This window comes from Apus apus, chromosome 10 (assembly GCF_020740795.1).
Source record: "Apus apus isolate bApuApu2 chromosome 10, bApuApu2.pri.cur, whole genome shotgun sequence".
NCBI classification, from domain to species: domain Eukaryota; kingdom Metazoa; phylum Chordata; class Aves; order Apodiformes; family Apodidae; genus Apus; species Apus apus.
The window spans coordinates 18,035,657-18,324,014 of NC_067291.1; the positions used below are offsets into that span (position 1 = coordinate 18,035,657).

Below are 288,358 nucleotides of genomic sequence, written 5' to 3' on the forward strand. Positions count from 1 at the left end.
CTACCAACAGAGCGAGTTCCTCCAACAGTAGTACTCTGGGTGATGCATGGGGCTGATGGCAGGGTAAGGTGATCCACACTGAGCTTTTTGGGGAGAAATTTCCTGCCAGGGAAAGCAGGGTCCTGCCAGGGACCAAGGGACAGCCAAGGTTCCTGTGTACATCAGGACTTGCAAGAGAGTGAAGGAAGCAGGTGGAGATGATGGAGGCAGAAGTGAGCTCCAAGAGGCTCAAGAGAGATTACACTTTCCTCTTGGTAGTTTTATGCCAGAGCCATCTGACCACACCTGCCTTTCATGATCCTGGCTGAGGTGTTTTAAACGAAAAGACAATTGAAATAACGGGGAAGAATAATGACTTGAAATAATCTGGTTTCTTGCTTAGAACATGGGGTTTAGGAATAAGAGAAAAATGGCAAACTGCTACATGCAAAATAGGCAAATTAAGTATACAAGCTTGCTGGATTTATAGAAGAGATATTGGCACCTACCAGGACAATATCAAGCCAGATTCCTTACTCCAGCCATTGCCATATCCCAGCTCAATGTAAAACCTTTTGGCCTCCAAAAGGCTTATAGCTATGTTTTATTGTTTAAACAAGTCAACAATTGCAATCACATGTTGACTCTGGGCAACACACAAACACGATGATGTGTTAATACACAGCAACACTTGGATGGAGTTTCTACAATTTTGCTGCTGTTAATAGTCATATGTATGATGGGACCTGGGCTGGTATCTCCTAAGGCTACCTCTGAACACTCAGGAGCCTATCACTGTTGTGCCACTGCCAAGAAGGCAGTGTGAGATCAGTAAATAAGCTCTATTTTTAATATAAGCCCCATTTCTGAAAATCATTCTGGGAGAAGGACTCTCCCATCAATCATATCTTGGTTTGTTTTTAAGGCTGGCTCAGGAAGGTGCTGCTTCCATCTCCAAGAATTGTCATTTTAACAAGACTTGAGCTGGAATGGGACACAGATGATGGCATCTTTGTAAGACAGGATGGGAGAGGATCTTAGAGGCATAGCTGAGTGCAGCTGTCTGCAAAAAACATCTTCACCATGCCGAGGCGGGAGTTGAATAGTATAAAGATTCTGGCTACTGCCTGCAACAAAGACATCCAAAACACTTGGCACTGAAGTAATTATTCTGTTTATTTCACACCAGGGAAGTGTGCAGCTAGGTTATGTAGATACCTTTCCAATGGATGGGATGGTTTTGCTCCAATATAAATTTCCACATGCTCAGCAGTCTTTATGATCAGGTTGCGCCTGTGGAGCAGCTACCATTAAACACAGAGCAAACTGCCACTTCACCTCAGCTCCAACATACATTGAAAGCAACCTTTCCCAAGAGCAACCTTCCCCAAAAGCACTTGCAAAATGTCCCTCCCCCCTCATTAATTGTGCTTCCCCACAGCCTGCTCAGACAAACACAGCAATACCCCAAACGGAGCCTGGCTCACTTTTTCCAGACAGGCATTTTCTACTGTTGTGTCAGTGACCACAGACCTTGCAAGGCATCAATCAGGTATTAACATTCCCTGTGCTTTATTTTGCAACCCGACCGGGACGAGACCCATCAGTCCTTGATTTGTTAGCACACTGGGAACTCAGAGATGCCAGTATTTTACTGACAAATGGCCTTTTACACCTACCACAGCTACCAAACAGCTGACCTAGACTTCACCGAACCCCAGTCTCAGTCCAGTTTCAGACAGATGCATAATGTACTACCTACAGCTTCACTCCTTTCTCTTCATTTTCTTGCTAGCTCTTTGGTTTGCTTTGTATTTCTTTTCAAGTTCAGAAACCTTATTAAAGTTGTTATGGAAAAAATAAATTTATTATTCAACATAGTCAATTTTTTCAAAATGGAATGATCCTCTCTTCTTTTTTTGTTTGCTTTGTTTTTGTTTACAACTGGTTCCATTCCGTTTGACTGTTTTTATCTTTTCTATTTATAACCAGCACCAAAAAGAAAATTACCATGGATACAGTACATATGCAAATTAGCTAATGGAAAAATATATACATTTCATTCTGTAATGAAAAACTTAAATGGTATTATTGCCATGGAGAATATATCCCTGTATTATAATAAAATATCAAGCAATAATCGACTGCTAAGATTCTTTTCCACCAACAAAAAATAGCACCATACATGAGATAGTGAGAATCTACACTCAATAACACAACTGTGCAACTGGAAATGTACAGTACTTTAGTAACAGTACAGAGTATTGTTTGCAATATGGAAACACCACCACTGTAATCAAAAGAGTGTCAATCTCTTACGAACACCTAAAACAAGTATTGTCATAGATACGCTGAAACAAACAGCTTTCTTTTCACCAGTATGTAGTAACTGAGGGCTGCAAATTGCTGCAAATTCATAGTAAAGCTCCTATAAAATGATACAAAACAGAAGTGCAGGAATATTGAACAGAGTTCAACTTTTTTATTATTATTTCTTTTTTATGGCTATTATAAAGTGGGAAGGTTGTCACCATATGAAGTAAGAGAATGTAATAAACGAAGCTGTGTTGTGCTATCAGTTTTTAATTACTGTTGTTTTCTGATTATTAAAAAAATAAGATTGATGCACACTAATCTGTGGGCTGTGAGAGCAAGTGAGTTGGCTTTTTCAGTGCTCAGACATTCAAAAGAATTCCTTGTAGATTCTTGATTCCTTAGGTAGGACCCAGAACTTGGACCCAAACGCCCTTTGAAGTCCAGGACCCAGCATGCTGGGACAGGCCACAGGTCTAACTAGTCTGGTATCCTGTTCTGGACAGTGGCCAGTAGTGAATTATCAGGGAAAAACATAAGAATGAAAATCCTTCCCCTCCAGTACACCTTTATGGGAGCCCACTTTTTGCCTAGGGAAGGTGACAGATCGGCATCAGAAGGAAAAATGAACCCTGCTATTTAAAAGAACCTTTGATTCCCACTGAATATAAATGCACATGCTATTCTTCCAAGATAACAGAGAAATCCAATGGCAAATCCCTTCAACAGCCCAAACTGAGTGTTAGCAATGCCAAAAATTATCAGCAAATGAGTGGGGTTTCATTGGGCCAGGCCACTTCATGGGCACATGCTGCCCATGAAAAGAAAAACAGCAAACTCTAAACCAAGTGAAGGGTGCAAGGGGACCCACCCCAACCAAACTGCTGCGAGGTGGCCCTGGTGCCAGGGAGGCAGCAAGGACAGTCCCAGCCCTGCTGGCCAGGCTGGGCTGTGTTACTGCAGGGTGTGGCAGCAGGCAAGGGGGAAAACTACCACTGTGAATGACCAGTATAAATCCTTTGGGCTCTGTCTGATCTCTTGGAATTTTCTCATTAGCAGTTCATCTACCTGTTAATTTGCCTAACTGAACATCACTGTGGTATTGCCCAAATTTCCCCTCTCACCCCTGCCAGCAGCATTTTCCATTGAATACTTGTTAAGTAGTTACACAACCTCTGCCTTTGGGCTACAGGGTGAGAATAACAGAACAAGGAGGTCTGATCCTGACTATAAAACGCCAAAAGAACATCCAGTAACAAAAAACAAGTTTGAATCATTTCCCTGGTAGAGAAAATCATCTGGGGCATTGGAAAGTAGTTCTACTTGAGACAGGCACTTGAGAGGAACATGTATGCAAACATGCCTTTGTGCACACAGGCCAGCCCTGGTGTACACACACACACACACACACAGACTCGTTTGCACTAATAAGCACAGATGGGAATGTGAAGACCACACAGTATTAGTCTGTTGGTGAACATTAGCTCCCTGTGCTTTAAAAACTGGAACCTTCACAAAATGCTAATGAGTTATTCCAGTGAGGTCCTGAATATTGAAAACATTGTAATAATGAAGAAAAAAGTTGCTCTAAAGATATGTTAGGTATTAAGAGTCTTTACCTCTCTTTGCATTGTAAAAAACAGATGACAGCAACAAATTCAGCTTGAGGACAGGCATGAGCTGCAACCCAGCCTGGCCCAGGGGCTGGGGGTAGTAGCTGGGCTGAGTTCTGCCCTCATCTCCAAAGAAAAAACAGTAACACACAGTTCTAGTGCGAGTACAAAGCTGCAGTTCTTTCAAACAGCTCTGCTCCTACCATGAAGAGTGGGCTGTAACTTAACCACTGCACAACTGGCCTTCAGCCCTGGCAAGGGAAATGATACATGTTGGAGCAAGATACGACAGGGAGACACTGATCTGTGTGACTAACAGAGGGGACAAACTCTGCCCTGGGTAGAGCTCCTGTTTCAAGTCTCACAGCTCAGAGAGGAGTTTAAAGTGCAGAGATGTGGAAGAGAGTATCATATGTGCAGCACTTGCTACGTGCTCTGATAGCACCAATCTGATAGCACCAAACCTGATAGCACCACAAAAGTAAGACAGGAAGCATTACAATACAGTGAGTAAAATCCTGAAGGTGATGGAAGTCTCAGCCTTACGGCTTCAACAAGCTCAAGGTTACACTTCAAATGTCTTGCATCCCTGACTACTGTTGACTCAAAAGGCTACATTAACCTCAGATGTATACAAAAGCCAAAAGAGACAGGAAACACCTGTTCTGCTCTTCACTCCATCCTTCACAAAGAATTGTTCCTAATCCTGTTTTTGGACCAACCTTACCCGGTTTTGTCCCTTATCTGATTGACTTCTAAAAACTGGAAAGAGATTAGGCCAAGCAATCTCTCAGTAAGCTGTACTGAATGAAATGATTTCTGGCTTCTCCCATCTCATATAAATGGTTCTTGCCTAACAATAACTACCTACTGCTGTTAATATGCCTCTATTTCACTAAGCTCAGAGAAAAATTAGGCTTTATAAAAGAAACTCTATTATTCTGGGGAAAAGAGAGAGAGGATTGTTTTTTAAAATTAGAAAGAAGAGCAGTCTTGATTAGTTGCTGTAAAAACTATGACTTGGAATGTTGGATGTAATTATACTGAGTTTTCTGCAGGAATTTCAGAGATGTCCATCCTCTGCTATCAGTTTTCACAAGCTTATACAGCAAATCCTCTTTTAAATTAAGCCTTTCATTTATGTGTGTCCCTCCAAGCCCACTCCATGGTGGGATAACTGTTGGAAATTGAAAACATCAGATGAAAGCCAAGATTAAAAGATTAAAAGTAATGTCTCTACCTTTGCTGAATTATTTTGCCAGAGGCCTTACTCCACGGAGGTACCCATAACCTTAGTCAATGTAATCACTTTGCAACTCTTGTCCTTTTCTTTAAGGGTAGCAAGCCATCCAGTGGCTGGTGATTTAATATATTAAAGTAAAAAGCACTAATGAGAAGTGTAAGGATGTCAAAATATGATAAAATGATTGGCTCCTTGAGATGAATCTTTGTTTGTTGTTGGTTTTTTTTGTGTGGTTTTTTTTTTTTAAGGTGGATGAGTGGGTTACTTCGGTATCCAGTCTGTAGAATTAGTTTCAAGTCTTATTAGGTATGCTTTGTAATCCACCACATTGTAGCAACTCATGAAGTTCCAGTACTCAGACCTACTAGTCCGTGATTTACATACAAATAGCTGTAATACTCTAAGAAGTAGCACAGGTTCATTAACTCTTCTGCTGCATCTTGTTTGCATAAAAGTCTCTGCATGTCTGGCAACAGCGCTGATACCACCGCATGTCTTGGCACAGATTCTTCTCCCGGATCACCCTGCAGTACACTGTCCACTGGTCGCCTGTGCACTTGTAGGTGAGAGCAGCTTTGGACAAGAAAAGAAAGGAGAAACTAGCAGATTAGCCACAGAACAGCACTGCGGGCGTGATCAAATTGGCTGCACGCGAGGGAGGAAAGGGCCAGTCTCTCTGCCAGCCCTGCAGAGCAGGGGATGTTCTTGCTGCTGAAACACCAGCCTCTTGGAAGCACCTGCTGCAAGGGTGCAGCTGGACGTGACCAGGGAGCACAAGCCTCCTCATCTTCTACCTGTTTTGTCTCAGTGACAAATAGGCCTAGGTGAACAAAACCTCTGAAGCATCAGCCTGGGCTTAAGCATGAAGACAGCACCACAGCCAGTGGGGAGCTGTGTGCTCCCAGGGAGAGTGATTTGCCAAGGAAGAGGGGTGGCCAACATCCCCTCATTTTGACAGAGGAGCAAAACCACACTTGAAGGATGTAAAAATAAATTAATATGAAGCAAAAGAATACTTCTTAGTGAAATAAAAACAGTAGGACAATTGGCTGTTGGGACGGGGGGAATGGATGGCAGAAACTCAGACTGACAAAGGGGTGAAAGCAGCACAAAGACACTGTTGCTGGATCTGTTGACAATATCATGAAAGGGTGACATATGCTTTTATAAAAAAGTGATGGTAGCAAAACCAGACACTTGATAAAAATTCACACATACATTGAGTGCTTTTTATGGTATGTCACTTATAAGTTGCATGTAGCTTTCTTACAAATGCTGTGGTAACTGGAAAATCTTCTAAACAAATATTGTGGCCTCTGAGGTTGGGGAAAAATCTTCTAATTAAGGAAGATTAAAAGGTGCTGACCCAGCAGCATCTTGAGTCCCCTGTTCCTCATCTCTGCTGGATTAAATCAGGAAAGACTCTTATCCTGTACTTAGCTCTCAGTGCCAAGCACTAGAAAACACTGGCAGCAAAACTGGTAGGAATGTTTATCACTGAAGCTTCAGTTGAACAAGAAGCAAAAGTCTGATAGAATCTGATGAAATGAAGTTGCACTGTCCAGAAAAAAAAAAAGCAACATGAAGCCAATTATAAAACCTTATTGTGAGAAAAAAATCTGAGTGGAAATGACCATCCTGAACAGGGTAGAGGAGGACAGAGCTATTGCTGAGTCTGCCAGCAGCAGAGAGGCTTTTGGAAGGGGTTAGATCTGCAGCATTCCCCACTAGTTATGGTTTCAACCAGGCACAGAAAATGTGATGCAGCTGAATAAATCACCTATCTTGCAAGAATATCTGAGACAGACCTTATGAGTCAGCAACGAGAGACTTTACATAATCGAAGGACACTGAACCACAAACAAGGCTAGGGCTCTAACATTTCAGAGGTTCAAGGCCCCTCACAGGTTGTGAAGTCAGACAGGAAGGACCTTGAGCAAGTGACAAAGATCAGGTACCGGAGGGACAGAATAAACCCCCTCTGAATGTGTCTTCACTGAGGGACACTGGACACTGAAGTAAAAGCCATGTGAGACGAACTCCACACTTAGGACAAAAAACATTCTGGAGGGGGGACAAGGCAGTCTGGGTTTTGTAAACTACGGGAATTTTTTCCTCTATAATTTTTCTGGTGAGGTTTCCATTGCAGAAAACAGAAAACTTTGTTTTGAGATAATCTAATGAGAAGTGTTTCTAAGCAGGAAGAGCAAAACACTCAAGGAGGTATCTTTCTTCTAATATCAAATATCATTGTTTCTGGCCCTGGTGATTCCAAGCCTGGTTTAGAAACAAAAGCATCCCAAATTACTTGCAGATTACTTTCAGCAGGGACTTGAGCCTCCACAGTCTTCGAAGCATGTAAGCTTTTATTGCTTTGCCCTAAAATGTGAGTTAGGATGGATTTCTTGTCTCATCAGTGTATCAAGGGCTTACTTCTCTAACGAAATGTTTTCCTTTCACTATGCTCTTAGTGCTAAAATATCTGGGAAGTACTCTCATATGTTCTCAAACAAAAAAGGTTAGAAGCTACTCAGGATGACTGCACTTGCAAGAATAAAATTTCCCATATTCTTTTAAACATCTGTTCAACTTTAGGAAACAGATTTCAGCTCAGAAGCTTTAAGGCCAGTGTTAGTTTAAGTGTTACTTAATACTAGACAGTGATATTAGAAAATAGTTCTCTATTACTTACCAGCTCTGCCTTTTCCTGTGCACTAGAGGCTTCTGAGCCTACATGACTAGCTCTGCTGAGAGGGTGGAGGCTGTTCTTTCTGGAAAGCTCTCAGCAGCATTGTTTACAACTCAGCCTCTTGTACGGCAAAGTAGCAGGAGGCAGGGACAAGGCTGTGTCAGTGTAGCTGATGGTTCATTTTAGGTTCATCTTACTGGTGATGTGTGAAATGTAAAGACACCAGCTTGGTTCTTGGGGCTGTGGCTGAACACACAGGGCTGAAGTTTGGAAATTGTATTTCTATCCTCTTATCTGAGTAAATATAATGTGGAAAACCATGGATTCCCACAATTTTGTATTAACAGAAGCATTCTTAACTAAGGCCATTTCTTAAATACAGTGTTAAGGTGTTTTGGAAGCTTATCACCTGTTCTCATCTCAGCAGGGTACACAGGGGATGCAGGGAGGGTGAGGGGAAGGACAGTGACAGAAAACGAAAAATTCACAGAAAGAGGCCAGATGCTCTCTTGCCTCCCTGGGCAAATTATTCATTAAATAACATTCTTGTGGCAACAAATGAAAAGCAAAAAAACCAAACCAACAGTGATGCTCTACTTGTGAAGGTCATGTACTTTTCTGGGGGCATGGATGAATAAATTATCATACTTTACACCCACTGAAGGAAAAGCAGAGTGTGGTGGTGTTTGCGATGGAGAAAGGTATGTCTGTCAACTACCTCACCTCTGTGATCAGTCAATCAAAGACCCACCATTTGTGTGCTCCTGTTGGTTCCTCAGGTCTATCCACTGTTGGGGGCTTCAGCTTGGGCAAAGTTTGAGGCAGGAACTGATGGATAAGAGAGGACCTATCCACTCTAGACCTTTAGTCTAGAGTCTGACTGGGGGCCTTCTCCTATTTTCTGGCCCTGACCCATCCTCTGAAGCCCCACTTTTACCACAGTGGGACCATGGGCTTTGGTCCTTAGAAGGTGGCATCCTCCCCCCAACACCCCTCACTCACCAAGTCTGGGTGAGGTAATTGTGTTGACATTTATCTTCTCATTGCAGACCTCTTGGTGGCACTGCCTGTAGGCTGCTGGCTTGGACAGGACAGGGCACTCATTGCCGTGGCGCCCGGTGACTTTGTGCATACACTGGACCACGCGTGACTGGAGACCCTTCCCACAGGTTGAGGAGCACTGGAGGAGAGAAGACAATGAGACATGGTCCAAGCAGAATAGCTTCCAAATCACATACATCAGAAAAATCCCTGCTGGAGCTGAAAAGTGCAGCAGACTGACAGCTCATGATGATCTGAAGATGAACAACGTGTCATCATGTCAGCCAGGGGCCCTTCCTACAGCTGTTGCATTTGTCCATGACAATCTCACAGCTTCAGGGAGTGCTGTGAGCAGAGGAACTGTCCTGGCACAGGAAAGGAAGCTGTTGTCTTTCTGTCTGGACTTGCTCTCAGTCCATCTACACTGACTGTCCCTGTGGATGCCCATGAGATTCAAGCAGGCAGAGATGCAATTCCCTCCACCAGCCACAAAGAGGCAAAGCTGGAAAACGTTTACGGCTCAATGATGGACAGGCAGCTTTCACTTTCTTCTCCACGAGGGACCCAGTGGTACTGGTTGTCTTGGTGTAAACGTCTTCTACAAGACTTGGATGGCCTATCAAGGCTTCTTTCACAGACAAGATGACCACTGCCTGGAACTGATATAAAAGATGACAGCAGAGGCAGGCAGCTCCTACTGCATGTCCAGACCTCTGGAGAAGCTCTGTTCCAGTATATGGGAGAACACAGGTACTTGGGTTCTCACTCTCATCTATCCCTGCTAACTATCTGGCACTTGTCAGTCCTCCTGGGAGCAATAGGAAATTTTACTCCATGAGTTTTGGCTTCTATTAACCAGGAGGCCCAGCCTGTTTATATGCTCTCTTTGCTGTCATACAATTGGAGTCCCCACCTTCCCCCTCTCTCTTCCTCTGGCCCAGCCACTTGTGATTTACAATGTCCTACCTGCACACTGTTCAATTTTAATAAAGCAAACACCATGAGCACAGTGAGGTACACCAGCTGGAGTCAATAAAATAACCTTGTATTTAAAATAATGAAACAATGGGTTGCAGGACTTTGGTAACATTCCTGTTTCTGCTAAAGCCACACACAAGCAAATGATGGGGGAGAGGATGAGGTGGGGGAAAACACAGGAGATCTAATTAGGATGATGTAAAAAAGTTCGTATTTTCTGTCCTCTACTGTTTCTGAACAAAGTCAGGAGAGTGGAGCTCTCTCCCTCAAACACACCATCACCTCAGCGTGGTGCTTCTTAAAAATGGCATGCCAAACATTGAAGCTCAAAAGATGACCCTCAGTGAACTGAAGTCCAAGTACAAATGACGTGTATTTGTATTAGTTTTTCTCTTAATTTCCCCCCAATATTCCACTTGCTCTTTATTTCTATTCTTTCTCCCAGTGCTTTTCTCTAGGCCTGAATGTCTCAATTTGGAATACTCTCTGGCTCACATCCCTTCTGGACTTCACCCTTAAGTCATCCTGGTGTGCAGCTTACTTTTGTGTTTCCAACTATGCAGCCCCCTCCAGGACCTGATCATTGTATTCTGAAAGTAGCAGTTGTGCTATATTAAAATTTTACATGTATTCTGGAACAACTTCTTCTTTTTTTTTTTTTTTTAATAATATTTTTCTTCCCCTTTTCATGCTCCTTATTTCAGTTTAGGGTCAATACACTGGTTTATGACTGATTTTTTTTTGCACTTGGATTTTCAGATGCTACATTTACATCAAGAGTTGGTCACTGTGTATTAAAATACCTCAACAATGGTTGTGGTATTTAGGACTACACTGAATGAGCCCTTCCCTTGCATGCCCCACAGTGAGGTATTCCAAAAAGCAATCATCAGAGATTCTTAATTAAACCCGCTTCATAACTTGAGTCCCTGCAGTGAGATCTAGGCATTTCCTTAGTCTTGGGTTTCCTTCTGCTCTTCCCCAGCAGTGGGTGCCCTCAATGACTTCTACCAGTCTGGGAGCCAGTCAGGCATGGCCATTACATTTGGGTTGAAAGTTAACATTTTTTATCCAGATAAATGCAACTATTAGGCTCTTCCACTTCACTAGTCAATATGCAACCTCTGATCCTTGGGATTTCAATGGCATTTCTAGCCTTCAGAGTGTTTTACTTTAATCTTAATCCTCTCAAAACTCTTTGCAAAGGGAGTGAGTTGCACATCCATTTTACAAAAAGGATAGCTGCTACCACACAGGGATAAAACAACCTGGCCAGGCCATAGGATTCCTGCACATGATTAGAATCTAGTGAGTCTGAAACCCCTGTCTCTGGCTTTTAGGCCCCCCCTGTGCTCACAAATGCTCTTGGCAGAGGCAGGGGAAGAAAAAAAAAAAGAGAAGGAAAGAAAGAAAGAAAATTTCTGTCATAAGGTGAGTAAGGTTCTCAGGTACCAACACACAAACACTCACCTACCTTTGTGTTCCTGTCTCTGCATTTATTAAAGCAGCAAGGAGGGCAAGCAAGGAAACTTTTTCCACAGACACTGCCAACTCCAATCCTTAGACAAATAACAGCAGAGTTTTTGCCCGAAGCAGTTTTATTCCTTCTCCTGGGAGACTGGGATCATCACCTATGCTATGCAATTAGTTTTTCACAGCCAGGAAGACAGATTTTTACATCTTTCTTGAACTCTTTTGGGCTTGGCAGCTAAAGGAAGGTTGGACATCTGGCTTATTTTAAGATGAAATTTTCAACTCTGTACTTGGATACTCTCTTTCCTAGGAATTTCAATAGGAAATAGGAATAGATACAAAATACATACAAAGGGGGAATTGTTACTCATGCTGCACTGTGAAATAGGACATCATTATAAGAGGCATAAAAACCAAACTCCAACTGAACAGCAAATTCCCATAAATACCTTCCCTCCTACTTTGGACAGCTAAATGCATCACTAAGGTCTCTCCATTCCCAAATATTTATGGAACAAGTAAGCATATCCACAGAACAATTTTCAGGGCTAGATTCACCCTGTGCCCTCTGATATGAGACTCTCAGGCACAGGTTACGAGGAGCTTGAATAAAGAAAGGTGGGGTGGCCTTCTTGCAAACAGAGAAGGTCCCAGGCAGCCAACAGCTGCCAGAGAGTGTGCCCTGGGCTGCGGGGGCAAAAGTATCATTACAGCCCAGCTCCTGATCCAGGTTCTGCAGAACTGGGACAGTTCCACTGTACAGAACACTGGGAAGCTCCAGTGCTGCACAGAGTAACTGCACAGATCGTGTTATAATGCTGCTGATGGACACTAGGCCTTTTGGGGAAATACTGAGTTCTTACACTGCTATTAACAGACTCTGAAAATTGGAAAAAGCCTTTACAAGTGTTGATGCAGCTCTCGAGATACACACGTGTTTTGATGTCATGATGGAGTAAAGTGATGTGTGAACATGGAAGGTCAGTTCTGGAAGCTGTGTGGATCTCTGCCTCACAACTGAGCTGCTACCCAAGCACTGAGAGAAAATCCACAAGCAACTTGCCTGCTCCAGGAAGCTGGGGCTCAGACAAGTGTTGAATGGAAAAGCTGGTGTCAAAGAAGTGGATTTTTTTCCTTCAACCAGGCATTGCCAGTGATATCAGCATCAGAAACATGCACATACAAAATTTGTGTCGTTTAATCATAATGCACCAAACTGACCATATAGCCATTGAGAACTGGAAATCCACACACATGCAAAGCCCAAAGGACTGGGCAGCACTGCAAAAAAGAGGTGGTTAATGAACAATTACAAAAAGTGAACCTAATGAGAGCCCTTGTAACTCCCAGTTCAAACACTGCTTGAGAAGGCAAAAGTAATACAAAAATGCCTCCATTCACATTCTTTGGCAGTAACATTCAAGCCAGTGGGGCTATCCAGAAGGAAATCAACTCACAAATTGTCAAGGCAGCAGCTGCATTCATCAGCTTAAAGAAGATTTACTCACCAAACAACTCCAACCTTAAAACCAAGCTATGATTTTTCAACTGGAATGCTATTTCCACCTTAGGATACTGATATGAAAGCTTGAAATCTACCAAAGGTGCTGACAGATGTCTAATTGCTTTGAAAGCAAATGCCTCAGGAGAATATCAGGTATTAAAATAAAATGAATTTACAGTAAATGCTGAGATTTGTCAGTGACTTCATCAAGTCCTGATCTACAAAAGATAGCCAGAGAAAGAGAGAGGAGTGAGAATGAATGAAGCCAGGGCAGGGCTGCTCTTGGGCAGCTCGAGAGCTGCTTAAGAGACCAGTCCAAAGAATCCCTGTGTTGAGGCTTAATGGGGACAGAAAAAAGTACTGATCTACCACTAGAGAGGAGAGGCTGTGATCCATTCAGGACTGGATGGGATCATGAGGCACTGCTTATGCCTCAGCTGAGAGCTGCTGGCTAGGCAGGGATGCATTCAAGCCATGTGTCACCCTTAGAAATGTCACTTTTCAAACTTCTAAGAGATGCTCATCTATTTTGCAAAAGACTTGCAAGGTCCCTTCAGCCAATCCTGACCACACTCCAATATTTAGAAGGCTGATCTGCTAGAGGGAGATACAGATCAAGTTGACTGTCATAACTAAGCTGAAGGCAAGGCGTTTTGTTTTTTTTTTAATTCATCAGTCTGCAGTCATCTGATGTTTAATGATACTGGTTTGTTCCCCATTTGATGAAAGTTGCTGAAGCCAAGGATAACACTATGGCTAAAGCTCCAATATTCAAGACAGAGTCATGCTTTACTGACTTCAGAGTTCAAGTATTTCAAGGCGTTAGGATAGGGTCGAGTGTTTTTCCCCCCAGGGGTTTTATTTCTTGCCTCTATGAAAGTCAGAAAGTAAGGAAGACAAGCTCATATTAATAAACATTCAAACATGGCATCTGAGATGAATGACAACTGTCCTGCAATTGCTCCATTCCTGAGACCTTAATAGCATACATGTGTGTGCTCTGGAAGCCAGTGCTCCACACACCTTAGCATCAGGCTTTTTCTGAGTCTCACTGATCTGAAGTCTATCATTCCAGCTGCAAAGCAGCACACAATTCGCTTTCATAAACACCAGGTCAACTTGCACCATGGCATCATGCTAAAGAAAGAAATTTCTGTCTTTGCACTGATAAGATCTAATTTGCCCAAAGCAAACTGCAAGTTGTTTTTCAAGCTTCCTTGTTCTTTTCTGTCTTTTTTTCTTTCTTTCTTTGTTTTCTTTTTGAACCCCAGATCTGTAAAGAGAACATATCTGGTCTTGCTTACAACCATCTTTCATTTGGAAACTTTTCTGAAATGACTGATTTGTTTAATTTAGCCAAGAAAAAAATGCATACCCTTCTGACTCAGTATGGGGAGAAACAATAAATTAGAGCAGAAAATGCTCATGGCTGATGTGACAGTATCTTAGAAGGAGAAGAGAGAAGCAATATTTGCAAAGTGCCTGCAGCTGTGCTTGCGAACTGCATGACCTCAAGGAACAAGACCTGGCCAGTATATCCACCACATCTCACTGCATAATTAAGCTTGACTTTGCTCTTCTGAAAAGTTCCATTGTGCACAGAGAGTTCAGAGATTAAGAGCTGAATGCACGAATATTCTGGGTAGTGACACTGCCCCTAAGCTCTTGTACAATGCAGCCCAGGTGGATGGTAATGAGGAAGTGTCATTTATTTAATTATACCAATTAGGCAGGATTTAATTCTCACAATCAAACTAGATTTCAAGAACATGATCAGGCAGAGATGTGAAATGACTTACCTAGAGGGTGCCATAGTCTATCACCTACAGAAGATGTGCAATGTTTTGATTTGTGGCAGGTACAAAGTGGAAATACTCCACAGCTTATTCCATCTGAAAAACTGCAAGGAAATACTACAAACTCCTCTTGCAGACTTTAGCCTGAAAGGGCATCTTGGGAACTGAAGCTCCACTGAACACACATTTTAGTTATTAATCAGTTAATTATCAATGCTACCTACAGGCAATTTATTAAAAACAGTAATTAAATTAAGGACTCCATTAGGATTACTTCCCTTCAGCAAGAGGCTGCTCATCTCTGTCATCTCAGTCCTGCCTGAGCATTCTCTAGACAAGGAGCTACTCAGCTTTGAAATGTATGATGCTGAACTAACACTGGTTTAATCTTGCACAGTCAAAGGAACAGCAGTGGGCTGATACTAATTGCTCTTCAAAGATGTTTTAGAAAATTGTCACCTTAATGCCTCAGTAGTCATTATAAATCTCAAAAGGCTACTGGAAAGACTGCAAAATTATAGCCATCCCTGCTAGTGATGCATATTGTATGGTGTAAGGATTCAATGGGCAAAAACCTCTTCAGATGAGCAGCACAAACTTTAAATTGTGATCTAGCTACTGCTCCTAGTTTAAAAAATATGATCCTAGACATTGTAATGTCTCAGAGTAACTCAGAGAAAATGAATGCCAATATTTAAACAGGCTTGTCTTTCATGTTTTCTTCTTTTTCACATTAAAAAAAGGAGTAAAATAGTCGTGATGGAATTCCATTTCCAATCCACTGATCTTGGTGGGAGGCTTTAATTCTCCATCAAAAAGAAAAAAAAAAAAAACACTCAATGAACTAGGCTTTTAAATAAAAAATATCAAAAAGGAAAAGTTATTCTTCCAATTAATAGAATGACTGGAGGCTGTATTGGAACATGAGGCAGTAACACTGTGGCAGAACATGCTCCACTTCAAACAAAACACTGATGAATATGGTCTTCTTGCAGCATATTCTCCTTTACTAAGCAACCATCAAAATGATTTGTACGATGGACGTTCCCAGAAACTCCAGCAGAGATGAGCTGTGAAAATTATTGTGCAAACAAGTAGCAGTCACTGCCTCAAAGGCATGAGCAGGACTGGGTTTCTGTAGCTCACGGGCCCCAGGGGAATGACTTGGCCAGCCAGCATTGTAGTCAGCATCTCCTCACTTGCCATGTCTTGGTTCCCAACTACAGCTGCATCGACTGGGACTGGCAGTTAGCACAAGTCTAGATAGAGGCTCTACCTTGGGTTAGTGCCTTTACACATTATTTACCTCTGACCACACATATTATATATATAATATATACACATATACACATATTACCTCTGACCACAGCTAAGACATTTCACAGATGTGGGGACAGAGAATCAAAGAGCAGAAGGAGTGGGATTCATCTCACTGAGCCAGCTCTGTTTAAATGCTCTTTGCAGTCAAGAGACAGAGATCAACACTTCAAAAGGCAATTCAGCCTTTACTAAGGGAAGAAGATACAACTACTACCTGGAGCTGCCTGTCTCACATTGACTGTAAAAGGAGCCTAACAGCTATCTCAGACAGGGCACCTGCCTGTCAGGTGGCTGGGACTGTGTGTGCACTCAGTTGAGTGATGGACCCATGGCCACACAGAAGTCTGTAGTTAATATGAGCTGAATGCCTATGAACTTTCCTTTCTTTCCTAAAATGCCTCTTTTCAGTGGAGGTATGAAAACTACATTTCTAAGTTTGTCCACCACAGAGCCATCATTTCTATTTGATGGTACAAGGGAGTAGAAGGGCCTTGGGCTGGGCTTTAAGTAGCTCAAGGTGACAGATTCGTGAAATGGCCGCAAGAACATGGAGATGTCTCCCCTTTTGAGGCTGTTACTTCCATAATCCAAGTCTTTTTCTCAGAATCCTTGCTCTGGCTGCAGGGTGGTTCATTTCTCTGTTACCTAAGTTTGTGGAATAAAATCATAAAAGGAACAGAGAAGCCTTCAGCACACCCTGCACTGACAGTGAAGGCAACAAAACAATAACCCATAGCCTTGGAGCTCTCTCACATGTAAACTGCAAACCACACACCAAAACTATTCATTTTGTGCTGAAATTCTTAACTCACTGAAGTCATTGGGAGTCAGCTATTAATTTTGGTTGGTCAGTGATTTGGTCTAAAGTGTTATAAACAAAATTGATTTCACTGCAGCTAAAGAGAGGAGTGGCTTCTGCTTTGTAAAACAAAAACTAGATTTCTCTCACAGAAATATATTTTATTCCATGCATTTCCTCAGAGGAGGTTAAACTAAAGGTAGTGGCTTTAGCTCACCACAACTCAAAAGTCACCACTCTACTTCAGGAATGCAGAGACATGGCTTTCCATCTTCCTTCCTAAAGGGCTACATGAAATTATTATACTGGCAACAACTTTCCTAAATTGAGGAGTGCTCCTGGCTGATATAACCAATTTTGGGCCATTTGCTCTCATCCTCTGTAGTGAGGGATAGTTCAAGATTAGCTGTTGGCAAGAAAAGCTGTGGTTTTTACATCACTGATCACACTCCAGAGAAACAAACTGTGGGGAACCACAACTAGCAGTACAACTTAGAGCTGTCCATGGGGCAGTAGCTTAGTGTAGGACACTCCGATGTTCTGGCTTCTGGTCATACCTAGGACCAGAGAAGCAAAGGGTTTGAATACTAAAGCTTGTTGGGTCCTCTCCTGTCAAATCCAGCTCTATCACCTTCTGGAGAACAACTGATTTGCATCAGTGAGGCCTGCAGACAATCTTCCAACATCAGTTCCAGCTATAGTGATGAATGTGCATGAGCAGCCATAAATCATGAAGTTGTTTGCAGAGCCAAAGTGAGTGAGGGGCAGGAAAGGGTCTGTCAGCTGAGATGTGTGACTGCAGTTCTAAGTGACCATCCCTCCTGCAGAGTTTTCTCTCAATTCAAGAAGAAAAGTTATTTTCTCTGGGGTAGAAGAAGATTAACTTAGTTATGACCTTTATGAAGAATTAGCAAGTTGTCCATAGTTTATCATAAACAGATGGTGGGTCGAGCCATGAAATTGTAATGAATGTTAGAAAAAAGGACAGTTTGCTTCTATATTTGCAACAGCTTTGAATATACCTCTCTAACCCCAGCTGTCCTTGATTTGCTCTTCTTATCATTTAATGTGAATTAATCTTTAAAAGTGAGGCATATAGTAGATTTTATTGATGTTCCCAAATATTTGGAACTCAGAACACATGCCTTCCTGGCACTGGAAGATTGTAGAGTATTTTTTTGGCAAAAAAACCCAAACCCCAAAAACCAATCCCAACATGTATTTTGATGTACTGCAAGGCAACAGGTTTTATCTCTCAGGGAATACAATCTACTGTAATCTTGCCAAAACAATTAATTTGCAATTACAAAATCCTTGTTACCACCCACTGTGATGAATGACTGCTGATGCAGTACAAAACACCTCGATGCCTGGCACAAAACCAGTATTTTTCTTATAGGAAATTAGATTTTCCCCCCTCCCTGTTGTTAATTTTTCTCCTGGGATGAGAACCCATAGCCAGCATTTCATAGGCTGAGCAAAATACAGTAAAGAAATTGGCAACTATTAATATTCAGGGAGGGCAGGTGGCTATAGGTAATTTTTTAGATGTGCTTTATCACTACTGACACTATTTGGCAGAAAGTTTATTGTTCAACATCACACTTTGCCAAACTGATCCTTGCTAGTCCTTTCCAGTCTCTGGACTGTACAATCTTTCTGAATCTAGTGAAAGTTGTGCCAGGTGGTTATACGAGATGTGAAGTGGTAGAAAAAGATTTCTCCTCTATTTTCTCTCCTAGTTGAAGCCCAGCTTGACATGTCATATATTTCTGTTTTCACCTAACACCATGAACCTGTGATGGTTCCTACCCAAGAGCCAAAGATCTTGCACAGTCAGATCCTGATCTGCATGGCATTGGCATAAGCCTGCATTAACTTAAGTGGCTGAATTAATCTGGATTTACGCTAATGTAAGGGAGACTGATATCTGACCCACGGTGCAGAGTAAGATCCTTGGCTTATGGCCAATGGCTTGTAGGGAAGAATGAAAGACAGTTGCCCTGGATTTGCATTGGTTATCCGATTAATACAGGCCTCAGCATTTACAGAGCATCTACTGTAACTGCAAAGAAAAAATATGGCAAAGCCAATATATTACAAAGCTTCTATGTATCTTTCTTCTTCAAAAAATCTTTTCATTGGGCTATGTAATATAATAAGTTAATAAGCTAAATTGTTGCCTGAGGGACAGAAGTTGCATGTTTAAACTCCTACCCAGAAAGCTGAAAATGCACCATTATGAAAGTCAGCACTAATGATGGAGCTCGTGTATCTTGCTTGTAATTCCACCTTCCTTGACATAATACCAGTTAAAAGGAGAACAGTGGGGGAAAAAAAAAAAAAAAAAAGAAAAAGAAACTGGGAGCCCTGAACCATTCTGTGCTATTGGCTTGAAATAAAACACTTCAGTCACAGGACAGAAGTAGAGTATGTTGAGGCATATAAAATAATGAAACAATTAAGTGAAACTGGAAATGACGACAAATCCATAAAAATCTTGTGGAGAATTGCTCCTGCTATATAGTCTTCCCTCTTCAGTTATTCCTTGGCAGAGTCCAAAAGCCAATTGGAGAAAAAGAACTCAAAAAATACAGGTTTGGCCTGTCCATTTGCACCTGAGTGCTTTCCCTGCTATGATATTGCCAGAGCAGAAGGGGAGCGAGCTGAGGACAGAGGGGGAGGGAGCCGTGGGTAGCTGAAAAGCAGCACCCAGGGTGACAATGGATTGTTGTCACCACCATAGCCAGCCAATACATCAAGCCCACACCTCCCTGCAGCAGGCCAGCAGGCCCTCCCCATCATTTGGGACACACGTTTTCCACCTTGGGAGTCCCAGCAGGCTTCAGCACAGGGCTGGAGCCTGGTGGCAGATCCCTCCAAGCGGCAGGCGAGGGGTCCAGCCTCGGGCTGTGTGTCCTGCCAACCTTCCTGGAGAGCCACGGACATAAAGACACATTCTGGTCACTGCCTGCATTCTTCGCAGGAATGTAATCCTTGACATAAAGTTTGTCAGTAAAATGCAATTCATCCTGAAAGAATGAACTACTGTCTTGCTCAAGCATCAAGAGGCATATTTCCAACAGCCCAGGAGTCTGAGGCAAGCGTTGGGAAACTGAGCAACCTCTATTTGTTCTTTTGACTAGCACAACTACAACAAAAATGTACGAACGCTTCCAGTGCTAGAACATTTAACAGCTCAGATTTCAAACAGGGAGGAACTATTTCAAAGCAGAAACAGTGTATGAGATGTTTGTTAATATAACTGAATGGAAACTGGATGTGGAATTTCCTTTTGGAAGAAACGACTGAATGGGAGATTGCCTGGATTCCCATTTGTATATTGCATCATATATAAAAAAGGATGATATAATGAACAGCAATTCTGAAGAATCCAGGCAACAATTAAAAAAGTATTTCAGGTTAACACCTTCAGTGGGTCTCTCTGTCTTTCTGTTCTAGGAGGTTCAAAGATGCTCGGGCCAGGAACAGTGTTTTTATGTAACTTATAATACCAATGCTGTGTTTGTGTTAAATGCTAAAAATAATAATGGCACCCCTTTAAGATGGGGGGTTTAAAGGAGAAGCTGCAGTAATGCAGTGAATTTGGAAGTTTAGTAACAGTGGCAATGGGAGTTACATATGGTTGCTCGTAACAGAATGATACTGTCTTTAGAACTACAGTAGACAGTCTGTTGATCTCCAGCACTGGACTAACAATGGTAGCTTCAAAGGCATGAAAAATAACTTTACAAACTGGGCCCTAGGTGTTTGCAAAGCAAACTACATGTATCAGTTTCTCATGCAAGATCTGAAATATTCTGCAAATACTTGGAGACTACGCAAATCTCACAGCCAAGACTGCTTGCTAAGTCTGCTCATGTAGCTCCAAATGCCTTCCACAGGTATAAAGTGTGCAGTAACGACCATCAGCTAATAACCCTGACAAAAAAAAAGGAACATTTCTCTTCTTCAGAGTGTGAACAGGCAATGGCTGCAGAGCTGTTACCAAGGTCAGTGGACAAGGTAGGTGCAGGTTAAGACCAGCACAGCCATGCCTCCAGCCCTCACCTTTTCTATACAAAGTGGATTCAGGGTCTGAGAACATAAAACCAGAATTTGCCTGGTGTAGATTTGGAGCTTTTACAGCTGCCCCCTCTTGCCCTTTCTGAATGCAACAGGACCTAAGACCTTACATGGGATAACCATCGCTGTCAGACACAAAGTCAGTTACTCATATAGGGCTGGGAACAACTCAGGGAAGTGGTTTGTCTTCTCATGGACACAGTCCATGTAGTCTAAAAATATTCCAATAAGAATATAAAAATAACAGTCTGCCATTACCACCCAAAGAGCCTGTTCTATTTACAAGTTGTATCTGGATTCAACTTTTTAAATGAGGTTTTGCCTCTTTCTTACATGACTTCCTAGTATCTTCAAATTATCTTGGTTTGGGAAATTAAGGATTGGAGGCCAAGTCACCATGCAAGTTCTTTGCACATAAAGCTTCAAAACTCCTTAGTTTAATCTGTGATAATTACCACTCTTAGTTAAATCTTGCTTCCCTGATGATCATTAACAATAAATATCAAATGCTTAATGCATTAATTGCAAAAAGTTGTTGCTTGCTCTGAGATCAGTTTGTATGAATAGCAAAAGTTTCCATCTCAGTCAGCACAAAGCTCTTTCACAGCAATTTTTACTGCACCAGCAACAAATGTTTTACAATGGAATTTACCCTGGAAGTATAATTTTCAAGAGTTCACTATAATCTAAGTGCTGCAGACTTTCTGTTTCTCCTTAGAGGAGAAACTGATTTGAGCTGGACAAGACCAAAGAGGAGCTGCTGACAGCTGTAAGGGCTCTCCCCCTAAGTACAAGCCCTGCATTAAAGCTTCTGGATCCTCCTGATGAAATCCTCTGCTCAGGATTCACAAAGAATTTAATTCCACACCAAACATTTCAGCCATCTAGGTTTCTGGGACAATACATTTTCTTCAAAGAATTTTATCTACCCATACCCTTTTCTAGCAATCCAGTGGTGCCTTTTGTTTAACGCTCTACTCAGAAAATAAGAATCTAATTGTGTGATCTAAGTGTCCAGTCAGAATGAACCAGTATGTCTAGAATTTTCAATGCTCATTATAAACTAAATTTAAGTCCAAGAACATCCTGCTGGACTCACACAGGGTGAAATTCCTGGGAAGCAGAGAGCTGGCACAAGCTCTCTGCAGGCAGAAGCAGGCCATAAACGCAGCACATAAGCTTTTGTGCCCCTCTGCACAGGGAGGATCCTGATCCTGAGTTAAGAATTGCAAATAACAAGTGATTTTGCCCTGATCCTGTCCTGGTCACATGCAGACACTAAATCCATCAACACTACTATTTACTGTGAGCAATGTATAACTGCAGCCTCTCTAGCAGTGAGCCAACATCTTTATCAGATTGGACCCATTCGTACTATACTGAACTTTCAATCCATCTAATGAGTGAATACACAATTATTTCATATTCCTCCCTATAAAGAGAATCCGGGTCAATTTGCATGCCAAAATATTTTACAGTTCCACAAATAAATAAATAATGTTATTTCACCTGCTAACACAGAGGAACTGTTTGCTTTGGCCAGCTTGCACAGACTCTGTGTGCCAGGTTATGAATAAAATAATGTTCAACGCTCTAAACATTCTGTGATACAAGTTTCTGGCTCAGCATAAATACAGACCTTTTGTATGTGGCAAGTTCTTAATGCATTCTCCAGCACTGACACCATTAAATTAATGTATCTACGACAGAGTCTATCTATAAATATCTGTAATTCCTAATAATGTAAAAAAAACCCCAACGTGCAATTGCAGATAAGACAGTTTGCCCACCATAGGCCTCGATTTCACTGGTTTTTCCTTGCTGGAGTTTGGATTTTTGGAAAGCAAAATGCAACTACTGTATCCCAGTGGTTTCTGCACATGCCAGACATTCCAGAACACAAAGTAGGCTTTCTGTTTAGAGAAGTGTACACTTACAAATATAAGATAAAACCAATCCGGAATATAATATTCCTGGGAAATTGTAGTTCTTTATGCAAACATGAAGTCAGTAATGTAAAGGATGCTTTAGGAACAGCACTGGCAAAGGCTGTTTCCCACACTGCCAAGCCTCCTTCCCAAGCAAAACTACCTGTTACTTTAAGACCAGAATGCAAATACAGAGCAGACTCTGCTCTGGTTTAATCCACTGCATTTGGGAATTAATTCCACTGATGTCACTGGAGAAACTAAGTTCAGACAGGCCCAAGTGAAGGTGAAATCCAGCCCTGAGGAAGAGACTGATGGTTTTAGCTCTGCCTTTAACCTCATGGCTTTCCTTCATTTCAGGTGGCTGGAATAAAACTAGGACTGGACTATAGTGAGTAGGTCTCAGATGAGCATGAAGTGCAGCTGCACAGCTCTAGTCTTGCATCTTTGGCAACTAAACAGTGAACTGACAGACTCTGCAGGCAGGATCACCTGAGGCAGAGGAACAGAACCCAGCCATGGATGCTCTCAGTGACCCCCTGGTTCTGTGAGAATCTGCCAGAGCTTCACCACATTTCCTCTCAGTAGTATTCAGTTTACCAACAGTTCTCCCAAACCTTCAGATTTATCACTTGGGATAAGAAGACCAAGGTCCAACTCTCCTCTCGGCTCCATATTGATCCTTTGAGTGAAACAGAACTCTCACCACAGCCCCCTTGTGAGATTTCCCTTCTCCTCAGTAACTAGCTCCCCAACTTCCTCTTCAGTTTGTCCAGGCTGAGCAAAGGACCCCTCCTTAGTTCCCTGCACTCCTGGAAGATGCTGCAAATGAACTCTTTCTGTAGAATTCAGTCTGCTAGCCAGAACCATTCAGAGTCTGCTGTTTGAAATATGGAAAGCAGTTTCAGCAACATTTATAAACTAGCTTATTGACACCATTGATCCCCCTGTGGTGGGAATCTTGTGCAAGTTTTGCCTTTGGATGGTTAAGCAGTCAATTAATACTAATTTCTACCCTATTTGGAATACACCTCTCTAACACTTGCTGGCTCATATTCATAAGACCACGTAGCAATGTTTGGATTATAAATGGCATAAGGGGAAAGTGTAAATCCCAGCAAAACCTCCAATCAAAACCAGTTAAACCCTCCCTTTCCAAATATTAAAACTGCAAATGAACACAGCACATGGAAGCAAAGCACCCTGAACATCTTGGCACTTGGAAAGAAATGACCATGTTACCTTAGACCAATCGCCTGTTTTCCATTCGTAACAGCCTGTGTGATCCTCACACTCTTCCTCATCTCTTGGCCTGGTGGCTGCATCACATTTGCCTTGAGAATTTGTGCACGTCACTGTTCTTTTCTGAATCCCCTTGCCACAGTCTGCTGAGCACTGCAAAACAACAGGTTTTCTCTTACATGGTGCCTAGAAATGATAACTTTTATCTTGGTAACACAGCCGAAGGGAAGAGCTGTTTTTGTGAACACAGAGGGAAATGAATAACCCAAAGATTTTTCTCCCAATAATCTAAACCACTTTCAAACATATAAAAGTAATTTGAAAAACGTGATATCTGCTTGTGAAATATTTTACTTGTGAAAAATGGCAACTCTGAAAATCATCCTTCTCTGAAAGTATCAGCTGGCATTTTGCTAGAATTGGTGTTACAGATTAAAAACTCCACTAAATCTTGTATTTAAAAGCTCATCATTCATAATGAAAAAGGACAAACTAAGATTTACAACACAGAACTGCCATATCCCTTGATGTATCATGGGAGTAAGATTATGGTGATAAATGCCTTTTTAAAATCACAGCAGCACAAGAACACTGTTACAAATCCATTTCTGCAATATAGTTTGTACCATGGCACAGTCACAGTTCTCACATGTGTTCTCATGTGAAACACATACATGACCCTCACTCTGTTTTACCACATCCTCATTACTGTGTTAGTTCCAAAGAACTTCACATGCACCAAGGGGATAGCTCAGGAGGGGCGCTACACAGTGAGCCACAGTATTGTGATCAGCTTCCAACCTTGGCCAGCCAGCTGCCCACAGACATCAGCAGGGGTGAAAGGCAGGCTTCTCAACACCAAAGGCATGAGCAGGGACTGTTTGAAGTCCTCTGAAAAAGCAGCAGGCTACTAGAGCTGCTAGGATCAGTTGCTGAAGGAAGACTTGATTGAAGCATTTGGGCACTTTAACACCCAGGCGAGTAAGCATCAAGTCTCCACAAATGCTTTTGTGCCTGGGCACTATGGAGGTAGATTCTAAAGACCAGGGATTATCTGGTCACCCATTTTGTTGTCTTTGCCAAGGGTTGGCTGGAAGTTCTGTTTTCCTGAAGAATTTCTCTTGACTTCATTGACTGTATTAGGACACTCGTATGAACTGAAACAGAGAACTTCTGTTTTAAATGACCAGTTTTGTAACAGAGTAACAGGTCGGCTGATGCTGCCACAGCCATCTGAGTGCATGATGCCACTACACAACAGCATAGCTGTTCTCTCTGCTCTTCATTTTCATGCCACTGCAGTGGTTAAGAGTGAGAAATTTTCTTGAAGAGCCACTGGGGACAGGTGGGTGGAAAAGTGATATATGTACCAACTGAGATAAAAACTAACCTCCTCTAGCATGTCAAGTTCTCCCCTTCAGGGGATCAGCATGGAAAAGACAGTTGATTTGACACTGAATAAATAGTGAAGATATGAGATATTCTGTGAGGTCTTTTGAACATATTCCAAGAAGCTTCTCCATCCAGGGGGTCTATGCTGGAAACAAGCATCAGCTTGATATAAATTACATCAAATGGACAAATCTCAGCATGCCTGTCTAACCATCTTAAAAATACAATCCAGGCAGTTCTGACCTGCTGGCCTTGTTAAGGACATGAATGACAAGCGTTTATGAGCTGGCAAGCAAACAGACATGCCTTTAAATACTTCAGTGCACTACAAAGTGACTTCTTGAAAATCTGGGAAACCTTCCACTTAATTTACTATGTGCTGCTCATGGCGTGACCTCCTTACGGATGTAACATCTTTGTAACAAGCACAATTGTGCAGTTTTGCTAGATAGGGGGATGAATTCTTCCAGGCTTTGCAGAATTTCAGAAACTGCTTTGCTTCACTCCTCAGAGTGCCAGACTTGCCAGAGACCTCAGGCTGGAGCTCTCTGAATGGTACCTTAAAGTCATGAATCTGCCCCAAGTTGGATAGACTTTCCCAAATTATGTATAATTTTCCTCGGTCCTCAGGGTCGCACTCGTTCATCTCCAACTACAGAGCACAATATATAAAATCTTTCAAATAGTCCAATTTACTCAAAGTAAATCAAACTGAAGTGGGAGTATTTATCACAGTAGGAGAAATCTCTAGGTGGGTTTTACAAGCAAGTCTGGGAAAAACACCAACTGTTTGTTCTTCCCACAAGCTTTTAAGTCATCCACAGATTAATACTGCATATACTTTCCTAGACAAAACAGCATTTGCAAAAGGTTTCCAACAGATCTTTGGTGGTCGCATATAAATCACCCTCTTTAAGAGGTTTTTTTCTTTCTTCAAGTCGTCTGTCTTCATGAAGGATTTCTTAACATATAGATTTTATAGAGATTCCACAACAGAGCAGTGTACTAAATAATATGTGCAGTCCCTGAGTGTCCAGCTGAAATCATCAGGTCTTGCCTCATTAACAAATTACTTAGGCAAATCCCACAAGATTTTGCAAAGGAGCAACACAACTTTGCAGTTAAGATACAGCTCCTTTATTTGAAGGAAGTCCGTATTTTTGTATACTCTAGTTCCCTAACAGTAGAAGAATTTACCTTTTTCTGACAGTCTCTATTTTTGTCATTAAAAATGTGTTGAGAGTACTTTGTCCAAAACAATCTTAAGTGTTTGGCAATAAAAGGGGAACTTAAGTTTTTCCACAGAGTAGACTGTATTGGAATTTGCTTTGAAAACACACATTTTTTACTGGGGACCAGACATCAATATGGTCAACAGTTTTTTGTTGTATAACCAAAAAGTTCAAAACCATACATGAGAAAATAGATTTATAAAATGATGCCACTACTGTGCTATTTAGTCCACCACATCAGATTAAAATGTTAGGGATTAAAGTGATTGCCAATGAAGAAAGACCTAGGCATGGGAAGTGTTCAAACTGGCAGAGCATCAAATGTGTCCTGGAGTCAACTTTGCTATGTAACAGCAGAAATGTGCCAGAGCAAGAATTAATCTAAAATCACAAATGGGCAATTACAGATACAAAAAATTAAACAAAGGAAAAGCAAACCAGTTAACCAGTTATTGGAAAAATTGTCTACAATACTATGCATTTGCAAATTATTTATGTGGTCACAAACATGGAAGATTTCCACTCTGGGAAAAGTCTTCTGTAACTTCATTTACTCCATTTCATAAAAGGAGAGAGAAATACCTGGATTGTTAACAAAAGGCCCCATGTCAAAATTCCCCATGTAAAACAGGTAGGAACTGCACCATAAGAATAGTCTCAGCTACAGACAGTTCAGGTGGTTCTGCTGTAAGAAATAAAGAGGGCATCATCTGGAAGGGTTGCTTCTGACACACACAAAACACCTATCAGATAAATTATTAAAACTTTGGTGTGTTTCTCCACATCTTTTAAAATGAAAGAACTCAGAAAGAAAATGGCTCTCATGTATTAGTGAGCAGGTACCATGTCCTACTGAAAGGAAACATGGCTCTCACTTGGCTGTCACCTCACTTGCCAAACCAAGATTTCCTGTGCAAAAGGTGGACAATGGAATCACATTCTGTTTGTTAAGAGACACTGTTCCTCAGTGCAAGATCCTTTGTACCCTGCACACATGTGGCTTTTAAGCACATTTCTAACCATGGGATTTTGCAAAAGCTTTTTGACAGTGTTCGAAACAGGAGCTCACCGTTTTGAAATAGAGATGAGTAACAAGGGAAGATCCTTCCCACAGAAATGATTGTTGCTGTGTCCTGTAACACAGCCAGTCTGGCATGAGACAGGTAGAGCTGTAAGCACTGCACCAAGACTGAAAGGAACTTCTTGTTCAGATGATCCTAGCAGATACAGTATCAAAACTAAGATGGACAACCTGTTAGGGCTGTTACTCACAAGGTACAGACAAGTTGTCCTGCCTTAGCTGAGTCCTGGCTGGGAATTGTAGGCAGCCTGCCAGCTCACTCTGTTGCTAAACAAAATGCAGGCTGAATGAACCACACATCATTTATATCTGAAGTGCATTTAGAATATCTGATAATAACTTCTTAACTCTGCAACTATGTGGAGGTGCACCTTTTACACAAGTATAACCAGCTTTTCTGTGTTCCTGGAATTACACAAAAGAAACCTGGACAAAGCCCAAAGACTGAACATTCTCTGTAACATGCAAATGCTTGATAAATCTGGTATTTGTTTCATACTGCATTTAAACGGAACCAGAAGCCCTGATCAGTCAAATGTTTTTCCTTGATGGTCAGAGTTTTCAGATGGAAAAATATAGTTATTATAGCAGGATATCTAATCCTGCCTTAATGACTCATCTGGTATGGAATACAAACCTCAGTTCCAAACTGGTCAGCTCAACAAAATTACAGTCCTACCCAGTGCTCTCACTTGACTGTGAGAACATGCTTGATTTTGAGCATGGACCTGGATTAGGGCCAGCTGTGTGCATTCTGGCTCCTTTCTTGAATCAAGATCCTACCTTTGACCACTCTGATGCTTCCCAGATAGAAAGGCAGTCCCGTCCTTCACAGCTTTGTACAGTAGTTGGTTTGTTGCCAAGGCAGTAAAGGTCTCTGGTGTTAACGTAGGTGCCATTTTGCAACTGATAAACACAAGTCACCTCCCGGTGCTGGACACCTTTCTCACAGGTAGCAGAGCAGGGACTCCAATGGCCAGTCACCCACCTGGGAAGGAGCCAGAGAAGGAATGTTAAAAAAATGGTGGGATAAAACATTATGCTTAAAAAGAGTGAGAAACAGGCAATTCTTCCTAGATGTGTGGGTTCTTCACTGGTGCTCTATTGCTGTCACACTGAGATCACCCGGTCACCGTTGGGAGCTGAAGTGTGACACCAAGCCCCTCACGGCCTTCCCACATCCAGACCAGAGTCAGCTTCTTTAATCCTACATGATACGACCTCAAAATGCACAAATCCTCTACATCCCAGACTATCAGAATGCAAAGGCATGTCCTGCCTCACTTTTAGTTCACCCTCTCACAGCCACCGGTGAGATTTCACTTTTCATACTTGGGCTTTCCAGGATGTTTAATTGGAATCTCATCTGTTTGAAGTTCATGGTATTAGAAGCCTCAAAAATGGAGGCTAACTGGCCATGCTTATTCTTAGAAAATCTGAATTGCATTTAACTGCCAGGGCTCAAGAGGTATGCAAAGAGATAATATTTTCTCTGTAGAAAGGATCCTACAGTGCTGTTTCAAAGCTGCCGTAGATCGCATGGATGTGCCCTATCCCAGTCTGGATGGGGGTACTTCCCTATACCTTGGAGCCTTTGGGTTTCATTTACTTTGTAAGCACCTTTCAGCTGTCATTTCCTTCCCCTTTGATCAAAGTGTGCTGGGAACAAATACATGGACTTTTTTTTTTTTCGGGGGGTTGTTTCACTCTGTTATGTCTTTAAAGGCCTTCTGGCAACCACCCAGCACAACATTGTGAGGTGCTTGGGTTCCTCCAGGGTAAGGAACATGCTGCTTCTGAAAGCAGTCCCTGGCTCTGGGCACGCAAGGTAAATGAGGCAACCTCATCCTGCTGTCTTCCAAGGCCAACTGAAAGGCTCCCACTGCCTCCAGCAAGTGCTGGAAGCACCGCTGCGGTTAGAGCTGGGCTACAAGGCAGTGAATAAAATGTCTAAGAAGAATCTGAATGAAGAGGCATGTAGGGAGGAATTATTTTTTTTGTTCCTGAAGACAAGCAGCATCGATCTTTACACTTCCTGCAATCTGTCAATGAGGAACATGTTCTCTGTAATTACAGGCATTCCTGGATGAAGTGAAAGACTGGAACAGCAACTGCAGGCGCTGTGCGCCGGAAGGCTACCGTGCCTTTCTCTCCAGGTAATTGACCTTACAGCCTGTTATTTAGGACTGTCATCTAGGTTAGTATTCTTATACCATGAATCGTTTACTTGCCACTCAATCCTCGGCTGTTTGTTATGAAAAGTGGCTCAAATAAGACTTCTGCAAGAAGTCTGCTCTGAACTATTTCATTCTGATGAAGGCTCCAGTAGCCAAGGTAGAGCACCAGATGTGCCAACTTATTAACCACATTTATTTTGAAGCTGCTTAATAAGTTCTCCTAAATGAATCAAACAACGGTTTCCGAACTTCCCATTCCTGAATGGGGGAAAGTCAGTGCAGCACAGTTTGCAGAAACATCTTTGCTTGGTGCAATTTTCAGGAATTCATTTGGCAAATGCTACGACTGATGACCTGGAGTGACAGCACTGATGACTGCATTGACAGTGAAGGCAGAAGCCATTTGGTTTGAGCAGGATGGGATCAGGCCACCTGTCTTTTGTGGAACACGGCCCTGCACAAATGTTTCTGTGTGTTCAAGCAGTTGACACATCTGTGAATTTCTGTTGGCTAAACCAGCTGGCAAGACACCAAACCTGTCTCTCTAGACAGTAGTTCTGGCGCATCTCTGTGGCTGAGTGCTTGGTATTTTGCTTACAGAATAGGAAAATGCCAGCTGGGTAATCAAATGCTAGACTGAAAGACTGACAAAAATAGCCTTGAAGTGCAGAAACCAGTGTTCATGAGAATTAATAGCCAGGCTCTCTCAATATCAGCTGGGCTGTGCCCTGTCAGAGCAAACGTGGAGCAGCTTTCTGGCTGGGGGAAGAGCTGCTCCACGAGGGCATGGAGAGGGAAAGAGTGACTTTGCTTTATGAGCTGAATGTGAGGCACAGGGCTGGGAATGGTTTCTGCACAGGCTCCACTGAACACATATTCACTTCAGCACTGTACTCTCACTGTGATCTACAGCTACTGGCAAAAGAAAAAGGGACTGAAAGCAAAGGAGAAAGATAAAAATTCATTCCTGGCAGAGGCTGTCTGTGAGCTTGTATTTAGGATGGGCAGCATGCAGATGCCAACTATTTCCAAGATGCCTTAAAAAGTGAGGCTATGACTTTTCTTTCTTTAATTTTGTTATTGCTCTTGTGGAGGGGAGTAATCACCTTCTTTCTATACTGTTCAGTGCTCTCTAGCTAGTGTCGCTCTAGCACAGATATGAGACAGCATAACGGGGAAAACTGGCACAGAAAAAACAAATGTTACCATGATCATGAAAAGAATGATTGCACAGGGCATGAGCCAAAAGCCAGGGATTCAATACAAAGCTGCCCCTGTGGTGAAAATGCAGTCTCCAGCTTTTTTGTCAGGATGACATCTGTATGGCTAGCTTCAGCTCCCAATCCATTCCATCCATCCCTGATCCAAGCCAGAAGGTTGGGATCTCTGAAACCACACAGCCCTCTCCTTCCTACTTGTGACAACTGCAGCTAACATGGAATCAAAATACTTTGAAATTAAAGGCTATTTTAAAGTGGTGGGTTTAGCTTCATATCCAAGAGACAAGGGACAAATTAAATGTTTGAATAATATAAGTATCAGCAAAGTAGGCTATTTTCAAAGGCATCAAGGGGATGATCACTTTGACCACAAAACTTCACTGTCTTAGTGAAACCTCTGCTTGGTTCAATGGTTTGTAAAAATGATCTGGCAAGTAAATATGAGTCCTCTGTGCAGTACTGGCAGTGCTCTGGTCTTTCCCCACAGTTCTGCTGAAGCCCCCTTCAAAGACAGCTGAAAATACGATTTTAGTGCCTGTACGAGACAGAATCACTGCAACTATATTTCAACAAGATTGTTCACAAGTGGAAAGACAAGGGATTTATGGATAAAGTGATTAAATACGAAATTTCCTGCCAGTTTCCTATTTGGTAAAGGAATGTGCAGCAAGGTATTAGCATAATTACTATTGGCAAGTAATATACACACAGGGAAGAAAAATGTGATGTACAAATAATAGCACATTATGGTTACTATTAAATTACACTACAGACAGATTTTCCTCTCTACACTGTCTTACACCTTTCAAACACACTTGGATGTGTTTAAGAATGAAACTCACTTTTCAATTTTTCATAAAATGGCATTTTTCTTATGACAATGTAAAAAATAATTCCAGGATTCTAACTCAAAACACCAAGCTAGTTCAGTATTATTAAGCCAATTAACTGTTGTACACTAAGCCCTTGGCATAGATCATCTGGCTTCCAGTTATATTTTAAGCCTGTAAACTGGTATTAGGGTTTGCTTGACACCACAGTTCTTTTCAGTTTGGTCTTTCCCTCCCAGGCTATAACCTATTTTCTGTTGCACCATGTAAGTGCTGCAGCTGAAGTCCCTGGAGAGCCTCTCATTTTTCCAACAAGCACCGATTTATGTGATAAATACACTTATCTTACTCACAACCACAAGGATGGCTTTATCCATGGTATTATATTTTTGTAATCTTATCTCTACAGTGGATTCAAGAGCTAGATGGTCCCTGGTGGTGGTTAGATTTAGGAAGAAAGTTACGAGCTTTTAAGCACAGATTTTTTTAACCCAGTCAGTGGCTATCTTTCTAACTAAAAAATGCCCAGAAGGGTGTGTTTTTCTATAGCCTCAAAAAGCTGGGATGGGCAGGATGTGCAATCTGAGAGGGTTGTTCTAAATCTTTATCTTCTGAGTCTTCCTCAACCTCTGACCTCTCAGTATCTCTGCTGAGGAATTGGGAGTTCTTCTAATCTGCTTTGGCAACACTCATCTGGCAGGCCCCTGGAGCACAGCTGAGGTATCTTTTGGAGGTTCAGTTCATTATTTGATGTTTCGATGGTCTGGATTAGTCATTAACCTTGAATTATCCACTCAACCTACTTGCCTAAGAATCCCACATTTTCTAGGAAAAAAATTGTCTACAGCACTATGTACATAAACCCAGGGGAGATGAATGTCTGTAAATGAAGACTTGTAGCTAAGGATTTGGGGAAAAAATGCTATGAGAATAAAATGGGTCAGGGCTGAAGGATGGTTTGGAGGAGTACAACTGAAAGACATGAGGTCAGTTTTCAGACTAACACAAAGCCATTACTTGTTCCAGAGTAAATACTGCAGCACATTACATTTCACCTGGTTGTTTCTGTCTCTAGCCCTGCAGAAGACTGGTGCCTGCAGGTTGGTTATGCTCCACTAACTAAACACCCATGATATATTTGCACATGCACTCACTATCTACAGGCATTGTGCTTCTTTTGTTCCCTCCCAATGCTACAATGAAAATGATTTCCCTGCTTTCACAGTAGTAGCCTGGATGTGACCAAAGACCCACTTGCAAAAACCCAATTTTTTCTCATTTTATTAATATCTGTTTTTTTAGGACTTAAGCTTAACTCTTACCTAGTTGTAGTTAAGAGCCTGTACTACTGCTGAAAAAAGTATCAGCGGAAATCTGCTACTAAACAAGACAGAGAGAGTCTGAAATTGCACTTAGAAACTAATCTAAAGCAGTGTAATCTGAGGGTTCTATTTCTAAAATCTTGTTGCACACCTTTTGATATAACATACATTGTTGTACTAACATACAGGTGAAGGTAACTCCACGTCCAGTTATCACTGCTTCTCTTCAGCATCAGTTTGTGATGCAAAATCATGTCCAAGTTGCTGTTAGTTTTCTGAGGGTCCTGGGTTAAACTGTGGCTCTACTGATGTCAGGCAAAACTCAGACCAGCTTGCAGTGGGGCCAGGATTTCACATTGGATAATTTTAGAAAGGAGAATGGGAAAAGATTTCTGAGAATTGGTCACATGGAATGGTCAGTCAGATTTTTTTTTTGCTTACAGCTATCAAACTGAGTTCATGCTTGAATATGTAGAAGCAAGAAAACACTGTTTACAAATGGACTCAGGATTTCCAAGAAATACACACACTCTGCTATTGTTTCTTTCTCTCACTACACGTTTCTGAAACTCCATCACATCTATGCTTTACTGGGGTCAAAATAATCAGGTGAATCTTGACTTTTGGGAACAGGTTGAGCCACACCCAGTCACTAGAAGGTGGGTTTTTGGTGTTGTTTTTTTTTTGAGAAAAGCACAAGGAATCTAGTAGAATAATACAGCTGCTGATGTAGAAAGTAGGACTCCAAGACTAACATTCCTGTCTGATTGCCTTTATAAACAGTGCTCAGTAATTTTCCAGTACAGTAGTCATTCTGCTAACAGACTTGCCAACTTTCACTCACACAGGTTTCTTTTTTTCTGTAGTGATTATCCTTTTGACAGCTTTATTTTTTAAAATTTCCTACCAATTATAAGATCAGCCATAGGACAATGTTTTGTAATTTACATGCACCTTAGGAAGTTTGTTTGTTTGTTTTTTTAAATGGAAGACCTTGTACTCTCTCTCCTTGCTCCCTCAAATCAAGCAGCTCAGCCAGTTTTGGAGGACTCAGCATGGAGTTGGTGTGAGTAGGTATCCTTCTTGCTAGCAACTGTCTCACTACACTAAGGCACAGAATATCTGCACCCTTGGAACCCTTTTGCAGTGAGTTACTCCTACCCTGATCCATGGCTGGTATATCTTTGATGGGGTAACTGGTATCCAGCCCCATTCCCTGCCTTTCCAGGAAAGCAATGCCTTTTCCTCAGCTCACACCACAGGATGCAAACCAGTGTGAAGAGCATCACAGCTGGCAGCAGCAGTAGGAATTAATTTCACAATTAAATGTTTTGCTAGATTATCCTGCTAATCCTTTGTAGGTAAAGACTGCACTTGGCCCAAAGAGCCTCAAACCAAAGCAGCACAGTTCATTTAACATTTTAAAGCAAGGAAATGTTCAACCATGAGGCTGTTGAGTCAAAGATTATAATGGGAAAAGCTGTGATGTGAGCCAGCCTGGGGGTTTACACCAAAGCTAAGAAACCTGTCTCATGACTCCATGTGAAAACTAATGCCAAATTAACTTCTGCTCTAGGAAGTAATCTTGAATTATTAGAATCATAGAATGCCAGGTTGGAAACGACCTGGTCCAACATTTTAAGGTAACATTATAGTTTAAAAGAGAGGCTCAGCACCCTGTCAAGCTGAGACTTAAAAATATCCAGTGTGGGAGAATCTACCACTTCCCTTAGGAGACTATTCCAACTTTTGTCCTCATAGTGAAGAATTTACCTCTTGTGTCCAACCAGAATTTCCTCAGGAGCAACTTGTGCCCATTACCCATTGTATTTTCCATGTGACTCCTTGTAAACAGGGAGTCTCCATCTTCTTGGTAGCCACCCTTTAAGTACCAGAACATTGTAATAAGGTCTCCCTGAAGCCTTCTTTTCTCCAGGCTGAACAAACCCAGTTTTCTCAGCCTCTCCTCATATGGCAGGTTCTCCAGTCCTCTGATTGTCCTTGGGGCCCTTTCTCTAGACCCTCTCCAGCCTGTCCCATCCTTTATGTAAAGTGGGGACCAAAAATGCATTTAGATGTAAACGCATTTATCAGTAGCCAACATGTTCTCCTCATTCTACCCTTTGTCTGTTCCCAAGCCTTCTCTCACTCCTCTTTCAGAGTTGCTTCATTGAGTAGAGTTGCTAGATTTGGTCAAAAAGATCTTTGTCTTTCAGTAACTAATTAACTGCTCCTTGCCCGTTGCTGCCTACAACCGGGAACACATGCGATTTTGTCTCCTTCTAGTGGATGGTGACAACCAGACGTGCCTACAACAGGACATCCGCCACCCACTCACAGAGGTGCCCAGAAGTGTCTCAGGCTTTCTGGTCTGCAGCGTTTGGCTTCCCCTCCTGCAAGACCTGCCGGGGACCTGCTGCAGCTGCCCCCGGCGGGCAGCCCGGGACGGTCTCCCTGAGGAGCAGCCAGCAGGGCGCAGCATCGCCCGCTCGCAGCCGCCCGCAGCCACCGCGCCTCGCACAGTGTCCAGCACAAGTCCTGGCAAATGCATTAAGCTCAAACTGATTCTAGAGATCCCAACTTCAGTTTTGGGAAGTACTTCAAAATGAGCTCTTACGTGGTGCCTCCTTGGATCAGAGGGTGCTAACATTACTATTTATGCCAGATTTCCAGGCTAAAATGGTGTGAAACGCTCCCCATGGCTGTTCCTTCACATTTTCTTCGTGTAACCAAATTCAAAGCACGCCGAGGGAGATGTTTCTTAGCACAGATAAGGTTTTCAACTCGTTGCCATTGGACCTTATGGATGATACACATTTGTACGGGTTCCAAAAGAGTCTGACTGCACTAATGAAAGAACACAACCATTTGGAAGCATTAAATGTCTAGCTCAGCCCTTCCAGTTACCAGACACTCCCAATATGTCCCTCCAGTTTAGTATAATTTCCATACAGCCCTGCAAAGAATTTGCTAACATTCTCAAGGAGTTTTCCATCATACTGCTCCCCCCCAAATTCTAGTTTGCAAGATTTTCACCTCACAAATTCAAAACTGTTCCACTCCCCATCTACCTGTGATGCTAACACAAATAAATAAGGTGCAAAAAGACCAGAATCAGGGACACTGACTGGTTTCTATATTCTCGGGCTGTTAAATAGGGCACTGTCACAGGTATATGGGTCCTGCAGACAAGCACCATGAGCTTAAATCAAAGGAATTAAAGCAATGGGCACTATCAGCCACGACACACTGAGGCACCCCACTTTGAAGAGCCACCAACCCTTCAGGCAGGTCTGCAAGGTGCTGAGCCAGGTGAGGCCTTGGTGACTCCTACAACTGGCTTCGTTTTTTCCCCAGCAGGCATCACTGCAACGCACGAGCCCTTGGAGAGTACAGGATTGGATTTCAGTCCATGGATGGAAAAGTGAAAGGGGGAGAGAAGAAAGGAAGTCAGAAGTGATCCATGTAACCACAGACCTGACCTCAGCAGCATCCCAGTTTTTAGAGCAGATTTGGAGAGGAACAACAATCAAGCACACAGCGGTAAATGGATGCAACATAGGTTTCCTTCAGGCAAAACTGACTGGCTGTATTTCTTTGATTAAAATAACTGCTTTTCCAGACAAAGGAAATGGGATAGATTTAATCTATTTTGTTATCAGCAAAGAACTCCTCTTGTTGCACTGGAAATGCTTATGTAAGTTAGAGAAAGTGATAATATGCTGGGAGACATGGATATCAACGTGTAAATCATATGGCAAGCAAGAGCTGGGCACAGTGTAGTGCTGCAAAGGAACATCAGATATGAAAGGAATTTAGATTAGTTACCAGATCTGTCTTGCATCTGATCTAATTTAGTATGTTCATCGATGACCTTGGCACAAACAGAAGAAAATGGCTGAAAAAACAGTGAAAATGCTGACAACACAAAGTCTAGAAGTATTGTCCATGCAATGGAGGATGAGGATGTTTTACAGGAAGAACTGTATAACCTTGAGCAGTGCAATAACAGAGACAGAATGAAAATTACAGCACACAGTGCAAGGTTGTGTGCTTAGGGACCAATAACAAGAATTTCTGTGTTAAAGTAGGGGTCATACGTGGAAACAAACGAGGAGGAAAACATCTAGGATGACTGTAGGCCACAAATATGATCAGCCACGAAAAATGCGAAGCATGGATCAGGAGAGTTGGTGCCAGTGGAGACAATAGAGTATGAATGTAACTGTGTAAGGGCTGGATTGGACTGAGACTGGGATTCTCCACACAATTCTGGTCAGCTATGCACTCAAATTATGAGTTTCAATAATGTTAATTAGAGCATCAGTAGAGAAGGTGACCAAGGGAATGAAGAACTGATGCACAGTCTCTGATCCAATAAGAAGTAAAAGAAAAATAATGAATTTAGCCCAGGAAAATGATGGAAGGAAGAGATACACTGGTTTGCTGTATCATATGGCTCTTGGCCCAAGGCAAAGAACTAGGGAGGGAAAATGCCAAGGCAAAGGAACTGAGCTGATGCAAGAACAAATGGCTGAAATGTGACAATGAATAATTAAGGCTGGAAATAAAAGATCCCAACCCACGTGAACAGCAAGGTCACAGAGGAGCCTTCCTGTGAGGGAAGGAGACTGTGGAGCCAATCAGAAAGGAATCTATGACATGCTGCTATGTAGCAGGATGCTCCATCTCTCATAACAGCAAAGTAAGCCTTGGACTCAGGAGATACTGTCAAGTCCTAAACACTGAAAACAGGGGCTGAGGTCTCCTTTGTTTTTCTGTAGATAAAGGCAGGGATTCCTGGCTTTTATGCCACTGCTAAGTATTTGGGTAGGAACACCACATATTCAGCAGGTCCCTGAAACAACTCAACCTCTATTAAAATCTATTACAGGAAAGAGGAGGAAAATAAGTAGTGTTTGCATACAGGCCATTACAAGTCTAACAGTTGGGAAACTTCACGTGTTTTTGGTTCTTTTCCTGCATTAGAGGGGAGCAGTGTCATATTCATAGACCCAACCATGCATGCTGAAGTGTGTGGCCACTGGCCGACCTATGTTTTCAGTAATAACAGCTGATGTGATCTGTGATTTCTGAGTCTTGTGCCAACATGAGTGCTGGGTTTGCCTATATATTTGGGTTGGTGTTCAGTGTGCTGGAAACAACCCATACGCACCACATGCAAGGATCCAGATTCCATCTGGTTACAGCAGGGTTTTGTAAAAAAACATCTAGAGAGCTAGGCAAAGGATTAGAATAAAGAGGTGCTAATAGGGTGCAGTTGGGACAGGAAAGGAAGCTGTAAAGAATTTAATGGAAAAAGAGGGTCAAGGAACATAAAAAATAAAATAGGAAGAAAGAGGCATTTTTTTAAAAGGTGAAAGAGTAACAATAATAGAGAATGAAAGATTCTTTTATTTTTGCCAGTTTCAACAAAATCCTCAAGAAAATTCTCTTCTCTGACATTTAATTTTAAAACATGTTAGTGTACCCAATCCTTTTCTCAAGCCTCTTTTGTTTTTTTTAGATACTGGGTTGCAGTTGCAGAGCTCTAATCTTCTCCTTGGCCTCATGAAACTACTGTCCCTTGTCCCACATTATTTGGCTCTCCCAAGAGGTTGCTGAAGTTCAAAGGGTTTTATAATTTGAAAAGGACTTTGGCATTGTACTGGAAGAAAGACACTGTTATTAATATCATACCCTTTTTTTCTCCAGATCACTCTCTAAAACATGGGTTATTATGTTTTATTTTTTATTACAATCTCAACAGCAATAGCCTCCTCCTCTTCTTCCATTTATTCAACATGATGTCTCCCCATCCCAAAGAGTTTGCAGTCCAGATTATACATGGATTGAGAGAGGAAGCAAAGGGACAGTGTGAGAATTAAAGTCACACAGAACATCCAAAAGAGAAACAGTGTCCTATGGCCTAGTCCTGTGCTGTCTGTATGACCCTTCCCTAGAGATAAGTTCTCTGTAAGGTGATTCTTTCAAATTTTGAGTAAAAATGAAAATACAAATTAAAACTTGGTAAACAGAGCAGGTTTACTACAGAAAGGAAAGCACTGTTTCTTCTACATTCAGATAAAGGGCTTAGGTCTGAGTGGAAACCACAAAGGACCTTATTGTAACAAGATGCTACCATAATTTTACTTAAAACTCTAAAACAAATTCAAGGCTCATAAAAAAAAAAAAAAAGCCTTGACATGGTGAAAGAGAATGGTTTCTTTAAGATGTTCTTGGTCAGAGAATATGCTAAGCATGCACTTCTAATATCTGGGTGGGCAAACGCAAGTGGAAATTTAAATTTGACCGAGAATGTGCTTCTGAAAATGTTTCCAGTCAAAAGCATGTTAAGTGTGAAAGTGTGGTCTACAGAGAGGGAGTAGGAGAATGTGGTCTATCAGATGATCAGCAAGGATTTTGTGGCCTTCCTGGGTACTAAGCACATTTGGTGTTTGCTGTCATTGCTCTGACAAAAAATGGACCAAAGAGTGTGTCACTGCACCAGTGCTAATCCCTCCTGGGGACAACTGTGATAAGTTGTGGCTATAAAAGGCCTGAACTCCATGGAGAGGAAGAGATACCTTGGAATAACATTAAGGGCTGGACCTGAATCCACAAAAGAACAACATCTGGATATGGGAACAGAGTATTCTTTTTTTCAGGAGGTTTTGAATGATTTAACCTAACCCACTGTCACTGCCCTGGACAGGCAACAACATCCTGGTGAAAGTGTGCAGCAAGGAGGAGACTTTCCCAAGGGCTCCTGGTCATGGAGATCCCACTGAGGAACAGCCCTGTGGGTCTTTTGGCTCTGAGAGACTGGATGGCCAAGATCTCCTTTGCTGCTCACAGCTAGTAGAGACAGAACCTGCCCAGCTCTTCCTGAGCTTTTTAAGTTGCTTTTCTCCTCTCTACCACCTGGAACTCCATCATGTACCCTGCCTGGGCACACTCCAGTCTCCTCCCAATGGCTTCACAAAAGGTCTAGAAGAAATATTTCATGCCAGGGCAGAAACACAAGCAGGTGCTCCTTGTTTCTGTCTTTTGGAGAGAATGACATGACAGAAGCTCCAGCATCACTGAACTTAGGAAACTTCCTAATGGAAATGGCAGCTGTTCCCTTGAAGTCAGTGGGAGTCTGGCTCTCCTTACACACTTGGAAGCACATGGGGTATCTGATGATACCTTTCTGTACCACTGAAAGCAGTATGGCCACAATACTGTACAGCAGCAACAGGCAATGCAGACAGAAAATGAACCTGAAACAGCCTGGCTTTATTGATGGATTACCTGACACTGGCTTTCCCTGCTTCAAGGCACTTTAATCAGAGTGCAGCTCCAAGTAGAAGGAAGTGTGTTGTTTCTCATTTTCCCCATTGTTTCTGCCAGCAGGATTAGTTTTGCAGGTATGTTTCCCTGGCTTGTCTGATTATACAAGATGCAAGAGCTAGCTAGTTGTTTTGAACATAATTTCTTAGACATTGTTGAGCTTTATCCTGAAGTGATTTTATGTTCTGCTATCAGAAGTGGAGTATCTATATCACTCCACAATCCTAAACATTGCTGCTGAGCAAGAGTGAACTTTTTTGTTAGCAAACAAAATGAACAAATTAATTAACCTTCCTGCGTTTTGTCATTTTGGCCAGAAATATCTTATTTTTATACAAGGCAGATCAAATAAAAGTGCCTGCCAAATTAAAAAAACAGCTTTTTTTTGTTTTGAGAACTTACTACTACTACATCTCTAATTACTCCTACTAATGCAGAAAGGCACCCTCCCTGAGGAAAGCATCTAAAATGTGTTTCATCATAATTTCATTACTCCAGCAAGATTCAGGTAGGTTTCCAAAACTCTGCAGGTGTTGCTAGACACTGTACAAACTCCACATGAAGAAGAGACCCTTCTGGCCTAGAGACTCCCAGTCTGAACTCTTCAGCCACTGCATTCTTGTCTAGCTTTATACTGTAAGTTGCTGTGTCACCCAGGAGGCAGCCAAGGGGGAAAGAAACCCATCCCCAAAATGCATGAAGGCAGCTTGCATGGAATCTGGTCTTACTGGCCACAAATTAAACAGACTCTGAGGTAATGAAAATCTGACCTGCTCAACAAAAGGAAATGAATATTACAGCTGGTTACTATGGCTAACAACGTGTTCCAATAGTTTCAGACATTTTCACTATGCTCACCAGATGGAGGCTTTGGAAATGGCTCATTTGTGAAGGAATAAAGGATATTGGGTTTTATTTTTTTTTAACTCCTTACCGTGACTGGCAGGGGTGTGTGTTACATTTCCTGACCTGAGGCTCGGGGCGATTCACTCGCTGGCAGTCACTGTCATTCACCAGTGTCATGGTCTTGTTGATGATTCGAGTACAGGACACAATGGTTTTCCGTTCACCTACAAGTCAAACAACAAACAACTCTGAAATAGGAAACCAGTGGCTAAGAAACAAAAACATGTTAACCAAATCTTACAAGCTAGGACCTCTCTACTGTCTCTACAAGATGTAATCTACACAGAACTACCATCTCTGCAACCAATTTTATTTCCCACTTTTGTTTTACCTTTGTACTGCTTTGTTTTCTGTTGTGTTTTGGTTTGGGTTTTGTTTGGTTGGTTGGTTTGTTTTGTTTCAGAAAAGCTACAAACCTTTCCCCAATAATTGTGAAATTGCCTCCTTCACAGGAACAACATGTTGGGCTTTCTCTTTCTAGTGCTTAATGTATGATCTTGAAAACAATTTGCTTTAATTTCTGGTTCCTCCTCCACATGTAGCTGTGCCCTGTAATCACCTAGGACAGATGCTTCAGCTATGTAAGATGAAGTCACACAAGTGTCCACCCACCCAAGTGACTGATAATGACAGGACAGCTGCAGCCTGCTGCTCCTCCCTCAGAAAGGGTCAGGTTGAAACTCAGTGACCAAGGTTCAAGAGTGATAAATTTGGCTTGTTCATATTTCATTAAGAGGTTACACTAAGCCACCAAAAGAAATTATTTCTCATCTTCTGGTCCTCCAGATATACTACTTTAAAGCCCTGACAGTGGAAGACACCTCAGGAGTAGTCAGCATTTTTCACTGTTTCACATTTGAACTGTTTTTATATCAGGAGTTTCACCTCAACAGTATGGCCTCCAGGGTTCAGCCTTTCACTCTGTGACATCTGGAAAGCTGTGCCACGGGGTGGCATGAAAATGACCAGATGTGACAAGGAAGATGCCATCCCTGCACCACACAACTTTGCCTTACTGCTCATCATTTTGATTTCTCAGATCCTATTCTTAATCCTGACTCAGCATTGAATTGAGTTTATTCACTATCTGCAGCAGATAACGAAAAATAACTCAAATTTAAGTCTGTATGGAAGGGCAAAGGCCTTTCCCAGTATGGATAAGTAGTAAAAGCATCTGACAACCAAAGAGAACAATTGCTGTCAACACTATTACTGGTGAGAGACATGTTGCCAGGTACTGATTTGTTTAAAATATGGCAGGCTTTCAAAATAGTTCAGAAGATACAAAATTTTCCCACTCCCTCCTGTGAGGGTTTATGGCTCTAAGACACTATTGTTTTAAAACATAAGTGTGCATTTTAAAGTTAGATCTATATACATAAAAATGAATAAAAACGAGAAATAATTTGGTCTCCTGATGAAGAAAGACTGGCCATAATGCATGGAAACTATCAGTTTTCCTCTTTCTTCCAGCACTGAAAATACAATGGCCAGTGGCTGACAAACAAGTCTCTGATTTCACAGGCATCAATTCCCCCCCCGGGGGTTTCAGCAAATCTCTCTCAGCACATCCTAGGGCTCATCTGAAAAGTGAGATCTGCAACATGCTCACGCACTCCCAGAAAGTCCAGCCCACAGTAAGACATCTGACACAATCTCCAGGAGCTGCCACAGCAGCACTGTCCCAGTTTCACCCCTGGGGAAGGAAATGTCTCAGTGAACATGCCTGAACACCTGTGGAAACTCTGCTCCAAGAACGTGACGGAGCCTTGAGACATGGGGCTGCGCCGCGGCGCCTTGAGCCATCCATGGAGCACTAATCCAGGTGCAGCTCCAGCCCACGGGAACGACCGACCAAGCAGTGTCTCTGCCAAAATGCTGGGTGAAAATTAACTGTGGGGATGTGGATGATAGCTGGGAGAGCTGGTGAGAATGAGCTCTCATTTGAGTTCATTACGGCAACATCCACTCCCAGGGCCCGTCTCCTTCGTGCTTTGGCAATGCTGGCTTCTGCAGGCACCTCTCTAGTGGCTGGTGTCTGCACACCCCACACAGTAAGTCCCACCAAGCTTCCCAGTGGCCTTACCTCCTCCACACTGCACACTGCATCCCTCCCAGCCGCTGTGCGTCCAGATGTACAAGGAATCTTGTTGCTTTTCTGGCTCACTTCTGTTTTCAGCAGTATAGTTTACAGGAATGGTGTATTCATAATGAATTCCATAATTCTGGTCATGAAATAACAGCACCTGGTTCAGCAGGGAAAGAAAGGCTGTTACAACACACTGTGTGCTGGGAAAGGCAGCAGAGACAGCGATGCTGAAAATGCTGTCTCAGGCCAATAGTTTCAAAATGTAAGCACCTCATGAAAGGCAACCAAATCTTCATCTAGTATCACAGTGGTATTGCTAAAACAGGGCAGCAGCAATAATTGCACATAATCTGTGAGTATTTAAAATAGTCATGGAAATGTCTAAAGCTGCATAATAGTGTCTATGCCTTAAACATGATCAGCAGGTCACTGGCTATCGAAAGAGAAACCGTAAGACAACAGAAAGCATTCAGTCAGCAGTTTTCATAGAACAACTATTTTCATGAGCAGCAAGAGTTAAAAAGTCACTCATCACACTTGTCCCACCCTTTTTCTAGAAAGCAAGTTGTCTGCAAGCCTCATGCAGAGACTCAAGCTTAGGACTGAGGACCTTTGTAACACTGAACTGGACAGCCTGCTCTACACCACCCTGCTTGAGCAGGGGCAAGACAGTCTCCAGGGGTCCCTTTCAACTTCAGCCATTCTGTGTGATTCTTTGAGCTGCAGAATTTGCTGTTGCATTTGAGTTGGGCTGCAGCAATCCACAGTTTGAAGGCAGAAATGTTTATTAACACATCTGAAGGAACGAGGTGATCCTTCTCAAAGCAAAAAAAAAAAAAGTCCCATGCCTCCTGGGAAATGTGGCACTCAAAGTGAATGTGACTATTCCTCCTGACAAGCTGTAGGAGCAGGATTTTATTATCTCAGAAACCTGGGGATGAAAGGGAAGAGCCACACCAGCCAGCTGCTGGCAACATGTTTATTTTCATACCCTGTGCATTGCTAGAGAAAGGTGAAACCTGCTGAACCTGCTTCTGACAGCAAGCTGATTATTGTCAGGGAGTCACAGGTGACGACTCTACTGCTATTACTCCAAAATTCACTGACTATTGGCAAAGACAAAGGAACAGAGAAAAATGCTTATTTTTTCACCACAGGCAGATGACAGTTCTGGTTCTGTTTTGATTTACATGTTGGGACTCATTTAGCTCTCACTTTCACTGGCTCGAGTCAGAAGTAACTTGAAGATACTCAATGGAGTATGAGGTCCATGGAATCTCAGTTACCACACTATCAACAAATGCCATACAAGCACTCCTGATGGTGTGACTTTAGACTTACTTATACTTATCACCTCATAATCTTAGCAGCATTGGACAGTTGAGTTCTGCTGGTTCTTGTCACCTACTGAAATAGGAGTAGAGTAGCAGTTTATTAAATATTTTAAGTAGGGCTATTGCAAGTGAAGCAAGCAGCTGTCCAATTACAAAAAGCAAACTTGCAAAAGTGATTTTCTCCCAACAATAGCAGTTTCCCATTCAGATCTGCAGGAATCACTCCTACCAATAAACTCACTAAAGCTGTCCTAAACTTATTTAACCAAATAAATAACCATATGTGCTGGAAGGAGGGGTCCAGCTTGCAGCCACTGACATCTTGGAGGTCTGTGCAGTGAGCAGTGTGGGGCTACACAAAGTCAGCACCCATGAGTAGCTCTTCACAGTGCATAACTGTGGGCAGAAAAGCATCTCTCAGAAAGGGTGGGGAACAAAGATATGATTTTGTTTCAGCTACAGAGGGAGCCTTACTACTAGAACTAAATACCAAGACTGAAACGAGCCAGTCTTCATTACAGTTTCAAAGATGAATGTTTTTTTAAAAAAACACAATTTGAAATACCAGGCAGTCAGAGACAGAGAACTCAAGTCCTGCTCTGGCTTTCTTTAAGTGCATGAGATATGAACAGCTTGTTCTACAGAATTGATCAATCAGTCTTGTCTAAAGCATCTTTATGCTCTGGGAGTGTTTGGATGTCCTCAGTTGCCAAGAGGAGGTCTAGCACAGGCCTAGTTACACAAACATTCATTTCTCCAAGAAATATACTTACAGCAATGCACTTGGAGAACTGCCTCAAGTATTAAAAACCAGCTCCTAAAAAGAAATCCTTATTATCTCAATATGGGTGCAAGACTAGTGAATCTAAAGGCCATATGAAACCAATTTCATGCAATTTCGTAGCCATATATAATTGGGGGGTGTGTGTATGTGTGTATAATTGGTTTCAAATGCAGGTCACAATGGACTGACTGAAGCTTCTGGCTCTTTGACAGTCCAGTGTATTCCACCACTGTTTGAACAACAGTTTTCTATTTAAGGTAACTGGTAACCATCCTGCCTTTCTTGCATTGAAAGAATGAAACACACTACCCTGTATCAAGAAAAAGATTAATATCTGATTTGAAGAAAAGACTTCACATGTGTTTTGTTTATGACTGGCAGAGATTTTAAGCCACATGCGTTTTTTTTAAAGGTCTGGTAACTTCTATTTTCCTCCTTTTTAATCACTTCTGGGGAGAAGGTGAAGAAGGAAAATTTCCTCTGCTCTTATGTGCTGAAAAGGATACTCATGGAGAACCTCAGAATCACTAGTTTCCTATGCTAGTTGCTTACCCCTTAATGAAGGAGAAATGAGTATTTCTTTAAAAACAAAGCTCTGTTGATGCTGAAGTTCACAGACTCTGGTACCAGATTTTACTGCAGTACATGAAGTAACACCCTGGGAGGTTCAAAGAGCTGGCAAAGGAACCCCACACAGCATCTTCACAAACGGTACCTGTGCAACTCCTTTGTCTCACTTGAGGTTAGGGAGACCTTGGCAGTACAAGACACTCTGTTAGAATCCTGGTTTCAGGAGGGAAAACTTGTGTTAAGGCCAAAGTCAAGCAGAAGCTGACTTTTCTGATGAAGATGGCTCTTCTATAGACTTTCCTTGTGTGGGCAGACCTTGAATCCCATGGCTGAGACAGGAAGGTGTCAGTGTGCCCAATGCTGCACCACTATTTCAGTAAAAGCCTCTCTGAATCCAGCTTTACACTGGCCTATATGTGAACCTAGTAAACTCAGTCATCTGTCTATTTAATAAAGTGAAGACAAAACACTTCATCTTCCTATGCAGCATATTTTGACACAGGGAAAGTACTGACAAAGTTGAGTATTAGTGTGTGTCTGTGTCTCTGTCTCTGTGTGTGTGTGTGTGTAAAAAGTTCAAGCAACCTTAGAGCTTTTCAAACAGAGCCATGGAATGTTGCACAACAAACCCCAGCAAGCCAAAAAATTCAGGTGAGGAAAGGGAGAGACTGGTGATTTTTAGCAGTGCTTACAGACAGCCTTTAGTGAGCAAACATGGCAAAAATTCACCAGGAAAAGAAAGAGTACACAGAAAAAATGTAATTGGATTAAAAAATTACATTAAACAATGCATACATTGAACCACTCTGTGTGTGTATGCAAACCTTGCTATAGAAACTGCAAAGCTTTCTGCAGACTTCCAACTAGTAACACATATAGGAGACAAGCATTATTACAGCTGTCTTACAGATAGAAATATTAAGGTCACCACCAACATTAAGGGACTGGCCCACAAGTCACCCCATCACCCATTAGTGACAGGACTGGGACAACAATCCTTCTCACCCCTTTGGACTCCTCACTTATGGTCTCACAAAGGAGTCGTATGATTGTTTAGAAAATTACATGCCTGGTTATCAAAAGGACTATGTTGAACACTAGGAAAAACTCTCAAGAGCACATTAAAACAAATAAAATTAAAAACACTGTGTAAAGAAAACACGGAACATTTCTAAGTGCAAGTAAGTCAATACAAATTCAAATGTAACTCTTCTGTTAGAACAACAGTGTATTTAATACAGAATATGCTCTGGCATCAGCTGAGAATATATTTAAGCAAATATCCTTCCATGTTTGTGAGCAGGTAAGTCCATGAAATAAAGGAGGCCCATGGAAAACAATGTCCTCTAGAATGGACCTGTCACATTATCTGCAATACATTACAGGAGTATCCTGTACTGGACACAAGCCTACCAGGACACTGCATATTCTCCCAGAATACAAGATCATCTCTTTTTTAAATAGAGAGCTGGGTTTCTGCAGCCCTTGCAATGCTGCAAAGGGAAGCAAAGACAGGCACTGCAGTATACCTTTAAAACACTCTGGTGAGGAAGCACACAATCAAAATTTTACTTTCAGCTAGGATATAAACCCTTTACGTTGCATCACTTAAGAAACACAAACAAAGGATATCAAGTTACCATCAAGTGCAGTGGTATTTTAGTTGGTCCTTTGGCAGAGATTTTCTCCCACAGACCCCTTCGCACGTACCGGACAGTAGTGCCTGCGATCTGAAACTCACCAGGAAGCTCAATTTTCCAGTCGCTGTTAATGGATCTCTTACTGGAATCTTTTAAAGCTGGAATGAATCAAACACCATGGAATGAAAGGTAAGCAAATTTGTAATTACAATGTGGACTACTAAGCTTCTGTCTCAGCCTACCTGAAGTACAAGATGCAGTAGCCTTGTAAAAGATGTGAGCATAAAAGGAAAAAAATAGTATCATTTTAGCTGCCTCATCATCATGTTTGTAGCTTGGGCACACTCTGTGTTCAAAAGCAGAACCAGCTTTTGAAACTGTATTTTCCCAAGCTTTTCTTGAGAAAAAGATCTATCATATCTCTGTGTTGATACACACAACAAAATTTCCAAGTGCAAAATGGAACTGTTCCTGAGTTTGTGTGTGCTCCATAATGCATCCATTCAGCTGTTGTAAAGAGAAGTCAAGTCACAAAGCTGAGACTGGGCAGTGAACAGAACTTGAGCTTGGCAGATGTGTCCAACACCCCCTCAAGCCTAGAAGGCAGAATATTCCAGCCTGGAAGCACTACCTACAGGCACAACTTAGAGTGGCCCTTAGATTGTTGTAAATTACTCCAGAAGTTTTTTTGCAAGCTAAAAAAATGGGATTATAAAGCCATTCTAAAGCTTCAGCATCAGGAATTAGCAGAACCTATGCTCAGGATACTTCCTGTTGTCTTACTTGCTCTCAAAAGGCAGAAGCAGTTGAGATACAATCTACTCCTGGGTTTGATGGAAAACAGGTCACAAGTAAACTACACCAGCAGGCAAGGAACAGCCTTTTACAGCCACCCTCCCTTCAGAGTCCATGAGCAGGGTACACGTGCCTGAAGTCACATCTGTCCTGTCAGAAATGCCTCAGTAAGGACAACAAAAAGAGCTCTACTGCAGAAGGAAGCCCTGTAAGATTAATATTGAGAAGATACTTGGGATAACATGTCCTTTCTTCCAGCTTAACCTATTGCATCAGCATCACTGATGCCCTTCAAATGTTGAAAGACAACTCCAGCCACAAGGACATCGCATTACTGCTGACTCACCAGGGCAAGCTCATTTAGGGGTTTGTGTGTTTTCTACATTAGAACAGAAGCACAGTTATTCAGATGTCTGTGCAATGCACTGAGGGAAGAGAACATTTGCAGACCCTGTTCTAACAGAGAGAAAGTCTCAAGCTCCTTTGTGGAGATCCGTGACTCATGAACAAATCTGCCCTGACACCAGACAAACAGAACAGCCCATGTGTTGCTGGGCTTCCATAGGTCAAGGTTAACTGTGTCTTTTGCCTAAGCCTTTAACAAGAGGTTTGCTTACCCTCCAGCATTTTGATGCCTATTTGATTCTCTTCCAGTAATAAACACAACCTTGGCTTTCACTTAAGTGAGTGTGTTGCAAGAAGGTAAGAGAAGCTGATTTAAAGCCCTTTCAAGTCAATAGGAAAAATCTCCCATTGTCATCTCCTTGGATCAAGTCTCTACGGCCAGCAAAGTTCTAGGTGTGCTTAGGCTATATATAATTGCCTAAGATGCACACGAGACAAGGAACTGGACTTGTCAGCACAGCTGACTTACCACTTGGGTCTAATTTACTGTGGGACTGCTTGTGGTCATACTGGGCTACTCCACATAGACCTTCCTTTTATTTCAGTTGGCCACATTTAACACCTTTCTACAGCTATTACAATGAAGCTTCCCTCGAGAAATGCAGGGTCAGCTTACCCCTACCTCAAATGAGGTTTAGGAGGAAGGAAAACCCTGTTAGATTTCTCTTTAGGGGTTTCCTGAAAAACTGATCTCAGATCCCAAAAAGCCTGCCAAAGGTAAGAGGAGATATCTGAGGTGATTCCAGCACAAGGCACCACCTCCACGTGGAAAGCCATTTTTATACTATTCTGCATACAGTGAACAGACATGTTTCCAGGCACCTGGGAACTTGTTAAAATGGTCCCTAGCATCCCTTGTGGCCCGGGTCAACTTGAATTCTCCCAAACAACTCCTAGCATGGGTCAGAATCCAGGACTTTCAAGGGTCCATTCCTAAGAAGCAGTACACAGACAGCTCCTCCACTGGGGGCTGAGAGCCCATACACAAGATGCTCCATGACCACTGATCTCAGTGCCCTGGAATATTTCAGGGCATATTCAATTTACCAGCTGAGCATCATTCATAGTGTCTAACTTCTGGGGAAGTCTAGAGTAGACTGAAGTCACAATGTCCTCTGCAGCCTCTTCTGCCTTTCTGAGGATCTGCATCCTGGGCAGTTATTGGAGAAAGGTGGAGTATCCTTCTGTTCTGCTGCACACAACCTTCCTGACAGCTCTCATGGTCCCATTACAGGCTCCAAAAACATGGAAACTGCAGGTATGGTTTCCTCAGGAGGAGTGGGTTGTATGTGGGGGAAGGTTTTTTTCTGAGGAATGTTCTCTTTGGCACACAGACCAGGGGTATGATGATGGCCTGGTATTTGCCTGCTACAGCAATATAAGTCTGTCTGCGGCTTACTTTCCTTCCTGCTTTGTTCCTCAATCTACAAAGTACCTTCTGCAAACTTCAGACAGAATTCTCAGGCAGGATTGCTTTCCTCTGTCAAAGCCTAGTGGCTTCCAGGCAGATCAAAGCACCCATCACACTGGCCTTGAGGAGCTGTGAACACAACTAATCAAAGCTGAGGATGAAATAAAACTATCTCCTTGCAGTGTGTCTGACTAGTAAAGATCTCACAGCACATGCTCAAATCAGAGTCTAAGAGCTTGAATGACAAAAACTATGCTTTGGTTCCAGATCATCACCAAAGGAAGAGCTTGCTGATGAAAACCAAAATGTTTAATCTTTGTGGATCTCTTCTGGGAAAGGTTTGGTTTTGATTGCTGCAGACATTGCTGCCTTAGTGATTGAGGAGATGGAGAGTTTGGGAACAACTCTGTTTCCAAAAGTACTCCTTGAGGATTACAGGAATTATACCAGACACTGAACAGAGTATTTGGGGCAAAGTGTTTTCACCACTGTTTGTCTTTCCTGCCCATGAGTGCACCATCAGCAGGGATAAAACTGCTTTTTCTCCAGTGGCTTTTGTCACACACAGCTGTTGCAGACCTGGCCCTACCCAGCCCCAGAGAGGACAATACTAAATCCAGCGGGGTGAACAGGGCCTTTGGCTCTTATTGAACGCTCTGCTTTTCACCCAGGCATTGCAGAAGCACTTTGCAAGACAGCAAGTATCTTTACTGCCATTTTAGAGAATAAGCAAAGCATGCAACCAAGAACATTTGCCCAATATCCTTGAGAGCTCAGTGGCAGGAACTGAGGAGACCAGGATACATGCAGTCTTCTCTGACAAAACTTGTCTAACTGTGCTGGAAAAGCCCAAACAGGTAAGCAGCTGTGAGCTCTTTTTGCCAAACAGTCCTCACTGATTTAAGCTAGCACTTATTTATTCTGCCTCGGACACCTGGCTGCAGTTCTCCTGGGAGCCTATGCCTCAAATAGGCTAGCAAAGTGCATCTTTCTCTTCTGCCCTTTGTGGGTGCATTTAGGCAGTAGCAAGAATCCACTGTTCTACCTCTAAGCTTTTTCTGGCTCAAAGTTGTACAGTAGAAGAGAAAAAGAAAAAGGAACCCCAGCAACAACCCATAACTTCTTTTCTTCTTGTTGGCTGGAGGACGGGAACTGACCAATCAATTTCTAAACCTGGCATCTAGTCAGATCTTTATTTCCACCTTGGGTCTCTCCAGCTTGCTTCCCAGCCTGCGGACACAAGCTGCAGAGGCATTTCCTGTTCAAGGTGGTTTTTCAGGGTTACAGCCAGCCAAGGCAGCCAGCGTGGGTTGCCTGTAGGTGGAGTGAAATTCTTCAGGCACTGCTCCCAGCACATGGAATAATGATTCCAAATTATGCTGGGCTCATTTCCAAAGTGCTGTACCTGGTTCTGTATGAGAACAGGACCTGATTGGACTCAACTCTGTGAGTGTAATTGAAACAGAAAATCCTTCCATACTCAGACCTGCACTTACGAGGCATTGTGAGGCCTATCAAGTGACTGGACTTTGTTTTCTTGGTCATCTTTTTCTGTCCTGTTGGAACACTCCTGCTGCTATTCTTCAGGTAAGGTTAGCAAGAAATTGGGTATCTGTTCTTTGTGTCTAGTGTTCCTTGAAAGAGAAAATCCTGGAAAGCGTAGAGAGATTCTCCTGTTTTGTGACCATGAACCAAAGACCTAAAGGCATTCAGAAGCTCTAAAACAGCCACATTTGTATCTGTCTGTATGGGATGGACACAGTCTGCTTTCAAATATATGCAATCCTAATCTTCACCACGCAGTAGGGAAAATACCTGCTTTAGTCAAAGTTATGTGGTCACAATGAAGGGCAGTCACTAGCTTCAAGTGAGACTCTCAGTGCTGCAGCTACCTGCCAAAGCCCAAGCCCTGGACAAATACCCTCTGCAAATCCCACCAAGACAAACAAAAAAGCTGGCTTCCAGAAGGCAGAGGATTTGCAAAACCCAAGGAAACACTGGCTCTCACTGTTCCACCAGTGCTTTGCTAAGTCAAACATCTTACGTGTAGGCGTAGTCCTCTCCCAGCAGGCTGGCAGCAGCACTGGGTGATATGGTGATAACAGCAGCAGTGATATGTGCTTCCTACCAAGAAGTGGCACAAATGCCAATGCTCTCGACCTAAGGGTAGCTGAATGACATTATTTGCCCTTTTTTCCCCTCTGAATTTGGAATAAAGACAGAGAACAAAAGTATCTTTCCCAACTTCAGTTGCACCTCAAGACAGAAAACCAGTGGCACTAGAACTCAAATCCTGAGACACAAACACTATGTAAATGTTTTCAGCAGCATCTTATACCCCAATACTGGATATTAACATCTCTTTTTGGCTGCAGAGATGGAGGATTGTAAGTAAAGAACATGGAAATCAAAACCCAAGATATGAACTTTGTTACTGACTCCTGCATATCCATAAGCAAGTTCCAACACCTCAGTTCCCCCTTCTGCAAACAGAAAGCAACAAACTTTTTAATCCTCTCAGAGTTCCTACCACAAACTTGATATATTTTTGGAAGCAATTCCATCTTTCAGAGTGCTTTTCTATCCTAAAACCTTGCAGTGTCTCTACTCTGAGAAGTTCACTTTGAGAGAACCAGAACATGCATGCACAAGTACCCAATACTTCCCAGACTAAGGGGCAACTGGAACATGTACCTGTTGAACCACTGCAATAATTATCAGCACATGGAAAGGCTGAAATACTGACACAGAATGACAAAAATCATGTGTTAATGAGCTCATCAGCTACAAAAAGAGCTTAGGTTTGACAACACAGGGACCTATAAGCTGCAAAAGTTCACTGAACAAAGGAGCAAGACTGGGATTTTCTCCTACTCTTTTGTTTTCCCACACAGCATATAACACTTGAGTGACAGAAGAATTCTCCCATTTACATGTGGCTGTGCAGCTCTGAGGGTGCAAAGTATGTTTCCATGTGCTGGGTGATATCAGCTGCCCTGTCCTGCCTCTGCTCCAGTCTGAGCTGGGCACCTTTTGATCTGTATCTCTGCCATTCCTTACTCTCAATGTACTGTCCTCCTTCCCACTTTCTCCCAAAGTGTTGTGTGCTCCTGGCAGCTGCATTCAACCCAGTGCCAAGTTCTGTTCAGGAATTCTTCTGTCTATATAAAAGTATTCTCTGGTCCAGGCTGCACAGGGCCTGTAAATGTCACACACTATCACATCAAGCAAACATCATGAAACCAAGCCACAAAAGCAGAGAGAGATTGAAACAAGAATGAAACCAACAGCTGCTTCCTGGCAACAACAAACCTGTCATATTACAGGTCATTCAGAGAAGGGTCATTTTAACAGAAAACAGAGCTGAGTTTTAAATCAACACTTCTTTTCTTTCTTTTATCTTTTTACCCAGAAAACTGTGAGCAGGTTTATCCTCAACCACTCGGATCCGCCGGGCACCTGCAGGGATCACAGCTGCCTCGATGTAACCTAAGGCAACAAAAGAGCAAATGATGAGAGTGTGACACAGACAGAAGCACCAATCATTCAGTATCTCACCATGAAAAAATCAACTCCTGCCCAGGTTGGGGAATGGGTGGGAAACACTTCAATTGAGATCCCTGCCTGGGCAGCCAAGTTTCACTGCTGTGACATGCATGGTTATGGGTAACATCTCAGCCTGGGCAGAGGGAGAGAAATGCAGGTGTGTTGCTTCATCATGAGTTCAGGCTTGTGCTTGGGCCTAATTTGATTTACTTCCTTTGAATCACCCTGGCTCTCCTGCAGTACTGATAGGGGTGTATGGGGACTGTTCCTAACCTGATGCACTGTGTCACCATCAGGACCAAAACTGTGCAACACAGAGCAGACATCTGTGATCTGAAATGAAGTTTCCAGGAGATGCTCCTGCTTTCTATTCCCAGTCAAGGCTGTGATCATTATCAGAAAGGTCTCACTTCCACAAAACATTTTGGTGATGCTAAAACTAAACAGCAGGAATTAGTGGGACAACTGGGGGAAAAAGATTTGGTTTCACTTACACTTCAGCTTTACACAAAAATTCTCAAGGATATAATGGCAACAGTCTCCTTGCACTGGGCTGCTAAACAGAATTCCACAGCTTAGATTTAATGCAACAACAGAGCTGAAGGTCTCTCAAGGACTGACCACCAGTGACCTACAAACACTGCCAGCAGATGCACAGGCCAAATTAGACCATCTGAGCATCTGACACATTAGGAAAGTTTTTACAGCACCCCATAATATTTTTATAGAATTCTCTTGGTTTTATCTTTCTGAAACTCTCTTGGCCTCTTCATACTTCAACAACCAGCAATAAGATGCATTTATACCACTTTTGACTAGCAGAATAACAGTAAGGATAATTAGGAGCTACAAGGAAATGCAGCCTATTTTGCCCCATCACAGAGCCACGTGGAGTCATGTACTTGTCCCATGGGGTAGAAGTGGTGCCTTTAAACTATAAAGCTGGGGAACATTAGGACCCATCTCAAAGGTCTGGGAGCCAGGCAGAATTTTTCCAACTCTGAATCAGGCCTTTGTAAATGACACTAATCTTGTCACAAACATGATTTGATTCCTTCTAATTGGCCACCCAGTTTACTTTGCAGTGTACAACTTGGCACCTCTTTTGGGTTTTTGCTTTCCCCTTTCTTTTAGATGTTAAGTAGCTTATCCTGTATGTTCCTTCATCCCTTTCTTTGCTTTACAGGGCTGTGTGAAACTGTTCTGTGTCAGCCCTGCCTTTATGGAAATTGTGGACAGTCTAGAGCAGTGGGCTGGAGAAGTACTGGCTTGAGGAACAGTGACTCCTCTAGCATTCAGCCATGTTTGGAGAGCTATTTTAGAGACAAGTGCAGCTGCCTGGTAGTGCTTCTGCTACACTGACACAGGGGACCTCAAAGAAGGATGTTGACAACCTCATGCATCTCAGGACTAAGTGGTTCTGTTACCACTATGACACAGAGTGGGACAGCTGGGGATTTTGGGTTTCAGGATTCATTTCTACCTATGTGAAAAAGCAGTGCCCAGCACCTTTGCTGTGCCCTGAATACAGCTTGAGCTCCTTGTTTCATGAGGTGCATTAGAGGGCCAGAAACATTCCTTCCTTCTCTGATAATTTTAGCTGGATGACATTTTCCCTCTGACCCTTCAGCTCAGTTCTTTTTGCACTTGTTCCCCTTTACTTATTTCCCCTTACTCAGGATATCTCAGGAACAGTCAGTCATCCCTTGTAGGAAATAGAGAAAGAGGGAGAGCAGAACTGCAAACCACATCTGTGTACAGAAGCTGGAGAGGTGGCTCTTCCCATCTGTTGTTACAGTGTGGGATTCACTGGGAAAAATCGTAACTTCCAGGGCTGTTTTTTTTTTTTGAGGCAATACTGAAGTCTTTCATGAAATCAAAGCAAACAGATGTTGGATTTTATTCCAGACATTGCCAGGAGTTGGTTTTTCATCACCTGAGATACCAAATTACAGTCCAACCAGAGTGTTCCAGAAATCAAACATCCTCACTGCACCCCATGCATCTGCATACAGACCCGAGCACCAATTGCCACCAGACATGAGCACACAGCAGAGTGTGATTAATGACAGTCCATCATGGGCCCTGTGACACACCTGAACACCCCTGTTAGGAAGCCAGTTTGGAACATGCCCAAGTTTCAGGTAATTTAATGTACCTACTGGGGGACTATTTACTTATTTTTTAAAATCACATGCCAGACACAAATGCCCAGAGCTAAATCATGCAGGCGTTGGATACAAAGTTACATGGAATTTAGTGGAAAACCAGTCACTAACTTCAGTGCACTTTGGATCCCTCCCCTGACCCAGCAGCAGCCAGGAGTGTGTCACTCTGCTCAGAGGTGAGTGAGCTGTGGAGCTGTGCTTGAGGTTCAGCTGGTGCCATAAATACACTCTCATTTCATCACTGTGCCATGAGAGAAACAGCACGTGGAAAAGCTGACTTTCATGTTACTTCTTACAATGGTAAATAGTGGAGTGTAAGCTATTAATAGCATATTAGTTCAGGAGACTATTTAGTTTGGTCTTATACCAGATTTTTCTCCTCATGTAATTTCTAATCCTGATTGATGGCTTTTGGGGGTTGTATTCACAGCTCCTGAATAAGAAGAAACATACTGTGCTAACTCACTGAGATCGTGTGGCACACACCTGACTGCTGACCATCACTCTTCTGTTACTGAACTGGGAACCACTTTGCAGTCCTGTGGATCTGACCTGTCCTTTCAGAGACGAAGCAGAATTCTTGGGCATGTCCCACCAGGAGTGTTTTGACACTCTCATTCATTATTTCCAGCAACATTGTGTGGGTTAGTGGTCAAATCCTATTGCAAACAGACTATGTAACATCTGTGCAAATTTGCCACAGGTACAAACTCAGGTGGCTACTCCAGTCCAATCCTTGGAGCTAATGTGAGGCTTCTGGTCACAGAATATTGCTGATCTTTGAGATAACTGCACAAGAAAACACCTCCATTGTTTTCCAGGCACATTTTATTAAGCAAACTGTAACTGCAGATTGCCAGAAAGATTATCAAGTGTCAGCTAGTAAGACCAAAAAACATCTCAGTGCTGGCCCTGAATCAAGGACTCTGAGAGATCTGTTAGGTCTTAGGATAATTGTCTGCAAAACAGGGGTTTGCAAGGTTGGGCTTAAAGTTCAGCTTTAAATGAGGAACTGGTTAAAGACTGATGAGATTTGGCAACAATCGGGCAGTATTTCTAGTAATTTCACCCATAAATCAGCCTGTTAAGATGAAGCTTTGAAAACACAACAGGAGAACTTCATTATTTGATAATTTATAGTGCTGTGTGTAGTATACTCCACCTTGGGAACAGTTACTTTGGCATGCACCAATCTTTCTGGATAATCTGCATTACATCAGTGTCTCAGCAATGCAAGACTGTGATTGAAGCAAATCCTAGATACTAATTATATGGTGTAACTCACATTAGGAGAGACACCAGAACAAAGAGGTGGCTTTGTCATCAAGGAGATTAATATGTGACCAGTGGCTACTGTATCTTCATTTCAATGCTGGAGAGATTTGCAAGAGGAAAGCCACTCACACAGGAAAATCCACTGTTAGCCATTGTTATTACTCCCAGAAAGAACAGAAAGTTTAGTTTGAACTTCAGATTGTCACTGATTGACTACAAAACTTCTCCTGGTTTACACTGCAACGAAAGATGGACTCAGAGGTAAAGGAAAAATTATCCCATGGCTGAAAGTACTGATGTCTGGGCACTGTAGCTTCATATCTAACTATTGAACACACATGGAAACAAGGTGTGAGAAAGTCAACAGTGCTCATTCCATTATCAAACTTCCCAAAAGTGCTTTGAACAAAGACCTCGGGGTAGAAGCCAAGGAAATCAGACTGTCCTGCCTACCTACTGGTCATGGCCAGCACAGCTTCCGTAAGATTTTTTGTTTAAGAACCAGCTGGGCATCTCAGTTTCCATGGCCCTTCCCACCTTGCACCTTTTGCCTGGTGCTAGTTGTTGCAGTGGAGTAGAAACATGTCCAGGAGTAACTACATGCCCATTTTCTGAGTAGTTGTGATGAGTCTTGCTCTAAGCTTCAGAGTAAATTCCTCCATCAGCATCTGTCTCTTTCCAGCCATGGGATAGCTCATTTGGAAGAAAATTATTTCACTAGGGAGCCATGGATAGATCTCAAAGCCTCATACCATTGCTGAGAAGTTGGTTGCTGAGATTTCTAACTTTCATGTTTTGATTAAACCCTTCCAAGACATCCCAGAGTTAGACATAGGGTTTTATTTTCTGATAATTTAGGTGTAAACTCCACAGACAAAAAAAAAAGTTTCTTACATTGGCTAAAGATGTTCCTAGACAGTACTACAGCACTACTGTTCAAGTATCCTTCCTTTCTTTTAAATATGTGCTGGACAAGTAACACAATAAAAAGCCTGCTTCTTCACCATCTTAAAAAGAAAAATTGCTAGCAAAGACACACTCTTCATTTCCACAACTGGCATATCCCACCTTATTATGTTCTGCCATTAAAAAGATCCAAATATCTGTGCACCTTCATTTGGATCAGAAGCGAAGGGCAGCAATGAAAATCTTGATATGGCTGAGAAAAATCCAGAGAGCCAGACGCAGGTCTCATTCCTAGTGCAGGTCTCTGAGCATTACAGGCACAGCCTTGCAGTCTGGACAGAAGAAGTCAGTGATAAATCAGCTACCCAACAGATATGAGCCAAAGAGCTGTCCTTTATTTCCAGGGCCTCTGTACAGTGGCAGGGAGACAGAGATGGCCTTCAGAACAAGTCTGTGTTTGTTTTTGAAAAATTATTTTGTAGAAATAGGGACAGGGCATGCTGCCAGCCAAAAGTAAACCTCAGTCTAAACAGTGCATTCAGCTGGCCTACTGACGACAGCCAGCTGCACACAAGTGTATGTGACATTTAGCATCACAAATAAAGGCTTCTGACCTTCTCCCCAAAAAAGAAATGGAATCCATTTACAGCTGGGTCACCCTGGATCACAGGTGGCAAAATCTGAACTGCTGGACCTCTATGAGGCACTTTGAATGTACCACCATCATGTCCCACCAGGGTGGTAGAACCTTATCTGTGACACTAAGGTTGGGAAAAAAAGAAATAGGCCCAGTTCTTTTTACTCAATTAATGAAAATTTGGCTTGCTCTCATGCAGAAAAGCCTTTCTAAAAGGAAAGGCTCTGTAGATATTTGTGACAAACCAAGCTAAATAGTAAAAGGGCTTGAAGTTTATCCATGGCTTTTGATACTAATCTCCCCATCTAATCCAAAGACAAAGAACCAACACCAAAGGATGTCACCAACACCCACTGACACTATAAACAGCATTCAAGTATCTTACACGAGAAACACTTGGGAACAGCCTTTGCCTTTGCCATCACACATGTGGAAACCTTCTTACAATGACTATTGGTTACTAAGAAACAGAAAGGAGTTGGCATGGATTTAGTTCAGTGAATAGGGCTCGACAACATCATTTGCAATCACAGGACATACAGGGACCAATCCCACAGTCAACGGAGGCCCATGTGCAGAGCAGCTGAGGACCTGGCCCAAAGGTTCAGCTGCAACTCCCAAAACAGACACCACTCCAAAACAATCAGTGTCTTGACATTTGAAGTCTGTTCTCTTTTGCAATAATAAATCAGCATACTTGACTCAGCGTGTTGGCCTTGACTTGGACCACAGCAAGTTCATGGGGATTTGCCACTGACCTCTGCAATGATTTACAGATCCAAGCCCTGAATCTGTTACCCTGGTCAGATTTCTGTACCTATTTGCTTAAATGACATTTTCAAGAAAAAGGGCCTTTTTTTTTTCTTGAGTAACCTCGTGTTCACTTCTGATACCTCAGACCCAACCTTGGAGCTTTGCCTACTCCATGAAGATTATAAAGTTAACCTGAGGTCCTCATTTTGCAAAACAGCAGGATATGAAAGAGCAACTGATGGGAGGAACTCCCAATTCATAAAGTGTTCGCAGAATTGGGGCTGGGAATCATAACTGAAACCAACAAGTGGTTTTCAGTGCCTAAAATAAAAAAAAACCTAAAGGAGGAAAACATGAACAGTGAACAATTAAAAGACTTTCCATTTTAGTAGGCTAGGATGCTCATTAAAAGAGCATAATTAAAAAAAATTAAAAAACAGATGCTTTTCAACCTGGAAGAAGATTGCTTGGCATATCATGGATGTCACTTTTTAGAACTATGCCCACATAAAATTTAATTCCCTTTAAAATTAATAAATAAAAACATCTAATAAATGTTTATATCATTATAAAAGTAAAAATAATTAACTTGTAGAATATGTGACACTGCATTGATAAAGCAACGTTTTGACAGATTTATGCTTATCAGATAATCAGCAAAGAAAAAGGATCAATAAATAAATGCTTGAACAGCCATCTCTTCTTATTAGGTTACAGAGTGCTGGGGGTGAAAGCCTCCTGCAGTGTCCTGGCAGCTAAACCACCATTAAGGCTGAAAATGTTTTGTTCTTACAGCCTTGTAAAGTTACCACCCTCAAGCAGTCTCTATAGTTGGAAACGGGTGCAACCTCATGGCAGTGACCCAGAAACTTCTTATTTATCTGCACAAAATGTTTTGTAGTCTCATTGGGAAAGATAAGAGATAGTTATTCTTTGGGAGCAATTAAGAAGTTCATGAACAGCTACAAAATCCTCTACAGAAATGGAGAATAGGTTGGTTTTTTTTCAATGGAAAGGAGAAACTTTTCCCACCACTTGCATCGAACACAAATGTCTTGACATAAGTAGGTGGAAAATATCTGAGACATGAGTCAAGGGCAGTAATGCAGGAAATCATTCAACAGGTTGGTCTAGCAATCTGACAGCACAAATGTGCTCCAGGAAGATGTGGTGCAGGTGGGAAATCCTACCTGCAAATCAGAGGAGGTGACAGATCATAGCTGGCTCCACAGATAAGGAGGAGGAGGAGGGTGCAGAGGAAAAGGTCAACGAACAAAATCAAAGCTTTGGACTTCAGTGCTGAGACTGTGATTGAAGGAAGCTACTAAGTACTGGTGCTGCTTTAGTAACTAAACAAAACTGAAGTGTGGGCTTAAAGGGAATCTCTTTGTGCTTTGCTGAATTCAATCCCAGAGTAGCACATATTGAATAGATTTCTCCAAACAGAAATGGCAATTCTGTATTCACCAAACGTGAAATATTTTTTTTCTGGACAATTCCTTCCTTTTGGAACAGTTTCCAAGCCCCGAATCTGGCTTTCCCTCCCTTTGCCTGATTAGGATGTATGATAACAGGTCTCTCAGAAGCTCAATACAGAGACTCTGGAACAAAGACTAATTCAAACACCAAGCTGTACATACATTAATGTGTAACAAGAGAGGACAAAGTCTTAACTTTGACTAGAAGCTCTTGTATCCTATAATGGACACTATTGCTGGCAGGGAATCAGTAAAAATATTCAGAGGGGAGAGCTCCTACATTTAGCTGAGATATCCTGATTATAACATGAATCATCTGCAACGTGCAAGTGCATCATTCTGAGCTCTCAAAGAGCTCAAAGATGGTGCTGAAATCAGACTTCTCTCCCACTGGTAAAGATACTGTGATCCTGTCTCTTATTTAAAATCAACAGCACTGGTAGCATTCAAAACAAGAAACACAACTTCATTCTGAATTTCAGACAGAGGCAATGGCTGGAATCTGGGCAACCAAATAAGAAGCAGACAGAATATCACATTTTAATTGAGTTGGGTTTTGTTTTGTGTTTCTTAAGTGTTTACAGGATCAGCTGGGTCCAATGCTATCCAAGAGCTCTCACTAACACTCTTTAATCTCCTCAGGCAGTTAAGAGAACCTCTGCTCCACTAAAATGCTGCTGGGGGTTACTCACCCATCCCCTTGGTGTGGTTGAAGTCTCCTTTCACCACTTTACAGCTTTTCCCATCACCACTGCAGATTCCACAGCGATCCTCTTTGGCAGCTGAGCCAATGATTCCATCGCAGCCAATTTTCTAATGACAACAACCAGAGGTCCCCATTATTTTGTTAGCAAGGTTAAAGTATCTCTAAACATTGAGCTTAAGACTAAGATAGAAAACTGACTGAATACCAGAATAGGAAGAGAACACTGTGAATGAGGGGAGCACTGACTTGGAACGGTGTTGAGTTGGCTTTTCAACAACCCCCTTCTCTAACACTAAGAACATGAACTTAGATTCAGAAGATTTAACTGAAGAGATTTTCACAAACACTAGTTATTCCAGATATCATCACAGATTTCATAGTAACCCACTCTAACTTCCTTCAAACACAACAGATACTAAAACAATGCTTTGTGTTTATATAGCAATTTCCATCTAAGGAGCTCAAAGACATGCCAAAGAAATGGATCCCTCCTGTGAATCTTCATTTAGGGAAGAGAAAAATGTGACTTCCTTAAATGAAATCTAACCCAAGTCATCAGAATCCTGGACATAGCCCATCACCACCCAAAAATCTTGAGTGATGTTACAAGTTCCAGTGTGCTGCTCACTGAAAGGGCTCTAGGATCTTAACAGGGAGTGTAACATTCAGGTCTGATCACACTTCTGCAATACCTGACAAAATACCTCATTAATCAAATGGCTAAGATACCTGCAATGCTAAAGTACTTCAGTGAAAGCAGATCAGGTTCACATTTGGCCAATCCATACCATAAGATTGCTTACATAGTTATGACATTTTCCAAATGCTTGCACTGTATTAGGCTTAGACATTCAATTGTAAAAAAAAAAATAATAATAAAAAAAAAAATTATTTTACCTAGAGCTTAATTTTAAATGTTATCTTCATAATTTTCTATACCTATCTAAACATTTTCCAATAAAAATCTGCAGTTTTGCTTCCACAGACAGCTATTACTAGAATAGTCCCAGTGTTCTCCCTGTAGCTGTAGAGATTGTCATGCTCATCTCTTCTTATTCACAAACCATTCCCAGGTTATGCTGGTGACCACTGCACATTTATAGATCTTGAGGCTGATAAGACTTATAGTCATTAGTCTATATAAACTGGTTTATGTCCATGTAAGTCCCTCAATATAATCAGTAACTCAGTCTTGAAACATAGATTTCTACTGAATTAAGAGTTGCCATTAAGCAAGTTATTAGCAGAGATTCTACTATTAAAAATAAGTTGAAGATTTACTTTCTGTAGATAAACAGTTTCTTGGCAAATGAGTTAGCAGACTGTCACTAATAATATTTATTTGAATAAGGCTGTTGGGTCTCTCCCTTCCTTGCTTTCTTATGATAAAGCCAGAGGAAAGTTGGAGAGATATCTTAGGGAACAATCAAAATAACAAACATTTTGAAAAATAGGGTAAGCAGGGAAATATTAAGAGAACTTGGGCTGTTTATCTGAGACTGTCTGTGTGTAAGTAATGTCATTTGGACCTGAACTCAAACGTTCTCCTTGTTTCAGAAGACACTGGCCACTGCCTAAGTCCAGATGTATTACAGGGATCAAAGTCTGCCAGCATTCAGACGTGTTCTGCTGCAGTGCCTGTCTGGGTAAACCATGAGAGGCAGACACATGGTGAGAAAGGATGATCATCCTAAAGACAGACAAGGGAAATGCTGCTCAGTAACTCAAACAGCATGTGAGCTGGTGGACGAGAACTACAGGAAAGAACCTGCATAAGTGGGAGTTAAAGAAGGTAGGAAGAAGACCATGGAGTTTCTGGCAGTTGCAATTCTCCAGTCTAAACTTCACAGCCATGTCCAACAAATAATTTTGGGATATTGAATGTGATTCTGCCCCCAAAACAGAAGGATGTCCCAGCAGTTTTCCTTCTAGGAAAATAAATATGATTTATTAATGGGGTTGCTGAAAGGCAGCTGGAAATATATGCCTGCCTGCCACCCTGCTGAGATACTGGAAAGGCTGCACTTAATTTAAGATTCTAGTGCTATCTTTTATTGTACTGCATTGTTACTAGCACTATGTGAGCACACAAATGAATAAAGGGAATATAATGAGTGTTGAACCACACTTATTCCCAGTGCTACACGAGGAGTCTGTAGGACTGTAATGGGGGCAGGCAAAGAATGGGGAGTTAGCAACCAGATGCTTTGCATTTAGGCTGTAGTTTCCCAGCTAATGTAAACCAGTGCAAGCCAGCAAAGCCTCTGAAAGAACCTCCCTCTTCTGACACGGGGTTCATGACAAGCCATTTCGTCCCACATTCACAAGGTCACTGACACACCTTGGCTTGACAGACCCTCTCTGGAGGCATGGAAAGAGCACCCACTGAATCCACAAATGTTCCCCAACCTTTGGTTTTTTTTACTTTTCATCTTCACCTGGATTCCCTGTGAGCAGAGGAGCTGGGAATGGCCCCTGCAGCCCACCCTTCAATGGCACCACCCCTCCCACCCACAGGGCAGACCCAAACCTCTGTCAGTCAGGGCTTGAGGATTAAAGCCCCATCAGGTTCAGGCCAGGAAATTACTTCTTACAAAGGAACATCTTTAAAAAGAATAAAACAGTTTTCTTTCTTGGCTTCAAGATGAAAATTGGTGTGTTCCTACTACTTTATGGGGGAAAAAATACCTTGGAAGCACTTTACTCTTGTCTACAAAAACATTAGAGCCCATTTCCCCTTTCCCTTCCCCAAGCCTTCCAATCATTTCCAAAGTAAAAGTATATTTAATAGCACTACATAATGAAACAGCTTTTGTTAAGATTTGACAATGGATTCCAAAAGCTGCAAAGTAATTTAGAAACAATTTTTAGAGACCACCTTCGTCACTTGGATCCTTTTAAAACTCCCCACATTGAAAATACTCTTAAAACAAGTGACAAGGGGAAAGAGACAGGGCTGGAAGGGTGAGGAAGCAAAACACAGAGAGTATCATCCTTCCTGGGAAGAAAGTATCTGCCAGGAGTCCTTGGGTTGTTAACTGAGAGATATGTCCAGCTCTCTCCAAGGTGAGAAAGCCCATGAAATTCCTGCACTGGGGGCTAGAGGCTCAAGCCTGAGATCCACCTGTCTGGGTGGAAGACCTATTGAGTCTGTACATCATCAGCTTCTCACTGACCTTATGCTGTATGTATTATACTGTCAGTCCTTAAAATAGAGCCATCCTCAACCTGCAGAAAGCTGTCAAAAAAGTAAGGGCTTCATTCACTCATTAATCCTCATTAAGCAGAGGGAAATCCCAAGTTTCACTGCTCAAAAGTCAAGCTTTCATAGTGCAGAAACAATTCCTTAAAGCCCAAATTGTTCAAGGGAGTTATTTGATCCTACCATCTCTAACTTGTTTTATGCTGCTTCCTGTACAGCCCAGCACACTGACCAAGGTAAGGTGTTTTCTGTCATTAAGAAGCAGAAAGGGGAGACTTTACATTCTGAGTTAAGAAAGACCTTGCAAATAACATTCTGTGCGTTTTCTGACCCAAGAGTTCTCCTGAAGCTGAGCAGACTGAGTCCATGGACCAGGCCATCCAGCAATAACAGCTGGATACTTTCAGTTCCATCAGTCTTGAATGGACAGGTGAGAAGGGAAGCAGCGGTGGGTTCTTACCAAGATGATCCATGGAGTAAGCAGGGCCCTTGGAGCTCCTCTGTATTCAGAAGAAAGAATAAATAGGAAAAAGCCAGCCTGGTGTAAGCACCATCTGTTCAGTAGTCTGTGGGAGCATCTGCCACTGTCAGCCCTGTCCTTGGACTCTTGGAGCTTCCCTGTACCATCCAACATGGACTTGTGATATCCATATCTTTGGCAAAAGGACTGATGTTGACACCACCCTGGAGTTCCAGCTTCTGCCTGTAGCAGCTGTTGAAAGCCTGTGGTGCTGCACTACTGCTATTAACAGCATCAATTGGACTAAGAGGAAGCAGATTTTAACCAAAGCCAGTCCCTTGCTCACATTAAAACATGGGAGTTCTGGCAAGAAACCTAAAGATAGTCTTATGGAGCTTCAAGTCCTCAGCATGGACAGTCACAGCAACCCACAGGTTTCTTAATGATCTTCAACCCTGGCAGTCTCCTACTCTGTCACCATGTTTTGGAGCAATACGTTGACCTTTAAATTGGCAGGTAACTGCAGGTAACTGAGCCAAAGGCCTAAAATTCATTCTCTCTGGGCTGATATCTCAGTCCACCCTTCCCTCTCTCCCTCCTCCTTCTTCTCATTTTTATAATTAAACATCTGAAAGTACTGCTTGTTGGGTGGTATTTCCAGCTTCAGTCATTGCTGGCTCCAGCATAGGAAAACTCCTCTTCTGAATACACGTAATTTAGATTATTCTGTGTGAACTACTTTCTGTATTGCTTGGACATTTTTTAATGATATTTTTATTTGTATTTTCAATGGCTGTGCAAGAGCTCAATTGATACAGCCTGCGTGTGTTTTGCTACATAAACACTATTATTTTTGTTATATACACCCACCCTGTGTAAGAAATGACATTGTAGGCTCACAAAACTGTAATGCTTCCCATATGCTGAATTAACTAGCTGTCTCAATGGATCAAACATAAATATTGATGCAACATGTGCCATTTTACAAATTAATCATGTACAGAGCATGCTGGTTATGACAGATTCATCTACACTGACAGTTTTTTCCCCATAACAACCAGTGTCCATTGATACCTCCAGGGATGGACCACATAAAACAGGAATGTACATGTGTGAATGTACATACCTTTGTTTCAAACATGACTGCCCTTGTGGAGGATTATGGGTGTCTGTCAGGATTTGTACAGGAGGGTGAGCCTAGATTCCTAATCAAGCAGTTCATCTGTGAGTTACTTCTATTTCTGTTCCACAACAGATTTTGTGTGATGGATTGGAGTCCACGTAGAAGTTAGTTCAGCAAATATCCTCCAGTCATTTTCCAAGCCTTCAGATTTTATCTGAATCAGAGCAACTCTGCTGGAAGAGGAGACATGCACTGCCTACTTTAAATTACCAATATCTAATCTGCATGAGATGTGTAATTACACTTGCCCACTGCCTTTGTGTTTAGATCACTTAGCAGTTCCTATGGATGCTAGATATAATTATTTTTTATAACCATTTTTTCACATACTGAGCTTGAAGGCTCCGTGTCAAACCCTGTGTTCTGGCAGCAGAGCAGGCTGGATGAGGGAACATGCAAATCATACAAAGCCTTTTCCCACTCCAGCAATTCCTCTGCATCTGTCCTTTGGTTGCTTTCTGCAGTGACCCTTTCTGATCCTTCCAAACCAGCTTCATCTGAATTGATATCTCTGACTTGACCCCACTCTGCCTCTGCCCTGCTTTGTACAAATGCCACCAGGCTGCAGATACCAGAGGATTTTATATCAAGTGTCCATTCTCTAAAAGAGGCATCTATCATGTCAGCTCTGGATTTGAAAATAATATGTATTTCTCAGTATTTGATGTATCTGTAGCCTCCCTTCCAGTCTATTTTTATCTGTTCAAGTCACAAACAAAGCCCAAAGCTTCCAAGGCAGGTAACACAAGGAACTGCCCATTACATGCTCTCTGTGGGTGAACATAGAAGAAAAACGGGGAAACAGCATGATTTTTTTTTTTTCCATATCCCACTGTAAAGTACACTAAAACAGTAGCAAGATATCAACAAAGTCTTGGGTTTTGCCAGTTTGCCTTACTCACCAAAGCCCTGATACTCTTTTTAGGCCTCAGATTTCATTGCTACAGACCCAGAAATTGCAAAATAAATAAATAAATGAATGAATGAATAAATAAATTAAATGATACAACAGGTTTCCATAGTTCAAACAATCCTTCTGGATTTTGTGCACATACACTAAATGATTTATCAAAGCACAGTGCTAAGCCAAGTTCTTGGATGGAAACAAGCTACCCAGTATGGAACATCTTGTACCCCAGGTTGTAATGCAGGAATATGAATAATACATGGAAAATACTCAAGGGAGGAGGCAAAGCCAGAGTTGCATGCATCAATCCAATGCAAACAGTGGGTATTGAGTATGTAGACTACTCTTTGCCAGCAAGAGGTCCAGTACACAACAGCAGTTCATCCTCTGCCACCTGTGGCCCTCTCCTGACACTCTGCCCATCTGTCCATTTTCAAATTTGTGCTCCCCTTTCATACTCTATGACAATTGCTTTTGGAAAGAAATTGTTCTGTAATGTTTTTGTTGTGCCAGGACAGTCTAATGTGTGGCTTGTCATCACTGAATGTACTGTGGGTTCACCAGCAAGTTAAAAGTAGCTGTGACATGGCAAACATTCATGAGAAAATTGTAGATAGAGCCAAAACATCTTCACCTCTTAAATTGTTAAATCACAGCAAAGACTCCCCTTGATCTCTAGCCTGGTTCCACTATAAAGGAATCTTTTTTCAGAGACCTTAGATTACATTTTGAAGTACAATCTGTAGTCCCCACTGGAAAGTTCTCACGCTATCATGGGTCTCAGACTAATTTTTCTTTGAGAAAAGCCAGCACAGAGTCATGTGTGTCAGAAGAGTCAGCTGAGCAGCTTGTCTTCACACCACTGCTGTGTGACATCTGACACCTGCTTTAAATCTCCCTCTGCCAGCAGTTTTTGATTAGCATCAGCAGAACAAAGTGGAGAACTGTAAGTGGAGGACTGCTTCCATGGATGTTGACTCATGAAACAAACATATATTGAATGCTCTTGAGGAAGAACAAAACTCTCAGGGAATCCTCCCTCTGAAAGCAACTTGTCCCTTGAAAAGAAATACGAGAAGACAGGAGCAATCTGAGCTTCAGGTTGCACTGCCCCACCCCATCTCCACCATGACTGCAATGTCCATGCAAGGGAAAGAAAACAGTGCAAGGAAGCAAGACAGAGAGGCTGCAAAGGCTACATGAGCAATCACCCTTCTCCTCAGATGGATCAAACTGCTCTTCTCCAGTCTGCTACACATATTCTGTCTCTGAAAATTTTCAGGAGAAAAGAAATTCTCCTTGCTACAAGACTGTGAATTTCAAGATGAAAAAGTCAAAGACCTGTATACACATTGACTGAGGAATCTGGTTTGCTCAGAAGATGGTAAGGATAAATGCATTTGTTGTTAGTCTACATTTCTTATAAGGGCATAACTTTCCCTGAAGCTCTTACATAGCTTTTGTTTTGTCCTCATTCTGGCAAACTTCTCACTATTGAGAATGAAATGATCAGCCTCAAAAACAACTCTAATGAACAGTGGCAGAACAGAATTGAACAAAGACCTTGTGATTTGTCTAAACGACAAGGAGTAAGATTATTGAAAGTCTAGTTGACTTAGGAACCCCTGTGCTAAATTTAGAGCTGACTCTGTTCTCTGGTGTTTCTCTGCATGACCAAGTATTAATCAAGTTTACTCACTACAGCTGCCTTCAGGTGTCAGTGATAAATACAGGGATGCTGCTGCTTACAATGACTTTGCTTCAACATGAGTGAGGCTGACACCAAATGGCTTCATTCACACTGGTTACATTGGAGCTCAGTTCATGGCTTTAAAATTAAACCACAGAAAGTTCATAAAGTAGAACTGAAGGAAAACTCTTCTTCCTTGTTCCTCAAATGCAGCTGGGGTATTTGGAGGCTTCAAAGAATGTATTCCTGCCTCCTCAATCCCTACCTCTCTTTGCAAGAACAGTATTTTCTTTGCCATGGGCAAAGAATCATAGAATGAATCATGGAATGGTTTGGGTTGGAAGGGACCTTAAAGGTCATCTAGATCAAACCTCCCTGCATGGGCAGGGACACCTCCCACCTCAGAGCCCCATCCAACCTGCCCTTGAATGCTTCCAGGGATGGGGCATCCACAGCTACCCTGGGCAACCTCTGCCAGTGTCTCACCACTCTCATAGTGAAGCACTTCCTCATCATGTCTAAGGGAAAGAAGGGGCAAAGGAAGGTTGAGGAGGGAAAATTAATAGGCTCAATTACACCCATTTCATAGATGCAGAACCAAAAATGACCAAAGGGACCTGAGCAGTGCCACCACGCAGCAGGGGCAGGAAAAGGGACACAAGCAGCAACAGCTGTTACTTCGGTCTCTCAACAAACACCACTAATGTTGGACAGGGGTAATATGCTGTGAGACACAACTTTAGCAGAAACATCTCCCACAGCCACCTTCTCCTACTTTTTGGAGAGGTGCCTTCCCTCTGCATTCAAGCAATTCAAGAGGAGCTTTAAAGAAACTAGTTATTTGGACGTAAAACCTACAATGCATTCAATTTGCACACCTAACTGATCTCCATGCAAACTTCTACATTGTTAGTAAAAAGTTAATCCAGAGCCTTGCAAACTTTTACAGCACTGCTCCAAGTCCAGCAAGGAAGAAACATGCCTGAATGGCATGTCTGAGATCCTAAGATAGGTAGTGTGTATTCAGTTACCTAGAAAAATCTAAATCCTCAGAACTGTCAACATCACATTCCTAAATTTATAAAGAAATGCTAAAGAGATGCAAAGATACTAAAGAACAATGAGTTAATCTACATTCATTCATCATGCAACAATGATGCATGAATTTAATTTAGGAGCATCTACTGCTGAAGGGAAAAGAGGTGTTATATTTCGTGGATTAGATGTTCACAGGCTAATTTGTTTGTCACACTGGCAATGTGTCATTCCTGTCTTTGAGAGCCTTTAACTAGAAGGAATTCACAAGAAAATAAATAACAGTAATACCACCCTCTGATTTCAGCACTTATTCTTCTCTCTGGACCCCCTGCAATGCTTGTTACCAGGCTTTGTCTACACTGGGTAGAGAAATGAGAAGAGTAATTAAATGAATATGTTGATTAAATTGGTTTAATGGGCAGCTAGTTAGACAAGGAGCTGTGGCAAATGGGGTACACAGTCACATACAGCAATTACCTGCATTAAACTGCATATAAGGCAGAAGAATATTATGACTTTCGAAGCTGCTCAGCTTGAATTGATCATTTTGCATTTTCTCCCAGCCAGATGCAAATGGACTGAATGTTCTGCAGCTGTCATCACCTCTCTGCACAGTTAAAGGCAGTTGCCCCCAACTTAGAGTGCTTTTCATGATGTACCTCCAAAGCTCTGTGCTCATAAAGCTTTTCATTCGGAGGAGAGCTGGCTACTGCTCCTCACTGGAAGAAGAAAACATACATTGCCATAATGTCTGATTTACCATTTGTGGCTGATCTGAATGTCTGGAGCAGTAAAGCTGGCCAGCCCAGACTAATGGTCAATGGCACACAGCTGGAGATGCACAGCTGGCCTCACTATAACAAGTTATTAATGCATTTTGTGAGTTTTCAGATGCAGCAGACCACAGGGAAAAATTCAGTAACTGGGGATGCACCACAAGCCTGGCTCTATGCAAAAGGCATATAAAGAATGAAACCTATGCTGGCTCCCCAGCACCTTGCTCTTCAGATTCTTCATTTGAATACATTACAAGGCCTGAATTAAACATGCCTGTTTGGCAGGGAGCAGTGGGAAGTGTCTCCTGCAGCAGTGCAAAATTCAATCCAAAGATTTTTCACTTACATGTTGCTATTAGTAAAGCTGCCCCTAAAGCCTCTCCTGTACACAGGTGAATATCCTGTTCATCTGTCTCCCTGCCTGGAAGGCTCAAAGCAATAATAATTGGTAGCTCTTAATCAGTGCTCACAGAAGTCAGAAATCATGTCAGATTTGTCTGCCTGGGACACCAGGGCAAACCAGAATATCTACAGCGAAGTTAGTGGAAGTAAAGGGTGATGCTAGAAAGCTGTTCTGGTGGACACAACAGAATGAAAAGAGGAACTCCTAGCACAGGATACAAATCTAGATGGGGATCAATTTAGAGAAAGAACTGCCAGAAAGAATCTAGCGCTGGTAAGGCTGCAGTAGCCAACTCAACTGTCTTCCAGATCACTAACATGTGCAGCAAACTTTGAATACATGCTACATGATCAAGAGAGAGAAAAAGAGAAAAACCACTAGGTGTCTGCCCTGTTACAGTGTCCATGACAAATGACTTGCATCCAACTGCAACACATTGCTAGAAGCATCCACGTCTACCCTACATTCTCTCTGGTTTGCCTTTTATGTGACTTAAGCAAGACAATGCAGATGAGAGGCAAAAGAAAACCGGCTTGGGCTGTGCTCTGGGCTGCAGGATCTGCTCCTTTAAACCTGCATTCTCTGTTGCTTGGGACTTTAAAACCTTGTTTGTAGGAGGAAGGGAATATTTTTCTTATTGTAAGGGAAACAGGACTTTTAAAGAGTTTTAATGGACTCCTACAGTAACTCACCTGGGCATTATTTAGCAATGCAGTCTACAAAAATCACATAGGGGAAGCTCCTGGCTCGTGCAGCTGCAGGAGCCAAGGAGGAACTGGTATTGAAAAGCTTACTCAGTATTTCTAGACACAAACCAGGTAGACCTGAAAAGCATCATGATGCTGGCAATGGAACACTTGTTACAGGCTAGGGACAATTTATAAGTCAGTTTGCAGCATCAGGGATTTTTTCAGGGATAACTCTAATAGCCTAAATGGAACTGTTAAGCAAGCCAGATTTCCACTCCCAGCTGCTCCCCTCACAGAAGTCCCTTCCCACCCAATCCAGCTGATGACTATACACAAGCAAATGTGATCACTGAACATCCCCAGCTGTTCAGTAGCAAGACACATACCTCAGACATTCATTATGATTCTCAGACCAAGACACAGGGCTCTGGAGGGCTTGCAATGGGCCTTATAAAACAGGATTGTCCTCTCACCTCAGAGACAGCCTCTGAGCCACCTACACAGATTCCTGCTCTTCTAGAATATACCCCTGCCTCAAACTATACATAAAGCTAGAAATAAAACTAGAGAAAGTTACTCCACCTGGCACTTGCCGTGTACACAGAGGTCAGTCTCATAAGGCCCACAGGGAGTACCATCAAGGACTCTGTCTGTCACCAGCACAGGGGAATCCTTCCCCAGTGGAGAGCAGAAGAGCTCACATGGCTTATCTGGAAAAAAGAACACAGAAGTAACAGCCTTTTGGAGCAGCACAAAAATTGAGGCAATAGTGATGCAGCCCCTGCATGAATGGATTTGGAAAGGTACATGTTGCTGTTCTCATCTTTGAAAGAACATGAGCCTTTCAATTTAGGCTTGTCATTTCCCCCATTAAAATATCAATATTCAAAGGGTTATAACTTATGAGATTGGTCTTTTAAGATACAGAAAACTATTTAGTCAGCACACTTCTCTGTATCTGTGAATGGAAGAAGTTTGTTATGATGAAAACTCAGCAGCCTGATATGAGTGACTAAATCACTGTGTGTGACAGTAACAATATTTCCATACATAAATTTAAAGCATTCTTGCATACATATTACCTGCTCTTTCCTTTAGCTCTCATTTGTGGTCCTACAAACATTTCTGTGAGCAAACTATACTGCTATATCTAGAGAAAGAACCCTCAAAGTAATCTGAAACACATCAGTAGAGAAAAGTTGCATTTTTCATCCATGCTTCTTGGCAATCATTGTATTATATATTTAGACCTCATTTTGTAAAATCTACTGTTGTGTTTAGCTGGAGGAGTTAAGTAAAAAAGCTTTTTCAAAGATTTGTATTATTAACTGGCAGCTTACAACAGATGTCAGGGTTTGCTGACTGCATTTACCATGTGTTTAAGTAATGTATTTCGGTGACGTATACATAACTAATTACTAATTGTAATTAGTCTTCCAGGTGTAGCTAAGGGGAACATACTCCTGTAGCCTTTTCACCAACAAATAGGAGTCTTACAGATGAAATCACAAGATGGGTTGAGAAGCTGCAGTGAAAGACCAGCAAAGAATTCCAGAGGAAGATGAAAAAACTTACCATCTACGATGACAGCTGTCAGGAGGCTTTTCTTCTTGTTGGTGTATCTGTCATGGGCCTGGCACTGTTGGTCCCTGAAGCTTGGCACACCTTTAGGGCAGGGTAAGTTCTCACACACAGTGTGCTCCACGCTGGCTCCCCGGCAGTTCTTCCCACCTGGTCCCGGGCTACGGCAGGAGAAACAAACCAGGGTCAGCAGGAACAGCACAGCTACTCACAGGCACAGCTATTGACAGGCACACTTTTGCCTAAGTTTCCTTGTCCAAGGCCACTCCTGAAACAGCAGCAAGAATCCTTCCTCTCACATGTTCCTTGTTGGAGGGCAAATCCTGTTCTCAGTGGCTCTGACAGAAAATTATTCAAGCTCCATTCTAGATGTTTAATTGGCTTCTCATAACAGATGCTCCGGAGCACTTCCAAAGCATGTTCTTTTGTAGTGTCTCATGCAGAGATTAATAAACAGGGGCTGTCTACACATTGCCCACCTCAGGTAAGAGGTAATCCAAACTGCTATGCACCTGTGGGCACCAAGCAGCTTTCTTCGAAGACAGAGTGTTTAACTGTTTGTGTTCTGGTCACAAACCAAGGGATGTGACAAATTTTGTGCTGCTGACATAAATTTGTTCTTTGGCTTCAACAGCTAACTCATTCCTGTCCTAACCTATTTACAGATGGAGCAGGCAAATGACTGTGAAGGAGTGGAGAGAATGTGTATGTGTGTCTTGTGTGTACCAGCAGCTTCAGAACAGGACTTGAAGTCAGGTACTCCCACACTCTGGGTTCTGCCATGACATCAGGCCTGGACTTGAATAACTTTTCCTGTGATCTGGGACAAGCTTCTTAACTGATGGTGACTTCTGAGGGTTAGGCTTTGGAAGGTGCACTGAGCATGACACCTAAAGTCTAATTACTATTTATATTTCCAAAGTCAGGCAGTTCAGAAGATAATTTGTGGTTTCATCACAAATAGCAAAGATATTTACATTCTTAATGGAGAAGCCAGAGGCACCAAGGTGACCTTACTGAGTCCAGAACGACACCAAATACCCAAGGCAAGAGGCAGGCACCCCAGAATGTTCCACTATTTGCTTTGCCCCTTGCCCCAAACACTTAACAATGGGGACACAGCAAATGTCTCTTCAGCACATATCCTCTAAGGTTCTGTTTTCAGCAATTTGAAACTAAAATAATACAGAAGTAGCTATAACCTGTAGAGTATCCAGAAACAAATTTGTGCAGCAGGTAATCTCCATCCATGAAAACCAAGCCATTTTACACATTTGTTTTTTAAACATGCAGGAAAGACCACTAATCCAACATCAGGATTAAGCACCTGCAAAATCTATTTATTCTTATTTATGACTCCCCAGGGAAGAAGGAAAACTCAAACTCTTAACAACAGCCTACATTTTCTTTGCGAAACTAAACAAAAGACAAACAAAAAGCCTAAGTAAGCAAAAGACTTAGCCATCCTCATGGATAATTTCTTTAGCTGCTTGCTGATACTCTACTGAATTTGTCACATACCTATCCCTGCAGCTGCAATCAGCAAAGTCATGTTCTTACTCTTCTTTAACAGATGGCTATAAAAAGCAACTCCAGCCAAATTCCAGTTTTTAGCAGTATGGTTCATTCCATAAGCTTCTTCCCCCTTCCCTCCCAGAAGAGCAATGAACATCAGCTTGTATCACTCAGCTAATTAGAAAGCAAGGCTCTCATTGTATATAATTTATTTCTGTCAGTGGTCTCAGCAAGAGCTGCTCTGTTCTTTTACATGCTGGCTATAGGACTGGCTCTTTGATTTCCTAGCTGGACTTGATGAATTCAGCGTTTGGTGGAACAGAAACATTTGACTCTGCATAGAAGAGCTTTATGCCAAATTTCAGCCTCAATCAAATTTTAACAGTAGGTCCATAAATTGCAGAAGGCAATGCTGATCTCCAATGACACTGTAACATCACAGAGTCACCAGCAAAACAGTTTGAACAAACACCTGCTTGCGCCACTAACAGCTCTTCTATCACACACACGTGCAGAGGGCAGCAGATGTGCTGAGTCTGGTGTAGAAATCTTCTGGGAGGATTGTGTCTGCTGCCTTGGACTGGATGAGACAGACACTCAGTCCAGATGACTAGGAGCATGGTGCTTCCCACGTGACCCCTGCACTCCCATAAAGACAGATACATGAACTCTGGTTTCAGCACTGTCTCTTTGGCTGCAGCAATAGAGATGTAGCCACTGAACACAACTGACTGTGTGTATTTGTGTGCACATGCACAGGAAAAACATCCAACAAAAAAGAAAGCAGTCAGAAAACCCAAAGAGTGGCAGAGTGCTCCCTTAAGAGCAGAGCACCAAGCTGATGGCTGTGGAACAGGAGACACAGTGAAACAACCATTTACTGTGTTCATCAGCAGTTGGTTTGGCTTTAATCTCAAGATGTCATTAACTTGTGAGGGACTTTCTATGAGTTTGCCAATGCAAAGTGGAAACAAGCAGCTCGTTATTGCTAGTAATGGTCACTGGCAATAATGAAGTAAGGGCCAAATCCATGAGGAGACAGAGATTTCCTGAGCACCCATCACTCTCAGTCAGCGGGAGCTGCAGGAAAAGTCTTATTGCCTGCTTGGCCCTTCAGCAGCCTGACCTATCTTCCCCTTCTAATTAAGGAGTAAAATGAACTGTCTCCTCCTGATGTAGTTCCTCCCAAAATAAAGAGTTGGATGCACTCATCAGCCACAAAACAACACATCCTACAGATCTGGGAGATGTTTCTACTCCCAGTAACCCAACAAAAAACAATATACAGAACAAGACATTCCCACCTCAGCCCCCCTGTGTCCAATAGCATCATACTTTATTTGGTAGCATGTTGCTGCTTTCTACTAGACTAACTCTGGCAAAACACTAACAGAATATACAGCATCTGTTCAAGGGGTTTAGAGGTTTAGCAGATAAACAGACATGGATGGGCCATCAGAGGAATGGAGAAGGCAAAGCTCTGTCATGCTGATTATGTTCTGCTCTGGTACTGTTTGGGTAGGGAATGCAGAATTACTGACAATAATATTTTACTTAACTGGCCTTTGCAGTAGTATTTCAATATTAAAGGCTTCTTGGCATGTTTAAAGAGGATACCAAGAGCACATGTTCATATAACTTTCTTTTCCTGCTTCACTCCATTTCTGTGGCATCATGCTTATGACCCTTCCATGTCTCCAAATGCTGAGGCCAAGACTTGGGGCATCATCTCTATCAGACTGTGCAAAAGAATGTGACGGCAAAGTTCCTGTAATCCCAGGTCCCAAGCCCTGTATAATATGGGCTCTAGCACTGCCTTGGACTTCCAATAAATAGCATAATTCAAGCCCACCCTGATAAATGCCTGAAACAGTGACTGTGTGAGATCTCCTGGTAGACAAGCTCCTGTCCATCTTCCACTGTATTTATGCCATGAGAATCCACCCACTATTGGAACTGGAGAAATCAAAGCCCATTTACACTACTATGACCATTTCACATAACAAGAGGTGACTGCAGAAAGGGTGGAGATCTCATTCTGATGTCCTGTTTCAGCCAGTGGTTTTTCTCTTCAGTCCAACTGTACAACAACAGTCCAAAGCCCAGACAAGAACCCAGGGCAGCACAGCTCCACAGTCTGCATGAGCAAAGTGGCTTAGGACACACTCCCTTACAGCCATTTGGAGGCAATGCATGCAATACTCAGAGAAATTATAGAGAGGAAAAACCAAATCAAACAGTGAAGCAACTGGTTTAAAAACACTGATAGTCCCACAGGCTGAAAACTCAGCTGGCAGCAGTAGAGATTCTAGTTTAAAAAAAAAAAATATCCCAAGACCAAATATATATAAAAGTCCTTTAGCCAATATTTTTGGACAGTGAATAAACCAGCTGCAGAAGAAGTGGGCTGACACCAGGAATTTGAAGCAAAAGAAGATCACGTGTGTATCCCCAGCCAAGAATGTATATGAGCAAGAGAATTTTAAAATCAGTGTGCGATCTTGGAGGGAGCATTTCCTGTAATTTAAGAAACGATGATGAATGGATTTTTTGGTCAGCACTGCGGTTAAAGAGACTTTTTGTAGCTGACAGCAAAGAAACCAGCTCAGTCCCTTGTTCAGGAAAGCGAGCTGGTAAAAATCAAGCCTGGACATTATAGACAATTATAAGTCAGCATTATTTAAGGAGAGGAATAAACAGAAACATCCTTTTCACATGAATACAGCTCTGCAGTGTGTCCCTATCCATCTTCTGGGCATGTCTTAAAAGACACTATGTTGCTAGTCAGAATTTCAGCCCCTATTTAACAAGAAAAGTTTCTTGAGCTTTTTTTTTTTTAAAAAAAAAAAAAACAACTTAAAATACGAATAAAGTTAGAAATGCACAACTTGGAGAGCAGCTCTCAAGGTTGTGAGCACCCTCATTCATCTCGGAAATTATAATGCACACAAACATGGTAACCTGTTCAGGCCTCCCACAGAAGAAAAGACTTCCAGATGTGCCTCAGTTGACCTGAGGGATGAAGGATGGCACATGGGAGATAACACCACTTACATTTCTTCCTGAACCAGAAAAAAATCCAAGCTTAAGCATAGACCACAGGCTTATTTGTAGTCACTGTGCAGGAACTAAACAGCACCCACTACATTCTGTGTGGGGGAAAACTTTTGTTTCCATATGCTTCACATCCTGATGTACAGAGCATCTCAAGGAGCTTTACCAACACAGCTCTATGACACTGTGACCACTGTCAGCCACTCTATCACTTCCCAAGCCCAGAGACAGCTCTCCCTGCAAAACTGATCTCCAAAACATGTTGGCTCATCTGTAGATTCAGATGAACTCTTCCTCATTCACTACAGTGTGGGAGAGAAAACACACCATCATTTTTTTCTGCCAAACTACACATCTTCAATTCAACTGTATCTATGTTGGAATCATTGCAATGGGCCACTTCCAATGGTATCCCTCCCTTCAAGCCACTTCCACACAATCTACTTTCACTCCAGGATTTCGGCCTGGGCCTCGCTGCTTGTGAACTAGAAATCTCATGTCCTCTACACAGCTCTGCTGCCCATTTCCTCCCTGTACTCTTGCAGCAAGGATTGTCCAAGTGTTACATGCAGAAGAGCAACCAGCACGTGGAGAAGACTTACGGGGGATTGTCGCATTTCCGCTGCCTGAAGCGCACTCCGGTGCCACACGTCCGGCTGCACATGCTCCACTGGCTCCACATGCTCCAGTCTCCATCAACATGCTCAGGGATGGGAGTCTTACTGACACACTCCCCAGCTCGGCACCACTGAAATGCAATTGTGTTAGCACAGGCTGGAAAGAAGTCCTGATCTTGCAAACATTCCTGCACACGTGGACTTAAAAGGATGTCTGAGAGATTACGACAAGCCCGTGTTTAAGTTTCTGGAGATTCAAGGCTTTGGTGAGATGGAGGTGGGAGGGGCAGGAAGAGAGGAGATAGAACAGAAATTTAAATGTCATCCTTAATGAACCCCTGAAGGGAGTCATTAAGAAAACAAAATGACAGAATTGAGCCCCTTCCTTTATAAAGCAGATAATTATCTAAGTGCTGAGACTTAAAGCCACACTATTCACAGAAACTGAGTCCAAGAGATTATACCCCCAAGCAATGTCTTCATCAGCAGTATTCCCAGTGCGTACAAAATAATTGAGTATTTTGGACCTAACTTGGCTAAAGCCCCAAACAACCTTTGATTCTATTAGGTTGCTCTGGCTCCTGACCAAGCAGCAAACTTGGCCCATTCTCCTGCTCTGTCCAGGATATGATACAGTAAGCTCTGCTAAGCAGTCTTATGAAAGAATCACTAGGACTCCTGTAGTTAGAAAAACATATATCTAAGAATCTTTTGTCTCAGTTTCTTGTCACGCTTTCCAGGACCCAGCTTTTCTTGTCATTGTTTAATTGTATTTGCAAGCAAAGAAAACATCTCCAATCTTTGCTTTTAGCAACAAACTTCTTTATTTTACTCTTTCTTATCTCCTCAACCATAAAACATACACAAATATTAGAATCCAAAAACAGTAAGGGGCTGGCAATTATCAAACCAGTCAAGTTTCTTTGTAACCTAACCAGTTATCAGCCACACTGGGAGAATCAAACAAATAGGTTTATGATCCACCTACCACAGCCCAACCTGGAGGTTAAACACGTTCACTTAAGTAAATTTCTGTTAGCAGAAGAGGCCAGCTGGGAAGCAGCAGCTGAGCCTCAGTAACTCCCACCCTTAAGGAACTGAAGCCAGTAACTAAAATGGTGATTTTCACTGGAGGGAGATTTGCTAATCTGAGAGTTTATTTTGCATTTCTTGTATCAGGTTTCTACACTAACTTGGTTTCTGTAAAGTCTATATATGCCTTAGCCATCTGAGTATATACATGCAGAATGGCAAATGACACTTTGAAAATAACTGAACATCACTGAATTTGGGCTCAACACATTTTGAGCTACTTTCAGAAACAATAAAGTTTTTCAAGTAGCCTCTTTTCCTTTCCCCCTCTTTCTCCACTCCGAGTGTTAGCCTAAATGGTCTCCATGCTTTCTACCTCAAATATAATCAAGAACACCACCACCTTAGCTTACACTGAAAAAACACCTCACTCATGAAACATCAGTGGTAGCACTGGCCAGAAGGGACAGGAGGGAGCTACTCCCTACCCTGACCTGCAGGGTGTTCAGGCTGTGCACTTAGCTGAGCTCCTGCACTGTCTGTGTAGTGCCTAGACCACAAGAACTTTACTGAGGTCTCCAGAGGCTACTGGAATACACATAACATAAAATCAGAAAGACCTAACCCAATCCAGCTGTTAATTGAACAGTTTCTGTAACAGGATCAGTAAAAAATACAGGTTTATTGTAAATACTGAACATCTTGGAAACATTACAGACAACACTGGAAAAAACAAATTGACTGCTACTGAGCATTTTGATTACCTTGTCTGCGCCACATTCAGTGCCATCCAGAGGAGGGTCCAACTTGGTTTTACAGGATGTATCTCCTTCCACCAGGCACCAGAGCCCAGCACACATTAAATGCTGTAATCACAAAGCAATGAAGTGCAGTTACTACTTTTGGAGATGTCAGCTATCATTATAGCATACACTGCAAAGCTCAGGCAGTCTTTCTCAAGTGAATCCAGAGGCATCCTGTTGGTTTGAGAGCAATGCTTTTTTTAAGGATAGATTGACATTAGTAGATAAGGCCGGGAACAGAAAAGAGATTGATGGCTGCCATTGTCAGGAACAAAACCTACCCAAAACAAGAAGTGCATTTATTTAAATAGTTTTCACAAGAATAAGTCTGGTCCATGAAAAAAGAATCCTACATGGGAGGTTAAGATGGGTGCTCGGAACTGTACCATATGCTTAGATACCCAAGCTGCTTCATTACTTGTATTTATTAAAATTACATTTACAAAACTAAGCATGATGAAATGCAATCAGTCCTGCTGGACCTGGTGGTAGCTATTACCAGCCAGCAACACCCCTTGGAAGAAGAAGATCTTCAGACAGAATGAACAAGAAGAAAGGTTTTAATGGTGTGTCATGCAGCAGAGGAGGAGCTTGGTGACAGACAGGGGCAAAGTTAGTACAGGTTTGGTGGTGAGAAGTAGCTGCTAGAGAGCAATGTGCTAGAGAAGGTGAAAAGTGAGATGTGAGGGCAACAGCAGCAGGAGGTACAGCACTTCTCCCTACCAGACTTGAAACACATTCTGGGTGTCATTACTCAGTGTTGCTGCTCTGCTCACCAATGGGTTTTGGTGATGTTAAAGCTGATCACACTTGTGTGATCTGTCAGATTGATAAGGTTTTCAGAATTCGAGAAAAAGAACCAGGAAAGGGGCCTTGACACTGTTAACATTTTCCACAGCATCCACCATGCTTTGCATTCCATGAAAGTGGATGATTTCAGTAGAGTGCTACAGAGCTGAGTACCATAGAAAGAAAAAGAAGAGTTACATTTCTTTCCACTATTGTTCACGTTTCAGCATAATGGTAAAAAGATGAGAAGCCTGACTTGTGTGCCAGCTGGTCTTGTCAAGATTTATTGCACCTCATCAAACAGTTGAGTCAACACGCTTCATCCTTATGGTTCTTTCACAATCTAACGTAAGAGAGTGTGGGTCCATGTGTGTTCTGTGTACATGCATGTTGGTATGTCTATATAAACCAGATCTGGATGGCAGAGGGTTTCCAGCAGCAAGAGTGATGATGTAGAACATCCTGAAACAAAATAGTTGTTGCAGCAGTATCTGCATCCTGTTTTGTTTCTACCTTTCCTTCTGGAGGTTTCACACTATTTAAACCAAAAGAATATTCACAAAAACAAGCAGCAGACAGCACAATTCAGCAACAACTGTATTAACCACAACACAGAAAGTCATCATCAAACCAACAAACAACAGCAAATACACCAGGGAAGCCTGAATCAATGAATTTTCAAAACATTTTCCCTGAATTAATAGAACATTTGGGAAAATGTCAGACTTTAGCGATTTTGACTGAATGACTGTGACTAATTAGCCGTTTGCCCCCAGCTCTGAAAGCACTTTAGCACCAATTAGCCCCAAGGACATCACACACAGTTTTACAGAGAGGTATTCTGAGGCAGAAGACTTGACAAGCTAGAGATTTTAGAGCTTACTGAGAATTCAACTGCTCCACACCACAACTCCCACACTCTCAAAGCCCCATCTTCCCCAGAGAGGGCTAAAATAAAAAAGTACATCAATTAACTGTCCATAAGTGTTACAGAAAGAACACTAGGCAATAAACCATTTAAAGTGAAAAAGCTTTCCCCCAAATAACAAACTTAGAGCTCTGAGAGGATGCTTATTTTCCTAGTTGTAAAGCTGCAGAACCTCTGCATCTGGTTTAACTCACCAGGATCTCAAGGTGATGGCTTATTCTTTATATTTACATATATGAATGATTGAAAAGGATTAAAAAACAGATAAGATACGTTAAAAGCATGTTACAGACCAAAGTTGAAGGCATCATAGGAGGTTCTAGCCACAGTGGCAGGACATGCTAAAGGTAGTTACAGGACACAACTAAATGCTGTCTGTGAACATGACAAACTTCCTAAATTCTAACAGCTTCTTTGCCATTACGAATAATTGTATTGATGAGTTATGTTTCCATTAAGCCAAGGTCAGAAATTAATTGATAATAAGGACACTCTCTCTCTGCCCTGATGATCATGAACAGTCATCCTGTGAAAGCACAATCAGCAAAGCCTCTTTTCAAACTGTGGTTGGGGAACTGATACGTAACATGAAGGGAAGCTCCAGAGGTGAAGGGTGCAGACAGCATGTGTTTTCACATTTCTAGGCTTCAGCCCCTCTCTTACTCATAACCACAAAGCTTCAGAGCAGGATATGATGAGAAATCCTCCAGCCTGATCTCTTGAACAACCTAGACAGAAATTTTGCCCCTTAGTTCCAGAAGGAAACCCTCTGTTTCTGTTTTCTGTCAGAAAGACATCCTGGCTGAAGATGTAATGGAATCCACTACGTCCTTAAATAAGTTGTTTTAGACACTTATGAGCACTATTGCTAAATATCTGTGCATTTTGCACTGCTAGTTTTTGTTAAACTTCAGCTTCAAGTCCCTGGATCATAAGCAGCATGTAAATCAGAGTTAAATTCCCATCTTTGATGTAAAACTGGGAGGAGGAAAAGGGGGTGGTGGAAACAGAAAGTCATAAAAATGAAGCAGCTTTTTGTAAAATGTTGGTTGCCAGCCAGAATTCCTCTGTAGCCCACAAGAATGTGGAAGGTGAGAAAGCCAGCTAACACTCCCAGGTATGAGCCATGGCCTGGGGGAAACAATGGGCACAGATAACCTCCAACAGGAGTGTCTGTACCAGCAGCTCTACAGAACTGAGCCCAGCCCATAGATACAGCAGCTGCAAATATTCACACACGTGTGTATGTGTGTGTATATATATATATGTACATTTTTGTATATACAGGTATTCACACACGTATATATTTATAAGGAAATAAATAAAGGAAAACTCTCCCTTAGCAACACCAGCCTTTCTGAAATTTCCCATCTTTGAGGTATGGAAAACCCAGGATTTTTATAGTATCTCTGTGTTTGATTCTGAACACTAAATGCAAAGCATATTTCAGGAAACAGTTACAGAAAAATCTGGTAACTGCTCTTCAGCTCTGTGTTCTGGTGCCATACCACTACAAAGCTCAAACACTCGTTAGTGCAGTCCCTTGTATTTAATACAGCACTCGGATACCCCAACAAAGATTAAACCATCAGCTTTAGTATTGTATGTTCCCAAGATGTTTTATCATGTTAATAGCTCATTTCAAAGGAGATCATATATCCTCCTCAGCTACAACAGAAACCCAAACAAAAATCCCCATTAAACAGTCTTATAGCTAGCTAGTTGCAGTGCCTGACTTTTTAATAGTTAAATAACCAGCTTTGTGGGGAAGTATCAAAGTGAGAAATGGCAGGACTTGAAAGGAAGTTGCTTGTGTATGAGTGACAGTTCAGAGCTTACAGTGATACAAAAGAAGCCATCAAAAGAGCTGTGTTACTGCTATTTGTAAATTCAGCAACCAGCTTTTAGAAGGCAGGTCTCTGCAAAGTCTGTCTTTCAGCCTTCAAAAAATGCCAGTTAGGATTTTCCAATTGTAGATATTTTTAATTGGAAAAATATTGATTTGTTGAAACTGTCTGCAGGTAAAGGTCACCTTTGGATCAGCTCCCAGCTTGAAACATTTCCAAAAGCAAAATAAATGGCTGTTGAAAAGTAGTATTTCCATTTCCATTTTCTTTTATTTTTTTTAAACTTAAATTGAAATGCTTGTTCAAATGAAACCTTAAGGAATTGATACAGACAGAAAATAAAATTTAAAAATCAAAATTAAAATTCAACTTTCATAAAGGTGCAAGGTTCAGATTCTCAAAAACTCCTGAAAGATAGGAAGACTTGTCTGCACATCTGTTAGAAACCAGTCCTGAGACAGGTCAGAGTCCGGAAGCTCTCAAGGCAGGAGGTCCCTGCTCGGCAGGTGAACGACGCCTCGGATTACAGGAATTATCATTGCATCTATTTGAGAAAGGGGCCTTACTGTGCCAGGTGTTTTCGCTTCCTCAAAGAACTTGCAATCTAAACAGACTTCTGGGAACTTGGAGATAAAGGAAGCTTGATCCTTCTGTTATAGGTGGGAAGATAAGGAGCAGAAAGGGATTAAATGTTTTGCTGAAAGTCTGCTGGGAAACAAGGGAAAAGGCTGCTCAGAGCTGTGCAGTCCCCTGCTCAGTGTCACAGCCACAGGCTCACACTGCCTGCTCTGGCTAAATGTCAGGGTGAAACCAGAAACAGCTCCTGGGATGCTCCAGGAACATGTCTGGCTGTGGGCCTTCCCACCTTTCCCAGCTTTTCCTACTTTTGCACAACACAGACTGTTTCTGAGAGGTTGTTTACCTTCCACGTAACTCCACCGCGCACTGTGCCAGCACAGGCTCGCGGCGGGTGAAGCGCTACGACCACTCACACGTGGGTCTAGGGAAGGAATCTATTTTAGGTTCTTTAACTCGGTGCTGTAGCTGGAAATGAGGAGAAGCCAGAATTAGTTCAGCCAGCTCTTTGCCCACAGGCAGTCAGTCTAGAGTTTGCTAATTTCTGGGTTAGTTGTTGCATCACCACCCACTAAAACCAGCATGATTCTGCCCAGTGACCTCTCATAGTCTCAGTGAGAAGAAAGGGCTCACAGCACTCCCCACCTCTCAAAGCCTCAGATTATTACCTACAGGGGGAGCTTCCAAATCTCCAAAGCATAAAGAGAATCCAACACATAAAGATATCCTTCCCATCAGGGAACAACATCTCTAAAAGCTAGTTCTTTCTCTACATATTCACTCCCTCACCTTAGATTAATCATAAAACAAAACAAACCAAAACACGCGTATTTCTTGTGAGAATATATTTGTTCCTGCTGCCTAGTGCCCACTGCAAAGAGGAACCTCTTATTTCTAGCAGCAGAATTAAACCACCATGAAACCAATTTTGCTGTCAAAATGAGGGGATTAGGAAAAAGGACTCAGAAAGAGTAAATATCCTTAAGAGGAGCAAGAGACCACAGGCACACTTACAAACAAGCTGGCTTTCAATGAAGTATCACATCTTGTCTTTAGCCAAGGTTTTGGCTTGGCACATAGCTAACTGTGAGAGAAAACATGCTTAGAAACAGAATTCTAATTAACACCTATTAAGTACAATACCCAAACAATTTACACACACTTTCCTACTCAACATACTATGTATACGCTCCTGAAGCCTCACAGCATGCTTCTGAGGAGGAATTATTTACACCACAAGGTGAAAAAAACAATGCCCCAACTTCTAGACTGTTGCTGCCTTTAATTTTGGGAGCATAAACAACTGACAATCTGCAGGGGATCACAAGTACTGTTGTTTGCCACTGCTACTAGATGGAGCTTCTTGTTGTTGAAAACTAGATGAGATGTGCTCCAAAACAGAATCCTGTAAAACTGGAAGGGACTTTTGAAAAGGAGCCATGTGCTGCCCCAGACAAGGTAACTGTGAAGATTGGATACACATTATCAGTGGTCAGCTCCAGTTCTCTCTAGAGCTGATATCCCTACGAACAAGTGGTAGATCCAACAGAGGAAGTATCTGTCTGTCTATCCAAATGACAGACCTGATTAAATAGTCAAGAGAAAGCTGGATAAAGCATCACAAGGACTATGCTAGAATATTCAGGCAATGGTCAATATCCCCTGACTTCTCATTTTAATGAATCTGAGCAACAATCCCACAAATTAATAAAGTGTAATTTTATTCATTAATGACAAAGCAGAATGGATCTCTTTACTGGTGAAGAGAAAGCACCTCACACCGCATGATAAAAATCAATCATAAAGTCTTCTTTTATGCAAGTAAAAAAGGTTTCTTAAACATTTCCCTATTTTCACTACCTGGTGATTAACTTGTTCCTTTAGAGCCTACAGAAACACATGTGAACACATGATTTTTGGATGAACAGGACCAACAACCTACCTGCTTAGAGTCACCAAACACACTTAGAATCGCTTTTTTTCATCAGTAACTATTAACTTCATGAATGGCCTCTTCATCAAAACTAGTGTGAGTGGAGAGTTGCCAACATCAGACACAAGTGTATAAAATCAAGAATATTGTTTTAACTCCTGAGGAAATGGCCCTTTACAGTTAAAGAACTCTTAAGGAAATGATCCTTGAGGGTTAACTGCCTTCCGGTGCTACTCTTTTCCTTGTAGAACAGTGCAAAAAAAATGCAACATAGTAATTTCTGACATTTGTTAATGTTTTGTATTAGAGAAATCAAGACAAACTGAACCCAGTAAACATGAAGGGTGTCATGCTGGGTTTGGTTTTCTGAGCTAGATGGTTTGATAGGCTTCACTTCAACTACCAACATATGGATCCCATATGAAATGTACCCTTATAGATATATATATATGGAGTTATACCAAAAGCTTTTCTGATCTACATTCAAAATACAAGAATGTTTCCCCATGGTCTTTCAGGGAGAAAGATAAAACGTCTGTCAGCTTTCAAAACAGTAACTTGCCATGACACACTGCTCACCACAGACAGATTTGGATGTCTAAACTCAATTGTAACCTTCAGTCAAATAGTCTCTCTAACAGCAGCTGAAAGCTGAAGGATTAGAAAAATCCAGAGCTCTGATGTTTTGACAATGTTAGCAAAAGGAAAACCAGGCTTTTCAAAAAAGCTGCCCAAAACACACTTACAGGCAGGAAGATGAGCCCCGACCTCTAGAGCAGATGCAGGAGAGATATTTGCCAAGTGAGCCATCATCTCTCCTACGAAAACTGCTCCTATGAACAGCTTTGCAGGACAGATTGCAAGAGACAGAGAAATGTAAAAATGCTTTCGAGAGGGGTTGGCCTACTGCAAGCTCTTCTCCTTTTCCTGTGAGGAAGTTAAACTGGAATTAATTACTTTTACACTGGAAATGCAGCATCCGGAAATTGTTTCAATCTGGGGGAGATAGAGGAAACCAGTATTTTGATACATGAGGAGTGGTTTGAAATGCCTTACTGGGAATACTTGAAGGAGGGCAATCTTTGAAAGCTAGTAGAAGCTCAGGGCTTCTGGAAAACCACACAGCTGCCCTGACAGTCAAAAATCAGATGTTAAAAAATGGACACATTCAAAACCATTACTTCTTTGAAAACTTAGGCCATGACTGAACCTCCTGAACATGCATCAGGCTGAAATAAAAACAAAAAGCAGCAATGGCAGGGACACTGCATAGAAAGGTAAATATGAAGGGGTGGTAATGAAGCTGCTCACAAGGAGTTCAATAAACAAGAACTGATCCTGCCAGACAGGCAGAGGAAGATTCTCATACTGCCAGAGAAGGCACAAATGAATAGAAATCCTTTTTTTTTAACTGTACATTGGGAAGCAAACAATGAAACAAAAACCACTGTGTCTAGCTTTAGCAAGTTCTGCTCTGAGGTTCATAGTACATGTACCCCACCAACAAAAGGCTTATGAGTTCACCAGACTATGCTGTTATCCAGATCAGGTGAAGGTATCTGCCCCTGCTGATGAAAGGGCAAGAGCTTCAGGCAGTTTTCATAATCAAGCTGATCACTTCCACCTAATAATGTCTTTGCAACTTAGAGCCTGAAATTCTAACCTTGCACTTTGCAACATCCATCTCTTAGTGTCTCCAGTGAGAGTAATGCTCACTCAGTAACTCCCAGTGAACTCCTCAGGCCTTGACACCTGATTGCAAGATACAAAAAGTATAGATTTTTTTTAAACAACAGGCAATGCTGCCCATAAAACAAACAAACAAACAAATGCCTGGGAAATAAAAAAAAAAAAAAAGAAATGAGATCATGGACTGCATTTCTTGGCCATGGGAAAAAAGAAGAAAGGGACAGTAAAATAAATATAGATACGTACATGCACTGTTCAGATATGGTTGTGAAGATCATGGGAGTTTTCTCTTGAAGTGTTTTGCAGATGAGAAGTTCCCAGAAGTCCAATGGGAGAGGTCTGAATGTCCTTCAAGCTTGTTATACACTATTTTCAGGCTGATACTCAATTGTATTTTGGCTAATTTCGTTAAGTTCAAACTTCAGCTGCAGATGCCACATCACAAGGCTACACTAATTCCTTCTCCCTTCCCTCATGTCTTAATAAGAAATGTAGGATTGCCAAGCTCAAGTGCTTGATTCTTCATAGGCACTCTGTATTATTTTTTAAGAGTTTATTATTTTTATATTCTTAAATTTCCACATTGTATTTTTATAATTTTATTTTGGTTCCACTCTCTCTTTTTATTTTTCTTCAAACCACTGCACCAGAATGTGTTTTGACCATCTTCCAAACTGAAACACATACAAAAATTTCTGAAGCATTCCAATAATTGTAAACTGGGCTGTGCTGCCCAGGCAGGAACTCTGCTTCTCTCTCTTTCTTTCTCTCTCTTAAACAAAAAGTATTTCCACTGAAAATAAAGAGAAAAAGCTCTTTTTTGCAACATACAGAAGCAGTGAAATAGGACACTTGAGTTTCATACGAAACAGGCAACGTGAAAATAGCCTGAATTTGAATAACCTGCATTAGGAAAACTATCAAATATGTATGGCAATGAAGTAAATTCTTACTTTTACTTCAAAAAAAGAGAAGCTTCTCATTTTATTTTAGAATAATCAGCCTTCTGTCCTGCAAGCCTCAAGAAATCCAAACCCTTCCTCTTCCAGATTATTATTGTTGTTGTTATTACACAGAAGCTAAAGTGTGTAATGGAAAATTATGTAGACAAAGTCCCTGGTTGTACAGAAAATGACAATGCAACCTATTATTTCCAGGATAAATCAGCCCTCAATCTAATTACCATGTTCTTGTATATATTCTATACATTACTAAATAATAGGGCTTCATATCATCGTCTGGATCTTGCAAATGACTCTGCAAAGTGAAAACAGACAGAGGCCCATTGATTCCCATGCCTGGAGTCCAAGAGTCCACTCTCCCAGTCTCTGTGCAAGATCAAGACCACAGACAGACTCAAAATTGCTTCATTATATTCACCACCACACCATCTAATATGAATACTTAAGGGATACCAAAAGTCCAACTGATAGTTACAATTGCTGTTCTTCCTTTACTTTGTTTTTAGGTTCCTCTCCTTTTACTTTTTAGCCCAGGAATCTAGTCAGACTCCTTTGGCTGACAATCAGCTTTATCCCCTTGGTCTGTGCTGCTGCCCTGTGCCTTGTAGATACCAGGAAATTATTCTGTATTTTTTTAAAAAACAACTTGAACTGAAGGAAAAAACAGTAGAGCAAATTCTAGCTGTCTTAAAATTTCTAAAAACAGTATCATGTCAAAATCCACATTCCCAGTTACATCTGAGTTGACAGTGTCCCTTTTTCAGAGAAAACATCTTTGTAGCAAGGCTAATCTCTTTCCACATGCTATTTTAGACTAAGCACATTTTTGACTCAAAACAATACAGAAAGATAATAGTTATGTAAAAACCCGCAAAAATGTGTTAATAATAAATAAGCCAAACACTGGATACAAGAGATAGAAATCACATTTTTTTCCACAAATATAATTTCACTGCAAAAGCCTCTGTGAATAGGCATGCCAGTCAGAAAAATAAACTCAGCATTCTAATTAAACACATGGCATCTTTTCATGGGAGGTTCTGAACACGGTGTTTTTACGCATTTCTGGGGGAGAAACACCGTCTCTGCTCTGTGAGAGCTTCAGCAGAAACCATCTGTGCTTCTCCTCTCACTGACAGCACTGCCAAATACAGGGGACAGAAAAGGGTTAAAGTCTCATCTCTGCAACTGCCTTCATGGCTTGAGTAGGGCTGAAGCTTTTGTTTCCTCTTTGGTAGGGGTCAAATGAATTCACAATACCTGATTCATAGTGCAGTGTGGACCTGCAGAACAGAGGTCAGACAGGTGGAATTTCCAGCAATTTACACAGCCCAGCATGTTAGCCCTGGACTCACATCAACATTTAGCAACCAGAATCCCAACAGATCCCTGTGTTTAGGGTACACTGACAATGCACTATCCAGTGTCAAAGGTGAATTGCTGTTGAGTTTTTTCCACATCTCGTGGTTTTGCTCAGAGCTTGAGAAAGACACACTCGTCTATTTAATTTCTGCAAGAAGCAACTTATCTTCCTCAAAACAGACATCACTGTGCAAACACTTTAGTGAGCCAAAAGCTCTTCCAGTGCTGCAAGGGGCATGAGTGTGCAGCCTCCCACTTGCAAAGAGGCAGCATGTCTAGTATGGTAGAAGCACATTTAGATGCTCTGCTAGATAAGCATTTGCATTGCTCAGACACTGCCCAACATCTGCAACAGGGAAGGTCAACAGAAAACAGGAGGAAAATACATAACTTAGCTACAAGGGGGATAACTACTGCAGGTTGTTGAGATACTCATTACCACATCTAAAATCATCTCACTTGAGAACTGCCTCACTTCTGTTGTCTTACTCAGTGCCTCAGATCAAAACTAATTCTTCCACAGAGCCATGAACACATTTACTGTCCTGATGATGGGCAAGGATTCACCCATCTAATGCTCAGGTTAAAGTTAATCCAATGCCAGCCACCTGGATGCACCTCAACCCAACAAAACTGTGATCAGAGAACACAACAAAATGGACTTGCTTTCCCCCATGGGGCTGGCAGGTAATTTTTCCATTTATTATTCATGTGGTACCACAATAGAAATGTTCCCTGCCTAACAAGCATCCAGCCTAAAAGCCTGATTCCACAGCTCCTTAAACAGGTGTCATGCACTAGTAAATCTGACCTAACATTGATGATACAGAACCAGATCCTGAGTTAGACATCTCGGAGGTCATATATTACAACAATAGGCTATGGTTAAACTGGTTACCATATTCTCATCGTTAGAGAGATTGTCTCATAATTAGTTAATTAAAAAAATATTAGTGTAATAAAATGCACATACAGTTTCCAAGCAAATGAAAAACTAATATCAAGATGTCTATATATCAAGAGGGCAATCTGAAGTATCCAGATAAGGCAGAACATAAATAGTTTTACTATCTAGCTGGTCCAGTGTCTGAGGTGCAAACACTGCCAAGGATTTAGACACCTGGCTCTCTCTGAAGGCAAATGAGATTATGTTAGTTCAAAACTGTGGGCTTTGATGCCTTTAAGGGAAGAGCTTACTGCACAGAATGTTTCTGCAGATTCTCAAAAATGTCAAAATTTTTGATTCACCTAATCTCTGAAATCCACTCTACCAGCAGATTGCATGGCATTTTTGAAGACAGGTCCTTTAGTTTGTCTGATATAATTCTGTAGCTCAACTATCTCCAGTGAAATGTTTTAATGTAACTCTTATATTAAATCAGAAAATAGACAGTAGACTCATGTAATCATAAAAAGATTGAGCAGGCTCATTTCCTGATGTTTATTTCCTTTTTGTAACAAATATTTACTGTCAAATGTTTATTGCTTTTACATTTGGATTTTTTTAATGCTTTATTGAATTAAAAATACCACATTACCATTGGCTAAAAGAGGAGACAGCTGTATTTGCCAATAATTTCTACAGCTAATGCCAATGACTAGTGCCAATTTTTTTTTTGGTTCATAGTTTTGTAGACAGCTTTGAGACTTACGATACAAGAGTTCTGCAGATGAGGCATGAGAAACACAAAGGTGAAGAACAACAACTTCCAAGGTTTTAAAATTAAAGCTGATCATTTCCCTTAAAGAATTTCCTTCCAGTGACTTCAAACGTCAGTTCAGAGTAGCATAACAGGAGGCAAATATTTAGTTAGATTAATGTCATGTGACATAATTAATCCAAAGCTTCACCATGTGAATACTAACACTTATCTATAGCTGTAATAGAAAAATATTTCTAAATAAGTGACTGCAAATTGTTTTTAATTTGCTGAAGTTCTACCAGGCTTTTCATTAGAAAGTACTGAAATCCTTACAAAAGGTGCTTTTCTTTGGGAGATACTAAAGGAGTGATGAAGGGAAAGAGCACAGTTTTCATTAGGTTGTAAAAATGTCAAATAATAAGACTAGTGAAAAATCTTGGGAGACACAAACACCTGCTGCCTGTATCTTACAGAGAACAGTGCTTCTTGGCTTGTTCTTCTGGCAAGCAACTTGTCCCTGAAGCAATTCCAGACTGGACACGAAATTTCTGCATGAGAAAAGTTGACCACCTACCAGTAGGCTGACATTCTCATTAGGCACTGGATTATCCAGAAACAAAATGTTTTTAATCTCAACAAAGGAAATAGCAAATATCTATTCCAACACCAGCTGAGCTGGGTGACACCCACACAAGTGGAATAACTTGAATCATCCTGGGTAGATCAGGGGTTTTCTTTACAGACCTATATTCTAATACTTTGCTTCCAGTACAGTAGTCCTGGTGGTCTGCATTTTCTTCATCGAGCTGGAAAATACAACCTACTCGGATTCTTTTCTTATTGTTTTATATTAGCTAGTTTCCAAATCCAAAATAAATAAAACAGCAAATGTGAAACTAAGAGCATGTTCCCAGGACTTGCATGTGTTCAACAGTTTTGTAATTTGGCACTTAGAAACCTTAGTTATCACTGATTATTGTTTTCTTTGTTAGCACTGTTTTAAGGTCCCAAGATTGTTCAGAATGGGAAAAAGGGACAAATACAAGTTACTAGTTAATGACAGCAAGAAATCTGGCTGCTCCATGCCTGTCTGCATAGGACAGAATGCTGCCAGCTGGTGCTGGTGACAGGACACAGTGCTTCATGACTTTCTTCTGGATATCTCAGAGGCCACAGTGGAAGTAAGCCTCTCTCCAGTCCCTATCTTCAAGTGGGATGCAGACAAGGTCTGGTCAGAATGAAGACATCTAATTATGTGTAAGACCTTAGAAAAAGTTTAGCTGTCTAAACGCCAGAGAACAAGTCAGCCTCATCTCAAACGTGGTCTACTTCTAGACACCAAAAATCAGTGTTTCCATTTTGCCAACCATGTGATACAAGCCGTGTTGCACCCAAATCCTGTTGCTTAGAAAACACACAGGAAGGAACCTAATTCTGCACTAATCTCTAAATGGCCTCATCAAACAAGCAGTCATTAATATTTCCTTGGCACAGAGCTAGAGTCAGCTCCTAAGAACATGTAGCAGTCTAAAACTGAGATCTATTGAAAGACCCAGACAGTCAGCTAAACTGACTCTGTGAAAGCAGGCAAGCACTCTTGTGAGAAGAGACCTTCACCTCAGCTGAACTTCCAGCAAAACAATCTCTCCTGAGTACTTCAGCAAATCAGTGTCGAAAGGGAACTGGTCCTAAATTAAGGCCAAGTACAAACAAAAGGTTTTCTGGGTCTGCTCAAGGACATTAACTAGACCAATGCAGGGAAAGGAGGAGGACTGCAGAAGTATGTGCTGATGACACAAAGGTCAATGGGAGTTTGACTACTGATCTTGTATCAGCAGTACTGCACACGCTGAAAATCCCACGAAGCAGTGCTGAGGAAAGTACAGGCTCTTCCACCATGCTTGACAGCTTTATTTCTACTTCCCACCCTATTTCCCAGCACACCCCATGAGCTCTTACCTCCATATTCTTACAGAATGTAGCATTGGTCCCAAAAAGTATCTGGCACTGCTCATCAGCACTGTAGTGCATTCCCGGCAGCTTGTGAGGGAGCCGCACGGCATACTGGCTGCGGGGGTCTGTCACCAGCAGACAGGTGCTGACCTTAGACCTGTGGAGTGCAAGAATTAAACATGCCTTTAAGGGAAAGCACCTTTGAACTGGAGTGTTAGATCACTGCTGGAGAGAAGCTGTGGTCCTCGCTTTAATAGGGAACTTGATGACCTCATGTGAAACACGGTGGTTTTTCCCAGAATACGCATGGAAGCCTTCTAAATCATTGAAATCTATGGTCCTTGGGAACTCATCCCTGGTTCCAGGTCTTAAGGAAAAATCAACTATACTCATGTTATTCTGGGTCAAATATTTGTCTTAACTATCCCTAAAACTCCAATGGAGACTCAATCCTGCCCTCAAGCTACCAAAGCTTCATGAGGCTTACAAGGACAGCTAGAAAGTCTGACCTGAATCTCCCTCGCTGAATTTTAAGCCCTTGATTTCTTACCCATCACAGACATAAAGGAAAGATTTTTCCCTTTGCCTTCACAACAATCTTTTGCCAACGAGAGCATCACTTTATCATCTGCCCTCTACGTGGGACCAGAGTGAGATCAGACGCAACATCTTTTTCAACTTCATGCCTTTAATGTAACAGCAGATATCCCATTTTCTTTCATTATTTTCCTTTCTCTCCCACCTCTAATTCCCAGAGGGAGGAATTTTTCATGCTGAATCCATTTCTTGCAACAAAAGCACTGGCCACTATGCCAGACACTGTCAAAGAGTTGCACTTGTAGGTCTAAGACCGCAATTACAGATTTCAGACAATTCCAGTGCTTGCTATAGTACAGGACAGAAATCCTTCCTGAAGTGCTGGAACACAATGGACTGAAATATGGAAGCAGTGGGAAAGAAATTTATAGTGGATTGTTTAAGACCAACAGTCACTGAGGGGAGAGAAAATACATCAGAATTACCTCGAGGCAAAATAAAGCTTCCATAAAATAAAACTATTTAATAACAATAATGTAAAAGACACAGCACAGAGCTGGCAGCATCCTTCAATGAATATGATTTTTTCAGGCCACCTACACACAGATTTTTTTGTAAAATGATGGTGATCTGGGATTGTTTTTAAGACAGTATCAGTACATTGACAACTGCGCACAGTTCTGCCTCTCTGCAAACCTCAGTTTCAAAGGGGCTACTGTAACGGAGACAGATTCAGATTTGCACATCCTAATGACACATGCACATACTTATTTTTAAAGGAAAATTGTTTAGACTTTCACTTCCAAATAACACATTGGATTCTTGCCTGACAGAATTTTTGATAACCAGCACAATCCTTACTTTAGGAAGTTCTCAAGGTCATCGCGGCTGCATGAAGACCAGGAAAGGTCACTTGGGTTCCTGCCCTTCACCCATTCTCCAGACATAATATGAGACCTCCCCGAGCAGGGCTGATGATCATCATCATGGCTCATTCCCATGCTGTTTGATTAAAACAAAACAAGAAAAAACCCCATCAAGTTATGTTGTGGCTTTCTCCTTTTCCATTGGACCTAGCAACGACACTCTTAGCAATTCTGAAAACAGGCTGCACAGAGCTGGAATAGCTCTACTATTAGGAAAAACCTTCTCTAAATTTGTGGTATTGTACAATCTCCCATCTAACTTTGAAGCTGATCCTTCTTTGAGTAGTGGGTTGGATCAGATGACCTCCAGTGGCCCTTCCAACCGAAATGAATCTATGACTCTACAACAGGAGCCTGAGGCAGAATCAAGCCCTCATTTCTTCAAGCAGTGTCTAAACAAGCAGCACGACTGCCCCATGCCAGTCTTAGCAGAATGTGACCTACTCAGCAAAACAAGCCACCTAACTGAACAGCAGGTTGGGTACCACAAATATACGTGGAGGAATTCAAACACATTCAAGTGGGGATTTCAAAATGTATTCGGAAAAATAAAAGTTTTACTTTACCCTCCATCCAACTTCCCACTCGGGACCCAATCTATCATGAGCAGAATCTCTACCATGGGGCTGTTACAGTGTTACAGTGGCTCAGTGTAAACCTCCTGTTGCCACTACAGGATGGTGAGACTCCTCTGCCTTTGTGAAGAGCCTTCATGGTGGCAAAGGGATAAATGATGTGACTTAGAAATGTTAAATCATACAGTTAGAACTTTTTGAAAGGTTAACATTCTTCCTTCCATTCCAACATGAAATGGAAAATGGCTTTCAGAGAAAAGGTGCCTCGTACAGCCAGTATCACTTTATTGCAAAATAACAGTCACCAGTTTGGGGCTGATGACACAGATTAATAGGAACTCCCTAGGTCTCCAGCTGGCTGGTCTGAGCAACCCAGGAGCAGTCCCTTTAGATATGGTGTTGGACTATCCAATCATGGTATTTGTCTTACAAATAAATGAGAGGCTCCTGTTTGCTTTCTGACTATGCTCTTGGCTTTGCTTCCCTCCAAATTTGGGACTCAACTGTTCAAAGCCTAAACATGACATACATTTCTAGTTGCAACGAACCAAAACCAGCTTCAGCAGTTTGATAATTATGGCTTAGATTAAACCACCATCTATGCTATTTTTAGCTTAAAGTGAAGATTACATGGTGAAGTCTATTATTTTAGGTTTATCTCCAGGGACATTATTATTTCTAGCAAAACTACATTTAACATAATTTTTAGACTCAGAAGTTCAGGGTTATTCTTGTTTTTAAACCGTTGCGGGTTTTGAACACAGCAGAAACATTAACATCAAGCACATTTTGTTTGATGCACGCAGGAATAATTTAACAGTCTATTAGTAACTCTAACTTCAAAACAGTAAAGAGTGAAATTCCTGCTCCACTGAAGCGAATGGGAGTTTTGCCATTGACTTCAATGAGCCTGGATTTCACTCCAAGTATTTTACCCATGTTGTTTCTACACACAGAGAAAGCTCTTCACATGCTAGGAAGAAAGTTCCAGCAATATTCCTCCAATGCAAATAAGTCCATCTAAAGTTCAGATTCTTAAAAGACAGGAAAGGAAGAGCTAAGTACCATGAAGCAAGGTATGTAAGCTTGCTGGAAATCTTCCAGAGGAAAGTTTGCCTGCTCCAAAATGCCAGTTTAGAAGGCTTGTGGGCATGTGGCAATTGTGTTAACTTTCCTAATAGAAACAGGCAGGTTTCCAAGGTCTCTTCTCAGCTTGTCAGCCTTGTGACTGCCACAGTGCTGAGACCCAAAGTTGGGTCCTTCAAGCTTCTATTCTGTCAGGGCTTTGTGGGATGGAACTTGGCAGCCTCCCCTTCTGGCAGCTTCCTGAATGGCCTCCTGGTTGGCACCTCAGCTGTTTCACTTGAAAAAGGTGAAAACAAACCATCCTCCTTTCCTGACTTTTCAAAGTGTTTTGGACTCCCTGCTTTTACCTCTTCCACAAAAGACTGCTGTTTGTTTTAGAGTTCCTTAATTAAGATTAATGCCTTAGCTTTCTGATCAACTTCATTTAATCTTTGTTAAATTTTTTTGAAAGTGGGATCTTTTTGTTGGCAAACAACAAGGGCAACAGTTGCTCATTAGTACATTCCTGTCCTTAACTTCATGTTAAAGCTGACCTCACGGAAGATGTCTGCTTAGAAGAAATGCTGTGGCTAACTTTCATTACTAGGCTTTGAATTTTGCAGAGGTGTTTGAGGCAGATAGAACATATTCCCTAAAAGAACTCACATCTCAGAGTTATTTACTGGCTTCTTCTGAAATTTGTTCAATTCTTACATGTGTGGAAATTGACACCTCTCTGAATTCCTCCTGATTTCTTAACAGAAATTCTTTTAAAAGTCATAAGCATAAAAGAATTGAGTCTGGGCTATTGGTACAAAGCAAAGTAGCTCTACTCTGTCAAAAGAACCACGCCAGTTTACATTAGCTTGAGATCTGGCCTCAAGGTACACAGGCAACCTCTCCTGGCCTCTGAGATGAGTTTCTGGTAGAATGAAACCAGCAACACCTTTGGAGCCTGTTTTAATTGGCAGTACAGAACTTTTCCCAGAATCTACTTTACCTTACAATGACTCACTTGAGGAAAGGATTAAATGACCTGCAGCACTAAGGCATACCCTAGTATGCTAACACATTCTTTTCTGAAGTTCAAGGGTCTTCAGCTACATCAAAGGAATCCGTTTTTCCTAAACACATAGTAAATGTAATGCCATGCTGACTCTTTTCACTAATGAATAGTCCCCTTCCTCTTAACAGAAACAAATCGGACAGGGCATTATGTGTTTGTAATAAACAGCAGTGCAAGCACTGACTCAGGACTTTGCATTTCCTTTGTGATCATCTAATCTTACCTGCTATTCAGAAATTCACATGGAATTAGAAGCTGATAATCAGTCTCTCGAAATATTCTGCCATGGGAAGAAGTTCTATTCTTACATGAACTGATCTTGAAAAAAGAGCCGATAAGAATGGCTCTTAGATGAGAAGCAGGAATGTCCAAACGGCACTACATTGCCCTGCAAACCCTGTGTGCTCTCTGTATCAGGACTATCCATTTTATCAGGAGCAGCAAACATGCTGCATGTTACCCTCTGCACAGCAAAGCCATTACAGATGAGCAGGACTCGAGTTCCCTTTGGGCTGTTACTACCACAGCCACTAGCTCCTTTCTAAGCACAGGGTAAATTTCAGCCTTCGCTTCATCACTCCCTCCTCCTGAAGACCATGAGCTTCCACAAAGGCAAGCAGGAACAGCTTAGACTGTCAGCTCTGAAACTCCTTTCATTCTATGTTTTTTCAGAGTAAGCACAACAGGACTCTGGTTTCACACTCCAATTTCTTTTCTAACATAAATAATGCATTGGTTATCAGTCAAAGACACTAAGGCCCCTCTGAAGGAGTCCTGCAGCATATTTATTGTTACTCATCACATGTGAGTCCAGAAACAAGCTGACTGACCAGTTTGAGTTCTGACCGTTAACATAATCACAGCAAGGCAAATTTTATCAGGAGCCACAGGGAGGCAACAACAACAGATCTCTTTGATGCTGTGTTGTTGTTTTTTTTTTTTTGTAGAACAAGACTTTAAAGTTGCATTGCTATGAATAAAAAATAGTATGCAGTCCCTCAAAGCCCTGGCCTCTCTGAAGTCTGTGCTCCTTTCCAGGACACTATTCTCTGTCGGAGTCTATGCAGCAATCAGAGCTGGGTCAGGGTGCCAGAATTACACTCTGGGCCTGAGCTGGCCAATTTCTTGTGTAACCCCTTTTTAGCTAAATGCAACTAACAGCCATTTGTTTTCCCACAGCAATGCTAAGTAAATGCACTTGCTTTGTTTGTTTCTGTCATTTGTGGAGCTTCTCCTCCAGACAGTTAATGTAACTAAACTGCTCTGTTTACCCTTGGTGTGTTTTCCAGTGTTTCCTGTTATTCTTTAAAAGCCCGCGCCAAAGAGCACCAAAGCCTGTGGAAAGCCTCCTACTGCCCTCCATGCACTGTGCACTGCACCTTCAAGATCTTAAGGTCATGTATACAAATATTCATCAGAACCACTAGGACTCTCAATAGATTTCCCATTCAAAACCCCAAATTGGAGTTTAAGGACAATGCCAAGGGGTGGAGGAAACTGATGTAGGAGGTGCTTTGAATTTTTTCAATAGCTACAACTTTGTGGCCAGTTAACAGACCACTTGAGAAATGCCCAGGATTGTTATCGTGCACTCCCCCTCTGGTGGGGAGAGATTATCAAGTTAGGAGAAAGAGGCAAGTTTCACAGAAAATACAACCAGCAGTAAAAGAAGGGCTTTTCTTCAGAAAAGGCAGAAAGAGGGTGGCAAGTGAAATAATTATGAAGAAGGAAAGCCTGAAAAAAACCACACCCAGAAGTGGAAACACCATGATCTCCTACAGACCCTCTGTTTTAAATAAGCACTTCAGCTGGCTCTAAGAGCTTTTCCATAACCTGCCTGTGAAAGCCAAACCATTCCATTTGCCTCCAAATAATCCAGGGCACATAAAATGCTGGTTCACTTTAGAAAAGAGTGACAGTCAGGTCTAGCAAGGCTACCCAAGGTGACCTGGCTGCCACCCCAGCTGCTTATTAAACTCGGGCACGACACACTATTAATTGCTCTCCATACAACTGGCCCTAACCTCAGAGTCACCAATTGTCCAAAGGACAGCAAGGCCATCCAGGTACCAAGAAGGAAGAGGACAGTGGTCTCTCACTTGTACTGACAAAGAAATCCAAGGAAGAGTTTTCTCTTCCTGAAGAACCAACTAAAAAATGTCTGCAACTTTGTAAGCTTGGCAAGCATTAAAAAGGAAGAGCTTCTTGGGACCACTTGCCCTACAGACCAACATGAACTTAAAGAACTGAGCAAAGGGCCTGTTACAGCAATGGCCCCAGTAGAGAGTGGGACAGGAGAAGGCAGTGATATCTCTTGCTCCAAGTGAAAAACTCAGTGGGGCCACTAAGGTATTTACATTCTTGGCTGATCTTTGTTGGAAAGCACATTTTCTCTACCTGTGTTTATAACAGGAGGCTCTTAGCCTGCAGATGTTCTCTAAAAGACTCTGTTCCTGCAAGGCAACAGTGAACTGCTGCAAGCTGTATGCAGCATGTCGCAGCAGGATAGGTCACTACTGACCTTCTCAAAAGAGCATATGAGAGAAGCCATTCCCTGTGACCCAGCTTGCCATGACTCACCCAGAGGTAACGCAGCAGTTACTGCAGAGCCAGGATTAAGCACAAGATTTCTTTCTAAGCCCCACTGGAGAAACAAAAATGAGAGAGCAGACTGGACAACGTCCTCCATAGTGTGAGAGGGAATGGAGAAGGGGAGCTGTAATTTATCCTCTCTGGCATTTCAGTGTGGGCAGGATGACAGGGCCCCATGAAAGCCTGCTATTTAAACATGCTGTGGGCACAAATGCCATCTGTGTATCCATATGAAGGACATAACTGAAGGGCAAAATTCCTCCCCCTTCCCACTTCCTATAGGGTCTCTATAAATGATTGAGAAGGGAGTCCCGTTTCTATAGTCCATCCAATCTCAACCACAAAGGAAGATGCTGGTATGGAAGGAGGTTATACAAGGTGCATGCCTGACAGCTGAGAACATTAAACACGGCCATTAAACTCGAATCAATATAGGTCACTAAGCAGAGAACGTACGTCAACAGCTCTCAGCAGCTACTAACTTGGGCTGGATTTGAACCAGCAACTTAGAAGTGGGAGAAAATATATATCACATAATCAAGCCTGTGAGCCGTCCAGTCCCAAATCGAGTTCAATGTTAGGAATTTTTATTAACGTTTGAAATTGAAGCTGCATCACTGGAAAGATGCCTACTTCTGAAATGGTTCAACATGTTCAACATTTCAATATAAAATGCTGATATCTTGCAAGTTATGAGGTTCCCAACCGGTTGAGAATAAAGGCACAAGAGTGGCTGAAGTGAAATGGGGTTGCTCATTAGAGCTGGAATTATAATAATCATAGGAGCTGCAGTGAAAAATGAGGACAGTAAGTTTTTAGAGAGTGACCTAGGAAGGTGATGCATCTGCAAAGCAACCAAAGAGAGGCAGAGACAGCCAGAAGGGTCAGAAGGGAATCCAAGTGAGGCTTGGATGGAGGGCAAACTAACAAATGCTGGGAAAACATGCTGAGGTGAGCTGAGCTGGGGAGGAGGCAATGAAACAGCTTGCATAACCTTCTCACAAAAACAACAGCCACCAAGACTGTTGGTTTAATGGAAAACAGGCTTTTTCACCTTGTGCTTTTCAAACATGTAAACACAGTTGCTTAAAAGTAACTCTGCTATTTCAGAAGCTGTCAAGAGGTACTTTGGGAAGCTGTGATGAAGAGCTGGAGACGACCCTACTTAGAAGTAATAAAAGATGGTCATTGTGTACATAATGTTATCTAGAACAGGGGTGTTGAGGATGGGTGCTGAGCTATTTGCTTTTTTTTTTTTATCAGAAGACTCAACATTTATAGGGAGCCATGACTACTGAACTCTTGTTTTCATAACCAAGTTTATAGCACCCTCCAATAATGAAGTAACCGGATATTTTATATGGTTATCTACCCATCAAACAGCCAAGAAGTCAACATCAGTGAGTGAGAACACACGAATGCCTATGGTGAATAACAGCATGGAAAGCTGTGGTTTATTCAGCTGCATGACAGATCCAGCCCTTTATGATATGGTTTTCATTTAAAAAGAATTAGTTCTTTTGCCATGGAATCTGGAAGGCAGCAAGTATGAGCTTGTGCCACAAGGGACAGATAGCACACATGGGAGGCTGACACGGCAGGAACAGGCAGTGTGTGGCCTTTTACTCAACCAAACATTTCATCTAAAAGCTTGTTGCCCATGAGATCCTAGATAGGTGTAACAGGGCTGGCCAAACCCCACTGTTATCAATGATAGTCCTTTTATATGGTTTGATGGAAGTTAGACCAGAGCCATGAAGAACAAGGTGAATCATCTTATGATCTGCCTCTCCCCAGCAATAATATCACATGCTGACACTACTCACTGCTTTTTCCAGTGGACACTTGCTCATGAGATCCTCTCTCTCAAATCCTTGCCTCTTTTGCAGAGTGTCTGATGCCCTGCTTGATGTATTCCAAGATTTTTTTGGTAAGATGCAGGAATCTAGTTGTGATGCAACTGAACACTTAACCATTCCAATGGCCTGCCTCTACTGCACCTGATTTTGTAGGATGTGGTTCCAGCATAGCAACCTTGTCCTGAAAAAGCTTCACATTGTTTCTGGTAAAAATCAGCAGGTTCTGAGAATGCAGAGGGTAGTGTGCCATCTGGCAAAAAAAGGAGTGTCCCACCAAACACAGAGTCTTAGGAAAAGTTGAAGTTGATCAATACTTGCACAAATAAACTCAGTGGAAACTGCCAATAGAAGAGGCAGCATTACCTCAAGAAAACATCCTTCTTCCTAATATTAATGCTCCTTCCTTTCCAAATCCTATGTAGTAGCTAAGACAAACCTCTAAACAGGAGAGCTGTCAACCAGAGTAGCTCCAGCAGTCTGCACTCACACTCAGAAAGGACTGTGATTGCACAGCAATTGCACAGCACAGTATAAACCATTCAGTACCAACCCTCTCAGCACAGGCAGGGGCCTGGGCTCTTCAGAATCCCATCCCTCTGAGGGAAGACTTTTAAAGATGCAAAGTAAGGAACAACTCCCTGCTCTGAGGGGTGAGCATGTCATGGCTGTAACAGCCCATCCTCTACTGCGTAAGGGCTCAGAATTGGCCACAGTGGTCCAGCCTGATCCTGCTGATGCAGAGGGGACTCACCTGAACCTACCAGGCAATGGAGACGTGGGAAAGGCTCATGCAACGACTCCAATTCCATGACCACTATTCCCAGTATCACATGGGAATGACTGCGAGGGCTCCACATGCTCCCACTCTGCCCTCACACTCTCCTAACAGGATCAGGAGCTCAGCACACTTACGCTTAGAGTAACAATTTCACTGTCTATTGTGTTCATCAGAGCTCACAATGGCTTCAATTCCTACCTTTTTTTGGCCCTGTGGGCCTTAACATCACACAGCATATTCATTCCTAGCCCCTTTATACTCCTAGAGCACTAACCCAGCTGCACAGCAGTCATCCACCCAGACGCTCAGCATTTCTAAACCCTTTCACATGCCAACAGCATGAAAAGGCAACAGGTTCCTGACACAACAGCATTGTTAAGCATCAAAGATTGCCTTAACAGTCCAATTCTTGTTGAAGGGGTAAACACAGATATATCAAAAAACACTCACTGTAAAGTAGACATCAGTGACTCTTTGCTGGGAATCTCCAGCTATCAATTAAGAGAAACTGGCTACTTGTCATGATCACCCTAGAGCAAGAATAAAGTTATCTGAGAGCCAAAGGGCCCCATGACAATGTATGCACTGAGCTGCTTCCTTTCCCTCCACAAGATTTAATCCACTTCTTGGACATAAAAATGCTCTATTATTGCTTACTTCAGTCTGGCTTCAGAAAGCAGGGAATTGTTGCAAAAGGAACACAGTGACTATGAATGAGACAGTGCTGGGCAGAGAAACATGGCTCATTTCTCTTTTTCTGGTGAGCAGAGGCTGCTGTGCTCCATCTGTAGCTCCTTGTATGCTGAAGGCACCCTGGTGCATCGCTGAAGTAACATGCTGAAGGGTAAAAAGCTGTTTGCTTTCAGCACGGCCTGAAGTGGGTGAGAACGAGACCTCAGAAAATGTGACATGCATTTCCTCAGAAGATGAAAAGGGAATATAAACTGCAGGGTGGAAAAAAGACAAACCCCTGGGATAGCTGGGTGGGATTTCCCACCCACTAGGGAAGAAACACAAAAGCTCAGTAAGAACAGCTGATGTCTTTGTCATTTAAAGTGTTAGCAACCCAAGGGGAAGCTCTTGCATGCAACCACTTGAGTGCACTTTTCTAAAACTCCTGTGGAAGCAGTGAAAGCCTCCAGTCAACTACATTAATGACTGAAGGGCAAACCTGAACAAAGAGATGCAACACAAGACACCCTTAAAAGAGGAAGCAAGGAGAACTGAGAGACGGTGGAGCACATTTGCCAAATGTGTGCAACACAAGTAACTGCAGATGTCCCACACTCTGCCCCATCAGGAAGCCACCCACTGCCAAGCACTTGGGGAAGTGGGGTAGCCTGGGGAATATACTGTAGGAGTCAGGAATGCTGGCTGCCTTCCCCACAGTGGGAGATGAATTCTCCATTCCTGGAGGTGGGAATGAGGAGATGGCCATTATCAAAAGACAAAGAGGTGCGAAGTAACTGTAATATATATAATTCTACTGGCATCAAGTCTTCTAAGTCTCCAGACAAGCCAGTGGATATATGCTTTACAGTTCCCAGAGCTGCAGAAGTCCTTTTCACAGAACAAAATATTTTCAGCCTCTTTCTTTTATTCTTCTTTTCATAGTCTACATTTCCAATCCCTGTGGGCTTGCAGATCCAGTGCAATCCATTCTGTGTGACCCCCTTACACTGACTCACCAAAATGACAGGTGACTGCACTGGACAGTAACAAACCTGCACTCTCTTCTGTTTGCAAGAATGAAAAAAAAAACCCCAACTGCCTTGAAAAAGAAGTCACACAGGAAACGCATGATCCAATTCTATTAATTGCAGTTATTGTCTAGCAATGGATCAGTTTGCAGTAGTTCAGCTGAAGACATTTGCTATAAGGACACAGCATGTTCAGTGGTATCCTTGTCATAATCACTTCCCTCACTCAGAAGTGCTTCTCATCCTTACGGAAGCTTTGTTTCCGGCAATGCTCCTCCTGTACACCAGCTCCCTACACTCCTGGGATTTTTCATAATGGTGCAGCTGGGAAAATCATTCATAATCCCAGAACCATCTGGCTTTAGCTATTCACAAATGATTTTAAAAGCTCAGCACGCTATCTTACTTAGTCTCACTCATTTGATCAGCAGGGAGAGACCCGATATCAAAAAGGAATGTTGCAAATTATGGCTTGGTATCAAAGCAATTTGGAAATGATATGTTCAGACCAATACTGAAGTGGAATTCTTTGGGTAGTGGGTGTGCCTGGATGCCTACAAACCTCAAGGCTAATGAAGCCAAGTTTGCTTTCATATTGTCTGAGATTGCCATATAAAATAAGTAAAAAGGAACATGAAATGAGTGACTTGCTTTAAGCAATTTTGGCTTGAACATGTTAATGTGAAGACAAATTACAGAGGAACAAAAACAGTCTGTCATCTTCAGAAGCAGGTATCTCTTTAGAGGGTCTCTAGCAGATAAGAGGTGCAGCATGGATGTTATTTAACTGATGACAGCATTCTGGAGACCATGTAGGAGTTTTTCTCATGTGATTCTGTTCATCACACTCAGAGGTGCTGCCTGCAATAACATATTTGGCAAACTTGGTGAGGTTTCTTTGACAAACACCATAAACATTTCAGAATGAGCTGCAGGTATGTATTGTAGTACTTAAGGTATAAAAAGAGAACATGTATACATTTTTCTAAATAAACAGGTTGGTTTTTTAATTTTAATGGAAAGAAACCTCAGGATCACATCTGGATTAGTATTGAAAAGGTATCAATAACAGACTGAAATCATGGAGAAATTGGTAAAAAAACCCAAACCTGATGGAGAGGATGACACTTAAAATGATGTCAGTTGATGTTTGTGCCCACAAACAGAAAAGCAGAAGACAAAGTCACATTATAATGTCCTGTAGGAAAATACAGTTTGCCACATTACTTTGAAGCTACTCAACCCAGGCAATCTGAACCTTTATAAAAAATTCACCTCTGAGGAACACTGATGGCTATTAGGGAAGAGTTCTGCCCTCTTGGGCTAAATCTGTCCCATGTTACATAGTAAGCAGCTTTACTTGAGATAAAGGAAGCTCTAAAGAGGAAAGAACTTATCCACTGAAAGGTGCTAGTGGTTCTGTTTTGGACAGGAAAAAAGGAACCTCTGTTTTTCTTCTGAAGGAAAGATATTTTTCCTAAGCAAAAAGACTACCTTAACTAAGAAGCAAACTGCTTCTAGGGAGCATTTCTTTATCCTCTCTCTTGTTTTAATGTGCATAATTAAAATGAATATTTAAAACACTGAATTAGAAACCTGCCAGTTCATTAGCTATCTCTGGAGTGATGCTGGCAGACAGCAGGGTGGTAGGAAGGGAGCACAGCTGGCAGCAGCTGGAAGAGAAAGGCAGGCTTGAGGCTGTCACTGCCAGGTAAGTTGGCTACCAGAGGGTAGACATCAGAAATTTCTGCAAGGTCAAGTTGTCCCATATGAGATCTAGCATACAAAATGAGCATCTCAGTGGCCTTGAGAGCAGAGAAAGAAGGAACAGTACAAACCACTCAGTTTTAAGGCTTAACACTCTGAGCTAATTAGAGCCCAGCAGGAGGGAAACTTTTAAAGCAAGTGAAAACAAACCATTATGATCAGACTCCTTTTGCTTGGATTTGTTTTACCTAAACAAGAACAAAAGCAGAAAGCTGAGAAAGCTTTGGATTAGTCTTCTCTTTTTTGGAAAGTAGGGTTCAAGTAAAGACATAGATGACAAAACTCCCTGCTGGGTTGGATTCAAGGACGGAAAGAGGCCCAGCATTAGATGTAGGGAGGATTTTGCAAAAGAAAAGGGATCAGTGAGAACAAAGAAGGCCTGTTTATTTCGTTTGTCTAGTAACCTCTTTTTGCTGAATTTTATTCCTCAAACACAACTGTTGGCCAAGAGGCAGCCAACCTTGTTCCACTACAGTGCAGCCTCCCACTGACAGAACAGGAAAGGGAACCACATTTTTAGAGGGAACATCATTTTCGCTGGCATTGCTGCTGCTGACTGACAACCAGAGGCTTTTCTGAGTGACAGTCTGGGATTTATCACCTTCCCCAGCTCTGCAGTCATTTTCACCTGGAACCTGTTGAACTCAGCAGGCCAGGAAGACAGCATGGGTTACAGGCTATTGGAACCCCACTGCTAGTGGAAAAGTAAACATTTCAGCTAGATTGCTGCCTTTGTATAAAAACAAATGATTATTTGGTAAATGGCACTTGCAAACCTAATATTTCCTGTGTTGGTGTGTACTGTAGAGGTTGCACAATGGGGACTTGTACTGTCCCTGTGTTTTGGGTCACTGGGTGCACAAAGCTGTTGCCAGCAAAGTCAATGAAGTATGAAACCAGAACCCTTGTAGCAGGAAGCATATACAAGATTTGCCAAATCATTACAGCCCAGCTATTTAACATGGCCTTGGCTTACTCAGCAGAACAAGCCTTCAAAAAGAAAGACACAGCTGGCAAAGCCACAAAGCTATTGATTCAACCAAAACTGTGTTGTCTGGGAGTTTCTTAATGACTGTCGCTTGCCTGTTTGGTGCAGTTTTATTATGTTGAGTAAAAGCTGTACAAGATGCTCAAAAACAAAGAAATTAGAGGGGCTGCAAGAGAACATTGCTTCACTAAGGATTACACAGACATCCTTCACAAAGCATACAGTAAAACCATAGAAATTCCTGCCCAGGACCACACTAATGCTTGCCACAGGAGGACAGAAAGCACTGGGAGGTGGACATTCCCATGCCCAGTTCCAATGTGGTTACACTCCAATACACTACTAATATCAAGCTACTTAGGTACATATTATTTTTTTTTTGTGTCTAAAACAGCCTCCTCAGTGTGCTACTAGAAGTGGAAGAAGCATCTAATGAAATTTTAGGCTATACTTAGTTCTCTCTCAAAACCAGAACATATTATTAAATAATTGCTTTGACTAGATCATACTGATTCTGATGTACAAACATATATGATGAAATAGGCAGTGTTCCATTATGTCCCTTTGGAGCTGTACAGAGAAGGGCAACTTAACTGTGAAAATGTGCTTGCAATTATCTGTGGAAGAAGAATGAAACCTGGGAGGAGGGGCACAAGAAAAGGGAGCCTGGGAACTGAGAGACATTCCACAACAGATTTACAACACAAATGGCAGAAAATAAAATTAGCAACTCCAGGGTGGGTACAGACTGTTGCCAGCATTTTTGGCCAGCCTCAGGGTATGTCTACACGGCAGCCAGTCACTCCCAGGAATCCTGGGACTGCAATACATACTGGAACAGTGACATACCCCTGTGAGATTTAAAATGAAGAGTGCTGGCACTGGTAGAATACAGCTGGGGCTGTAACTGCCTGAAGCAAGCTACCCAGGCTGCTCAGGAACTCTTGGTGTAGCAACATGGTGACTAGTACCTGAGCTTGCTAGAGTAAGGATTACATGGGGCTGCCCCTGGCTCCAGATCTCCTTGGCATCCAAATGACCTTGACTTTCAACCACTACAAATGCAGACAGGTGAGATCAGAGTTTTCTGCAGAATGGTCAAAACAGCCACACAGAGTTTTACAAATGCACAGAGGGAACTGCACCACAGCTCTCCACCACAAGACAGAAGCTACATCCAAACCACCAGAAGTGCCACCGGAGAGGTGCATCCAGTCACAAGACAGATCCTGGCAGCCACAGGCTGCATCCCTGAGCCACCACATAAATGGATACTACCCTACAGGCCCATAGGATGGGCACCTCTTTGCAAGGTCTCTCTCTGGTAAAACACTCATGCACAGGAGTGAATGGGCATGTGTTACACTAGTCTTTAACTAGATGCTGAAATACTACCCTATGCAGAAAAGTTCAGTCTCATTTGCAGGACAGAAGGACTAGAGTTAAAACTGAAGTTGTCCAGATAACCCTGAAACTGAGAATTCAGTGCTTCTACATGTTGGATTCTGCAAGTTTAGTAATGTTGGTTTTAATGCCTTTTGGGATGTAAGAAGTAATCTGGGGACAGCTTGCTTCCTGGCAATTAGTGTACTTTTGCAATAGCAATGAAGAAAAACATTCCACAGACATTCAGGTCAGGCAGAACCTGCTTGATAAATGTGGGAATAACTTATGCCTCTGCTGCACTTCAAAACAGCAGTTGCAAGGTCTGCCTTCCTTCCTGTGACTGATCTTGCTGTCAGCACCATAACACTCTAGGATCCTACTGGTTGTTTTGCTCGTATTTCCACAAAACAGCTCTTTACAAATGCTATGAAGAAATCCTGCATTTGCCATCACTGCAATGCAGATGGTCAAAAGAGCAACACAGAGCAGAAAAAGGAGCCCAGATGGGAGCTTTTCTGAAAAACAGGGTTAATGTTTCAAGTCAGGCAGGATGTAAACTACCCTTGGCTGTCTTAAATCGGTAGAGTTGTGTGTTCAAGGCTAGACCATGGTGAGCTGCTCTAAAAAAGACAGAGGGCTGTGTTTGGTTCCTTTTTCTTTCCAAACTGTTTCTCCGCCCCCACATCTTGCACCAAAATGTTACAAACCCAGGATAAAATGAGATAATTTATAGCAAAGGTCTCTCAATTTTTATGCTGTTTCCAGAACCGCTCCCCTTGCAGCAGTACCATGATCTGACTGGCTGGCTCCATTGCTGACTGCAATCACAAACCAAAACTGCTCCAGAAAAAGAAACCAGTTTATACCCACACAGTGTGTGTGCTCTGCACTGTCTTCTGCAGTGCTACCTGCTCAGAGCAGTGTCCTGTTTACTCTGGTGGTCCTCAGCTTCCACGTGAAACTTGCATTTTCAAAGGCATCATGACCAAATCTTCATAAATTGCAGGGCAGAGGAGAAAGGGAACTGTTAGGAATTTTTTCCTGTTTGGCTCTTAGGAATTAAGCTTGTATGCCTGCACCACACTGACCTGGCTTTGCCAGTGCAAGTTGTCACAGGGCATTATTCTGTACCCCTTGGATCTGCTCAAGACATGTTCCCCTTCAGCCTGCAATCTTTTCAGATTCTGCCTTACAACTATTTTGTGACAGAATCTCTCCTCTGGTGCTGCACTAGACAGATCAATGTAAGTAGGTAAGGTAAGGTGTTAAGTTTATTCACTAGTCTATTAGTATAGATGCCAGGCCACAAAGGGAACAACCAGAGAGTGCTTTTCCCTTACCTGCAACACCACTGTTGCTTGAGACACACACCACAAAGCCATACTTAGTTATGCAGCAAATAATTATCCACCCTAAAGTAACTTTTAACCAAGCCACATCTATCAATACTTAATGCCTAAAACAAACAATCATACTGAACAGAAACCTGAAGGTTCTAAACTCTTCTCTTGGTCTATTCCAAATCCAGAGCTGTTTGTTTTGTCAACTACAGGCTTTTTTACCTTTGGACTCGTTTTTGTCCTCATCTGTTTCAGCTTCAAGTTTGAGGCCATGCGGTTTCAGACTGCTGGCAATAGACTGCATCTTGCTTATTGTCAGTTGATTTTGATTCACTTTCTTACGGGCATCTGACACGGCGTGGCTCCCAGCCATACCACCTCCGGCTATTCTCTCACCATCCAGGCAGTGCCAGGTTCCGCTAGCTCATGAATGGGAATCTTCCCTCTCCACCCAAGCCTGCCCCCATCCCACAACAGGAAAGCTGAGGCTGTTGAAAGAAACAGGAATGGCAACAAAGCTGGCATTGTTGTCCTGAAAAACCACTGGCTACAGCCCACCCGCTTCACTTTGGGGATAACGGATATAAGGATGAATCCCAGCTTTTGTTTAAAGAACTTATTTGCTTTTTTCTTTGGAGAATTACTTGAAAACGGTAACAATGTCACTGCTGTAAGGAAAAAAAAGAGAACCAGTGGAGGGGGAAGTGGCACTCTTTTTCAAAAAGTCACAGTTGTTCAGGGTGGTCTTTGGGGTATGAATCTCAGATCAGCTTCACACTGGTGCAGCTCATGGAGAAGGAGGGAAGCACCATTCAGGATCCTGCTTACAACAGCAGAGCATTTTCAAGCTCTTACTGATGGAGTTGCCTGCTAGTCTGACGAAGAATGAGAGCAAGAAAGTGTGCAGCATATTAAGCTGTTTTAGACTTTTTAAGACTTCAGGGACCACTGTGATGTCTGTGTCTTCCCCTTGGTGTACATCAGAACACACTACTCCACTCAGCAATCCCTGGATAAAAAACAACTAACTGGTTACATGAAAGTGTGTTATTTTAAAAGACATCCACTATTGACTATGAAGGAGCAAGACTTGCTGAGGGTCCATCAAGCAAAAACAACTCCATAGGTTAAACCTAAAGATGAATTTTTATAGGACCTACAAGCATCACCCTAATGGACCTATTTAATGATGTATTCATGTTTGCACAGTGCAGCTGTCCATAACAGTGTTTCTTGCAGAGTCCAAATGACATTAGTGGTAGATTAGGAATCTGACACAGCAATTAGTAATCCATTCACTTTTTCCAAAGTCTACATCAGAAAGTATCAGTGAATGCCAAACTGGGCTTATGATATCCACAGACATTTGTTAGTCTTTGGGCAAGAAGTAATAAATCTCATCTCTTCTACACTCATAAGGAAATCAGCCTTCTATACAGCTCACAATTATGGCTCTCCAAAATTTATATTTTTTGCCAATATGGATGTTTTAATTGGATTTTTTTTTTTTAATTAAGAAACTTACACTTTGTTTCTCTTGGTTTTCATTTTTAAATCTGAAGCTCATGTCAGCTTCTTTCTCTTAATCTCTGCAGTATGTTTCCTTATATTTCGCAGTCACTTAAAAAGTACAAGTTTGTAGGTAAAGTGTGCAAACAATCCTTCTGTTTGCACAAGACCTGCTGAAACAAGACTGCTCAAAGCATCCTGTTGCAGTTCAAAAACAGACAAAGAAGGAGAGGTCTGACACAGTACGATCAATGAAAAGCCTCCTGTTGACTTCAAGACCAGAAAGGCACCAGTATATTGACCAGATTTTGAAATAAGTAACTAGGCCACTGGTGGATGGCAGAAGGGAGGGATGATTTTCATGCCCAGATTGGGTGGTGGGATAGCATTTTTCCCCTTCTGTTTTGATTTGGCACACTGGCATTTGATTATGCACAGGTATGGCTGAGTTTAAGCAACAGAAGAGGGGGCAGAAGGGCTGGAGGATGTGATCCAGCATCTGATAGGGAATTGTTACTCATTGTGAAACAGGCTAACCTGGAACACGTCCCCCAAAAACCCTCTCTATTCTAACCCTGCTGGCTGCTTCAGTTGGAGCCTCCCTGGTTCTTGTACCTTCCAAGAGCTACATTCCCCAGACCCAGACACCTTAGATCCCTCAAGAGATGACTCTTACAGACCCTTCAAGCCCTTCCAGTACCCAAGTACTCTTCCCAGTCTCTCTTGCCTGAGCATGTTCTAGTCTCTTCCCTCTCAGTAAAGGGGCTCGTAAGGCAGCTCTGACAGCAAACAGTCTCCTTTGTAATTTGTACTTTTTCACCTGCAATCTTCATTTAAGCTCTCCATCTCTTCCCACAATGGGATCTGTGACTCTCCTGAAGCAGAAGATTCTCTGCCCAATTACACACTCACTGTCCAAATCCTCCAGGGTAATGAACCCAAGCTACCCTCTATCAACACCTTTAGACAACTCATACCAACCTCTTGAAAGAAGTTTTCCAAGATGGAGGCAAAGAAAGAAAACCAGCAGAGAAAGGATATTGTGGTCTTACCACCAAAATTGCACTGAGAAAAGAAAATGGAGTTTGCTATTTTCAGCACAGATGGAGAGCTGTATCTGAAAGCATTACATCCCCTATTTATGTTGTGGATTTTTTGCAAGGCATTATTAGAAGGAAGCTTGACAGCTCTGCTGGGAAACTTGGCAAACCAGGGCAGACCAGTCTCGCTCTTTTACACAGCTGGATTTTCTGCAGCTCAAGTATTTTTCCCTCCTGCTCTTGGCCCATCCAAAGATGAGTGCTGAATTTCCCTTAACATTACCCACAGGTTAATTTGTTATTAAATTTAGGCTCAGTTTAACATCTTGGCGTGCAATTTAAATAAAACCAAAACCAAATGTCCTTCATTTCTGCTGAAACCACCCTCGGTTTGGCTCAGCTGCCTTTGGTGTCACTGAAGGGTGAACAAGAGATTCATTTTCGTCTTGTCATTTTTGGTAGTAACCTTAATATCCTCCAGGCAACTTTTAAATACATTGCCATAAAATAATTATTTGTCATGGAATGAGACTGGCCAGAATCTGAACATGATACATTGGCTCTGACTTAGCTGTCAAATACTTGTTACTGTAGGGAAGGTACGACAGACACGTAAACAGTAGGAGACCAGAAGGGTGCAGACAAAACTTACACACAGCTTTTTACTAAAGGAACAATGGTGGGATTTTCCACCTTCCACCCAGAGAGGCTAAAGGAAGGAGTACTATTTACAGGCAGCTTTCAAAAAAAGTCTTCAGTCCCCTGCAGAAAGTACCCAGTAATCTCATTCTGCCGATTTCTGTCTGACTAGGAATTATCATGTTCTTTGCTGTTTTTTCCAGTCAGTGTTCAAAGTGTGCTAGTTAGCTGTGACTGAGCTGATAAATCAAGTTATATGGTTTCTGTTGATCAAATAATACTGCTTAAGGGCATTTCCAAAATACTGATGTATACAATTTCAGCCACAGTAAATTATATCACATGCAGAGATGAAACCGTTACCAAAGGATTTAACTATTAAAATCCACGACATGGACACCTGAACTTCAGCGGAAATTTAGCAAGTTCAAAGATCTTGGAGTTGATGTTGTTTATGTGGACCTATGCTACAGCAGAAACAAAAGCAGAATTTGTCTCTACCTACTATCAATCATTTGAGAGAAGGAGGCCTCTTTGTGCTACTTAAAATCAAAACACAGAGTGGAAAATAGGGGAGGATCAAATAGAAAGATTTATGTGTGCTGAACTGGATATTTACATAAGCCTCCTAAAAATTAAGTTACTTATCCATCTGCTAATTTACAAAATAATAACAAACATGCCCCACTAGTGATTTCACTTGTATGGTTTTAAATAAACATATGCATTAGTGGCATCAGTAAAGAAAGAAACAGAAGGACAAGCTCTTACTTGTGCCCAAGTTCATGTGCAATCGTAAATGCCAGATTGAGCCCGTTGTCTTCAGCAAGAACACACTTCCTCTTGGCACTGCAGACACCGCCCAGGTAAGCAATTCCTGCAGGAGGAACAAAGAGAATATTCCCATCATAATCAGTGAAATAGCTCATTCACTCAAAATATACAGCAGTAATTAAATCAAAATGGTAAAAATCAATAGAGCAGTTTGCACACAAAATCATCTATTTTATTCATCATTCTATTGAAAAATCAGTCTAGAATTTTGTCAGACAGGAAACAAGCCGAACACACTCACCTTCACTGCTTTCATTGGAAAATATCTGTCTCAAAAATGTATTTCACTGGCTCAAAAATTCATCTAAACCTGTTTGCATGAGCACCACAAATGGTGGTAGGCTGAAGTCAGAAAGGAATTCAGAAATTACTGCATGGAACTTCAGCTATGGAAAAACAACCGTCCTCATATGGCCTTCCTGCATCCAGACTGTCCCCTGCAAGAAGTGCCATTCTACTTGGAAGTGTTGTGATGGTACCACGGGCCATTAACAGGACAATTTGCTGATAAGACTTTGTTTCACCTGCCACCTAGAAACCACAGTTAAGCCATTAGGAGTTATGCCCAAACGTGAAAGGCAAAGACAGCCCAAAGCTGTCTCTGTTTCTACAAGTCCTCCATTGTTAAGGGAGCACCTCTCAAAAGCCACACAAAACAGCTCAAGTGTGCATACAAACACCATTTCCAGATAGTATGCAGCAACCTAAATACTGAATTCATCCTGCTACTTCACACATCCTTCTGCCATGCTGGAAGAAGGGCAAGTGGAAAGACCTTCCACAAATGCATTTTTTTTTATTTTGCACAGCAGGTATATATGCTTATAAGAAAACAAGAAATCAACTTCCTCACTGTAATACTGTTCCCACAGAGGGGCAGCTAGGATCTGCCTTTATTGAGTAGACCACAACTTTTTTTCTGCTGTCAAGAGTTGACAAAGCTGTTGATCACAGTGCAAATGGTGTAAAACTTCAGACCTGGAAGAAGGCCAGTTCTGCTTCTATGAGTTTTGACAACAATATGGATATTTGTTGCTGAGGGGATTCTGGATGCAATGAAGGGATGGGCAATAGCTTTTTAACTCAGCACTAGCAGGAGAGAGTGAAGGCAGTGCAGAAATTAGTCACTAAAATCTGCTTACTTCAGAAGTGCTGGCTGTGGAAGGCCAGATCCATACCACATGCAAAAAATAAAATCAAGATTTAATCTTTTAAAATTAATGACCATAGAAGGCTGGATTTCTTCTTAAAGTAACTTGCTTTTTCCTGGCAGGACAGTAATAAGGATGTCAAGGAATTGCCCAGGAAGGGTATTTTGGTTGCCTTTCATCACTTTTAGGTACAGCTAACAGCAATGACCAGAGCAGGATTCTTACTGGAAGTGTTTTATTTCCTACTACTAAACCTGATTATTCCACTGTTATCTTCCATTTAACCAGTGCCAATACATATCTCAGTTGTATCTGACAAATGAGGTTTTAACTGAGAAGCAACAGTATGGCATCTCCAGCTCAGTGGTCCATCAAGCAAGCCAGTTTACCCTGAAATGATTCATGCTAATTTCCTTCTGCTAAATTTCATCAGATGAGGCTGAGTCAATGTTTGCTGTCACTTGGAGATGGAAGGAAGCAATATTTCCATGTTTGGGAGATGTGTAGCAAAATAGCCTAGAGTTCTGTCAATATATTAAAAGAGGTTAAACATCAATTAAAATGTCAAATACTTTACCCCAAATGGTAATTCTTCTGAGGTCTTTGTTTAGTGGTTCTAATCCCCACTGAAACTGACGGGCCATAACACTTCTCTGCTAAAAGCCTCATTATTCAAAGGTGGAAAACTAATTATTAAGAATTTGTACACCAGAAAAAGAAGTGACTATGGCTCAGTTACAAACTCTTAGTTACCTTATTCTTATTAGTTACTTTCAATTCTTAATGTGAATCCTCTGTGGTTATTTTGTAATATTTGCAATGACCAATTAAAAAATGTAGACATTTAGGCAGCCACAGACAGTGGCTTTCTTCAGGGAAAAAATCCTTCTCTTTCCAGATACATTAATAACTGCCAGCAATTACCACAAATCTATTTTTAATATCAAAAAGGTCAAGCAGGAGCATCAATGATAGAAGAAAAAGAAAGCCAATTACTATTTTTACTATTACCCAGTGTGAGGGTTTTTTCCTTTCTCTCATGCAAAATTGCATAATTACAGTCCATAACTTCTGTGCTTGGGTTTGAACATGCACAGCTATCTACACTTCTACAGCAAACCCTAGGACACAGGCAACTGTGTAAACTCAGATTTATCCAAAAAGTTGTCATACAAAACCAGTTTGCAGCTGTAGGCCTTTCTGCCAGCTAATGAGTCCTCTGCTAGCAATATCTCTAAGGGGAATGATTATATTTATCCTACCAGCTCAGCTAGGCATTAGGATATTACATACTTGCCACAGTGATAGCCAAGGCTGGAAGAAGACATGTTCTAGTGCGTGGGTTCACATTTCATCCTATTTGAAACACTCGGCGCTTCCTTCTGATGACCGTGGAATATTCACTCAGCAAGTGGTTTATCCAGGTACTCCAGCTTTCAACTCTCTAATGTCTTGTTTTCATTGCACTCCTAATACTTTAATCTCTTCTTTTGCCAGCCACCTCTGGATACAGAACTTTTACTTGATTAAAACTTGGCCAGCTTTCCTCTTCTCAATATATTTGCTGTTGGGAAGGGAGCCAGACCTGAAGTCCTGAAGTCTGCTTGGCACAGATGGAGACTCACTGCATATCCACATGCACAGAGCAAGCCTCCCATTCCCCACCATGACTAGTTTGGTGTTGAGCTGATGTTTTCCTCATCCTCCCACAACTTTCAATCTGTGCAGTTCACACATTGCCATCAATTACACTCCTGTAAGCCTCTCTTAACATCCTACATAAGTAAAATCAGGAAGTCCTAGAAATTATTCATGCTCTGCCCTTCCGTTCAATTGCAATGATACATTTGATAGAGATGCCCTGCCTGTATTTACACATCAAGTCAGTCACCAAGGGAATCTTTCAGTGCCTATGATACTTAAAAATGAAAAATACTTTTCCTTTCTATATAGCCTACATACAAAAGGTTCAAAAAATTAAAAAAAAAATATTTAAAAAGATGTACCCACTGAACTACCTCCAAGATAGTTAATAACACAATCCCTGTTCTACAGCTGCATAAAAAGAGGTCCCAAGAAGTCAGTGGTATCTGGATGAAAAAAGAACAGTATCCATGGAAGGACCCTCCCCAGCATGTACAGCCCGGAGAGGCAAAGGTTACCATCACTGTCCTCCTAAGCCTGTAGTTCCAAGTTTGGTTTACAGAGATATTCCAGAAGAAGCTAACAGGCTGACCTGTTCCTTTTTTTTTTTTTTTTTTTTTTAATGAGACTGTGCTAATTCAAAGCCAGACATGCAATTTTAGTGGCACAGATTAATTTGGCTTAATGCTGGATAGCCATTTAGATGCCAATTTATGTTAATCTTGCAGTAACAACATGGTTTCCATTAGAGTTTAATATTCACGTATGGAAACTGTTTTCCTTAGCAATAATATTCATTGTCACTGTATTTAATGAAAACCACACTGGAAACAATACACTCATTATGAATCACAAATACAGGAATTATGGTACAACCATCCAAAGCACAGGAGACAGAAGCAGTCAGGTATGAAGTTAACAATGATGCCAAGTCCTGTACCCAGTGCAAGCCACAGTATTTTAACTCAAGAGTCTGTATAGGAAAAGTTCCTTAAGCCATGGACCATCTGATGGAATGGGCTCCCAGGCACTGCAACCAGTCAGCCATAGCCTATTTCAAACAGGCCACTCAATAAGAATGCCTTTGCTCTTAAAGGGAATGTGAAATATGAAAGAAGCTCAATCTGTATGTTCCTGAGAAAGAAATCTACCCTGATAATAGGGATGCCATTTTTCCTCTCTTTCTACCTCATCAAAGGACAGGTGTGTTGTGTGTACAGCTCCTCTTCTTTTAGCTGGTGGAGGAAAGTAGTGGAGGAAGTAGCTTCCAGCACTGATTTCTTTGAGCATTGGTAAACCCATGCCATTTCTGCAGGCAGAAGATCTGGATTATGGGAATCCCAAGAAACCTCTAGCCAGGGGCGTGTGAGGTCCACTCCTCTGACTCTACAGCACACATTTGTTTTTATACAGTTTTCAAACTGGTATCCAAGTCCCCATAAATACTCCTCATGGAGAAACTGGCAAGTACTACGTCAGAAAAGTGAGCTAAGACCCAACACTCAAATAACTGGTAGGATCACACAAGGTCACCACTACTTCTGAGAATACACATCAGGCCATGACTTACTGTACCTAGCCAACTTGATGCAAATGCGCCCATCATTACAGAATCCTCTTCATTGGAGAATCTACTTCATCCTGAATTTCAACACAACCTCTATAAAACTCTGTTCCTTGCCTCCCAACCCGCAGAGATGCAGCACGCTTTCCCAGAACTCTGTGTACTCTGTGGCTCGACACCTCCCCTGCGGGACTGACTCTTGTCCTGTAGTGCCCAATAAAATCTTCTTCCTTGTAACTCTGAAAACACTGTCACTTCCAGTATACACAACTGCTGTCAGAATCCCAAAAGCCCAGCAGGAAAAATAAATAGCTGAAACACAAAGCATAGTTGCTATCTGAATCTCTTGATTTTCATGGCACACACTTCGAAACACTAACAAATAAAATCTCTCCCTGATAGTCACAGTACTAGCTGTGATGTTTCCAGAGTTGATAATGTCACACTCCTCAGAACACAGGGTCCTAATAGCATAAATGAATGAAATACACAATCTCTTTTATAGGGAATATTTTTCAAACTAGAGGGAGTACTTAAAGATATTTGGTACTGAAATACTGCTACAGCACCCAAGGGTCAGCGACTGGCCCTGGATAATGTTTCACAAGACCAGGACTTGAATTGTAAGAGCCACATTCAACCATGTGCCTCAGTCCTTGTGAAATGACTGTGGTTCATGTAGGTACACCCAAATCTTAGCCCTGGAACACTGAAGCTCAAAAGAACTTTGCAGGTGACTCTCTCAGACCACACCAAACTGCACAGGAATGTGCAGCCCCCATTTTCAAACAGATTAGCTGACATCTAACCAGGGTGTGTCTACACAAGCTTCCCTACTCTATACCTTTCTGATCAAAAGGCCTTTGTGAGGCTAGACCTCTTCATGTCTGTAAACCTGCAAAGAATGGAAGACTCTGCAAATCATTAGAGCTTAAAGGAGTGCTTTTCCTATCTTTGCTATCTTTTTTCTGTTTAATTACTCTGCAGGACAGCAATTAATGGAACATGTGGAATCCCTTCCCCAGCATGGCCAACTCTCGGCTTTAGCTTTTAGTCCTTCTGCAAGTTTTTTGTGTTTCCCAGAAACCTTCCTGTGGTTTTACAAGTTTAATGGATTAATAATTTATTTGCTTCTTTACTAACCTGCCCACACACAGACATCCAAGAGCCTTACTCCAGTGCTACCTGGATTTACACGGCGCTAATTCACTGGTTTAAGCAGAGTCTCTCCCAGGGTACAACAGGCTGCCCAGGCAGTTGAAAAACCCTAGAGATTGAGACTTGTCATGACTAGAGGCATAACTGTCCTCACCCAGGCTAGTAAAAGGTCACTTCTGATACCAAACGCATTGAAATTAAGAAAGATGACAGATATTTTAACACCTTTTTGGCCTAGAAGATGCTTTAACCAAGGCCTACAAAACATGCCAGACAGGCTGTTAACACTGCATGATACCAGGAAAGAGCAGGCAGCCCTTGGAAAGCCCCAGAGGTTTTGCACAGGCATCTTTGAAAACCACATTCCTTTCCAATACAATTCCACAAGGATTTGTGATCACAAACAGAAATATTAACCACACGGACCATACCTGAGGAGAGGTATGTCATTCACAGGGATTCAAGGAAAGCTAGAAACAAGTATACTGGTTAGCCTCATACAGCAGCTATGCATCAGGAATGACATGGGTATCACTGATCTTGCCTTGGAGCAAGGGAATGCATTAAAAAAACACCGAAAGTTCTTTCTAGCCCTAATTTTCTAAGCTTTTACGATGAAGCGCTGGGATCTAAGACCTCAGCAAAGGAGATAAAAAGAAATACCCTGTTTATTTGACATCTGCTCTTTGTTCAGCATGACATCCTCTATGCCATTAACATGGCTCCTCCCTTTCAGCAAACCATTGCTTCCCAAGATGACAGCACATTAATAAATCCTCTCCATCTAACGTGACATGAGGAATGACTTAATTAACTAGAGCAGAGGAAGCAGGGTATCATCTACATGTTTACTCTACTTTGATATGCTAACAGCCACATTCCAGAGAACTTCTCCCTCACACTCCCCAGCAACAGGAGCCTGGGCTGCTGCTCAACACAGATCTCAAACAGGCAAAAACACAGTTCCTTTCTGCATTCCTGTTTCTCTAGTTAAATATGAAGTTTTGGATATATGATCCAAATCAAACCACCTTTCCTGAATATAGATTCCCAAACTCTGGCAGCTAATTCACCATCTGTTTAGAGACATCATTACATAGTGCTGAAAGTCTCCATGCTCATGCACACACATAAAAATACATGGGCTTAATTGCCCAAAGTAAGATACATTGCAACAGCTGTAGTTCTTTTAAGAGGAAAGGCAGGGGAAGAGCCAGGTGGGTCTGAGACACATCCTCCACTGAGCAGGGACTGATCAACTGGATGAGTCAACCCATAGTGCTGGGTAGTATACAGAAGCCTGGCATCATTCAAATTTAGTGAACAAGGCGAAAAGACAGATGGGAAGAGATTAGGGATTGAGAGGAGACCATGACAGAAATGTAGCAAATGGAGATAATATGAGTTTTCCAGAAGTCTTCAAGAAACATGACTTTGATCTCGTAAGCAGCAGGGAGCTACTTCTGTGGTGGGCAAGGGTCAAGAAGGCAGGAGGTAAGATCAGAAGGGAAAACGAGCTCCCTGAGAACTTCTGTGTGTACTTAGTGCTGGAGAAAAATGGATCTATAGCCCTGCGTCATGTATTTCTAGCATTACAGGTTCACCTGAGGAAAGGTAGGAGCTGGAAGGCAACAAGGCCTTGTGAGGACACTGAATTCAGGCAAGAAGGCCTGTGCCTTAGTGTGGGCAAAAATGGCATGTGGCATAATGAAATGGTATAAAAACAAGCAATGGAAATCAGTGGGATACAAGCTATTGAAAGAGAGAAGCACAGAGGACAAGGTTTTTCAAGTGTATTTTACACCAAAAGGGAATCAGATCCAGCAAAAGTCAGGAGAGATTTGATGCTTTTGAAAGACTACAGGAACATGTGACTGTGAACTAAAAAAACCCACCACCATCAGCAACTATAATACCAAACTGTAAATCAGGATTTGGATTCTGGCCCTTGAGAGTCACTCCTGCCTGAGACTTGAAGGCATTCGGATTTGAACATCTTCTGTTGGCTTCATTTTGTTAAGTGGATGTAGACTGCTCTGCAAAGGTGAACCTTCTAGTCCTTTCTACAACCTGTTGTAGAATTAAGCAGGATCTTCCCTTTCCACATGCATGCAAATATTGGCATGATAATATGCAAAAGACAGGCAAACTGCCAAGGCAACAGGAGGACTCAGTGCTGGGTTCAGCATTTGTGGAGCTTTCATCTTGCTTTTTTGGATAAGTTCAGTGACTTGCAGTTTTGAATTTGTCAGTTTCTCCCTGCAACTCATCTGAGCTTCTGCTTCAACAGAGGGCCCAAGTTCAGAGAGAATTAAAAGGAATGAAGAAAAAGATCAAACCAGAGCTTTTAATGAGACTGCTAAACAAAGAGGAACATGAAGTTCAGCAGCAGGGATCCTGAAGCCTTTTAATTCCTCAGTATCTCCCTTCCAGAATGAAGAGACAAGGTCAGACTTGGCAATAAATCAGAAAAAATATTTGGAGTCTCTGTACCAAAAAGCATCTGCTTTAAGAGCTAACAGTCAGGGTCCAGCATTCAGTTCCAGTTGTTCTTTCTTGTAATTGCAAACACAAAGAGACTCATGAAGCTATTCAAATACATTTAAAAAATCCTTTAAAAGTTTCAAGAGCTTTACTGAGCCATGCCTAGCTCAGCCTGCTGTGGTGTTGGTCAGGGAGTGGGTTCACGAGCAAGGATCAGTTCTGCAATCATTAAACAACATTCAGCAATGTTCCATGAACAATGCTCCAGTGTCTGGAGAGTTTCAGCACAGTCTGCTGAACAGGACAGTTTTGGAGATGGCTAAACACCTGTGCTGCTGATGAATGGCATTCTTCCACGGCTCTCAATTAAATTCTTTCCATGTTCTTAAAGAATGACTAAGCAATTGTTACTCTCAAAAAGTGAATGAATCTATACTTTTGAAACATGTTAATATTTAAAGTGTATTTTATTTGAGGCGTTGTGTGCGTGTCAAGCTGTTCTCTTGGCAAAATAAGAGCAGCTCAGGCGACTAGCAGAGCAGGCCAGCAGAACAGGATGATTCACTGTAATCAAACTTTGAACAGATGCTTTTCCAAATTGCTTCTGTGATACTTCTCAGTTACAGCTCCTACATCCTGACTTACAGGGCTGTCTAAGCTCCTGGCCTCCCTTTGTCAAGCTGCCAGCCAACGCATGCACTGATAAACTTATTTAGCAATTCTTGGTTCAGCCCTTCTGCTTTAATTCTTTGCTGACTGCTGATTTAACCTCCCAGCCTGCTTGACTTCAGAAAACTGACAAACCTGGGGTTTGTGCCTGACAATGTTAATAGGGTTGAGCTACTCTGTTGAAGTCAGAACTTCAGTCGAAAAGCTTCTATCATGCAAGAGAATTGCAGCTGGTCCCTAACACCTCAACACTGGCTGCTACCTCTGCTTCCAGAAGCAGGGAGTGAAAATGATCTTTCCAGGACAGCAGGCAGGAAGAGCAGACTAAGGCAGTGCCATGGCTCTCCTTTCCTCACATGGTACTACAGTACAGTCAGCACATTTTTTCTGGCAGAACATGAAAGTATGGTGGGAGGTGACAATAAAAAACAATAAAGCCTAAAGTCACTGCAAAATTAATGGTTTTATTTCCTCTACACATTTGTACTTCCAGTTGGGGTTTCTGATGTAAGTGTGGGTGCTGCAATCTTTCCCTCAGTGGCAGCACCAATGGGAGAGGGCTTTCTCCTCTACACAGTTTCCTAGTTTTCAGAAAACTTCCAAAAGCCTAATATTTCCAAAATTCATATCCTCAAACTTGACTCAAACTGGTCAGTGGGTTAATAAGCTATTAGGGAAAGACTGCCATTGGGATAGACAAAAGCCCAAAGCACACATTCAAATCAGGTTAAAGTAACTATTAACCTTAAGAGCCCTCCTCTGGGCTCCCAAACAGAACTATCTGTTCTGACTTCCACCCCATAGGAAGGGAAGGACCTACATGGTGCTTCACACAGACACAAGCACATGGCAGCACCAGCCTGACAGAAGTAATGGTTAATTTCAGAGGTAATGTAGCTGAACATATTTTTGGTATGTTCTGAATATACTTTCATTAGTTTATCTTTCTCTAAATTACTCAAAATGTCACATTCAAATTAACACAAGCAAGAAAAAAAATTTCATTAAGACCAGCATGAGCTTTTATCACACTTGATAAAAAGAAATCTCTTATGTTCAAACTTGAGCTCCTTTGAAAGAAAACTCAAACTTGGATAGATACTGCTGAGCTCCTTGCAATGACTGACAGCAGCCAGAAGAGTCCCTGGAGCCTCACAGACACAAGTCAAGGCACAGACCGAGTCCTGAGGCCTTTACTGTCTGAACTCAGAAATGACAGCTAGTGAGGCTCACAGGGGAACTGCACCTGCAGGCAGCACTAACAAAACTTACTGTCACTGCAGAAGGCAGCAGGACATTTCCATGCATGTGTGTTCATGTTACTGCTCTAAGTCTTTGTGCTAAAGTACCAGGACCAACAAAGGGAGAAACACCCCTGAGAAGTGCAGAAGCTCCTCTATACTCATACACTGTCTAGGTGATGTTTCCAGTTCTGAATCAAAACTGTGTCCCCTTGATTGAAAACAGTGTGCTGAGTCAGCACCGTGGTCTGTAGGGGTTTTCTCAGCCGTCATTTGTAAGTGGCTCATGGAGAGAATTTGCAGTGGGAACAGCTGTACCTTCCAGCCACACAGACAGGATATTTTTGTACCAGCCTGCTTTGGTGCCCAGTGGCAGCAGCCTCCTGCCAGCTGCCATGTGATGAGATGCATTTCTCAACAAAGCCACCTGATTCATGACAGCATTAACAGCTTCATGGTAATCACAGAAACCAAGCTGAACATGTATTACATCCGATCTAATTGTACCAGCCAACGTAATCACCACGGGCTTGATCAAAATCTTACTGAAATCAATAGTATTACCACTGGCTTTGGAGAAGACGCATTAAGACATTTCCTGGCTTCTTTTACTTAATTCACATCCCCTGAAGGCTGTTTTCTGTCTTTTTTTTTTTTTTTTACTTCAGTGTAAAGCCAAAAAGCTTTATTTGCTTCAGTGTTTAGACCATGCTGTGGCTCACAGACACTGGTGCCTGAGGGGGTGTTCTGCATCTCTGTGGACACACCTGCTCATGGGACAAATATGGACTACAGTTTTCCCCTGTTTGAAAATGAAACAAGCAACAGAGATAAGGATACAAATATAAAAGAGAGAGGGCATTCTGAGATACTCAGGCAAAAATTAACACTTTCAAATTTATCATTAAGACAAGGAAATCCCAAGGATCTAACCAGTACAGCAAACACACCTCTGCATTGCAACACAAATTACAGCCGTCAAAAGGACCAAAAACACTCAGAATCCAGGACTTCTGCTCTGAGCTGAGGGCCTCACACCCTTCCCCATTGCTCAGTTTCAGACGGACATGACAAAGAATGCAAACATGCAAGAGAGTTATGCCAAGAGCCTCTGCTCCTCACTTTGCTTCCACACAGGGATCTTCCCATTTTCCTTCTCCAAGTGAGACAAACACACAGAAAGAAATCTGGAGCCAATCAGAGAACATGATGGAAGAAGGAAGTGAGACAGGGAGGAAGAGACACAAAACTGAATTAAGTTACCAGACCCTCATGATGCAAGTGACAACTCTGAAAGAAAACTACAAAGCTTAGGACTTCAATAGTGTGTTGCAGGACATGAGGCCCAGGTTCACCAAAGCACCTCTACTTCAGGTGCTGCTTAATTATGTGTCCAGACACAGTCAGGCAAGAATAACAAGGAAAACCATCTGAAAGGACAGAGCAACTTCAGTGAATAATGATGCTTTGCTGAAGTCCAAGTCAATAGACACTTGTAAAAGGTTAGCAAAGGGATTAGAAGGAGCACCACTATTTCCCTGGAACTGATCAGGAGTCAAGAGAGGGTGAGAAAGGCATAGTCAGGAATTTCATCCATACTTGGACACAGACAAGACCAAGGTAGAGACAGCACTCTCTCTGACCAATAGACACAGCTAGAAAAGCAGACAAACTAGGACATAGAAGACAGGGAACAACTCTACTAGTTTCTTAAACAGAGATATAAAATATAAATTCTAAACAGAAATCTAACTTCAATCTTATACTCTTCTCTCACTTTAAGAACAACAAAGTCTGTTTAGACTGATGGATTCATTTTACAGCACCAGTTTAACTTTCCAATAAATAAAAACATCCACACAGAGTTTCCTAACTTATTGGCCAGTTTTCTTATAAATAACTGCAGTGTTTACTCTATTTGTCTACTGCAGCGCAAATATTGCTGTACATGCTAGAGCTTGATGGATGACATTATTAAAACTAACAAGTAGATCCTCAGCAGAACATTATTGTGTACCCAGCAGTCTAATTATGGTCAGACAGAGCCTTAATACAAACAGATCAGGCAAAATGGCTACACAAAAATGGATGACACAACTACACAAAACCAACAAATATCTTCAACCTGCTGACTGCTCATGAGCACTAACTAAAGTAGAAATACAAGGCTAATTCCAAGCTAAGCAAACACAGAAATCCTTAGCATTCTAGAAATCATGCTGAAAGAGTACAGAAGGAGAAAGGTATTTGATGGGCTGGGTCTGGGATTATTTCTTATTTTAATAAGTACAACATATTTCTATCAGCTGATTGAAAAGGTAAGACTTGTCAAAATAATTCAGTCAAATATCTCGCGGATTATAAGCCCCTGAACCTGAAAAGTAAAAGTGGATATAGTAGCACCCCTGTATCCAAATAAAATTTCAGGGATTTAAAGGACAGTTTATATATATACACACACACACACCTTAATGAGAATTAGGCTAAAATTTCACCATCTCCCACAGTCACCTTTCTATCTAAATTGGCCACAATTTGATAAGGAAACCCCAGTATCTGATCAAATTCAGGTATGTAAAATTAAAAGTACTATTCCATGCATTTAGAGACAGTAATTTTTTTCCAGAATTAGTATTATCAAAAGACGTATGTATTCACATACATGGAAACAGAAATGGAAACACATTCACAGGCACACATATATTCTCAAATTTTTGCATTGATCTAACCAGGAAGCAAAAAAAACAAACAAACCCCAAACAAACAAATAACAACACCACCAAAAAAAGAGAACCAGTTTCTCCCCTGTTTGTATCCAAACCCAGGGACTCATTATACCCCTTCAAAATAAAAAATTGCTCAAAGGAAACAGAAAGCTGAAAGTTAAGCCTATCAGAGCCACTGATCACAAGTGCCACAGTGTATTCACTCTGGGTTGAAGAAGATTGGTCCCAGCAAGGAACCCATACAATCTGCAAAACAGCTGAAAAGTCAAAAGATCCGATAAAATCTAAATCTTTCACTGCACACCAGTGTGGCTGATTGTTAATACCTTCTTCCTCCATAGGATGTGCAAAAATCTTATTTTTTACCTCATCAGCCTACCCATTTTTCAAAACACACAATCCCAGAGGAAACAGTTGTTCCCTGCAATATCTGTCTAAAAGTTTTGAATTGGCACAAATATAATAGACCTTTTATCAGTAGTTTTTCCTCCTTACTCTTCATGCCACTGAAACCAATTATTTCTCACTTTCCATGACCACAAACATCAGACACTAACTATTGCAATGAAACTCCATCATTAGCTTTTAGAAAAAGCTAGGAATGTGAAATCCACTGCATCTCCTTATCTGTTCTGGCAGGAAGAGTCTTTAAGAATTCCAACAAGTCACTGAGTCATGATCTTGCTTTCTTTCCTAGAAACTACATTGCCTTTCCTTTTATCTGTTTGGTCTGTTTGCTCACCTCTACCCTTTTCAACTTTCCCAAGAAATGAGATTAAAAGAATTGTTCTGGATTTTCTGGACATTAAACATAGAAATGTGAATTTGCTGATTCAGCAAGTGAGTCTTTAACTGAGCATTAACTCCACACCAGATGTTCTAAGGCCAGGCCAAAAGACAACCAAGATTATCCCAAAGGCATCAACCCCGAGCAAATTATGAAGTTATCACCTTCTCTTTGGACCCAGTCTCCTGTGGAGTCAGAGTCAGTTGGGATGGTTCACATGGTTACTGCCTGGTGTTTGCATTGTCCCTCTCTAAAGTTTACTGCCAGGGAGCAGATAAGGCAGGCACTGCTCCAAAGGGGAAGGGGATTTTTATTGACATGTCATGATTTTTCAGGCATAGGGTATCTAGACAAATCTAGTTGAAGTTTAAATTCTCCTCCACTATGGGCAACAGAAAATTTTATACCACTTTTAATTTAATGCCCTAGTTGAGACCTCCAAGTAGGTGAAATTTACTCACTCTTTTGTTTACAGCTATAGCACAAAACAGTCACAGCTAATCAGCTTGGAGTCAGGAAACTATTAAATACAATTATATCACTTATATTTTGCTTCATTGTAACCATTACTCAAGTGTGGGACAGAACCTCTAAACATAAGACTATTTTTAGATGCTTGAACACAGCTGTGACCACAGACCATGAAGCAGCCATCTTCTTTAGCCCTTCAGTTTTACTGAACTGTGAATACAGTGCAAATCCAACTACCAAGTGGCATATCCCTGCAAAATACTTATTTTGTCAGCAAAGTGGAGGTACTTCTAACACGTGATGGCAAATGATGGGCTTTGCATTCTTGGGTCAGCTCAAAATTTCATCACCTCTCCCCCAGCACCTACCATTAACATTTACAGCCATGAAGTGAGCTAGTCCTGGCTCATAGCTGGAGCACACCTCCTACTGCATTTTCAGCATGCTGGTAAACACAGGGAAGACTTTCAGTGGTGCAATGTCCTGTTATATGCCCAGTTCCTATTTGCATTTTGTGTAGCACAATCACAACTCAAAGGTTGGAGCCTGTGCTGAGGCAGTGGAACTGTTAAATAAAAAACCAGCAACATTTCCAGGACTTAAACCGACTTTCAATCTATCGAGTGCACTTAGTGTAGCAAAATCTTTGCAGGATCAGACACCCTGCAAAATAGGTTAGGTATTGTACTGGGTCCTGTTACCAGATGATTAACCAAAGTTGAAAAAAAACAAATGAAAATCAGTGCAGGTCAAGCTTGCTTCTTGGGGATGGGCAGGGGGAAGACCTATGCACACCTCCCCATACCATTTTTCTGGTTATCACTAGTAAAATCTCATCTCTACATTATTTAAAACTTGCTCTCAAAATTGCATTTAGTCTTGGCAGCTACAAGACAAAAGAAATGTAAAAGTACAGTAGGCAACTGTCCTTCATTTCCTTCCTTTACTCTTACATATCCTGTGTTCAACTGGAATGCTTCTATTTGATTATCCAGTGGAGCAAATGCTACAATGAATGCAATCATGCCTTATTACCCTATGTGTCTGTAGTCTATTGCACAGCTATGTACAGATGTTTTCACACAGCTTGGTTTTTTAGCTACAGAGTCTAGAAAACAATAGAAACTATCCGAAATGCTTTCAAGCCAGCAAAGGATAAAGGCACTGTAAAGCAGTCAACTGGATAAAAGCCATCTATGTCTGACAGGAGGAGAAGGAAAACCTCAGCTTTCTCAATTATAAATGCCTCAGCTTTCTTATACAATATGTGGCTACAGTCTGTAGCAAACTGACCAGGCTGAAAGGTGTAAACAGAGATAAAAATAAAACGCAAGCAGTGAAAAGACAAAACAGAGTTTTCTGGCCTGTTGAAGGGTTGAATCATAGTTTTACTGACCTGAAGAACTGGCTGCTGCCCAAAGAACTTGAGCTTCCACAGGGAAGGCCTGGGAAGAGATAGCATTGCCTCCAGCTGAGTGGTCTGGACTGAGACTCAGGAGCTGTGGCTCAGCCCTCTGCCAGCTCTGTCCTTTGGTAAGTCTCTTCACATCTCTAGGCTTCATTTCCTCACTCAGTACAATGGGATAACAGTTCTGATTTTTGGGAAAGAGCTTTGAATTTTACTGAGGAAAAGCCCTATTTACAAATTCATTTCCTTCTCCTCTCAGGAAGTCCTTTTTTACAAATCAAATATAATAAAATGCAAAAAGACCCTAACATATTGTTTAATGGCACAGGTCTATCAGGGAGGCACTGTGAATTAATGGGTAAGGGACTGGATTGGAAGTCAGATGTGCAAGATCTGTTCCCTGCTCTTGGAAAAGAAACGATGAGCAAATGCTGTTATGACTCCATGTTTTCCCTGTCCACCTGGTCTGAGAATGTCATACCAGAAAATCTTGCTTCCTGCTGGAGAGAAACTTAGGTTGGCATTTCTAGCACAGATAACAATAGTAAACAGTTTATTTATTTATAGTATACTGACAGCAGGTTTGGCACTGTAAAAAATAAACTATTTCTCTTTCCACGGCTTTATTGAAAGAAGAAAAAGAAAGAAGGAAGCAGGATGAGCTATTAAAGCAGAAGAGATTATTTTATTTGTTCAATGTTCATTCTTGTGAGAATCCCCCTGAGAAACAAACCCTCAGCAAGGGGAAGTGATGGAGCTGGGGTGTGAAACTGGTGAAGCAGTGCAGAAAGCATGGAAAATCTGCAAGTCTCCATCCATTTACAGGGATGACGCAAGAGACAACAGCAGAAACACCCTAAATCCCAAAAGACAGAAACGGTCTGTCCACAGACCTGAAATAATGAGATTGTTCTGCCCATGTCTGCCTCAAAGGCTTCTCAGCTTCTCACTCACAGTAGCAAGGAGCAGTTCCAGAGCTGTTCTTCACAGTTGTTTGGCAGTATGTGCTTAGCTGGATATCAATTAGGCTTCTGCCTTCAGCTTGTCTGTTTGCAAACACAATGATCACTTTCAGAGATAAACAGCAGAGATGTCTTTAAATCATGATTAAATGGTATTTAGCCATGAGCAAAGCCCTGGTTCTTAGGCAGCATCCTACAAATCATCTCTAATTTAGAGAATAAACAAGGCAGAAAACTGTCTAGGAGATAAAACTAAATTCAGAAGTTCTAGCACAGTATATTCAGGTGAATCAAAAACGTTAAGAACTGCCTGTCACACACACACAAAAAGAAATATTAAAAAATTGTGTTTCTAATGGCTTTATGCTCCAAGCTAGCAGGAGAATCTACTGTATTTCTTCTGAGGTAAAATGTAATTGTAAATTCATAGGGAACTGTTAGTTAAAACAGTAATAACGAGTGCTTTTCACAATGATTGTGTGTCCAAGCCCCAGACTTAGGAAGGGGCAAAAAGATGTGGAAGGGAACATCCTATGCAGGTCTCTGCCCTTTAAGCTAGGAGACTGAAATTCCCAGCTGCTTTGTGTACATGTCTATATAATTTCACACAGACATAAATGGCCCTGGAGTGGAATGCAGTACAAGTTTGCACCTGTACAAGTCAAACTGCACAATGATTTAGTGCATAAAGTGAGTTATGACATGGAGCTGAAATGAAAGAATTAAGTCAGAGTATCAGAATAAATATCAACAAAGTCATAGCAAATATTTTCCCTCATAACATTCTCCTTTTAATAAAGACAACAGAAAGGAGTTTAGTTACACACCAGTATGACATTAGGCTAGGATTTGGAGTCCCAGATGCTTGATGGGGAAGTACCATAACATAATTCTCGTAGCCAGTGAGTTTTGCAAAGGTCTCTTTCATTGAACTAGTAATCAGCACCCACACCTTGTTCAACAATGAGATGTGATGGCCTGAAGGATATTTACTCAGAAATGGGTTGCCTGGTAGAGGATTACTAAGGTTCCTTTTCTAGGCAGTTGTGCTTTTGTATTTATCAAAACACATTAACCTGAACCATTAATAAAACTATGGGGGAAGGTGAATTTTTCAAGCTAAGATTAAGCTTAAACATCCTGCACCACCTTTGGGTAGAGTCACAATAAGGAAGACAAAGGCTCTGGCATAAATCCTGACTGGAGGGATTGAGTGAGCAACAAGAAAGCAAGATTTAAGATCAGCAAAGATATGCTAACAAACAAAATCAGGGTGGTAAGCTCATGAGAAGATTTTTGGAAATGCTGCTTTACAGTTGACAAAGACTATGTATTTCAGCAAGCCAGCTTAAGTATGAGCATTAATCACCAATAGCAGTTTGATGGTGGAGGAAATGACAGGTCAGGTACAGAGCCGGAAGTGTGTTATTCCTCCCTGCTGACAGTGTTTAGTTCCAAATTACTGACAAGGTAGCTTCAAACATCCAGCACTACGGTGAGGCCTATTGTTTTATCTTGTGGGATGGGTGCTTACTAAGAAGACAAGACAGATACATAATTGGAAAATAAAAGTGCTTGAAACACATTTTGGGGCTACAAAAGGAGAATGATGTATGGAGAAGAAATAATCAGGAACTGCTGGAAGTTTATGAAGAACAAAGTGTAGTAAATGTAGGGAAATTCCATTACCTCAGTGGGCAAGCCATGTAGTTGGCAAGATGGAAAAGAGACCATCCAGGCCTCTCCAGGGAGAGTAGCCTTTTGGTGTTCAGACCCAGCTGAACAAAGAGAAGATGAAGGAACAAAATTAAGCAAGAGCTTCTTAGAGCTCTGAACCACCACTACCAAAGAGAAAGACACTGAGCAAAAAGGCAAGGGAAGGGGATTAGTCAGGAGAGCAACCAAAGGTCTGTGATACTTCAGAGTTAGGGACTCAAAAAAACACATGGAACAATGACAAACATACAGAAAATTTGTCACTAACCCTCCCTCCATTAAACGTTTTCATTTATTTTAGCTATGCATGTTAATTCTTGCCCCAAAGACACGAAACAGAGAAAAGTTGAAGAAAACAGTTTAGATAACTAGAAATTCAGTCAGTAGCACTCACAGATTAATAAACTTTAAGAACAGAACAGAAGGGCTTTTCATCAGAGAAGACAGTGATAGGACAAGGGGTAATGGTTTTAAACTGAGAGAGGGGAGATTTAGGTTAGATATTAGGAAGAAATTCTTCATTATAAGGGTGGTGAGGAACTGGAATGGGTTGCCCAGGGAGGTTGTTGATACCCCACTGCTGAAGGTTTTTAAGGCCAGGTTGGATGAGGTTTTGTGCAACCTGGTCTAGTGGTAGCATTCCCTGCTCATGGCAGGGGGGTTGGAACTTGATGATCTTTAAGGTCCCTTTCAACCTTAATGATTCTATGATCAATCACCTCTTTTCTACAAAAATACCTTGAAACAGGACCATATAAGCACTGAATTAAGGACAGGATCTTGTGTTTGGCTACTGCATCTCCTCTAGAAAGTCAGTCATTTTTCAGCTTAGGAGACCAGGAATCCACCACTGCCTTTAGTGTATGGAATTAATAAAGACAACCCTAAATAAGACTACTGAGCTGCAAAACAAACCCAAAGGCAAATGAAATTCAAATGCTCTGTTTTCCATAACAATAACCCCCCCAAAAAAATCTCTATAAAATACTATCAGCACTCAACTCAACCAACTACATTGCACACACTGTAAGTTTCCATGTCAATCAGTAAGCAAGCTGATATATTCAATAATAAATACATAGTCTGTTAAAAATGGCATGCCCAGCTTTTTGTGTTTTACAGACTGGATAGGTTGTATGTATATGGCCTTTGATTGTATTTTGTTTTACTTGTCTTTCTAAAAGCAGACTGGTCAGCTTCACTGTGGTTTCTGCTGGCTTTTGTTTTCTGTCTCTCACAAACTATTGTTTCTTGGCAAGGCATTTAAATACTGAATGCTCAATTAGCTTAATAGACATGTCAGCTGATTGCAGAATGTGCAAAGGACCATCCTCAGGATATCAGGCTTCCAAAGATGCCAAAGGTACCCCAAACTAACTAGTATCTTTAGAAAAAACCACAGCCAGTTTTTTGACAGAGGAGGGCTGCATGTCTCAGACAATATATAAGAACAGGACCAGGATCCTAAGCTCACTGAAATCACTAACAAAACTCTCACTGAGTCCAGTGTAAGCAGGATTTTCCTTTAGTCTTTAGCTGAGAGCTGTGAACAGCTGTGCATATGTGAAGAAGCCTGGCTGCAGCCATGCCCCTGAAATAAGAAAGAAGGACAAGAGCACACAGGACACTGAAGTGAGGAAGAGTAAGGGTTATGGCAGCAGGAATTCCTGCTTACTTGAGTGGCTGTGCTCATCCCAGTATTTCTATTAAAATTTATGCAATCTTATATTACACTCACTTGGCATGCAAATTTTCAATGGTAATTTGGAAGAGGAGAGATTGCTAGCTGGTGAAAAGAAATTGGAAGGCTGTTGTGGGAAGGGTGGGGCCTGAAAGATGGTAGTGATGAATATGCCCAATAGCAGTTTTGCACCGTCTGGGTTGTGCAGCCGAGCATTTATTCCCTAGCAACCAAAAGGCAAGGGAAAAAGTCTTCCACTGCACTGTACCAGGGCTTCATTAAGCCAGCAGCCTGACTCTCCCTTGCTCTACACAGCCACGAGTGACATAAGAAGTTGCAAGGTCCCTTTCTTTCACAAACAGCAAATCAACTTGACAGTGTCTCTTTAAGGGACATTTTCACCTACAGTATGTTCATTTTAATGCACTAAAGTGTGTTTGGTTTTGGTTCAAAGGACAGTCCCAGCAAGGCTTTTGCTAAAGCCAGGCACTGCTTCTCTAATGAATTGTTTTAAGCAGCAGGTATTTCTATTTATTCTGGCATCAAATAAAAACCCGCCCTGGAATATACAGAAACATTCAACACGAATCACTATGGAAAATGTTTTTAATGTGAGAATTCCTTTTCTTTTCCACTCACAGCACACCAGCTAGTCTTTTCCCTTTCCTTGGGGATTAATTCTCTGTTGTGACACTGTTAGGGGACTGGAATCAATAGTACATAGGGAGGAAGATTTAAACGGACAGTACAGGCAGGACTGACCAGAACTGATACTTGCTGTAGACAGGAGGCCACCCAACTGAACAAGTAAATGGCCAAGAAAAAGGTAAAAAAGTACAGTCCTTCATTCAGGTGTTTTATGTGGAATAAAAAAAGATAAAATCTACTTGGATACATAGATCAAATGTCTTGTTTGCAATACCTGAGTGTATTTTGAAACACTTTAGTATGATAAACTCTTAGGAAGAAAAGCAAGGTATAGCTATAAAGAGGGGGAAATTGGCTAATATTAACATAATATGCAGCTCTCTGTGACAGCATCTCTCAGCCATGGGTCTCTTCAGACTTTTGAAAGAAGAGAAGGGCTAAGATATGAAGACAGTGGCACAGCAGGAGGATGTCACCTGTGCAGTCACCCAGCTGTGCAGCAGCAAAACCAAAACTCAATTTCCACATTCAAATATAACTGTTTGGTAAGACTCCAGAAACAGGACCCAAATTATGGAAGGCTTTCTAAGCTTCAGGACTCTCAGTAAGTTATCTTTTGGCCCTTTAATTAAAGCCAGCCAGAAGATGGGAATGTTTGTCATAAAACACTGTGAAAACAGTCTGGAAAACTGTTTCTCAATCACCTCCACTCTGATGCTTGGTTTTCTCCAGGCAGCTATTCCTCCAACAAAACCTGCCCATCTCTAGTATCTAGACTACACTCTGCTTTCTTTTCCCCAATATCAAGCCACAGAAAAGAACATGTGACAGCAGCAGAGGTAAAGACATTTTTAACCAGGGCAATTTAAGGATATTTAAGACACATTCTCATTTTCCATTTCCCAGTTCCACACTGCCCCCACTTTTATTATTAGCTGAATACAGGGAAGCTTCAGTTTGGATCTGGGGTAACATGTACACTGAGGAATCAAGGCCAAGCTTTGCCTTGAAATATGCAGGATCATTCCTAACTAACCGTAAAGCTGCTTATTTGGCACCAGCAGTGGAAATACTGAACGAAAGGGGCATTCTCAATCTGCTTATGTCACAGAAAGGTTGGATTCTGACAACGTGAAAGGCTCCAAGCTGCAGCCTGATATTAATAGCTAGACATTAAACTCTCAATTTGGCTGGCTTAGAAGCAGCTCAATTGGAACAAAGATTTTTCTGCAGGAAACGGCAGATCTGGTTAGAGTCACATCACGGGAGATGAGTCTGAGCAGCAGCAGCAGCCTGCAGACTTTTTGACTGGAGTGTGACAAGGATGTGTCCCACAGAGCAAACCTTCCCTGCTCAAACTACAGAGCTGACTGCAGCTCCTGTCCCTGAGGCTGCTGAAACCCATATTGTTTTCTTGCTCCTTTTGGATTAACTTTGTTTTGGGGCTAATTTACATAACCAAGTGGGGCAATGAGCATTAACAAACTATTTCTTAAACAAACGTGGCTCTGTTTCTTGAAGCAGGCAGTGGGGTATCACCCCACAAAGACATACCTACATATTTTCACCATTTTTGAGCTTCTTTCAGCCATTATGTAACCTTCCACACTACCTTGGCAGCTGGACCAAGAAAATTTGAACCAAGTCCCCAGAGCAACTGGTTTCAGTGAGGGGCCCCTGCCAGAATACAAATACAAACCTCCTGCTGCTGTTTTCTCTCTGTGTCTGCATGGCAGGCAAAGATTCCAGACAGGTTTTTCAATATGGATCTTTTTTGAGCACAAATGAACACCTCTTATAAGCCATTTAAACTTCACAATTCCACTTCCGATCAACAAGTGGGCTTCAACTCTTCCACCACCAGGGAAAGTTTTGCTTCCGTATTTCTCACCATGTAAAGAAAATCGAGACTCTGTCACTAAATGACATATTACATACAGCACTCTGAGTCCTCTTATTTCAGTACATGAGCACAATCTAATAGATTATTTATAGTCTCTTAAACATGACTAAGCAACATGAGATTTTGGACTTGCATTGCATCATATATTCAAGGACATCACACTGCTTTATATGAGAACTTCTTAAGCCATGCAACCTCCTCTAGCTTTGCACTCAAAACCCTCATTTCAGAGAGGTAGACAGATGCATTCAGAATGTAAGTGACCTGCCAAATGTCACACAATGAGTCAATGCCAGAGCTGGGAAATCAGGAGCCCAGATTCTCTGCCTTATATAGAGCAGTAGCCTCAGACTCCTAGTTTGGGAGAATGCCTGCTCACCAAAAAGATGTTCCTTCCTTTACAGGATGGCAGTGTACCACTTTGCAATGGCCACCTTCATGTATAAGAAGGTATAAATTCTCCACTGGAGCCATATGCTGCAGCAAGTAACAGCACAAGAGAGTACTCAGATATTGTAAGAACAGAAAAGCAGTAATAAAATATTTCCTTAGTCATGCTGTCTATGGTAATATCAGTCCCTGAACTTTTTTTACTTTTTAATTGTATCTTACCCCAGCCATCTCCAGATGCAGGTACACAGTATAAAAACCTTCTCCAGTGGAAGTATGTTTTACATTGGACACAGAATAAACATACTGTGAGGAGCTCCCACTGGAAGGAAAACTTGGATGCAGAAGCCAGACCTTGCTCATGTTTGAAAACGAAATGTATGTATTTTTCAGCTCTGTATTTTCTCCTTTCACTTGATCAGTCTCCACAACACAGGGGGAAGAACCTGCGTTCTGAGGTGAGACTTTTGTAGGTAGTCTCAGAGCTCCTGCTGAAGGCACTCTCTGAACATTGGAGTGTTAAGATCAGCTGTAAATCCAGATGCACTCCAAGTTTACACAGAATGTAGGATAAGAGGCTACTTGACTTCGAGGCAAGTCTAAAAAAATCATGCAATCATCATAGAGAGGATGTTGAGCTATGCCTTCAAACACTGCTGCTACTGTGGTGATAAAAATATACCAGGAGAACAGATACAGCTACCTAAGTTAAATAATAAATACATAAACCAACTATTTAATGTGTAGGATGTAAGGACCCTGTGTATCCAGGGTTTGGATAAGATTAAAGGCAGTTAGGAAGTAGGAGGAGTAGGAGGCAGAAGAGAAGATTTAACTTGGCTTTCCTACAATGAGGTATTCTTCTCTGGTGTCTGAGTGCCAGCCTGATCTGGGAGTGTTCTTACAGGTTCTTACAATGGGAAATGCATTCATTAGTTTGCAAATTCTTGGTTTAGGTGAGAGAGAACTGAAAGGACCATTATACAGACACACCAAAAGACAGTTTCTTAATCTCCAATTATCTAATTCTACATCCACTCCAAAGAAGTAGAAGTAGTTACGGTTCCTTCCTGAACTCAGTGACCTCCAGTGCTTAGGAGGGGTTCATATTTAATGGTTTCTTTATAGTTCATACCCTGCTCAACTAATCTGTATTTGCATCACAGAGGTATACAGAATAGCAAAAGCAACTTTACAGCAAACGAAAGAATGAAATATTGCCCAGAAAGCTCCTCTTAGCATAGAGTTGACTATCAAAATACTCTCCCCTATTTCTTTGACTTACCCACAGTGTCACAAGGCTCGTCTTTGTGTACGCAGAAATCTGTCCTAGAAAGAAAAACAGAACAGAAGTGAAATGTATCCTGTGCCTCCAGACCTCAGGCTAGGAAAAAGCAGTGATGCATGACTCACATATCATGGGTGTTGAGGTTTGGGGTTTTTTAAAACTGCTGTGCAGTCTACATGATGACAACACAGATACTAGCGCTGGTTGCTACTGCAAGATTAAAAGCAATTATGTGACTCAGCTCCATACACTACAGTCCAATTTGATAGACTTAAGATTTAGCATGTAAGAGTACTGCCTCACTCCGTGATGTCAGACTTCTCCAGCAACTGGAACCTCTTATTTTCACAAGTGAACTGTAACAAAAAAGAGCAGACACCCTGTGATGCAACAGCACCATCAAAACTGGGAGGCAGAGATACATGGGGACACTGCCCAGAGACACAGAACTGATCATGTATACCCAGAAATTTCCAGTTCTTCAGTTTTTGATTCTTCCATTGGAACAGAAATGGGCAGGAAAGAAGCAGGATTAAACACAGATGTTGACAAGGAAGAAGGAAGGAAATTTCAGGATTTGCCAGGTAACAGCCAGGTAAATTGGCTTCAGCTAAACTTATTACAGTCAGGCTTGCTATTTCATTATTTAAATCCAACACAGAGAGCTTCAAGAGACTTCATTTGGTCTCCATTTCTCCCCCATTTCTCGACCAATCTCCCCAGATGTCATCAAGGCAGAAAGGGATACTACATATGCCACTGGCACCCACAAATCAACCAGGGATCCAAGGAGCTGTATTAAACAGAAACAAAATAAAAAGCCTTGAAGAAGTTCACCGTCTAAATGCCAACACTTAATGTGAGAAGATCTTGTAAATGAGATTCCTCATGACAGAAAAACAAGTGTGGGAGGAAAAATATTTTCTAACCAAATTAATGGCTTGAATACATTTCAAAAAGCACTTAGACAAACTTTGGGAGCTATCTTCATCAGAGCTGCTCTGCAGTGCTATCCGCTGTGAAGAGGAGCTGGAGGAAAGCATCACATGTGCTAAAACATTTCAGAAGTTCCTTAACCCAAGGGGAGCTGAGGAACCATAATCTCTATCATTATGGCTTTCCTCACCCTGTGGGGAGGCTAGTGAGAGAATCCTATTAGTACATTTGCAGTGTGTCATTTGAAATGCCTGAATCTCCACTGGGATTTTGAGTTTAAGATTTTGGCAGGGGAAAGATTAAAAATACTTAGAGAAAGATAATACTTAGGGAATACTTAGAGAAAGATAAATACTTAGAAAAGGAAACTACTTAGACAAATATTAAAAATACTTTTTTCTTGAAGAAAAATATGAAACTATGGTTTATAGGAAAAGGGATTTAAGGCTGAGGACTGTGGCTGATGAACCCAAATCCTTCAGACCAAGCTTTGTTGAAAGTCACAAATCAAGTTGTCAAGGGCTTGGAAGGAGAGAATCAACAGCCATTACCAGTTCTTGTTAAGCAGACATTGAAAACTAACCAGGCTTCAATGCAGAAAAACAATAACAACCAAAGTGTTAAAAAAAATCAGATAGGAACAAAACGAAGTCAGAAGCTATGACCACCCTTTCAGCTTTCATTTTTCACTGCAGCCTCACTGTGTCTCGACACCTTGGCATTCCAGCCTTTCCAAGGAAGACTAATGACAGTCTCCTGATGGAGCTGGCACAAGCACGTCTGCTTGAGCTCCTAGAGCCAACCTGACAGAGGTTTATTTAAGGTCTTATTTTGTTATATAAACTGGTAAATCAAACAGATGCTTTTCTTGTGACAACAGATAGCTGAACTATTAGTAGATGGCAGGAGGCCATTGCTAGAAAAGCATCTCTCTTCAGGGGCTGGCCAGCTCTGCAAATAAAGCACAGCAATTTTGCTCCTTGCACTTTGTTGCACAATGAAAGGTGTCTGGCACTATCAGGCAGCTCCCTGGAGAAATTACCACCATGCCATAAAATGAAGGGTCTTCTAAATGATCCAGCACAACTTGCAGACTGTCCTACAGAGGTAGAACAATCCTTGTCTGTAAAAAGAGTGCTGTGACACTGTCTGGTCGGGCAAGGATTTGAAACAAGTCAGCAAGAACTGAACATAGCTGCTGAATTCACTGTATGCAGCCCATCCTTTAAACTGTCATAAGCACAAGTCCAAGAGCCACCATCCTTCTCTTCAAGTCATCCAGACCTATTGTAAATGTTTTACCCCAAAACTCTTTGGCCAAACAGAAAAGCACATCCAAATCTGTAGTCACAAATGGCCTTGGTGGGTCTCAGTCTTCTTCCTAAGGCAAGCAGCCACCCCATCACAAAACCTCTATACCAAAATTCCTACAGGGCTTTCCTGGCAATCAGAGGGGAACCAAAGACTGAAAAGCCATTAAGTTCTACCTCACATGTGGATCAGTAACAACAGTGAGGTAAGATGGCTCCATCCTGCACTGAAACAGATCTGCTTTAAAAAAGTTTCAATCACAGGCCTCTCCCTGAAGCATTTTTGAGCTTGACTACATCTATATTTTTAAGTGAGAGCTTGACATGAATGATACTATAATGATTCTCCAAGGATATAAAAATGGTATCTTAGTATTCATTGTATATGCAGAGGTCTCTTATCACAAAGACATAATTTTGTTAGCAGAATCTTTTATAGAGCTATGTTGGAATAAAACTCTGAGTCCAAGACCTGCAGTTCAAATCCAAGACCTGACCTTATCACACTAAGTCTTGGATAATATATTGAAATCACATGCTGTTGCTGTGAAGCAAATTTGCTCTTCACTTTTAACCACTGACTGGTTAAAACATGCCCCAAGCAGGGCATGTTTTTTCATCTGTGGACCTGTGAAATTTTCACTCATTATGACTTGTGATACTGTGCAGTGTTTCCATTAGCCAACTTAAGAAATACTTCTAAAAAAAGTTACAAGTCAGTTGTTTTGTTAAATAAAAATACCCAGAAAAGAAGAGCTCAGAACTCCTTCTACAGTCACTCTTCCATCTGGCTCACATGAACTGGAAAAAAGTACCTAACTGTGCTAAGCTAAATTCTGCAATTCAAGTCCTTCCTGTAAGAAAGAAGGACAGTACTTGAACTGTGCAACATGAATAACAAGTATTCTGTTTAATGGCCACTTCCCAGCATCCTTCAAATGACAGTTTTTGACCAGTTTAACCCTGCAGGGTCATAAAGCTAAAGGACAGAGGAAGCTGGTACAGTCAAAAACCTGCCAAAGAAAACTTTCCACATCCATATATCCATTTAGTAGCACTATGTGCCCAGTTTCCTCGATGCACATTGAAGAGCTTCATTTGCCCACTTAATAGGAAGGCAAAGAGCTGGAAAAATGCAGAAAGGAGAAGCAGGCTGCAAAAGGAATAACTACACTAGTATGTCAGGAAAACACAAGTCTTTGCTTAATGACAGCTCTGAATTCTATTCCTATCAGTGTTTTGTCACTCTTCACTCTGTCATCACATCACCTATAGTCTAGTAAGTGACCTGAACCCCTACAACCAGGAGGTGTGGACAACATCAGTATGTCTGAACATTTCCTAGGGAATGCAATAGGCAAAAGATCAAGAGGAAGAATGTATTTCAAATAAGACATCCTTCTAAAGCCCACTAAGATACAGATTCTGACGACAGAAGTTACTCTGGTCAACTACCCATTAAGATATGAAGTACATTACCCATAGACGCCAGAGATCTGAATTTCTGCAAGTTCAAAAACAGAATCTGAACAAGAAACATCAGATGATTACAGAGACCATGACACTATACTCAGATCTTCAAGGCTTTATAACAGATTATTCCCACTGTCTCATTTATTTACTGAACTGGACCATGGTATGCCTTATTTCACAGACATAGTATGCCTCTTACCTGGAACTGAATCAGGTGATTACTATTAATAACCCACAGGAAGGATATTTGCCACCTACGTCATCTACTTTTGCATATAAATGATTACATGGGGAACTTCAGTTAGAGGTGAAGTTTTGGAAGACAAGCGTGCCTTGGTGTTTCAAATGAACACAGCCAGATTGGAACCAGAGGGATTTCTTCAGAGGTTGACCCCAAATAATTCGTTTCTAGTCCTAAAGCAGCTGCAGCTGCTGAAAATCCAGCTTCTGCTTTTTCTGGCGCAATTGCTTGTGCTGGACATGTTGTTGCTCCCATATCCTCTACCACTGGTCCATCTGCACAGTCTGGGGAGGGTCCAGGGACACACACACACTTCCAAAGCCAAGAGTAGAAAACCTCATTTCCCTGATACAGGAATCAGGCTGCTGGGCCAGAAGTCTTCCAAGCAATGCAGCATCCTCTACGCAGCAGAAGCAGGATGGGTTAAGGATAGCAAAACACAAGAAGAAGAAAGGAAAAAGTCTGCAAGTACACACTGCTGGTCTATCAAACAGGAAAAATGCTGCTCTTATGCAGAGCCGTGTGCTCCTTGGCCTGAACTTTCTCACAGAAACTGAATCTTGCTTCTAACCTAACTGCAAGTTAGAATACTTCTCCAGCTATTCTGAGTGCAAAACCCTGCAAATCTATTGAACAGTTCTTCCTACAACTCTTCCTCAGATGCCTGAGTCCAACTCATTTAGCCTGACATTATGCATTAAATTTTATAAGCTGCAGAGAGACTGCACAGATGAAATGCTCTGTTCATTCTCTCTGCCTTGTGCTTAGAGCACATCAGAAGAGATTCTGTATGCCTCGCTTGTCATACAGGACAAATGGATGCCCAGATGAGTTTAACAAAAATGTTAGTTATTTATTTAGGCCCTGATCCAATGAAGCACATGCTTAACTATAACCAGGATGTGCAGCCCACTGACTTCAAAGGAACAATTCACCCTGTCTAAAATGTTAAGTATCTGCTTAAGTGCTTGGTTGGACTACACTGAATCAAGAGAAGAGAGAAGTATTTGGGGTAACTGCACACATGTCTGTGAAGGTGCATTCTTAGGAGCTTTGCTGGCCCCATGCCCTGCTACCAGCTCTTTTACTGAACACTCACCAAAATCCCATGGATAGTTTGCAATGTGCCTGTTAACACAGGGGATTATTGCAAGCAGAATGTCAGTTTATGAAAAATGTATTTCTAGTTACATTGTTGGCTGAGGAAAAAAGGTGAAATAGGTGAATAATTTTGAACTGCAGCAAGACACTTCCTGTCACAAACTGGAGAAGAAGTGGTAGGAAGTTGTGTTTTTCTAGCACATACAGCATCCATCTTACACTATATTTTTGTGCTCACTTCAAAGATCTTTTCTTCATTTACATGCTAAAGTATGCAATTAACTTAAAAGACCACTGATTTCCCACTCAAAATGTATGGTAACTGTGAGGAACATGGGACTTGCATTGTATTGTTTGGTTGAGCTCAGGTAGTGAAGTTAGAGGGGAGAAAAGGCAACAGGTTAATAGGGACAACACCCTTTTTGCTTACTTCATCTGGGACATACCCTGATGTGTTTGATACATCAATAGGTACAGAGCTGCAGGCTGCAATGACTTTTGCTCAATATTCATACACAGATTATTTCACATCTGAAATAAATGCAGCAATTTTCAAACATACACAGAAGCTGAGAATGACACCCCTCCTCTATTCAGTTGTGACAGAGTAGGGGTGTGAATGTGGTTATTTCCTAGGGCAAAGAGAGAAAATTAATTTACTTTATAGTATCCATCTCTCACTTTCTTGAGGAGATAACTCCCTCACCACCTCCCTGCTGCTGATACACTGTCTGCTCCTCTTCAGACTGTTCAGTTGATTCATACCTAATTACACACAGAGCACTTGTTCTCACTGCATTCTCAATTCCACAGCTTTCTTCTTCTAGGAAGACTGGCTTAGGCTCCAAAACCTCACCTGTTTTTTCCACTTATACCAGCTGGTGTGAGAAAAAAAGTATCACCTGTGCTACAACCATGTCTTGCCTGTATCCTGACCAAAGCATGCTATAGGGACCATGACTACAACAAAGCTCTGGTGATAGAGGAGATGTTTTTGCACAACCTTGTTAAGTATGCACAGAAACAAGACAAATCACCTTCATCTGAGGCATCTGAACAGCACGTAGGTGGCAAATACATCATCATCAACAGATCTTTTTCTTAGATTACTGCTAGACCAGATAACACCATCACTCACTATAGGCCATTATTGGTTGAAGTAAACTGATAAACCAGACCTTACTATACCTGGTTACAAAAACAGCAGCATCCACCGGAGGGGTGTCATCCCTTGCTCCAGGAACCTGGTTGTTACCAAGGTATTTTGCCCCACCATATTCTTCATTTTGCCATTGACAAAAGCTCTCCAGAGACCTCTCTCCATGATGCCCGATAGACAGCTTCGCCTTTGGGAAGAAGGGATACAAAAGAAGTAGTCTCAGTCACAGTCTTTAAATAAAGCATTAGACATCTGATGAAAAATCAGAGGCTCAAAGACAGAGGTGTGATAGAAGAAGAAGTGCGAAACCAGCTTCATCTGAGCAGGTGAACCAGGGACTTTGGAACCCACATTGACTTTTGTCACTGGAGCTACAGAACAAACTCCATCATCTGGCAGCAGTCATAAGCTTCTAATACAGTGCCACATTCAAAAGCTTTGTCAGCCTGGAAGGTATATATTTTATACCAAAGCCATATCATTCTTAATCTTTGTCACAGTTACTTCTTGAGACTGGTTCACAACGACAAGCAAAGATTTACCAGAAAGGATAAATAAAAGGACTGTAGCTCCTTTCACTCCCACAGCCCCTTATAACTTCAGACCTTTAATATTGCCTAGTGAAGTGTGGCAGGCAGTACCTACAATTTACAGTCCTGTAGCCAGACATACCCACTTCCCCCTCCCACTCCACCACTGGGATCCTGCTCTTTACTAACACAGTAAAATCACAGCAGCAGGGTAAAAAGGAGTTAGAACTCACTGGACGGTTGCGGAGCAGGACTAGTTTGGTCACTCGAATGCTGACTTTAATCCCAAGACTTTGATGTTGAAACATGTTGTACACCTGTCAAACATCCACAGTGTATCAGTAACAATATTAAGACCTAATAATAGTTGAAGGTAATTATGACAAAAGTTAGACATTTCTCCTTCAAAAACATGACCCAAACCAAAGCCATATGGGTTGTGATACTACACTTAATAAAATAAATACTTTTCTCAATAAAATACATACTTTTTAAGAGCTACTGTGTAACCACTGTAACAGTTTCACATGCTACAGTGTAGCTAATACATTTCAAGAAAAACAGAGTAGGTTTGCTCCTGCTATACTGGGCTTCACCACCTGTCCAATTTGTCACTGACTAATCTGAGCTAGATTCACCCTTCAGGAAAAAAAAAATTAAAAAAAATAAAGATACAAGCTAGTTGCAGAAACAAAACTACTTTTAACTGGAATAAACAAGAGAAACAATGAAGAAGTAACAAAGGAAATAATAGAAATATTCCAGAGGAGCTCTAAACATAAACCAAAGTCTCAAGAACTTGGACATACGTTATGAAGCATCCAAACAGTATGAATCTTTAGCATTTAAATATCAGAGATATCTGAATGCAAGATGAAATAATGGTGTGTTTTAGACTTCAGGAAATAGAATGGAAAAGCAATTTCCCTCTGTTATTTTCATATCTTATATAAGAGAATAGTAATAAGGCAGCACATAATGACACAAGCCTCGGGAAATACAAAAATAGCACCGGAAACTACCTTACTACTTTCTCCAGATTTTGCATTCCAGCTCAGATACTTCACCTCATTTTTATAGGTTAGAACATAAGATCTTAATTAATGCCAGAATTTTATTCCACCCCTTTCTCTATGTACAAATGCTTTAACTGGACTATATCAAAAAATGGTGAGGAAGGGGTTTACTTTTAAAAGGTATAAAATACTGCACAATAAATATCACACAATAACCTTTAGATTAATATTGTATTCCCTACTCACTGAAAAAAACAAAATCAAGACCACTGAAGAGAAACTTTTGACTAATGGGAGACAGGATTTGGCTCCAGGTAAGCTATATTCTTTACTCACATCTCATTTGGCTAGGAATATCACTCAGGCTCAGCTAACTTCCTACAACAAACCCAAGACATGAACACATTTTGTTTTCAACACTTACTATTTTTCCTATTTGTGCAAATACTCAGGAATGTGCTCAATGTAAGTGTGTTCTTAAGCTCTGCAGTGTTTGGGTTTGGATTTAAGCACACACGTAAACGTTTCCTATAATTTAGGCACAGACTGCAAGACAGACACTACTCAGTGTTTGACCCACTGACCTTCAGTATGAGCACAATAAGCCATTTATCTGCCCCTCGGCTGGTATACAAATGCATACAAGTGCTGGTATTATTTGCTTAGCTCGGGGGTATGCTGGTAGAGTAGCTAAGGCCTCTCACTAGGGACCTGGGGGAATAAACTTGACACTTGCAGAGGAGGGCTCTGACAGTTGACATATGTGTAAATGGAGACCTGGACATTCAGCTGAGAGGGTCAATGGGGCATCATGCTCATCAAGTCAGCCTCTCTACAGAGGCTAACAAGCATTTCCCTGTGATGGATGCCTTTGATTTGCCTAGCTCACTGCTAGCTCTAGCCATCCCATAATATTTCTACTCATAAAGTGAGGGTACAGCAAACAGGTTCTTATTATTAAGCCCCATCAGAGCAGACAAGCTGCCTGCCCCCAGACCCAGCACAGAGAGATGCAAACACCACTGACTTCAAAAGGCAGTTTTCACTGGCAAAACTTGCATAGCAAGAACCAGCTACTGCAGAGTTTATCATGTCATTTTGAAGGTTGTCAGCCCTTCTTCCTCTTCTCCTGGGTTCTCTGTCCTAAGGATAACTTTACTGCATTTGTATTTGCATCCATCAGTGATCTAAGAAGAATTCAACCTAGCTAGCAGCAGCAACAATTGGATACAATTTGGATAAAATTAAAAAAAAAGACACTAGGCATGCTAAAGAGGCTTTATTTTGCTTGTTTATTCAAGCTTTGTTTGCTTATTTTCTTAAATTAAGAGCAAAGAAGCCCCAGACTGATGGCAGTTTGTGTTGCCTAGAAGGAACGATAACCTTTCCCTCTGTTAAATAAGCCTGACTGGTACAAACGACTGTTATACTTCAGCACAGCTAGAGCATTCAAACACAACCCACCTAGAGGAGAGAGAGCGAGCCTTTCTCATCAGAGATCTGCTCCAGAGAGCTCTGCCTCCACCCCCCACTCCGATCATCTCAGAGGCTGAACCAGACTTTTCAGTCCAGGAGCTGACTGGATTAAAAGGGAGACACTTACTTGGATGCGGTCGGGCCGGCTCCCCTGCACTGCAATCAGTACTTTAATGTGTGTACAGGCAAACATCGTGTGTCTTGCCCGACACCACCGTGCTGGGCTGCCAGCCTCTGGCAATGACAGGCTGCTAATCTTCGCTGTGGCACAAATCCAGCTCTGTAAGCAAGAAATGTTCCTCCCTATGTTTTAGGACAGACAGCACGCTGAATTTTGAAGATGTGGTGGTAGCAAAAGCAGCAGTGCATATGCTTAAAGAGTTGTTTACGTATAAGAATAAATCTCTAAATAGATTTCCTTTCTTCCCTCAGCCTCTCCTCCCTCCCTCCTTCCTTCCCTCCCGCCTTCCCTCAGCCCTCCTGCCTTCCCTCAGCCTCTCCTCCCTCCTTCCTTCCCTCAGCCTCTCGTCCCTCCCTCCTTCCTTCCTTCCCTCAGCCTCTCCTCCCTCCCTCCTTCCTTCCTTCCCTCAGCCTCTCCTCCCTCCCTCCCTCCTTCCTTCCCTCAGCCTCTCCTCCCTCCCTCCTTCCTTCCTTCCCTCAGCCTCTCCTCCTCCCTCCCTCCTTCCCTCAGCCTCTCCTCCCTCCCTCCTTCCTTCCTTCCCTCAGCCTCTCCTCCCTCCCTCCTTCCTTCCTTCCCTCAGCCTCTCCTCCCTCCCTCCTTCCTTCCTTCCCTCAGCCTCTCCTCCCTCCTTCCTTCCTTCCCTCAGCCTCTCCTCCCTCCTTCCTTCCTTCCCTCAGCCTCTCCTCCCTCCTTCCTTCCTTCCCTCAGCCTCTCCTCCCTCCTTCCTTCCTTCCCTCAGCCTCTCCTCCCTCCTTCCTTCCTTCCTTCCCTCAGCCTCTCCTCCCTCCTTCCTTCCTTCCTTCCCTCAGCCTCTCCTCCCTCCTTCCTTCCTTCCCTCAGCCTCTCCTCCTTCCTTCCTTCCTTCCCTCAGCCTCTCCTCCCTCCTTCCTTCCTTCCTTCCCTCAGCCTCTCCTCCCTCCTTCCCGCCTTCCCTCAGCCCTCCTGCCTCCCTCCCTCCCTCCCTCCTCCCCCCTCTCCAGAAGCATCAACAGCTTTCCTGCTGGGCTCTGCTGTGTCCTGTGGTGGGGCCACTGCAGAACCGGTTGGAACCGGCTGTGTCCAGCATGAGGCAGCCCCGGTCTCTCAGAGAGGCCCCTGCAGCATGCTGCTGCCCCCAATACAGCGCCCCTTTAAATGACCAAGGCCGAAAGAAGGACACACTGTGTCAAAGCACGGTCTTTTAGGCTAGAAGGAACCCACTGAGAGGACAACCAGACCTTAAATGACTTGATGAATAAATAGGAGACTGAGCTCATCACAGCCATTTTGGCAGCACACAGCCAGCATTAAACCCGACTGTGCAAGGTTGTGCCCAAAGGAAGCCTTCTCATGGAATCCAAGTGTCTTTAAAATAATAGAACTCAAATCCACAGGTACTTCCTGCTAGGAATTGAATTCCATCATGGCAGAGACCACCTTCTGCCCTTCTCACCAAGCCTACAAGGAAACCATCACCCACAGACTCAACGAGTCAAAGCCATCCAGACACCACGTCCAACTGGCTGACATCGGCACAAGAGCCAACAGTGCCAAATGAGGTGGCTGAGATAACTGGTTCCAAGGGAGGAGGAGTGGGATTTGCTAGAGCAGATGTTCTCAAGATTTCCTGCTGCACGGATAGCAGGCATTAATAGACAGACTGATTCACAGACAACTCCCTTCCCGCTCTCAATACTATGGGCCACCCTCCCCTAAGCCTGCAATTTCATCACGCCCTTGAGGCTGCTGTGACCACTTCCAACAGTGGAAAAGTAAAAATATTCGGGGTATTTTTGAATCTTTTCACAAAACGAGGCAGCTGGGAACACAAGCATCAGCAGCATGAAATGTGCTAACACTCTGTGGTGGAACAAAATGCCAAGGTTGCTGGTTTAGGAGATCACCACAGTGTCAGAAAGCAGCCAGGCTGGAAGACCAATGGAGGTTCTTGGTCACTGGGCTGAAGGTGAGGGATGTGGAAAGTTGTCAATGTCACTCAAGTGGGGTCATGAGCACTTGTTGCAGGTGAACTTCTACATTGTGTTGACTTCCATTCTTTGAGGAGTCATCGCTTTGGAAACAGAAGGAGGTATAGTAAAGAAGCACACAAAACAGACAGAAAAATGGAAGGGAAAGTGCAGAAGAGCAAGAAGAAGAATAAAACCAATTTCTGACACTTCCCTCCTTCACCTGCATATTCCTGACAAAGCTTTACTGCACAAAATGCCCTAGAGAAAACAAAAGCTTGAAGCCTGAGCCATCCCTCTCCTCCTCCTGTTTGCATTCCTCCTGCCTTTCTTTCTCCTTGTAGCTTTGACATGGAAGGGACAGAATAAATACAGCTTTGGCATGAGCTGTCCAGGCCTGCCCCAGCATGCATAAAGCACAACCCAGACATGAGGAATTGGGCTAAGAGAGGAACTAACTACATCAGTTTAATTTTTTTTTAATTCTCAAGAGCTTCCTCTGCAGGTGGATGGGGAGGGAGATGTGTGTGTTTCAGATGTTTCAAAGTTCAGAACAGCAACCCTGAGGGTAAATTGTCTTTTTTACTTTTTTCTTCCTTAAGTATTGCAGTCAGGCAGGAGCCTCCCCATTGCCTTGGCTGCTAGACAACGTCTGAACAGCAGAAGCATTAGTCAGGTTACTGAGGTTGTCTTTCACTTGTTTTGAGAAGTGCTATAGGATTTCTAACACCCACCTAAAGCCAAGCTTTCAAATTACTCCATTAAACATTATGAAAAAGAACATATTCATGGCTCTTTATAAGATGGAGTTGACATAAGTCTTTCTCCTGGGGCAGCTGGAGAAAACGAGAAATCTGTAGACAGTGATCAAATATTTATATCCTTTTTTCCTTACATCCCTGTCCCCATCATGAAAATTCCAGATCAGGGTAAGGGAGCTGATTATCAGTGGCAGCTCTGGAGTGTCTATGTGCCAGGCCCCAAGAGCAGAGAGATATAAATCCATCAATGCATGCATGATAAAAATGATTTTATCTGCTTCTTTAGCACAGAAAAATCTCTCACAGGGGAAATCCAAAATGAAAAACGATCTGCAGAGCATAAAATAAGGCTTCAGATAGTAAACCAGTATTATTCCTAAAGAACATAAAAAATTTTCCCTCTTAATCACATCCAAAAGATCACTAACTTCAAGTTACTGCTTGCTGTTGCAAAGAGCCTTCCACACTAACTGCATGGCTTAGCAACAGCTGCAGGAGAACTAACACATACTACAGGAACTTATCCCTGTGTGTTGTATTCTCTCAGAAAAAAAGCAAGCTCAAAACCAAACCATAGTTGTCATTTATTCCAAAAAAACCCCAAACAACAAAAAATGCACTTAGGAGAGAGAAAAAACCCAAACCCTCTTTTTTTAGGTTTCAAAACCTAGAGAAAGCAGCTTTTAAATCCCTATGTTGTGGTCTTGGAAATTCAGACATCTGTCCCTAAGTGCTCAGAGGGTCAATTTGAGTGGAACCTGGTCTGTAAATTAAGCTCTGCACAATTGCAAGGAGCCAACACTCAACTTGCTGTTCAGGTACTAGCTAAAACCAGGCACTCCTCATCATTAAAAACACTAAGGCCACAGACAGAACTTTCCAAAGGGTCTCATACCTCATTTATCATATGCTTCAGAATCATTTGAACCAGTTTTCTCCAGGAAGCTGAAGGTATAAGTCTTGAAGACCAGGCACAGTAGAGGCCAGTGCAGTTGGCCTGTCTATGAGGACAGAGAATCTCTCAGATTCTCTCTGGCCATTTCTCTCAGATGAAAAGAAAACACAAGAGGAAACAAAACCATCAAACTCCTGCAAGAAAGCAGTGCCTACCTCAGTGCTTTGGAACCTGCTCCTGAATCAAGCCCAAAACATCAGTTGCTGTAAGCAGATGCACAGAAATGCAGGGAAAAGGAAAAGAGAAAGCCAGTGCACTGGTCATCCAACTAGCTCCTTGCTGAGAAAGCTGAAGTTCAGTTTAGATGAAGCCATGAAGTGTCACAAGAGCAACACAGGACTTCATAAGAAACAGAACATCCATCCAAACAGCCTCCATGTGGATGAAATGCAATGGGAAATTATAGTTGCCAAATGCAGACTAACAAAATAAGTGAGTGAAATAAGCATGTTTTCCCATGAAAGCACTTTGTTTTGGCATTTAGAAGATATTCTAAACACTGGACACTACTGAAGAAGGGCATGAACAGGAGATGCACTCAAGCCAAAGGTTGCAAAGGGGAGACAAGAACTGAAATGCAAACATTGCAACACCATGCCAAAGCTCAGTAACAAGGGAGTTTAACTTAGAAAAAGAAATCAGTATCTATATTTAAGCACGTGGGTTTGCTTTTCTATAATTCTGCTGACCTCTCTCCTTGTCCATGTCATTGTATTAAGCATGCCCATAAACTCACTGCCTTCCTAGGGCTGCAGATGTACATGGTGGCACTTGACTATTTCTTTATCAGCTTTTTTTTTTTTTTTTAACATTATCACAAAGCCACCAGGAATCACCCATTAGGAAAACTGTGCTGAATCAAATACCTTGCCAGAAAACAAGAAAATATTTCATTTTAGAGGTGGTGACTTCAGAAAAGTTAACTCAAAGCCCTGGAGCCATGCTTGTTCCTACTTATACACTACAGAGTACCTTACAGGGAAATTCTTCCATGAGCTTGGAAAAATCTGTCTTACAAGTTCAAATATGAGTTTAGTTAATGGAAGAGCTTGCACCTCTACAATGAAATTCAGGAAAAAAAAAAAGTGCCTTTAATGTGAATCTATTCTCTGTCCATGGGGATGGTCAGAAGTGCAGAACATCCTTAAAAACACAGTATTAGCTATATGAAGTACTACCCATTATTTTGGGGTTGCCAAAGGGGTTTTCTGTGTTTCTTAGGTGTTATTCTAGAGAAGGGTGGTGGGTTTTTTCCCTAAGATTCTCATTTACCAAGGGAGTAGTAAAACAGTATTTTGTAATGCTGACTTTTCTCCCCTTCAGAAATTCTTGTAACATAAATAGATATTAAATACTTTAAGGCAGATCACTTTATTTAAAATGTCTATAAATATAAAATGCATTAATAAGACCTCTTAATGCTTGTTTTGTGGTTTGACAGTAAACGTAATGGCTCACAGAGAGGAGTTAAGTTAATATACCCCTGACCAGTAATGTTCTATTTGCTTAAATACAAGCATCCATGCCAAAATTAACATTCTGGTTTCTTTTAGAGGCAGCCCGCCATCCTGGCGTGTAGCTGAATAAGCACTGCCTAATATCACGGGGCAAATCCTGCCCCCCAACTAATGTCACAGAAGGCTGACAGAAGTCATACCAAGGCAGGCAAGAAACAAAGATCCCAAGCAGCCAGGAGGCCTTCACTGGCACGGTTGCATGGGGCACAACCCATCCTGCACCAGAAGGGGATGTCCCAGATGTTGCTCAGGGTTGTACTATTCCTCATATCAGTTTTACACATGAGAAACTATCACAGGAACTTTCACTGTGGATAGTTCAGGCACTACCAGAAGAGTGTGGCTGAGTGAAGAGGTCAGCTGAGGCTAAACCACATGACTGTGCCTCTCTCTTCCTGAAATATATTTTCTGAATTATTCTTCAGTGTCTTCAGCTTTCATTGTGGCAAATGCAATGTTAAAATCCCCTTTGGTTTCATCTTGATTTACAGTCTCAGAATAACAGATTTATGCCATGATGACATCTGTGTGTTTGCCTGTTATGATTCCTCAGTATCTTCTGATCTGGCCAGCCACTCACAACCAATTTCCTCAGCAAGGCAGGAATAGCCTGAAAGCTATTACGCTCCTACAAATGGGAATGTAGGTGGCCAGATGAAGGAGAGAGTCTCTGTCAGTGCTCCTCTGAAGGCTGAAAAGCTGAAACACAAATTCAAATCCTACCAGACAACAAGAAAAATCACATGGGTGAGCCCCTAGGAGCAATGACTTAACAGTGGGAAGCATTTCAGCTGGACTTCACACCTTAGATGTCAGATGAGTGTGTTCCTCAGCCAAGACTCCCCTTCCACGTGCACTCTCTAGTGTCTAATAAAGGGGTGAGCTCACACTACAGCATCAGAACCTAGCTTAAAAGTCCATCAGCCAAATCCATTGGAAACTAAGCTTCAATATTTGTTTAGAGAACCCATCCCATCTATCAGCACCTCTCCATAAATATATATATTCACACCTGGCAAGCTGATGTTGGTGACATGTTCCGCAGTACTCCTCAGCCTGGAGACACAACAGCATTCATGGCCATCTTTTATTTAGGATTTGGTCTACCAGGGTACTCAACCTTAATCTTCACAGGCTCATAAAGCTATACAATAAAATAATTGACCTTTTGGCACTTGGATCAAGAGAGATGACTAGACATGTTTTAAGAGCTCCCACAGCCATGATGCCTTGTCCCAGCCCCAGGAGAACTGCAGGGCACAATGGCAGATTTTTACCATCTCACTGATGAATCAGTACAGAAAAGATTTTAGGACTACCCCTGGGTTGCCACTGCAAACAAAAATGCAAACATCACCTCTCTTGATGTCCCAAGCATTTAACATGGGGAAGAAACTCAGCCTTCACACATACATTATATCTGAATATGCACTTCTGTTAGGTCAAAAAGTGACTTGAGGAGCAGATTTGTTCAGAGCTGAATGTGACTTGTGTTCTGCCTGCTTACTGCAAAGCTGATATATGAATTTAAAGGTGAAGGGTAGTGACTTTGAGAAGAATAAGACTCTTGTGCCCCCAGGAAAGGCATCCTTAAAATCTAGAACAAGTAGACCCTGAAGTGATGGTGGCATGAATGGATAAGGCGCAAGAAGATATTTCCTACAAAACTGTCTAAATCAATGTAGAGACACAATGAAGCCCTAAGTCACTGACTACCTACAGCAGGGTAAGAGACAAAATAAAAGGTAGGAAGAAAGAAAATAGTAAAGTGGCTTGTTAATTGAAAAGACTCGTTAAACAAACTCCTGCCTAACCAGCAAAGCATTTCACTACAGGAGGGCTCCCTCACACCAGTGCTTGATAAAGGAATACAAGACCTTGTAAGAAGCTGTTGTCCCATAGCTGGATTATACCTTGAGCATCCATCACTCAGCTCTCACTGGGATGCATGACTAGTCAATTACTATTAAGAACTGTTATTTTTTTGCAAGCCAATTTGCTGCTTATTAACAATATATCAGTAGTCAGGAGAATGAGCTGATCCTGAATGTTAGCACGTGCAAAAAAAAATACAAGCTTCCCCCAAGAATTCCTTGTGCAAATACCTCCAGAAGGGCCCCTGTTGTCTCTGAGCTGAGTTTTCAGCATCCACATCCAATTTGGCCATTATCTCTTTATTGGCACAGCCAACAAGTGAGCGCTCATGGTGAGAGACTCTGTGTTCCCTTATTGACCGAGACAGAAGGCTTCACGACTAGGACAGCTAACAAATTAACACCCACACTTCAGATGAGCTTGCAATTTCAAAAAGCTCTCATCACTCCTGGCAGATTCTCTGCAGAGTTTCTAGAACACTTCTGAAGCCCAACTCCATCAACTATTCAGAGGTACCACCAGCTTCACTTCATGTAGCACAAGAAGTCCTGGGGTAAAGGAAATGATCAGCTGGCAGTTTGGTGATGTCTGCCATGTTTTTTGCAACAAGGGAGGCAGCCATTTTCATTATGTAAAAATCAGAGAGAAGTGTTTCTAACTAACTTAAAGCCAGGTTCTCTGCTGGAAATCAATATGACTGCTGTCTGCAATAATGCTTTGCCTGTCTGCTGTGACCATGACCCACAGAGAAATATCCCTTTTGAAACAGATATGCTATGGAGATCTTCAGGATCTCAAGAAACATCAGGTGAGACAAGACCATCTATCCACTCTGGGATACTCTCTTCCTAGGTAAACCATAGTAATACAAAAAACATGGGTGAAAATACCTCTCCTGAAAAATCACAGAATATTTCCTAACTGAAAACTTGAAATTTCAATCTCAAAAATGTTTTCACTTGTGATGCCCTAAGGCAAATACAGGGGATTGCAGACAGGGGAGAAGAGGCACATAACACAAGGAAACCAAAACCTTTCCTCATACCTCAAAGTCAAAACAGTTACCCAGTTCAGCTGTCAAGGAATCCAGCTTTAACCTGCCCTGGATATGATTTCTTTATTCTTGCTTCTTCTTTTGAAAGTAAAGTGCCTACTTACCATATTCATAACTGTGAGGATGAATCTTTGGGCAGCCTCTGCACCATGGTATTGGACCATATCAGCATCTGCCACCACCAGAGTTTCTACTGTGTACTCATTGGTAAGTCGAATGGCATTTCTTCTCTCCCTCCAGTCATTGGTTGTTTTCATTTTCTTTTGTCTCTTCTTTTCTAAAAGTCAAAATACTTATTAAGGCTGGCAGATCATAATCAATTGCAATGACCTTTAATTAGTGTCCTTTTAGTGATTAAAAGAAGCAACCAAGAGCTTCCATTGCAAGCACATCTGTGTGCAGATTTCTATGAGATGACCAGATTACATGCAAATAGGAAAGAGCTTGGGAAAAGAGAAGTTCAAACAATAACAGAGTAGCTGTAATTCAAAGCGAGAAAAAAAACCCACAAACATACCCTTGCAAAAATTTCAGAAACTGGAAATCCTGCTTGTAAAAAAAGTAACATTCCACTATAATGGAACAAGCGGTAATTAAGGAAAAATCCGGTAAAGAAAACTTTAGGATAGGAGACTGTGCTTTGGGATGCAACACATCTAGACTCTGCAGGTTCTCCTTAGCCAGGGAAGTTTTAAGATATTCCTGGAGTCAGTATTTCCGTAAGTTGTATTTTCACTTGCTACCAGCATCACTAAACCAACGTAACAGGACACAAGATAGACACTCAAAAATTTTACATTAAGTTAGGTTGTTTTGGAACATGTGTTACTGGCCAACTGCAGAAGTCTCTGGATGAAACCCAGAGGTGCAGAAGGTCAGGCTAGATAAGACCTTCTCAAGCTTTCTTTGCTCATTTATTGCTATTGGCACGAACAGCAGCAGCTGCAGCCATCGGCCACCTACATGCAGAGCTCACTTGCCTCTTTGTTGGGGCATGTAAACCAAACAGTAGGGACTTCCCAGACCAGCTGATCCTTGGTGAATTTAAGTTACAAGAACCTGTGAAAATGACCCATTCTAAGGACCACAAGGGGAAGCAGTGGCCAGCTACCGTTAACACAAAAATTAAAACACAGAAGTTAAACCTCCCTTCCTCCAAACTAAGGGACCAATGTATTAGTAATTTGTCCTCTCCTAAACTGAAAGATTAGATGTGTTTCACAGCCCAAAGGCAGATCTGAAAAGCAGCTGAGGCATGAACAAAGGGGAAATTAAGTTCAGATCTGAAATTAAATCTACTTGGTTAATTGCAGTCACGAAAAAGATATTCATGTTTTCAATTGTAAAATGAAAGAAAAGCAAATGAAGTCATTAGAGCAGATTTATTCTGCAATAAGAAACAAACTGCCAAGACTCACTGAAATTACATCTCTGCTTACTGCTCAGCCTGCAGTATGCTATGGATGAGATACTGACACTGGGATTAATGCCGATTCTTTCCAATGAAAAAGGGAGCAGAACACACAACAGGTTCTGAAGCAGTATAAACGCGGCATTCAGTGCAAAACTGACACAGGACAGACCATAATGGATGATCAGATACCTCTTATGTCACACTACTCATGCTGCTCATTTCCCAGAGCAGAGAACCCCTTTTTAGTTTTCTGAAGCTTTAACTCAGCAAAGCCTCATTCCACAGCAGGCAGATCTGAGTTAGCACTCACTGATCCCATTTTTCTACAGCCTGTTTACCAGCTCTCTTCCATAATTCAGCTTGAATTTCCTTTTTTTCCCAGGCTGGTAAAAATACTTGCATCCAGATCATCAGTCTTACCTGCCTGACCCTATTGTATTCAGGGTGATCAACTCCATCAGCTGTAAGCCACAAAGCCAGACTGAAATGGACTCCCTGCCTTCTGCTCACTCATATATTTTCGGTCTTGTCAATACACACATTTGCACACGTCCATCCCATATCCCCGTTCTGAGTTGTCTGCCACTCAGCACATCTAGCTCTGCACATGCTTTTCTGCCCAAGGCATCAACTGTCAATGCTGGGTACATATTTTAAACTGAGAAAACAACCATGAAATTTGACTTGAATCTATTTTTAAAAGATTTTGGGAAGATCGCCCTTGGGTCTAAAAAGACAGAGAGGGGCCCACAGAGAAGCAAAAAATGTAAATTTGGGGTGCTCATAAATAAGAGAAGCTACATGCCAGCAGCAGAGATGGAAATAACCAAGTTTCAAGGCTTGTTTTCACACAGACTGCAGGACAGCTACAGAAAAGTGCTCAATCATGACAAAGCCACCCGAGCACAGTGGATCTGTATGTTTTTAAGTGCTGCAGAAAGGCAATAAAATAGACCCATTCAGCTAGGGTTGGAAGGGACCCTATAGATCATCTAGATCCAATCGCCTGCATGGGCAGGGACACCTCCCATTAGATCAGGTTGCTCACAGCCCCATCCAACCTGCCCTTGAACACTTCCAGGGATGGGGCTTCCACAACTTCCCTGTGTCAGTGTCTCACCAACCTCATACTAAAAAATGTCTTCCTGATGTCTAACCTAAATCTCTCTTTCTCCAGTTTTGATCCATTACCCCTGGCCCTCTCGCTACAAGTCCTTGTAAAAAGTCCCTCCCCAGCTTTCCTGTTAGCCCCCCTATTTCCTTCCCCAATGCCACAGCATGGAAGCTCCAGGCTTCTCAACTCCTCTGACTTGGGAAGATATTCAGTGGGAAGCTCATTAAACATATACCTGGTCACAATAGGGCAAGTTTTACTGAGCCAAAACCTACAGTTGGGATAAAAGAAAATGGAGTGACTACACCAGAGAAGGAAAGATGAACGCACCTTCAATTTGCTGTGAAATGGAAATTACTTCACCCAACTCGTGTGAAAAAGCTCCCATGTATGTTTGTTCATTTCATCCAATTCATCCAACCATCCCTCCCTCTGCACATGGTTTTAGCTGCAGTAATTTCAAGGTTATCATGTAAATACCGCGGGAGAAATCAGAGAAAAATAAAGCAAATTATTCCAGTAAGAACACTGACATTTTGGGTCTCGCTGCCAGCAATTAGAATGTTCCTGCAAGTTTCAGCACTTCTCCATCAAATTGATATTGTGGCAATCCCCTAAAAAATTAAGTTTTCAGCTGATGTAAATCTTCTACCTATATAGAAGTTGCTTTAACAGGGGCTAGGCCTAAACTCACATAAGTCTGGGTCTCTCATTGAATAAGCTGTGTAAAAAGGCTTGAGTGGAAGAAAATAAATTGAGAGTACTCTGGGTTTTCACTTCAAAAATCCTCTTTTTGGTGGAAAAGAAGCCACTTGTGTCAGAGGAGGAACTCACTATGCTACACTGTAGCTTGGACTCTGGGGAGAAGAGGTCACACCATGGTCATTTGCCATGGGATTGCCCAGCATGGTCCCTTCCTGCAGAGGCAGATGAAGGAATTGGTGAGGCTTTGCCAATTCCGCTCAGCACCTCCTCGCAGACGCAGCTGTACAACACTCTGCAAGGTGTGATTTCTGGAAAGCAGCAGCCTAAAGGGACTCCTGGCAAATCACTGGGTAGTCTTGCTTCACACAAAGCCTCTGGCCCCTATTCCTCCATGAGTTTTCCTTGAAGTTGTGGATTGGCTGCTTTCCACTGGATGGTAGGGATTAGAGGTGGTGTGTGGAAAACTACCACCCCACAGGCTTGCCTAGAAACACAACCAAAGTGACCTAACTGAGAGAATCTGGGCTCTTACTCTCATCCTCTCCCTCACGTTCTCCAAGTGTAAGCTTACCAGGCACTTACAACAGGCACCACGTAATGACCTCAAGGGAGCCTACAAAGAGCTCAGGGGGTCACCAATGATACACTGTAGAAAAGCTAAGGCAACACAAACTACTCAAACAGAAGTGTCATGTGTTACCTTCTCTCCTGGTTTTGGGATTTTCTTACAAGCTCGTAGCTCCTCTTTAGAGTAACTTTTCTTGATTCTTTTTGTCCTTGCAGAGGGCTACTTTCAGAGTGGCCTCTGCATCCTCCTGCCTACCACACACATGATTTTCCAGCATAATCAAAGCACATAAAGAAAACCCAACTATCATAGAATCATAGGGGTTGGAAGGGACCTTGAAAGATCATCTAGTCCAACCCCCCCGCCAGAGCAGGGTCACCTATAGTACATCACACAGGAAAGTGTCCAGGCGGGTTTTGCATGGATGAATCATTGCAAACAGAACAACAGAAATACACACAGCCCATATCACAGAAGTTTGATGAAGAGGAGAAAAAGATCCAAAATCAACAGTAAACATCCTCATTAAACACACCTGCAACTCATACCTGAGGTGAGTCAACTTTATAGAGGTATCAAAAAAACCCCCAAAATCCCATCCCTAGAGCCTCACATCCGAAATAAGCCAGCACAGAGAAGTCTCACTCCTGCCCCATGTGATTTATGGACTATGGGCAGAGAATCCCTCCATGAGTACATGAAACCCCAAACTAAAATAAACATCAGCCATTAAAACAAGGATTAAATGCCTGGTGGATTCTTTCTTTGAACAAACTGATGTTACAAATTTTGTGGTGCAGATGTTAAGTGTTAGTGTGAACGCATGAGAGGCCATAAAACATGGGCAGGAGCCTGTCAGAGGAGTTTACATTGTGGGGACCATACATAACCAAACTGCACACTATTTTAGAAGTCAGGTGTTCCCTGTTTAAGAGGTCAGACAATTTCATGTGAAATATGAGCTGAAACAGTCAATTGACAACACAGCACATACGTGCTGCGGGTGACTGGGTACAAGGGACATGACTCTTTTGCCAGTGACTGTGACAGTGTGTTAGAGAGCCTATCTGGCCAAAATTTCCACAAAATCCAGGACTGTTAGGTGATGGGAGAAGGGTGATACACCCCCAGATCCTCAGTATAAGATGGATGTAACACAAACTAATTAGCAGGTTTTTATTTACAGGCTCTTATCTTTCCTCGGCTAGTGACCTGCAAAACAACATGATCACATCACATTCTGCAGCCCAACAGCCTCTGCAGTCTTCCCAGAACGGCAAAAAACCATCATCCTCACTGCAACCAGGAACACAACAGATTTCCTCTGAAATCTTTGCAGAAAACTCCTTATGTGCAGTGCTTTTTATGGCAACTCAACAGATGTACAATTCCAAAGCAACCGCCCCAAATGACCTTTCGTATTACACACCAAAAACCCTGTCTAGCACTGTCTGGTTTTTGGCACATTCTTGCTGTAACTGCAGAGTCCCTTCCTGCTCCTCCTTCCAACAGTATTTCCCAGACTCATCTGAAAAGCAAGCTCTTCTCCTATAGCCTTCCACTATTTTTCTCCCTAACCTTCCCCTTTGTAATTTTAGCTACCTCATTCTAGTTAAACCTACTGAAAGTTTCTGGATGCAGTTCAACAAAAAGCCACAAATAAAAGTAAAATTGCAGAGTCCTTTCTGCAAGGCCAGGTTCCTCCCCAGAAGCTCTTTTCTACTGCTGCCTTAAAAATCCTGTCAAATTCTTCCTCAGGAAGCCCTCTGCTAACTTCCCTGCATGCATGACCCCCTTTAACATCTCTATACACCCACACAGGGAGAGCTAGCTCTGTTTTCCTTTTTGCTGAGAGTACCATGAGTGGGGCAAACAGCTAACATTAGTTTTCCCTTTGCCCCAGGAATTTCTAGAGAACCTTTCAGTGGAACTTGTATTAGGCAGGTTTCATTAGTGTCACTTGAAAATGAAACCCATCACCTCTGCAAAGCAAAAGAGAGAAAGAAAAAGGAGATCCTGCACATAAATCAAGCCTAGAAATTAAATTATGGAAGTTCTTTAGGTATATGCTTACTAGTTAACCTAAAACCATGTGTCACTCAGAAAAAGGACAAGAAGCCATGAAGTTTTTCTGATACCAGGCGCAGGACACAAACAGATCCTCAAGAGGCTATAAGTGTGTTGACATGATCATTATACTGCATCTACATCTCTTACACATTGCTAGAAACTCATTGGCATTTCATTTAGAAACTGCACTACTTTCAAAGAACTTTTCAAATCTAGTACAATTACTTGATTTCATTTCAAATCAGGAAGGCAAGGTAGAGCCCAGGGAGGAAGGGGAAACAGTGGAAGCTAGCAGCAGCACTTACATCCCACAACCACAGCAAAAGCAAAACATAAAAAGAATACAGGCAGGCTTCCTTCTTAGTTTGAATTAAGAACAATATGCTGTTAACTTCAGAAAGCACAGTTACTTTGAAGAGGCTTAACTGAAGAGTAAAACAACTAAAAAAAAATTGATTCTGTCCTAACTCAAACCAGGAGAGTTGCCACAGGTTTCAACCACAGAGGTCAAGACACAGAGTGTTTATTATTTGAAAAATGCATCAAGAGCAAATATGCTACAGTTAAATCAATCTTCTCCTCATGTTTGGATCTGACAGCAGAGCTGCTTCCAAACAGGTCATTAAATAGCTTCTTCAAAAGACTGACTGCACAGCATCACCATGGTGGATGCCCATCAGCTGTACCAACCAGCAGCCTTGTTTCTTCAGCCTGAGGATCCAGTTGCCCATAGTCATAAGCAAGACAAATTTGAACAGGCTTAGAGCTCTGAGACTCCCAGGATGACAAACTATTTGCTACAGAAGTCAGCCCACTAAAGGGTATGTGCTAACACAGCCTGAGCTAAAAGAACCACAGATCATGGGACAGAGCTGTGAGAACACCACAGGCTTCCCAGCACATAAAGAGGGTCAGTTCAAAATTCATGGACACCACCAGAAATGTCCCTTCACTGCCTCCTGCCACCTTGCAGCTGCAGTTTTCATCCATACAGCAACTGAGAGGTTCTTTTTCAAAACACTGATCCCCTGAAAGAAAACAAACAAACAAACCAACCCACACTTCAGCTCCAAGGGCCTTGCTCCACACAGTTGCTTCCTTAGCAGTTTCCTTGTGGAATACACCTTGAAGAAGACAGAAGTGAGGACTGAAGAAGGCAACTAAGAAGAACAGATACTACTGGAGTTGCTATCACAGCCAGCACTCCCCAAGCTATTCCCAGCCATAGGAACATGGAGACCTTTTCACCTCTGTCAGGACACAGCACTGGACTTCTAAATCACCATTAAAAGCTGGGGGTTTCAGATTTACCACAGCTAGCTCATGCCAGGGGGTACTGTGAAGTTCAGGGATTAAAAATCATTGCTCATTCAAATCACAGCTGATTGTAGACTGCAAGCTGACCTCTCATCTTTAATGCCTTATCCTTCAAAATGGTTTTGCACCCCCAATTTCTTTCTGACTAGAATGGCACATAAAATCATGCATCTACCTAGCAGGAAAAAAAAGATGTCATCACACAGCATAATGATCCATTTATCCCTAATCCACCTCCCAAAAATGTGTTGTGGTTTGAGGCTTGTTTGGGCTTTTTGGGTTTTGGCTGGTTGTTTTGGTTTTGCTGTTTTTTTTTAAACCCAGCTACTTTCATACCAAATCACAAGTTCATGACTATTTGTCTGGCACAGCAGCAAACAATAATTTGAGACAGAAGTCATGAACTCCATGCTGCATCTCAAAACACCAGGGAGATTTTATTGCAAGGACTGTTATCCAAGTTAGTCTGTGGCTTGGCCACCTCAGCTAAAACCCTCTTCTTCTGCAAAACATACTCAGTTGTCAACATAGCACATCAGGACTTCATCTTTAATGGCAAACCTGCAAGACAGCACAGGATAAGCCCTATGATCTCTCATCTGCTTGCTGGTTTGATTTGTCAGCAGCATTTCAAAGACTGTTGCCTCCTGAATTATGTGCAGTCATCTCCTTTGCAAAGGACACCTTCAGAGTAGGCTAGAAACAGGGACTCACGTAAGATAGTCAGAAAGGAGAATTTGTTACAGAAATCAGGCACAGTGAGCATGGCTTAATGGTAAGACTATTAAAATGGGAATGGAAATACCTGTTCTGCCACTCCTTAGCCTTTGTGCCTTGCTTTCTCATCCTTATGAGAAGCAGCTGAGGGAACTGGGGCTATTTAGTCTGAAGAAAAGGAGGCCCAGGGAGGTGCTTGAGTCACCATCCTCAGATGTGTTTAAAAGTCATCTAGATGTGGTGCTTGGGAATACGGCTTAGTGCTGGACTTGGTAGAGTAGGGTTAATGGCTGGACTGGATGACCTTGAAGGCCTTTTCCAACCTAAGTGATTCCATGATCTTATGTTTGATTTGCTCTGTTACTAGTTTCAAATTCTCTGAAGCTGAATTGATTTCCTTTGTTTGTGACAGACACAAAGGTCCCAACTTGCTTGGGGCTTTAAGGGAAGATCCTGCAACACAAATACAATTTCATCCAAACGATAAGGAGTGATGCATGTAAGACTCTGAACTCAAACTCCTCAGTTTTGATCAGTTAAACTGAGAAGATCTGAGACCAACTACAAAACACATTCCCAACCCACTTCAGGGCTTTAGAGACTACAGCATGCCTGGCTGCAGTTAAGACTGTGAAAAATGGCATAGCTGGCCTCCAGGTTTCTTCTGTTTTAATGAGTCTTCAGCAAATGTGCTTAGTTTGCAAAAAATGTTTTTACAACTGCCAGACTTACCAACCCATCCTGGGCTTTGGCAGCTGAACTCCAATCACTTCTGCTATGGTTGGAAGAGCTGAGGGACCCACCAAACCAGGGGCTCCCCCACCTACACCCTGGCCTCACCATTACATACCTTGAGAGGGGTGGCACAGACCTGCTCGAAAGCCAAGCAATTTACTCCTGGCAATTTGCAGAAGCCAGTCAAGAACTGTCTTAGTTCAGCAGGTCAAAGAGAAGTTAAAAATAGAGTAGTTGTTATTTTTAATCCCTATTGGATACAGACACAAACTACCCAGGGAACAGATCAGCTGAGAAAGAAACTGGCAGTTTATAGAGCAATTTTCAGATCCAAAGGCTCTTGCTACCACTGCCAGCTCAGAGCTAGTAGCCCTAATTTGCAAATAAAGAAACTGCTTGAGAGTGAGAGGTTATAGTCTAAGTGATCTTTAATTTTCTGTGCCTTCACTCTTGGGTTCACAGTTAGTGACATCCATGACTTAGGAAGCTTAGAGCTTTCAAACAGAGGTAAAACCAGCCCTACATTGTTCCCATCTTGGCCACACAAATATGTAGGTGCCCAACACCTGATCATTTTTATGGTTAAGATCCCAGGGATTTGGTGAAGGTCAAAGGTCAAGCAACATTAGGAATTGAGGCCAATAGAGTCCCAATTCCCAACTCTTGGCTCTAACCCTGAGCGATGATTTATGATAATATGGAAAAAACAGACAGCTAAAAGGTAAGTGACCTTAGTCTCCTTGGAGTCACCTGTCTCCCTTTCTAGCCAGAATGATCACTGGAATACCCATGAGCATCCTGAGACAAGGACAGTGTACATCAGACAACTTAGTTCATTACCACCTGCCAGTTTAGATTTCATTGAGTTCCAATGGAAACTAGCAGTAGGTTTTATTAGGAACAAAGTAAAGGAGCAGAAGAGCTCTACTGTGTGCAGCTGCTCTTCTGGAAGGGGAAGAAATCCATACACTACATGTATTTCCATGTCCTCTTTGCATCTTGACAGTCAAGGAAGAAGACATGAGACCCTCCACATTATCCATTCTGCCCTCATGCTGAGGGCTTCATCCCGAACAGAGCAGCAATAAAACTTCACTTGCCACATGTGACGGAAAAGGACACTTCTGAATGGTGGGCTGCTCCAAGAGACTGCTGCTTGTCAGCCATAAGGAAACAATCTCACACACAGGGAAAATCCAGGCTCCCTCTTTGGAAGACCAGGGACCTGGAGAAACCAAGGGATTTATCCACACAAGTGAGACATGCTCCCATGGGTAAAGTGCTGAAAGACCCGATTTCTGACACAGGGAATCCTTCTATTCTTGCAAACACCTAATCACATTACGTCTTATGCATAGCCCATTGTTGAAAACCTTGCTTTAATTCTTCAACAGATGCTTCCTAATATGGGCTAATGCAGATTGCATGACATCTCTCTATTTTTAGTGCACATGTTTTTTTGGCCATAACAACTGCTATTTCAGGCCAAGTCAAACCTGCAGAGCAAACACAGCTAAGAGACAATGATTAAAGATGGGGAAATGCAACGTAGCAGTAACACGTGTTTAAGATTTATACCTGTTCAGGGACAGCATTCCCTACATTTGATACCTGCATACTAGCACTTATTTAAATTATTACCAGCTTTGATCAATTGTTAAAACAGGCTTAGAAGTAACTGGACAGAGAAGCAACACATTTGTGAATTAGAATGCTGATCTTCCTGGTTTTCACTATATGCTTCTCTCCATGCAGCACATTTGCATTAAATGAAAACTGGTTCATTTAAACTGACAAAAGGATTTAAGGCAAATCCAGAGTAATTTATGAGGTCTATAGCATAAACATGAAATAACAACCTTCCCTCCAAAGACAAGCTGCTCTCTCTCATGCTCCAGGGCTGTATTTTATATCAAATCCCTTCTATGTAAGAGGACTTTAATATATCACTGGAGACCTTTGTAAAAGTTATAACATAACTTACTTTTCCCAAAGAAACAAAGTTTTATGACATGGTTAGAGGAGATCCTTGTGTTTCCATAACATGGTTTGATTCTGTCTTTAACATTGATATTTCCTTTCACCAAGAAAAATGGAAAAACTTTTCCCATCCGTAGACTTTGGTGGCATAGGAAACATGCAAGATACATGAACAGATCTCAGCAAATTAAACTACAAGGTAGCAGAGAGATGGGGCAATGAAATGTCTCAGGTGTTTTCTACTCCCACTCTTAGCTACAGGGGGTTAATACAGAGGATCCTACAGTTCCCCTGTACTACCCTCTGGCCTGCCCTTTTCCTCTTTGCCAAGAGCTCTTCTCACAGAGTCAGAGATTGGTGGGAATCACAGATACTGCCCAAACACAGATCAGCCCTGCAGCTACTTCTTGTTCCACAAATAAATTGAGAAGTCTACACGTGGAGGTCTAAGCCAAACCTGAGGGCACTACAGAAATCCTCTCTCCCCTACTTGGCTCACCTCTAGCAAAATTCTTACTTACATGAGTTAAAACCTACAAACACAAGTCCCTATGGCTCCATTCTCTCTCCAGAAAGACTACTAGTTCAGGAACTTTGACCAAAAAGTTGTAAAACTCATTATTTAAAATCAGATTAGTGTGTGACATCAAGTATCCCAGATGCAGCCCAGCATCTAGAGATGAGGGCAGAGTAAGTGTTTCACATGACTGGCGTGAAGCTATGTCCCATGTTCCTAATGACACCATGCTTCAGAGAAAATGAAACCCAACCTTTCCTTCCTTCCCCCTCACAGCATCTGCACCTGGAAACCTTTTAATAGGTTTTTTGTTTGCCTCACAAGGGCTCATGTTCATGCCTGAGTAGAAATGAGCATTGTGACTTGAACTCTTTCTCCTGCTGGATGACAGGTGATAAAAATAATATGTATACACGTATCATATGACTAACAATAGCACCTGGCCCATGGTGATGAGATCCATCCTTTGCTGCTGGAGCACTTCAGAATTTAGACAAAGGAATTAAAACATCAGCCTTGATTCCACAGACCTGGGATTTACTTTTTTTTTAACCCATTAGTAGGCACACTCAGATTCAAATCTCAAAGATCCAGTCATGCAAGACCCTAACTGCTTTCCCACTCCTGACTACAGCTAGATTAATCCTCTTACACAGATTATTCCAGAAGAAACTTGGCTCCCACAAAGTTCTCCTGCAGCTCTAAAAATAATTTTGAGTGCTGTAGGACATGTTATGGTACTTAGGCTAAAGCAGCTGTTTAGAGATTTTAACAACCACTCACCAAACCAGCCTGCTAGCATTACCTAGCCCCAAAGAACTGTTCAACCCAGTTTTCCTCTCCCATGGCTGAGGTCTGCGAGGAAAGTACCTCACTTCTGGGTGGAACACAAGAGAAAAGCCCTTGGAAAGCTGTGCTCCTTATCCCCTCAGTAGCACTGACACATGGCACTTTCTGATTAAGTTCATTTTGCCTTTTAATATGCTTTCCTCCTCCCCCTACACAACTCATTCCATCACTGTGCATCTTTTTTTACAGTCAATTAAGTTCATATATCACAGCACCATTGCTGCCAACAGAAACCTGCCATCAACTAATTTAGCCCTGTTTAAATTCTTATGACATGATCAGTAACTTAAAAATTCAGCTTCTGATGCTTTGTATTTTATTTGAATCCCAAATAACCCCAGCTCAGGGCAGGTACTGCTGAATTACAAAATTTTAGGTAGAAAATATCTTTAAAGTGGATTCTTGCTTGTTCAGAAGATACAAGAACAGCAAAGGACTCGGAAAATGCCCAAGCAAGTATGTGGCTTTGAAAAACACTTGGTTTGTATTGTATTTACACAAACATGTATTTTTCTGTGGTGTTCCACAATGGAAGATGTGTATCTGAAATGTTTAGCATGTAACTATTTCCTAAGTATTTACAACCTTCATTCTCTCCTACGAAGTTTTAGCCTGGGTGAGCCAGATTACAAGCCTGATCAATCCTTCACTCTGCCCAGTTGGGCAGTAAAGAGACCTTTTCCCAGGAGACACTCTGGAAGCATGCCCCTAGATCATCATTTCCACACAATTTCATTAGGAATGGACCTTTTGTGTGTCAGAGAGGATTAATTTTTTTGTTTCTAAACTCCTTGTGCACAAAAGTTAATCCAAACCAGACAGGAGTCAATTAGGTCATTAACGTGCTAAGCCTATTAACAGCCAAGACTTACATTTCTTTCCCACAACAATGAAAAACATTCAGGAGTCTGCCTTTAAGTGGCAAAGCCCATGAGCAATTTCATTGTTTTATGACACAGCTACTTGAAGTGGTGGCTGTTTGCACTGTGCAGCAGTCGGGTGCTTTGCTCGCTTTTCAGCATAGCCAGCCTGCAGTCAACACAAAGAACCAGCACCCAAGGGATACAAATTCTGTTTCCAGCTGGTTTGCAAACTCCTGTGTGATCCTGGGGCAGGGAATCACACAGTCCCAGATTTTACTCACTTTGTTGCTGAGGGACAGACTAAAGCCATCCTGGTCTCACACAAGGGGCAGAGAAGCTCATGCTCTCCCCAAATCCAGCCCCAGTCTGGCCCCTTAATTATCATCAGATAGGAGAAAAAAAAAAAAAAGAAATCATCATAATAATAAAAAAAATTTAAAAACTAGTCACAGCACAAGATCCACAGCCTTAAACAAATTTTACATCAGAATCTCCCCCCCGCCTCAGAGCCCAGACACACTCTTCACATGGCCTGGCCACCACCTGTGCAAGCTGAGCTACGGTGGCAGTGTGCAGGTGTGCTCTTAGCCCAACAAATGTGAAAACTTCAACAACTTTGCTTGCAGCAGGGAATTCTAGTTCCTTGGGCTGTCCATGGATTAGGAACCTAACAGATACGCCATTAATTTTGCTGATAAACAGAGTTAAATGCAATTAGATTTTGTCAGACCAACAGGCCACCTAGCCCATGCTGCAAGGTCCCTCAAGCTCCAGGACCTGCCTTGTCAATCACCTCTGGGCCAACATGAGGAGAACAAAGCTTGCAGGGAGCATCCCAGCAACTGTGGCATCTACTCAGATTCCCTTTTGAACAAAGCAGAGAACAGCAGCATGTAGTGAGTCCCCAGAACCCCTCAGGAAACAGTGGGTACTACTGGGAACACTTTTTTTAGTGTCCCCGTTGTGTCTTTTGTTTACAGTTCTGATACCTTGGTACTCTCTCACCTTCTCTGTCCCTTTTTCATCCCAGTGTCTCCACAGTTTCCTTTCCCTCTTCTCAGGGAGGAAATTGCAGTTCTGCCAGGGACAGGCAGCACCCTGCCCCTAGACAGAAGGTCAGAAAGTTCAGTGGTAAAAGGATGAGGCAGATTTCCTGGACTCACTTTATTTCAACTCAATTTTTAACTAGTGGCTGTCTTATTTTACAGTGTAAGGATTTTGCAATGCATTTTCTTTGAACACAGAGAGTCCTTGGCTAGGAAATCAAAGTGGTGCTGAATTCTGATGTTTCCTCTAAAAAGAGACATAGGGGATCTGTAACTCTAACCAGAACTAAGATTTCATACTCAGAGAAGATTGGCTTAGTCTGAACCTAAGAGAATAATAAACTTGCTGAACTACCAAGAGTTCAACTCCACACAAGAGAAAATTAAGTTCCTGGCTACAGGATTTATCAGCAAGCAGTGCCAGCCAGGAGGCAACTGTATAAGCAAGCACAGGTCATCTCTGCTGGTGCACAGGCTTGGTTTAATATAAAAACAGAGGGATACAGGCAAACTTGTTCATGGCTGCCTATTCCCATCAGTTCCTTCAGACCTCTGCTTCCACTGCAGTTCCCAAGAAGAAAGCCTTTTGTACCTTCAGCTGCTGCCATGTCCCTTTACATCCAAAACCAGAACTTGTTCCTGACGATTCAGTTGTTCCCATACTAGTGGGTCTTACTCTTGTACCCATTAAACCTGCCAGTCCTGCTTCCCATTTTGTCCCTTTGGAAACTCAGTAGAAGACAGCATAGAAGCCTTGACCCACTGCCTCCATGTTAGTATTAGTACTGCAGTCCCTCCAGGAGGCAGAAGCTGGAATATTGGTGAGGTAAAGGGGCAGGAGAGGAACAAAAGAAACAGAACATCCAGGCACAGTGACACCTAAAGAAGAGATTTCACAAAGTTCATAAAAAAATACCCTCTAGAAAACCCATCCAGACATATTTCTAGAAAGGCTAAAATTTAATTGCTCCAAAAACTAGACCAGCTTATATTAGCTGAGAAACTGTTTGGCTTTAAAAATGGAAGAAGATAGGATACGATCAGTGAATAGAGTTAGACATCTTCCCTTGAAAAATAATAGAAAATAATATCAAAAGCTGTTTTATTATTAACACCAAACAAAAAATCCCACCCCAAAATGAAAAGGGTGTGAGACAGCTGCATTTTTTCAGGATTTCAGCTGCTAAGCATTAGAGCAACAGCAAGGTTTGCAGCAGCTCACAGGCACACCCTCTTTAAGTGCAAAAATACAGTAAAGCTACTGACCTTATGTGGTGCCTTGACCAGGAGCAGGTAAAAGGCAGGAGAAAAATATCAACAGGAGGACCATCACCAAAGAACCAGAACTCCTTACTATTAATGTCCCACTCCAATGGGGACTCTAGGGCTTGAAATCAAATCCACAATTATAGTTTTTCATTTATAAAACAACTTTAATAGTCACACTGGGTCACAACTGAAGACTGACAATACAGGACATGCCACCAGCATCTCACATAGCCACAGAGAGCCATGGGATTTAAGCCCAGGATCCTACCACTAGGCCTTTGCTAGAAACACTATGAACACCTTCCTGAGCAGTGGTCACTTTGCATGGTTAAAGCAGTTTACTCTGACCTATCAAAGTTTATCTTCTCACAGATCCAATTTTACAATAAGTGTCCTAACTACTTTTATATATGTGATGTGAATCCTTCTGCCTGAGGCAGCAGAAGGATTCATTAACACAGGCCATTTTTCACTAGCTCCACCTGTGTGAACACTTGAACTAAAAAATACACACATATCTGGCAGAACAACAGTTAAAAAGAGAATTGCATACTCATGGCTGTTCTCTTGAGGCACTTCAAGCTCACCTGCTACAACCTTGCAGTGCTCATCAGGAGTGTGTGACTTCAGGGGATGGCCTGACCTCGTGGATCGCCGGCGCCTGATGAAGTGCTCTTTCCCACTAAATGAGGTCTCTGATGTGTTCACTGGCTGTATTAGCATGTGCTCTGATCCAATTTGGATATAGCCAACCTGTCCACAAAAGAGAATAAAAAAACCCCATCAGATATTTTGGTATCCTAACCTTATCTATCAACCTAGTCTGAACGCAGACCATTTCACTGCAATCACAATTTACAGTGTGAGGAAATGGAAAGTGATTACGATCGCGTTCAGTCTGTATAATACACACTCAAGAACTTCAGCTGCTTCTCATATTTTTCATCTCACCAAGCACTATTTAAAAATATCACTGTGCACTCTACTTGTACAAAGAAAAGGTAGGGGATTCTTGTCAACACCTTTCCTTTCCCTTCTTCTCTCTCTGGCTAAAGCACCACTCCAGCTAAAAGCAGAAATGCATCTTATGAGACGCTCAGCTCACGTGGGGAGTTGCATTCTTATTAAATGGCATTTACCTTCTCAGTACAGCAGAGGTGAGACTTCCTGCAAACTGCAGATGATCTGTGCATATCATTCTTGCAGACAACACTAAGTGAGCTGATGTTGTAAGCATGACTTGCAGAGCCACTCACATCTTTTGTATGGGGACCAAATACCTCATCTTGGCTACAACAGGGGCCCACACTGCAAGCACTGCCCCCCTGTCAAGCCATGGGTTGGGTTTCAGGGGTCAAGTCAGGGATGCACTGTTGTACTTTCCCAGTCATGAGATTTTTGTTTTTCTACTATCCCTGGAATAAGTAACACAAGGAAGGGAAAGACCCTGTCTGAATAACAGCAGACTCCATAGGCTCCAGGTGGGAGCACTAAATCCCTGCCTTTCTTGCACCAAGTCCAGACCTTACAGCAAGGCTGGCAAGAACATCTTTGGAAGGCAGTAGAGCCCTCTTCTGCTTGCAACCAAGAGTTTTGAAGGTTCTTTTATGCCTTTTCCACTCCTTTTCTGGCATGAATGGTTTGGATTGGAAGAGACCTTAACAATCATCTAGTTCCAACTCCCCTGCATGGTCAGAGACACCTCCCACTAGACCAGGTTGCTCAAAGCTCCATCCAGCCTGGTCTTGAAAAGAGAAGGAAAGGTATCCCCTTAAAACTTAAAGCTTCCAGATTTAGTAATCAACACTGAGGTTTTAACACATTGGAGAAAGTGAATACATACAATTAGGGTTTCTTTCTTACTTTTCATTGTATTAATCTAGTGATTATTTGTACTGCAATTTAAAGTCTCAAAATACAGCTCTTTGCCATATTCCCCCCTGAAAGAACTCTCCAGGTCTGATCCAACTTCTACTAGCAATACAAGGCCTCATCTGGCCTGGCAGGAAGCATCAGGTTGTGCCCATGGTACACCTTACAGGTAAAGGAGCTTACAAGGGATCCTCCTGGACTGCACATCTACAAGACCCACCCTATATGTATAAAGAGAGACCAGACTTTTTTGTCCCCCCACTACATTCTGTGCCAGCCAGGCAACCATCCAAATAAATGCTCTGCACATACATGCAAATACTATATATTCAACAGCTGACTGTACTAATATGATTTATAATACGCATTACATACGTACTGTACATTGTACATTTCCACATTTCTCTGCCAAATTCAGTCCTCACGTACACCCAGGAAATCCCTTTGGCCTAGTATTTCCAGCAAGAGGAATTTCTGCAAACAGAAATGAGAGTCCTCCTCTTTTGACAGCTGTACTAACTGAACAGCATTCAGGGGAACCTAGCATTTTGGAATTCTTACTAATTCCAAAACTGCACTTGAAAAAAATAAATAAATCAGTGTCTCTGTTTGTCATGGCTGCAAAGCACTGCAGTAACAATTAGTTCCCTGCCTCAAAAGAGACAAGAGACACCCCTTTTGAGGTCTTTCAAAAGAGGCCTTACCCTTGGGGCAAGGTCACTGATTAAGTGTAAAATGCCTTGATGCCTCCCAGAAGGGCTCCCACTTAGGAAGAAAAATTGACATACCTGTTTACAAGACCCACTCTGCCCTAGAGCTTCCAAAAGGGCTGCCTCTTCATTTAATTACAAGTTGGGCTTTGTCAGAATTGTTTCAGGGACAGCAAAAGCTCTAGTGACTTATTCTTCCAGCCTCCTTTAAGATGCTCTCCACCACTTCCCCTCCTTCTTCCCATCTTCCAGCTGGGAGGTAGCCCCAGCCTCTTTTTTAATATAGGTTTTAATTATTCAGAAGAAGGGTTGTAAATCTGGTGCCATGGTACTAAAAGCCACACCAGAGCTCCTGAAAGGCTGCCAACCATTTTTGTTGGTGCCAAAAATATGTAAGAAAGAGTCAGTTTCATCACCACCCGACACTATCCCAACTTTCTGGCATCAAGTGTGAAAATAATTTAAACCATTGGAAAGGACTTATGTTTCACATTTGCTTTAGAATTGTGAAACCTCTGGAGGGAAAAAGCCATGCGTCTTCACCCTGGAATAGGTTAAGAAGCAATCTCAAGTTTAATCTGACAAACCAAGTAGAGTTTCAAGCAGGAAGGATTTGCAGGATTGGGCCTGTAAAGTACTCCTTGGGAGTTAAAATTTTCCTCAAACTTGCCAGTTGGGTTCTAAACAGTCCTCAAACCTGTGGGCCCAGATGAGATTTTTTGGATACGGTAAGTCTGAACAACTCTGGTTGTTACTTTGCTTTTTCTGCAAGAAATGCATTCCTCATGTTGCCTCCCTCAAATCCTCTAAATGCCAAATACTGTGCTGTGCTAATCTCACCATGAGATACCAGACAAATACTCTATGCTTTCCTTCTCTAGTTTGTGTGATGTTCAGGGACAGCAGCAAATTGGATTTTGAAGGTAAAGAAGTAAAACAGAAGACCATGTGACTGTCGGAGCTATTTTTCCCACATCTCTGGAAATCATTCAAATTAAATAAAATGCTTTGGATCTGCCAATTCATAGTTGCCTGAGGACATGCATATCAAAGGCTGGGATACTCCCTCTCATCCTTCTTTCACCGTGGGAGCCCATAGGAACAGGACCTGCCACTGTGCCAGACCCTTGTGTTGCTCAGTGTCAGGACAGCAGCTGCTGCCCAGCCCCACCACCCACCCCAGAGCACCAAGACACAGGAGTCCTCAGGAGCCCAGAAATCCAGAGGGGCACAGTAGTTCATCATCATCTGTATTATTAATCTAACCTGCCTAGTGCGGTTCGCATGACAGGACCATACAGCTGACAAAGTCACACAGCTCAGCTAACAGGAAAGGCTTGAATTATTTCAGCCTCAAAAGGCAGGCAACAAAACTGACAAGTTGATTAAAATAAACAATAATCCACAGTTCCCACTACAGCCCCACTCACCACTGTGCTTAACAGTGGCTCTATCTTTCATATTAAGGATATTTCATACCCTTAATTTAGAAGTCAGCTGAAACACTCCTCACTAGCAAAAGAGGCTCTCCTCTCCAAACCACCAAAATAACCTCACATGCTCTTACCCAGAGTTTTATACACACATTGGTCACTCAAGCAATCTGCTCTGATCTCCTCTTGTACTACCAGCAGGTCTTTCCTCTTCTACACATTACCTTATGCTACACTGGAGCTTTTCCCAGCCTGAATGACAGCAGGGAAAGGAGGAAGGTCCCCACACTGTGTCACTGAAATTACAACAGTAAAAACGGGCCTGTTAGTGCTGGCACTTAAAGAGCATTTGCAATCACACTGTCCTGCTTCCCTGGCTTCTCTGTTCTGTCTCTGTCCCCTGGTAGCACTGGTGGAGGCACAACAGCTCAAGGGCTAACTCGGGACAGGAATCCAAAACTTCTAGGTTCTCTGCACGTGGTTCTGGACCTTCCCACATGTTACTGCTCTCCAACAGTTACACTGTTTTTCCAGACCTTTTTATTCTCACAACATCTTTGAACAAGATCTGTGAAATGCTGAATCTTCAACAGATTTTTCTTTTGTTTCTAAGTGGTCATTAGTTACACACATCCGAACACACTGAAAAGAGAACAGTTTTAAACATCTGACAAATTCCATTCTCTTCTCAATTCCTCAACTCTTACACTGTAAATCTTTAACCATTTCCTCAAGGTTAAAAGGAAATTAGTATCTAAAATGAAGAACAAAAAAACAACTCAAATACAGTGTAATAAACATCATGTGGCTTTTAGTCCTGTCCTAATTAACAAACTCTGTTTCAGCTCTACATTAGTTACTATTTACAAGTGCAATTCAAGCAAATTTAAAATGAGAGCCTTAAATTTGGTCTTACTCCAGTGTCATTTCATGTTTGCACTTGGTTTTCAGAGCAGATCATACCCAGGAACATCTGACTGCTCCTCTGCCCCAGCCGCCGAGTCTGCTAGACAGGGAAACCACAACGTGCACTCCCTTCTGTCCACTGTGGAAGGGGAAAGACAATCCCAGCACAAAGAAACCCAGCACGGTCATTTTAAGAGGTTTAACTTTTCAGATCATGGACCAGCTATGGATGGAAGCCAGACAGCTCTGCTCCCAGACAAGAGAATGCAGCACAGTTGAAGGTTTCCTCAGGGGAAATTGTATCATCTGACAATCCTAGCATGCCTGCATTGCCCTGCTTCCCATGACAGCAGAGGCTCCTGCAGTTGCCTGGAGGGCAGCGCTGCCCAACTGCACACAGGAACACTCACTACCACTGGACAGGGACTGAGCTCTCCAAGCTTCAGACATCTGCTCTAAACCAGGCATCTTCTCCCTCTACAGTCAATGGAGAAAGGCAAACACCTCCAAAGGGAAAAATCACCACATTGGTCCCATCACACCTTTGGTGAACAGCAAAGTGGGCAACAGGGAGGGCAAAATTGCCCAGATACTGCAGCTAACTGAGAAATCAATTTCTGGCAGGTAACCTTATTTAGTACCCAAATGAAAAGTCATGACTTTGTAATTTTCCCTTGTCACCTCCAGCAGACTTAGAGCATCTCTGTCCAGCCTTCCTAAAAAGAGGAATCACCTGACCTGGCTGATACAAAGTCCAGATGGATGCTCTATCTATGATCTTTGCCCATACTTGCCAAAGCTTGTCTACACCTACACCCTCCCCAAATTTGTGGATGGCAACCAAGTGAAGGGGACACACGAGAATGAAGAGGTTCCATTCAGAAATATTTTAACAAACTGGAAAATTCATCCACCAGGAGTTGTTTAACAAAGTTACATGAAGCTTGGAAGAAAAGAAGCCCTTTACTTCTCTGCAAAGACTGCATGAGACAATACTGCAAAATATTTAAGGTTTCCCAACTTCCAGCATGCATTTCTTAGGGGGTAGCTTCAGTTACTCTATTCCATGCTATAAAAAGAAAATCACTGTTCACATTCCATGAGCCCTTGTAACACACATCATCCACTTCCACTGATCCAGACTTCAAAAGGAAGCCTCCTGAGTTATATGAATGAGCCTTAACTGAGAAGTACAATCCACTTTAACTAGAGACAGGCCAAAGAGCAGTCCTGAATGCAAAAATCAAAATTTTCAGATTTCAAAGAGAAAGTTACTTAGAATTAAACCTCTGCCTCTAAACACATCCCAGTGATTTTTCAGCTTTTAGACATGGTTCCTGAACAGGCAAGAGTTTTCAAGTTCATTTCTAAGTCAAAACCTAATACTCATTTTAATACGAGCCTGTGACCCTCTCAAAACTGTAAGTACTTCAAAAATTTAGGTACAAGAAATATGAAAAGCCTGCAGCAGTTGTTGTAAGGCACTGACTTTGTAGTCCAACCAACTGCATAGCAGTCCAGCACTTCAGCATGTGAAACTGGCCCTAGGATGAAAAGAAAGTGAAATATTAATACATCAAATGAAGTCTCAGGGGATCCCACATTTTAGAGATAGCTTGAGGAAACATTCTGCAATATGCAACTGGGGAAGAAGTCTTCCTAAACAGCAAGGGACCCTGCCCTGCTAGGACTCAGAAAAAGCACTGTTGCAATCACAGCACAAATACATGGTGCTCAAAGGGCCTCCTCTACTATGCTCTCCAGGTTGCAACAGAAAAAGCTCTACAGAAGGTAACGCTGCTCTGCCAAACTTTGCTAGAGAGGGTAAGGGCAGTACACAGAGAGCAACAGTCAAAATACAACCATGAAATTGCACCTGAAAGCAAAGGACAACTAGTTCTGAGATGTATCAAGCAAACTGGAATTTGCTTGCTGGAAGAGAGACATAACATATCGAACCTCAGACTTGGGAGCAGAAACCTTAGTCCATTATGCAACTCAAGGTAACATTCACTGTGGCCTTACAAAGCTGGAACTTTACAAAAACAGAGAAGCAATTTCCTGTACTGCCTACTGTCTTGGTCTACGGTGTTGGTCAGAAGAGCTGCAGAACTTTGCTCCTGCCTGTGTCTCCCCAGAACCAGCAAAGGACAGTTCAGTCCTGTGGTGTGGCCAGAATCCAAGTGTTTACACAACTGCATTCCCCAGAGGGGATGCAGTCCTGCCAAGCTGACGCAGCAGCGCTTTTCAGGAACACAGTATTTCTGGTCTACACTGCAACTCCCAGGTTGTCAGGACGAAGAGGAGGGTTAGAGCATCCTCACATGGGGTACTTTAACTGTGCAGATGAGACCTTAGGTACAACACTTTTAAAAGACAGTGTGGCCACCCTGCTCGATGCAACTGGAAGTTGCAGCAGGAAACTCCAAGAGACCAGATGCTGCTTCACAGCAGCACCCGCAAACAGTGTTTAAAAACCAAAACACAGCCTTTAGATGCCATGCTGGGAACCCGATATCATCACCAGGAAGCAATTGCTCAGTCTGGCTGTAGCTCAGTTTTCATGCCATTGTGTCAGGGATTTTGTTTTTATTAGAATTCCACTTGCCCTGATCATTTTATATCACTTTTGGTGTGATTTATGGCATAGTTGAGGAATACAATTACAGTATAGTCTGAGCCAGCTGGAGATCAGGATTCAGTATTATTACCTATTCAACTTTTTAGCAACCAGCTTTTCTGAATGAGATATTCTGATCATCCAGCTCAACTCCAACACGTGCTCCCCACACTGGAATTTTCAGGAAATCTCCCACTGCAGCACTAGCACTTAGGACAAATGTCAGGATAAACAGGCTACAAGGTTTCCACTGCTGAGGCCTTTCTCACAGGTCAGTGTGCAGGCCTTGTCTGTATCTCCACCTGTGAAGCTGTGCTGCCGATGAGGCCAAAGCCTTATCCTTTCTGCTGCAAAAAGAGCTTAAGGAAGCAACTGGAAAATTCAAAACCCACTGTAGTGATGCTCTTGGCATCTTAAATTGCCAGAGGTAAAAAAAAAAAAAAAAAGAGGTAAAAAACTTGGGCTTTAGAATGAATCACCTGATCTCAGTTCCGCTTGTGGCAGATTCAAGACTTCCTAGAGAATTTGAGGCAAACTCTTAATTCCTCTGATCCCAGAAAACATCCAAACCCTAAATTGCACAGCTTTTGCTACAGGTATGCTGATTAAGCGTGGCCACTGCAAAAAGCTGCATAAATACTGAAAGTGGGCTAAAATCTGATGTTTCATGTTTAAGAATAGACTTTAGAAGCCAAGAGGTAAATTTATCTAGAATAACATGATCTATCTACATGCTGATGTGCACCAACACAATGAAACCATTTCAAAAGTTAATGAGGTTCATCTTAAGACTAGGCTTACCCTAAAGACACTTCTCTAGTTCTGAATTCACAAGGGTGTTAAAAACCTTATCTCACTCGTGTGCACCATGCACCTACTTTTTCTCATTCCTGGTGATCACCTGAAGAGTAATTTAATAGATTCCTCTAATAGGAAAGAAGTATCCCAACATCTGCCCACACCACTCTCTGCACTCCCAGGACCAGATCCACAGGCAAAGGCAAGCAGAGCTCTACCAACACTGCCACTTACACGTGGCAATATGAGCTTTGGTCCCCAAGAGGTGCCACAACCAAGCAGCTTCAACACTGATCACTTTTTGATCTCAAGCTCATGTAGCTCAGTTATGTCAATTTAGTTGTTGCTTAGAATTCATATGATACAAACAGATACTGCAACGTTGCAGCCCATAGTCGCAGAGTAATGAATGAAGACTAACTAGTCTTGTTTCTCTTCCAACTTTTCTACTGGGAATATCGCCAATCTTTTTCACTCCCCCTCCTCCGTTCCCTGATCTGAGGCAGTTAATACTGTGCCTATAACTACATTCCTCTTTCTAAAAAGGTTCCTTCTCTGCCTGTTTGTGCTTTTCAGCTTTGCTGCAGTAGGTAGCTCTGGAAGTCCAGCACTTCATGAACAGGATTAGCAAAACATGCCTAGTGACAAAAGCACAGAGCTGTTAGTGATTTAAAGCCCGAACTAGAGATATCAGTTTTAAACTCTGAGAAAGCCCTGGGTGATATACAGCTCAATTTACAGGGCCACTCAAATACTCACTTTTTTTTTTTTTTTTAAGCCTGAGGCACAGCGCCCTCAAATGGTTCAGGAACGAAGGCCCAAGCCCCAAGTGCAAAGCAAATTAGGTCCTTACTGCGAAGTTTAAGACTTAATTAACAGGTCTGTACCAAGAAGTTAAGCCCACGTCCCAGGACCACGTATTGGAAGTCAATGCTTAACGCCCTGCTGACTTTCTGTAGCACTTAAAGTTACCAACAATAATTACAAACTAGCCCTCATGTTAAGCACCTAAGTTCACCACTGAGAAGCAGAACAGCTGTCCCACACAAGATCATCTCTTCTTATCAGGAAGCCCGTAGGAGAACCCAGGCTCTGTGGAGCTACCTGAAAAAGCTACAAACTGAGGTGGAGAAATCCAGACACTCGAGGTGGGAAAAGCATCCCTGAGCGGGACGGTTCTTCCAGCCATGCTGGAGGACCAGGTGTCCCTACAGCTCCCACGAAACACCCTCACACACCAGCAGCAATCACCGGGCTGGGCGGAGCGGCCTGGCTGGAGGGCTGAGGAGCTCGCTGTCCCGGGCTTTGCTGCCGGAGGAGGGACCTGGTCAGGCAGGCGACTAAACTCCCCAGAGCGGGACTCGGCCACCAGCCAGACGGCAGGGGTAGGCTGACAGGAGGGACGTCCAGCGGGCAGGACGCTCCTCTGCAGCACCCTCAGGCCCTGCCACCCACGGCGGACGCGGGGCAGGAGGGGCTGGGCAGCGGGCAGCGGCTGCACCGCGCTGCGGGGAGCTGCGGGCACGGCTCGACGGCCGCGCTCCGCACCCGCTGGGCTGGGGATCGGGGGATCGGGCAGCTCCCGGGGGGCACGGCGGGCAGGAGCTGCGCAGGGACCGGCCGCGGGGCGGGGAGGCAGTACCAGCCCGGCGCAGGTGCTGAGGGAGGCGAAGGAGTCGGTGCGGTTCAGCACGCGTCCCGTGTAGAAGCAGAGCCGCTCCTCCGGGGGCCGCCGGGGGCTGGGCGCCCGCCGGGCCGCCCCCTGCCGCTGCTCCACGACGAAGCCCCGGGCGAGGAAGCGCAGGTCGCGGCGGAGGTGCAGGTAGAGCTCGGTACCGGCGGCGGGCAGGCGGAGCAGCAGGGCCTCGGCGGGCGTCCGGGGCCGGGGCAGCGCCCGCCGGCGCCGGGGGCCGCCGCGATCCCCTCGCAGGGCGGGCGGCAGCAGGTGGATCTTCTCCAGCGCCACTCGCTCCGGGATCACCACTTCCAGCTCCGCTCCGCCAGCTGCAGGCGAGAAGGAGAGAGGCTCAGGCGCTCGCAGCCCCGCCGGCCGGTCCCGCGGCCCGACGGGGCGGCCCGGGGCTCTCGTGTGCCCCGCCGGCCCCGCACCCGCCTCCCCCCGGCCCGCCGGGCTGAGCGCGGCCCCGCGCTCGGGTCTCAGAGCCCACCCTCGTGCGCGGGAAACTGCGAACAGGCTGCAGAGACAGCGGAGCCAGCGAAGGAACGGGATTTATTCCTCCACACGTCCGAGACAAAAACGCGCAGGAAAGAGAGGAATAAAGCACATGCTAAAAGCTACTTGTCTCATTAAAAAAAAAAACACAACAAAAACCAACACAAAAAAACCCTACAGCTTAGACACAAGCATCGCATTTCACCAACCCCAATAAAAATCTGCAGGGAGAAAAGGGAAAAGCAGAGCAAGCCGAAGCTACAGCCAAGGACAGTCAGCAGCTTTCCACATGAAACGTTACAGCAGCAGCAGCAGCAGCGAGAGGACAGGAAAAGAAAATACAAAAAGCCTGGAGCGGTTCATCCTGCAGCCTGGGACGGCGGCCACGCAGGGGACGCGATGCGATGTCCCTACGGTCCGCGCTCAGACGCTGCCGCCCCGGAGACCCCGCCGCGGCCAGGGCTGTCAGCGCCGCCGGGGAGAGCCAGGGGAAGGAGGAAACTCTACCTGTGCCGGCGTCCAGCCCCCAAAACAGCAGGCAAGGAAACACGAGTGGCAGGAGGCAGCCGTCGAACATCTTACGGCAGCGACGGGAGGCAGAGAGGAGCGGCGGCGGCGGCAGCGCGGGCCGGACTGAGCCCTCCCCGCCCTCGGAAAAAATAAGCAGCGCCGCCGCCGGCCCGGCGTGCTGGGCGCCGGGCCACGCCCCTCCCCGCAGCCCCGAGCTCTGATTGGTGCGCGGACACACCGGGACACGCCTCCCCCGCCCTCCTATTGGCTGAACGCGCCGGGAAGGAGGGGGGGAGGGGGGGGCTGGGCTCGCGCGGGGAGGGGGTACACGTGGGTGAGGGGGGGGGGTGGCCGGCAGGGGGCGCGCGCTCCTGCCCCCCCGGCAGGAAGGCGGGGAGACCCCCGTGGGCTTCGGGCACCCGGGGGGGGGGGGGCAGCGGCTCTGCAGGGCTGTGCTACCCGTGCAACCACTGGAAAACTCCTGGTGCATCGATGGGCTGACAAAAGGGAGGCAGGCAACCCCCCCCAGAGCCGGTGTGCCCCCCACGGGTGCCCGATCGTGGGCTTAGCCCACGATCGGGCACCCGTGGGGGGCACACCGGCCCATGATCAGCCCATGAAACCACTGAAAATAGCCTATGGGAGGTCTGCAGCCCCCTGGTAGTCTCCTCCGTCGTGGTTTCTGCATACCCTTTTCTTGGTTGCCAAAAGAATTCAGGCACTGCCAGAGAAGCTCGACTGTAAAAACAAAAAGTCACCCCCGCCTTCCTATTAACATTGATTTTTACAGTGATGGACAAGAAGGGGAGAGGAATTCCAAGAAAGCAGGACATGTTTGGGAGAAGGAGAGGAGGAAGAGGAGGAAGCGACCTGCCAGCTCCTTTTCCCTTCCCCCTCTGTGTGTGGAAGGCACTCGTTCCCTCACCCAGGTACAACCAATTCCCATTTTCAGTGAGATCCTGCAGCCACCAGAGCTCCCTCCTGCTTGCTGGTTGGACCACGTCCTGCATGTCCTCAGCTACCCAGGGGTCAAGAGAAGTCAGCTCGGTCCAGAGGCTGTGGAAAGCTGCGGGGTGATGTCCAAGAGCAGAAAGATTTCTGCTGCACTTGGTGGGTTTTGGATTGGATCCTGTGCTTCTGGCATGGCTGAGTCATGGAAAGCAGTAAAGACCCAACAAGTTAGCAGCTTTAAACTGCTGTGGCCCAGCAGAGCGGTGTCCTAGAGTTTAAACTTCTGCAAAAATCTGCAACTTTGTTACTGAAATTGTAGAAGAATTCAAAGGAAGACCCATAAAAGTGTGTGAATGACTCTGGCAGATCTCAGTGCAGCACTTACACCAGAATTGTCCAGAGTTGTACTGACAGCAGTAACAGCTCTGAGTCACAAGCAAGGGGAATTAGATTTGGATGCTCATCCCTGTGAGAGATGAGGGCTAAGAAGAGGGCAGTCTCAGTCTAGGAAAAGGACTGGTAAGAGAGATGAGTGGGTTAACTCAGTTTTCTCTCTTTCAAGCACTGGACAGGCAATGAGAACCCTGTTTTCTTTGACATCTGCTCCTGTGAGAAGCAGAGAGGCTGTTGGAGAGGTGGAATCTTAATGGTGCCTCCAGCTCTTCACCCTGCTGGCTGTGCTCTTCCTGGGCAGTGAGGCACCCTGCAGCACATGGAGGGATGGCCCAGCACCTCGGGAAGACCCACCACGTGCAGGGCCCCTGCAACACCCCAGGGGCATGACATGCAGACATCCCAGCTCCTGCTGTGGTCTCAGGGAAGCTCCTCATCTCTTCAGTGGGGTGACATTTGGAGGATGTTACCAGGGGTCAGCAGCAAGAGTGAAAAAGAGGACCTGCAATGAGCTCCCAGCAAATAAAATCTGAGTGAAGCCAAGACCTATGGCTCAAATTGACTTTCTCAACATGGGATAAGGTGAGATTTAATAGCTCTCTGTTCTCCTGCCTCTTTCAAGGCTCAGTCTGCTTTCTAACAAGTACAAAGTACCAAAGCAAAAGGACTAGCCTAGAACCCATCCAAGTGAGACAAAAGCTCAGTTCAGGACTCCTTTGCTCTATGTCAGTAGTGTAATGTAAAGGAGTTAAAACAAAACCTCAGAACCTGAGTTTCTCTCCTCACCTGTTATGAATCAACCATTTCAGTGTCTCCCTGCAAGGCCAGAGCCCTGGCTGGGGCAGCAGCTCCCCCACAGCTCTTCTACTCATGGCAATCCTGCACACCTGAGCACCAAGAGGCAGTTTGAATTGTGAGCTGCCAAACCTGGCCTGAGCCCCAAAGAGCCATGTGTAGACCCAGACCACCAGCTGTCTTCATTTGCTAAGGGACCACAGCTGGTACCTCATCTCTTCCCTCAAAAGGGTTTGATGAGGGAACTTGGATTTGCTTACCTTTCTAGTAGCTCCTTTCTCCCATCTTCCAAAATAATAACAATACAGAGAAAGAAGAAATTTAATAGTGTGGGGGAAGAGGGGCACCAATAAAGAGAAGTCTGTAAGTTGCTGTATGGAAGAACTTGCTCAGTGGCCAGGCTGGCCAGCACAGGCTGCACTGGAGCAGGGCTTGTCCCTGCTGAGCCCCACAGAGTGTTTCTGGGCAGGGGCCCAAGAGGCTGCAATGCCCCAAAACAGGGGCAACATCAGAGGCAGGCCTTGGTGCTGGCAAAGGCTGGGGCCAGGAGCAAGGGGACCAGCCCCTGCAGAGGTACCCACACAACAAAAGAGGAAACTGTCTTAGGAGCAGCAGTGTTTTTATGGAATCCAAATCCCAAAGCTCCAGTGAGACACAGACTTTCTGTATTAATTTAACACTGAGGGCTTTTCAGAAATGCCTTGAAATTGTTGCTGATAAGGATAAATGTGAGTGGCAGGAGGGGGCTGTGGTCCTCTTGTGGGGACTGCATTTCTCCCCAGCCCATGTGTGCAGGAGGGTGTTTCTCCACGTCTCCCCATCGCAGAGAGTGGATTTGGCCCTGCAGTTTCTAGGAAACAAGCCCTCTCCCCCTCTGAAACTCATGTTTTATTTTTTTGCAATTTTAAATGTACATCGAGGAAGCCAAGTTCTGTGGCCATTACTGCAGAGTTAATAACCCTTTGGAGACTGCAGACATGTGTTATATTCATCTTCCCGAGCAGTCACTTGGCTCAGTGCCTGGAAAATGCCAGCATGCAAGGGGTTAACTTGGCCATTACTCAGCCTTCTCCCTTCTCTCCAGCCACCCTACTCCAAACCCTTCCTGTCCAGGTCCTAAGCAGGTAATCCTGACCTCATGGATGCTCTCCTGCCTGGGACATTCTGATGCCCTCTCCTCTCTCCCGGCAGCTCCTGGCCTTGCTGGGGTCTTCGAGCAGCCAGGATTCCTTCCCTGCTGTGGGCTGCACCTGCCCTAGAGCTGCAGAGTTTGGACAGGCTGGTCAGGCATGGACCTGGTGGGTGCTGCTGTTACCCATGCAAATGGTCCCCCAAAGAAGCCAGAGAAACCTTAGTGACAAGTAGGGACTAAGAAAAGCTACTTTGTCCTTTAAAACAATCAAGTAAATACATATAGTTCTGTAGGTTCCAGAAGTGGGTTTCCTACAGATCAGTCTTTCCCAGTGAGCCAGAGGTTTGGTTAAAGCTTCTTCCCTGGGTAGAGGGTGTTCAAGGGTCTGCTCCATGTGGAGTCTCCAGTGTCTAGTCCAGTTGAGGCAGCTCTCAGGACAGACACTGAAGAGAGTTCTCCTCTCAGCAGCCTGAATTCTTCCAAGCCAATGAGAGAAAAACTCCCTCTGGGACATCTCTGTCAAGTCTGGATGAAAATGGACAACCTGAGCTCCTGGGGACAAAGAGCAGACAGAAAAGAGACTGTGATACTGGAGGTGTCCAGGGACTGAGCTGAGCCACCAGCACCTGTGTCAGCCTGCTTCAGTTAAGGTAAGTCCATGGCAGGAGACCCTTCCATTCCTTTCTCCTAGCAGGAAGCTTTATTCACAGGCTGACAAGGGTTCCCTTTTGACACAGGGAATTTGCTTTGGTTTTTTGTTTGCATCTGTCTCATAAACAGTGGGTGCATTGCATGAGGTTTTCCCAGGAGATCTTCCTTCCAGAGCCTTCCCCTCTGCTTGTCTCAATGGGCTCACAGCTTCACCTAGCTGCAGTGGGGGAAAACATCCTATTTCCATGGAACACAGAGAAAAGAGAAGAAAAATATTCCTGTGGGATAAGGGCTGAGGGGTGGACTCCTGAAATTCTGGCTCACTTCACGCCTCTCCCCACGAGAGTGGAGATCTGGCTACATCCCTCCACTGGTGCCACTACTGTCTGCACAAAACCTCCTGGTTGTCTGGCTGCCTTGGTGCAGATGTTTGGAGGGTGCAGCACTGTTGGGAGCAGAAACTGGCATCTCCCACATGTCACTGTGGGAGAGACAAGCCAGAAATACAGAAGAGCACACTCCCTCGAGTCACAGAGCTGCAGGGTGCCAGGAAAATCCACTCCCTCCAGTGCAGGTAGCACTTTGTGGAGAGAGATCAGAAATGCAAGTGTTCCCCCACCTCTGTCCAGATCATGTTGGGGTTTTCACACACAGACAAGGCCAGTCCAGGGTCTGTGTGGTGTCTGAGAGCTGTGCTGAGATAGTCATCACCCGGGCACTATGCACCAGCCACACATCACTCCCCAGGCATGCAGCAACAAATGGACAAAGGAAAGAGCTGTTGTTGTTTGAGGCTGACCCTAAAGTTCAGCCAGGCTTTTTATGAAGTCCAGTGTTGCCACCTCTGATGATGTTATCAAGAACCTGGGAATAGCTGGCACTTTCTTTTGTTCCGATTTATCGTTTGTTTGGGTTTTTCCTCTCGAGGCCTTGACTCCTGCAATCATGAGACTGATTCCTCATTTAACTCCATCACTCCATGTTTGACCTCATGACAGGCTGGGAAATGTGAGCTGTGAGAAGCCTGGAGGCTTATTGCCCAGGAGCAAATGAAGAAGTTCCCAACCACAGGATTTTTTAAAACAATCCCTTCTCAAAAACCAATGCTGTTGATTCCTTTTTTGGTGTGGAGGCAGATTTTCTGAATGTTTGGAGTTGACAACACAGAGCCCTTCGTGCAGGCACCACCTCCTTCCTTCCCTGAGCTGGCCATAACCCACATCTGGTGTTCCCCTTCCCTCAAATCATCTCCCTTTGTATCCAACACCAGCCTTGGTGTGGACACCCACCCCCCCAAACCGAGTATTTCACATAAGGCTCCTTCTTCTCTGCATATTCCTTGCAGCAGGGCACAAGAAGCCAGAGGAGGGATTTGTAAGCCAAGAAGGTGGTGTGTGGCTTGGAAGAGAGACAGAGGTGATGCTGAGGGGATGCACCAGACAGTTCTGCTGTCTGTGTGGATCTCTACAGGGGCCTGGATGTGATGGCCCAGTGCAACTGTACAGACCTAAAGCGGCTTCTTTCCATCATGAAAGTACTAATAAGGGAAACTGCTGACTTAAAACACTTAATAATGTTTTCCTATTTCTTTAACACCTCTCCCTTGAGCACTCTCTCCTCCCTTCACAGTGTCTTGGCCAATTACACTTGCAAAACAAACAGAAAACTCAATATCCCCAGGAGCAGGGATTGCCAGGGGTCAGGGGCCCTCGTCAAGCTCTCTGGTGGGGGCTGCAAGGTGGGTCACAGCACAGGAGCCTGCCCTTCTCCAGCTAGCAAGGCACCTTCCTGTCCCCTGAGAGGGGGGCCCACAACCAGGCCCTGCAGGGCTGGGGTGCCCCTCATTGTGGCCCACCAGAGCTGCAGGGCCATGATGGGGGGAGTGTGCCAAGGTGGAAAGGGCTGTCCTCCAAGCACAAGCACCAAAGAGCTGAGCAAGGAGTTTAAAGCTTTGTCAAACCATTTGAACCAACTTCTACACAAATTAATTGATCAAACCCCTCCACCTTTAACCCATGAGCAGTGGTAGGACTGACAATGTAACAGCATTCAGAGTTACCTTTCCTCACGGGATCAATCCTTTACTCAAGTTCCTGCTAAGTTTCCTGGTTGCTCCCATGCTGGATGCAGAGCTGAGCAGCAGCAGTTCTGTAAAGCCACTGTCAGAAGCAGTGAAGAGTTCACAACCCAAAACCTCTGACTGCCTGGAGCTTTTTAAAAACCAGTAACACAGTTTTGCTAGCCCCCTCCTCACACTTGGCTGCTCTGCAGTTTTCCTGCAGTTCTCCCCGTCTGGACCACGCAGACTTTGTGCTCCCTCCCCATCACCCCCAACTGAGTCAAGAAATTCCCAGGAGGACAAACACTCCCAGCAATGAGGGAACTGTGGTGCCACAACCTTTGCTATGAGCTCCACAGCCTGGAGATGCAAACTGGGACATTTGGTCTCCTGATGTTGCATCTGTTAGTTGTCTAATCTAAGGGTCACTTGGAGCACCTACTTGAGGAAAGAGGCCCACATTTTGGGTTCAAGCAGCAAAAGCTTCTCAGGGGACAAAGGAGCAGGGCAGACAGGATGTGCTGTGACTGTTGCATGGCCACATCTGTCATGCTGTGCACTTTGACAGAGTTTGTACAAGTCACACTCTTCTAAGTGACAGCAAGAGCTGCCTTTTCCTCCACAGCCAGTACGGAAACCTGACTGCCCGTGTCAGCAAAGTCTGCTCAGAGCCCCTAGGTAAGAACTGGCCAGATGGAGGGTCAGTGCAGGATCTGGAGGGAGCAATCCTTCTGCAGCCCAATGCACAGCCTGCTCTTTGATCAGCAACAGCCACCAATATCTCAATCCCAAGCCTTTTTGGGCCAATATTGTCATGCTTTGCAAGGTCCTACAGTGAACCAGGAACAGAATCAGGACCCTGCTCTGATGCTAGATCCTCTCTCCCAACAGAGCTGCAGTTGACTTGGCTTGGTTGCAAGTATTTCTTCATAAAAGCACAATATCAGCCTCACTGAGGGCTCTTCTAACTGCCTGCTTTCTGGGCTGGACACCCACAAGGAATGAGGAGTTTCAGTTAACCTGCTGGCAGTAGGAATCCCACTGGCTCTGTCCGTGAGCTGCGATGGAGGAGAAGGTGCCAACAGCCAGGTCCCACCAGTCCACAGCATCCCCAGGCACAGCCAGTGCCGTGGGCAGCCTCAAATCTTCCATCTCTGCTGGGACACTGGAGTCAAAGCCAGCTGCCTCCTGGCTCTGAAAGAGAAATCTAGAGAAGAGATGGAAACCACAGAGGCTGCCACACAGAAGCTATGGCTTCCGAGCACCTCCTGTTCATCCACAGCCACCTATGGAGAGAGCTCAAGTCAAAACTTCATCCCACTATTAAAGCAAATCAGTTCTTAGCTCTCTGGGCACAGCCTGATCATGAGGGTTGTGCCCAGGGGGATTAAAGAAGCTTGTTTAGACCAACAGATCCCTTTTTCCTGCTGACACTCGCGGGGAGTGTGGGAGTGTGCAGGCTCTTTGCTTGGCTCAGGGATCTGTTGCACAGGGGTTAGTCCATGGGGACGGTGCCCTCCCAGCACATTCTCACAGGTGTTTCTTCTTACACAAACCCACTTCTCAACATTTTCAGTCCCTTGGGTTGCTCTGGCCATAATGCTCAGCCACTGCTGGATTTAAGGGGTTCGAGATGCAACTGCTCCTCAGTCTCCATCTCCTTTTGTGCTTGGGAGGTGATGTCCCACTGCTCCCTCCCTTGCAGATGATCACACTGAGCCTGTCCCAAATCCTTCTACCCTTAGAGCTTTGCTTTGTTGCTGGCAATGGTGCAAAACACAGAGCACCTCATGTGAGAATCTGTCTCCTAAGGTGGGATAGCAGCGTAACCCTCCAAGAGTTTTATCATCCTTGTTTGCACTGCAAACATTCAAGATCTAGGTGAGAATTGGGTTTCTCTTCCTAGCTGCTGCAGACTCTGTGGCTTGACCAATAAGTACTTAAAATAGACAATACAAAAGAAGTCCAAGCAGTAAAGCAGAACCAGAGAAGATTTAACATCCTTTCTTCCCCAGCCCTTACCCCAGACACATCCAGCACAGCTCTGGTACCAGGGGAGTCAGCAGGACCCACGGAAATGGACACTGGTGACACTCAGATAGATGCCACCCCTCGGGACACCAACAGCCTGGTCCCCTGCTCTGGTACTGAGCCCTCCAGCTCAGCCAAATTCACAAGGCTCTTTTACCGGCCTCGTACCAGGCACTTGTCTCAAGCTGGGGAAGGACCGAGGGGAAATTACCAGTTGGAAGGAAGACTTTTGCACCCCGATATTCCACGGGATCTCTTTCTTTTACAGGGCAAAAATACGGACAAAACCGCTCGCTGGGAGCGCGGTCGGAGCAAGGAGCGGTGTCCTGCTATTGCCACCTCGTGGGCCCTTGCAGCAATAACCAGGCCACCAGGACCTGGTGGCACAGGTTCTCCAGCACCCACCGACCTGCTCCGGGCTTTCCGAAGGCAGCTGGCAGGACAGAGGAGCATCCAGTGCCTCGGCAGGCCGTAAGATCCTCTCCTGATGTGTGAACTGGAGAAATCTAGACGTTTCTCTGTTCCCAGCATCGTGTTACAGAGCAGGGATTTGTCTTCCTCTCAACTAACATTCAACAAAACATTCAGCCCTTTCATGGCCCAGAAGGAGGATGCTCAGCTGAGGGACCTTGTGTCCCATCAGGATGTGGGACTAAGCCCACAAGCTGTAGCTGAGCTCTGACATTTGCTCTGGATAAATCACTAAATGTAGAAAAACCCCAAATAAATTATTGCCCACAAGAGATGGAGCATCCATATCTGCAACCCACAGCACAGACATGGTGGTGCTGCTTTACCATTTCCCTCATGTTGGCCCTGTGTGCCAGGACAGAGGAAGGCACAAGAACCCCAGATTCCCCCTGGCCTGGATTTTATGCCAGAGCAGAATTACTGCTGGGTACAGAGGGGAAACTGCAGCACAAAAGTGGTTGAAACATTCCTTGGTTGTTGAATAATTCCTCCTTTAAAACAGTAAAGGAACTAGGTAGGATTTGCACAGCCTGATAAGAGGTGGCACAACCTGATAAGATTTAGTTCTTGCTTCCCACAGATTTTTCTCCTGAAATACTAGGATTTCTCCTGCATTGTGTGCAGCCCACAACATAACCAAGAGACTTACCCCTACGTGCTAGCACTAGGAAGGCCTTTTGGCAGCTTTCTTCTGATCTTTGTTGTAGAAAGCAAACACACAGATCTTCTAGGGACTCTTCTAGGACTCTCAGGGACTCTCAGTCATCCAGGAATAGCACCAAACCAATGCTGAGAAGCAAAGGGCTGTCAGGATTGCCCAGCAACTGGAGGTGAACCATGGAGTCACTGCCACAGCTGCAGGTCTGCCGGCCTCCACTGGTGGCTACCCTGGCCCACTCTACCAAGTCCCTCCCTGTCCACTCACTCACATGCTAGGAACTTTCTAAAGGAGCATTTCCTAGGTCTTGCTGCCTTTGCTCCCACCTTGGGTTGGCTGGGCTCAGTCTGGAACTGCTGGTGCTCATGGAAAAGGAGTTGTCCTGGCTACCTACAGAGTCCATCTCGAGGGCCAGGCAAAGCTGGCTTCTACTGCTTGGAAAGGGCTGATCCCTAGTGTTACTGAACCACTTTCGTTTTCCTTCTCCTCCTCCTCTTTTCCTTCTTCCTAGCCTCATTCCTCCTTTGCTTTGGGGTTCTTGGTGATTTCAGTTCTGCTTAAACTCCTGCTGTGTCACCCCAGCTATCGCACTCCCAATTCTCTCCCTCTGCTCCCTGCTCTCCACTGGCCCAGCAGCCCTCTCACACACTCCCACATGAAGCTGTCTGTGACAACCACAGCTCATTGTGTGCCTTCTCCTGGTACATTTGGCCTTGGATGGCAGGCTTTAGTACCAGTGACCCAGGCTCTGCGGAGATGCTGAGCAGCACAGAAGACAGGAGGAGATCTGCTTGCTGAAAGTGAAGTTCTGGTTTGAAAGGGGTGGGATCCTTTCCCAGGGATATCTCTTGGGGGATAGATGCTCAGTCTGGGCAGAGGCAAAGGAAGAGCTGTGGTCAGGCAAGTGTCCTGCAGGTGGAAAATCTAATTTTCCAGGGAGGATTTTGCCCCAGGTTATAAGAAGAGGAAACCTCAAGGGTGGGCCCTGCTTCTGATGGCTGGAGAACGCAGTGCCATGCTGTCCTTATCATTTCATCTGGTGGAGGTCTGGATCCAGTTCTCATTAGTATTCAATCATCTGTTTCACTGCTCAACTCTTTAGACCAGCTTCTTTTGTGGCAAGAAAAATATGGACTTTTCACCACCTGAAACAACTGCCTGGGAGCTGTTTCTTCCCACCCTGCTCAAAGCAGAGTAATATTCTATAGCCACAAGAACATGCTCCTTGCACTTCAAAGTCACCAGGGATAGGGTTTATACTTGTTATTCCACTTAATGATTCTGACTTTGAAATGATTATGGGGTCTCCTCTGAATGCTTTATGGGGTAACGGAACTCCAGAAGAGCAGGGCTCTTTCCAGCTGAGTAAATAGAAGGTATTTTCATAAATCTTCAGACTATTGAAACATCAACAACATTATCCTACATGGGTTGTTACGACTTTGTTTTTGCAGAGTCATATGTTGAAGCTTAGACTTTTTCTTCCAGCCTTGTCTTCTATGAAGCTAGAAACTTCAAGTCATCCCACGGAGGCTCCTTCAGTCACAAAAACACTCACAGCCCTACTTGAAGTTCTCTGTTGTCAGCCAGGGTGAAGATGACATTGCTTTGATCATCTCCATGTCCTCAACTTGGAATCCCACTCTTTGGCAAGGGATTAATGCCAGGGCTTGGTCTCCTCTCTGCTGCGTGAGATCTCAACACATGTGGATGACAGGACAGAAAGTGGAACTATGGTTCTTCCTGCAGGAGTTCTGGTTTTCTGGCCAGTGACTTCCCCAGTACTTGGTGAACTTTCACCTCTCATCTCTGCCATCCCAAATAGCTTACACTTCAGTAGGCAAGTGTATGGAGTATGTGCAAACACTGCTGCAGGTTGGAGCAGGGATGGGTCATGGAGAAATCTCTGCTGTTGAGGTTAAGCAGCAATGCAGGTGACCACAAACCTGTGTGGCAGGATGGCAAACACAGCATTCCCTGTGGGAATACAGATGTTCTGTGTGACCTTCAATAAGTCAGAGGTGTTTATGCTCTGCCAGGTCCACACCTCAGGCAGCCAAAGCTCAGTCCCTACAGGCAAGAAACAAACCTGACTCCCTGTGGCACAGATGGAGCAGGAGGGAGCCCATAGAACTGACAGGGAGATGGGCACAGACATTTTCAGTGACTGAACATGCCCACTGAGATCAGCCCAGAGGTACATTCCTGGCTCTTGTGCTGCTCCACAGAGAAAGGCTCCCCAGCCCCTGGGCAGCTGTTGGCCACCAAACCAACTCTCTTCAGCATTTCCACAACTGGGCGCTGTTCCTTCTTGGTGCGGACTTTCCTTCCTGCCCACTGGTTATCTGTTGTTCTCCAAACCCACAGCTGGGGGAAGTGCCTGTGGAGATGGTGTTTTTCTTTCTAAATCAGCAAGTTTTATTGTATTTTATTTTTTTTATTCTTCACAGTTTGCACGTTGTTTGTTGCCAAAACTCACATATCCCTGTTCGATTGGTTTTCCATCTTTCTTCTCACTCGTAAGCTTAAAGAAATGAATTCAGATAATAAAACCAAAGTATTCTGCCACAGTTCCATTATTTGAGCTGAAACACCTTCCTTTATGTTTGCTTGCCCATGGGAAGAGATGGTAAGTCAGAACCTCTGTGAACTTCCTGACCAGGGAGGCAGAAATGGAAAGAGTAAGAAATATGGAACAGCTTCTCAGCTGATACAAACCAGCACAGCTCCCTTGTTTTCAGCAGAGCTTCCCTGCTTTTGCCAGCTAAAGATCCATGTCTCAGTTGTCTCAAGGTGCTTCTGATAAGCCATGTAGGTAGTAATCCCACAGCAGCCTCACTGGGCAGTAGCACCACAGGGTATGTATTAATATGAGCCCTCCTAGAAAAAAAGAAAATAAAATCATTATCTCTGTATTTTCATATTATTCTAACATTCCTCAATTACACCTCTCATCATAAGCAGCCCTCATATGCACAAGAAAAAACAACTGAGTGAAGATACAAAAAGCTGTTGGCATCTAGAGTGTTCCTGGTGTACACAGGACCACGGGCAAGTACTTTGGTCAAAGCATAAATTCTGAATAACACAAATGATGGATAATGCACCCATGAATTTTGCTCCCTCTCCACTCATGAATTGTCCAGGAAAAAAAAAAGTTTGTTTACAGCAACTGGTTACCTCTTATGAAGGATGTGGATCATCCAGCCTTTTCCAGGTAATGTAAAAACTGGGAAGAGTAAGGAATTAGCTCCTTAACAGGCGCTCACTGGAAAGCTAGGAAGGAATGGAAAGTGGTGACAAGGGCACAGCAAGGCAAGGAAAACAAGGAAATCCTCACATAGGTACCTGTTTTTTAAAAACATTGATTTATTGTGTGTAGCACAACAGACCAAACAAATCCAGTGGCATTAAGAACAACAAAAAATAGATATTTATACTGAATTACACAAATTGACAAAATGAGTCCTGTGGAGTAAAGGAGATCTATACATCAAATTCAGGGTGGACTGGTGAATCTATACAGTGAATGAGTACAGGGGAAGCATGGTACACATGGACAGGAAAACCTGAACAAAATTCAGAGAAATTAAATGGAACAGAAGAGTTCCTGCTGTCTCATGGACTAAGATTTCACTTTTGGTCTATAATTTTATCACAAATATTTTGGCATGGTCAAAGTGACAGCAGGGCCAGATGCACAGTGTCAAATCATTAACCCAGGACCCATTTTGTGAAAATGATCAAAATAATGTGTTGGAGCCTGTCTTCTGTGCTCACACCCATTACCTACTATTGTTCTGCACTTGCATTTCACAACAAAATTAAAAAAACGTGAAGGGCATCGAATAGACTGAAAATCTGGAAGCACCATCACATTCATTTATTTAGCACCAATTGTGTTCCTCATGACCTCAGCTTCCTGCTTCTGAGTTTCTACCAGCAAAAAATGGACAACGAAACATGTGACTTCAGGAATGACAAATCTGATGTTAACACAGGACACGTGTCCAGCCCTGCTGTGACAGTCTGTTCTTCTGTGCTGTGGGGATTTGTCCACAGTGGTTTCTGTTCAGAATTTTTGGGTCTTGTTACTTTGGGTGGCAGTCTCAGTGACCCGCTGGAAGGCCTTCCAGGGCCTTCCTTCCATAGCCCAAACTGCAACTTGATGTAGTTATTTGGTTGTTTACTGTGCTTAGACTTTATCTTTACCTGCAGGACATTATTTTCTCCATATTCTTCTGTACTCACCTCACATTTGCCAAAACATTTGATGTTTCAGTGTATTGCTCTGCCTTTTGCTCTTCCTTTAAGACCCCAGTTTCACATTGATTTTAAACAACAGGTCTTGTAATTAGGTTGGATAACTGCAACCCAAAGTTTTTCCTAGGCAAAACTCCAACAGAGTTAATTGGCTTCAGTGGGAGACTTGTCCAAGTAGGAAGGGTAAGATTTGGCCTCAAGTAGACTATAAATTCCAGTCGAAAACTCAGTAGTTGTTCAGAGACTCACTCCTGTGACAACATCATTCCTTGTGTTTCCTTTCCTGAATTCCTTTCCTAGTCCCAGGGGGAAAGCTTTCTGGGACCAAAATCAAATGATAATACCCTGGCCACCTCCCCAAACCCCGTTATGTCTTGTAGAAAGTATCATCGTCTCCACTGCTCTCCAAGGGAGTGTAAAGCCTCCAAGACTTTCTGTCAGGAGAGGCCAGTTCTGTTCACGGAGGCAATAAACAGCCCCGATAAGCAACTGTGACCCTGCCAACCTCACCAGTTGCTTTCCATGATGTAATAAGTACTTACACTCCAAATAAACCCACACTGCAGTATTTAAGGAATTCTCCACAGCTTTGTAAGGAACCACACTGCAGCACAGCAACTAACTGAGGGAATTCATCCCAAGCATCCCACTGCTGAACTGCAACCACAGCCTCGGGATTCCTGTCCCACCACTGCACATGTCCCATCCTTCTCAGAAGCTGTAGGCCATACTCCTTTCTCAGTGTAACTCTTTGTGCCAAAAAATGAACATCTGAGGTATTATATGGTCCAAAATATAACTAAAAAATCAAACACAGCCTAGTTCAACAGACCATATATATATATTTTTTCATACTGCCTGACTCTGTAACAAAATACTCCTACAGTTTCTTGTAACTGCAGAAAAAACAGTTCATATCTGAGATCCCAAACATTTCCCATCCTTTCAAATGCTTCAGCCACTGAATTATACTCCCCTTTGCCAAGGAAATCTTAAGAAAACAAGTCCCTCATCTAGTGCTTCCCATAGGTCACCAAGTTCCTGCCTGAGCAGCCTGAAAGGGAAAACAGCCTTTCTGAATCAAAAGCTCTGCACGGAGGCTGTTCTAGCTCTGGTGCCCCTGGTCTCTCTCAAGCTACTGGATTTAGTTCACCAGATGATCTCAGCTACTGTAGAACCTCATGGAGAGCTTCTCACCTCTGAAAATTATGAGACATCATTTATGACCCTGTGAGCTAAATGCACCTGGAAATGAGGCTGGTACTGCCCTGCTGAAGAGCCCAGGCTCTCCTTGGAAAGCCCCAGGACTAAAAACACTGCTGTGCCCTGCACTGGTGCCAGAACAAAAATGCAGACGTAGGATAGAGGCACTTGTGGTAGGAGAGGCTGATAAAACATTCACTGTTCCTCCACTTGTTACAGCAGGAACAGCAGTACGTGGCCTAAGCCACACACTCACAGCCAAGTTTGGCTCTAGCTGACGTGATTCCCAATTTTCAAAAAGAGCAGAGGTGGAAATACAGACCCTGATATCAAATGGATACACAGCCCTGATGATGGGACATCCCTTGCTTGTCTCCTCCCCCAGTGCCCCCATAGGTGCAGAGGACACCCAGGGACCACAAAACAGAATTGAGCAGACTCCTTCCTGAGCAGTCATCCAGTGCTGTGTGAGACAAGCTCACAAGAAAAAGATGTGTCAGGAGCAGGGGGTGTGCAGCAGTTCTGAAGACAAACAAGAAATGCAAAAGAACCTGGGAGAAGACCAAATTTTCATTCTCTATCTTCCCTCCCCACTGCAGCTTCTGTTCCAACACTGGGCCAAAATGACTGAGATAAAAGACATCTGGGAAACCTGGATCTCAATGGAGAACTGAGGCTGAGTTTTGCTGGTTTAGCAGTGACTTCCTTGACAGGTAAACCTCAGAACACAGTATTTGAGCTATCTATCATATGGCATATTTTGGAGAAAGACTAAAGTCCTACAGAGAAGTCAGCTCTTTACAATAAAGTAATTTGACGTCCTCCATGTCAGCTTCCACTGGCCTTCAGGACATGAAATCTAACTGCCCAAAAACAGCCACTTTGATGGCAGTTAAAAACTGAAAAGACTAAGATGTTAGTCACTGTACAACAATGTTAGTTCTTTTCCTATGCTGAGTAGTTTTGGTTCCTAGTAGAGTTCACACTACCCACCTACCACAAAACATCTGTGAATTAAACTGCTTGGTGAAATACACCTTACACCAGATTGAAAACCAACGTTGGAATCAATGGGGCAGTAAATGATCTGACCCTCCTGAGCTGAGCTTGCAGACACTGTCAGAGCAGAACAGGCAGTGTGTCCAAACACTTAACAAGGATTCAGAAAGTGGGTCATTAACACATTTTGTCATGTTATGCAATTTTTCCCTCCCCTCTAAACTGGGCTGTTTTCCAGCTCCAGTAGCCAACAATAAATCAATCACAGTCTCTCATAAGCCTTTTGACTTAAATTCTATCCTGTAGGTTGGGTTAAAAACAGAGCAAAAATCACTGCAGGAGGTGGCTAGTGGTGACTGCTGTTTAGGAGATGTTTGCTTGACCCACAGCCATTCTTGTTGCCATTTTTTGTGGGATCCTCTTCATTATCTGTAACAGAATCTTCCTCCTCTTCATCACTCCGGTCATCTTTTAAGTCCTAGGCAGAAGAAAGCACTGTGAGCATATTCTGTACTTGCTGTTCACTGTCAGAGAAGTTACCAGATTGCTATTATCAGTGCAGTACAGATCTTCCAAAAAGGCCTACTGGTGCCAGACCAACAAGTCTTTTCCATGTGAACTGGGTATCTGGATCTTTGCAATGGTTTTGAAATAAGAGCCAATTAATTTCATTAGTCAGGTGCCCCCACTTGTAATTGCAAAATAAAGAGATGGTGCATAGAAGTTCCAGAAGTTTTTCCTTTCTTGGAAGTTCCCCACCATCCTTTAAAGGCAAAACCTCTCTGTCCTTCATTTGCCTTGAAAAATAAAAAAACATGCTAAAGGGAACAAATGAAAGGGGAGCTCTAGATATACTGGACAGTATCAAAGCTGCCCACCCCAGAAATACTCCTTTCCCCCAAAACGGAGGCTGACATCCAAGGACAGACCAGTTATCAACACTTTCATCTTGCAGAACCCAATGGTCTTCAGACAAAATTTCTCCCATGACCTTGGCCCAGTCATTCTTGCTTGTTTCCCTTTTCCCCTGTAAAGCCTTACCAGTAATCCCTGGGTGCTGTGGGATTAATTAACAACTGTGAAGTGCAGGGAAGTTGAAAAGAATTTTGTATAAAAGCTGAATATGATGAATACACTCATCCAAACGTAGGAATTGAGAGGCTGCCTGCTTCTGACAGGTGTAAGCTAAACAGTGACTAGTTGTGCCAGCACCTCCTGCTATTCACTTTGCTTAAAGAGACTTATGGGCCCTAAACCCTTCCTCCCTGCTGGATGGTGTACACAGCATGTCAACCTGTGCAAAGGGGAGGGTCTCCCCACAGCTGTCAGACATAAGCTGGGTATGTCATCCTGCTCAGAGAATTGCCGGGAGGAGGGGATGGCTGCTCCATTAGCAGGGATGAAAGGGGGTCAGAGAGCCAGTCTGCCCACATGAAAATCCCTTCCTGGCTCTACAGGAACAGCTTCTAACACTTGGCAATCCTGCTTCAGCCTCAGACAGTCAAATGTGGTGCTTGCTAATCAATGTTTTCCACCATGCAGAGACAAGACACTGTCACCCCAGCACTGCACAGCACACGTTAGGGATGGGTAAGACCATTCTGTGCTTTTTGGCACAGTACATAAAATACACCTTTACTCTCTTATTTCTCAGCTCCTGCCATAACCCAGGATCCTACAATGTTTTCAGAAGTTCAGTTCAAACAACTGAGGCCCTGGCATTAAACCCAAACATCTCTGCTTCTCTTTCAGTGCAACAAGCACTCTCCAGCTTCTCACAGTTTAACAGACCACCCACCCAAAATCAGGAGCTTCCCTGTTGCTGGGGATCAAAAACTGGGCCCTCACTGACAACTCACCTGTTAGCACCAGGTATCCAGTTGGTTACCAGGAACTCCCAGTATTTAACAGCCAGATATTAGGTCATGTCAGTGCTCCAGTACTGAGGTGCCAGGGTGTCCTTTAGTAATGCAGGGCTGTCTGCCCTGCGGGGCTGCCTGCTGAGGGACACCCAAGGCTTCCCTTCATTCCAGAGCACGTTGCCTCCAGAGCTGTGTGCTGGAGATGATCTGCTGACCATACAGCCACACCAGGGACTGCTCCATCACGGATAAACCTGATCTCCTTGTCATCTGTCAGGACCTCAACTACCCAGGCACAGACTACATGTACTTCCTGCTCCCAGGGTGATGTGCCAAGGTCAGACATGAGGCAGAGAAAGGAGAAACCAGTGTTGTTCCTGTCCATCCTGTATCTGCTCTTGGAATGAACTAACAAGTTCACTTCCTCAGTCTGCTCACCTGAGGTCTGCCATAAGCATCAAATTCACACAGAGAAAATAAATGACAGTTCAGTTAAAAACTCACCCAATTGCAGCCTCACATCCCTCTGTGTGTTACACTTCTAGTAACATGCATAGGACTGGAAAGCCCAAACTCAGTCTCATCAGAAACTATAAACTTTCTGGAGATTTTCTTTTGCCTTTTCCCTAACAACATACAAAGGGTATCAAAACAAACAAATCTTACTGTAAATATTGTGAGACAAACTTGGCGTGCCCTTTGTTAGAGAAAAGGAAAGACAGCCTTTCCCACAACACACAATTTATGAGGTTCTGCCTTTTTCAGATCACCTCTTTCACTCCTGGTAGCTTTGCAATTTTTATTTGCAGTGAAAGACCAATATTGAGGGTGTGGGGGGAGGCTTGTTACCTTTTTGCAACCAGAAATTATTAAAAAAACAAACCAAACAACCAAACCTCAGTACAGTGTGGGGTGCAGAATCTGTCAGACTCACTGGAAGTGCTCTCGTCCTCCTGAGCAGCCTCTGGCTGGAAACATGGGGAGTGCCAGGGAGGAGCTTGTTTGTGGTCACTGTGAATAGACTCGAGCCAGTGAAGTTCCTGTGGGCAGGTGCTGAGTACCTACCTCAGTGTGCTCCACAGAACCTGCTGGTGCTCAAGTGCATGCTCAAGAACAGCTGGCAACCTGCTCCACTTGGAATGTTAACTGGTGTGTGACATCCATTCGTGTTTCCTGTAGGAATGAGCTGGCATTTCCAGCATGGAACTGGAAACTCAGATAGATTTGCTTCCCACTTTTAATGCTCTCAAACTGGAAGCTCTGATTAAAGGCACTATATGTAGTAGTTAAAAGACATGCAAATGTTTTTTCCAGCACATCCCTGCATTTGAAATAATGTCTTATATATTTCAAAGCAGCAGGAATTAAATTGCTTTGTAGTCTGAAGCAACCATTACAAATTTGCTTAATTCTGGGACAGATTAATCCATCCAAAACCCTGCTATTCATAAAGAAAAAATGCTGCTAAATAAAATCTAAAAATTTATTATACTTTGAATCATGAATTTGCTTCCTGACCAAGTCTCTCTACAAATTCTTGCTTTAGCAAAGTCTGGCTATTTTGTCTAACTTGTTTAAGTGACAGAACAGAACTTTAAATAGCAATAGCTTCATCTGTAACTAGAAAACCAAACAAACCTGTCTCTGCAAACTGTTTAACAGGCCATTATAAATCTATTAAGATAACACATGCGAAGTTTGTGCCTCTTAACTCTGACCCTCTAAGAATAACAAAAAATGTAGCATTCCTAGGATTTAATACCAAGATGTTTTCTCTGAGCCCCTCACATCATATATTATAGCTGTGTTTTCCAACTCAAAGACTCTGCTCTTTCTGTCCCTGAGCAACAACAGATGAATGTACTATCAGAAACATAAGAGCTGGCAAACTGTAAACACCACAGCTGAGGCCTCCATTAATACTCAGTGGTTTAATGGCAGCAATTGCATTTATTATACTTCAGATGGTTTAAGGTAATAGACAAAATGGATGTGTATATTTTATGTTCTGGATGACTAACCAATTTAATCTTTCTAAATGGATGAATGGTTTCAAGGTTTATGAGAAGCAGCACTAATGCTATAAAGTCTGCAAAAGAGCCATTTGTAGTGAAGCCAAAGCCGCAAACTTTTATAATCTTTTTTCCTTTTGTTTAACCCTTCCACCTGCTGCTCAGTCTGCCTCTTTTAGTTAAATGAACCGTAGTTGTTAAGGTAGTTTTGGCTTCTTGCATTTCAGTGCTGTTAGAACGTGTATCATTCAAGCCATTAGCACCACATCCTATTACAGGAACAGTCAAGAAGCCTCCAAGAGACTTCACCAAGGAAAAGGTCATCTTGACATTAAGAGATGAGCCACTTCCCAGCCTCTTGTAAGCAGGAAAACGTTGGTCAGATCACCATCCAAACTAACAAGAGAATTTCCTCCTAATTGTGAAAGCGTGTCTCTCCATAAAGCACTCAGAAATCACTTCCCTCTTGACCAGCTCTTGGCGCTTGGGGGAAATGGTTCTTCTTCCCCACATAAGTCTGAACAAAATGCTTTTTAAGCCAGCAAAGCCCTCCTGCTGATTGTAACCAGCTAAGGAACCAAAACCAGGCTTGCTGCTCAAGGACAAACAAAAGCAAAACAGGTGTGATACAAGGCAGGAAGGACGGGCAACAAGTTATGCATTGCCCCTGGTAGTCACCCCCCTAACTTGGGGCTCAAGGATGCCCATCAGCTCTGGACAGTGACACTGGCTGGACAAGGGGTCACTGGGCTATAAAAGGCAGAGAGTTCAGCAGGTGAAAAGGAGGAGCCTGCTCGGGCACTTCTTGCGTGGGACACCCCCCTGCTGCTCCTCGGACCTGCCTGCCCCGGGGATGGAGCCCGAGCCCTCCCGGGCAGCGTGCCGGGTCCTGGCCCCGCAGCACCGGCTCCTTCCCGCAGCCGTCGAGGCCGGAGCCCCCCGCCCCGTTTTGCTGCCGAGGAAACCAAACTGCTGCTGCTGCTGGGCCGCGAGGGGCTGCCCCGACAGCCCGGACCTCGGGACGCTGCCGTAGCTGCCTGCTGAGGGGGGCACAGCGGCCGCTGGGGAAGGGGCCGCCGGAGAGGAGCGATCCCACCCCTCGCCCTCTCCCCCTTCTTGCACACACAGCGCGACCTCCCTAAGGAGGACCCGGGCTTGCCCTCCTCCCTCCCTCCCTCCCTCCCTCCCTCGCCTTGGGTCCGCAACCCGCTCTCGGACAGAACATCTTAAGAGCACAGGACACGTCTGCATTTCCTCCCTAAAGGACACATTACATCCCTGACCTATCCCTGGGAGCCACTTGCCACTTTTACATTTTCCCTAACCCTCAGCCCTCGGTGTGTGTTAACCCTTAACAAACCGGTTAAGTAGTAAACACGAGCCTCAGCAGCAATTAGCGAGCGTGGCGAGGGTGGTCTGTTCCAACCTCCACTCTAAAACTTGGTCCCGCTGGGGCCGCTCCTCTGTGAGAGGCCACGTGTGAGCTCTTGGTCTTACCCAAAAAGCCCTCCAGCCCGGGGGGACGCGGCGGGAGGAGCCTGACAGCCCAGGATGTGTCGGCAGGAGGAGCCTGACAGCCCAGGATGTGTCGGCGGGAGGAGCCTGACAGCCCAGGATGTGTCGGCGGCAGGTCGCGACAGCGCCGCGCTCGTCCTGCTACAGCTGGGGAGACCCGGGGGAGACGGACACGGCTGTGCCGGAAGGCAGATGGAAGGGTGGGTTTCCTGTTGCTACGTGCTGGTGGTACCCCCTGAAGCTCCCCTGGTGTGAAGTGGGACTGGGCACACACCACCCTCCTTCCCTGGGCACACGGCATCTCTGTCCACACCGCGGCTTCGTGTCTGCTACGCAGGGCTGGAGGGGGAAGTGTAAGAGCTAAGGGGAAAAACGCTGCCAAGCAGTAAAAACAGCAGCAAAAATATATTGTAGCGACGTGGATTGATCCTATAAAGAGCGAGGAAGCCTTAGCAACCTGCCTCCTGCTTTCTTAGGACACTTGCTAGCAAACCCACGGCCAGGCCGATGGGTCTCGCTGCAGATTGTCAAGCTGAGCTCTCACAATAAGCTGGTGCTACAGTGACAGGCTCTGAAACAGGAGCAGCCACTGAGGCAGGGTGGAGAAAAAGACAAAGAAACTGGCTGAAAGACACCTGAGCAGAACTTGTTTCTGCAGTGAAGATGTTTCTGCATGAAGTCCAGTTGCCACATTGACTGGAAGCTGTAGCCCTCCCTTCCTGTGAACACCTTGGCATTCCCAGGAATCTGCTCCCCCAGACTTAGCTGACTTTTCACCTGCTCTGCTTAAAGCCAGCACTGGCTATACAGGAACCAAAACTGAAGCAGCTCTTTGTATCTCCTGATAAACTCCCTCTGAACTAGATCAGTTTCAGTGTACTAAGATCTGCCACCAAACAAAAACCAGCTCAGAGTAAAAACTTCCAACTCCCAAGAGATTTGTGGACCTGAACAGAAACACTAATTAAAATAGACTTATAAATAAATAACAAGCAGTGACTCCATCCCAAGCCTTTCACTAGATCATTTGTTTCTTTATGGAGAGCTTGATCAGGTTCACAAGTGCCCTCATTTTTTGCTTATTGTAACAAACAAAACCATTAGATGCAGGCAAACACTAACTATAGAAAGATTCTGACTCTAATACACACAGAGGTCACCATCAAAGGGCAGTTTCACTGTTTCAAGTGGTATTTTAGTTCAACACACTACTTTAAAAAAAAACAAACAACAAAACCAAACACACAAAACAAAAAAACAACCCACAAACCCAAAACAACAAAAAAAGCCTGGTTTCAGAGTGCAAATTACAAGACTTGAATCCTAGATTTGAACATTTTTAAATGCCTAGAAACCTGAATATGTTCGATAAAGCTCAATCCTAGACCTCATTTGAAACATCTGCACATTCCAGCAGTGTCACTTTCCACAGAAAGTGCTGCAGTTATGGCACAAATCACAACAGGAATGGCAGCTTCTGCCCTGATAGTGCCAGTCAGAATCCAGATCATCACACACACAGACTATAGGACAATGCAATGGCTTTAAACTAGAAGAGGGGAGATCTAGGCTGGAGATGAGGAAGACATGTGTTATGAGGGTGGTGAGACACTGGCACAGGCTGCCCGGGGAAGCTGCGAATGCCCCATCCCTGAAGTGTTCAAGGTCAGGCTAGATGGGGCTTGGAGCAACCTGGTTTCCTGGGAGGTTTTTCTGATGGGTGGATATCTTTAAAGGTTCCTTCCAACCCAAACCAGTCTGAGGCTGGTTTGGCACAGCAAGGTTGGCTACATCACCCTGAGCACCTCCACACTACTGTAACTACTGGGAGTTACAGTCTGTTTGGGAGTCCAGCTTTTTAACTCCTACAGCACAACCCCAGGTGACTTGGTCTATCACAGCTTGGTCTGTTCATGCACCTCCTATTTCCAAGCAGGTTGTCAGTCAACTTGTCACTCTGAAAAAGACCCTGCACCTGAGATCAGCCAGCTCAGATGCCTACAGAGGAACCCACCATTTCAGCAGATGCCACAGAAGACTTATTTCTGCCCTTTGCTTCATCTGTGGATTACAAGTGCAAGGTTCTGCAAAACCACTGGGCCCACAGGAGCCTCCTGGATACCAGAAACACAGGGACATCCAGGTCTCTCTCTCTCAAAGACTGTGGGATGTAAGGAGATACATTTGGGCCTATTAGGTTAAGCATAATTTATGTGCACAGAAAGTAAGTGGATTTCTTCTACCAGGTAGAGATTATAAAGGCAACTCACAGCTGATTCTGGAATTTTCATTATGTCTTTTTCTGACTCAGTGAAATTTAAGATTTTTTGCATTGTCAAATGTTTAGTTATATCCTTTAGTTAGAATTTCCTGACTTTTAGAAATCAGAACTTAGAAATCAGACTCTTAAAATCAGTACATCCTAAATACTACAGAATCACAGAATATTATACCTTAATTCTACCTTAAGAAAATTTTAAATATATACAAACATATTGACTAGATCTTGATTTTTCAGTGTAAAGACAATAAATTCCACAGCACCTGCACATATGGAACCAGCCTGCAGTACAAAGATGAAAGCTGTTAGTCAGGTCAGCAACCACTGACTCAAAAGAGATAATAAACAAGAGAGATGATAAAAAGTCAGTCCAAATAGATAGAAGGGGGTACTTTTCTAACAAATAATACTATAAAGTTGATGAATCTCTGAGTTCAACATGTTGAATTCAACATCAATAATTCAACTCAGCTGACATATGACTTAATAAGTCTTTACTTTCCTGTGGAGACTAAGCAATATACATTTGGATTCAAGCAAACTGTTCTTTATTTCCAGTCTGGAAGATTTTATGGGAAAATATATTCCCCTTTTCAGCTTATACATGCTAGGCAACTGAAATAAAGTTGATATTCAATGGAAGATATGCTGTTGGACTCTTTTTTTGCAGTTTTTAAATAAAGATGCAGATTCTCTACATTAATTGCATTGGACATCTTGTGGCCAGAACTCCTCTTATTTCATCTCTCTCCTCTTTGGAACACCCACATCCCCAAGTATTTCACTGGGAGTTTTCAGAGGGAACTCAAAGACAACGTGTCAAAAAGAAATTAAAATAAAAGTTACACTAATTCCACAAATAGTGAAAAGAAAAGCCTTAAAAACCTCAATGTTACTATTAAAACATGTTTCTGATTTTGACTGAAGGAGTAAATTTAACCTCCAAAAAGCATCACTTGTGTTGTCACTCAGCATAACACACCTGTAACTGGAGCTATAATGCCCTGACTGTTGAGAAGAAATAAATCATTGTTTACAGTTAATCAGGTACTCTGTGCTTTCAATAAAGTCTGCTAGCTGTGTTATTGAAATCCACTAACTAAACCTTGCTCTCCAGTGTATGTGGCTTTACGATAATGTCAGAAGCCCAGGAGGTACTGAGTGAGTCATAATGTCCCACTGCTTTTTGAATTATTCCAATTTTAAATCCACAGTTGGCAAAGAAACAAAGAACAATATAATAGGCATTTGATACTGTTCTCTATAGTGAACTTTTTTTTACCCTAGGACAGAACTTGCCTTAGCCAAGGAGTTCAGTGGTATGAACTTTTATCAGAACATGCACTTTTATTCCCTATAAATGCTTTTTTGGCTACAAAACAGCTGATGAGAGGCACTTTTCTCAGTGAGGTATGATACTGCATTTAACATCAATGTTTTGAAGCAACACAGCTGCTAAAGAATATTCCTTCAGAAGCCTTAGAGCACTATTAGACTAACCTGAAACCACCAAGAATACAACCATGTAAATGACAGGCACTTCTATTCCATGTTGAGGTGCTTGGTTCTCTGTTTTCATGCTTAGGAGGCATTCTGTTCCTTGTGTGATGTGTTTAAAGAGTATCTCCATCCTTAAACACCATCCATCTAATTTTCAAGTCACATACCTAACAAGTAATGGCTTTTCATTTGACATTCATATCACAACACCCAAAATTGTTTCAATACAGTATTTCTAAACACTCTGATACTGAAGCTGGATCTAGAATACCTTAAGTAGAACCTAATGAACAAAACCTCTTAAATAGCATTAGAAGCCCCTGAGAAGTGTGTGTGTGAGTCACCTGACAGTGGATTCACTTCAATGAAGTTCAGCATTCAGAAACTCAGGTACCTACTCAGAAATTGTTATCCAAGACTGCTCTATAACCCCCAGAAACAGGTTCTCCCAGAGGGTGACCAGCCCCACACTGTTGGGGTGACAACTCCAGACAGGCTGAATTGCTCCCTGTAGACACCACTCTGCCTCTACTGATCACAGAGGGATCCTTGAGCTTGAGCCCAGCTAAATTGAGGTGAGACAAATCCTATCCTCACATGCACCACAGCCCCACTGCCTGATCAGACTGATCAGGTTGGTTTGCTTGCTTTCTGATGATGTCAGACTTATGTCACAGGAGAGACACTGCTCCTTGTAAGATTCCCTCCCTTCTTGCATGTAATAAGGATTATGGAGCACTCCCAGGTCCCTCTAGGGAAATATACTTTAAGTACAAGAAAGGACAATTTACTTTTCTCAGTTAATATTACTCCATCATTAACTAGAGCTTTACTTCAAGCTTTCTTGATTTTAATGGAAGCAGCAGACTGCAGTGCTGTGAACTCCTCTGGAAGTGTGAGAATTCCTCACCTCATAACAAAGTCCCAATTCAAACCTCTGCAGCATATATTAAAAATAGCAAACGAAGGCACCAAAAGTTCTGTAGAAGACCCAGGATTTGCTCTGTGAAATAATTTTTGGCAATTGAAAAAATAAATACATATGCACACTATTATATAGATACAGTTTTTATGAAAGTGCATATATATATATATAACATACATATAAAACATACCATAAACATCCTGCTAGAAAATTAAAATATATGAGCAGTTAGCAGGGGAAGCCAGAAAAAAAAACAAACAGTCAGTAAATGCCCTTCTGTGTCCAGGCAGGTAAACCAATTTTAAAGCAAAAACTTTACCAACATTTGTCTTTTATTGGAATTAGGAACTTTGACATAAAATGAGTATTTTGGATCAGGGATTTACTAAAAGTAGAGTTACCTTGTGCCAGACAGACATGCAGAGAGAGGGGTGGGGGTGCTTGTTTGGCCAGATCCATTGCTGGTGAAAACTAACACAATCCCATTGACTTCCAGTTGAGCTGCTCATTTCCACCAGCTGAGAGCCTGGCCCTGCTTCAACCCCTCTGCCTCCCATGGGACTGGCCAGAACAGGAAGCTTTGCTTCCAGAATTAGGGCTTTGATTTTTCTCTTCTGGGAGGCAGTGATCATCTGCAGCTTCTCCTGAAGAAAACCTCAGCAACTCTTGAACCTGGAGACTTTTACTGCAGCACAGAAGAAATCTGCACAGCCCCATTTATAGCACAGCTAATGCAAGAGGGGCAAAGGGGGCATCCACATGCACCATTTGTTGGACTATGGCCAGAGGACTGACTCTGCTCTTCCACAGTCTTGTGTGAGGAACAGGAACCCTAGCTTTGGAAGCCCATCTATTCCAACCAAATGTTTCTCAGCAGTTCATTCATCTCTATGGTCACAACAGTCCTTAAGTTTTCTAAACTTCACACGATTTTTGTGTAATATTTAAGTGAAAGGTGGTGTTGAACTGTGGGCATTCTGAGCAGAGCTTGTTCAAAATAAATTTAAAAAAAAAATCAAAACTCTAGTGAAGAATATTTTTGCTCTCTTGAAATTCGAGAAGTCTATTTTAGCATATAGCATAACATACCTCCCTGGAAGTCATTACTCAGCTGCTGCCCTTTGCATAGTCTGGAGTAAAAAGTAGAGACTTAAATACCAATCTGCCTTTTAACTCACTGTGCCAAGAAATGAACTGGTTGATGCAAAGGAGACCAGACAGTGCTTTTGGATTGGCACATGACATTTATGCAGTAGAGAAGACCTGGTGGCTTTTCCCCTTTCACAGATTGGGCTGCATCCTTTGACCCTGCACATGACTGGGGACAGCCTTGACCTCAAATCCCCAGGGAGGGAAGGACTCCAGAGCTCCCCAGTGTGCACACAACAGCTTCTCTCCTTCTTGCCTATCACTGGAAATACCAGCCAGCAAACCTCTTACTTTTTTATACTTTCTTCTGCCTGCCTCTCACCCCTCCTCCCTCAGATGAATTTGGCAGCATCCAGTGAGATATGAAGCCAGGCTTTGGGCTTAACTAGATTGCTGCAGCAGAGTGGGAAATACGCAGATGAAAGAAAGTCATAACAGGAAGTAATTTCCCTTTACTAGGGCATGAGCCTTCCGGCTGCTGACCTGGCTGGCAGGCTCCCATCTCCAGGCCATTAAAAAGCTCATGTCCCAAAGGCAATAACTTGAATCAACTGGGAAGGTTCCCAGATAGACTGGTTTTCATCTCCAAGAGGGAAAACTTTGTTCTATTTTGTTCCCCTAATAAGCCATCCTCATGACAAAGACTGCTATAAAATATTTATCTGTAAAGAATCAACACATTCAACTTCTCCTTTACTCATTTTACTTTAAAATGGGGGGGAGGAACCCCTGGTAACCCAGTTCAATCTGCCTTGTGATCGTGCTGAACCTTCATTCAGACAACTCAAAGCAGAGCAGTACTGGCCCCAGCCTAGAAAGCAACCACACAATCTCCAGCAAAAGCTTTTCCACAACTTCCCAGTTCCAGAGCAAAGGAATTATAAAAAAACTAGATTATCATTATCCTCTAAAATATATTTCTGCTTTTAAGATGACTAGCTGGAATAAAGGCAAGCACACCCCTCTGGGCTGGTTTATTAGCACCCACTGGCACAGTACAGGCTTAATAAAGAACATAAGTAAAAGAACACAAAACTTAGTGCCTCTAGTTGACGAAACTAAACCCCTTACTCAGTTTAACTCCTGTGAATGACATTCTTCTGAAATTAATGACTTCTCACTGAATGTGCTAATGCTCATTAAATTTCATTTTCTGGTTATGGGTGTCTTGAAAACAGATTTTTCTTTTACTGCTTCAGAAAGAAAAAAAAAAAATCAGCTTCATGTCTGACTTTTGAGGAATCCAATGAACTGCTGTGCATGCCAGAACTGAATCTACATTTCATTACATGCTTCATTGTCACATGCCAGTAACTGCACGGTGTATGGAAGCACAGCACTGTTGTGCATGATCAGGGTCATATTATGACCCTTCACAGCTGAAGTTTAAAGCCAGAGTTTGGCAGTTGGGAGCAATCAGGCTCAGCTCACCCAGGGCATGCCCAGTGCTCCCTGAGCAGCACACAGCTCAGGCAAACCAATGGTGGATCCAATTCCACTTGCCACAAAAGAGATTTACAATGTAATCTCTTTAGAGGCCATTCTACTTTCATGGTACATAGAGCGTTTTTTCCCTTTCTGTAGTTTTAAAAATAAGATTTCTGCTTAGAATTAAGTATCTCAAGTTACTGCACAGTTCAAGGAGAAAGTCAGCATGGCAGAGCTCAGTGCTCACAGTCCCAGCGCTCCCTGGGAACGGAGGCTGAAGAGTGACTCTTGGTTAACAAAGGTAAACCAGCCTCACCGAATGGTTTTAACCACTGTGGATCCATATTGGTGTCGATTTTAACCACTCTGGATCCATGTATTTATGGATTTTAACACTGTGGATCCATGCTCTAACTCTAAAAGATACAGATCTGATTCTAAAGGTAACTTAAAGAAAGCAAATCAAGTGCCAGGGGCTCAGATTTGTCTGTATTTCCATGGGGAAACGTTTAAGGACCTGCAAACAAACAAGAATAACGACCCGTTGCTTTAAGCCATGTGCTGTGGGCCTGTGTTTCAGTAATGAGAAAATTCTCACCCAAGTTCAGCACCGAAATTCCCAGGACCCATGTGGTTACAAAATAAATGTAAGATTCAAATGAACTACTAAAAATAAAAGTTCTGCCTGATGCAAACAGATCAAGCACAAAAAACTAAGAGGAAAAACAATAAAAGGATCCCAGGGAAGGGAAGTTCTGCAGGAGCTGTGGGTGTCAATAGCCTCAGGCTAACCTCAGCTAAAGGCATGTGTCAGGAGCAGGTCGTGTGGCCTCTGGGAACTGTATAAATTCATTTAAAAATATACATGAAGGATTACAGCAAGTCTCTCAAGAGATAAATTAACAAGAAAGACAGAAAGTATCTGCCCCTCTACAGGAGTAAAGAATCATTACCAATCTAAGTAGTGAGGGCACGTTTTATAAGAGCACAGTCTCTCTGTGGGACTTCAGGCCTTGCCTACCCTCAAGCATTCTAGTCCACGGGCACAGTTTTAGGGATCGAGTTTTAGTGGTGTGTCTTCTGTTGATATAGAAAAAGGTAACTGATTAAAAGAGTCTTTGGGTTAACCACTTCACATGGTTCTTCTACTGCTGGAAGTAGCAGAACCGTAACAAGAAGTATTTCACGGATCTCACTTCAACCCCAAAATAGTATTTTATCAGCATTTTCAGCTACCCCGCCCCCCGACATTGGTCGCTCCTTGAATGCAAACTCTCACTGCTCCCTCTGAAATTTGGACCAAACAAGGACTGAACAAACTATGGATAAGGATACCAAATTCTTTAAAAAACAAAGCCCTGCTTAGTGAGTGTAAAATACCAAAGGGAAAGGGAAGATACTCAGGTGGCATCAGCTCATATTTTAAAGAGTGACAAGTCCCAAACCTGCTCTACAGCATTCACAGGGTCTTTTCTGCTTCAGGAAGAACCACAGTGAATCAAATAACACTGCAGCTGATGACTCCTAAATATGAGTGGCCATTAGTTAGAAGCTCATTGCCTTACTTGAAAGCAGTGTGAGGGTAAGAATACAATTAGAAAAAAACATATTCCAGGTCACAGAAGAGTCTGTTAAAAATCGGCCGGTACCTTCTGCCACTGAGGGACTTTGCATCAGCCCTGAACTATCTGAGCTGTGTGGACATCATGCCCATTTCCTACAACTTACACATTTTTCAAGATTCAAAGCACTGTAGTCCCAAAACCTTAACTCAGTGTGTAATGGTTTTAACATGTATTTTACATCTTAATTTGCTATAATAATGTGGCTATAGGCTGCTGTCATTCGCTCCCTTCTTCTGACCTTGGAAATAAAGTGTTTAATCTCCATGGGATTTTCCTGGCGAGATATTTTAAATCAGTACATATGTACATACTTCTCTATGTTTTTTCAATTTTCTTAAAATATTCTCATATGTGCAGACATGATGACTAGACATGTTTCAGTGGTGCTTGAAACTTGATACAAGTGGGTAATTTAACCATGTAATTGAACAATATTACAGAAACACACAGAGTTTCCTAGCAACAAAAGGCTTTGGCCATCAAGATGGCAGCCAGCAGCTAACATTGCTATTGCCTGACCTAACTCAAAGAGAAATTACATGGAAGAATGTCCTTCTTCCTCTTGCAGCAGAGCTGATCTAAGATACATGGCTACAGGTCTGACCTTCAAGGGCTTTCCTCACATGCAGATGCCTTACATATAGGGTCACAAAATGTCATATGAGAAAGGACATTTGTGTTCCTTTTTGGATATTTTTTGTATTTTTCCAGAGTAAGAACATCTTTGATTTGACAAAATTTAATGTTCCTGTCCCCTTAAGTTTACCCAATAGAAAACAAAAAGCTTCTTAATGCAAAGTAGCTGAGTACAGCTTGGCTTGTCAATGCAGGATTCCCCTGTGTTATGGCTGGGCCAGGGGAAAGGTGGCATGGAGACCTGTGCTGCTCCATGCTACCAGCTCCAGTATCAGAGAAAATGGACACAGAGGGACAAAGCAAGATCATCTCCTCCCTTCTTTCCTTCTTCCTCATTTTTATTAATCTCTGGTCACATTTGGGAGAAGGGAAATCGCAAGAGTTTTAGTCCAAGTTCTTTTTTGCTGAAGCCAGTCAGTTGGCTGAGCAGCTATACCAGAGGACTGAGGAGAACTGTCCCTTTTATTAGTGCATTGGGGAAGTGATATCTGAAATGAAGGGCTTCTGACCAGCCAATCTCAGACAAAAGCCATCTCTTCCTGAGGAGGACAAGTAAAGCATGGAAGAAGCTACCAACTCCGGAGGCTGCAGCACTCAATGTCATTTTTGTATGAACTCCTGCCTTCAGCAAAGCCTCCTGTCTCAGTCTGGAGAGCACTGGATCTAGACCCACAGCCCTAACCACGATGTGACACAGCCCTGTGTGACCTTCTGAATAACAGCAAACTTGGTGGGTACATGACATCCTGAAGACTTGGGCCTTCCTGTTTACATTCTCCATTGAGTCCCACCACTCATGTCTGACCCAGACAAGCCTTTAACCTGTCCTTTGACAAGGGACAACAGCACTTCCTACCAAGAATGAATACATTCAAGCTCATTGACTTTCAGACAGTGGGATGACATGGTCCAGAAGGACACAATTAGGGAAGACACCTGCCCCTGGACAGAGGCTAGGAGCTGTTACCTGCCCCACTGCAGTGGTTTTCATTGGTCACCCCAACAATCCAGGGGGGCTCAAGGAGCAGAGCACACTGAAAAAATTCCTTGCACCCTCATGATGCTCAGAGCCTCCTTCAGTTCAACAACATCAATCTCAACTTCCAGTTACACCAGCCCTTCATTTTTCCATCTGAAGTAGCTAACTGTTGCTTCAAGCAAAATGTCCCAAACTGCCTGTTTTCTGAACGAAAACGTAAAAGTCTTGGGCAGAGAAACAAAATCCTTCTAATACCAGGGTGGCAGTTTACTGGCATTGCACTGAAATAGCAAGAGCTGTTTGTATGGAGCATGTCTACAACAAATACGTTGGTATCAAAACACTGCCTTGCCAACACTGTTCTTTCCAACAGTGCCTGGACAGCTCTGGAGGCACTGGCTGCTTTCACAGCCAAGTCTGCCACTGCTGTGGAAAACAGGCTGCACATGCAAGCCAGCTGCAGTCATGCAGACTGGGGAGGGCTAAGGCTGCTGCTACCACTGTGAAAATATTGTTTGGAAACCATCTTCCCAGAGAGCTATATAAGGAATCAAAAATCCATGGCAGGGATGCAAGCTCGAGGCTTTCTCATTTTTTAGCAATGACCAATAAAAAAAGCTCATATCTCTAAAACATTCCTGTCCCTTACACAGGCACACGTGCAGGCAGGGCACAAGGCCTTATATAGCTGGCCTAGTAATGTCCTCTTCACCACTGAATCTGAAGACCTTCTTGCACTGTACTCTTATAACCTCAACCAATGTGGATGGAGAACTATGCCAAAGCCTTCCTCTTACTCAGCTGGAAGGCAGAGGGATGTCCCTCTTGACTTCACTAGAGGGGTTGTGAGAGAACAGCACAGAGACAAGGCCAAAATCAAAACAAGAAAATGAGAAGTGAAACACTAACCCTCAATAAGCCAGGTCTGAAATAATTTTGTAATTAATCTAACAGAGATAAGTGACATGCAAGAAATACAAGCTCTTCAGTGTCCAAGGGAACACAGAAACATGTTTTAGCAGAAGAACAATGCAAATTATTTCTTCTACAGATTTGTCCTTTATGTGCAGCTAGTTGCTGTCTAACAAGGGCCGAGTTTGTAACAGCAGTTTTCTTTTAAGGAAGACACTGGGTCTCCCTGTGATATCCCAGCTGCCTATGTGCATATGATTTGAAGGAGTTCAATAATCCAATAATTATAGGATGGTTTCTGTTACCAGTCAAACAACAATTAAATACAGGTAGAAAGGAATATTTCTATTTCCTTAAGATGCTTCACAGCATTAACTGCTTCAGATGAAAAGACAGAGTCAGCTCAATTAAGTTTTTGCATCCTGATCCTCAAAAGAAATACCATTTTTCAACAGCACAACTGAAATTTCACCTGAACTAGCAAAATATACCTGTCAATGCTTATGCCAAATCTTGAGACATTCTCCAAAGTCCTTTTCTAAATGCTTTTTGCTGCATGTTTGATTTACACCACAATGCACACTTCATGACAAGAGACCTTGTGGAAATGTTACTACTTCAGGCAATCAAACAAGACCACAATGGCAGCAAATGTTTCTTTGTAGTTTTGTCCCCACATGAGTTTTCTCTACAAGATAAAAGCAGGTTATGGCAGCACCAGCCTTGCACTGTTTCTCTGAAATACTGTCATATTCAAGTGGTGCACTGTGTCATAATCTAATACCAGATCAGCTTCATGTGATTTTCTTAATCCAAAACCAGTGTGCAAGTACAGCTGACCTCAGATTTAGACAAACCTGAAGAAATTTAGTCAAAGTTCTAAGTTTTGATGTTCTGATTTATGACCTTAGGTGTGACAATCTATTAGAGGTATTAGCATCTATTCAATCCTTGAGACATCTTTCTGCAGAAGCAAAACTGCTTACCTTTAAGAAAATGAATCTTCTCAGAATCTTGAAAATTAAGTAACCCCAATATAAATGCAAGCCTTGAAGGGTCAATAGCATCCCATTGAATAAAAAGTATGCGATGACAGGAGTCGTGGAGTAGTATGTGGGCTGATACAGCGTGCAACGGAGTATCCTACGAAATAAAGGTCACTGTTAGGGTACAAGAATTCTCTCTATGATTAATTTCACATTCCAAAGTCATTAACTATTTCCACAAAACATTGAAAAGCTCTGAAAAGATGACAGATTAATTAACAAGCCCCGTCTTTACCAGATTCAGAAAATACTTCTTCACTGTGAGAGTGACAGAGGCCTGGAACAGGCTGCCCAGAGAGGTTGTGGAGTGTCCTTCTCTGGAGACATTCAAAACCAGCCTGGACTAGTTCCTGTGTGATATGCTCTGGGTGATCCTGCTCTGGCAGGGGGGTTGGACTAGATGATCTTTCAAGGTCCCTTCCAACCCCTAAGATTCTGTGATTCATAGAATCACTTAGGTTGAAAAAGACCTTTAAGATCATCAAGACCAACCATTAACCCTACTCCACCATCTCTGTTGAAATACAGACTCCAAAAGATGAGAAATGTGAGTATTGCAGGAAAGTTTTCTAAATAAGTGCCTTGGGTCTGGCTGAGATGGAGTTCATCTTCCCCACAGCAGCCCTCACAGGGCTGTATTTTGCATTGGTAGCTAGAAAGGTGCTGACAACACACCAGCTGCCCCTGTCCTCCTGAGAAGGGGAGTGATAGAGCAGCTTGGTGGGTACCTGGTATCCAGCCAAGGTCAACCCAACACAATAAGGTTAAAAAAAATCCCATTTTAAATGGGATTTTTAAAAAAAAAATCCCTATTTTAAAAAGATACTTGAGCTCTGTGTGGTCTAGATACTATGCAACCCAGAGCTTGTCTATGCCATTTTTTCTAATGCAAATTCTTTCTAATCTGAAATCCATACTAGAGAGAAAATCCTACAGGCTTTGCAACAGGGCTTTTTCTTAATTAACATCTTTTGTCCATCCTCAGACTTTCACTACTCATATATTATTTGGTGCTTTTTGAGTCCCTTTAATTTCATCATGTTTTGCTTCTAAGCTCAAGAACTCAAGCACAAGAAACTCAGTGAAGCAAAATTATTGGAAATCACTTGTACAGTTAATAAAATAACAAGAAAGTAAAAGACATGATCATTTCTGAAAGAAAATACTACAGGAAATTAAAACCTTGTGTTGATCAATGTTCAAAACTATTAATTTAACCAGCTTGAGTCTCTAAGGGTTTGTCCACATGCGGGGAGGGGCACGAAGGCAAACTAGAACAAGTCAACGAAACCGTGAATGTGAAACACATTAAACAGTTTTTAAAAGCTAAACGTGTTAAGCATTAAGCACACTGAGCACCCGTGGGGGTACCCCAAAGCAGATTAAATCAGAGCACTCCAAAGTCATGCAAGTATTTAGCAAGTTATGATTTATTTGCATTGACTTCCTAAATTAATTGGTTCACCTTCATTTTCTGAATGCTCCTTGTCTAAGTGAGTAAGGTGAGCTATTACCCTAGAAGTAGGTAGCAAAACGGAGGGTCTGCAAAAAATTAACTACAATTATTTAGGAATTACACTCTACTCTGACTTTGCAGCTATAGCAGAAGGGAAGGAATGAAAGGGAAAATTATTCTTTCTGGTGAAGTAGCTCATTCCCCTCGAAAATACAGGAGCTCAGAGCATTAAACTACAATTTATTAAAATAAGTAAATATATATAAACCCCTAGATTTAGGTTAGCATGTTTTCAAAAGGCTCATTTAAAAACTATTTTTACTTAGATTAATTTTTTACAGAATATGACAGGTTTTGTCATTAGTAGCCAACAATAATGAAAGTTCTGCTTCTGCTCTTTCAAGTACAATCCATTCCTTTCCTTTTCCCATCACAACCAATACTAACCTCTCAATGGAAATGGCAATGACATAAAAGCCTGTGACTACATTAAATATTGCTTACCAGAAGGGGAACAGGATGATTCTTGTGAAGAAGAATGCAACAGAAAAGATGATAAAGAGAATATTGCAGGTTTTCTCCCAGTGAGCGTAATTAAACATTTTGGCTGCCTGTGTTGAATAAAAAGCACCAAATATATTACAAATATTCTCTGAAATAAGTTCCTTTCTGCATTGTCATCAACAAGGACTCCTCTTCTACCTAAGCAGGAAGAAAATTTCCTCCCTGTTTGACAGGTAAAGCCATCATTTTACTGACACCTAATAAAGCAGTATCAAAACAGATTCTTTGTTCATACTTCTCCTTTCATCTTAAAGAAAAGGACTCTGTACCAAAGGTCTAAAGATCAGCTCTCTGATCAGAATGTAAAAGTGTCATGAAAACAAAAAGCCCTCTAGAAAACATAACTGGAGATCTCAGTGTTGGTCTCTTGGTCTCTTCCCACTAATTAAGATTTTAATTGCTGTTTCCCTAGCTGAACTGCACAACTCTCCATGCTTCATTTAGGAACCACACTGGACACTGGTGAGTACAAGAGCTGTTCTCAAGCATGAACAAAGTTCAGGTGCCAAGCCTAAATTTTAAGCAGCACTTTGATGAACGTTTGAGTGGCAGGGCTGAATTAAATTATTTTGGTACCCAACTTCAGTTCCCATCTGAGTGCTGACCTCACAGTTGTCAGCTCAGCTGTTTGTAAGGCCACACAATTAATTGGACCACAAAGCATCTCAGAATTAAAAGAATCCAGAAAAAACCCCATACACATAGGTTTAATCTGGATCAATCCTAACTGCATGACCCTACAAATTAGTTTTTCCAATAGAAGGATGGAGTATCAGGAACAGAAATGAACAGTGGCAGACAACAGCCAACAAGGGCTGCTTACACTTGCACTGCCACTAAAAGAGGTGATAAAACTGTCCTCTCAGTCTTGGTGTGACAAAACAAGGGTAGTTCTGTTCTAGGAAGCAGTATCCATCTGTCTTCCAAGAAACCCAGCAGCAAGTCTCTGCAACCACAGTGCTACGTGGTGAATAGGACACTTGTCAAACTGTTCTAAACATTGATATTTAGTTCAGGGGAGGGGTTTCCCCTTCCCCAGGGCAAGACACTTTCCCTCTGCCAGTAGGTACCTGTCATATCTTGTTCAGGGACAGCTTGAGTATCTCCAGTAAGAAGTGTGTAATGTAGATGCACCCCTTGGGTCAACACAGGAGTGTGAATGCTGACAAAATTAAGCCAATTTGAAGAACTACCCAAAATTTTGGCTGCTAAATTTGCTTGAGAATTGGTATAATGACAAGCTGTTCACAGGCTAGGCAACCTGGTCTAATTTTAACAGTGAAACAAGAATCATCCAGGAAGGCAGCTGTATTTGCAGTCCCTGCCCATACTGAAGAAATCTCTCTGCTCTTTTCTCATCAAGCATTCTGTAACAGAGTATCAGCTTCAATTATCCAGAAGCTCTTTTTTATCTTACAGTTTCTAAATCTGTGAAGTCACACCTCTTTTGAGGATAGGAAGGGATTGTGTGAAGCTTGTGACAAAAAAAATTAAAACATCACTGAACACAACCTGGGCAACAACCAATTAAACTCACCAACCAAAAAAAACCCCAAACAAACACACACAAAAAGATGGGGAGGTGAGGTTACCTCAAGCCAGAAATCTGCAATATCGTGCACAAACATCACCAGTGTTCCAACCCGCACGTAATTGCCACACCAAGAGCCACTCATCAGCCCAATGGCTGCCAAGTGATGGACGACGTGAGCCAGAAAATCCTGTGGAGGAGGAAAGAGAAGAGGTAGAACCCAGGAAGCCCAGCCCTCGAGGGTGTCCGCGCAGATGAGGTGTCAAGCAAGATGTGCGCAGGTGTGGCAGGGACAGACTGGTGCTGCCCTCATGTGGCTGCACCAAAGCCCGTGTCAGGACAGTGCTTTTCCTTATCCACCTTATTTCCCCCTTCCCAGAAACAGAGGCTCCAGCTAAAAACAAGCACGACCACTTGCCTTCCTTTTGTTGTCAATTCCGAGTGTAAATAAGAGAGACCAGTAAAAACTAATCTCGATCATGTAGTACCAGTATTGGGATGGCAGCAGAGTCTGTAAGGAAGAAAAACACAGTTAATTCTGAGCATAGAAAAAAAAGTGAATGCCAAGTGAAAATTACTTCTTTTTTCCTTTCCTCACTGCTTTTGTTCCTCTGCTGAGTCTTGCTTAAAAAATTAAACTAAACTAAATCCCTGTTCTGGGCTTCATTAAGAAGGATGTTCTGGGAGCCAAATATTTTAACCTTTACGCAGACCAAGCTCTCAGTTTCTGCAGTTCCTCCCCCACCTTTGAATTTTAACATGCTTTTTGCTGTGTTTTTGTCACAGAGCTAAATGCAGAGTGCTTCTGCATTTAATTACAAGCAACTGCAAATAAATTAAGCCCTGCATTTTGGGGACTATTTAACATTTTAAACATTCACACACCCCATGATTAAAATGTTAGCTATTTGTGCTAAAATCCTATGCATCTGCTTCAGATAGATGCTGAGCTTGGCTGCCCCCTTGGCTCAAAACATTTCCCAGGTAGCAGGAAGTAAGCTTAGTTATCAGGTCCCATGAGTAAGAGAAGCTGGGAAAACTCAGCTGGGAGACAGGATTCTTTTTATTTGGTCCTTGAATCAGACAGAACAAGAAGGCAGTATGATTGGCTACAGATTTATAAAAATAGCAGTAGGGGGCACATGAAAACCTCTGTCAGGTGGGCAAGAAGGCAGCTTGATCAGTCATCTGTTATGGGACTGATAGTAAAATATTTAAGGAAGAAACAAGAGTCTCATGACATTTGGGAACAAATGGAGATTTGAGAGGATCCCCAGACACTATGCAAACCAAGTAACAGAATCACAGAATGGTTTGGGTTGGTAGGAACCTTAAAGATCATCTAGATCCAACTCCACTGCATTGGAGCTCTCCCTCCCCCTGGCACCACCAAGCAACAGGGCCCAGCAGGCACACAACAGCACTTGGCATCATGCTCTGAGTAAATCTAGTTCACAGTGCCTTGGAGCATTGTCAGGGCTGGTGCAAGCTCAGGGGTTCTGCACTGAAACTAAACACGGATAGCATCTACTGTGTGCAACTGCTAACCTGGGATGGGTGGAAATAAGAGTGGTTTGGCTGGAGGGCTGAGTTGCAGCACAGACAGATCATGGGGAAGTCCTGCAACCATCAACAGGAGGTACCAAAGGAGAACAAGGGGTTTGGGTGCTGCACCTCTCTAGGCGGTACCCATTGGGAGGGAGAAAGGGAACAACACTTCTGTGGATTAGCCCTTCCAGTGGGGAAATACCTGGAATGCCTCAAGGCCAATGGCCCAATGCCCAAAACCTCACCTGAAATGGATAGCCAACCCACGTCTGCCATATGTCGTAAAACCAAGGTTTCTGGGGAAGAAAGATTATTCAGAGACTGATCAGCTGAGCAACAATAAGTCAACTCTACATCTTCAATTCTTAACATTTCTCTAAGTGCAGCAGGCTAAATAACTGTAGGTTTGGTAAGTATTCTCCACCTATTTCTAAAGGGAACTTACATCTCAGATTTACTATATAGGTCTCAGTTTTTTGGCTCCTTTTCAAGATACCTGAAACTTTCCAGTTCATCATTTCATCATCCAAAGCAGTTGGTGTGTTTTATTACTGCAATTACTCAATATATGTTTCCACAGGTTTGTTGTGGGTTTTTTTGCCATGTTTACCAGCCACACACATCACTGGTTCCTGATGATAAACCGTGTTTGGGGAAAAGAGCCAGATGAACGTAGACACGCTGAGAACTGTTCTGTTGTTCAGGAGAAGGAGTAATGACACCCCAGGCAGTGCTCACAGAGTTACAAGCAGCAGTCTCCCTGTTATTCCCAACTTCTGACTCAGCAGCAACACCTCAATAAATAGCTGTGAAATACACCATTGTTGTGGTCCCCCAAAAGTGCTGCCAGAAAAGGTTTATGGCCTCCTTTGAGAAAAACATGGCCATGTGATGCATTTGTAGGTGTTAATAAGGCATGTTGTAAAACCATCTGTGTGACTTCTTAAAACTTTCCTTAAAAATACTGATTACTCATTAATTATTTTATCACAGAAGTTCAAAAGAGAATTTAAAGTTTAAGTAAAACCTTTGTGCATATTGCAGACTACCATCTAGATTATGTACATAGAAAGATCTAAACTCGAAGAGCCACTGAAGCCAGGGAGTCTTTCAATAGACTTCAAAAAGATATAAAAATCAGTCCTTATTTAATTCAAAAAATAATATCAGTCCTTTAAAAAAATTAACTTACATCACAAAGAACTATAAATCCAGCAATGGAGGATGTAAGATAGAATGAAAATCGCCAACTGCAAAATAAAATTGAAAAAATAAGAACAAATCATTGTATTTTTAATAGATATTCTGAACCAGCATTACTGCAAATCAGTGTATATCACAGCCAACGTTCACATAAACCTGCCCTCACACTCCACATTAATGGTCATCACATACTTATCTCTGAAATATTAGTATTTAAATACTTAAGCTTTGACTAATTGCTAAAGAAGTAAATTATTTTACACTATCACAGCACCGGTATCTTGATTGCAACTCACAGCAGTAGTTTTACAGCCAGGCATGAGGTGATCAAAAGAACAGTCACAAAAAATGTAATAAATTCCCTAAAAAATAATGTTTTATAACACAAATGCTTCCTGCTGTATCAATCCCTCTGGAAGATTCACACTGGAATGAGAACATCTCACAGTTCCCTGACTCCAGAAGGTCTTTCATCCACATGGCACATACTTTCCAATCTGATCAAACACTGAACACTGTGAGCACCAGCAGAGACTTGTTTCAATTACTGGATTAATTTCTTTTGATCTCTCTTAACATCTGTTCTTCAATGCAGGGGAGCCCTGTGAAACTTTATAAACGAATCCACTAGTTGTTGTTGTCTTACTAGAGAGGTTTGAGTTAAATACACACCTCAATTTTTGGCTAGGTTTGCCAGCACTTAGCCTGCTCTAAGCTTTATGTGGCTTAAACAGGATACCCATCAAGGCAGATAAAGCTTTCAGGTTTTCACCACTGATCTGGTAAGTCAGAGGGCAGAAAAGTTCTTGTGTATCATAATGAACCGAAACTATGTTGATACTTATAAATGTCAGAGCAGGATGCTGTGATTTGGAGCCAGCAATCAGCATTGGAATGACTCTGGAGCCTGCGTGGGAGGTATTGTCCTTGGGACTGGGTGTGGCTGGAGACTCAGCCAGAGCATTCCCACTCCCACCTCTGCAGGTGATGGAAAACTTCCTTTCCACTCTTCTTGTCAGGAAGAAGGTTGACCTTTCCCAGAGCAGCTCACCAAGATCAATAGGAAAGCACTGCAGGACTTTGCATGCTGAGAAGGTTGTGACCCAGAGATAGGCACATGGCCCCACACCTGGTGAGAACAGTTTACAGAACAAGAGATGTCCTGGAGGAAAGCAACAGCCTCCCAGTCAGGTAAAACTGAGAAGAGAGCACCTCAAGAAGAACACTGCACTTAAGGAATGAGAGCTGCCTAAAAATGAGATTGTGGTCTTTGGCAAACATTAATGAAGGGCCACGTGAGAGAAGAAGAAGAGAACCTGCCTGGTAAAAGCAGCCCTTCCTTTCTGAGCCCTACATTACCTGGAGGCTGAAACCCCAGGTGAAAGAATGAGATGTTCAAAGACTGAGCCAACTTTTTACAAGAAAACCAAACTCTTGCCTCCTACTTCAAGCACTGAAGGTGTGAGTAGCTCAGTGGATACAGTGGGACTGATTCTGTGGTGATTGTGAACTGTAAGGAGTTTTCTGAATCAGATCCAAAGCACAGAGCCCCTAATAAGACTGTGTCATTAGTCCCCAGCCCTACAAATACAAATTGAACACATTTGGCCATAAACAGTGCTTCAGATGAACTCGTTATACATGCAAGACTGCCAGAACACTACCTCATTTTGCATTTAGCCAAGCCTCCTCAGGAATTTGGTGAACAAAACCTGAAGTAAACCTCTTCCAAATTCACCAAATTTTACTCAAAAAAGTGCCTTTTAAGCTCTGAACCTGGCCACCAGGGAGAGCACCAAACAACAGAAATGCAGAAGGATTTTCTTGTTTAACTTCAGGAATCTTGTCTCTTAAATTGAGTCTAACAAAAAATAACTTCTTATGTGAAGTTAAAGGCTGGTAAGTCTTTTAAGGCAGCAAAGGTTTCATGCAAAGGGATTTCCAGTGTTGCTTAACTGGGAGCATTAATAGCTTAAGCATGGCTTAGATCTGGCTCATCAGACACGCTTTGGGATTCAGAAAAATTATCCTGAAGATTGCAGGCTTTCAAAAATTTCATAATACTCACAACACTGGCTATTAATGTGGAATAATTCTGTTCCTTATTTGTGGCCGTGAGAATTATATCCAATTAAATTCACTGACAAAGAGCAGAGCAAAGTTCACAAAATTGCACAAGAGAAACCCGTTTGCTTCATTCTCACCCAAGCTGCCAAGCAAGTTTTCTTGTCAGTCTCTGGCTGTGTAGTACTAGAGACATGCACCCATGGCAGGAAGATCTTTAATCAATAGCTGGATATCTTATTGTTACTTGTAAAGCAAAGTTAACTGATCCAAGAAACAAGAGCAGAAATAAACCATGGATTTTGGGTTGCCAGGACAGTTGCCCCAACTCAGGCTTAAGAACAACACATCTATAGCTATCAACTGGGTTTCTGCCCAACAGAGGACATCATCAAGTCATTAGCATATTGATTCACACTGAAACTAATCTTGATAAAGTACCCAGCTCTGTAGCTGTACTTTTAACCCTCGTTCCCTAAGTCAATCTACACTAAAATAGGTTAAGTATTATAATCATGCAATTTTTTGCCAATGTAATTATGCCAGTCAAAATCCAAATACACAGAATATAAGGGAAGTACTTTACACCAGTGCAGTTAATTTTAGTATCCAAAAGGGACAAGCTATATGTAAGGAAAGCCATGCCCATTTGGGGATTTGCAATTTGCAGGAGACTTTGGATAACAGTGAAATAGTTAAATAGGGCCATGTCTAGGTATGGGGAAATTCTCACACATTTGTGAAAAATCAGACTCTTGAAGCCATTTCCAGTTTTCAATCACATGCAGGAGGTTTTGAATCTCTTCACATATTCATTATTGTCACTCAGAACTGCCCAATGGCCCAGTCTCATCAGTGCATATGAGCTTCTGTTTTGCAGAGCACCCCATGTTCATGCTGTGACACCTATCATTTAGTTAGGGTCCCATGACACCTGCTCCTCTTGAACTGACTTCTCTACACGTAATAGCATCCCCAAATGACAACATGGGTACCTTCATAAACAAGAGCCAGCATGCAATTTTGTTCCCCTATGATTACTGGCAGACAGAAAAAAATATTTTCCTATGCTCCCCATGTTTTCATTAAGCACTGTGTAGGAGGAGCCTAGAAATAAGTCCATTACTACACAGTGAAGAAAACTATAAAGTCCTTTTAAGTTTGTTTGGGAGTTTTTTTGGGTTTTTTTTTTAAGGAGGAACTGTTGATCTAACTTTTTAAAGTCACAGCACTTAAGAGAAATGTTAGCAGAACCTTTCAATTTGTCAGTGTATGCGCAAAACAAAACCCTTGTCAGATGGACCTACCTTTCTGGAAATGAGCCCACCTGAAAAGGTACCCGAGGACCTCAATCATTTATTTTTTTTTTCAAACCAGTAAAAACCATATTAATCAAAAGCATTGTCTTTTCTTACAAAGCTTCCTGGAATTTCCGAAGCACCGTTGGGATCTCGAGGTTTCGCCGCCTCCTAAACCACTTCTCCACCAGGTGGGCTGTGCAGTTGCACTTTTTGGCCAGGCCTTGAATCTCTGACTGCAAAAAAGGGAACAGTGTTAGCAACAAGATGCACTTCACTGTCATCTGCATTTATTTTGTAGTTCACAGATCAGCTTCCCACTGTTGTAAAGTCTTCCATTTTTAAATATTACTATGATAAGCTCTTTGGTGATTTACCTTGCAGGCTTCCTGGTTTGATTTCTGAATGACATTCAAAGAAACTCTGGATTTTTGGATACTAATTTATATAAATATAGCAGGTATGAAATGTACACATCCATCTTTTTGGTGGCTTCCGATAGCTTCAAAGAAGCAGCTTTTACTGCTAAGCAAGAGGTTGGGGCTGGGAGGGAAACACCAGGTATAAACACACATCGACACTGTGCCTAATATATTATCTAATTACAAATTACTGTCAGATTATATTTAAATTAGTCTTGCAGGTGAGACATAGGCCTGGAATGAAGGTGACCTGAGCTCCATTCTCAAATCCAATGTACTCCTGTGGTACAGGACAAGCCAGCTAATATTACTGAGCAAAATCCAGACCTGCTTTTTGACATCTAAAGATAAATTAGAACTAGAGCATTGCCTAGGAATGTATCTAGCTATTCCAGTGCAACATTCAGGTGTCTCAGCTTTACCTGTGTTCTGCAGGTCAGGTGGCTCTGCCATGTAGCCATGCTAGCATGTGTGAGGTGGCTCTGCCATGCAGCCATGCTAGCACATGCTAAGCGCAAGGCAGCGTGGCTTGTGCATTTCTGTGGGCTTGCTACCTCTTCTCCATCCTGAAGGTGCAGGCTGACCTTCCCCAGGGCCACTGAAGGAGAGGAGGTAACCTTGGACCTACCCCTGGGGAAGTTCTTTCCCTGTGAGGCTAGTATGCAGATAGAGGGTGGCAGTGTTGTCACAGGACAACAGCAGCAGGCTGCCTCCACCAAGGTAAGTCCAGTTCAGTTGGTCTCCTGCCCTCAGAGAAAAGCTCTGGAATGTGAGCAGAGGCTGCTGGGAAGGGCAGGGGTGCAAACAGCCTGTGTTCAACCCATCCTGCTGGCTGGAAGCTCTCTACTTGCCATGCAGAAACACTAGCTTTGTTTTGACTGACATCAGAGCCTAGACACCCTCAACCAGCAGCCAGGCCTCTCCATGCCCTCATGCACACTGGGGCCCAAGCTCAAAACTTGAAGGAGACAGCCTGAATTTGTCCCATGTAGTGTTGAGGATAAAAATGCTGCTTCCTTTCAGAGATGAAGCCTCAAACTGTGCTCATGCAGAGGGAAGGTATGAAACAGACATTGGGATACTTGCCCAGAGAGAGAAGAGCTCACATGTGAACACCAACACCTCTAGTCCTGATGATATCAGGCAAAAGACACAGTAAGAGAATATAGCAGTTAGGGACAGAAAGTGAAGTTCCACATACCAGTAATTATCAATATCACTTTTAACTAGAAAACACATTTCTTTTCAAAATCAGTGTAGGAACACTGCAATTGTTTGGCAACTGCAGTTAGGTGAGTGAACTTTCCAAGGCTGCAATCACAGCAAAGTACCTGTTTCCCCTCAACAATCAAGTTGCTTCATTTTTCTGAGATAGTAAACATTGGCTATTTTTTTCTTGTTCAATTTTAAAAACAAATAGCAGGGTAACAGAAAGATTGCTTTTCTGTCTCACATAAGCCAGCATTAAGTATGCAGCAATGTAGGGGATCAAAAGGCTTCCATGCCAGCGTTCCAATATTATTGCTTGCAATAAATATGATACTGCTCTCCAACAACAGATGTCAGCTGATGTTTTCTCCAGGCAGAATGAGTTAAGGATGGAACACTGATCTTCACTGGAAACATTATTAACAGTCTAACCTAGAACAGCATGCCAGAAAAATCAAACATCTTAAACCTATTTTCTGTTTTGGATGCTATCTACTGTTGTCAGCAGAACAGCAACAAAAACCCAAATAAATTAAGTCATCTGTCGATCAGCTGGAACTCATCCCATGATGTCATTGCTGATGTTGATTGAAACAGTAAGTCTTGGGATTTTCCAAAACCAAAACTAGTTTTAAAAAAAAAATGAGAATTCTTACTGGGGATGGATGTTTTGAGCACTCTCGATAATAACTCTCCAAAACAGGATTAGGCTGCGGCTTCACACGTCTTACATTCTTTATACCCAAGGCTTTTGCTAGAGGTATAGCAACATACCTGAAAATACAGACCATGAAAAGTTTTAAAGACACAACACAGTCACCAGACCTTAGCTATTCTCATGCCAGGATAGGAAGAAAATAAATCTGAAACAATTTAATCTGCCATAGAATATGACCATGCACTGTGAATCTCCCTCTAGCTGATCCCAAGAGAGAAGCACAGCAAACTAGTGGTCATACAAAAAAGCAGACTCAAGCACTCAAGTCTGTGGTAGTGAAATGCTGTAAAACTCCCTCCCTGGAAGTGTTCAAGGCCAGGTTGGATGGGGCTTGGAGCAACCTGGTCTAATGGGAGGCATCCCTGCCCATGCAGGGGAGTTGGAACTAGATGATCTTCAAGGTCCCGTCCAATCCAAACCATTCCATCATTCTATGATGTTCGTGTCCTTGTGTTTTTCAGAGGCATATGGGAGTTAAGTAACAGTTGAGTGAAACAGAAGCAGATGCTCTCTCCATGTGAGCTGAAAGGTTGCTACTGGGACACTTTCTCTTAGGGGCAGCTAGTCACTTAGCACATTGCTTCACCAGGCTACCATTGCCCAAGACACTGGATTTGGCTTGTGACACACAGCAACTCCCTCAGAGACTGAAGACTTCTCTCTCTCTTCCCTTTTCCAATACAAATCACTGCAGATCCTGCCAAATGCTTTGCTCTTCTACTGGGGCGGACTGTGCTGAAAAAGCCCTCCCTCACTCGTGCTGCATCAGAAATGGATTCCTTATTACTCATAGCAATGGGCAGTTTTCCTCGTGCACCAGCAGATTCACTGCAGGCCAGATGTGCGGGCTAACGGTTCACACAAGCAATTTCCAACAGCAGCACAGTAAGACACAGTTGGGCAAGCACTTCCTCAGGAGACAGTGTGCATGGTTATAAATGTATGATCCAAATTGCTTTTGATCTCCAACAATAATGATCTTATCCACTTCCTTTTAAAGTCTGTCCAACTTACAACATTCTGAATTTCCTCATTCTATTCTGAAATAATTATAAAACCTGCTAATTACTTTTTTTGGTCTAAAGAATGTGAAGTAAAGCAAAACAAGGCACAAATAAATAAGCCAAAGCACTGCAAATCTTAATGTATTTGTAGCTTTCTTCTGTGGAGCCAACCTCTGCTTGTCCCATAAGATTCCAGCCGCAAATGCCGTCCATGTCCGTGAGGAAAAAAGGGAATCAGCATTAATAGATCTGCATAAAATGTCCACAGGAGTCTTTGAGATCCCTCCAGTCTGCCTAGCTCTGCTACAGCTAGACACTTGGGATCTATCAGCCCCACACAAATGTTCTGGTGCAGGACCAAATGAAAAGAGAGGTTTGGTTTGGAGAACAAATATCTCCACCTTTCCACCAACAGAGAAAAAGCAAGAGGAAACCCAAGTGGTTTTGTATCTCTAACAAAAGGAGATAATTAGAATTATGCAAATGCTGTTCTAGAAAAGCTAGATAGAAATATTTTCCCTCTAGACTGGACCACAGCCATATGTCCTTAACAGTGCAAAAACTTCCCAATTTTCACCTGCATATTATCTGTACTATATCTTTCTAGCAAACCACCAACTAATCCTCCTTTATAAACACATAAGAACATTGATCTAAAGGCATCTTATTAATAAAGAGAGTATTACTGAGGATCAACACTAGCATAAAATGATGTTTATGTTTCTTACCTTTCACTGAAGAACCGGATGATCAGTAACACAAAAGCATATGGTATTGTGGCATATAACTGATGTGGTTTTGGAAAGACAAGTCCATCACGGTCTACAAAATGCTCCCATGTGCAATTGATTGGCATCCAAATATTCTCCCACCAGAACCAGCTGTTGAGTGTCTTCAAGATGTGTGCCATGCTAAGCAAATCAAGGGAGAATCATAAATCATTCCTGGGGTATACAAAAGAAAATGCCTGAAATAAAACATGTTGAACCTTGTTGTGTAGAACAGTGGTTCACAGCTGGCAGGACATTTCCTAGAGATAAGATACAAGCTAAAATCAACTGCAAATTGACCTAGCCAGGGAAGTCAGTTCTCAGGGAAAAAAAAAAAAAAAAAAAAAAAAAAAGAATAAAAGAAAATAAATAAATCAGTTACAGGAAATTAAAAGACCCTTGGTTTAGAGCATGCAGGAGGGATTATAATCCAGCAGAAGATAAAATAATAAAGCTAAACTTTGAGCTGGTATTAATCAATGCAGGGCCTTTGAAATCTACAGGGCAAGGAGGTAATATGCTGTCTCGTTTCAGTCATTCACACTAGCCTGCTTAGTAACCAGTAAAACCTTCTAGAATTCTTTATAATCTATCATACTCTTTAGTATCTTTTGTGTATTGGTATCTTTAGTATCTTCCCTAGGCTGCCTTCAGAAATTAAATATAAGTGGGTAAATTAAATGTAAGTGGGTGGAAGAGTGGAAAAGAATGGAGAAAACCCAGGGGGTGACTCAATTCTGGAATAATGAAGACATTTCACTGCTGAATTACTGCTGCTTAGTATGCTAATGGGATTATACACCTTGATTCTAATTTTGCAAACACCTGTGTACAGGACCAAGTATAAAGAAATACAGTGCACAGCAAGCTTTTTTGGGTGGTCTGCAGGAATTTCTGTGCTTTAACTGTGACCAAATCCTAGATCAGAATAAAAGGTCAAAAATCAGTACTTGAAGGAAAAAAAAAATAGTCTTAAGCCAAAACATTTAATTCTTGTAAAAGTCTCATTTTTAACCTTTGTATTCTACATTATATATTTAGAAATTTGTTATTCTTCATTTAGTTTTAAGCCTTCATAGCAAAAACATGTTAGAAAGCCTATAACAATGTTGACATTGACATCTAACATTGAATAAAAGTACAAGTTACAATAATGTTTTCCACAATGATAAAATAAATACTATTTCTATAATTTCTAGGAGTAATAAATTTAAATAACATTTTCCATACTAAATTTTTCTGTAGAAAATAGGAGGAAGTAAGTGAATTCACTTAGCCAGAGTTTCAGTGAGGAAACAGTTGAGCTGAGAGAACTTCAACCAAGTCTCCTCAGGGCATTAATTGTCCCATCAGAGGATCTCACAGCAATCTGTTTTATAGGATCCAGTGATAAGATCAGATCATGCTGAGGACAGAGAGTAGTTGGGGCCCTTTCATATTCCTCTATATCTGAGCAGGGCCACACAACTTCAGCTTTGCCTGCAGCCACTCCTAGCTTCCAGCTGTGCTGGATCCCCTCACCATGCTTAGTGCACTCACACTGGCTTTCCAGACTGGGACATGGCTGGCTCTGGAGCTAAATGAACCATCACCATGATCCACATTGTTCTGTTTCCACCAAGCTGAAACCTCACAGCAGGTTTGTGAGAACCAGTATCCATCTCAGAGCTGGGTTAACAGACACTGTGGATCAATTTGCTGGCCAAGCACAGTAGTCAGTACTGAAATATTAATAACCCAGCCATTTAATCTTTTTAAACGCCAAAAGGGGACAGTAAAAACCTACTGAATGAATTGTGTGTGCATAAACTAATGCAAAAATAAAGGAGGGAGAAATCACAATTGTTCCTGCACTAAGACTTTATATAGCAAGTTTCAGCCTAGAGCAATTTTTTACTGCTGAATTATAAATGCCTGGAAGTAGGGATTTATAACTGGGCTGCTGACAGACCCTTAACTGCAGCTTGCAGGCGCCGTGATAATGAAGCTGGGCTTTAAAACCTGACATTTTAGGTCAGACAGAAAGGCTTGCAGACAAACTGCCCTAGAAGAACAGGAGAGAGACTCATTACACAGTTCTGCTTCCTAAATTCTATATCTTAAAAGTAGACTGTTCACTGCAAACTATCACATTCTGTGACTGCAATAGAAATAGGCCAATCTATTATAACACAGTGGAAAGAGCACAAACAGTTGGATTATGGTAAGATGGTTGTGGCTGAATATACACCCTAAACACTTAAACCCTAGAAAAACCCAGGGGGACATAATTTCATCTTGGATTCTTGGGATCTCACTAATTCATACCTTTGCACACACACCTTATGACTGCCTTTTCAGGTCTTAAACTAGCATTAGTTAAATAACAAGTTAAGTTAATAACTTAAATTGTTATTAAACCAAGTTCATAAGCACATACTTAATCTTAAAATTTAAGGGAATTCTGGGATTTTGGGGTCTGATCCAGAGTCCATGGATTTCAGTAGAAATCCTTCCTCACAAATACCAACTAGACTCATAGAAGCAGTGGGTCTCTGAAACTCTTTCTTCTATAACACCCTGTATTTGTACCAGGTCTTGCCTGACACAGAGGCCATTGGATCATCCTTGATTAAAGTTGTCCAAGTAATTCTTAGAAAATTGGTGATGAGATTCCACATCTGCCTGCAGCCTATTCTTAAGTTTCATTACCCTTAAAGTATATATTCACCCTACACCTGACCTATGTTTTCACTGCAGCAAATCAGGCCATCAGGAGGTTCCTGGAGCACCTGGAAGGTGAGGAAGTCCTTCAAAGCACCCCTGGGCAGCAGTGGCCTGAACATCTTAGTTTCTCTTTCTGCCTTCGTTGCTCATAAATGAGTGACAGCTGTGGCTGTGTGATTAAGCAGCTTTATCCCTCCTCGAATAATCGAAATCCTGAAACACAGAAACTCCACAAATACTGGTTTGTTCCACACATCATGTACAAGCAAAGTTCTATTCTCCTGTACTAAAAACAAACTGTGGCACTTTCAGCCTGCTGGGAGAGAATCCATGAAACCCGCACATACTTGGTATGCTCTTCTGTATGGAAAGGAAGCTGATACCTGACAGAAGCCTCCACCTCAGGAAGCACCACTGAAGGCAATTTAACTAGGAATAGCTTTGTCATCTGCTTCTCCACAAATACATACTTGCTGTTCCCTAGAAACCTTGATTAAAATTAGTATTGGAACTCAATTACACTTCTAAAGATGAACCCACCTATTATTCTGTCCCCTCTGCCAAAAAAGTTCTTTCAATGCTTCTACACCATCACCAATACAAATAATCCAGCTCTGTGGTTTACACACCACATGTACAACAACCATAATCCCAAATGTTAATCTCCATTATCAGCCTTCTCCACATTATGACTTGGCTGCTTAATTTTAAATTATTTACTTTGAATTGTTCTAATCCCAAACACTGGCTGTGTGAGTCACGAAGGGAGAGGCCAGAGCATGGACAAAGAGACAGAAAGCACACAGTAGTTTCTCTCTAGCAAGCTTTGTCTCTTAGAAAAAGCATACCTGCCACTTGCTAACCTCTCCTTCTTCCTGCTACCAGCTGACTGGGACAATTGTGGCAGAGTGACCTCTCAGGGCCTTGAATCCCACATCTGTGTCAATTCTCCAGGCAGAGAGGGCAGATTCTGCCTTTAGACCACATCAGGTTAAAGGCACAGTGCCAGTGCCACAGGAGGGAAAGTGTTCCTGTTTCTGTTTGCATGCTACTTTTTCTGGAAAAAAGTTCTTCCCCCACAAGGGCTGTTGTTCTGGCACATTACATGCAGACCAATCTCCTCCTGTGGAAGAGACTAATAAATAGGTAGAAGTCTTTCAGCTGTCCCTTCCACCACCCAGGGGCTATGGGCACTGATGGTGAGAGGCAGATGGGCATTTCCTCATACAGTGCCTGAAATCCAGCTGGGAAGCAGGAGAACCACCTCTTAGGTGAGTGAAGTGTGTTTTGCAAGAGGCTCATTTAATCCTGCTGAGAAATTTTTGCCTCAGGAGTGCTCTGACTGCAGTCCTTGAGACCCAGGTTCATCTCCCTACTCCATCAGCATAAAACTAGAGGACACTTTTGTCAGGATCCCACGTTCCAGTGTAACCACAAGTGGTGGCAACCAGTTCCAGTGCTGGGATCACGCTGTAGATACTGGATTTCAAAGAAAGTTAATCTTTTTAGTTTGTATAAATTACCACAAGTTTTTCTCTCCGCTCACATGCACCGTTTCAAAGGATGGACAGCAGATGCAAAAGCCCAACTTGTCCTGATTTGGGAACAGCTCTAACAAGAAACTTCCCCTGCATCTTGGAAATTAAATAACCCAAACCTAATCACGTCCTTGCTGAGGAAGGATCTCCCCTGTAGCCTAATTTGGTTTTAAATGGGCTAGTGCAAAACAGGAAAATCAGGAATGATTACTTCAGGAACTGCATCCTGTATAATTACAGGAAAGCCTACACAGTTGGGAAGTACCAACTTGAAGTTTCTTTCAAAACACTGCTCCCTGGATCCTTGACATATCCACTTTAAAAAAAAAAGTATTATATTTTTAATGCTGTTAAGCAAAAAAGGGGCAAACTTTGCCTCGACAAAAGTACATGGTTACATTTTGAAAACCAAATTTGAATTTGCTTTGAAGTGGAATTTTCTGGGCGGGCAGTCTGGGAATAAATAAAGAGAACCAAAGCTTTGATTGTGTTCTTCATGCAAAAGCTCTTGCTTGCAAAAACTGCATTTCCAAAGCCAAAACAAGGTGATACCAGGTTTGAAGGATGTGTTGTGAGGACTTCCTATCCTTATTAACTGGATAAATTAGAAAACCAAATGATTCACTAACACAAACATGCAAGTGAAAGAAGCCTTAATTTACTTAGTGTGACTCTGGAAGTGTGACAGGGAAAGAAGGAAATGAGCAAAAAGCAAGAAAAACATAATTCACCTATTCCTCTCATCATGAGTTCAAACTGGTACAGCTGGTGCAGTGACTGTTGGGAAAAATCAAGTCTCCCAGATATCAAAAGAGACTACAAAGCTGTTCCAGGCTGTTAATCATCAAGATTAAAACAAAGTGGTTTAAAAGAGTAAATAAAGATCAGATCTATAGCATATCACAGGTTTCGGTTTTGCTTAAGTCTAAACAATACATGCAACAGTTAAGACATTAGCTTCAGCAGCAGATTCGTGTTCTGCTAAAAATAGATATCACACTGTTTAAAGACTCCCAGCTGTGATCATCACCATGAAACAGGTGAAAAAATAGGGGACCTGCACTTTGTTGCTAACAGTTGTGCAACCTTTTTCCTACCAAGGACAGCAGAAGCTCTGCCTAAGAGATACCCTTAAGAAATCCCAAAAGCACAGAAAAGTGAGCTTTAATAAAATAAAGTGAACTCTAACTTGTGAATGGTTTCAGATTGGTGGAAGTGTTGACAGTTGATATTGTGCCACACAGCCCTTCAAATGCACAACAGCTGCTTTGTACATCTTCTGGATATACTTGCAACTTGCAAGTTTGAGAAATCTGCAGATGTGATGCCCGATTAGCTTGTCTACTGATAATTTTTTATGCTAAAAAAATTATTAGACAGTAGAGCAACCCTGACCCTCCACCATTTTCTTCCACACAAAACGATTGGTCACTGGTTGTTAGCTGTAGGCATGTGCCAGCTGGGGACACTGCTTATTCCTGCTTCTTGGGACTGTCTTTTACATTTGATCAAGCAACATTGCACACCTAATTGGCACAAAAGGTTTGAACTATTGTTTGTGGAGGGAAGAAATTAATTCAGGATAATGGTTTGGTGCTATGATCTCTTTGCATCTTGTCTTTTCTCATCTTGTTTGTCCAAATGTCAACACACTATTCCAGTTAAATTCCACAGAGCCTGAGCCCCAGCATGAATGACATCCCACCAAGCCCACATGCACGACCAGTGGCAGCACAAAATGAAAGGGCTGTTGGACTTAGAGGTTCTTACGATGAAACACTGAAATACTCCATGCACATAAACCAGCTGAATTAAGATTGCTATGAGACCCTTAACTTCAGATTTATTCCCTAGCTTGTACAAATCTCAACTGTAAACAGTTTAAGTGCCTAGTTATAGGGCAATTAGAGGATTTTACTTCTTTTACTAGTCTATCACATTACCTTGTAACTTGGTTACTATATTGTAGCAGGCTAAAATAGGACTTTGAATAAATCTCAATTAAGGTGGCAATTAAGTTTTATATTTTTCCCTATTCTCTGGGGTAAAAAGAACCAGATCTGTTTGAAATAATTCATTTTCTGGATGAAAGTTACCTCTCTACTTAAAGGTAAAACCCCATTGAGGAACTAAAATGGTTTTAGACAATCACAGGCAGCTGAGGAAAGTAAAATACAGCTCTCTCACTGTTCTGTTATAGTGCAAACGATGTCTGCTTTTAAGCTTCAAAAACATTGATACAGTTGGATAAAGAGCTATGAAGTAACTCAAATGCCTGCAATAATTCTGAGGTAAAAAAAAAAGTTCTTTAGGAAAAAAATAAGAGCCCTATTCAAACTACAGATTCTTAATAGATGCTTAATTCATACAAAGTTTGAACAGACCTAGAGGGACAACACCAGTTGCCTAAAGAACTTGTTAGAGACACTTGTCTGAATGAAAGCAAAATCTTTTTAACTTTTTTCTTCAAATTATTACTACCAGAGAAAGATGCAAAAATAATTATCTTTTGTGGCTTGCCGAAATTTTATTTGAAATAAAACCCTGAACTCTAACTTAATATTTTAAGTTACATAATGGTGATTTTCCCAGGTGTGAGCCTTTTTGGTTACTTATTAAAAGTTAAGGGCAGAGAAGAACAGAGCAGAGTCTGGGTACACAGTGGGGCCAGGACACATTATTAGAAGAACAACAGTACCACAAAACATGTGAAGAGAGCAGAAGAAGGTAAAGAACAGGAGAGAGGACCTGAGGGTGCAAAGGCAAAGGTTGTTGCTTCTCCACCTGCACAGGGGATGATTCAAGATTTTAAATTACCCCTTTGGAGGGAGGGAAAGGGACAGGGCTGAAGCATTTGCACTCTAGAAAACTGTCCTGTTTGCAGCTTCTTGAAACAGGGTCTTCAGCTACCCCATACATGTAGTGGCTCAAGCTTGTGCTCTGACGACCTCTACACCACTTTGAAACAGTAATTCAATCAAGTCTGTTGTGCTCCACTCTTCTCAGTTCTGCTGCTGGTTATCCCCTCCTTTGCAGTTCAACCTGCCCAGACACTCTCCACCCACAAAACCAACCAGAGGAGGAGCCAGAAAGTAACTGGTATTTCATTATTTCAGCCACTGTTTGGCATCCTTTTCATGTCCTAACAAATGCGGGAGATCTTCATCTAAATGTGTTCCAGCCTAGCCTCTTCATCAACAGTGGCAGCCCAGCTGAAGTTTTGACCCAAGCTAGGAAGGTAGCTAAAAACAGGTGTACAGTACAAAAAAAGTAAGAGGAAAAAACGAATGAGGTTCCTCCCTCTGAATGTTACAGGTTACTAGGAAAGAGCCTTTCTGGCAGCTTGTTTAAATGAGGTATTTGTAGCACTAGCTTCTTCTGATCTTCAACAGGTAAGACTTACAAAAAAACCCTCTTTAAAACAAATTTCTTACAGAATATTTTTAACATTTTACAGAACAAAACTAGAGCTGGCTTTTTAAGAAACTTCAATTCAAGAGGGTTTTTTTATGTAATCACATTGACATCACTAGCTTACACTATTCTTCCTGTTAATATATTTTCCTCCCTCCCGGTTCAGAAAGAAGTACTCTCAGAAGCACCGAATAATGATACAAGAAGTAGCAAAGCAAAACTACTACTGCAACCTGTATTACTTTTCTCTGAAATGAAAAGCAGTTCTCGTAGGCTGGAATACTTAGTGGCAAAATATAAAATCTCATTAACACCTCTATATCTGAACCATCTACACCTCTAACCCTCCACATCCAAAGACCATCATAGGAGTCACTAACATTTTTTCCCTCCTTATAAAACAGATCTCATGATAACCATTCAGACCACAATCTGATGTAGGGAGGAGGGGGAAATAAAAAAGCACCACCAGAATAGAAAAAAAGGGAAAGAAAAAGAGTTTCCTACCTTGATGATGTTGCAGTCAAAGAGAACATGAGCACATTAACAGGGAAGAAGCATTGCACTCACTACTCTGACAAAGGTAAACACGCCCTATCTACAAAACACTTTCAAATTCTTCAGAGACCCGCCCAGCAAAGCTGCACTTCAAGATTTCTGACTGAAGGCAATCCTGATGTCATATGGATGGATGTACCTGCTGAAACTCTGGAGCAGTAATGCCAAGTGCCTTCCCTCATGCTCATTTCAACACCCAGGGTGAAGAAACATCTGCAGTCATGTGGGGCTTTGCTGCACGATGAGAATTCTCCTCCCGTGTGCGCACGGAGCGGCACAAGTTGAGGGCGCTGCACCTGCTGCTGGGGCAGAAAAGGAAACCCCAGACACATCACTTCACACTGACATTTTTAGATGCATTATTAGATGAAAGATGAGTTTTCAAATCAAGTCAGAGAAAGGTTTCTGCTCCTATTGACCAGTCCTGGGAACACTCCCAGCCTCAACCAACTAAATGTTTTACAGATAATATTTTAGTTCCTCCAGGGACATGAAGTGGAATTCCTAAAGCAGAGGGGTTAGACTCACCACACAAACACGCACATTTTACTTAATCCAATGTGACTTTTTTAACTAATTTTTTCTTTTTAGTGCCATGATTAAAGAGTAAGGCTGGAGGTCACTCCTCATTATCTCTTCCCAGCTGCAAATAATAAGTAGCAGCCCTCAGAAATGTTGGCATTACTTAGCGTTCTGGTGGGTAGGACACCTTAACGTAGCTCGAAAAGGAGAGAACCTCCCTAACAAGCCAGCAGCAGAGAACCTCCTATTAGCCCTTTTTTTCTGCTTGCAGTCAGCAAACAGCAACCCACGAATAGGAACAGACATGTCAAAGTTGAAGCAAAGCTTCACCTCTCCCAGCATACTGTCTCTGAAGGAAGCTAAGAGCAGATGACTACAGAAGAGCACAAGAACAGAATAAACACAAAACCAGAACTGATGATAGCCCCCAGCCTTCAGTAGTTTGTGGCTCACAGACTTGCTAAACCACAGATGGCATCTACATAAATAACACTGGAGGGGTTTCCCACCAGCAGCAGCCTTAATTTTCACTTCTTTTGAGTATATTGCAACTTTCATCATAACCTGTAAGAAGACGTGACCCAGGCAGTATTTGGACCATGCTCATTTGTTTCTCTCCAGAGAAAAGTTTGGGTTTGTTCATACAGCTGCTTTTTTTCTTTCTTTTTGAGGTATGATGTTTGCAGCTACAGAAAGTCTTCAGTCCTTCCATAAATCTGGGGGTGGCGTTCAATAAACTGATGCACCAGAGAAATATGAAACATGAAGGATTATTTCAGAAAGGTAGTATTATGGCTTTGCTGTTGCATTCAATTATCTCCACATACTTTCCCACATCTAAACCACTAGTGTGAACCAAGCAGGATACTTAGGAACACTTTGCCAATTAGGAAAGCCTAAAGCAAGCTGATTCATATATCACTGGGCTGATACTGTGCCAGTATTGTAACAGCTAATTGGCAGAAACTCAAACTTACGCCCTAATCCACAATTTCTTCACTGTTCCAGTAAATTGCAAAAAAACCCACCTATGTTTCACTGGAGCAACTGTGGGGCTGCTACAAATCATAAAATGGGAACAAATCTTTTCACTGACTTTTTGAGAAGCGCTGGTTAGGTAGCACTCAGCACCTGTGTAGGGCTCTTATTATAGGATTAAAGATATTTCATGGTAAGTAACAAGCTAACCATACCCTCTTGATCAAAGCTGCTAACTGACGTTTCAATTATTTCTGCTCTTTCAAAGTACTTGTCCTTCAGGTATCTTAAATATGAATGCTGCAAAAAAGAAAACCAAGCCACCTTGGTCTATGTCTCTTGCTAAGGAAAAAAAAAAAAAACTAATAAAAATTCAAAGTGTTACTATTCCTTACTTGCAGCATAAGACCTACTCAATCATACAACAATTAAGTGTAACTAGATAATGAAGGCATATATTTGACCCAAGTAGTTCTTTCATATATCACTGGAAATTAAGATAACTTTTCAGTGAAAAAAAAAAATATAACTAAATAAGTCCCAAAATTCACTTGTTTGCATTTTCCAGACAGTTAAATATATGTATAAGGTTACAGGGAATCCACACATTGGATGTGAGCTTTTACCTAAGCTGCTAAGCAGTTACATAAGAAAGATTATAGTACTAGTTAACTTTCTCAGTAGAGAAAACCCTATCAACACATCTTTGGGACTGTATCAAATCTTAAAACTTCTTGAAACAGAGCTGTTGTGTATGACAGCCCCTGCAGATGGAAGAAAAAAAAAAGACAACAAAAAAACCCCAAAAAAACTCTAAAACCAAGGGGTTTCTTTCATTTTCCTTATGAAAAAGTAGTCACCTGGGGAGCCCACAGATAAGTGTTCTAAATATCTTGCTTATTAGTACCTAGAGTCATTTTTGCTAACCGATTATCTCAGCAGTGGCAGACAGGTAATCAAATCTCAGTCACATGCATACACAGAGAAAAAGTAGGAATCGATTTGATTGAATAAGAATAATTTGGACTCTGAATTCTCTTTCCACCACCAGTAAAACCCATTTGCTTGCCATGTGGCATTCCTTCAAGATTAAGGTAAAAAACCTTGATATACCTATCCTTTCTGTTCTTCAAGAATCAAAAATTATCTGAAAATAAATCACTCCAAGTCACGTGTTCACAGAAATCAATAACATAACTCATAGTCTTGCCATCTATAATTTAAAAGCTATGCACCTTTTCTTCACATCAATTCATATTTTTTCCTAATATACCAACCTTCTCCTGCATAAAAGGGATCAAGAAAGTCCATTTACAATCTCTTGAAAAGCTTTCTCCTCAAGACTTTTCTTATTAGGAAGTATGACCTGATTCATAATCCATACAGGGTGTTAAGTAAGGAGAGGTTAATTTCTAAACTAATTAATAATGCCATCTGGCATAACTGAAGACTAGATGGCCAATTTTGAACAGAGCAAGCATAAAGGTAATAAATACTAATCATTAAGGCATGCCATTGCAGGACTAAATCAGGAATACACTAAGGAACACTAACACTACAGCTGACCCAAGCCACCTTCGCTTCACTAAAACGCAGAGAAAAAGATTATCAATAGGCTTCAAATATGCCTTAGGGAAAAGGCTCCAGGCAAAGACACTGACATTACCTGGGGACTGCTTTCTAACCAATTTCTCTCACACACTTAGCAGCTGATGAATACAAATCCCACAATTGTGCTATCTCTTTCAAGTTGCTACAAACTCTTGGTTGTGTTTCATTTAAATACTGAACATACAATGTATCAATAAGCCTCTAGGACAGCAATTAAGAATGCTCACAGACCCGGAGGCACAGAAGTGTGTGATCTAGTGAAGAGTTCATCTGGTTACAGTTTGATCAGCATTCTTTATGCAAAATCCTGGTCTCTTTGGTCTTTAAATTATCCTTGGTGAGAAATTTTTTTTCTTTCCCCCTTGATTTAGCGTCACCTTGTCAATCACCAAGTGCATATTTGTCAAATCCACCCTTCTAGTAATCAGGGACACTAGAGAAAATATAACTGCGTATCTATAGCAAATACTTTTACTAAATATGTTCTTATATATTTGAAAAGGTAAATTTAGTCAGAGTAACTAGTTGCTTACATTTATTAGTCCATATTTTTCCCACCTTTAGAGGGACCAATATTCTGTTGAAGATGATGAAATACTAGATTCTCCCTGGAGAGATAAACAATTAAAAACAAAAAAAGGTTGAGTTTTGCTGCATAATGGATCTTTGCCTAATTCCCACAGCAGCTGTAGTGGTGTCAGCAGAAGAAAAACACCATTTCACACGTGATTTTCTTGAAGAATATAAATCATATCAAGGTAGCCAAGTACTGAAGGTAAGTTTCCAGAAAGCATTAATTTGTTTCAGTTAAATCCTGCATAAAATAGATATTTAAGGCATGTAGAAACAAAGTTACTGTAAGAGCTGACAAATGCCTGAATTTTATATTTGAAGCTAACAAGCAAAGAAACATTGTGAATGTTGAAATACACAAGCAGGGTTTTGTCATTTGACAACTAACCTGTTTTTACTTAATCAGTACATGCTGTTTTGCACAACAGGCTTCAAAATCTTTTTGTTTTCTATGTAGCTATTAGTTCCTTCAAAGTAGCCATGAACATTTGGAAGCTCTTTGAAGCTCCACAGAAAATCTTCCAGGTTTGAACTCTCTAGTACCAGGATGAGATGGGGCAGATTCCTGGATAACTACAATTAGCAGGTAGAACTCATGACGCAGTTCCAGGATATGTACATACAAACCTTCCCTACAATCTTTTAAGAAAGCCAACATTCAGAAGTGCAAGTACTTTTGGGGTTTTATGTGCTACTTTTCTGAATATTTCACTGTTTTTTTTCAAATCTTCCCCCTGAAAGGACACAGCTGACTGACAAAGCTCATGTTTTGCAGCACAGATAAGAAGAGGAGGAAGCAGAAATAATTGATATAACTAAGGACATTGTAATTCTCCATGCAAGGTTTTTGCCACAAAATATATTGTTGTATTTCTTCCTTCCTTGCTGCATGTGAACAGCAGCAAGGCAGCTTGTCTATTAAAGAGTGTCTCTGACAGTTACCAGCAATAAACTCATTTGCACAACATTTTGAAACAAAATGACTTGGAAAAGCTTGAAGCCCTGAGATGTTTCTCAACCAAGTCCAGATCCTGCCTGCTGCTGAGCTAGTGACAGCTGAAGACAGCCCATCATCCACTCTGACACATATAATTGGCTTCTAACAGGATTTCAGAGTGAAGCAGGTAGCTTAGAAGAGTTGTACAAAATATAAGAACTTGCAAATTCATTTGGATAATTCTTTGATGGAAAATACACAGATGTAAATTTGTAGTGACCACAGTATTTTCACTTCTACTGACACAGAAAGGCTTTGCTAAATACTTGATACTGACTTCAGACACCATCCCAGATTGAATTTTCAAGAAATACAAATAATGCTTAACCTGCAGTCATAAACCAAGGAACAGGCAGCTTTACAAGAGTATAGAAATTCTCAAAGTTGGTTTTTATTCTTGTATTACAGGATTAAAACTTGTAATACAAGTCTTAAAACAAGAATGGAAAGCAGTCAAAAATATTGGAGGATATCCAGTTTGCAGAATCACAAGCATGGAACCACCTGGATTCAGCTGTAATTCCAACCAAGCTCTACAAATATTCAAGTTCAAAAATACTCTTTATAAAAAATAGCACATCCTGTAGGTAACTTCTAGTGCTAACTGCTTACCTCATTAAAGCATAATTTATTATACTGTTGAAGGTAAACTCCTTAAAACTGTGTAGATATAAATGGAGACTGTGGACACTTCGGGATCAGTCCTCAGATAGAAAACCGTCTCCAGACAGCTCAACTGGGCTGTTCTGTATTTTGCTTTGAAATAATACAAGAAAAGTTGTTAGATATCAATACCCAAAGGTAAAGCACACCAACCCTCTTAGTAACAACTGACCTACTTTCTAAGTTCTAGTTTAATATTGGTAATAGGTCCAGCACTTGAGTTCATTTGCTCTAGCAAATGAAATATCTCTGCCTGAAGATTTTATATAGGAAAAATTCAAGCCACAAAAAACCCAAACAGACCCAAACCACACCACCTTATATACTCAGCAATGGATTAAAATACAAATTCTTCTGTCAGGAGTTTTCTTGGTGCTAGACCTTTTGAGCATAGCCATGGTTTTACTCCACCTCAGGTCCTACAGTTCATAAATGGTGAAATATCAACACATTAAGGTATCTAGTTGCCAGATACAAATCACATTTACTCATTCTTACCACTATAACATTCTGAGAATTAAAACAATGGCTTTCTGGGAAGCAAAACATGTGGGAATGATCACTACTAATAACCAGCTGGGAACACAATCAACTTTATGCCTGTAAGAATTAAATACAGTTGGACTGGAATTGGATTTGCTGTATTCAAAAATCAAAAATTAAGGCTCCTGCACTTCTTGCTAAATTCTACACATTGTTCTGAGATATCTAAACATTTAGTTCAAGAAAGATTATAGTTGTAGCAATCACTGAGAAACAACATGACTAACACTTAACAAAACTGAAATTATGTCCCCATTCTACCTTTCCCACCCTGCTCATCTTATCAGTCTGAGAAATACTATTCTAATTTAGACATTTCCAACTGGCAAAATATAGATCAAGAAATGCTGAACAATAACATTTTCAGTGACAACAATCCTGTTACTCAATTAAAATAAACTAGTCAGCAAAGGTTAGATGAGAAGTGACTAGTGGAAAGGATTTCACAGGAATATAAGTACCTACCCATGTTTAAAATTGTGATCTTGAAAAACTCTTGCTCAACTGCCTCACATAAGGCACTTCCCTGGTTTGAACTGAAAAGTTCTCAAGTTGTCTCCAGTTGCATCTTTGAATGTGTCCAGGGTCATTTCAGTCCTAACAAAAATTAGCAACTCAGCTTCTAGAGCTTAACCAAGTTCACACCATAAGAGAAACCAGGCATTCTTCTGCCCAGCACAGCTCAGTTTTTAACTAAAGTAACTAGAAGCATGAACGGGCAAGTTTTCATTTGTCGATATTCTCACCCACTCTCATTAACAGAAGTTCTCAGGGAGAAACCAAAGCACAACGAATGCACAGGATGCCACTGAAGAGGATCACTCCTTCCTATATCACTGCCAAGTGATTACAACTGTCACCTTGAAAGTGCAAGACTGAGGTTCAAACCTTCCTGTCTCAGAGTTCATACCATTCAGTGTTGCTGGAGAGCACTGTCATTTCCAGATCAATTATCCCATAAACTTGATTTCATTGTCTTCCCCTCCCAATACTGTTGACTTACCTCTTCAGAACTCAAGACTAATCTAGAAAATGGTCACAGAGATCTGAGGGTCAGAGTCTAGAGACTGTCTTAACTCAGTGCCTATTTTAACATAAAACTGAATAACCATTTAAAACAAAGGCAGCTCTTACTTGGTTCTCAATCAGAATTGAGCACATACATTCCAGAGATGATCTTAAAAGGAAAGCTGCTTCTTACAGGCCCAATGAGGTCCGAGATGTTTATAGCAGTCCCTCTCATCAGTATTTTCCCACTGCCTAGCCCTTGTAAAACCATTACAAGCTGCCATTAAATGCACCAACACTGGGCTTCCTAAGTGCACACCTTGGTTTGGATCCTCTTCCTGAAGTAACTCTCCCCAGGCAAAGTCTTAGACATTTTTCAGGTTACTCAAATTAGATCTAATAGAAGATCTAAGCATAAGAATTTAAACTCAGTATCCAACTCATTGCACTGCAGGCAATTTCTAGTTATCTGTTTCTGATTCAACACATTGATTAGGTACATATTCTATACTTATATAAAATATGTATGGGATGCAAGGAATTCTGTTGGAATTCCACTTTTCCATTACATAATCCTGGTTTTAGATATAATGCTCTACTAAAATATTCTATAGTTAGGCAATGGATGCATTAGTCCCACATCTACCTTTCCTTTTAATTAAAGGGATAAACCCTAGAATATTAAGAAAAACTAAGCTCAATTTCTACTGAAATTAGAACACTGCTGATTAAATGAGGCAAACAGTAAAAGCTAAAAAAAGTACAGCCTAGACATCAGTTAAGCACTTCAGCCAAGAAAAGCAGAGCCTGGATTATTGTGATAGTGGTAGAGCACATCTGAATGTCCACTTAGAGCATCACCAAAACTGCCCCAAACTAAAATATTTTATTTAGCTCAACCTCTAAGCAATCAAGTGTTGCATTAACTGCATTGTAGGCCATGAATCTCTGCCAATCTGGTAATTACATTAAGTGTAACTGACAATACTTTAAGTACCATAGATTGTTGATAAGCTTTCACATTAGTCATTTATTATCAAATTCTGAATACCTAACAATAATCCTTAGATAAATGCAATGACATACATACCATGAATAAGCCCAGGACCCTAAGGTCATATCAATGAATACAACTGCAGACTTTTAAGGTGTCAACCAAAAACATATTCATCCTGTTTCAGCTTAAATACACTGACAAATGCAAGAGGCACAAGCTTTGGAAGTCAATCTCAGAGAAAAGTTCTCCAGGGTACTAGTTAAAAAACTCACTACAACACTTCTTTGGATCACTGGGGATTCGGGTTCTTACTGATCTTCTCAATATGGCTCAGTAGTTTCAACAATGCAGATGGATTATATGGGAAAAGATTTCTTCTCTGCAATCTAGAAATAGCTTCTTGCAGTTCTTCCAAACATTTTGTTGATTTGTAAAGCATTATTCTTAGGGGAGCAATGTTATCTGAAGAGACCACACAAGTCAAACAGGATGAGGTATGAGATGCTTTTTGTTTCAGGGGCAACAGCTCAGACTTGACTGTATTCCTTTTATCGTCTGTGTAGCTGCAACCAGTTTCCTTCATCCTTGCTTCACCTTGATTATTTAAAGGCACCTGCTTTGTGTTTACCAAGCACTTCTCTCCATCTGATTCAAATTCAGAGTCTTCTGAGCTGTCATAATTAACAAGGCTTTGAAGAGATCCCGGCAGAGAAGTATTATCAGTGCATATCAATGAGTTAGACTGGTTAGACTCTGCAATTTCGTTATCACCCTGTTCTATTCTAAACACTAAGCAGTTCTGAGAAGAAGCCAAAGATTCCAGAGTCTGTGGTTCTTGTTCACATGCATTTTGCAAACTCTCACCAGTCACACAGCTTTGCTTTTCTTGATAGGTTGGCTTGACAGAAGGAATTGATTGAGATGTGCCATGCTTGGTATCAAAACGGTCACAGACACTTACAAACTGATGCCAGTCTTTTCTAAGAAGCTTTAAGTACCTCACCAAGTACTCCAGAAAGCAAGTTTCTGAGGAAATCAAAAAATCTAGAAGTACTGTGGAATCAAATGCAATTTTTTCTAGAAAAAACAAAAAGATACAGTGAGGATTATATCCACCTGCATGTGTAAGGAAGCTCCAGGTTTCTTCTTTTTGTCTTAAGTTATCAGCAACATCCTGCTGTAACCTGAAAAATAAGTCATGAAATGGATTAAGTTCAGTGGAAGTTTACAGGGTTTTTAAAAACCAGTCCAGAAAATTGTATTCTTGCTCTTACTCAATTTGTCAAAAAGTAAAAACTAAAAGAGAAGTTTTTATATTAGAATGAAAAAGAATAAAGGCATGTGGGGCTAGGAGATCAGATAGTTTCAGAAGCCAAAGCACTTAAACCAGGCGTCCTTGAACAGAACTCCTCCTCAGAAAACATTCTGGAACAAACAAAATTGCTGAAAATACATGAACTGGTTTTTAATATTTTTGCAAACCTGAACACAGATGAACTTTCAGGATGCTAAGCACACTGGAAAAGAGCAGCCAACTTTTATTTCGGTGTCCAAGAAGAATTGTGTGTATCTAAGGAACTCCTTGTGATGTCTTCACATTGGAAGTTTGTGAGACCTTTCATAACTTAGGAATCTTGTATTCACAATGAAGCACTGAATGTCCAGGACAGGTTATTGAAGAACACACTTCAGCTCTCAGCAACAACAGGTTTTACCACCTAGCTCAAATTAACATGGATCCAAACCTTATGTGGCTATTTTGTCAAAAGTCTCTGAATTCTTGAAGCTTAATTATAATAACCCATTCTTGTCAAACTCTCAGTGATGAAAGGAAACAGTCTTGCCTTTTATCTGTGTCTAACCACTATTTTAGACTGTGAAGTCTATTGTTCTGAACCACAGGATAAAGTATTCAATATGAAACTGTTGCACAACTCCCTCACTTCAACCCAAAAAACACTTGATCAAATTATTAGCAGAGTTAACTGCTCTTATATCACACATTATTACAATGTCCTGAGGTTTGGGGTTTTTTCAATTATTAAATATATTTTTTCTTTACACCAAACTCATCAATAGAAATCACAATATGTAAATCACAATAACCTCATTAAATTACATTTCTTCATTGTTCTGTCAAATAAAATGCACACTAACCTATTAATATTTAAATAAATGAGTAGCAAAGCTTTAGCAGCTTCCCACATATCATCATCTTGCTCTATGAAAACCAAGGAGAGCCATTCACAGTGATGTACAATGGGGTGAGACTGTGGGGAAGACTTCAGATGACTTCTCCAGAACACCAACAGATGGGACATGGAACTCTGAAAGTCTCCTGAAAATAAAAACAAACACAATTGACCATGAACTTTGTTATACATTTTTTGTAGTTTTTTTAAATTAACAGTGCATAGCAGTTTATGAATGGAGGTATAATTCCTTTGCTCAACTGATTGTTGGTACCAAAGAAATAAATATTTTGCAGAAAACCATAAGCACTTACCTAACCTTAAATTCAATATCAATGTCTATCATATTGAACTCTAAACATGTCAAGGTTAAGTAACTTGCAGAAAATTAATTTCCTCATTAGACACAGGACTTCCCCTGCCAGACAGATAAAATCTAAGGACAATCCAGTCACCTAACAGCATTCTTTATTTCCTTGGAGCTCAAGCAAGAATCATCACAAGTGACCTAGAAATTTTGGGTACACCAAGACGAATGCTCTCACACCTCAATTTGCAGACTAATGAGCCAGATTACACCACCAAAATTTGCATGTATCAGGAACCTTACCAAAATGTGCCTATACCTACACAGCGTGGATTTACACTTCCCTTTTGCTCCCCAATTAAGTAGCTTCATTGGTACAACAAAAAATAAAGAAAGGTGAATTGTCATCAAGCCAATGGCATCAAATCAAGGTCTTCCTATATGAAATAATAAGGGAATTGCAATGTTTTCATGGGATAGAAGCTAAACGCCCCCCCCAGTGCAATTCACTGTAGAAATTAACTGCAGTGATCTCAAGTTGACTGAAATAATTTGTCATTTCTACAATCACACAAAGTAAGAAGCTTGTAGTATAGCTATATTCTTTATAAAAATAAATTCTTCATAGATGATGTTTTCAAGTAGACAGAGACTTGGAATAAAGGTACCTTCATGAGATGGCCTCAAAACCTTGCTGAAAGGATTCATGTAAGCAGTGTTTTTCCTGCAAATATTATAAACACTGCATGGGATCCATTTTCCTGGATGGGAAAAACACCTCCAAAATAATGCCTTTTTTTGCAGTAAAAAATAAAATATAAAAAATAAAAATAAGTTTGTGTTCATATGCCAGACTCTTTCCCTTAATTCAAGAGACTTACTTCTTAAATACTAATGACATAATATACTATGTGCTATGTACAAGTAGTATACACTATGTTGTATGGCACTGGTACCAGTTTTTCATGTAATGCTGCATACATCCCATGCTCAGGAAGCAGGAAAGATGTAGTGACATATCTTTACCCCAGAGGTACTCCTTCAGTAGGAACTCTAATGCTCCTGGAAGTACACTATGGCTTGAGGAGCACACTTGAATCATTTATATAAACAGTGATCATTGCTTTTGAAAAATTTCCTGCAACAGAGGGATCCATTTTACTTACAAAACCCTCTTTATGTGGTTTTCTTTAGTATTTGACTATAAAATTTGCTTTTCCTCTTTGAAAATAAGAGGAACAGCAAATTGTCTTTATTATTAATCGTTACTATTCAGACTGAAATTCCTTCCTAGAAATCAAAGCTATTTGGAAATGGCTCTCAAAACTTAAATTAATTTAAGTCACTGTATTTCACGTTAATAAAAAAAATATAAGATCAAATAGCTTCCTGGAAGGGAGGTTAGCATATTAAAGCACTTTGGTGCTTGTTTTAACCACTTAAATTTCAAGTCACTAAAATAAAAGCATTATTGCTTTCAACCTAAACTTCCTCTTGACAGTTGTGGTAGTTGAATCTAATTAAAGAAGTCATTTTTGTCATGAATCTGGAAAAGGGGATTTTTTTTTCTTCAAGAAAGCGTTTTCATAGCAACTTCTAAAATAGATTTAACCTACATTTTTCTGTTCACTTGTTCTTAGACAATCTCAGTCTCTATACATTTTTCAGAAGGTTGATCATAAGCAAAATATTCTCTACAATACTTAGAAAACTCTGAGAATGCAACAGGCATCACAAAAAGTGTCAGATTCTGTCTTAAAGACTGGTTTGGTTTGGAAGGTACTTCAAAGATCACATACCCCACACTGAATGGACAGTGACAACTCCCACTAGATCAGGTTGCTCCAAGCCCTATTCAACCTGGCCTTGCACACTTCCAGGGATGGGGCAGCCACAGCTTCTCTGGGCAACCTGGGCCAGTGTCCCACCACCTTCATCATGAATAACTTCTTCCTAATATCCAATCTAAATCTCCCCTCTTTCAGTTTGAAGCCATTATCCCTCATCCTATCACTACACACTCTGGTAAAAAGTCCCTCTCCAGTTTTCCTGCAGGCCACCTTCAGGCACTCTCAGGTCTCTCCAGAGCCTTCTCCCCTACAGGCTGAACAACCCCAACTCTCTCAGCCCATCTTCATAGGAGAGATGCTCCAGCCCTCTCATTATCTTTGTGGTGTCCTCTGGAGTTGCTCCAAGAGGAAGTATCCTTGTGCTGGAGACTCCAGAACTGGACACAGCACTGCAGGGGGACCTCACAAGAGCAGAGCAGAGGGGGAGAAACCCCTCCCTTGACCTGCTGGCAATGCTGCTTTTGATGCAGCCCAGGGCATCCTTGGCTTTCTGAGCTGCAAGGACACATTGCCAGCTCATGGTGAGCTTCTCATCAACCAACACCCCTAAGTCCTTCTCCTCAAGGCTGTTCTCAAGCCATTTGCTGCCCAGCCTCTCTTTGTGCTTGGGATTGTCCCAGCTGGGGCCTTACTGAACTTCAAGAGCCACAGAATCACAGAAGACGTGCATCATGTGGCTCTCAGAATTTGAAAAGTGGGAAGATGGGATTCCAGGAACAGCTCTCAGGCAAAAAGCCTCATGCCACCTCCTCACTATAGAATAGGAGAAGCTACTAACTGGCTACCAGCATGATATGGCAATGCATCCTCTCCCATCAGGAATGCAAGTTCCACAGCATTCCCTTGTCATCCCACTGCCTGCCTTGTGGCACTGCCCTAGCACAAGAGACGGATCTGCTCTTTTACTTGTATGATTCATCTGTTCAACAGAGCAAACACAGTCAAGTGAGCAGGGGTGAGAAGTATGCCCAACACCTACTAATTCAAAGGACTAGACCTGTAAGTCAAGATGAAGAATACAACAACTATACTCTGCCAACTCCCACAATTTTCCTGTCTCTTACTTTACAGCTTCATTATTTTTGCCATTTCTTCTACTGCTGGTTTTGCCCTATGACATTATTTATCTGACAATAATGTCTATGTACTTACCTTGTTTAAGGCACTAAAGCTCTACCTCCACATCAGAAAACAGGAGTGCTACCTGCAGCTCCTTTTAGTTACCCACCCTGAACAGAGTAGATGCTTGTGCTATGGGCTTTGCTTTTCCAACTGGAGAAAACCCAAGCTGGCTTAATTATTTCTGCTATTAACACATGCTCTTCACAGGAAAAGTTTTCAATCCCAAATGCAGCTGTTTCAAGCCCCCTACATTGCAGGGCTAAGGAGAGGATAAAATGCAAGCAGACAGCTAATTAGATAGGACACAGTGATAGCAGGTTTCTTGGGTTGGTCTTCTCTTTCCTCCCTCCTGCCACCACTGACTCAGCTGAATTCTGTTTGCAAACTTAATGAGCTGTGACTACAAAATCAGAAATATTTTAAACTCTTGCTGCTTAATGTATCCAGTCTTGCTGCTTTACTGTGTCCAGTTCTGGACTCCCCAGTTCAAGAGGGATAGGGACTTAATTGAGAAATTCCAACAGAGGCTACTAGGATGATGAAGGGACTGGAACACCTCTTCCTCTGATGAGGAAAGGCTCAGAGACCTGGGGCTGTTTAGTTCAGAGAAGCCTGAGAGGGGATCTTATTAATGTATATAAACAGCTGAAGAGCGTCAAGAAAGAGGGGCCAATCTCTTTTCAGTTGTGCCCTGTGACAGGACAAGGGGCAATGGATACAAACTAGAACACAGGAAGTTCTACCTCAACATGAGCAAAACTTGTTTACTGTGAGGGTGATGCAGCACTGGGACAGGCTGCCCAGAGAGGTTGTGGAGTCTCCCTCTCTGGAGACTTTCAAGACCCATCTGGATGCACCTCTGTGTGACCTGCCCCAGGTGGTCCTGCTCTGGCAGAGGGGTTGGACTCAATCTCCTGAGGTCCCTTCCAACCCCGACCACTCTGTGATCCTGCAATTCTGTAATGAACAAAAGAAAACAAAAACTATTACCTTTGATTTCAGCTTCTGCAGCAGAGTTCTGAAACTTGAATTCCAGTGCTTTAAGCACAACCAGACTTAAGGCTCTGAGAACAGTTTGGTCAGACCCACGCTGAGCATCACCTCCAGGAGGAGCATCCCCGCCCCCGAAGCAGCTGGTCTTTCCACCCAGTGGGATCTGATTGAGCCAAGTCAAATTCATCACTTCCAGAACAGCATTACTCAGCTCCAGCATATCTTCATGTAAAGGTGGGTTTTGTGAGAGCAGTGATCCACTTTTAGCATCTTCTCTAGACTTGCAAAGGACACATTTTTTAAGGAACATAATGAACTTCTTCTTGATTAAATAGTGAACTGATGAGCTAATGAGGTTCAGAACATAAGAAATTTTCAAAAACAATACTCTCTGGCACCTAAGAGGTATTTCTAATTCAATTCTGGAAGCCAAAAGTTCTTCAAGTAGATCTACAAAACTGATCAAATTGTTTGCAGCTTCAGAATAAGGTGAAGTATAGTGGTGACTGTCAAAACGATGGAACAGAATGAAATTATAAAATCCTTCAAGGACAGCATCAAGAGGAGCCAACAACTTCTGCAAAATACCTACAGCAACAAGAAAAGGTTACAGTCACCTAAATCATCAAACAAGCAGAAAGCAGGTGATTGTGACTATTCTCAGTTTTAAAGCACGTTTAAGCCACTTCATTTTTAACAGTACTTTGCCAACCTCGTTATAAGGGAAAAAAAAAAAAGTGTTCTTCAGACAAGCCACTGTAGATGAGATTACAAGTAACATTTCTCCCCCTAGTGGGTACTCGTATATCGATACCACCACAACATTTCTACAGTACCTGCTTTGGGTAAAACTTGGTCTTTCAGTATGTCCTTGATAATAGTTGTAAGAGTCCACAGACATCCTGCTACCCGGGCTTTTACAGGGAATTCTGAAAGAGTCTTCAAACTGAAGTCGAGCCAGGTGACATTTAACGTGTTCTAAGAAAAGGAGTTAAAACAACAATCACATGTTCTTTACAATTGCTCTGCAAATTAAATCATAATATAATGATTTATAATTATACATTCATCAGATTCAAGCGTAGGCATAGACAGAACACAAGTAGGAAAGGAACAATATATTTGTCCAGCGCCTTTAAGTATATAGGCCTCTACTTATAAACATGAAGTCACACATGCAAGCAGCAGAAATGATCTGTAATTCACTAACTCATTTTTTTAGCTGTGAAAAGTGATGCTATACTCACCTCTTCCTTCAGCTGGAAATACACAAGAGATGCTAAACTTTTCGAAGCCATATGAGACAACAGCTGATCATAGCTACAGAGCAGGCAAATCTGCAGGTGTATAGAAAGAAAAAGTATCAAAGACATGATCCTTTATTTTGTTCCTCCTTTCCCAAAAGTCTTTCAAAAGTTTATAAAAACTTACCAATTTTGAGTCAATTTTTGCCTCCTTCAGAAGGAGGATAAAGATTTCACAGTACTTCTGCCTCATACTGAATTCAATTTCCTGGGTCTCTGCTTTATCAACCATCATCTTGATCAAGGTTAACTGAAGCAGCATCACTTCTCGTGGACAGAATGAGGGGTTCATGTTTGCAAAGCTATGTGATATATCATCTGCTGTAGGGACAGCCACTTCTGACATGTCAGTTTCCTGGTGGCTCCTAAGAACACCACTAGTAGATGGCAGATGTATTGGAGGACATGCTTCATCTCCTTCTGGTGACAGCTCAACACACAGATTAAGCAAAGAGCTATAATGATGGCTTTCCTTTGCTAGTGGAATGCCTACCAGTACATCCTTATACATCTGCTGCAGAAGAGAGATCTTCATTGTGAGAACATTCAGTGCTCCAAAAAATGCTGTATGTCTTCAGTGACTATCCTTGGTCACTGCAAATCAGCTTTGAAGTGATTTTTTTCCAGTAAGAGAAATGAAATTAGGCATTTGTCTTCTAAGTTACCTAAAAACAAATATTTTGCTGTTACTGGACAGACAACTAGAAAGATACAAAAGAACAACACACATTTTTAGAGTTAATACTATCATTATTAAATTTATTTAAAAATAAATTCACTGTTCAAAAAAAGTGTGATAGTTGCACAGAACTGTCCCAGTGAGACATTAAAGTGATAAAAGAATTATCATGCCATTAAAAAGTTTACATTTCCAGCATTGTATCACTGCCACTAACACTAATTTGCTCAACTAACAAAACCAAAGCTGAGTGTTATTAGGATCTACTTCTGAAGGACGCTAACTTGGATCAAATCTTTCTCTACATTGTTAGAACTACTAAAGCCTCATTGCTTTTGTGACAGATTCCTCGAAAAACAGGCACAAAGTTTCACCTGCACATTTTCATCTGAACTGGCAACATTTATTGCTCCACTAAGGCTGGACACAGCAACGCCTCTCAAAAAAAGGAAACCAAAGGACAGAACTTGCCTTCTGCTGCACAAGGGCTCAGGGTGAGCAGTGTGACTACATAGGAGGGGAGAACAGGGCTCTTAATAAGGAGGTCCGAGTAATTCCTTTACGTGCACAGTTCTTAGTCTAAGCACCTACATCTTGAAACTCAAAACAGTTTCAGAAAACACAAAGGATCAACAACACCACAGGGCTGGTCTCAAGGGCCCAGAGACTGAGAAGTTTAAAACTAAAAAAAATACTTAAAAAGTGTAAAACTTATTAAGAGCTAATAAAAATAAATACTTAGCCATACTCAGGACATCTATACAAGAAATAAAAATCTTGATGACCATGTTGATAGAACATCTTTCAGTCACAACACTGGAACATTCACTATGGCTTAGAGAGTGGAGCTATTAAGGATTCAAATCTTTTTAAAGTGTCAGCACCTGAACACCCACAAACCTTGTAACCACTGTGGAGCTGGCTAGACAGATATTTTATCTCTCCAGAAAATAAGCAGGATATACTTAAAAATATCAGGGCTTCTTTTTCACCCACCAGTGAGGTTAGTTTGTAATATTAATCTTTTTAGGTCAGTTTTAACATGTTGTCTAACCAGAACTCTTTTAAGTAAAGAAAACCAACCAAACTCATTAGCTTTATCTACTGTGATCTTAGAAGTGGGACTTACATTCTTTACAGGAATTTGCTTTACGCATGCTTTAGGTCTGGCATGATCAGCCCCACAGACTTCCAGGTAGACTCCTGAACCCATCTGTCTGTAGTTGGCTTTTATTTAACTGTTACATTTCCCCTTTCTTACCAATAGAAGAAAACAGCTCAGTCTTCCAGCCAGTAAGAAATTCTGAAGATCATCTACATGCCAGTTGCACATGGCTCCCAAAGCCACAAAGGTTTAGGGGTAGCCCAATATATGCTACCAAGAGTCCTCATTTTTTCCAACATTGGGCAGTATTTCCTTCAGAAGAGAATCTAAAATTAGAGAATAAGAAGATGCCTGCAGGGAGTGATCTGCAGTTCACTTTAGTGTGGTATTTTTGAGAACTCAGCACTGGCTGACCTGGCAAGTCCAAAATATCACAGTATGTTCCTCACCTAACCCCCACCTGATGGAGCTAAGAACCTTCCTCCATCCTTTCCCCTCTTCTGCATTTTCAATGTTAAGAATAAATCTGATGCTTCAGACAGTGAATTCCTCCTTCATTTGCAGAATCTATTTGGAATTCTACTCAAGGTGGAAATTTATGACCTGAAACCTCATAAAATTTCTTTAGAAATCACTGAATATTTTATATAGCTATTGTTCCTATCTTTGAGTTTAATTTGTTCCTGAATTAATACCTAATAAAGTAAAATTATCTCAACACATTTACTTGTATTCAAGATCAACTTGAACTATCATCCTACATGGGAAATGAACAGATCTCTCATGCAGAAATTCATAAAATACAGCACAGTTTTTAAGGCAGAAGAGATTTAGAACTCCACTGGGACATGAACTAAGAGCCTTTACCTTCACCACAAGATATTGGTTGTGCTTCCCTGATCCTACCATACTACATTTAAATTATACCATTAATTTGCACAAGAATTTACAAAAACATTTATGTCTAACATGCGATGACCATGAGTAGAAATCCTTAAAGGAAATGAAAGGTGAGGGGACTTATTTATAAGAAATTTACTTCAAAGAAGGGGGAAAAAATGTCAGACAATGACTACATTTGTTTCAGACACGGTATGAAAGCACAGTGAAAAGCTCAAACCTGAAGAGTAAAAAAAAGCAATCATATTCATACACAAGAAATTACAAATTTCAGCCCTTAACTGTATTATTTATTTGAGTTATTTCTGACAGCATCAAAAAACAAATTAAGGTAATGCCTCACAAAGTCAGCTTTCTGAATAAACAGGAAACAGTTCTAAAAACCTTGAGAGAGCCTGACCAGGGACAAAAGACAGAAAGGAAAACCATAAAAAAATCACAAATTTCCATGACCACTTTAGTTAGGCTTTGAAATCAAAACTACAGTCAGCTGGAGCTGCAAACAGAATGAGAGAAGAAACATGATGGAATATGAAAGAAAGAGCTGGAGATGAGAACTCAGGTGGCAGCTGAAGCCTGTAAGGTTTAAGGACCAAGAAAGTGAAATTTAAGTGGTTTCAAATGCCTCCAGAATATCCTAAATCAAAGGACATTTCTATGCATATTTTTACAAAGTGAGATTCTTAATTTAGCACAAAGTTGTTGACAGCATTGATTTGACTGCACTAACGTTGCTGAGATGACATTTTACTTTAAATAACACAAATGGCTTACAGTGACACACAGTTACTCAGAGATCTTAGTGAAGAGGCATGATTAGAAAAAGCTATTGGCAAGTCCATGTATTAGTCTTTCCCTGTTCTATGTACACTATTAAATGTTAATTGCATGAGTAGCAACTGTGAGAAAACAAACTAATAAAAAAAAACCCACTATTTTCATTTAAAAACTTAATCAGACAAAAGCAAAATTAAACCCCAGTCAGGCAGTTTTGGGTATGAATCTGAAGGATCTGCATCTCCTTACAACGCAGTGGTTGAATCATTTAAGAAACAGACTTTGGACTGTTGGTACCTGCAGTGACTTCATAGGCTCATCTCTCTATAAAGAATATGCTCCTGATAAGTGGTGAAACACTGTAAACCGCTCTAAAATAACGTGATTTCCTTCGAGATGTTGCAAATAACCTCTGCTGCGAGAGGCCCCAGCCGGTCACTCACACCCAAGCACGCCAGGTGCCCGCTCTGCTCCTCTGCAGGCACCTCTGGGCAGCAGAGACAGGGCCAGGCAGACCCAGCCCGGCCTCCCTGGCCCCTTTTCGTGCCTCCGACCCGCGCTTAGAAACACCAGCCCGGCGTTACCGGCAGCCAGACCGCGCTAAAGGCGACCGTCCCGCCTCACGGGGAGGAGAGCCCGCACCGCCCTCCCCGCCCTCCTCCTGGAGGCCCCGGCGGCCCGCGCGACCCCCGCCCGCCGGCACCAAGGCCAGCCAAGGCCTCCGCGCCTCCTCCCGCCCCCCAGCCGGCGCGGCCCCGCGCCCCCCAGGCCAGCTCCGGGCCCCCCAGCCCGCCTGACCCGCCCACCTCCCGACTCGCCTCAGCCCGGGGCCCCCCGGGCCCGGCTCCCCTCAGCCCGGTGCCCCCTCAGCCCTCCCGCCGCCGCCGCGGCCCCGCCCCCTCCCGGCGGCCCCGCCCCGTCCCACCCGGTTGCCCAGCAACCGCTGCCAGGCAACCGCCGCGACTCACCCGCCCCCGGCGGGCCGGCCGCCGTAAGGCCCCGCTCCCCTCCGTCAAAATGCCGGAACCGCCGCAGCCTCCCGCCCCCCCCCTCATCCCTGTCGCAACGCTCCCCCCCCGCCCCGCTCCGCCGCGCCTTTACGGCAGGAGGCGGAGCGGCGGGCGGGGCCGCCGTCAGCCCGGCGCCCAACCGGCGGCGGCGGCGGCGCGCGGAGCGGGGCGGGCCCGGCGCGGCGGGCCCGGGTTGGCGGCGGCCGAGGTCAGTCCTGCCCGCTGACCCCGCCGCGAGCCGAGGGGGCGGCTCGGTGCAAAGTGTCCCCACACGGCTCGGCCCCCCCCCCCCCCTCCCGCGGCCGGCCCCGCCGCTCCCCCCGCCACCGCAGCCAGCGCGGGGGGCGGCTGCCGCCGGCCCCTCCGCCCCCCCGGCAGACAGGTAACGGCCGCGGAGCCCCCTCTGCCACCCGGCTCCTTCGCGGGGAAGGGGGTGGGGGGGCGCGACCCCGTGGCCCGCTGCGGGGCCTCCCCTCCGCGCTGCCCGGCTGCCCCTCGGCGGGCGGGGAGGGGCTCCCGCCCCCTGCCCCGCGGGAGGGGCTGCTCAGCCCCCGCCGGCTCTGCCCGCCCCGCTGGCGGGGGCAGGTAGGTAGTTAGGCAGGTAGGCAGGTAGGTAGGTGAGCAGGCTCTGCTCCCGGCGCGGGGCGTCCCCGGGTAGCGAGGGGAGAGGGCACCCCCAGGCCCCCCCCTCCCCGCGCGTCCCCGGCCGCTCGCCTCCCTCTCCGCCGGGCCTTGGAACCCCGCGCCGGGGCTGGGTCGGCTTGTATGGGGTGTGTGTGTGCGCTGGACGGTTCCTGAAGCAAGAACTCCTGCAAGGGAGCGATTGTGATTTCCCAGCAGCTCTGCTTTCTGGGTTACTTCCTGTCCCATTCTTTGGTACTTACCTCTTACTTCAGTTCCCTGCAGGAGCTGCCTTGACAGGGCAGCAGTCCTGCTGCTACTGTCCCTCCAACTCCAGTATCCCAAGAGCGTGCCCTTCTATTCCACTTGAGATCCCAATTCTAGTAACTAACCCATTCCTTCCCAATTTTGAAGGCTTTTCCTATTAAGACCTGCTGTCGCTCCAGTATTAACCGTTTTTCTTCTCCGTTTCTCTCATTTGTTGCATTCTGTGGCTCAGTTCTACTTTTATTTTTTAGGTTCAAGCTGCATTAAAGGAGGAATAAAAATTGTGACTCCAAAGAACAAAATAAGGCAGAAGAGAGAAAACAGCACCAAAAAAAAAACCTCAGAAAGGTGATAATTTGTGTAGACTCTCCAAATAGTCTTAGACATGTGGTTTGGCTGGGACTGGGGCCTCTGATTCTACGTGTTTTTGATGGAATTCAATAGGTAACATTAGATTTCTTTGTTCTCTTAAACCTTATATGCTATTGAGCTTTAGAGTTTCAAAGCTCTGAAGCCCATTTGAAGCAGGGTTGCTCTTCTTGTGGTGCTTTGTCACTTGCTAAATTTGATCTGCAAACATTTTGATTATGACTTGCTGCTTAATGTTTTTTTTTGTCTCCTCATCTCTGGAGCTTTCCTGAAAATCAGTTGGCTCTGGAGAGTTAAAAGAGTGTTTTCTTAAAGTCTTTTCACAAATGTGTGGGTGCAACACTGGGTTTGTTTCTGCTTGGGTTCTAAAATCTTTATTGGAGTAGGTCATGGAAATTGTGTTATGTTGATTTAGTCACACGAAGCTTTTTCATGGGTCAGGTTTTTTTGTATTGTCATGGAGCTGCAGATATTAAAATTCATTTAATTGGGCAGTGTTTGTTTACAAGTACTTACTTTTTGGGCTGAGATCACAGAAGGAGATAATGCTGTTAGGTGCGTAAGGGAAAAAATGAAAGGAGTCATCAAAAACTGGGTCCTGTTGGTAGGAGAAAGGTTCAGTTTCAGAAGGAGAGTACCTAGTAGGGAGAATTGCTTGTTTTACGTGGTGAGAAGGAGAGATGTGTTCTAGAAGGAGAGAGAGTGAGGGGTGGGTGGTGTCATCCAGCCTTTTCCTGCATCCTGCTGTTGGTGTGCTCCAAATAATGGAGACCCTGCGTGTCCTTTTAATGCAGAGTCTGACTTGGATCCATTCTGATCTGTTTCAAGTGTGCAAGAGCTTGTGTTAGCTTGGCAAATATATCCTCTCTCTAGGTCCCTCTAGTCTTTGTCGTGTTTTCAGAGGTTTCATTGGCTGCACCAAACAGTTTTTCATTGTCAGCAATGCATTATTTTTCAGGATTAGTTGCATGGGAAGGGATCATACCTGTTGCCAACAGTCTTCGGTCAGTGGTGGATCATCTTTCTAATATAGTAGCTGATACATGTCAAAGATGAAATGGAAAATTCCCCCCATAAAACAAGTGCAACAAATTCTGAGATGTATTTTGAATGTACAAGTAAGAAATATCCCAGGTTATTTTGCTAGCACACTGCAAAAGCAGGAGTAATAGAAGAACATGTGTAAGTGCTCAGTGTGATTGCAGGGGACATTTTTATACTAATAGGTGAGGCAGGTCTGAATTAGTAGGAACTTATCAGTGCTATTATGGCACACCTGTTTCATCCCAAGTTGGTTTGTTATTAACACCCTCTTTACAACCCATTCTGTGCATCTAACATCAGGGTTTGCAATAATACAGCTGCTCCAACAGGGCTCCTCTTGGTGCTGATAAAGTCTTGAGATCTTTGGGATTTATTCACGGAAGGAAATGTAAGTTTTCATATGATTTGTGAAGCTCCTTCCTAACGTGAGATGCCAGTGCAGCCAAGTTTTATTCATATGCAGAGACGGGATTTGAATTCACAGGAATCAGGGAATTAGCTTCTGGCAGAAATTTGCTTATGGTGAAAACAAGGAATGTTGATAAACGATGTGCTCTTGATCTCTGGAAGAAGTGAAGCTTATTGCAAGTGCAGCTAGCCCCTTAGATAAAGTTGCACATCCATTTTATATTAATCTTCAGGCTATATGCTCATTTCATTTTGCCTTATTGTGAATTCTAAACTCTTAAAGGAAATGTGCTGACAGTGAGGCTGCTTTCTGTTGTTCCAGCATTTGCTTACAGAGTGATACTATCAGAGGGAAAAACTTGCTTTAGCCACTGAAGCATTCTGGTGAATTTTGTATCCTTGGATTCTTTTAGGGTCTATTAAAAGGAAATGTAGCGCAAATACAAGTCTCCTAGAGATTGTTGAATGAAATAAACTCTGGAAGCAGCGCTCATTTTGTTCATCAGCTGTGTTACCAATATAGGGCTGAAGTGACCACTTTAATGTGGTTTGAACTAGCCATTATTTTCTGCTTCTGTCATGCTTTGAAATATTGGTGTTTGGATTCCTTAATGATAGCAAGTCATGTTAAAATACATTAACACTTGCTACAAATTATTACTTTTAGGGCTAAGCTTTTATGTGACTCTTACTGTTTAAAATTTATGCTTGGTACAAGAGGGTCTCCAAGCGTGCTGCAGAGCACAGGCTCCAGGCAGTTTGTCACCACACATCTGGAGGGAGGAGAGTTGTGGCTCTGCAAACCTGATGCAACTTTTTCTACTGAAAAAGGTCCATGAGGCCTCGCTTGAGGTCCTTGATTTGGAAGGATTTGTAGTATTTTCTACACTGGGTTTATCTTGTGGACTTTTGGGGATGGTTAACAGCTGATGTGTTACCAGTGCTTTCTGAAGGTGAGGTCTCTTCTTTTGGTCTCCAGTCAGCAGACCTGAAGTTACTTGAGCTGGATGATTTCACTGATTCTCCATCAGGCCCAAAAGTAAGAGCTCACAACCTCTCTGTCAAATGGGTAATAGTTGGTAAAATGATACATCTGTACTTCAGTTTCAGCCACCTGCAGGATGTAACAACACAGCAGCTGCTTATTAGTATGTAACGCCACCAGTCAGCACCACACAGTCCTATAAACACCTGGGGTTCACTGAGGACTTTTAGATCAACTCTTCTAGTTATTTTAAGTTTAGTGTGTCCCAGCTATGAGATGGGATCCCAGAAGCTCTGATGAGAAATGTGTAACTTTTAATAACTGCTTATGAAGAGTGAAGGCTTCTTTCCTTTGAAGTAGCAGTTCCTCTCTGATGTGCTGGATTTGTGCACTGTTAACTCATTGCTTTCAGACCCAGCACTTCGTGTGTGTTGCTTGGTGATTTTCATCTCAGCCACTTGGATCCCTCGCTTGATGTCTGTCTGGGATGTAGCAGAGAACATCTAGCAGAAAATGTATTCAGGATTATAAGGCTGTGTGAAATTTTAATATTTCACATGTTATTTGCAAACTTCATGGTTGTGATATGAGAAGACAAATAACAATGGGACTGTTTGCCCTACTCTCTTGTCTGAAGAGCTCCTGAAAATAGGAAATTGAGTGACATATGAAGATGACAGTCACATTTCATTTCTTTGTCAAACACATAGTGACCATTTTTAAAATGCCATTTGAGTGAGAACACATTTAGCTCGTTTGAGTTTTGAAATGGGTGGGAGAAGTGGGCTGTGAGAACAGTGAATGCTAATGTGATGATCCTTATTCCACAGGGCTTTCTTTTTAGTTGTCCTTGTTTCTTCGACTTGAGTGTCTTGAAATACTTCAGCCACAGACAACTAGGATCTCCTCTAATGAGGTCTATGCTAGATATTAAATATCTTGCGCAATGGTGCACTTTGCTTGTTGCATAGAGTTAGGCTGGCAGCAGTAAATTATGGTCCTTATTCAGTTCTTGCATGTGTAATCTTAGGGCTCAGGTCTATCTGTTAGCTCATCTGAATGAGCAGAGTACTCTTTTATAATGTATTGCTTCTCATATCAACTTTGAACTTTCTTTAAGTATCTACATATGTCAGAATTAATTTTCCCCATGATGTTTGCAATGACTTTAATGAAGTGACACATTGATGTAGAAAAGCCTAAGATCTCTTTGACGACATGAGACTTTATCAATTGATAATGAAGATGTTTTGTCTTTTTTTTAATTTAGTGTGCTACTTCTACTACAATTATTAGTATTTTCAGCAAACTTTAAGTCATTGAGTAAGTGAGCTTTACTTTCACTAAATATGATTTCTTTTTATTAAAGTTGCAGATCTTACTCTTGCCATATGCAGCTAATTTTCCTTTGGGGGGAGAAAAAGCTTGTTACTTTTTTAGTGGAGCAATCTGTTACCTTGTCGGTAGTCTGTGAAGTCAGTGCAATTCTAATTTGCATCAGCTAATAAAAAATGTGTGGGTTTTAAAGTGAAAATCATGCAAAAAAATTTTTTTTAAGAAAAGGTGAACAAACGACTGATCATCTATGCAAAGAAAACAAGGCTAGAAATGTGATCAAATTAGGTCATGGCACTGCAGTTTTGTGCAGGGCTGTGAGCATATCTGCAAACCCTGTGTGTTTTATCTTGGGAAGCAAAGCTCTTGGAAAATGTGCAGAAGAGGGATGAAGAGAGTTGTTTTTTTTTCATCCTCCTTCTGAGCTAACGTTGGGAAAGCAAGATTTTATGTTGTGTTAAATGACAGAAATTTTAACTTAAGCTAAAAGCTGCACAGCTCATGTAATTGTTCTGGTGCAACTCATTTGCACAAGAAACAAGTCACAGTTGGTTTTGTGTGATCTGCTGCATGGTGAAGTACTTAATGCTTTTATTCTTTATTATATTATTGCAGTGCTCACACATAAGGGGTCCTGGCATGAGAGGCTTGCAGCCAGAGTGAAGGAAAGGTCAGGCAGGTGTACAAAGAATTAATGAAGTGATGTTGATGAGCATGAGCTCTCAACAGTGCTGGGAGAAATGGTCAAACATTGGGACTGGTCCTGTTTACTGCAGGTGACAAGGAAGGACGTTGAGGAGGGCTAGTCTGAAGGAGGAAACTGGATGGGGATTGTAATTGACATTCAGTAAACTTGGATAGTGAAAGGATAGTTGTTATGAAGGGTGAAGATTTTTGAGGTGGTGGTATTGCTTGTATTGTGAGGGTATCTTTAGCTCTTTGTGAAAGGCTAAATATGTTAGCCTGTTCTGTCATGGGAGGGAGACACAACTACCTGGTGGTGCTACAAGTCCAGTTGAAGGACAAAGAAGTCAGTGCTCTGTGTTGTCAGGTTTTATTCTTTAGGTTGGAAAGCATAGGTGGGATGGAGATTAAAAAAACAAAACCAAAAAAACCCCAACAACCCCCCCCTCCCCAGACAAAGCTATAGAAATGAGTTGGGAGGAGCTAAATAAATCCTGAAGGTTTTTCCTGGCATCTGACTGCCACAGGGAGATGTTGAGCAGTAAGGCAGAAAGGTCTCCTGTAACCTTTGCATCTATTCTTGTTCCATGGCAGGAGCAGATACACGTAATCCTTAGGGAAGAGTTTGGACCATTTCTTCAAGGTTTACTCCAAAGAGAAAGCACATCTCTCATATCTCTTGTCTTCCATAAAATGTTCTTTGTAGCCTTTTCCTCATCTGGCGGAAACAAACTCCCCACCCAAACTCTGAAAGACTGTCTGATAATGAAAGAAAACACACTTCAGGGCCTTTTCTGGCATAACTGCATTAAAATGTAGCATTCTAGCACAGGTACAAAGTAAAAGTAAGTCAAACTCTCACTTTTGCTCTTTGCCACTAATCCAATTTATTTTTTTTAGGGCGTGGCAGGTTTTGACTCACATGGTCACATGAGATTATGAATAGTGAAGACAATGAAGAGTGGGACATCCATCAAAGAGTGACAGCCTCTTATAAGGTAATTCAGGAACACATTGAAATTATCCCATTGTACTTGCCAAATCAGTTCAGTAGTTGCTGCTGTCCTCCATTTTCATGGCATTACACCCAAGAATCTATCAGCACATTTTTCCCCCCTCTACTTCATGTCTTCTTTTTTTTTTTTTTTTCTTTCATGCAAAAAGCCAATATGTAGCAATGCTGGGTCCTAAATGAGATTGAGTACAGCTGCAAAACATTAAATATTAAGTGCCAAATGGCTAGTGACTTCCAGTAGACTTGCCTTCCTTCTCCAAAGACTGATGGTTTAAATGAGGATTTGCAAATAGGAATTTTAAATTACCTATAGAGCAGAAGTGAAAAATGTTTTAAAAGCTGGTGGGTACCTAGAACTATCCTGAAACCTTTAATGTTACAGTGAAGTATTCTGGTAGTTTGAATTTCATTGCTTGCCATAGGGGTGAGAGAGAAGAGTAGATTTTTACAGAAACTGCACAAGTGATAAAAGGAGCTGCTTATGCCTGACTTTGTTTTCTGCTTTGTATGTTTTAGTACTTAGGTACTTTAGTACTAGCTAATTTGAATAAGTTGTGCTGGTCACAGGCAACATATGGGGCCAGTGCCAACTTTTGATAATGCTGCATTACAAATATACCCACCAGCTCAGAAGTGTAATAGAAAGAGCTTTGCTTTTTCTTAACCAGCTGTGTTCATAGATGTTTGCAGGGGGGATACTGCTGTCCCCTTAAGTAAGAAATCCCATTGCTCTTCATCTCTTTTGTCATCCTTTCTGTTCCATTTGGAACAACTAGTCAGATCTTAATTTTCAGGATCACATGAGATCTTACAAGTACTAGTCCTTTAGGAGGGACTGCACAAGTCAATAGAAAGTTTGCATCAACATAGGGGAGTCCACAAGAAGGGACTGCAAACACGTCAGTAGGAAGTTTGCATCAATTTTAGGTCAGGTATTCTTAGATTGAGAGAAGTTTTCATATCTTGTTTTTGTACACATTCAGAAAGTAGGACCAAAGAGCCATGCTTTGATTTATTTTTTGATGTTGAAGGATCTCACCTGGCTCATATTATCAGTCAAGTTCTACTATCAGTTTTCACCTGTGAATGCAAAGAAAGATCTTGTAGTTGGAATGTCATTAACAGTACTGTTAGTGCTGTGATCCAGCATGAAGACAAGCTCACTGTCTTAAAGGTGAGGATGTTCTGAAGTGCCAACAGGAGTTCAAAAAAGAGCTTAGCAAAAGCTTGTTAGAGTCAATAAAAGTACTGCCATTGTCATCAGGTTAACCAAGTTTGATTTTGGAACATGCTGCAAAAGCTGAACTATTGAGTTGGCAGTTGCTGGTTTGTAAATCCCCTTCTCTTCCAGTGTCAGATAATGGAGTTCATATGATAGAACAAAACAAAGCCAGTACCTAAGCCATGTGTAACTTGCTGAGCTAAAAAGTCTACTTTCGTAACATGATGCTGAAATAGTGGTTGTTGCAACACAACCTAATTTGAAGCATTTATAAATATCCAAGACAGGCATTTGCTGTATGTAATTTCCATATTTGCAATGTAAGTAGGGTTGTTGTAGCTACCTGGTTTATCTCTCTCCAAGAAGCAGATAAATAAATTACTTGCAATGGGCATAACCAGGTTATAGAAGAGTGAGTAGGTCCTCTGCTTTTATCTGGAAAGATGGCAGTGATTGATGTTTTCACTCTTCTTCTGTCTGTGTATATCTGGATCACAGGTAAACAAGTGCCCAGTGGGATGTGGGGAGTTGATTGCAGAGTCTTTTGAATGACCTATGAATCATGAGGGTCTGGAAATCCATATGGTATTTACTTGAGAGAAGGTTTAGGTGACGATGGGGGTTGACATCCTAATAAAACAAGTTTGCTATAAATTTAAAGTTTTGCTTAAAATGAATTTTTATCTTTAGAACTTTTCCCTATACTTTAATCTTTATTAACTTGATAGGAGTCTAAATGCACTCCTGTTTCTCTCTTTTTATCTTCTGGTTTTGTGTTAATACCCATTGCAACAGTTCTTGACTATTTTCTGATAGTCCTATTGCTCTAATAACCAGCTTGTAGTCTCTTTATACTGAGATTCCTTTCTGTTTTACGACTACCTGTTCATGGGATATGGATCACAGTGTATGTAAACACTTAAGACTTCATGTCCAGCAGAAGAAGAATCCCTAATTACCTGTATTTTTTTCTTGTCCCCAGCTGAATAGCAAGTAGAACTGCAAATGACTACTTTTCAAACAGAGCACCAAGTATAGTGCTTCCTTTCCCAAAAAAAAGGGAAGAGAGAATAAGACAAAAGAGTTTTCAGTTTCAGCCTCAGTGTTACTAACATTCACATGCAGTAGGTCACAGGAAAAAATTATATTAGTAAGATGAAAACATTTTCACTGAGGCTTTAAGGTGATACATTTCTAGAAAAAACAAAAAGGGATCATGGTTCAGTTGCTCTAGTAAGGCAGTGCTGCTTCATGCAACAATGTAGATGGTGTTTTAACCAGTGTCTCTGGAGTTACTGATATTAACCGTGTTGCGATTTTAAAATGAAGATTGGGTTCTGGAGATTTTTCATTTTGCTTATTGCTCAGGTGCTTTAATTGTGGACTGTTGGTTGAAGCTCTCATTTCTATTTATAATGTGTAAGTGTCCCTTTCCTTTGCAGCTCAGTGATGTGAACCATGTACTATGATTTTGCTAGCAACGGTGAGACTGGTGTTTTCATCCTGTGTGTCAGATGACTTCACTCTGCACATAGACAGTAAATCTTCACATTGCTTTTAATTAGTACTGACTTTTTCCCTAGCTATCTCTTTCCTGGTCCCAATCCTAATTTATTCATGCATGATATTGATTCAAGGTGACCAGTGTAACCTCATGACGCTCCTGTAAGAGCCAGATTCAGCTAGGATGTTACACCATCACTGTCGGAGGAACCCTGAGCTACAGGAAGAGTTGCAGATCCAGGCTGCAGTTGCTGCTGGCGATGTTCACACCGTGCGCAAGATGCTGGAGCAAGGATACTCTCCAAATGGTCGAGATGCCAATGGCTGGACCTTGCTTCATTTCTCTGCAGCAAGAGGGAAAGAGAGATGTGTCCGTGTTTTTCTTGAACATGGAGGTGAGTTTCCTAGAGAGAAGAATCTTGATACGCATCTCACAGCTTTCTATCCCAATTGCCAGCACTGGTGAGTTGCCTAGAGAGAGGAATCTTGATACCCATCTCACTATCCCAATTTCCAGCACTGCTTAGTCATCAGACTACTTCTGATTTATTTATTTTTTCTTTGGGGTGATGCTTCATCTCTGTTTCCTTCTGATCTATATTCTGTGAATGCAGTAATAGATTAGCTTTATATCTTCATACCTTACTCTTTTTTTTTGTTTTTCCTAGAATTGCCTAGGAATTGTTAAAAGAATGAATAAGCCTTATAAAAATAGGGCAGAAGGGCTCATTATAAAATTAAATGCACTCACAGCACTCTATAGGCTTTTTTCCTTTGTTAGGGGTATTATTAGAGGAGGGCAGGTCCTTGAATTGAAACCCTAGGGAAGTTTGTTTCAATACTCTCAAGCAAGTTAACAAGTTGCATTAAAGGCTAGATTTCTGTATGGGCTTTAACACAGTCTGCTAAACTTTATTAAAACAGTACTATTATGTGCAGGGACTTTATTGTCACCTTGTCCAGTTGAGTTTACACCTCTGCTGCAGCCAGCCATAATGAAGCTTTATTTCAAGAGCCAATTGAGTTTTGTTGGTTCAGATTATATACTTGCTTGGGTGGTGATTATTACCCCTCAGGTGGTAAAGTCAGAATTTCTTTTTGCTGTATCTTCTCTCAAGGTCATTCCAATTTTTAGAAATGGATAGTTTTAATCTTTTGATGTTATGCTAGAGAGCAAAAATAAAGATCAGTAGGTGTTCTCCACATTCTGATTAATGCTCTTAAAGAACAGCATCTTCTGTTCTAGCAATGCTCTTATGAAATTAATTATGAACTAAGATGTTTTCAGTCCTAAGGAGACTGAAATTATCTTTATGATGCTTTACCTATGAGGCTATGTGGGCCCCTTATTGTATTGTGGTATTTGTTGGCTGTATGGGTCACCCTTAAAACTGAATGGCATTAGTAGGCTGTGGTATTTGCACAGTTAGGGGCCTGTTTCTTAAGAGCAGTAGTGAAATAAAGCCTGAACAACTGGGCCCCATTGGTACACCTACTACAGATTCTAACCATATAATTCTGGCAAATGTCCATATTGGAAGAGGGGGGAAAGCTACTAAATTACATTAATAAATAACTGTAAATGTTACTTTTCAAATATAATATAGGAAGATAACCTTCAAGACTTCGGTTTGATAATTCAAATTTTTAGGTTCTAAGTCTTGAAATATCTTGTTTGTAACTCTGAGCTTGAAGATGATCTGAAAAAAACCCACACCCTTATGTATTCCTGTGTGTTTTCATTGTATAGGTTTTGATGTTAAATAGCTGCTGATAGGGTGTTTTGGTTTTATTTTTGTTGTTACTTTTCCCTATACAAAGTACCAGCTGAATCTGATGCCTCATGAAAACTGTCTGTAATGAAACATCCTTGTTCTGGAAGCAGGATAACATTTAAACACCAGGACTAGAAAGTTGAGTAACAAACAGTGTGAGGGTTAGTCATCCACGGCAGCTTTCCTGTAGCTGAGCCTCACTTCAGAAAATTGGCACTGTTCTGTGCCTTGCCTTGTTTTCCCTCAAAACAGAGGCATAAAAGATAATGAGTATTTTAAACATAATAATATCACAAATGAGCTATTAAGCAGTGAATGAGCTGACTCTTAAAAGCTGAGTTAATCACGCTGCCTCATTAGTGAGAGGTTTGTTTCTACCTTTCTTCATAGTCTCCACCTTTCTCCCTCTCAAGCAGTGGATTATTGTGCTTAATCCTTGTGGAGCAAAATTATTTTGGGGTGAAGAAAAATGTCATTTTCTGGTGTGAATCGTATGGTAGACGGAATATCAAACTGACTGTATATTAGCAATAAAGAAGATGGTGAGAGGACATGGATTGAGTTCTGTAGGAAAGAGGGAGCAGAGGTGTTAGTGGGAAGAAAGGGGCAACTAGTGATGGTTGTGGTTGCCTAGAGGGATGATGAATCTCAACAGAATTGGAGGCATTTTTATGGTACAGGAATGAGAAAACCGTGCTGGGCTGTTGCTGAGAGTAGAGTGCTGTGCATCACGTCTGAGGTGCTGGAAGACTACTGGTGTAGTATTGGATGGTAGCAGGATGGAGATGGAGTTTAGCTGATAAAGGCTGAGAAGGAATCTGGTCACTGACCTGGAAATAAAAGATAGCTTCTTATGGGAGTCATGACCTCGCTGTCTCATGCTTTTGCTTTTTTAATTCTCTTTCATCATCGCTCACTAGTGAAGAAAAGAGCCAGGCAACAATGTTTTGCCTGCAGATTGGATGAGTTCAGTGGAGGTGGTGGAACAGGAGGAAGCTTTTTGCTATCCACTGAGCAAGGAGACAAATGGGAAAAATGCATTAGAAACCAGTCCAGACTAAAGGATGACACCAGCAGAAATAGGAGCTATATACAGAAGTAATAGGTCAGATAATAAATATTCTTTACAAATGATGAAAAGCAGAATGTTGATAAGAACTGTGTCAGAACTTAGTTTTCATGAAAAATAGTGAATGTGACTTTCTTGGTGTATTTGTCTCATTTTATAAAGTGCAGATTCTATGAAGCCAATGCTTTTCATCCTTAGAAACAATCTAGCTCCACAAAGCTCAACAGGAAAGCAGTACAAAAATAGGGAGTGTAGTTTTCAGTAGTCTTGTATTTTTGCATGACAAGCCTTTTTTCCCCTTGAGTGTATTTTTTTTTAAATTTTCAAAGTGACTTATTGAGACGTGCAATCCAATGCTGGACAGGAACTGTATTTTATTAATCCCCAACCACCACTGTTAACATTAAAATGAGCTAAAGTCTTGAGTATGCTTTCTTGGAGGTCTTTGGTACTAAAACAGAAGCTATTGTGTAGCCATGGTTCTAAACCTTGTGATCAGAAGTAAGTCCTCGTTGGGGGAAGTAAACTTGAAATAAAAAGTTCTTTATGAAGACACAGTCGTTGTTTTCTGGGCTTCTCAAATCAGACTGTGATAGAGTGACCTAATGAAGGTGTTGGAAAAGTAGATGAGAAGCTCTACATGAGCCATCAGAGCTGGAGCCCAGAGGGACAATTGTGTCCTGGGCTGCATCAAAGGAAGCAGGGCCAGGGAGGGATCCTGCCCCTCTGCTCTGCTCTGCTGAGACCCCGCCGGGAGAGCTGTGTACAGTTCTGGTGCCCTCAGCACAGGAGAGACATGGACCTGTTGGAGAGGGTCCAGAGAAGGGCCACAAAGGTGATCAGAGGGCTGGAGCAGCTCTGCTATGAAGGCAGGCTGAGGGAGTTGGGGTGTTCAGCCTGGAGAAGGCTCTGGGGAGACGCTACAGCGGCCTGTTCACCAGAGAGGGCAGTGACAGGACCAGGGGTAATGGCTTTAAACTGAAGGAGGGTGGATTTATGTTAGACATCAGGAAGAAATTCTTCACCATAAGGGCAGTGAGATGCTGGAATAGGTTCCCAGGGAGGTCATGGATGCCCCCTCCCTGGAGGTGTTTGTTGAAGGCCAGGCTGGATGAGGCTCGTGCAGTGGCCTGGTGTGAGGTGTCCCTGTCACGGCAGGGAGGCTGGAACCTGATGAGCCTTAAGGTCACTCCAAACCTTAACCATTCTATGATTCTATGAATTGAAACTCTAAAATATTAGACTCTTGTTGAGGAATATCCTCTAGACTACAGCATTAGAAAAGAGTTTCGTTAATAGCGTTTAAATGACTAGCTTAGGTGCCCAGCTTCAGCAGGAATTGCAACAATCTGAATGTCATTTGGTGCTGCAAGATTTCTGTCTCAAGTGAGTTTGGCAGCAGTAATTTGGTATCCTTGAGAAGTAGCTCAAGTTTTCATCCCTTCCTAATTTAAATGAGCTTGTACCAGGTACTTTTTTTTTTTTACCCCTCTGCAGATTCTGAAAGGTAAGCTGAGAATCATGCCTGACTCATTTCCAGCTTGCTCGTATTCCAGGGGGACACAGTTGCTTTCCAGCATTTTACCAATATGAAGGCTTTTAAAAAACAAATAGAAAACCCCACAACAACCCGAGTTCTTAAGGCAACATCAGCTTTATAGCATTCCTTTTACTAACATAGTAAAATGTGAAGTAAATGTGAAGTTTCGGAGGTTTTCCAGGAGATGGCAGCAAAACATTGACCGAGTACCGGGAGACAATGTTTTGGTCTTGTTAGAATTGTTTCCCTAATCAAGGGAAGACCGGTACTATTAGGTCACTAGAAGCTCGTAATCTTAACGGGAATTATTATTTTTGTAATGAAGCTTTGCTACCGGGTTTACTTTTGGAAGGTTAGTTGTTTTTGTTGCTTTGTTGCCCAGCTGTGAGGCTTTTTTTTCCTATTCCTGTTGAGACACTTCTGTTACATGACTTAGTACTTTTTTGGTTCACTTTAGTGGTCAAGAGCAATTAAATTTTGGGAGGAGGGAAGGCATGGAAAGATATTTAAAACCATATGTCAAGGGCATCCTTGTGTTGTAAGTAAATTGTTGGGTTTGGGTTACAATAGCTTTTGTGAAAATGCATATACATGCACACAAAAGTTGGAGCATATCTGATTGAATTTGGAAATGGCACAGACTAAACAGGGTAGCAGCAGTATCCTGAGCCTCAGCTGGGGGTGGAAAGGATGGACTTACATGCCCTATGCAACATGGAAGAAAGAAGATACAATATGATTTTACTCTTTTTTTTTTTTTTTTTTTTGGGGGGGGGGGGGTGTTGTTTTGGGGTTTTTTTTGTGAAAAATGGCCCGGGCTGCTACTGCTTCCTTCCATTATGTCCATCTTTCTCCCTGTTTCTGCATCTCAAAGTGCCTCATCCCTCTGCATCTTAATTCTTATGCTTATGCTACTTGCTTTATTTGTCACCAGTCAGGAGATAATCTAGAATAGGTTGAGCAGTGCAGAAAAGGAGACTCTGGGAGCAGCAAACATCACTTGGAAAGACTGTGGGTTGTGCTGAATCTTTGCTGTGTTTTGGACACCATGATAGTTCAGGTTAGGAACCACCTATTCAGTCACTGGCTTCATTTTCCTGCCAGACTGTGGATGCTTCATAAATTATTTGAACTCAGGTCAGTGTGACTTTACAAAGCACTGAAACTTCTGCATTTCACAGAAGACTAGGAAGTCAGTCATTATGAAGGGACTAAACTGTCTTTAATCTTTATCTCATTTTTCCTAGGTGGCAATTTTGTGTGCTAGAGACAGTTCTCACATTTTAGGTCTCTGTGTAATGAGGCTGCATTGGTTTTTTGGAGTGTTTTGTCTATTGGTTTTCCTTCCCCCAGTCTTCATTGTACATTTTTTAAAAAACCCTCAAAGTTGCTGGATCCCCTTTGCAGCTGTGTTCTGTACTCTCTTTTGTCAGTGCTTTTATTTTGGTAGGATGTCTGTATTGATGTGTTATCTAGATGTGGTTACAGCAGGTTCACATTGGGAAGCTTATTCCTGTTGTTTTGTGTTAGCACCTTTGTGTTCAAATGTTTGTTTAGCTTGATGTGGGGCTGTTTCCCACAAGACTAAACTAGCTTGCAGTTTGTATTGTATTGTGAACTCACAGCAGGTCTGAATTTTGAGATGCAAATTGATAACTCTTCCCCTTTCCTGTTTGAGTGTGATGGCAACTGAGCAGAAAATGTGGTGCAGGAGAGCAAGTGCTCCTCTCAAGCAGTGTGCGTGAGCTTTGGCTGTTCGTAACATTTAAGCCAAGTTTGTTTTAAACCTGCGTGGTTACATTTTTTAATCCCCTCTCTAGGCCACTGCTACTTCTAAAAGCAGTCCGTATAGATGAGGGGGTGACAAAGTGTGGATAGTCTTGTGCAATGTCTTGTGCAGAGAGTATTTCTTTACCAGCTAAGAGACCTAGGAAAGTGCCTCAAACTTTCAAACTGTAGTTTGTACCTTTTAGTGTCCAGCAGGCAACATCTATGGTTGGTGGAAGGAGAAACCTCACAGCCAGGCTCCTTCTTTAGCTGAGACATGGTACCAAGGCAGGCACCTTTCCTGTGGTAACTCTTTGGTACATGGGAATAGATAATTGCTTTGCAAGTTTGGGTGTTCTGAGGAAATTAAGTAAAATGAATTTATTATTTTAATTTTTAAATCCACAAATCAGACTGAGTTTTTGTTATATGTTGGGGGGGGGGTTTAAAAAATATCTGTGTAATCATTTGTGTTCTGTACTGAGATTTCTCCTGACTCCCTCCATAAGTGGATGGTTACATTCTTGTAAAACCTTAAATTTTTGTAAAACTATAAACTCAGAACAGATTCATCATCTATAAAAACAGACTTTTTATAAAGATAATCTGAAACAACATATATCCTACATGCTTTGGAAATCCTGCAGACCACAGAGAAACATTTTACCTAGTACAGTATTACACCCTAAAAACAATACAATGCTGCCAGACCACAAAACATCCGCAGTTTGGGACAGCAGATGTTTCTACACATGCTTCTTTTTAAGACCAAGAAGCACAACACAAGGGAAAATAATAATAAAAAAAAATGAACACTGAGAAAGAAATGTAATATTGTAGAGCTGGAGGAAAACTGGATGGACCGAGAGATTTGAGTAATTGGCCTAAGAGTGCTAGGAAGATGTGGAAAACTATTTGTCAAATGGAAACATATGTATATGAAAGAAAAAGTCTCTTTTTGTGTAACCCTTTCTTAAATGTAACTTAACTTTTTCTTAAAAATAGCATGTTCATGAAAGCAAGGATTAGTTTGAAATACAAAAAAAATCCTGTCGTGCTATGCCTGAAAAGACTTAACATTCAGCCTTTCCATTATTATTTTTTTTTTTCAGCACTGGATTACTGTAATGCCTTCTAATTATTTTTTAATTTTATTTTAACTTCAGCTGATCCCACAGTTAAGGACTTAATTGGAGGCTTCACTGCTCTGCATTATGCAGCCATGCATGGCCGAGCGAGGATTGCACGCTTGATGTTGGAATCTGAATATAGAAGTGACATTATTAATGCCAAGAGCAACGATGGTTGGACTCCCCTCCATGTAGCAGCCCACTATGGCAGAGACTCATTTGTCAGGCTCCTGTTGGAGTTCAAGGCTGAGGTTGATCCGCTCAGTGATAAAGGTACTACACCCCTTCAGCTGGCCATTATCCGGGAGAGGTCAAGCTGTGTGAAAATCCTGCTGGATCACAATGCCAACATCGACATTCAGAACGGTTTCCTGTTACGCTACGCTGTGATCAAAAGCAATCACTCTTACTGCCGAATGTTCCTCCAGAGAGGGGCGGATACAAACTTGGGTCGCTTGGAAGATGGACAGACACCCTTACACTTGTCTGCTCTTAGAGATGATGTGCTTTGTGCACAAATGTTGTATAATTACGGAGCAGATACTAACACAAGGAACTATGAAGGACAGACCCCACTGGCTGTTTCAATAAGTATTTCTGGAAGTAGCCGACCCTGTCTGGATTTCTTACAAGAAGTGACAAGTATGTATGTAAGAGAAGTTAATCACAGGACACAGTGTCCTCTAAAAGCCGCCTTTGAATTTAGCCCCTGAAAAAAAAAAAAAAAAGCTTCCTCTCTGCCCCTTGAGGCTCTTTAAATGCTCTAGAGAATTTCTGGGAAGGTGAAGGGATTGTGATGCTGGGAATCTTACTCGGCAAAGGTGCTAATGTTAAGTATATCTTGTTTGAATTAGTTCTAACTATCTACAGGAAGCATTAATTTTGAAGGAGTGAACTGTAAAAATCTCATTTTATTAACGGCCTTAACACTTAAGTTGTTGGGGTTTTCGGTTTTGTTTGGGGTTTTTTAGTGTCTTTTGCCTTTTTTATTATCATGCAAATGCTCTGCAGTTACTGGCTTTTTCATCTGGCTCTACAACTAGGGCAGAAAAGAGCTTTTGCTGGTTTGTGTTCTCCCACATTTTCTCTTCTCTCTCCCATACACCAGACAACAAAATGGCATAGTTTGTGCACGCAGCTTGAAGAGGTTTCATGTGCTCTGTAGCTTTGATTTGATTTTGTTGATGTCTTTGAAATACGAAAAATATTTTAACTCATCGTGACTTCTGATATTTAAAAAGCGCATTAGGCTCCTAGTATTCTGGACACTTAATTATCAGCTTTTGGTGAACTAAATCTACTGGAAGTTTTCTCCTCTCACTCAACATGGAATGCTCTAATAGTGTTTCATAATTACAGTATTGCCTAGAGCATTTAGGAATTGCTGATTATCAATCAGTAGGAGATTGCTAATTCAAAGATTAAGATGTTAAAATGGCCTGATAAATTATCATCCTCCTTGGATTATCTTTGTGGATGGGGTGTTTCATATAAACTTTTTTCCCCTGTAGTTCCTTTTTTTTTTTTATATGGTAGTTTTTAATGAGAATTAAGAGCCCTTTATATTCTGTAAAGAAACTGAAATCTAGTGTGGGCTGTGCGTGAGTCAGCTGAGACCTGTTGTCAGTAGCTGGCTCAAATAAGCATCTGGAATTTCATTTTTGTCTTCATGATTTGTGGTGTTATTTTTGCTTTTATCCGAAATCTAAAGAGAATTTCTGGAAAGGTGGAAATTGCTAATAAGAAATACAAGCAGCTAACAGGTTTTGTTTTGATTTGCCTGCCCTGTCTTATTCAAATGCATTTATTTCTCGTTTGCTTTTGGGAGCCTCTCACTATATAGTAGCACTGTCAGAGTTATTATTAGATGATTTATTAGCCAGACTTGGGATTTTTCACAATCTTAGGATATACCAGTAGGCATGAAGGCATAGATGGCTTCGGTGTTTCCTCAGTGTCCACAGACTAATTCTGAAAGTTGGAAACTGGTCCTGTAACATGCCTGTAGTTTGCAGATTACATACTTTAAGGGCTTAATGTGAAGTGAAAAGTAAATTCTGCTCCAAAAAAGTAGCTAAAATTTGTGGCCAGTCTAACAGTGTTGGAAGTGTCCCAGTTTTGTGCTGACGAAGGGAGACTAGTGCTGACAAAAACACTTCAGCTTTGTGCTTCTGAGCAAAATTATTATGAATACATGTTTACAAACAGCTATAAACAGACTGCTGCCCTCATTATAAATATCCAAACACTGTCTTCCATGGTTTTAATGAATAATCATTTCGGTAAGATGATGTAGGAGAGATGAAATAGATAAAGAGCTGGGATTTTGTTAGTGAAGTTCTCAATTAGATCAGACTGTGCACAGGGAATGGTTGAGATCTCATGCTGTTGCACTTCAGGGGAGAATCTTGTTTCTGAGTCTTTGCAATATGTATTTACCAGAAGAAAAATTTACAAAATGTCTAGAGAATTCTTCTAGTGGAAGTCTCCCTGAAATTCTCTCTTGCAGGTCGTGAGGCTTAATGGGAATTTCTAGTTTGTTTATTTGAGCCTTATATTAAGTGTTTAGTATAGAAATCCATAGTTATAAATTTCATATGTGCATCCTAAGTTTTGAAGAGTATATTCGATAGTAAAACAGGAAGTGGTTTTTACTTTTGCAGTAGATTGAAATTTTTAAGCTTAAGGATTAATATATATGAATTGTGAAAGTTATCAAACCGGTCTGTTTTTTTAAGTGAACGCAGTGTCATGCTTTGTGTTAATGGGATACTATTTAGCAGTCTACATGTAAGTAGCTTTTAAAAATATACTTGGAAAACATATTTGTACAGTTTCATTTCCTCAGAAAGCATCATACATTCATTTATTTTTGTTTTGGTAGGTATTGTAATTGGTAATGATCACAGCCTTTAGCCCAGGTCCCCCATTGTAAATAACAGGCAAGAAACCAAGCTCTCAGAAATGCTCAGTATTGACCTTGAGAGTCTGCAAGAAGATATTGGATTTGGGGTTTTGACCCTGAAGGTCTGATATTCTTCCAGGTAGAAATTCCTTTGCTCCTAGAATATTTCTAAGAGGAAGGAAATTATTCTGTAGTTGTGTCTCAGTATTTAAGCATGAATCTGGAAGTTGGAAACAACAAGGTTTTTTCTTCCTGAGTCTGCCGTTGACATAGTGGTGAGATGGTCACTCATGTCTTTTGTTTTTCTTCCCCCTTTTTCCTTTTTACAATACAGAAATGAGTAAAGTCTCCCTGTGAAAATACACTATTGAAGATGAAAGTTACTCAATAATTTTATTGCTCACCTTCCTTTTCATTATCAGTATTATGCTTTTCTACTCCAGAAAACATTTATTGGCAATGAATGTAGCACCTGAGATCATCTGGTAAAGAGCTGGTTCTCAGCACTTCAATATAATGCTTCAGTTTTATGAGATATGAACCTGCCTCTTCAGGTGTGTCACTGGTTAAGCTTGGAACACATTAATGCAAAATTAAAATAGAGATGCGTGAGTATAATATATTTTCGGGTAAGATACAGACTTTTTTTTGGTAGTGTATGTGTTTACAGAATTAACATGTGCAATTAGTCCTGGATGACATGATTTCTGTTGAAGCTGAAGCTGAACGGGGTTCATGAATACTAAAACTTACAAAGACAATCCTGGAGGTAGGAAAAAAATGCAAGTGTTAGCAAAATACTTAAAGTTTTAAATAAACTCTTAAAATACTAGGAATTCAGTTACAATCTCAAAAAGGGGAATAAAAGGAATTTGAGCCCTTCCCCCTCTGCATAGCTCTGATTTAATTTAATCACTGTTCAGGTAACGTAGCGGACAAGAGCACCTGAGAGCAGCCAGGCGAGTTGCTTGTCTGTAAATGGATATAGCCACAGCAGTGTAATATGGCATGTATGTTAACAGGCATCAAAGAACTATTTTCAGATCTGGAACAAGATCTAAAAGGTCACCCAATGAATTAAACTACAAATATTTCATCTGCCTTTTTTTTTTTTTTTTCCTTTTAATATTTCAAAGGGCAAATCTTTGGCTTTGACTAGAGAGGGTAATTTTTGTGTTTAAATTTGTATAGCACTGTAAATGTGCAGAAAAACCCAGACAAAAGTCCTGTTAAGGAGATGCTTTGTCTCTATCCTTTTGCTAAATAAAAATAACTTTTTGCTAAGATTTTTTCTTTTACGGGAAGAATATCTTAAAAAGAATCTATTAATAGTTTAAACCCTTAGGAATACGGAAGTGTCGTAGTGAATTAAGTAGATTTCTACATATTTTTATTATGTGGATAATTGCAGAGGAAATAGTATCTTCATGTTTGTTATAACATAGGAGAACTTTACTGGAATTGCAAGCTTTGACTGCTTCCTTGGTGCTGCTGGAAATCTTGCAGTAATGATTGTGGTCTGCTTTGTCATCCAGAGTTATGCAGGAAACTAGGGAAAGAGGGTTATTTTATAGTTTTCATTTTAGCTGGATCAGTGATAAATACTGTCTGAACCATGATTGCCTCCTGTGGATTGCAGGTACCTAACTGTTTAAGAACAGTGTAGTCTTTGATACCTATATAAAGACAGCCTGATTGTTTTTTTTCTTTTTCTTTCTAGTAAGACGGAAGGTACCTTTAAAATAAATGTTTAACTCTCAAATCAGAATTGCCTAGTTCAGTATTGGAAAATGTAGCTACTAGCTCAGAGTAAAGAGTAAAAAGTTTATATTAATTAGTTGAATAATTGTTATATATCTGTGTATAAATATATGCTTTGGAAGAGTTTTTTGATGAGGCCTATGTAAAAAAATATATCTGTTTTTACATGTGGCATGTAAGGCACAGCCACACCCCACTGTCATTTGCACACCTATGCTGTACTCTGGCATAATGTAAGAATGTACTCTGGCATAGTGTAACAGTGCATCTTAAGCCTGTCTTTAGGTTCAGTGTCCTAAAAACAGATAAGCATTGAAATTCTTAGCTGAATTTCCGTCGCAATTGCAGTAAGACTGAATTCACAGAGATGTTACCAAATCTTTTTTTTTAAAATCTTATTAAAGCATATCCAAATCTTAATTTAATTGCTAAATACACCTGTTATTCTTAGCATTGAGCTTTAGTGGCATTCTGCTTTTCCGTATATAAATTTTCAGTCCAAAATACACTCCTCCTTGGTACATTCTGTGCCAGAAATACCAAAAATTTTACAGACATCCAAAACTCCTTGTGGAGAATCACTTTTTCAAAGAACAATGAAAACATACTTCAAGCTGAAGTATGAAGAACCATAGGCATACTGCACACAAAATTAAACTAGACCTTCTAAAATTCCTTGTGTGATACCCAGTTGGAAAGAATGAAAAGCTCTTTTGGTCCTCTTGAGCTCAGTACTGGTTCAAGGGGTTTGTTCATTTTCTCCCTGAGCACTATGGAATTCTCTTTCTCTCTAAATTCAGCCCTGCATGTCTTACACCAGTATTTAAGACTTACAGTGACTTTTTCTGGCATTTTGAATGCTAGAAAACCAAACATCCTCTCTAGTTATTCTGCTGTTACATTTTACAGAGCACAAGATGCTGCGTTTTCCTGAGGTGTTAGAGATGCTCCCATTGTAATAAGCAGCTGATTTCCCTGTCAGCTCAGCAGCCACCATTTGCTAGGTGATCCCATCCTTTTCAGTCTGATCCTGGTTGTGCATCCTCATCAGCGTGTTTCTTGGCTGGTGGGTGTGAGTTGAAAAGTTCAGTTATCTTTTTTTTTTTTAATTTCAATTCCCTCCTCAAAAAAACAACAAAATCGGCACCGAATTTAATTGCTGGCAGTAGCCAAGTTCCTTCAGAGTTGTGAAATAAGGGATGGATTTAGTAGTTAGCTGCAGATATAAATATTTGTCCTGATACTCTAGAGGAGCTGAGCTGCTGCCAGCCATACGTCAGCCTGGGCTCAGCTTTTTTTAAAAAAAAGCATTTCACAAAACTTTTCCTTTTAATTTTCCTCTGTAGCTAAAAAGAAACTACCAAATGGTTTCCTGCTACTGTTTTCAGCCTTTCACAATTCCCAGGCGAGGCAGAGGCTCAGTTTGAGAAATACCACTGTAAGCTTTTTTTCTAGAGAAATGTGTTAATATTGCAGAGAAAACTGGGGGTGGCTTCTGAAATATGTTGGGGTTTTTTTTAACTTCCTCAGGAACTGCCTGTCCACTTTGAACCAATGACACTGCTTGCTTTTAAAAGTAGTTTTCTTTTTATTATTTTAATAGGTAGAATAATACATCAGAGAGGATTTTGCAGCCTACAAGAGTATTAATTTCAGTTACTCCTAATTTTTCTCTTCTAACAGAACAGGTCAGTTCATGATTTTTGCTTTGCTCAGGCGCTCTTGTCTCTTCAGTGGAAGAAGCTGGTAAGGATTCCCCCTTCCTACTTTTACAGCACTTCTGCTTAAAACTAGGTGAGGGTCCCAAAAATCAGTGTTCTCAGAGGTACTAGATTTAGTGATACATATCTTAATGATCCTTAAGTATAGACTTCTTAGGTGAGTTAGTGTTTTATTTCTTGAGGAGCATGGTCTGCATAGGAAAACAGGCAGTCACAGGCCTAAATGCAGAAGTGTCAGAACAGTTGTAACGATGACACTTCTTTATACAGGCAGTAAATCCTAAGTCTGAGTTTTGTCTGCCTTTGGGCTAGAGCAGCAAACTCCCAGATAGAATAGGAGAAAAATCTTGAAACTGCAAAAAGGAATGGAGTGGAGTGTTGAGTAGAAATTCAGGATGAATTGTAATAATTTCTTCCTGTTAAAACATGCTTTTTTTTTTTTTCCTTTGCTTTACCAGGGAAAGCAAATCTATTAATAATAATTTTAAAAGCTTGTTTAATTATTTAAGTAATTATTAATTATGTAAGGGGGGGGAGAAGCTAACGGACTTACTTTGTTAACAGTTTAAGAACATGAGTTAGGAAGATGTTCAGATTTTATACGTACTGATGTCTGCTGCCTCTAAAGAGGAGAAAAAAATGAAAAGCAGTTCTGCTTTATTTTATAACCCGATGTTTTATATTTCTTCTGTTTGGAAGAAACTTCTCTTATGTTTGGGAAACTATACACAAGAAAGGTGTTGATGAGGATTTCAGCTTTCTATTACAGCACAGAGCACAAGAATAGCAAAGATTATTTTATTATCTTGATAAAGCTTGCAAAATAAATTGACTGAAGTGTCTGACTTGTTCTGGTGAACGTTAGGAAACCTTCACCTCCTCAGCAGCAGCAGGTGTTTGCTGCTCTGATGGTAACTCGGGTTGTGTGACAGTAACCTGACTGCTCTGGAGTAACAGCCCTGCCATCACCTACAAATTCCTTTAAGACCAACTCAGGGATGTTTGGGGGTTTTTTTAAGGTGCTCAGGAGTTTTATGTCACTGTTTTGCATGATAGTGGTAATTAGGTCAATCTTATCTTTTATGTTTGTGGCCTTTTTTTTGTTTGTTTCATTTTTTAATTCTTGTCCTTTGTAGCTTATTAGCCTAAATAATTCTCCAAACTGGTGGTGCAGGACATAACCAAATTTGCTACTTCCTAATAGTTTTTAAACAGAACCTTATTCCTCATTTAACTTGTCCTACTTTGCCAAATTACTAATAACATTTTCCATTTACCAAACCAAGGTTCACTGACATTGGTCTGTAATCCTTTATTTTTTTTTTCTTTTTCATTCAGATGCAATCAAGAATGAGTAAGTGTTCTAGACACTGTTTCTAATAAATCACAAATGCATTAATAACCCCGGAATTTGTGAGGCGTGACCTAAGACACTAACAACCACTAGATGTAGCAACTGGTGCTTAACACTGGAAATGTCCATTGTTAACACATTCCCAGGAAATATTTTTAGGCTTATCAGGGGAAAATGTCATACATTTGATAATCGGGTCTTTTTTAATTAACTGATGACCAATTTCTCTTGGGTGTTTTAAGTTGTCTGTTCATTTTATTATCAAAAAAAACCCCATAGGATGTTAATTAAAAGACATTAATTTCTGAAAACAGAAATAAGTGTCTCATAGGTGTATTATTGTCTGCTCTATTACAGAAAATACACATCCAGACCTGTAGTCCTCTGTACCGTCCAACCCTGCTGTTTGCAGTTAACTTTTGAAAAGGTGCATCCTTTCTGAACCCTGTTTGCATTCACATTTAAAGCATTTTAGTATTATTTCTTTATCACCATAAAGATTCCTCTGCTTGGTTTCTTACCAAAAGTAACTTTTCTTTCCCTGAAGCCTGAGCATTCAGCGGTTGTCAGAGTTGTATAAATTCATTCGTACAGGTTAAAAAAAAAACAACCAAAACAAACCACCACAATTGCTAAGAAGAAACCATCAGTGGGCAAAGTAACAAATAATCTGTACTCTTAAGTCATTGCTGAAGGCTATAATTAAAAATACGTTGACGTTTAGACACTGTGGCGATAAGTATAATAAAAGTGTTTTAAACTTATATGAAGGAAACTCAAATTTTCATGTTCTTTAATTTCAAATCTCATTTCTTTAAGAACAGGCTATTTTCATGCATTACTTCTGCTGGCTTACCTCGGATAATTTTAGTGTTTAAGATAAATCCCAGTGTATACCTGTCTGTCAGCCCATTTCTATAGAAAAACTCAGATGGGGGGGGAAGGAGGAACTGGCTCTAAAAGGTAACTTCAACCATGTCCCAAATGCCCAAAGTAGAAAACAGGTAATAATTTCATAATCTCTTTACTCTCTGCTAACCAGGAAAGTCTAATAAACCCATAATGTTAATGTCTATTTAGCTGTTAGGAGGTTTATTGCTGAACTAGGAGGAGGATGGAAGAAGGGATGGGCTCTGAAGCCAGCTCTGGGGCTGGCTCAGGTGAGACAAACCCTCCTGTGAGGTTGGTGCCTGTGAGCTGACAGTGTGCAACTGCCCACCCTAAAGCCTCCCTGCATCGAGCCCCACACAGAAGGCATTTTCTTCTCCAAAAAGGTTCTGCTTAATTGGTGGCAGCTCAGGAAAGCTAATTGGAAATGTCCATCTAAGTTATTTAAAGTCTCATTTGTTGTTTTGTACTGCTTTTAGAAGAAACGATTGATTCAAACAGTAAGCTCAATAAAAGCACCACACCTTCCTTTGCAAAATCAAGCACTGGCTTTTACCATAAATGATTATACAGATAATAAAAGACTGCAGTAAATTGCTCCCTTAGCAACAGATTATCTTGATACAGGCATAAGCACCTACATTGTTCATGGGTGCATGTATTTTGACTCAGCCAACCATTGGGGGCCATCACTGTGTAGGCCTCTTCATTTTTTCTTTTTCATTATTATTTATTTATTTGTTTAGGCAATTATATGGTTAAATCCATGCTGGAAATATTGAATAGCACAGTTTCAATGTGTTACTGGGATAATTTTTTAAAAGATAGAGCAGAATGAGGAAAAAGCACAAAGGCAGGCAGCTGGTTTGATCAGAGGTTTAGAGTAGTTCCTGTGGTGGGAAGTAGAGTCTTCAGCTTGGGAAAGAGGTATCAGCATGAGTGGAGGATGGAGATTAATACAAAGGTATGTAAAATCATGACTGGCATGAGAACAATTATTTGTTGGGGTTTTTTATAACTTAAAAGAATGGTAGGCACTCAATGAAGTGATCAGGAAGCAGATCTAAAATAAACAAAAGCACTTTGTAGTTTTCCAACCAACGCCTTAATATATTGTGAAATTTGTTGCCACAGGATGTTTTGGATACTGAAAGCATGAATGGGTTCAAAAAACATTAGACAGATTTACAAAGAACAGGCCATTCACAGCTCTTAAAGACAGAGCTCTCTGGGCAATCTCTGGTTTAGGAAGGCCCAAAGGCACCAGTGCTGAAAGCTAGAAGGGTATATTGGGACAGGATTTCTCAATGTCTGTTGTTCTGCTCTTTTTTCCTTTCTTTTTTCTTGGGATCCCTTGCTGAGTACTTTGGATAGAAGGCTACATGAACTTTTCTTACCTTATGTTGCACGGGGAGCTGGTTTTCAAGGTGTTTGAGTTTGAATAGTTTGCTTTTAAGAATGAGTTTGAAAAGGAATTGATTCTTTCGGAAAATCCATGCTGGAAATATTGAAGTTCGTGTGATATCCATAAAGCTTTTCCTCTCTGGGCAGTGGTTAACTCATCTTTTCATCTCTTTGTTTGACAAGATTGTGACTGCATCCAAAGCCTAAAGGCTTCTTCTTTTCATTAGAAGGGAAAAAAAAAATATTTAACTCTGCCACGTGATCCTGGAATCACTTTTATAAAACCTTCCTCTAAGGAGCCTGCCTTGTTCTGTTACAGTTGAGTATAGAAGTTTTTGTCTTGGTGTTAGAAAAGAAGCAAGATTGAGGGGGTTTTTCTCCCAGGTGTTACAAGCAAAGAAAAAAAAATGCACCAAAAAATTAAAAGGAGGAGCTATGCTGTTCTGCAGGGCTTAAGTGTATATTGCCACCTCGTGGGAATCCTCCCATGGCTAATGTCACTTTACACTGACTTCAGTAAAGTTACATGTGTGTAAAAACATTTGTAGGATTCGTTCCTTGATTTCAGTGAATTATTGTGCATTAGAAAGGTATTAACTTCCACCTTTTTTCTCTTGCAATTTTTCCCTTCCCTCTGCCTCATAAAAGACCAGCAAACATCTGTGATTTTAATGAGTAATCTTAAGACGTGTTAAAATATGATAATTTTACTTTTATGTGTTCCTTTTGTCTTTTCAGGACAGCCCAGAAACTTGCAAGATCTATGCCGAATTAAAATCCGTCAGTGTATAGGCCTTCAAAACCTAAAACTACTTGATGAACTACCCATTGCCAAGGTCATGAAAGACTACTTAAAACACAAATTTGATGATATCTGATATCCATGAAGAGAAGAACTCTGAGCAAGATTAGTTCTATTCCAGATACTGGAGAGGCTTGTTGCCTTGCACAAAGTATATCCTATGCAAATTCTGATTTTTCTGTGAAGTCAGAAGGCAGGTATACACTTCCTTGGGTTTTTTATACCACATGCTAGAAGGTCTTAATTTTTGGTTTCTTGGTCCAAGTTTACAAGGTCCAAGCTTTCTATACAATATTACACTTTAAAAAATGCTGTTGGTTTTTCATTTGTTTTCACATTAAGTGTGCAGATTTGCAGTGGAGATGGAAGGTAGCCTCTCAAGGGAAGTGCTTGGTTTGAATTGGCATGCTGAGCTCAAAGAAATGAAGTTTGGAAATCAAGGCGCCAGTCTTGCAAAAGGATACCAATAGAAAGACCTTCAGAGCCCTGTTGTCTTTTGGGGCCCTTGTCTCTGCCAGGGTGTATGTTTTTGGAGGATGCAGGGCAGAGTTGGTAATCAACATGTCCTAGGGTACTGTATGGATAGAATTTGGGAAATCAAGAAAAAAATGCAGTTACCCTGTTGCATTTGAGGGTCAATACATTGGCTGCTCTTATATTATTATTTTCCTAATTTCTGTGGTTGGGAAGCCCATAAAATTCAGGCCCTCTTCTTTCCTGACATTCCCTGTTCAATGGGTGGCTATTTGTAAGTCTATTTTTAACAGTGGCAGTACACTACAAAGGGGCACAGCCTCTGTATTTTTTACATTGAGTGCAAACAAAATTTAGATACTATTTTTTTTTAAGCCAATGTATTCTGTTTCTCATATAGTGCCTCCTGTGCAATAATCTTTCTGATATATTTTCCCTTTATGTGTGATTTCCCCCATACACACACACTATTCCTCATTTGTTCTCAGTGCATTATTTGTGAGAACAGGAGCTGCTGCCTCACTGAAGGGGTGATGTGGCATCACTAAAGTGATGCAGCAGTTCCTGTTCATTTTTCCTCCCCAATTTCATGAATGTATAACCTGCTTTATTTCACTTTCAGTTTAAATCTTATCTACGGGTTCTCAGCCAAACTGTGTCCATTTATAAAGAGAAAAATAATTGGCCAAACCCTTTCATTTTAAAGGCAGTGATGGATTTGGTTTGTTTTAGTTGCTCTGAAATTCCAGTTGTTCCTACTTAGTGAGATGTGCACAGAAGTTAAGATGAATTTTATATGTGCACCAAAAAGAAAAGCCCCGTTCATATTTCAAGTTTTAATCTTGCAAACATCAAGTGGTTTCCAGTTAATGTGAAAGCAGCAACTGAAAGGAGTACTGAAATGGGACTGCTGATTGTGTTATTCAAAAAGGCCTGTTAAAGAGTTTTGTTTCTGATTATAAAAGAAAAAAAAGGAAGTTCTCGCTATCAAAAGAAGATTGGGCCAAAATGTGCAATTGTTTCACTCTCTTTATTTTCAAGGGATTACTGAGTCATCATAAGGTTCTTGCCAGTGTCTCTACTTTTGTTTTTCCATCCTACTGGCTCTGGAAGAGCCTCTCTAATATCAGGAGTGGTTTTGTACCAGTTATACCAATGGAAATGGCAAGATGAAAGGAATGGTAGTGGCTTTTAAGTTTAACACTCACTTTGAAAATATTTAAGATTAAAAATAGGAAAAGCAAGGTGAAGCAGGTTTACTCATGTTACTGTGCTCGTCCCTTTTAGTATCTTATAACCCTGGACTGCACTTCCTTGAGCACAAACCTTGTCACTGCTAATGGATGCACCTGAACTAGGGCAAGTAAGGAGGATTCTCTCTCCCTATTGTGCCTGGCACTGCATCAGGTTTCCAAACAATAAGTTCAAGTTGGAGATTCATGGCTCGGAGAGTTGGCAATGGAACGTTGAACCTTTTTATCTCCAACTTGTATCGGTGCATCCTGCAGCTTGGATGTGGTAGTGGTGGCATTGTAGCAGGGACAACCTGAGAGCGTGGGTCGAGTGTGCCTGTGAGCTCCTGTGTGTGGTGGTGGCAGTAGGCTCTTATTGAAGCAGGAAAGATCAGCCCTTAGGGTCTTCAGGCAGTACTGAGACAGGACAAATGTTCAGAAGTGACTGGCAGGTTTTAAGCATGAATCTTCAGTTTTGTGATGTGATATCAGAACCTTAAAATTGCTTCCTTCTAAAAAAAAGAAATACTTAGTATTGTTCACTACATTTGTAAGTTGGTCTAAACCAATGTCCTTCCCCACTGAATTTTTACAGTAATATTTTCTGAGGTAATCTAGAGTATATTTTAGTTGCAA

General features: G+C 42.1%; 4 protein-coding genes across 15 annotated transcripts; 1 reads left to right on the plus strand and 3 right to left on the minus strand.

Moving 5' to 3' along the window:
- Positions 1 to 1,425: 1,425 nt before the first annotated feature.
- Positions 1,426 to 182,904, minus strand: ADAMTS17 (ADAM metallopeptidase with thrombospondin type 1 motif 17). Its single transcript, XM_051628580.1, has 24 exons — positions 182,835 to 182,904; positions 181,797 to 182,158; positions 172,403 to 172,568; positions 156,756 to 156,928; positions 146,104 to 146,187; positions 145,370 to 145,527; positions 139,118 to 139,161; positions 115,167 to 115,272; positions 96,027 to 96,167; positions 94,635 to 94,785; positions 80,908 to 81,009; positions 79,097 to 79,242; positions 73,920 to 74,086; positions 72,927 to 73,054; positions 61,983 to 62,103; positions 59,445 to 59,519; positions 53,936 to 54,016; positions 47,917 to 48,074; positions 43,586 to 43,745; positions 41,528 to 41,663; positions 28,493 to 28,697; positions 24,005 to 24,157; positions 8,840 to 9,017; positions 1,426 to 5,721 (listed from the first exon to the last, which is right to left on the minus strand). The coding sequence occupies exons 1-24, from the start codon at positions 182,902 to 182,904 to the stop codon at positions 5,570 to 5,572; spliced, it is 3,417 nt and encodes a 1,138-aa protein (XP_051484540.1). The 3' UTR covers positions 1,426 to 5,569.
- A 12,419-nt stretch (positions 182,905 to 195,323) lies between these two features.
- Positions 195,324 to 247,394, minus strand: CERS3 (ceramide synthase 3). 4 transcript variants are annotated; one of them, XM_051628281.1, is made up of 12 exons: positions 243,610 to 243,682; positions 238,456 to 238,615; positions 230,059 to 230,241; positions 228,265 to 228,382; positions 226,095 to 226,213; positions 222,605 to 222,662; positions 221,658 to 221,708; positions 220,283 to 220,375; positions 219,926 to 220,054; positions 218,274 to 218,380; positions 216,254 to 216,410; positions 195,324 to 198,921 (listed from the first exon to the last, which is right to left on the minus strand). In XM_051628281.1, exons 3-12 carry the CDS (start codon positions 230,238 to 230,240, stop codon positions 198,790 to 198,792), a joined length of 1,146 nt encoding a protein of 381 aa, XP_051484241.1. In that variant the 5' UTR covers position 230,241; positions 238,456 to 238,615; positions 243,610 to 243,682; the 3' UTR covers positions 195,324 to 198,789. The 4 variants fall into 4 exon arrangements, with proteins under 4 accessions (XP_051484241.1, XP_051484242.1, XP_051484243.1 ...); XM_051628282.1 differs by lacking the exons at positions 238,456 to 238,615; positions 243,610 to 243,682 and adding an exon at positions 247,325 to 247,394; XM_051628283.1 differs by lacking the exons at positions 238,456 to 238,615; positions 243,610 to 243,682 and adding an exon at positions 246,481 to 246,511.
- Positions 243,674 to 258,438, minus strand: LINS1 (lines homolog 1). Of its 4 annotated transcripts, none has more exons than XR_007890410.1 (8): positions 255,917 to 258,056; positions 254,104 to 254,641; positions 253,920 to 254,009; positions 253,509 to 253,650; positions 252,670 to 253,260; positions 248,366 to 248,546; positions 246,302 to 247,392; positions 243,674 to 243,753 (listed from the first exon to the last, which is right to left on the minus strand). XR_007890410.1 is itself a non-coding variant. In XM_051628278.1 (8 exons), exons 3-8 carry the CDS (start codon positions 254,509 to 254,511, stop codon positions 246,498 to 246,500), a joined length of 2,307 nt encoding a protein of 768 aa, XP_051484238.1. In that variant the 5' UTR covers positions 254,512 to 254,641; positions 255,917 to 256,086; positions 258,406 to 258,438; the 3' UTR covers positions 245,988 to 246,497. The 4 variants fall into 4 exon arrangements, 3 of the variants coding, with proteins under 3 accessions (XP_051484238.1, XP_051484237.1, XP_051484236.1); XM_051628278.1 differs by lacking the exon at positions 243,674 to 243,753 and adding an exon at positions 258,406 to 258,438 and having other exon boundaries at positions 245,988 to 247,392; positions 255,917 to 256,086; XM_051628277.1 differs by lacking the exon at positions 243,674 to 243,753 and having other exon boundaries at positions 245,988 to 247,392; positions 255,917 to 256,072; positions 257,735 to 258,056.
- Positions 258,439 to 258,755: 317 nt separating this feature from the next.
- On the plus strand, positions 258,756 to 286,102 carry ASB7 (ankyrin repeat and SOCS box containing 7). 6 transcript variants are annotated; one of them, XR_007890444.1, is made up of 8 exons: positions 258,756 to 258,829; positions 259,587 to 259,779; positions 265,061 to 265,158; positions 268,035 to 268,295; positions 275,218 to 275,823; positions 281,531 to 281,593; positions 283,280 to 283,349; positions 285,953 to 286,102. XR_007890444.1 is itself a non-coding variant. In XM_051628526.1 (6 exons), exons 4-6 carry the CDS (start codon positions 268,085 to 268,087, stop codon positions 285,987 to 285,989), a joined length of 858 nt encoding a protein of 285 aa, XP_051484486.1. In that variant the 5' UTR covers positions 258,756 to 258,829; positions 259,587 to 259,779; positions 265,061 to 265,158; positions 268,035 to 268,084; the 3' UTR covers positions 285,990 to 286,102. The 6 variants fall into 6 exon arrangements, 4 of the variants coding, with proteins under 4 accessions (XP_051484486.1, XP_051484483.1, XP_051484484.1 ...); XR_007890443.1 differs by having other exon boundaries at positions 281,531 to 283,349; XM_051628526.1 differs by lacking the exons at positions 281,531 to 281,593; positions 283,280 to 283,349 and having other exon boundaries at positions 275,218 to 275,827.
- Positions 286,103 to 288,358: the final 2,256 nt, after the last annotated feature.

What these genes read in the sequence shown, in the direction of transcription:
- ADAMTS17 (XM_051628580.1), bottom strand. Translation starts at nt 182,904, where the DNA reads ATGTTCGACGGCTGCCTCCTGCCACTCGTGTTTCCTTGCCTGCTGTTT. An exon ending in GACAGCTGTCATCGTAGATG is followed by an intron (nt 73,055 to 73,919) that starts GTAAGTTTTTTC and finishes TCTTTTTTCCAG; the next exon opens with ATAAGCCATGTGAGCTCTTC. An exon ending in TGTTCCCAAGTGTTTCTCGT is followed by an intron (nt 54,017 to 59,444) that starts GTAAGATACTTG and finishes TTGTTGCCTTAG; the next exon opens with GTTACATCGAGGCAGCTGTG.
- CERS3 (XM_051628279.1), bottom strand. An exon ending in CGGAAATTCCAGGAAGCTTT is followed by an intron (nt 222,663 to 226,094) that starts GTAAGAAAAGAC and finishes TTTATTTTGCAG; the next exon opens with TTGGCGATTTTCATTCTATC. An exon ending in GAATTGACAACAAAAGGAAG is followed by an intron (nt 220,055 to 220,282) that starts GCAAGTGGTCGT and finishes CCTCCTCCACAG; the next exon opens with GATTTTCTGGCTCACGTCGT.
- LINS1 (XM_051628278.1), bottom strand. Translation starts at nt 254,511, where the DNA reads ATGAAGATCTCTCTTCTGCAGCAGATGTATAAGGATGTACTGGTAGGC. An exon ending in ATTTCCAGCTGAAGGAAGAG is followed by an intron (nt 253,651 to 253,919) that starts GTGAGTATAGCA and finishes TCCTTTTCTTAG; the next exon opens with AACACGTTAAATGTCACCTG. An exon ending in ATTTATTTAAATATTAATAG is followed by an intron (nt 247,393 to 248,365) that starts GTTAGTGTGCAT and finishes CTTATTTTTCAG; the next exon opens with GTTACAGCAGGATGTTGCTG.
- ASB7 (XM_051628523.1), top strand. Translation starts at nt 268,085, where the DNA reads ATGTTACACCATCACTGTCGGAGGAACCCTGAGCTACAGGAAGAGTTG. An exon ending in TGTTTTTCTTGAACATGGAG is followed by an intron (nt 268,296 to 275,217) that starts GTGAGTTTCCTA and finishes TTTTAACTTCAG; the next exon opens with CTGATCCCACAGTTAAGGAC. An exon ending in TTTCTTACAAGAAGTGACAA is followed by an intron (nt 275,824 to 285,952) that starts GTATGTATGTAA and finishes TTGTCTTTTCAG; the next exon opens with GACAGCCCAGAAACTTGCAA.